Source organism: Nematostella vectensis, chromosome 8 (assembly GCF_932526225.1).
Source record: "Nematostella vectensis chromosome 8, jaNemVect1.1, whole genome shotgun sequence".
Taxonomy (NCBI): Eukaryota; Metazoa; Cnidaria; class Anthozoa; order Actiniaria; family Edwardsiidae; genus Nematostella; species Nematostella vectensis.
The window spans coordinates 2,738,409-2,989,612 of NC_064041.1; the positions used below are offsets into that span (position 1 = coordinate 2,738,409).

The 251,204-nt window shown below is 39.3% G+C and overlaps 9 protein-coding genes and 14 long non-coding RNA genes across 44 annotated transcripts; 9 read left to right on the plus strand and 14 right to left on the minus strand.

Annotated features, from left to right (window-relative positions):
* Positions 1-2,709: 2,709 nt before the first annotated feature.
* Positions 2,710-4,422, minus strand: LOC125570215 (piggyBac transposable element-derived protein 4-like). Its single transcript, XM_048731520.1, has one exon. The coding sequence runs from the start codon at positions 4,420-4,422 to the stop codon at positions 2,710-2,712; it is 1,713 nt and encodes a 570-aa protein (XP_048587477.1).
* A 3,647-nt stretch (positions 4,423-8,069) lies between these two features.
* On the minus strand, positions 8,070-34,210 carry LOC116606033. Its single transcript, XR_004291785.2, has 2 exons — positions 33,774-34,210; positions 8,070-33,671 (listed from the first exon to the last, which is right to left on the minus strand). It is a non-coding gene; the product is annotated as an uncharacterized LOC116606033 (long non-coding RNA).
* A 57-nt stretch (positions 34,211-34,267) lies between these two features.
* LOC125570245 lies at positions 34,268-34,996 on the plus strand. The gene is made up of 2 exons (XR_007312591.1): positions 34,268-34,479; positions 34,688-34,996. It is a non-coding gene; the product is annotated as an uncharacterized LOC125570245 (long non-coding RNA).
* A 2,578-nt stretch (positions 34,997-37,574) lies between these two features.
* Positions 37,575-57,967, minus strand: LOC125570248. 2 transcript variants are annotated; one of them, XR_007312594.1, is made up of 4 exons: positions 57,844-57,943; positions 41,564-57,741; positions 37,830-38,039; positions 37,575-37,711 (listed from the first exon to the last, which is right to left on the minus strand). It is a non-coding gene; the product is annotated as an uncharacterized LOC125570248 (long non-coding RNA). The 2 variants fall into 2 exon arrangements; XR_007312595.1 differs by lacking the exon at positions 41,564-57,741 and having other exon boundaries at positions 57,844-57,967.
* A 145-nt stretch (positions 57,968-58,112) lies between these two features.
* On the plus strand, positions 58,113-61,134 carry LOC116606031. The gene is made up of 2 exons (XR_007312597.1): positions 58,113-58,549; positions 58,758-61,134. It is a non-coding gene; the product is annotated as an uncharacterized LOC116606031 (long non-coding RNA).
* A 3,372-nt stretch (positions 61,135-64,506) lies between these two features.
* Positions 64,507-65,454, minus strand: LOC125570250. The gene is made up of 2 exons (XR_007312599.1): positions 65,200-65,454; positions 64,507-65,143 (listed from the first exon to the last, which is right to left on the minus strand). It is a non-coding gene; the product is annotated as an uncharacterized LOC125570250 (long non-coding RNA).
* Positions 64,601-68,609, plus strand: LOC125570251. The gene is made up of 2 exons (XR_007312600.1): positions 64,601-64,963; positions 65,450-68,609. It is a non-coding gene; the product is annotated as an uncharacterized LOC125570251 (long non-coding RNA).
* A 2,311-nt stretch (positions 68,610-70,920) lies between these two features.
* LOC125570249 lies at positions 70,921-82,362 on the plus strand. Its single transcript, XR_007312598.1, has 2 exons — positions 70,921-71,330; positions 81,995-82,362. It is a non-coding gene; the product is annotated as an uncharacterized LOC125570249 (long non-coding RNA).
* On the minus strand, positions 82,240-91,894 carry LOC116605099. Of its 3 annotated transcripts, none has more exons than XR_007312593.1 (8): positions 91,131-91,893; positions 87,223-87,576; positions 86,080-86,439; positions 85,761-85,864; positions 83,620-83,793; positions 82,976-83,272; positions 82,382-82,460; positions 82,240-82,336 (listed from the first exon to the last, which is right to left on the minus strand). XR_007312593.1 is itself a non-coding variant. In XM_048731679.1 (8 exons), the coding sequence occupies exons 1-7, from the start codon at positions 91,255-91,257 to the stop codon at positions 82,985-82,987; spliced, it is 1,371 nt and encodes a 456-aa protein (XP_048587636.1). In that variant the 5' UTR covers positions 91,258-91,894; the 3' UTR covers positions 82,240-82,460; positions 82,976-82,984. The 3 variants fall into 3 exon arrangements, 2 of the variants coding, with proteins under 2 accessions (XP_048587636.1, XP_048587635.1); XM_048731679.1 differs by having other exon boundaries at positions 82,240-82,460; positions 82,976-83,172; positions 83,209-83,272; positions 91,131-91,894; XM_048731678.1 differs by having other exon boundaries at positions 82,240-82,460.
* Positions 89,082-90,564, plus strand: LOC125570247. The gene is made up of 2 exons (XM_048731680.1): positions 89,082-89,318; positions 89,857-90,564. The coding sequence occupies exons 1-2, from the start codon at positions 89,304-89,306 to the stop codon at positions 90,439-90,441; spliced, it is 600 nt and encodes a 199-aa protein (XP_048587637.1). The 5' UTR covers positions 89,082-89,303; the 3' UTR covers positions 90,442-90,564.
* Positions 91,895-106,455: 14,561 nt separating the features above from the next.
* LOC116610316 lies at positions 106,456-141,152 on the minus strand. Of its 14 annotated transcripts, XR_007312605.1 has the most exons (5): positions 127,649-128,143; positions 124,839-125,091; positions 123,107-123,185; positions 108,087-108,423; positions 106,456-106,482 (listed from the first exon to the last, which is right to left on the minus strand). XR_007312605.1 is itself a non-coding variant. In XM_048731693.1 (4 exons), exons 3-4 carry the CDS (start codon positions 125,022-125,024, stop codon positions 107,616-107,618), a joined length of 657 nt encoding a protein of 218 aa, XP_048587650.1. In that variant the 5' UTR covers positions 125,025-125,091; positions 129,503-129,517; positions 131,610-132,173; the 3' UTR covers positions 106,898-107,615. The 14 variants fall into 14 exon arrangements, 9 of the variants coding, with proteins under 9 accessions (XP_048587650.1, XP_048587649.1, XP_048587648.1 ...); XM_048731693.1 differs by lacking the exons at positions 106,456-106,482; positions 108,087-108,423; positions 123,107-123,185; positions 127,649-128,143 and adding exons at positions 106,898-108,054; positions 129,503-129,517; positions 131,610-132,173 and having other exon boundaries at positions 124,807-125,091; XM_048731692.1 differs by lacking the exons at positions 106,456-106,482; positions 108,087-108,423; positions 123,107-123,185 and adding exons at positions 106,898-108,054; positions 127,532-127,546 and having other exon boundaries at positions 124,807-125,091.
* On the minus strand, positions 113,816-118,809 carry LOC125570253. Its single transcript, XR_007312608.1, has 2 exons — positions 117,269-118,809; positions 113,816-113,985 (listed from the first exon to the last, which is right to left on the minus strand). It is a non-coding gene; the product is annotated as an uncharacterized LOC125570253 (long non-coding RNA).
* A 72-nt stretch (positions 141,153-141,224) lies between the features above and the next one.
* LOC116610318 lies at positions 141,225-145,961 on the plus strand. Of its 2 annotated transcripts, none has more exons than XR_007312609.1 (2): positions 141,225-141,436; positions 144,103-145,961. It is a non-coding gene; the product is annotated as an uncharacterized LOC116610318 (long non-coding RNA). The 2 variants fall into 2 exon arrangements; XR_004293308.2 differs by lacking the exon at positions 144,103-145,961 and adding an exon at positions 141,645-143,414.
* Positions 145,962-147,393: 1,432 nt separating this feature from the next.
* On the minus strand, positions 147,394-148,341 carry LOC125570255. The gene is made up of 2 exons (XR_007312611.1): positions 148,087-148,341; positions 147,394-148,030 (listed from the first exon to the last, which is right to left on the minus strand). It is a non-coding gene; the product is annotated as an uncharacterized LOC125570255 (long non-coding RNA).
* Positions 147,488-151,495, plus strand: LOC125570256. The gene is made up of 2 exons (XR_007312612.1): positions 147,488-147,850; positions 148,337-151,495. It is a non-coding gene; the product is annotated as an uncharacterized LOC125570256 (long non-coding RNA).
* Positions 151,496-153,806: 2,311 nt separating this feature from the next.
* Positions 153,807-168,893, plus strand: LOC125570254. Its single transcript, XR_007312610.1, has 2 exons — positions 153,807-154,216; positions 168,525-168,893. It is a non-coding gene; the product is annotated as an uncharacterized LOC125570254 (long non-coding RNA).
* Positions 168,771-187,121, minus strand: LOC5502812. 4 transcript variants are annotated; one of them, XR_007312601.1, is made up of 15 exons: positions 187,020-187,047; positions 181,824-181,949; positions 180,967-181,006; positions 180,236-180,347; positions 179,608-179,786; positions 178,887-179,073; positions 178,552-178,748; positions 177,628-177,805; positions 173,967-174,320; positions 172,612-172,971; positions 172,289-172,392; positions 170,151-170,324; positions 169,507-169,803; positions 168,913-168,991; positions 168,771-168,867 (listed from the first exon to the last, which is right to left on the minus strand). XR_007312601.1 is itself a non-coding variant. In XM_048731685.1 (15 exons), the coding sequence occupies exons 3-14, from the start codon at positions 180,991-180,993 to the stop codon at positions 169,516-169,518; spliced, it is 2,124 nt and encodes a 707-aa protein (XP_048587642.1). In that variant the 5' UTR covers positions 180,994-181,006; positions 181,824-181,949; positions 187,020-187,047; the 3' UTR covers positions 168,771-168,991; positions 169,507-169,515. The 4 variants fall into 4 exon arrangements, 3 of the variants coding, with proteins under 3 accessions (XP_048587642.1, XP_048587640.1, XP_048587641.1); XM_048731685.1 differs by having other exon boundaries at positions 168,771-168,991; positions 169,507-169,703; positions 169,740-169,803; XM_048731683.1 differs by having other exon boundaries at positions 168,771-168,991; positions 187,020-187,121.
* A 225-nt stretch (positions 187,122-187,346) lies between these two features.
* On the plus strand, positions 187,347-189,498 carry LOC5502805 (probable palmitoyltransferase ZDHHC24). Its single transcript, XM_001623914.3, has one exon. It carries the CDS (start codon positions 187,461-187,463, stop codon positions 188,331-188,333), a length of 873 nt encoding a protein of 290 aa, XP_001623964.3. The 5' UTR covers positions 187,347-187,460; the 3' UTR covers positions 188,334-189,498.
* A 4,036-nt stretch (positions 189,499-193,534) lies between these two features.
* Positions 193,535-196,776, minus strand: LOC5497503 (CUB and peptidase domain-containing protein 2). Its single transcript, XM_048731404.1, has 5 exons — positions 196,652-196,776; positions 195,789-195,911; positions 195,477-195,693; positions 194,583-194,806; positions 193,535-193,961 (listed from the first exon to the last, which is right to left on the minus strand). The coding sequence occupies exons 1-5, from the start codon at positions 196,707-196,709 to the stop codon at positions 193,648-193,650; spliced, it is 936 nt and encodes a 311-aa protein (XP_048587361.1). The 5' UTR covers positions 196,710-196,776; the 3' UTR covers positions 193,535-193,647.
* Positions 196,777-200,063: 3,287 nt separating this feature from the next.
* On the minus strand, positions 200,064-202,515 carry LOC116610313 (lactadherin). Its single transcript, XM_048731405.1, has 2 exons — positions 201,971-202,515; positions 200,064-200,335 (listed from the first exon to the last, which is right to left on the minus strand). Exons 1-2 carry the CDS (start codon positions 202,346-202,348, stop codon positions 200,192-200,194), a joined length of 522 nt encoding a protein of 173 aa, XP_048587362.1. The 5' UTR covers positions 202,349-202,515; the 3' UTR covers positions 200,064-200,191.
* Positions 202,516-211,944: 9,429 nt separating this feature from the next.
* LOC116610315 (retinoschisin-like) lies at positions 211,945-221,751 on the minus strand. The gene is made up of 5 exons (XM_048731406.1): positions 221,053-221,751; positions 218,880-219,160; positions 218,375-218,459; positions 214,029-214,366; positions 211,945-212,141 (listed from the first exon to the last, which is right to left on the minus strand). The coding sequence occupies exons 1-5, from the start codon at positions 221,204-221,206 to the stop codon at positions 211,998-212,000; spliced, it is 1,002 nt and encodes a 333-aa protein (XP_048587363.1). The 5' UTR covers positions 221,207-221,751; the 3' UTR covers positions 211,945-211,997.
* Positions 221,752-228,395: 6,644 nt separating this feature from the next.
* On the minus strand, positions 228,396-232,048 carry LOC116610311. 2 transcript variants are annotated; one of them, XR_004293305.2, is made up of 4 exons: positions 231,856-232,048; positions 231,543-231,627; positions 231,313-231,365; positions 228,396-228,631 (listed from the first exon to the last, which is right to left on the minus strand). It is a non-coding gene; the product is annotated as an uncharacterized LOC116610311 (long non-coding RNA). The 2 variants fall into 2 exon arrangements; XR_004293304.2 differs by lacking the exon at positions 228,396-228,631 and adding an exon at positions 230,065-230,717.
* A 2,625-nt stretch (positions 232,049-234,673) lies between these two features.
* On the minus strand, positions 234,674-235,280 carry LOC116610310. The gene is made up of 3 exons (XR_004293303.2): positions 235,192-235,280; positions 234,981-235,037; positions 234,674-234,714 (listed from the first exon to the last, which is right to left on the minus strand). It is a non-coding gene; the product is annotated as an uncharacterized LOC116610310 (long non-coding RNA).
* Positions 235,281-251,204: the final 15,924 nt, after the last annotated feature.

Sequence of the window (251,204 nt, forward strand, 5' to 3'; positions counted from 1 at the left end):
ACTACCATTTTAACACACACAGACCCCTCACACTAAATTATAAGCCTTTTCTACTACACATCTCCCTCACCACCACTCTTACCTATACACCGTACCAATTTTTTCCCCACCAACACAGCCATTAGCCATCTCCATACCACACCATATTATTTTTTTTTCTTTTTCACCTACCCACCACACACTATCACAACCTATTCTATAGTCCCACTTTATCTCTTCACCACCCTCCACAACCTACTAGTCGAACCTATCCACCTTTTCACCGTAATTACACTACTACTAAGGGGGGAGTGGGTGTTATATTTGTTACATATGGCTTACTGGCAGCCCAAAGGAGAGGGCTATGCACTTATACGTTTATATAATTTTCTGGTGATCCTGGAAGGATGTGATGTACGTAGAGCATCTCACAACCAGAATATAATTTATAAACTAGTCAATATTGTTTTTTTTAGTTATTCTTTTTGCTCTGGGAAAGGGCCATATTTTTCCCTGTGGATGTCCGCGCAACAGCAAATAACGACTGGGTGCCGGTTTTTACCCACTTCAAGAAGGGCTTTACGAAGGTAATCTCTTTCTTCTGTCAACATCTCGACCGTAGACTGTAGTTTTGCGTTCTCAGCACGCAGATAATTTTGTTCTGAGTTCGCAGATAATTTAGAGTCAAGTAAGGGAGAGTCATTTTCTTGTCGGAACAATTCCTTCTTGGCAAACGGTGATGGGGCGAGTTTAGATTGCTTAAAATTTGCATAAAGAGGTTTATGATCAAACAACTCGTTACCCGCATCCACAATTTCTACATTGCTGACATCTTCAACTGGACCGCTATACATAAAATAGTCCACCATGTCATTCTCTCCTTTTTCCTTGGAGGCTGCTGCATACAGGTTGTACTCGATCTTGTTGGCTCTGTTTCTGTTTTGAACTACTCTTTTAGCTTTCTCATACGTAAGGTTGAAGTCACCTCCAACAAGAACAGGGCATCCTTCATTAGAGCTAACTCCATCTAGCAGTGTTAGTAATTTACAAAGATTATCCTCCTTTATTTCATCTTTTTTAGTATTGGGTCCGTGATAGGACGCAACCAAAAGGTCTAATGAACCGGCTTTTTTGCAGCGTCCTACGTACAACCGTCCGAGGAATGAGTTATCATCATAGTTGTTGTATTCCTTGACTTCAAGTTCATTTTTATAGAGAATGGTTGTAAATATGGACTTCTCATGGACCCCTGTCAAAATCTGATACCCTGTTGGTAGTTTTTCCTCAATGAACTTGCGAGGACTTGGAAACTCTTGCAAAAACACAAGATCGGGGTTTTCTTTATCTATCACACCTCGCACATACTCTCTTCGCTGTTTATAGCCTGGTGTAATGTTTTCTTTTTTTGGTCCAGCATTCATACTTATTACCTGGAAGATAGCCTCACCGGCTCCCGACGCACTGGCCATGTCTCCCGACGCACTGGCCATGTCTCCCGACGCACTGGCCATGTCTCCCAACGCACTGGCCATGTCTCCCGACGCACTGGCCATGTCTCCCGACGCACTGGCCATGTCTCCCGACGTACTGGTGAAAAAGCAGGGAAATCTGGTAGGATGGGGGACTTGATTCGTTATGATCTAAAAAAGATAGATAATTAGTATATAATCATACGACTACGCTATTGTAATAAAACGTTATCATTAAAAATAATAAGATGGAATTTTAACGATGAGCAAATCACGCGCGGCTGAGGATGGTGCGCAGGTATAATATTTATGCACTATATATGCATAGTATTTTAATGTGACCGGCGCTAGGCACAATGCAGGCACAAAAGGATAGCAACAGGTTGATCGGAAAAGAATTTATTGATACTGATACTTTACAGACTGTTAGAAACAGGAACGAGAAACATATCGCCTAGAAGACATAAGACTAGGAATATCTGTTAGATAGGGAAGTGCTCGGAGGGAACCTATTATTTATGGGAAATTGGGAAGTCTTTTCCCTGCTAGCAGAGGCCTCTTTTCTGTATTTCGCTGGGCTGGAGTTCGCGAGGAAAAGATACCTCTGCCATGGGTCGCAAGTTCGTTTGATCAAACCGCCGTCCACGATCGTGGACGAGATCCACAGCGCATGCTCCGTTTATTAATTACTGGCCACTATTTGAGCCCACAATGACTAGCGCATGCATAAAACGTATATCCGCTGCGGGATAATAAGCCCGCATTCGAAACGGCGTCCTCCGTAGAAATATCACGCGACGAAATGAATGAATCATAGATAAACGTGATAAAAATAACAGAATTCGTTTTCTGTATTTAACCCTTTCACTACTGAAGCCCAATGTGTGTCACATCCTGCTGTTCCTGGAGCCTAATTAGCATTCCCCACTAATTTACACACCAAAACAAAACATGCATGCTCAGTAGGTTTTGGAGGCAGATTGTAAAGAATAAAGCACAGAAACAAGTAGTGCAGATAATGAAGTTTTTAATGAACCGAAATATTGGCGTTTTTGCCACTATTGCTTAGAGCTATAATGATTTGAATTTACAATTTCATACAAAAATTCAAATTTCGCGCCATCTTCTTTACCAATGATCTCAAATTTTGCATCATTTACAAGATTATTGTTTATCTTAGACACAAAATATAAATAGAACATATAATAAAGGTAGTTGTCAGCATATAGTCATAAGAAATAGTGTAAAAATAAAGTCTGTACTATGATAGTTTAGCCGTGCCATGGTCCATTTCATGGAATGCCTGGTGGCAACCTTTACGACAGAGACCGACTTTGCAGACCGCGCACTCATAGTATGTCTCGATCTTGTAGCCTTTCGGGGTCGTTTTTCCCTTCTTGCTGCAAAGAACACATGCCCTCTTCCTTCCTTCTACACGAGTGGCGACATGAGCTGAGGCTGGGATGTTCTGGGGAGTTGGGGGAGCAGGGACTCGTGGGCGCTTTCTCGAGTTGAACTTAGCAATAAGCGATTGCGCTAGTTCTGTCTTGAAAACGATAACAGTCCTCTTCGCCTTTCCTTGTAATTGGCGCTTAAATCCTTCAAGGACGAATGCGTTTGTCACCGCCAGATTGAATAAAAACCAAAACACGTATTTATACCATTTACGCGATTGCCAGCCCGAGGAATAAAACGATCGGAGCTGGTCCGCGCGGTCAACTCCTCCCATGTGCGCCGTGTAAACATCCGTCACCTTCGGCTTTTCGATGTCTATTTCTTCGCGGCTGCGATACTTTCTTCTCACTGTGCGACCCGGCTCAAGAGGGGAAACATTTGTCGAAAGAAGACTGACATCCCTCTTGTCGTGCCATTTTGTGAAGAGGAGCTGGCCTCGCTGACGCTGAAGCATTTCACCGGGCTTCAACTTCTCTTTGGCACATGGCGGCAATTCCCTGCGATTCACGCGCACAGTCCCGCATGCATAGGTTTTTTGATCTAGCAAGTGGTCAAAAAGCCGAACAGTAGTAAAAAAGTTATCACAGAAGATGTGTCTGTAACTGTTAAGGAAAGGCTTAGCCATATCCATAACCACATCGTAGCCGAGTCCATGGACACGCTGTCTGTTTTCTTGCCCAAGGTAAACTTTGTAGTTGCACACGTAGCCGTTGTTCGCGTCGGCCGCCATCCATACTTTTATGCCGTATTTCGTCGGCTTTGCAGGCATATATTGGCGAAAACCAAGTCTTCCCTTGAAGGCAATCATTCCCTCATCGACTGATATGTCCTTTGAGGGCTCGTAAGCTTGCTGGATACTTTTTAAGACATCGCTCAGTACCGGGCGAACTTTAAAGAGACGGTCGTAATCGGCGTCCCCACGTTGTGGCTCGTTGTTCGGATCGCTGAAGTGCAGGAATTGGGCGATCTCTTCAAACCTTGTCTTGGGGATCACGTCCTGAATCCCAAGGTTTCCAAATAGGGGGTTCTGGGACCAATAAAGGGCTTGCTGTGGCAAGGAATTAATCCCCATCACGAGCGCTACCCCAAGGAACATGCGGAGTTCGTCGGGAGTGACGTCCTTCCACTTCGCCAGCCGTGCCTCTCTATCGGCCTTCTGCCCGATAATAAATCGTGCATATCGGTTAGTTTCGTCAGAAATTAAACCAATAAGTTCATCCGAAAACATCAAGCTAAAATAGTCTTCAGCTTTTGCATCTTCTGATACCGTTTTCTTTAACCGTTGTTGCCCGGTGAAGTCCTCGAGGTCGAAATGCGTGAGTTGCTCCGACCAATTTTTAACACTATCTTCATCGCTCTCGTCTTCGCTTTCTTCCTCAGAAGAACTGCTTTCTTCCTCAGAAGAAAGTTCAAAACCCTGAAACTCATTTTCAGAATTGTTAACATCATCATTCTCGTCAGGATTAACACCAAAAATCGCTCTAAATTCGCTCGCATCGATCGCTAAAGATTCCGCCATGTTTGCAGTACAGGGGTGACTGATAAGTTTTCGGTCGGCGCTCACGCACCTTATACAATGAAAAATTATGCGCAGTTGGTGGGATTTGATTGGCTAATGTCGTAAGAACAATAGTCCACGTGTTTTCCTGCAGCATGGATTCCCTAGGGAGGAGGGGGACGATTGTTTTGAGTTGTATGCAAATTGGCCGCTTTTGGCCGCTCCAGGAAAAACGTCACATTTCCGTTTGGCCGCTTTTGGCCGTTTTGATAGTGAAAGGGTTAACATAACAGAAGTCAAACTTAGCACACAAAATGACACCAGGTCTTCAGTTTTTATAGGTTTTTTCTTTTTCCTGAGAATTTCATGGGCTGACATAGTAAGAACAAATATTGCCCACATAATTATTGATCGGAATAAAGTACTGGTTTTCCAAATATTGTATTGCATCAATTTTTATAAGCCGGCAAAGACAAACTTTTTTGAATTTAGCGCAATTTAACCGCGTGCTCGTCGCTTGTTAGTTCCAGTTTATGCATGTTTTCAGATAAACTACATCAAATTAACTTCAAAGATTCAGAGTTAACTCTTTAGGAAAGCATATCCAAGTATTATACATAGCTATTTTTCAGGTTTAAGCGAGCTGGTTGTGATAGTCATGTCAGCACCGTTTCTACACAATACAGCATCAACATGGCGGCAATAAAAGCACGGCTTGCATCGTCATTTCATTTCTAAATTTTAGCGGCTTTATTTCATGGATTGAACAAAACTTAACTGTCCATTTTTGCTCATGATTGTCTAATTGATTGACAATTGGCCATAATCTGTGAATTAGGGCCTATCCGCACTTGTCGAACAAAGTTTGTCTGGCCCGAACAAAAATGATAACAAATTTTGTCTCGGCCAAAAGTTATTAGCTAAAGTACATCCGCACTTATCGGGCCAAACAAATTAATTACAAACCGCCGACGTCAATCAAAATGCATTCTCGTATTTCTGGCGCGAATTAAATTGCACGTGTGGTTTGTTTACCTTTACAATTCGCCATGCTTCCAATGAATTACATCGCTCTACTCGTGTCGTTTCTGGCAATTTATTCATATTATCGACATCAGCAACAACTTCTACTTCTTCTTTGCTATTGGCAATTTAACGTAATTCACCAGAACGTCATTTTACAACGCATAAATCGGCGAAGACAACGTTTATTTCGACCATACTGGGTTTTGCCTCGGCCATTGCAGTCATGGTTTGAAATTCATTACCGCCAAAGAATAATTCCCGAGAATTCTTTTTATCGCCAGATGAGAATGAAACGCGTATCGTTTGACTTGCTGTTGGCAACAATTACGCCATATATACGCCGGCAAAACACGAGATTCGAGAACTTCATTTGGTTGCTCTACAATTTGAGACTGCGATTGACCATAAATACCAGCAGGATCAAACACTTGTGAGCCATAATAGTTGAAATAATAGTCCCGAGGAAAGTACGCCATGTTGTGACCTCGATTCACTCTGCGAAGATGAACTTTCCCGCGCAATTCGATCACGTTGGGTTATCAAGTAGGGTGATAATTGACAAAGCTGTCATGTTCGACATGATTTTGACGTTTGGCCTAGTTTTGTAGGGCTCCAAACCTCCCCAGCGGCGTCTTTGTAGTTTGGCCTGGCCGAACAAATTTTGTCTCAGCCGAACAAACGCATCCGCACTTGTTTCTTACAGTTGATGACAGAATTTGTGTCTAAATAAACAAGTTTTGTACAAGTGCGGATGGGCCCTTAATCAAGTATAGCACAACAACACGAGGATTTGAGAACATCATCGAGCCGAACGAGTGGTGACTATTGAACAAATTCAAGGTGGTATTTTGAAGAATTTTCTGCATTGTTGTTCAGATGCGGCCAAAAATGCTTGCAAGAAAGTATTATTTGCTGCTATTGGTTTTGCAATGTCCAACTGGACGAGAAACAAGTTATTTTCACTCAAACATTTGCGAATTGTTGGCAATAGTCCGATGCCATGAGTACTTACAAAAATACCGAGATGGTGGCTGAATTTATTCACCGCTAGTTCCTGCATCGTTCGCTGTTGCTCTCAAACCACTCAGATTCTCTCTCTTCGTTTCCTTTTTGCTATTTAGAAGCGCCTCAAACAAGTTTGTTCGATTGACAAGAAATTAAATCAATTCAGAATGTTGAAAATATAAAAAAACAAAGCTCAAAGTCATTATTTGGATGATTTTTCGGTCCGATAAATGGAGTAGCTTCTTGTTCCTCAATGGCAGTACCAGTTCTGTACCAATGTTGGTCTTTGGGTCGCAAAATACCGACATTTTTCTGCTAGAAATTAGCCCACGGCCATCGTTGTTTACCGATTGTGAATCTCTCTCTCCCAGGCCGTAAAACTCTTTTAAATCGCTATCAAAATCAACCAAAATATCATGAGTCAAGTCCATGATCTAAAGGCAAGGTCCGTGGTCGTGGATGGATTTCGAACCCGCGAAAAAGTTTTAACTTTGGATAAAAATTTTATGACGAACGATTCGTTGTGCTGACTTGAGCTGTAAGAGAGAAACGTGCAGAATTTCATGCAGCAAAATACGGAAAATTCCCTATCTAGGCAGGAAAGGGTTAATAAATTCGAAATATTGTACTAAATCAATTGTTTATAACATCTCTTACTTATTTTACTCTAATAAACAATGAAGCAAAGTTTTATTTTCAAGTCTGTAGAATTTCAAGCACGATTTACCTAATACATTGCTTTCGACCATTTCCAATGATCGGTGATCGCAATGTTTCAATCAGTTTCCATCGGCTCACCTATAGATCGTTGAGACCTGAACTTGGGATTATTCTGTAGTTTAACGGTTATTATATACAAACCTAAACTATATCACTATCCATTGAATTGTATTTGGTTCTTTCTGACAACTAAACACTAAGCGCATGGAAACTGAAATTGTGACACCGCTCGACAACCAAATTCTCAACTTACCACGGCAAAAAATCCCTATTGGAGGCAAAAAATCGATGTAAACAATTCTAACAACACGATGTGAAAGCTAAATCTCAATTTACAATTGTAATCAAGAAAATGCATGTCTTTACTTACCCAATAACTAAGAGAGAACACAGCAGTGAATAGCAACACGGCAACGCCGGGAAAGGATTCGTCAGATCGACCACGCCGACTAAAAGGACGCTAAACTTCGGCTCTATTTTGTCAATCGAACACCGTTCGTAATAACCGGAAATTTCCCGAACGTGACAGTTATAATGATCGTAATAACCGGAAATGTCCCATCAAGCCCGAATCAAACCTCAAAGTGACTCCAATTTAAAAATCTCACGCATGCGCGATACCACTCTACCGCTGCTTCTCCTGACCGCGATCCAAACCCCAAAATCAAACCGCAAAAATCCTAGCCCACCTAGATTAGTGTTGCTTTCCGTTCGCTACGCTCACTCCGAGCAATAATACAAAACTACAGTTAATATGAATACAAGGTATAACAAATAGTTAGCTATCTAAACTAAGTATAGCAAGAGAATATTATTTACAAAGCAATTATAGTACAAAAACTAGGAATTTCTATGAGAAAGTTTCTACACAATACAGCATCAACATGGCGGCAATAAAAGCACGGCTTGCATCGTCATTTCATTTCTAAATTTTAGCGGCTTTATTTCATGGATTGAACAAAACTCAACTGTCCATTTTTGCTCATGACTGTCTAATTGATTGACAATTGGCCATAATCTGTGAATAAATCAAGTATAGCACAACAACACGAGGATTTGAGAACATCATCGAGCGGAACGAGTGGTGACTATTGAACAAATTCAAGATGATATTGGGAAGAATTTTCTGCATTGTTGTTCAGATGCGGCCAAAATAGGCTTGCAAGAAAGTATTATTTGCTGCTATTGGTTTTGCAATATCCAACTGGACGAGAAACAAGTCTTTTTCACTCAAATATTTGCGAATTGTTGGCAATAGTCCGATGCCATGAGTACTTACAAAAATACCGAGATGGTGGCTGAATTTATTCACCGCTAGTTTCTGCATCGTTCGCTGTTGCTCTCAAACCACTCAGAATCTTTCTCTTCGTTTTCTTTTTGCCATTTAGAAGCGCCTCAAACAAGTTTGTTCGATTGACAAGAAATTAAATCAATTCAGAATGATGAAAATATAAAAAAAAAACAAAGTTCAAAGTCATTATTTGGATGATTCTTCGGTCCGATAAATGGAGTAGCTTCTTGTTCCTCAATGGCAGTACCAGTTCTGTACCAAAGTTGGTCTTTGGGTCGCAAAATACCGACATTTTTCTGCTAGAAATTAGCCCACGGCCATCGTTGTTTACCGATTGTGAATCTCTCTCTCCCAGGCCGTAAAACTCTTTTATATCGCTATCAAAATCAACCAAAATATCATGAGTCAAGTCCATGATCTAAAGGCAAGGTCCGTGGTCGTGGATGGATTTCGAACCCGCGAAAAAGTTTTAACTTTGGATAAAAATTTTATGACGAACGATTCGTTGTGCTGACTTGAGCTGTAAGAGAGAAACGTGCAGAATTTCATGCAGCAAAATACGGAAAATTCCCTATCTAGGCAGGAAAGGGTTAATAAATTCGAAATATTGTACTAAATCAATTGTTTATAACATCTCTTACTTATTTTACTCTAATAAACAATGAAGCAAAGTTTTATTTTCAAGTCTGTAGAATTTCAAGCACGATTTACCTAATACATTGCTTTCGACCATTTCCAATGATCGGTGATCGCAATGTTTCAATCAGTTTCCACCGGCTCACCTATAGATCGTTGAGACCTGAACTTGGGATTATTCTGTAGTTTAACGGTTATTATATACAAACCTAAACTATATCACTATCCATTGAATTGTATTTGGTTCTTTCTGACAACTAAACACTAAGCGCATGGAAACTGAAATTGTGACACCGCTCGACAACCAAATTCTCAACTTACCACGGCAAAAAATCCCTATTGGAGGCAAAAAATCGATGTAAACAATTCTAACAACACGATGTGAAAGCTAAATCTCAATTTACAATTGTAATCAAGAAAATGCATGTCTTTACTTACCCAATAACTAAGAGAGAACACAGCAGTGAATAGCAACACGGCAACGCCGGGAAAGGATTCGTCAGATCGACCACGCCGACTAAAAGGACGCTAAACTTCGGCTCTATTTTGTTACTCGAACACCGTTCGTAATAACCGGAAATTTCCCGAACGTGACAGTTATAATGATCGTAATAACCGGAAATGTCCCATCAAGCCCGAATCAAACCTCAAAGTCACTCCAATATAAAAATCTCACGCATGCGCGATACCACTCTACCGCTGCTTCTCCTGACCGCGATCCAAACCCCAAAATCAAACCGCAAAAATCCTAGCCCACCTAGATTAGTGTTGCTCTCCGTTCGCTACGCTCACTCCGAGCAATAATACAAAACTACAGTTAATATGAATACAAGGTATAACAAATAGTTAGCTATCTAAACTAAGTATAGCAAGAGAATATTATTTACAAAGCAATTATAGTACAAAAACTAGGAATTTCTATGAGAAAGTTTCTACACAATACAGCATCAACATGGCGGCAATAAAAGCACGGCTTGCATCGTCATTTCATTTCTAAATTTTAGCGGCTTTATTTCATGGATTGAACAAAACTCAACTGTCCATTTTTGCTCATGACTGTCTAATTGATTGACAATTGGCCATAATCTGTGAATAAATCAAGTATAGCACAACAACACGAGGATTTGAGAACATCATCGAGCGGAACGAGTGGTGACTATTGAACAAATTCAAGATGATATTGGGAAGAATTTTCTGCATTGTTGTTCAGATGCGGCCAAAATAGGCTTGCAAGAAAGTATTATTTGCTGCTATTGGTTTTGCAATATCCAACTGGACGAGAAACAAGTCTTTTTCACTCAAATATTTGCGAATTGTTGGCAATAGTCCGATGCCATGAGTACTTACAAAAATACCGAGATGGTGGCTGAATTTATTCACCGCTAGTTCCTGCATCGTTCGCTGTTGCTCTCAAACCACTCAGAATCTTTCTCTTCGTTTTCTTTTTGCCATTTAGAAGCGCCTCAAACAAGTTTGTTCGATTGACAAGAAATTAAATCAATTCAGAATGATGAAAATATAAAAAAAACAAAGTTCAAAGTCATTATTTGGATGATTCTTCGGTCCGATAAATGGAGTAGCTTCTTGTTCCTCAATGGCAGTACCAGTTCTGTACCAAAGTTGGTCTTTGGGTCGCAAAATACCGACATTTTTCTGCTAGAAATTAGCCCACGGCCATCGTTGTTTACCGATTGTGAATCTCTCTCTCCCAGGCCGTAAAACTCTTTTAAATCGCTATCAAAATCAACCAAAATATCATGAGTCAAGTCCATGATCTAAAGGCAAGGTCCGTGGTCGTGGATGGATTTCGAACCCGCGAAAAAGTTTTAACTTTGGATAAAAATTTTATGACGAACGATTCGTTGTGCTGACTTGAGCTGTAAGAGAGAAACGTGCAGAATTTCATGCAGCAAAATACGGAAAATTCCCTATCTAGGCAGGAAAGGGTTAATAAATTCGAAATATTGTACTAAATCAATTGTTTATAACATCTCTTACTTATTTTACTCTAATAAACAATGAAGCAAAGTTTTATTTTCAAGTCTGTAGAATTTCAAGCACGATTTACCTAATACATTGCTTTCGACCATTTCCAATGATCGGTGATCGCAATGTTTCAATCAGTTTCCATCGGCTCACCTATAGATCGTTGAGACCTGAACTTGGGATTATTCTGTAGTTTAACGGTTATTATATACAAACCTAAACTATATCACTATCCATTGAATTGTATTTGGTTCTTTCTGACAACTAAACACTAAGCGCATGGAAACTGAAATTGTGACACCGCTCGACAACCAAATTCTCAACTTACCACGGCAAAAAATCCCTATTGGAGGCAAAAAATCGATGTAAACAATTCTAACAACACGATGTGAAAGCTAAATCTCAATTTACAATTGTAATCAAGAAAATGCATGTCTTTACTTACCCAATAACTAAGAGAGAACACAGCAGTGAATAGCAACACGGCAACGCCGGGAAAGGATTCGTCAGATCGACCACGCCGACTAAAAGGACGCTAAACTTCGGCTCTATTTTGTCAATCGAACACCGTTCGTAATAACCGGAAATTTCCCGAACGTGACAGTTATAATGATCGTAATAACCGGAAATGTCCCATCAAGCCCGAATCAAACCTCAAAGTGACTCCAATTTAAAAATCTCACGCATGCGCGATACCACTCTACCGCTGCTTCTCCTGACCGCGATCCAAACCCCAAAATCAAACCGCAAAAATCCTAGCCCACCTAGATTAGTGTTGCTTTCCGTTCGCTACGCTCACTCCGAGCAATAATACAAAACTACAGTTAATATGAATACAAGGTATAACAAATAGTTAGCTATCTAAACTAAGTATAGCAAGAGAATATTATTTACAAAGCAATTATAGTACAAAAACTAGGAATTTCTATGAGAAAGTTTCTACACAATACAGCATCAACATGGCGGCAATAAAAGCACGGCTTGCATCGTCATTTCATTTCTAAATTTTAGCGGCTTTATTTCATGGATTGAACAAAACTCAACTGTCCATTTTTGCTCATGACTGTCTAATTGATTGACAATTGGCCATAATCTGTGAATAAATCAAGTATAGCACAACAACACGAGGATTTGAGAACATCATCGAGCGGAACGAGTGGTGACTATTGAACAAATTCAAGATGATATTGGGAAGAATTTTCTGCATTGTTGTTCAGATGCGGCCAAAATAGGCTTGCAAGAAAGTATTATTTGCTGCTATTGGTTTTGCAATATCCAACTGGACGAGAAACAAGTCTTTTTCACTCAAATATTTGCGAATTGTTGGCAATAGTCCGATGCCATGAGTACTTACAAAAATACCGAGATGGTGGCTGAATTTATTCACCGCTAGTTTCTGCATCGTTCGCTGTTGCTCTCAAACCACTCAGAATCTTTCTCTTCGTTTTCTTTTTGCCATTTAGAAGCGCCTCAAACAAGTTTGTTCGATTGACAAGAAATTAAATCAATTCAGAATGATGAAAATATAAAAAAAAACAAAGTTCAAAGTCATTATTTGGATGATTCTTCGGTCCGATAAATGGAGTAGCTTCTTGTTCCTCAATGGCAGTACCAGTTCTGTACCAAAGTTGGTCTTTGGGTCGCAAAATACCGACATTTTTCTGCTAGAAATTAGCCCACGGCCATCGTTGTTTACCGATTGTGAATCTCTCTCTCCCAGGCCGTAAAACTCTTTTATATCGCTATCAAAATCAACCAAAATATCATGAGTCAAGTCCATGATCTAAAGGCAAGGTCCGTGGTCGTGGATGGATTTCGAACCCGCGAAAAAGTTTTAACTTTGGATAAAAATTTTATGACGAACGATTCGTTGTGCTGACTTGAGCTGTAAGAGAGAAACGTGCAGAATTTCATGCAGCAAAATACGGAAAATTCCCTATCTAGGCAGGAAAGGGTTAATAAATTCGAAATATTGTACTAAATCAATTGTTTATAACATCTCTTACTTATTTTACTCTAATAAACAATGAAGCAAAGTTTTATTTTCAAGTCTGTAGAATTTCAAGCACGATTTACCTAATACATTGCTTTCGACCATTTCCAATGATCGGTGATCGCAATGTTTCAATCAGTTTCCATCGGCTCACCTATAGATCGTTGAGACCTGAACTTGGGATTATTCTGTAGTTTAACGGTTATTATATACAAACCTAAACTATATCACTATCCATTGAATTGTATTTGGTTCTTTCTGACAACTAAACACTAAGCGCATGGAAACTGAAATTGTGACACCGCTCGACAACCAAATTCTCAACTTAAAACGGCAAAAAATCCCTATTGGAGGCAAAAAATCGATGTAAACAATTCTAACAACACGATGTGAAAGCTAAATCTCAATTTACAATTGTAATCAAGAAAATGCATGTCTTTACTTACCCAATAACTAAGAGAGAACACAGCAGTGAATAGCAACACGGCAACGCCGGGAAAGGATTCGTCAGATCGACCACGCCGACTAAAAGGACGCTAAACTTCGGCTCTATTTTGTCAATCGAACACCGTTCGTAATAACCGGAAATTTCCCGAACGTGACAGTTATAATGATCGTAATAACCGGAAATGTCCCATCAAGCCCGAATCAAACCTCAAAGTGACTCCAATTTAAAAATCTCACGCATGCGCGATACCACTCTACCGCTGCTTCTCCTGACCGCGATCCAAACCCCAAAATCAAACCGCAAAAATCCTAGCCCACCTAGATTAGTGTTGCTTTCCGTTCGCTACGCTCACTCCGAGCAATAATACAAAACTACAGTTAATATGAATACAAGGTATAACAAATAGTTAGCTATCTAAACTAAGTATAGCAAGAGAATATTATTTACAAAGCAATTATAGTACAAAAACTAGGAATTTCTATGAGAAAGTTTCTACACAATACAGCATCAACATGGCGGCAATAAAAGCACGGCTTGCATCGTCATTTCATTTCTAAATTTTAGCGGCTTTATTTCATGGATTGAACAAAACTCAACTGTCCATTTTTGCTCATGACTGTCTAATTGATTGACAATTGGCCATAATCTGTGAATAAATCAAGTATAGCACAACAACACGAGGATTTGAGAACATCATCGAGCGGAACGAGTGGTGACTATTGAACAAATTCAAGATGATATTGGGAAGAATTTTCTGCATTGTTGTTCAGATGCGGCCAAAATAGGCTTGCAAGAAAGTATTATTTGCTGCTATTGGTTTTGCAATATCCAACTGGACGAGAAACAAGTCTTTTTCACTCAAATATTTGCGAATTGTTGGCAATAGTCCGATGCCATGAGTACTTACAAAAATACCGAGATGGTGGCTGAATTTATTCACCGCTAGTTTCTGCATCGTTCGCTGTTGCTCTCAAACCACTCAGAATCTTTCTCTTCGTTTTCTTTTTGCCATTTAGAAGCGCCTCAAACAAGTTTGTTCGATTGACAAGAAATTAAATCAATTCAGAATGATGAAAATATAAAAAAAAACAAAGTTCAAAGTCATTATTTGGATGATTCTTCGGTCCGATAAATGGAGTAGCTTCTTGTTCCTCAATGGCAGTACCAGTTCTGTACCAAAGTTGGTCTTTGGGTCGCAAAATACCGACATTTTTCTGCTAGAAATTAGCCCACGGCCATCGTTGTTTACCGATTGTGAATCTCTCTCTCCCAGGCCGTAAAACTCTTTTATATCGCTATCAAAATCAACCAAAATATCATGAGTCAAGTCCATGATCTAAAGGCAAGGTCCGTGGTCGTGGATGGATTTCGAACCCGCGAAAAAGTTTTAACTTTGGATAAAAATTTTATGACGAACGATTCGTTGTGCTGACTTGAGCTGTAAGAGAGAAACGTGCAGAATTTCATGCAGCAAAATACGGAAAATTCCCTATCTAGGCAGGAAAGGGTTAATAAATTCGAAATATTGTACTAAATCAATTGTTTATAACATCTCTTACTTATTTTACTCTAATAAACAATGAAGCAAAGTTTTATTTTCAAGTCTGTAGAATTTCAAGCACGATTTACCTAATACATTGCTTTCGACCATTTCCAATGATCGGTGATCGCAATGTTTCAATCAGTTTCCATCGGCTCACCTATAGATCGTTGAGACCTGAACTTGGGATTATTCTGTAGTTTAACGGTTATTATATACAAACCTAAACTATATCACTATCCATTGAATTGTATTTGGTTCTTTCTGACAACTAAACACTAAGCGCATGGAAACTGAAATTGTGACACCGCTCGACAACCAAATTCTCAACTTACCACGGCAAAAAATCCCTATTGGAGGCAAAAAATCGATGTAAACAATTCTAACAACACGATGTGAAAGCTAAATCTCAATTTACAATTGTAATCAAGAAAATGCATGTCTTTACTTACCCAATAACTAAGAGAGAACACAGCAGTGAATAGCAACACGGCAACGCCGGGAAAGGATTCGTCAGATCGACCACGCCGACTAAAAGGACGCTAAACTTCGGCTCTATTTTGTCAATCGAACACCGTTCGTAATAACCGGAAATTTCCCGAACGTGACAGTTATAATGATCGTAATAACCGGAAATGTCCCATCAAGCCCGAATCAAACCTCAAAGTGACTCCAATTTAAAAATCTCACGCATGCGCGATACCACTCTACCGCTGCTTCTCCTGACCGCGATCCAAACCCCAAAATCAAACCGCAAAAATCCTAGCCCACCTAGATTAGTGTTGCTTTCCGTTCGCTACGCTCACTCCGAGCAATAATACAAAACTACAGTTAATATGAATACAAGGTATAACAAATAGTTAGCTATCTAAACTAAGTATAGCAAGAGAATATTATTTACAAAGCAATTATAGTACAAAAACTAGGAATTTCTATGAGAAAGTTTCTACACAATACAGCATCAACATGGCGGCAATAAAAGCACGGCTTGCATCGTCATTTCATTTCTAAATTTTAGCGGCTTTATTTCATGGATTGAACAAAACTCAACTGTCCATTTTTGCTCATGACTGTCTAATTGATTGACAATTGGCCATAATCTGTGAATAAATCAAGTATAGCACAACAACACGAGGATTTGAGAACATCATCGAGCGGAACGAGTGGTGACTATTGAACAAATTCAAGATGATATTGGGAAGAATTTTCTGCATTGTTGTTCAGATGCGGCCAAAATAGGCTTGCAAGAAAGTATTATTTGCTGCTATTGGTTTTGCAATATCCAACTGGACGAGAAACAAGTCTTTTTCACTCAAATATTTGCGAATTGTTGGCAATAGTCCGATGCCATGAGTACTTACAAAAATACCGAGATGGTGGCTGAATTTATTCACCGCTAGTTTCTGCATCGTTCGCTGTTGCTCTCAAACCACTCAGAATCTTTCTCTTCGTTTTCTTTTTGCCATTTAGAAGCGCCTCAAACAAGTTTGTTCGATTGACAAGAAATTAAATCAATTCAGAATGATGAAAATATAAAAAAAAAACAAAGTTCAAAGTCATTATTTGGATGATTCTTCGGTCCGATAAATGGAGTAGCTTCTTGTTCCTCAATGGCAGTACCAGTTCTGTACCAAAGTTGGTCTTTGGGTCGCAAAATACCGACATTTTTCTGCTAGAAATTAGCCCACGGCCATCGTTGTTTACCGATTGTGAATCTCTCTCTCCCAGGCCGTAAAACTCTTTTATATCGCTATCAAAATCAACCAAAATATCATGAGTCAAGTCCATGATCTAAAGGCAAGGTCCGTGGTCGTGGATGGATTTCGAACCCGCGAAAAAGTTTTAACTTTGGATAAAAATTTTATGACGAACGATTCGTTGTGCTGACTTGAGCTGTAAGAGAGAAACGTGCAGAATTTCATGCAGCAAAATACGGAAAATTCCCTATCTAGGCAGGAAAGGGTTAATAAATTCGAAATATTGTACTAAATCAATTGTTTATAACATCTCTTACTTATTTTACTCTAATAAACAATGAAGCAAAGTTTTATTTTCAAGTCTGTAGAATTTCAAGCACGATTTACCTAATACATTGCTTTCGACCATTTCCAATGATCGGTGATCGCAATGTTTCAATCAGTTTCCACCGGCTCACCTATAGATCGTTGAGACCTGAACTTGGGATTATTCTGTAGTTTAACGGTTATTATATACAAACCTAAACTATATCACTATCCATTGAATTGTATTTGGTTCTTTCTGACAACTAAACACTAAGCGCATGGAAACTGAAATTGTGACACCGCTCGACAACCAAATTCTCAACTTACCACGGCAAAAAATCCCTATTGGAGGCAAAAAATCGATGTAAACAATTCTAACAACACGATGTGAAAGCTAAATCTCAATTTACAATTGTAATCAAGAAAATGCATGTCTTTACTTACCCAATAACTAAGAGAGAACACAGCAGTGAATAGCAACACGGCAACGCCGGGAAAGGATTCGTCAGATCGACCACGCCGACTAAAAGGACGCTAAACTTCGGCTCTATTTTGTTACTCGAACACCGTTCGTAATAACCGGAAATTTCCCGAACGTGACAGTTATAATGATCGTAATAACCGGAAATGTCCCATCAAGCCCGAATCAAACCTCAAAGTCACTCCAATATAAAAATCTCACGCATGCGCGATACCACTCTACCGCTGCTTCTCCTGACCGCGATCCAAACCCCAAAATCAAACCGCAAAAATCCTAGCCCACCTAGATTAGTGTTGCTCTCCGTTCGCTACGCTCACTCCGAGCAATAATACAAAACTACAGTTAATATGAATACAAGGTATAACAAATAGTTAGCTATCTAAACTAAGTATAGCAAGAGAATATTATTTACAAAGCAATTATAGTACAAAAACTAGGAATTTCTATGAGAAAGTTTCTACACAATACAGCATCAACATGGCGGCAATAAAAGCACGGCTTGCATCGTCATTTCATTTCTAAATTTTAGCGGCTTTATTTCATGGATTGAACAAAACTCAACTGTCCATTTTTGCTCATGACTGTCTAATTGATTGACAATTGGCCATAATCTGTGAATAAATCAAGTATAGCACAACAACACGAGGATTTGAGAACATCATCGAGCGGAACGAGTGGTGACTATTGAACAAATTCAAGATGATATTGGGAAGAATTTTCTGCATTGTTGTTCAGATGCGGCCAAAATAGGCTTGCAAGAAAGTATTATTTGCTGCTATTGGTTTTGCAATATCCAACTGGACGAGAAACAAGTCTTTTTCACTCAAATATTTGCGAATTGTTGGCAATAGTCCGATGCCATGAGTACTTACAAAAATACCGAGATGGTGGCTGAATTTATTCACCGCTAGTTCCTGCATCGTTCGCTGTTGCTCTCAAACCACTCAGAATCTTTCTCTTCGTTTTCTTTTTGCCATTTAGAAGCGCCTCAAACAAGTTTGTTCGATTGACAAGAAATTAAATCAATTCAGAATGATGAAAATATAAAAAAAACAAAGTTCAAAGTCATTATTTGGATGATTCTTCGGTCCGATAAATGGAGTAGCTTCTTGTTCCTCAATGGCAGTACCAGTTCTGTACCAAAGTTGGTCTTTGGGTCGCAAAATACCGACATTTTTCTGCTAGAAATTAGCCCACGGCCATCGTTGTTTACCGATTGTGAATCTCTCTCTCCCAGGCCGTAAAACTCTTTTAAATCGCTATCAAAATCAACCAAAATATCATGAGTCAAGTCCATGATCTAAAGGCAAGGTCCGTGGTCGTGGATGGATTTCGAACCCGCGAAAAAGTTTTAACTTTGGATAAAAATTTTATGACGAACGATTCGTTGTGCTGACTTGAGCTGTAAGAGAGAAACGTGCAGAATTTCATGCAGCAAAATACGGAAAATTCCCTATCTAGGCAGGAAAGGGTTAATAAATTCGAAATATTGTACTAAATCAATTGTTTATAACATCTCTTACTTATTTTACTCTAATAAACAATGAAGCAAAGTTTTATTTTCAAGTCTGTAGAATTTCAAGCACGATTTACCTAATACATTGCTTTCGACCATTTCCAATGATCGGTGATCGCAATGTTTCAATCAGTTTCCATCGGCTCACCTATAGATCGTTGAGACCTGAACTTGGGATTATTCTGTAGTTTAACGGTTATTATATACAAACCTAAACTATATCACTATCCATTGAATTGTATTTGGTTCTTTCTGACAACTAAACACTAAGCGCATGGAAACTGAAATTGTGACACCGCTCGACAACCAAATTCTCAACTTACCACGGCAAAAAATCCCTATTGGAGGCAAAAAATCGATGTAAACAATTCTAACAACACGATGTGAAAGCTAAATCTCAATTTACAATTGTAATCAAGAAAATGCATGTCTTTACTTACCCAATAACTAAGAGAGAACACAGCAGTGAATAGCAACACGGCAACGCCGGGAAAGGATTCGTCAGATCGACCACGCCGACTAAAAGGACGCTAAACTTCGGCTCTATTTTGTCAATCGAACACCGTTCGTAATAACCGGAAATTTCCCGAACGTGACAGTTATAATGATCGTAATAACCGGAAATGTCCCATCAAGCCCGAATCAAACCTCAAAGTGACTCCAATTTAAAAATCTCACGCATGCGCGATACCACTCTACCGCTGCTTCTCCTGACCGCGATCCAAACCCCAAAATCAAACCGCAAAAATCCTAGCCCACCTAGATTAGTGTTGCTTTCCGTTCGCTACGCTCACTCCGAGCAATAATACAAAACTACAGTTAATATGAATACAAGGTATAACAAATAGTTAGCTATCTAAACTAAGTATAGCAAGAGAATATTATTTACAAAGCAATTATAGTACAAAAACTAGGAATTTCTATGAGAAAGTTTCTACACAATACAGCATCAACATGGCGGCAATAAAAGCACGGCTTGCATCGTCATTTCATTTCTAAATTTTAGCGGCTTTATTTCATGGATTGAACAAAACTTAACTGTCCATTTTTGCTCATGACTGTCTAATTGATTGACAATTGGCCATAATCTGTGAATAAATCAAGTATAGCACAACAACACGAGGATTTGAGAACATCATCGAGCGGAACGAGTGGTGACTATTGAACAAATTCAAGATGATATTGGGAAGAATTTTCTGCATTGTTGTTCAGATGCGGCCAAAATAGGCTTGCAAGAAAGTATTATTTGCTGCTATTGGTTTTGCAATATCCAACTGGACGAGAAACAAGTCTTTTTCACTCAAATATTTGCGAATTGTTGGCAATAGTCCGATGCCATGAGTACTTACAAAAATACCGAGATGGTGGCTGAATTTATTCACCGCTAGTTTCTGCATCGTTCGCTGTTGCTCTCAAACCACTCAGAATCTTTCTCTTCGTTTTCTTTTTGCCATTTAGAAGCGCCTCAAACAAGTTTGTTCGATTGACAAGAAATTAAATCAATTCAGAATGATGAAAATATAAAAAAAAACAAAGTTCAAAGTCATTATTTGGATGATTCTTCGGTCCGATAAATGGAGTAGCTTCTTGTTCCTCAATGGCAGTACCAGTTCTGTACCAAAGTTGGTCTTTGGGTCGCAAAATACCGACATTTTTCTGCTAGAAATTAGCCCACGGCCATCGTTGTTTACCGATTGTGAATCTCTCTCTCCCAGGCCGTAAAACTCTTTTATATCGCTATCAAAATCAACCAAAATATCATGAGTCAAGTCCATGATCTAAAGGCAAGGTCCGTGGTCGTGGATGGATTTCGAACCCGCGAAAAAGTTTTAACTTTGGATAAAAATTTTATGACGAACGATTCGTTGTGCTGACTTGAGCTGTAAGAGAGAAACGTGCAGAATTTCATGCAGCAAAATACGGAAAATTCCCTATCTAGGCAGGAAAGGGTTAATAAATTCGAAATATTGTACTAAATCAATTGTTTATAACATCTCTTACTTATTTTACTCTAATAAACAATGAAGCAAAGTTTTATTTTCAAGTCTGTAGAATTTCAAGCACGATTTACCTAATACATTGCTTTCGACCATTTCCAATGATCGGTGATCGCAATGTTTCAATCAGTTTCCATCGGCTCACCTATAGATCGTTGAGACCTGAACTTGGGATTATTCTGTAGTTTAACGGTTATTATATACAAACCTAAACTATATCACTATCCATTGAATTGTATTTGGTTCTTTCTGACAACTAAACACTAAGCGCATGGAAACTGAAATTGTGACACCGCTCGACAACCAAATTCTCAACTTACCACGGCAAAAAATCCCTATTGGAGGCAAAAAATCGATGTAAACAATTCTAACAACACGATGTGAAAGCTAAATCTCAATTTACAATTGTAATCAAGAAAATGCATGTCTTTACTTACCCAATAACTAAGAGAGAACACAGCAGTGAATAGCAACACGGCAACGCCGGGAAAGGATTCGTCAGATCGACCACGCCGACTAAAAGGACGCTAAACTTCGGCTCTATTTTGTCAATCGAACACCGTTCGTAATAACCGGAAATTTCCCGAACGTGACAGTTATAATGATCGTAATAACCGGAAATGTCCCATCAAGCCCGAATCAAACCTCAAAGTGACTCCAATTTAAAAATCTCACGCATGCGCGATACCACTCTACCGCTGCTTCTCCTGACCGCGATCCAAACCCCAAAATCAAACCGCAAAAATCCTAGCCCACCTAGATTAGTGTTGCTTTCCGTTCGCTACGCTCACTCCGAGCAATAATACAAAACTACAGTTAATATGAATACAAGGTATAACAAATAGTTAGCTATCTAAACTAAGTATAGCAAGAGAATATTATTTACAAAGCAATTATAGTACAAAAACTAGGAATTTCTATGAGAAAGTTTCTACACAATACAGCATCAACATGGCGGCAATAAAAGCACGGCTTGCATCGTCATTTCATTTCTAAATTTTAGCGGCTTTATTTCATGGATTGAACAAAACTCAACTGTCCATTTTTGCTCATGACTGTCTAATTGATTGACAATTGGCCATAATCTGTGAATAAATCAAGTATAGCACAACAACACGAGGATTTGAGAACATCATCGAGCGGAACGAGTGGTGACTATTGAACAAATTCAAGATGATATTGGGAAGAATTTTCTGCATTGTTGTTCAGATGCGGCCAAAATAGGCTTGCAAGAAAGTATTATTTGCTGCTATTGGTTTTGCAATATCCAACTGGACGAGAAACAAGTCTTTTTCACTCAAATATTTGCGAATTGTTGGCAATAGTCCGATGCCATGAGTACTTACAAAAATACCGAGATGGTGGCTGAATTTATTCACCGCTAGTTTCTGCATCGTTCGCTGTTGCTCTCAAACCACTCAGAATCTTTCTCTTCGTTTTCTTTTTGCCATTTAGAAGCGCCTCAAACAAGTTTGTTCGATTGACAAGAAATTAAATCAATTCAGAATGATGAAAATATAAAAAAAAACAAAGTTCAAAGTCATTATTTGGATGATTCTTCGGTCCGATAAATGGAGTAGCTTCTTGTTCCTCAATGGCAGTACCAGTTCTGTACCAAAGTTGGTCTTTGGGTCGCAAAATACCGACATTTTTCTGCTAGAAATTAGCCCACGGCCATCGTTGTTTACCGATTGTGAATCTCTCTCTCCCAGGCCGTAAAACTCTTTTATATCGCTATCAAAATCAACCAAAATATCATGAGTCAAGTCCATGATCTAAAGGCAAGGTCCGTGGTCGTGGATGGATTTCGAACCCGCGAAAAAGTTTTAACTTTGGATAAAAATTTTATGACGAACGATTCGTTGTGCTGACTTGAGCTGTAAGAGAGAAACGTGCAGAATTTCATGCAGCAAAATACGGAAAATTCCCTATCTAGGCAGGAAAGGGTTAATAAATTCGAAATATTGTACTAAATCAATTGTTTATAACATCTCTTACTTATTTTACTCTAATAAACAATGAAGCAAAGTTTTATTTTCAAGTCTGTAGAATTTCAAGCACGATTTACCTAATACATTGCTTTCGACCATTTCCAATGATCGGTGATCGCAATGTTTCAATCAGTTTCCATCGGCTCACCTATAGATCGTTGAGACCTGAACTTGGGATTATTCTGTAGTTTAACGGTTATTATATACAAACCTAAACTATATCACTATCCATTGAATTGTATTTGGTTCTTTCTGACAACTAAACACTAAGCGCATGGAAACTGAAATTGTGACACCGCTCGACAACCAAATTCTCAACTTACCACGGCAAAAAATCCCTATTGGAGGCAAAAAATCGATGTAAACAATTCTAACAACACGATGTGAAAGCTAAATCTCAATTTACAATTGTAATCAAGAAAATGCATGTCTTTACTTACCCAATAACTAAGAGAGAACACAGCAGTGAATAGCAACACGGCAACGCCGGGAAAGGATTCGTCAGATCGACCACGCCGACTAAAAGGACGCTAAACTTCGGCTCTATTTTGTTACTCGAACACCGTTCGTAATAACCGGAAATTTCCCGAACGTGACAGTTATAATGATCGTAATAACCGGAAATGTCCCATCAAGCCCGAATCAAACCTCAAAGTCACTCCAATATAAAAATCTCACGCATGCGCGATACCACTCTACCGCTGCTTCTCCTGACCGCGATCCAAACCCCAAAATCAAACCGCAAAAATCCTAGCCCACCTAGATTAGTGTTGCTCTCCGTTCGCTACGCTCACTCCGAGCAATAATACAAAACTACAGTTAATATGAATACAAGGTATAACAAATAGTTAGCTATCTAAACTAAGTATAGCAAGAGAATATTATTTACAAAGCAATTATAGTACAAAAACTAGGAATTTCTATGAGAAAGTTTCTACACAATACAGCATCAACATGGCGGCAATAAAAGCACGGCTTGCATCGTCATTTCATTTCTAAATTTTAGCGGCTTTATTTCATGGATTGAACAAAACTCAACTGTCCATTTTTGCTCATGACTGTCTAATTGATTGACAATTGGCCATAATCTGTGAATAAATCAAGTATAGCACAACAACACGAGGATTTGAGAACATCATCGAGCGGAACGAGTGGTGATATTGAACAAATTCAAGATGGTATTGGGAAGAATTTTCTGCATTGTTGTTCAGATGCGGCCAAAATAGGCTTGCAAGAAAGTATTATTTGCTGCTATTGGTTTTGCAATATCCAACTGGACGAGAAACAAGTCTTTTTCACTCAAATATTTGCGAATTGTTGGCAATAGTCCGATGCCATGAGTACTTACAAAAATACCGAGATGGTGCCTGAATTTATTCACCGCTAGTTCCTGCATCGTTCGCTGTTGCTCTCAAACCACTCAGAATCTTTCTCTTCGTTTTCTTTTTGCCATTTAGAAGCGCCTCAAACAAGTTTGTTCGATTGACAAGAAATTAAATCAATTCAGAATGATGAAAATATAAAAAAAACAAAGTTCAAAGTCATTATTTGGATGATTCTTCGGTCCGATAAATGGAGTAGCTTCTTGTTCCTCAATGGCAGTACCAGTTCTGTACCAAAGTTGGTCTTTGGGTCGCAAAATACCGACATTTTTCTGCTAGAAATTAGCCCACGGCCATCGTTGTTTACCGATTGTGAATCTCTCTCTCCCAGGCCGTAAAACTCTTTTAAATCGCTATCAAAATCAACCAAAATATCATGAGTCAAGTCCATGATCTAAAGGCAAGGTCCGTGGTCGTGGATGGATTTCGAACCCGCGAAAAAGTTTTAACTTTGGATAAAAATTTTATGACGAACGATTCGTTGTGCTGACTTGAGCTGTAAGAGAGAAACGTGCAGAATTTCATGCAGCAAAATACGGAAAATTCCCTATCTAGGCAGGAAAGGGTTAATAAATTCGAAATATTGTACTAAATCAATTGTTTATAACATCTCTTACTTATTTTACTCTAATAAACAATGAAGCAAAGTTTTATTTTCAAGTCTGTAGAATTTCAAGCACGATTTACCTAATACATTGCTTTCGACCATTTCCAATGATCGGTGATCGCAATGTTTCAATCAGTTTCCATCGGCTCACCTATAGATCGTTGAGACCTGAACTTGGGATTATTCTGTAGTTTAACGGTTATTATATACAAACCTAAACTATATCACTATCCATTGAATTGTATTTGGTTCTTTCTGACAACTAAACACTAAGCGCATGGAAACTGAAATTGTGACACCGCTCGACAACCAAATTCTCAACTTACCACGGCAAAAAATCCCTATTGGAGGCAAAAAATCGATGTAAACAATTCTAACAACACGATGTGAAAGCTAAATCTCAATTTACAATTGTAATCAAGAAAATGCATGTCTTTACTTACCCAATAACTAAGAGAGAACACAGCAGTGAATAGCAACACGGCAACGCCGGGAAAGGATTCGTCAGATCGACCACGCCGACTAAAAGGACGCTAAACTTCGGCTCTATTTTGTCAATCGAACACCGTTCGTAATAACCGGAAATTTCCCGAACGTGACAGTTATAATGATCGTAATAACCGGAAATGTCCCATCAAGCCCGAATCAAACCTCAAAGTGACTCCAATTTAAAAATCTCACGCATGCGCGATACCACTCTACCGCTGCTTCTCCTGACCGCGATCCAAACCCCAAAATCAAACCGCAAAAATCCTAGCCCACCTAGATTAGTGTTGCTTTCCGTTCGCTACGCTCACTCCGAGCAATAATACAAAACTACAGTTAATATGAATACAAGGTATAACAAATAGTTAGCTATCTAAACTAAGTATAGCAAGAGAATATTATTTACAAAGCAATTATAGTACAAAAACTAGGAATTTCTATGAGAAAGTGAAGTGCTGCCTGGCTTATGGGAAGTGCAACGATATTATCATCATCAAATGAAACAGTTGAATTATGTAAGAAAAAGAGTTGTTTTATTGTTCTGAGATTTATGACAGCATTGAAAGGGGGTGTAAGGAAAATTTCTAAAAAAGATTGAAATTCAACGAATAGTTTATTCAATGGCAACATTATACAAGCTTTTGACATACATAACAAGTTTTAAGCTAAACTGAGGATTAGAGATAGGCTAACTTGATTTGTTCCTTAAAGAAGATCTAGTGTCAATAAAATGTCTTTTTTGAAAAGTAGTTGGTGTTCATAAATGGTCAGAAATGGCACTGGTTAACCTGCTCAGACCACATTAAAAGGGTAAGTGAGAGAATTTGTATATCATTTTAAAGTACGGGTACCAGTGGGTAATATAAACTACAGTGCTGATGAATTTATTGTACACAACTCATTCTTGAAATGGTTAAAACTCCAGGTTCTAATAGTAAGCCACTTTCAATATCAAATTGTAAAATTTTATTTGGATATGAGGCTTATTGGAATAAATAAAAAGATACTGCATCACGTGACTGGCCTCATATCCAAGTAAGTATTTTAATGTATTGAAAGTGAAACGATGGATATAGATGTTTAACTTTGTTGCCAATCCTGGGGGAATACCATTATGGGGCAACGAATACAGAGCAGTCTCATTAATTTGAATGTCCTTATAAAGAGGATTGTGTTGCATCATTAGCCACTCTAGAGCTTTAGCTACTTTCTGCCGTCTAACATACACATCTTTAAATGTACTGTCTTTACCTTTAACTTTCGGAATTACAACAGATAATTCATTAGGGAATCTAGGCAATGTTGACGCAAGCTCTTTTACATTTTGGGGTAAATTTATACAATGCCCTGAATATCCTCTCTGCCCACCTGGTTTTATATAAACTCTCATGATTGGGAGAGCACGGGCAATAAGCATTTTTTGTATTTGAGTTAAGTCCTGTAATTCATTTGGTATTTGACTAGGAATAATAAAATTTTGTTCTGAAAACTGTTTTGGACATAGCTTATCCTTGGAGCATCGTGCACAAACATAAGGGTTACTCAACCTAGCATTAACATTCAGTGACCATGCTTCTTTGCAAATACAACAATGACATAATTTATATTGAATAGATTGGTAAAACTTGACATATTCGATTTTGCCCAATTATTTTCATGAAGAAAACCATTCTTATAAGGATCAGATTTCTTTAAATATGCTTTTTGTGCATCTGCAGTTGGGCAATTCCACATGAGAAGTGTTAAAATAAATAATTTTCACAGTGATTTAGAGTGAATTATTGCCTCTAGTGCATTATATACATATTGGAGTTTGTAAAAAAAAATTTTGCTGATGTTGAACAACGCTGTACTCAGGGGGGGGGGGGGGCACTTAAAACATGTACATAGGTGTACTTCATTCATCAAGAAAACAACTTGCCACATTGAACATTTCAAGCAATAAAATCATGCTTGAAAAATGTTTTCAGCCAAAAACAAAAACATGGCTATAAATACTTTACTTCAAACAATTTGGTATCAATTAATATTTTATCAAAATTATTCCAATAAATAAATATTGAGATTCCAATTTTTGTCATTGACGTTACATAACGTCCGTGACATTTTGTTCATATTTTTACTTTAATTGAAAAACTAATAGAAGAATAAAAAGATCCTTCCTGCTGGTAAGTTATTGGTACTAGGGATACGCAATTATGGATATAAAACATCAGTGTACAACCTTCAAAGACCACATGAAGCCAAAGTTTCAAGTCACAGACGTTACAGTTTCAACATTCTTCTTAAGTCTCAATTTTGAATAGGAAAATCATTGTTAATGTACAGGCTTGGCTAACAAAAAAAACTTGGCTGTTTTGATACATAAATGCCTATTGAACAACAAAATGTGTCAATCACCAAAAAGTCAATTTCCTATCCTGAATGGATGATATAATCGGCTAAAGAGTGTTCATAGTACAGTAGGTTGTCTGATGTCACTTGGAGACTTTCTTGAATCTACTGACAAGCTTGAAAAGTTTCTCAACATCAGAAAGTTCTGGAATGGCAAATGGTCCACTAATAAAACTAGGGACAGTCATCGGACAATAAAATATGGTTGAGACGTGAACCTTGGTCACATCTTCCCTTCTTGGCCAGTGAAAAGTGGTTGCTCCGACTTTGTACAGGAACTTGAAGTTGACATGTGTTGCAGTGGCATCCAATACTCGACCAATGTAAAAGTTCTTTACATAATCTACGGCATAGTATTCCCCTTGTTGAATGGGCAATAGTGGGATGGGTGAAAGCCTTTTTTGGTGTAGCTCTTGAACCATCAGTATGCGGTATGCAGGGATGTCTTGCTGGGTAACCATCTTTCACTTGGTTGCAAGACATCTTGCATATATACAAGTAAATACACCAAAGTCAAATGAATTCACCTGTTGGGGAATCTCATAAGGCTTATTGGTATAAAAAGACCACTGGTCTATGGTGATTGACTTGTCTACTTCTTTAAGAAAAAACATCATCTTGTCTACCTGCGTAGTTGCTGTCGGCTTGATATAATTCTGGGGCAAACTGTCAATGATAACGATGGTCTTCTCTTTTGGAAGTACTACTCCCAGGAACCAATGCTCACTGTTTACTGGATTGCAAGGAAACAACACCATATTTTACTCAAGTAGATTGCCCTTTCCCTTCAGAAGCTCTTCCAACTTCTTGTTTTCTACACCTCTCTCAAATTCCTCCCATCCAAATACCTCCACATTAGTGCTTTCACTTTTGATAGGAGTCAATCACAAAATTTGAGTGCCATTTCATCTTATCTTTAGGCAGTTTTCCCTCCACTTCCTTCAGGTCCTGCATATTGATTAATGGGTCACCCTCAAATGCAACTCCCTCACCTATTATCAGCTGTACCAGGGTACTAGTACATGGGTTACACTCAAATTCTGTACAATGTTCCTTTAGATTGTTCTTAATCTCTTTCGGCAACCCAAGCTGAATCAGGATATCACCACCGCTGCCTTGAGAAAGAGTATCATCATTGCTATGATGAGTAGAGTCACCGTCCTCATCCATTTCACATATCTCCAAGTCACTATCTATGACCCTGTCCATGTCACTCTCTGTATCACTATCCTCGCTGCTTTCATCAGTGGCCACACTTCCACCACTCTCATCAGCTGAACTCTCACCCCAAGATATATCTTGATTCCCATGCAAATGGATCACTTTATGGGCAGAACATTGACTTGATTATAGGCGACAGTGCAGACTAGGTCCCTCACTCGGCTCCAAGCAATGGATCTTTGCTATACCAGGTATAGGCTTTGCCTCTAGAAAGCAATTATCAAGCCCAAGTTTGATGCTAGCTTTGATTATATCTGCCTTGAGAAAAAGATGAGTAGAGATGGCAGTATACATTACATTAGCAACTTTGGCAAATTCCTCAGCATTCCCCACTCTTGGCACTTTCATCTGTGTCATCTAGACACTGCTGTCCACACGACCCTTTTGACAGTCCCTCCTAATCTATCGACTACCCCTTTTCCATGCGATGATGCGAAAAAATGCCAATTGATCTTGACGCTGTTTTGTTGCAGTGTTTGGTAAAAGTTTGCCATGTACCTGTTTTTAAATTGGGAGCTGGGACCATCTGAAAAGATATCAACACTTGCAACCTGTGGGAACATCTCTTTTAACAAAGTATTAATAGTATAGTCCATGAAGACTGTTATTGATTGCTTGTCATGGTTGTGATCATCGGTGACTATAACATGGGAGTTACAGGTTGTGTCAGTGTTGGCTGAATCTTTTGTCCATATGGCTACTGCGAACAATGTCACCTGTTCTTGGCATCAATGCGCTGGTTGGATTTCATCCTGGTGCTGGCATGTTTAATTTTCTGAGAAATCTAAATGTACAACTGCTTCATTTTCATTTAAGTTGGCAATACAGTCTTCAAAAAAGGCTGATTGCTTCCTCTTGATGAACACATGCTTTAAAAAGCTAGGGATTTTCTCACTCAGACAATATAGGGCCTCTTCTACAGTTCCCTCCTTGATTGTTTTCTGCATTTTTGTTACATTTTTAGGCTTGCCCTGTTTTGTGTCTATAGTGTTAGTAACCCTTTCCCATTGACTCCACTTTACAACATCATCTAAAGGGGCATCTTCTTTAATGCCATCCAGCCACTTGGGACAGTCGACACATTTCCCCAGTTAGAATTATTTCATATTCACATTTCCTAGCCCATATGAAGCCAATTTTTAAAAATCTGAACATTTCAAGAATAGACGAGATCCACTACTTGGAGACAGCTACTTTTATGTATAGGTTAACTCACGGTATATTACCAAACATTTTGGTCACTATTTTAAAAAATGAAACAGTCACATTCTTACAGTACCCGAACTTCAAATAATCTTTACATTAAATTCAAAAAAACTTCATTTGGACAGCAATCCATTTCTTATATAGGGAAAAAGCTGTGGAACAATTTGAATTCTGAAATAAAATCAAAACCAAGCATTCCATCTTTCAAAACGAGCATACGGAAACAGCTTATTGATGACCTGGGGCATGATTCATAATGTTTGATAAAATAACTGGATGATTGCTTGTGATTTATAATCAGCATAGTTATACTTGATCACCAATGACATGTAATGATTTAAAAAAGTGTACTGTGTTAATCACATCTTAAGAGCCAAATAAAAAACAACTTTGAAAACTCTGAAAACTATAAAAGGATCCTATAATTACAAGCTTTGCTTCCTTTAGAATCCTTTCCATTTGCATATAAATTCAATGTAATTACATAGAAAATGTATCAAGTGAATGGATAAATAAATGAATGGAATGGAATCATGCAATCCTCTTTGCCACTGTCACAAACAAATTGGTCGACAAATGATCCAGAATATGCTGCAAAGCTGGAAAGCTCCTTACTGAGACAATCACAAAGACACTTCACATTCTCATGGTGCATGCAAAGACAGACTTCTCTTGGCATTGAGGACTGCAGCAAAACATTAACTGGCCGCAGTGAACTAAATTTACTTAGACCTATCTTTATACTAGGATGCTCTGTCTGAAACAATCCAAATGTTTCTTTTAAAGACCATATCAAATGTCTCTTTTGAAGTTTGGATTTCTTGCCATCCTTTCTGACGATTACAAATTCACGCCATCCTGGGGCCTGACGGGAGATTGAGTCCAAAAAATAGAACTTCTATACGCTTTTAACTGTAAACTCATCGATTTTGTTGTTGCCTGAACTGCATGATTTCTGCTCTTTCAATGACACACCAGCAGATTTTGCAAGTTTTCAAACAACTGCACTTCTTTTTCTAGGGCTGTGTGGGAGATGTGGTGTCACCTTGTGAACTACTTTTCCTAATGCTTGGGGGTCTTGTAAGCAGCCTTGATGTCATTTAAATTATGCTGAACTGGAGTAGAAATTCCTTTGGCAGCTTGCTTTTTCAATAATTGATGTAACCTCACTCTTTCTCTGCCTTTGATTCTCTGCCTTCCGGCCTCCAGTGGACTCAAAGTCTTTTTTCGACTCTCGCATTTCCTTTGCCTATCTTTAGCTTTATACGCTGCAGGTTTAGCTGGATTTGCTCTAATTTTGTTCCTGTACTTTCGGTTTCTTTCTGCTCCACTTAGGGATTTTTTGAATGGATTCATTTTGAGTATTCCCCTGAGTACCATGCTCAGGTGCATGAGCAAAAGGTCAGAACTGCTGAACACAAATATGGCTGTCATTTATGATAACTAAATGCTCCAATTGTATCACATATTCTTAAGCTAAAGCAGTAAAAGTAAACAGAACGCCAAATTTTGGTTAAAAATCACATGCTGTAACGTCTGTGACATTCATTGTAACGTCTGTGACAACACTTAACAAAAGCTGCTGAATTAGTAATAAAAAAATCAAAAAAATAACTTTATAGTTAGCAAGCATGTTACCCAGGCTAGACACTTCTGCTGTGTTTTTTTTTTATGAAAAAGATTGAAAGTTCACAGGAATCGAGGTTTTATCTGAATGTAATAGAATATTGGTTGTTTTCATGTAACGTCTGTGACATTAATTGTCCTGTCTATTTTTCTGTCACCAAAAAGGAAATTTTGGGAATGTCTACTACTCATGTAATACATTAATGCTGATCCATTTATGTATTAAAGTAAAGCCAAATAAATTGTGTTAAAATACTTTTTTCATAAGGTTTAACATGGAAAATTGTGTCTGAATGTAACGTCCGTGATGGTGGAATTGCCCAGTTTTAGATTTTTCTTCTGCTTTATTTAACTTTCTAGTATGATAAAATTCTTGTCTTTTTGCAATTCTTTTTTGTGCATCTTGCTTAGATTCACATGATCTATTTATATGTTATTGCTTTCTTTGTTTATCTAATCTTCTTTCTTTACTATCACTTCCCTCACATAAACAGTTTAGCTTTCTTTTTAAGCCTCTAAGTGCATTTCTGTGTTCTGCATTTGCAATTGGTACTGCAGCTACATAATGCAAATTGTTAATATATCCCAAAAATATAGTCCTCATTCCTTGTGGTGACCCATCTGGTGTTGTAATAGTTGCTTGTGATGCATTTGGGTTAGAGTCGGTAATATGAATTATGAGATTGAAAGCATTAGCTACTGTTTGAATGATTATATTATCACACCAAGTGTGTGGTTTAGACATTTCTTGGATATAACTTTGCCAATTATTGTCAAAAATGCTTTCAACATAGAGCTCTGGGTGATCATTCAAATGTGCAATTCCTGCCAAACGAATGTCATAGTGCAAATCTGGTTTGCCAAACAATTGAAAACTAAAAGCTTGAAAGAAGCAGGCACCTGAACCACCAACATCCAATGGTTGTAGGCCAACAAGAGTCAGTTTTCTAGTTAATATTTGCCATGGAGAAGTCTTGGATTGAAGGATTGAAGGATCATCCCTCCACTCAAACTTTTATATTTCTTTGGAAGCATTTGATCAGTATTACTAAAGATACGTGTATGTCATATATTTTGCTTTTCCATTTGAAGCAGCATGCTGTTTCCTTCTAATCATTACACAAAATCTGCTAAAAAAACACTCCTTTCTGTAGATAAAATCAACAAAAAGTTGCTTGTAGTTTGTGATGAATAAGTAAATCGTAGAAGATTTCGGTATGGTTTTTCTGAGTGAGGCTTTACATTTGTGTCTCTGTCGTCTTTTGTTTAAAACGTGTATAAGTTTTTTCTTCCTATAGCGGGATGGTTCACGGTCTCTTTCGGCATTGTGTTGTTTTGACCTACAGTAGCAAGTTTTCGAACAGAACTTCTATATGATAACAAATCACAGGGATCCGTAGAAAAACTTTTATGTTCCAATTCATTATGGGTCTTAAATGTTACTATAGCTTCCAAAGTTGTGTATTCAGCACAAGTATCTAAGCTTATTTCGTTCTCGTCAACACTGTGCGAAGTACGAATTGCACGACTTTCGATTTCATGTACGCCGTCCAAACTGGGTTCATTGATCCCGCAAAGGAGATAATTTTTACCCAAACTGGGTTTATGAAAGCTCAAATAGAGATTCGAAGGTGATGAAAATGACTGCACACGTTTAGTAGCATGATGGAATGTGGTCCCGTAATTTCCTCCAATTTGACCTGTAAAAAAGCTTCCTAGAACACGAGAAAACCCTCGTGAAATTTTGCAAAGACTATGGCGATACATGCTATGGAAGCTGCGTAAGTTTTCGATACGATAGGAACGACAACACTCACCTTTCTTGATATAAATCTTGCTCTTTCTTCACCAAAAATCCTCCAACAAAAAGTTGAAATCTACGCTGACACAGCACGTTGTTGGAAAACTACTCGGACGCTATCGACAACTTGCGAAATTACTCGGGATTGCGAGGATTTCCATATATGGAATATTGACGAGTAGTAGTAGAGGTTCCATATATGGAGGACGAACATGCAATCGAGGCGAAAAACCATGGATCCAAAGATCCATCTACTAACTGGGCAGATATGACTGGGCAACGGGCAACACACAACCTGAATAGTGTTGCTGCATAACGGCAGCAATAAGTTGTCAGGAAATGTTCAACTATTCTTGTTTACATGAATGAAAGCTCAAAATAATACAGTAAAATAGCTCTCTAATGGTCTTCGTAACCAGAAAAAGTACGATGAACAATAGTTCAGCACAGAAAATATAGTATAATGAAAGAAACTCAACATATAAACAAGAAAGCCTATTTTCAACACAGGTATCCCGGAGTTGATGCAAAACCGGAAATAGTAATGCCTAATTATGCATAGAAACCGCTGAAATCTGAGCCTAAGTACACTCGCACGAGACATCGAACTCGTGAAACAATCTACGTTTAAAATATGGCTTTTATAACTGGAATACTACGGAAAAAACAAGGTTAATACTCAAAACTATCGGAACATAGGATGCCGGAAACACTGACAAAAGGTAAGGTCGGAATACTTTGCGATTAGCGCATGAAAATACGACAAAAGTATCTATGCAAAAACCTACGTGTGACCTGAGATCAATTATGCAAAATTACACAAACAATGCTCAACGATTATACGGTAAAACTCACAATGAGAACATAAAAGATTGATCCATCGGTACAATAGGAAATAACTCTAATTGAAACTTATGTCTTTAATTACAGAGCAATGGGAACAAGACGCAAAATGGAGAGTCTACCTATATACCGAGGTTGGGTTTTACAATTATGTTTTTCACATAACTGCACATGGAGAGTCTACCTATATACCGAGGTTGGGTTTTGCAATTATGTTTTTGACATAAGTGCGAAATTGAGAGTTCATCTTTTATAGTGGCGTCTGTACCATGAGGGTACAGATGTACCCTTTCTAGCCCAAACATTTATTCCATTTTAGATTGCAGAACATGTCTTAACGATTCAACTTTTTAAACTCTTTGTAAATACTCAAGTGCAGTAAACGCGCGCATATGTGAAAAACTGAAACTAAAGAAGCAGTGCACCATTCGCTACACAACCACCTCTCCACCTACTTATCTCAACCTATCACCATCTTTATCTTCTATCACCGCCTTCCTATATACTACAATACCACACTCACTCACTCTCTCATAACGATATATTATCACCCACATTTACACCATAACCTCACAAATTTGAAATCGACCTCCGCACCACTACCATTTTAACACACACAGACCCATCACGCTAAATTATAAGCCTTATCTACTCCACATCCCTCTCACCACCACTCTCACCACTAAACGCGCCCTACTACCTACACGCTCCCATACCCACCTCATACCACTAGCACACTCCTCCCCTGTACCCCACACCCCTTACCCCACCTACACACCTCAACTACACCCCAACATGCCACTACCACCACCCCTAGGCATACAGACCCCCGAACCATCCCACTCCCCTAACACCACACGCCCAAAACACACAACCACCCCACCTACAACCACCTTCCCGTCTACACATAGTACAAACACATACATACCAACATCCCTCTCACAAATTAAATCTTACTCTATCCTTACCACACAACATACCTACCCACTACTACCACCAAGCTCTATACATGTCACAACCCCCTTTCTCTCCCCCCTCATACCTAGCTAACCACCCAAGTACCCCTCTACTCACATCACCCGCACCCAACCACCCACCTACCCCACAACAAGCACCCCCTCATCCCTCACCCCACAAACAGCCCCGTACCCACTTCACCCATACCACGTTGTCATACAACCCACCACGATTATTCCAAGCCCCAACACAACACCAACACCCACCTAAGCCCCACACACCTACACTTCCTCCCCCCCCTCACACTTTCCTACACTCTCACCTAAAATATACACACCTAACACACCCTACACAAGCCAGACCCCTGCCAACACAAAAACCACACACCCCTTTCCCCCCCCCCATGGCCACAACACTACTCACCCTACAACACACCAAACCAACCACACCCTACAGCAGCCACTAGTCCTACAACCAGCGCTCCTTCCAACACCACACCCTACATACAGCCCAACCCACCTCCCACCACAAACTTATCTACCCCTCCACACATAGCCTACTACATACACACCATAGCATTCCACGACTATATCAACCAACCCACAACACACCAACAAGCCACACCCTACACCAGACACTACCCCACAACCAATTCCCTCCCCTACAAACACCTACATACAGCCCCCTCCCCCACCATACAAACATTTACCCCACAGCACAAAACCCAACTACAAATGACCACACCCTATGACCCACCCTACCAACCCACAAACCAACACCTCACGATCACTTAACATCATAACGATACATTATCACCCACATTTACACAATAACCTCACAAATTTTAAATCGACCTCTGCACCACTACCATTTTAACACACACAGACCCCTCACACTAAATTATAAGCCTTTTCTACTACACATCTCCCTCACCACCACTCTTACCTATACACCGTACCAATTTTTTCCCCACCAACACAGCCATTAGCCATCTCCATACCACACCATATTATTTTTTTTTCTTTTTCACCTACCCACCACACACTATCACAACCTATTCTATAGTCCCACTTTATCTCTTCACCACCCTCCACAACCTACTAGTCGAACCTATCCACCTTTTCACCGTAATTACACTACTACTAAGGGGGGAGTGGGTGTTATATTTGTTACATATGGCTTACTGGCAGCCCAAAGGAGAGGGCTATGCACTTATACGTTTATATAATTTTCTGGTGATCCTGGAAGGATGTGATGTACGTAGAGCATCTCACAACCAGAATATAATTTATAAACTAGTCAATATTGTTTTTTTTAGTTATTCTTTTTGCTCTGGGAAAGGGCCATATTTTTCCCTGTGGATGTCCGCGCAACAGCAAATAACGACTGGGTGCCGGTTTTTACCCACTTCAAGAAGGGCTTTACGAAGGTAATCTCTTTCTTCTGTCAACATCTCGACCGTAGACTGTAGTTTTGCGTTCTCAGCACGCAGATAATTTTGTTCTGAGTTCGCAGATAATTTAGAGTCAAGTAAGGGAGAGTCATTTTCTTGTCGGAACAATTCCTTCTTGGCAAACGGTGATGGGGCGAGTTTAGATTGCTTAAAATTTGCATAAAGAGGTTTATGATCAAACAACTCGTTACCCGCATCCACAATTTCTACATTGCTGACATCTTCAACTGGACCGCTATACATAAAATAGTCCACCATGTCATTCTCTCCTTTTTCCTTGGAGGCTGCTGCATACAGGTTGTACTCGATCTTGTTGGCTCTGTTTCTGTTTTGAACTACTCTTTTAGCTTTCTCATACGTAAGGTTGAAGTCACCTCCAACAAGAACAGGGCATCCTTCATTAGAGCTAACTCCATCTAGCAGTGTTAGTAATTTACAAAGATTATCCTCCTTTATTTCATCTTTTTTAGTATTGGGTCCGTGATAGGACGCAACCAAAAGGTCTAATGAACCGGCTTTTTTGCAGCGTCCTACGTACAACCGTCCGAGGAATGAGTTATCATCATAGTTGTTGTATTCCTTGACTTCAAGTTCATTTTTATAGAGAATGGTTGTAAATATGGACTTCTCATGGACCCCTGTCAAAATCTGATACCCTGTTGGTAGTTTTTCCTCAATGAACTTGCGAGGACTTGGAAACTCTTGCAAAAACACAAGATCGGGGTTTTCTTTATCTATCACACCTCGCACATACTCTCTTCGCTGTTTATAGCCTGGTGTAATGTTTTCTTTTTTTGGTCCAGCATTCATACTTATTACCTGGAAGATAGCCTCACCGGCTCCCGACGCACTGGCCATGTCTCCCGACGCACTGGCCATGTCTCCCGACGCACTGGCCATGTCTCCCAACGCACTGGCCATGTCTCCCGACGCACTGGCCATGTCTCCCGACGCACTGGCCATGTCTCCCGACGTACTGGTGAAAAAGCAGGGAAATCTGGTAGGATGGGGGACTTGATTCGTTATGATCTAAAAAAGATAGATAATTAGTATATAATCATACGACTACGCTATTGTAATAAAACGTTATCATTAAAAATAATAAGATGGAATTTTAACGATGAGCAAATCACGCGCGGCTGAGGATGGTGCGCAGGTATAATATTTATGCACTATATATGCATAGTATTTTAATGTGACCGGCGCTAGGCACAATGCAGGCACAAAAGGATAGCAACAGGTTGATCGGAAAAGAATTTATTGATACTGATACTTTACAGACTGTTAGAAACAGGAACGAGAAACATATCGCCTAGAAGACATAAGACTAGGAATATCTGTTAGATAGGGAAGTGCTCGGAGGGAACCTATTATTTATGGGAAATTGGGAAGTCTTTTCCCTGCTAGCAGAGGCCTCTTTTCTGTATTTCGCTGGGCTGGAGTTCGCGAGGAAAAGATACCTCTGCCATGGGTCGCAAGTTCGTTTGATCAAACCGCCGTCCACGATCGTGGACGAGATCCACAGCGCATGCTCCGTTTATTAATTACTGGCCACTATTTGAGCCCACAATGACTAGCGCATGCATAAAACGTATATCCGCTGCGGGATAATAAGCCCGCATTCGAAACGGCGTCCTCCGTAGAAATATCACGCGACGAAATGAATGAATCATAGATAAACGTGATAAAAATAACAGAATTCGTTTTCTGTATTTAACATAACAGAAGTCAAACTTAGCACACAAAATGACACCAGGTCTTCAGTTTTTATAGGTTTTTTCTTTTTCCTGAGAATTTCATGGGCTGACATAGTAAGAACAAATATTGCCCACATAATTATTGATCGGAATAAAGTACTGGTTTTCCAAATATTGTATTGCATCAATTTTTATAAGCCGGCAAAGACAAACTTTTTTGAATTTAGCGCAATTTAACCGCGTGCTCGTCGCTTGTTAGTTCCAGTTTATGCATGTTTTCAGATAAACTACATCAAATTAACTTCAAAGATTCAGAGTTAACTCTTTAGGAAAGCATATCCAAGTATTATACATAGCTATTTTTCAGGTTTAAGCGAGCTGGTTGTGATAGTCATGTCAGCACCGTTTCTACACAATACAGCATCAACATGGCGGCAATAAAAGCACGGCTTGCATCGTCATTTCATTTCTAAATTTTAGCGGCTTTATTTCATGGATTGAACAAAACTTAACTGTCCATTTTTGCTCATGATTGTCTAATTGATTGACAATTGGCCATAATCTGTGAATTAGGGCCTATCCGCACTTGTCGAACAAAGTTTGTCTGGCCCGAACAAAAATGATAACAAATTTTGTCTCGGCCAAAAGTTATTAGCTAAAGTACATCCGCACTTATCGGGCCAAACAAATTAATTACAAACCGCCGACGTCAATCAAAATGCATTCTCGTATTTCTGGCGCGAATTAAATTGCACGTGTGGTTTGTTTACCTTTACAATTCGCCATGCTTCCAATGAATTACATCGCTCTACTCGTGTCGTTTCTGGCAATTTATTCATATTATCGACATCAGCAACAACTTCTACTTCTTCTTTGCTATTGGCAATTTAACGTAATTCACCAGAACGTCATTTTACAACGCATAAATCGGCGAAGACAACGTTTATTTCGACCATACTGGGTTTTGCCTCGGCCATTGCAGTCATGGTTTGAAATTCATTACCGCCAAAGAATAATTCCCGAGAATTTTTTTTATCGCCAGATGAGAATGAAACGCGTATCGTTTGACTTGCTGTTGGCAACAATTACGCCATATATACGCCGGCAAAACACGAGATTCGAGAACTTCATTTGGTTGCTCTACAATTTGAGACTGCGATTGACCATAAATACCAGCAGGATCAAACACTTGTGAGCCATAATAGTTGAAATAATAGTCCCGAGGAAAGTACGCCATGTTGTGACCTCGATTCACTCTGCGAAGATGAACTTTCCCGCGCAATTCGATCACGTTGGGTTATCAAGTAGGGTGATAATTGACAAAGCTGTCATGTTCGACATGATTTTGACGTTTGGCCTAGTTTTGTAGGGCTCCAAACCTCCCCAGCGGCGTCTTTGTAGTTTGGCCTGGCCGAACAAATTTTGTCTCAGCCGAACAAACGCATCCGCACTTGTTTCTTACAGTTGATGACAGAATTTGTGTCTAAATAAACAAGTTTTGTACAAGTGCGGATGGGCCCTTAATCAAGTATAGCACAACAACACGAGAATTTGAGAACATCATCGAGCCGAACGAGTGGTGACTATTGAACAAATTCAAGGTGGTATTTTGAAGAATTTTCTGCATTGTTGTTCAGATGCGGCCAAAAATGCTTGCAAGAAAGTATTATTTGCTGCTATTGGTTTTGCAATGTCCAACTGGACGAGAAACAAGTTATTTTCACTCAAACATTTGCGAATTGTTGGCAATAGTCCGATGCCATGAGTACTTACAAAAATACCGAGATGGTGGCTGAATTTATTCACCGCTAGTTCCTGCATCGTTCGCTGTTGCTCTCAAACCACTCAGATTCTCTCTCTTCGTTTCCTTTTTGCTATTTAGAAGCGCCTCAAACAAGTTTGTTCGATTGACAAGAAATTAAATCAATTCAGAATGTTGAAAATATAAAAAAACAAAGCTCAAAGTCATTATTTGGATGATTTTTCGGTCCGATAAATGGAGTAGCTTCTTGTTCCTCAATGGCAGTACCAGTTCTGTACCAATGTTGGTCTTTGGGTCGCAAAATACCGACATTTTTCTGCTAGAAATTAGCCCACGGCCATCGTTGTTTACCGATTGTGAATCTCTCTCTCCCAGGCCGTAAAACTCTTTTAAATCGCTATCAAAATCAACCAAAATATCATGAGTCAAGTCCATGATCTAAAGGCAAGGTCCGTGGTCGTGGATGGATTTCGAACCCGCGAAAAAGTTTTAACTTTGGATAAAAATTTTATGACGAACGATTCGTTGTGCTGACTTGAGCTGTAAGAGAGAAACGTGCAGAATTTCATGCAGCAAAATACGGAAAATTCCCTATCTAGGCAGGAAAGGGTTAATAAATTCGAAATATTGTACTAAATCAATTGTTTATAACATCTCTTACTTATTTTACTCTAATAAACAATGAAGCAAAGTTTTATTTTCAAGTCTGTAGAATTTCAAGCACGATTTACCTAATACATTGCTTTCGACCATTTCCAATGATCGGTGATCGCAATGTTTCAATCAGTTTCTATCGGCTCACCTATAGATCGTTGAGACCTGAACTTGGGATTATTCTGTAGTTTAACGGTTATTATATACAAACCTAAACTATATCACTATCCATTGAATTGTATTTGGTTCTTTCTGACAACTAAACACTAAGCGCATGGAAACTGAAATTGTGACACCGCTCGACAACCAAATTCTCAACTTACCACGGCAAAAAATCCCTATTGGAGGCAAAAAATCGATGTAAACAATTCTAACAACACGATGTGAAAGCTAAATCTCAATTTACAATTGTAATCAAGAAAATGCATGTCTTTACTTACCCAATAACTAAGAGAGAACACAGCAGTGAATAGCAACACGGCAACGCCGGGAAAGGATTCGTCAGATCGACCACGCCGACTAAAAGGACGCTAAACTTCGGCTCTATTTTGTCAATCGAACACCGTTCGTAATAACCGGAAATTTCCCGAACGTGACAGTTATAATGATCGTAATAACCGGAAATGTCCCATCAAGCCCGAATCAAACCTCAAAGTGACTCCAATTTAAAAATCTCACGCATGCGCGATACCACTCTACCGCTGCTTCTCCTGACCGCGATCCAAACCCCAAAATCAAACCGCAAAAATCCTAGCCCACCTAGATTAGTGTTGCTTTCCGTTCGCTACGCTCACTCCGAGCAATAATACAAAACTACAGTTAATATGAATACAAGGTATAACAAATAGTTAGCTATCTAAACTAAGTATAGCAAGAGAATATTATTTACAAAGCAATTATAGTACAAAAACTAGGAATTTCTATGAGAAAGTTTCTACACAATACAGCATCAACATGGCGGCAATAAAAGCACGGCTTGCATCGTCATTTCATTTCTAAATTTTAGCGGCTTTATTTCATGGATTGAACAAAACTCAACTGTCCATTTTTGCTCATGACTGTCTAATTGATTGACAATTGGCCATAATCTGTGAATAAATCAAGTATAGCACAACAACACGAGGATTTGAGAACATCATCGAGCGGAACGAGTGGTGACTATTGAACAAATTCAAGATGATATTGGGAAGAATTTTCTGCATTGTTGTTCAGATGCGGCCAAAATAGGCTTGCAAGAAAGTATTATTTGCTGCTATTGGTTTTGCAATATCCAACTGGACGAGAAACAAGTCTTTTTCACTCAAATATTTGCGAATTGTTGGCAATAGTCCGATGCCATGAGTACTTACAAAAATACCGAGATGGTGGCTGAATTTATTCACCGCTAGTTTCTGCATCGTTCGCTGTTGCTCTCAAACCACTCAGAATCTTTCTCTTCGTTTTCTTTTTGCCATTTAGAAGCGCCTCAAACAAGTTTGTTCGATTGACAAGAAATTAAATCAATTCAGAATGATGAAAATATAAAAAAAAACAAAGTTCAAAGTCATTATTTGGATGATTCTTCGGTCCGATAAATGGAGTAGCTTCTTGTTCCTCAATGGCAGTACCAGTTCTGTACCAAAGTTGGTCTTTGGGTCGCAAAATACCGACATTTTTCTGCTAGAAATTAGCCCACGGCCATCGTTGTTTACCGATTGTGAATCTCTCTCTCCCAGGCCGTAAAACTCTTTTATATCGCTATCAAAATCAACCAAAATATCATGAGTCAAGTCCATGATCTAAAGGCAAGGTCCGTGGTCGTGGATGGATTTCGAACCCGCGAAAAAGTTTTAACTTTGGATAAAAATTTTATGACGAACGATTCGTTGTGCTGACTTGAGCTGTAAGAGAGAAACGTGCAGAATTTCATGCAGCAAAATACGGAAAATTCCCTATCTAGGCAGGAAAGGGTTAATAAATTCGAAATATTGTACTAAATCAATTGTTTATAACATCTCTTACTTATTTTACTCTAATAAACAATGAAGCAAAGTTTTATTTTCAAGTCTGTAGAATTTCAAGCACGATTTACCTAATACATTGCTTTCGACCATTTCCAATGATCGGTGATCGCAATGTTTCAATCAGTTTCCACCGGCTCACCTATAGATCGTTGAGACCTGAACTTGGGATTATTCTGTAGTTTAACGGTTATTATATACAAACCTAAACTATATCACTATCCATTGAATTGTATTTGGTTCTTTCTGACAACTAAACACTAAGCGCATGGAAACTGAAATTGTGACACCGCTCGACAACCAAATTCTCAACTTACCACGGCAAAAAATCCCTATTGGAGGCAAAAAATCGATGTAAACAATTCTAACAACACGATGTGAAAGCTAAATCTCAATTTACAATTGTAATCAAGAAAATGCATGTCTTTACTTACCCAATAACTAAGAGAGAACACAGCAGTGAATAGCAACACGGCAACGCCGGGAAAGGATTCGTCAGATCGACCACGCCGACTAAAAGGACGCTAAACTTCGGCTCTATTTTGTTACTCGAACACCGTTCGTAATAACCGGAAATTTCCCGAACGTGACAGTTATAATGATCGTAATAACCGGAAATGTCCCATCAAGCCCGAATCAAACCTCAAAGTCACTCCAATATAAAAATCTCACGCATGCGCGATACCACTCTACCGCTGCTTCTCCTGACCGCGATCCAAACCCCAAAATCAAACCGCAAAAATCCTAGCCCACCTAGATTAGTGTTGCTCTCCGTTCGCTACGCTCACTCCGAGCAATAATACAAAACTACAGTTAATATGAATACAAGGTATAACAAATAGTTAGCTATCTAAACTAAGTATAGCAAGAGAATATTATTTACAAAGCAATTATAGTACAAAAACTAGGAATTTCTATGAGAAAGTTTCTACACAATACAGCATCAACATGGCGGCAATAAAAGCACGGCTTGCATCGTCATTTCATTTCTAAATTTTAGCGGCTTTATTTCATGGATTGAACAAAACTCAACTGTCCATTTTTGCTCATGACTGTCTAATTGATTGACAATTGGCCATAATCTGTGAATAAATCAAGTATAGCACAACAACACGAGGATTTGAGAACATCATCGAGCGGAACGAGTGGTGACTATTGAACAAATTCAAGATGATATTGGGAAGAATTTTCTGCATTGTTGTTCAGATGCGGCCAAAATAGGCTTGCAAGAAAGTATTATTTGCTGCTATTGGTTTTGCAATATCCAACTGGACGAGAAACAAGTCTTTTTCACTCAAATATTTGCGAATTGTTGGCAATAGTCCGATGCCATGAGTACTTACAAAAATACCGAGATGGTGGCTGAATTTATTCACCGCTAGTTCCTGCATCGTTCGCTGTTGCTCTCAAACCACTCAGAATCTTTCTCTTCGTTTTCTTTTTGCCATTTAGAAGCGCCTCAAACAAGTTTGTTCGATTGACAAGAAATTAAATCAATTCAGAATGATGAAAATATAAAAAAAACAAAGTTCAAAGTCATTATTTGGATGATTCTTCGGTCCGATAAATGGAGTAGCTTCTTGTTCCTCAATGGCAGTACCAGTTCTGTACCAAAGTTGGTCTTTGGGTCGCAAAATACCGACATTTTTCTGCTAGAAATTAGCCCACGGCCATCGTTGTTTACCGATTGTGAATCTCTCTCTCCCAGGCCGTAAAACTCTTTTAAATCGCTATCAAAATCAACCAAAATATCATGAGTCAAGTCCATGATCTAAAGGCAAGGTCCGTGGTCGTGGATGGATTTCGAACCCGCGAAAAAGTTTTAACTTTGGATAAAAATTTTATGACGAACGATTCGTTGTGCTGACTTGAGCTGTAAGAGAGAAACGTGCAGAATTTCATGCAGCAAAATACGGAAAATTCCCTATCTAGGCAGGAAAGGGTTAATAAATTCGAAATATTGTACTAAATCAATTGTTTATAACATCTCTTACTTATTTTACTCTAATAAACAATGAAGCAAAGTTTTATTTTCAAGTCTGTAGAATTTCAAGCACGATTTACCTAATACATTGCTTTCGACCATTTCCAATGATCGGTGATCGCAATGTTTCAATCAGTTTCCATCGGCTCACCTATAGATCGTTGAGACCTGAACTTGGGATTATTCTGTAGTTTAACGGTTATTATATACAAACCTAAACTATATCACTATCCATTGAATTGTATTTGGTTCTTTCTGACAACTAAACACTAAGCGCATGGAAACTGAAATTGTGACACCGCTCGACAACCAAATTCTCAACTTACCACGGCAAAAAATCCCTATTGGAGGCAAAAAATCGATGTAAACAATTCTAACAACACGATGTGAAAGCTAAATCTCAATTTACAATTGTAATCAAGAAAATGCATGTCTTTACTTACCCAATAACTAAGAGAGAACACAGCAGTGAATAGCAACACGGCAACGCCGGGAAAGGATTCGTCAGATCGACCACGCCGACTAAAAGGACGCTAAACTTCGGCTCTATTTTGTCAATCGAACACCGTTCGTAATAACCGGAAATTTCCCGAACGTGACAGTTATAATGATCGTAATAACCGGAAATGTCCCATCAAGCCCGAATCAAACCTCAAAGTGACTCCAATTTAAAAATCTCACGCATGCGCGATACCACTCTACCGCTGCTTCTCCTGACCGCGATCCAAACCCCAAAATCAAACCGCAAAAATCCTAGCCCACCTAGATTAGTGTTGCTTTCCGTTCGCTACGCTCACTCCGAGCAATAATACAAAACTACAGTTAATATGAATACAAGGTATAACAAATAGTTAGCTATCTAAACTAAGTATAGCAAGAGAATATTATTTACAAAGCAATTATAGTACAAAAACTAGGAATTTCTATGAGAAAGTTTCTACACAATACAGCATCAACATGGCGGCAATAAAAGCACGGCTTGCATCGTCATTTCATTTCTAAATTTTAGCGGCTTTATTTCATGGATTGAACAAAACTCAACTGTCCATTTTTGCTCATGACTGTCTAATTGATTGACAATTGGCCATAATCTGTGAATAAATCAAGTATAGCACAACAACACGAGGATTTGAGAACATCATCGAGCGGAACGAGTGGTGACTATTGAACAAATTCAAGATGATATTGGGAAGAATTTTCTGCATTGTTGTTCAGATGCGGCCAAAATAGGCTTGCAAGAAAGTATTATTTGCTGCTATTGGTTTTGCAATATCCAACTGGACGAGAAACAAGTCTTTTTCACTCAAATATTTGCGAATTGTTGGCAATAGTCCGATGCCATGAGTACTTACAAAAATACCGAGATGGTGGCTGAATTTATTCACCGCTAGTTTCTGCATCGTTCGCTGTTGCTCTCAAACCACTCAGAATCTTTCTCTTCGTTTTCTTTTTGCCATTTAGAAGCGCCTCAAACAAGTTTGTTCGATTGACAAGAAATTAAATCAATTCAGAATGATGAAAATATAAAAAAAAACAAAGTTCAAAGTCATTATTTGGATGATTCTTCGGTCCGATAAATGGAGTAGCTTCTTGTTCCTCAATGGCAGTACCAGTTCTGTACCAAAGTTGGTCTTTGGGTCGCAAAATACCGACATTTTTCTGCTAGAAATTAGCCCACGGCCATCGTTGTTTACCGATTGTGAATCTCTCTCTCCCAGGCCGTAAAACTCTTTTATATCGCTATCAAAATCAACCAAAATATCATGAGTCAAGTCCATGATCTAAAGGCAAGGTCCGTGGTCGTGGATGGATTTCGAACCCGCGAAAAAGTTTTAACTTTGGATAAAAATTTTATGACGAACGATTCGTTGTGCTGACTTGAGCTGTAAGAGAGAAACGTGCAGAATTTCATGCAGCAAAATACGGAAAATTCCCTATCTAGGCAGGAAAGGGTTAATAAATTCGAAATATTGTACTAAATCAATTGTTTATAACATCTCTTACTTATTTTACTCTAATAAACAATGAAGCAAAGTTTTATTTTCAAGTCTGTAGAATTTCAAGCACGATTTACCTAATACATTGCTTTCGACCATTTCCAATGATCGGTGATCGCAATGTTTCAATCAGTTTCCATCGGCTCACCTATAGATCGTTGAGACCTGAACTTGGGATTATTCTGTAGTTTAACGGTTATTATATACAAACCTAAACTATATCACTATCCATTGAATTGTATTTGGTTCTTTCTGACAACTAAACACTAAGCGCATGGAAACTGAAATTGTGACACCGCTCGACAACCAAATTCTCAACTTACCACGGCAAAAAATCCCTATTGGAGGCAAAAAATCGATGTAAACAATTCTAACAACACGATGTGAAAGCTAAATCTCAATTTACAATTGTAATCAAGAAAATGCATGTCTTTACTTACCCAATAACTAAGAGAGAACACAGCAGTGAATAGCAACACGGCAACGCCGGGAAAGGATTCGTCAGATCGACCACGCCGACTAAAAGGACGCTAAACTTCGGCTCTATTTTGTTACTCGAACACCGTTCGTAATAACCGGAAATTTCCCGAACGTGACAGTTATAATGATCGTAATAACCGGAAATGTCCCATCAAGCCCGAATCAAACCTCAAAGTCACTCCAATATAAAAATCTCACGCATGCGCGATACCACTCTACCGCTGCTTCTCCTGACCGCGATCCAAACCCCAAAATCAAACCGCAAAAATCCTAGCCCACCTAGATTAGTGTTGCTCTCCGTTCGCTACGCTCACTCCGAGCAATAATACAAAACTACAGTTAATATGAATACAAGGTATAACAAATAGTTAGCTATCTAAACTAAGTATAGCAAGAGAATATTATTTACAAAGCAATTATAGTACAAAAACTAGGAATTTCTATGAGAAAGTTTCTACACAATACAGCATCAACATGGCGGCAATAAAAGCACGGCTTGCATCGTCATTTCATTTCTAAATTTTAGCGGCTTTATTTCATGGATTGAACAAAACTCAACTGTCCATTTTTGCTCATGACTGTCTAATTGATTGACAATTGGCCATAATCTGTGAATAAATCAAGTATAGCACAACAACACGAGGATTTGAGAACATCATCGAGCGGAACGAGTGGTGATATTGAACAAATTCAAGATGGTATTGGGAAGAATTTTCTGCATTGTTGTTCAGATGCGGCCAAAATAGGCTTGCAAGAAAGTATTATTTGCTGCTATTGGTTTTGCAATATCCAACTGGACGAGAAACAAGTCTTTTTCACTCAAATATTTGCGAATTGTTGGCAATAGTCCGATGCCATGAGTACTTACAAAAATACCGAGATGGTGCCTGAATTTATTCACCGCTAGTTCCTGCATCGTTCGCTGTTGCTCTCAAACCACTCAGAATCTTTCTCTTCGTTTTCTTTTTGCCATTTAGAAGCGCCTCAAACAAGTTTGTTCGATTGACAAGAAATTAAATCAATTCAGAATGATGAAAATATAAAAAAAACAAAGTTCAAAGTCATTATTTGGATGATTCTTCGGTCCGATAAATGGAGTAGCTTCTTGTTCCTCAATGGCAGTACCAGTTCTGTACCAAAGTTGGTCTTTGGGTCGCAAAATACCGACATTTTTCTGCTAGAAATTAGCCCACGGCCATCGTTGTTTACCGATTGTGAATCTCTCTCTCCCAGGCCGTAAAACTCTTTTAAATCGCTATCAAAATCAACCAAAATATCATGAGTCAAGTCCATGATCTAAAGGCAAGGTCCGTGGTCGTGGATGGATTTCGAACCCGCGAAAAAGTTTTAACTTTGGATAAAAATTTTATGACGAACGATTCGTTGTGCTGACTTGAGCTGTAAGAGAGAAACGTGCAGAATTTCATGCAGCAAAATACGGAAAATTCCCTATCTAGGCAGGAAAGGGTTAATAAATTCGAAATATTGTACTAAATCAATTGTTTATAACATCTCTTACTTATTTTACTCTAATAAACAATGAAGCAAAGTTTTATTTTCAAGTCTGTAGAATTTCAAGCACGATTTACCTAATACATTGCTTTCGACCATTTCCAATGATCGGTGATCGCAATGTTTCAATCAGTTTCCATCGGCTCACCTATAGATCGTTGAGACCTGAACTTGGGATTATTCTGTAGTTTAACGGTTATTATATACAAACCTAAACTATATCACTATCCATTGAATTGTATTTGGTTCTTTCTGACAACTAAACACTAAGCGCATGGAAACTGAAATTGTGACACCGCTCGACAACCAAATTCTCAACTTACCACGGCAAAAAATCCCTATTGGAGGCAAAAAATCGATGTAAACAATTCTAACAACACGATGTGAAAGCTAAATCTCAATTTACAATTGTAATCAAGAAAATGCATGTCTTTACTTACCCAATAACTAAGAGAGAACACAGCAGTGAATAGCAACACGGCAACGCCGGGAAAGGATTCGTCAGATCGACCACGCCGACTAAAAGGACGCTAAACTTCGGCTCTATTTTGTCAATCGAACACCGTTCGTAATAACCGGAAATTTCCCGAACGTGACAGTTATAATGATCGTAATAACCGGAAATGTCCCATCAAGCCCGAATCAAACCTCAAAGTGACTCCAATTTAAAAATCTCACGCATGCGCGATACCACTCTACCGCTGCTTCTCCTGACCGCGATCCAAACCCCAAAATCAAACCGCAAAAATCCTAGCCCACCTAGATTAGTGTTGCTTTCCGTTCGCTACGCTCACTCCGAGCAATAATACAAAACTACAGTTAATATGAATACAAGGTATAACAAATAGTTAGCTATCTAAACTAAGTATAGCAAGAGAATATTATTTACAAAGCAATTATAGTACAAAAACTAGGAATTTCTATGAGAAAGTGAAGTGCTGCCTGGCTTATGGGAAGTGCAACGATATTATCATCATCAAATGAAACAGTTGAATTATGTAAGAAAAAGAGTTGTTTTATTGTTCTGAGATTTATGACAGCATTGAAAGGGGGTGTAAGGAAAATTTCTAAAAAAGATTGAAATTCAACGAATAGTTTATTCAATGGCAACATTATACAAGCTTTTGACATACATAACAAGTTTTAAGCTAAACTGAGGATTAGAGATAGGCTAACTTGATTTGTTCCTTAAAGAAGATCTAGTGTCAATAAAATGTCTTTTTTGAAAAGTAGTTGGTGTTCATAAATGGTCAGAAATGGCACTGGTTAACCTGCTCAGACCACATTAAAAGGGTAAGTGAGAGAATTTGTATATCATTTTAAAGTACGGGTACCAGTGGGTAATATAAACTACAGTGCTGATGAATTTATTGTACACAACTCATTCTTGAAATGGTTAAAACTCCAGGTTCTAATAGTAAGCCACTTTCAATATCAAATTGTAAAATTTTATTTGGATATGAGGCTTATTGGAATAAATAAAAAGATACTGCATCACGTGACTGGCCTCATATCCAAGTAAGTATTTTAATGTATTGAAAGTGAAACGATGGATATAGATGTTTAACTTTGTTGCCAATCCTGGGGGAATACCATTATGGGGCAACGAATACAGAGCAGTCTCATTAATTTGAATGTCCTTATAAAGAGGATTGTGTTGCATCATTAGCCACTCTAGAGCTTTAGCTACTTTCTGCCGTCTAACATACACATCTTTAAATGTACTGTCTTTACCTTTAACTTTCGGAATTACAACAGATAATTCATTAGGGAATCTAGGCAATGTTGACGCAAGCTCTTTTACATTTTGGGGTAAATTTATACAATGCCCTGAATATCCTCTCTGCCCACCTGGTTTTATATAAACTCTCATGATTGGGAGAGCACGGGCAATAAGCATTTTTTGTATTTGAGTTAAGTCCTGTAATTCATTTGGTATTTGACTAGGAATAATAAAATTTTGTTCTGAAAACTGTTTTGGACATAGCTTATCCTTGGAGCATCGTGCACAAACATAAGGGTTACTCAACCTAGCATTAACATTCAGTGACCATGCTTCTTTGCAAATACAACAATGACATAATTTATATTGAATAGATTGGTAAAACTTGACATATTCGATTTTGCCCAATTATTTTCATGAAGAAAACCATTCTTATAAGGATCAGATTTCTTTAAATATGCTTTTTGTGCATCTGCAGTTGGGCAATTCCACATGAGAAGTGTTAAAATAAATAATTTTCACAGTGATTTAGAGTGAATTATTGCCTCTAGTGCATTATATACATATTGGAGTTTGTAAAAAAAAATTTTGCTGATGTTGAACAACGCTGTACTCAGGGGGGGGGGGGGGCACTTAAAACATGTACATAGGTGTACTTCATTCATCAAGAAAACAACTTGCCACATTGAACATTTCAAGCAATAAAATCATGCTTGAAAAATGTTTTCAGCCAAAAACAAAAACATGGCTATAAATACTTTACTTCAAACAATTTGGTATCAATTAATATTTTATCAAAATTATTCCAATAAATAAATATTGAGATTCCAATTTTTGTCATTGACGTTACATAACGTCCGTGACATTTTGTTCATATTTTTACTTTAATTGAAAAACTAATAGAAGAATAAAAAGATCCTTCCTGCTGGTAAGTTATTGGTACTAGGGATACGCAATTATGGATATAAAACATCAGTGTACAACCTTCAAAGACCACATGAAGCCAAAGTTTCAAGTCACAGACGTTACAGTTTCAACATTCTTCTTAAGTCTCAATTTTGAATAGGAAAATCATTGTTAATGTACAGGCTTGGCTAACAAAAAAAACTTGGCTGTTTTGATACATAAATGCCTATTGAACAACAAAATGTGTCAATCACCAAAAAGTCAATTTCCTATCCTGAATGGATGATATAATCGGCTAAAGAGTGTTCATAGTACAGTAGGTTGTCTGATGTCACTTGGAGACTTTCTTGAATCTACTGACAAGCTTGAAAAGTTTCTCAACATCAGAAAGTTCTGGAATGGCAAATGGTCCACTAATAAAACTAGGGACAGTCATCGGACAATAAAATATGGTTGAGACGTGAACCTTGGTCACATCTTCCCTTCTTGGCCAGTGAAAAGTGGTTGCTCCGACTTTGTACAGGAACTTGAAGTTGACATGTGTTGCAGTGGCATCCAATACTCGACCAATGTAAAAGTTCTTTACATAATCTACGGCATAGTATTCCCCTTGTTGAATGGGCAATAGTGGGATGGGTGAAAGCCTTTTTTGGTGTAGCTCTTGAACCATCAGTATGCGGTATGCAGGGATGTCTTGCTGGGTAACCATCTTTCACTTGGTTGCAAGACATCTTGCATATATACAAGTAAATACACCAAAGTCAAATGAATTCACCTGTTGGGGAATCTCATAAGGCTTATTGGTATAAAAAGACCACTGGTCTATGGTGATTGACTTGTCTACTTCTTTAAGAAAAAACATCATCTTGTCTACCTGCGTAGTTGCTGTCGGCTTGATATAATTCTGGGGCAAACTGTCAATGATAACGATGGTCTTCTCTTTTGGAAGTACTACTCCCAGGAACCAATGCTCACTGTTTACTGGATTGCAAGGAAACAACACCATATTTTACTCAAGTAGATTGCCCTTTCCCTTCAGAAGCTCTTCCAACTTCTTGTTTTCTACACCTCTCTCAAATTCCTCCCATCCAAATACCTCCACATTAGTGCTTTCACTTTTGATAGGAGTCAATCACAAAATTTGAGTGCCATTTCATCTTATCTTTAGGCAGTTTTCCCTCCACTTCCTTCAGGTCCTGCATATTGATTAATGGGTCACCCTCAAATGCAACTCCCTCACCTATTATCAGCTGTACCAGGGTACTAGTACATGGGTTACACTCAAATTCTGTACAATGTTCCTTTAGATTGTTCTTAATCTCTTTCGGCAACCCAAGCTGAATCAGGATATCACCACCGCTGCCTTGAGAAAGAGTATCATCATTGCTATGATGAGTAGAGTCACCGTCCTCATCCATTTCACATATCTCCAAGTCACTATCTATGACCCTGTCCATGTCACTCTCTGTATCACTATCCTCGCTGCTTTCATCAGTGGCCACACTTCCACCACTCTCATCAGCTGAACTCTCACCCCAAGATATATCTTGATTCCCATGCAAATGGATCACTTTATGGGCAGAACATTGACTTGATTATAGGCGACAGTGCAGACTAGGTCCCTCACTCGGCTCCAAGCAATGGATCTTTGCTATACCAGGTATAGGCTTTGCCTCTAGAAAGCAATTATCAAGCCCAAGTTTGATGCTAGCTTTGATTATATCTGCCTTGAGAAAAAGATGAGTAGAGATGGCAGTATACATTACATTAGCAACTTTGGCAAATTCCTCAGCATTCCCCACTCTTGGCACTTTCATCTGTGTCATCTAGACACTGCTGTCCACACGACCCTTTTGACAGTCCCTCCTAATCTATCGACTACCCCTTTTCCATGCGATGATGCGAAAAAATGCCAATTGATCTTGACGCTGTTTTGTTGCAGTGTTTGGTAAAAGTTTGCCATGTACCTGTTTTTAAATTGGGAGCTGGGACCATCTGAAAAGATATCAACACTTGCAACCTGTGGGAACATCTCTTTTAACAAAGTATTAATAGTATAGTCCATGAAGACTGTTATTGATTGCTTGTCATGGTTGTGATCATCGGTGACTATAACATGGGAGTTACAGGTTGTGTCAGTGTTGGCTGAATCTTTTGTCCATATGGCTACTGCGAACAATGTCACCTGTTCTTGGCATCAATGCGCTGGTTGGATTTCATCCTGGTGCTGGCATGTTTAATTTTCTGAGAAATCTAAATGTACAACTGCTTCATTTTCATTTAAGTTGGCAATACAGTCTTCAAAAAAGGCTGATTGCTTCCTCTTGATGAACACATGCTTTAAAAAGCTAGGGATTTTCTCACTCAGACAATATAGGGCCTCTTCTACAGTTCCCTCCTTGATTGTTTTCTGCATTTTTGTTACATTTTTAGGCTTGCCCTGTTTTGTGTCTATAGTGTTAGTAACCCTTTCCCATTGACTCCACTTTACAACATCATCTAAAGGGGCATCTTCTTTAATGCCATCCAGCCACTTGGGACAGTCGACACATTTCCCCAGTTAGAATTATTTCATATTCACATTTCCTAGCCCATATGAAGCCAATTTTTAAAAATCTGAACATTTCAAGAATAGACGAGATCCACTACTTGGAGACAGCTACTTTTATGTATAGGTTAACTCACGGTATATTACCAAACATTTTGGTCACTATTTTAAAAAATGAAACAGTCACATTCTTACAGTACCCGAACTTCAAATAATCTTTACATTAAATTCAAAAAAACTTCATTTGGACAGCAATCCATTTCTTATATAGGGAAAAAGCTGTGGAACAATTTGAATTCTGAAATAAAATCAAAACCAAGCATTCCATCTTTCAAAACGAGCATACGGAAACAGCTTATTGATGACCTGGGGCATGATTCATAATGTTTGATAAAATAACTGGATGATTGCTTGTGATTTATAATCAGCATAGTTATACTTGATCACCAATGACATGTAATGATTTAAAAAAGTGTACTGTGTTAATCACATCTTAAGAGCCAAATAAAAAACAACTTTGAAAACTCTGAAAACTATAAAAGGATCCTATAATTACAAGCTTTGCTTCCTTTAGAATCCTTTCCATTTGCATATAAATTCAATGTAATTACATAGAAAATGTATCAAGTGAATGGATAAATAAATGAATGGAATGGAATCATGCAATCCTCTTTGCCACTGTCACAAACAAATTGGTCGACAAATGATCCAGAATATGCTGCAAAGCTGGAAAGCTCCTTACTGAGACAATCACAAAGACACTTCACATTCTCATGGTGCATGCAAAGACAGACTTCTCTTGGCATTGAGGACTGCAGCAAAACATTAACTGGCCGCAGTGAACTAAATTTACTTAGACCTATCTTTATACTAGGATGCTCTGTCTGAAACAATCCAAATGTTTCTTTTAAAGACCATATCAAATGTCTCTTTTGAAGTTTGGATTTCTTGCCATCCTTTCTGACGATTACAAATTCACGCCATCCTGGGGCCTGACGGGAGATTGAGTCCAAAAAATAGAACTTCTATACGCTTTTAACTGTAAACTCATCGATTTTGTTGTTGCCTGAACTGCATGATTTCTGCTCTTTCAATGACACACCAGCAGATTTTGCAAGTTTTCAAACAACTGCACTTCTTTTTCTAGGGCTGTGTGGGAGATGTGGTGTCACCTTGTGAACTACTTTTCCTAATGCTTGGGGGTCTTGTAAGCAGCCTTGATGTCATTTAAATTATGCTGAACTGGAGTAGAAATTCCTTTGGCAGCTTGCTTTTTCAATAATTGATGTAACCTCACTCTTTCTCTGCCTTTGATTCTCTGCCTTCCGGCCTCCAGTGGACTCAAAGTCTTTTTTCGACTCTCGCATTTCCTTTGCCTATCTTTAGCTTTATACGCTGCAGGTTTAGCTGGATTTGCTCTAATTTTGTTCCTGTACTTTCGGTTTCTTTCTGCTCCACTTAGGGATTTTTTGAATGGATTCATTTTGAGTATTCCCCTGAGTACCATGCTCAGGTGCATGAGCAAAAGGTCAGAACTGCTGAACACAAATATGGCTGTCATTTATGATAACTAAATGCTCCAATTGTATCACATATTCTTAAGCTAAAGCAGTAAAAGTAAACAGAACGCCAAATTTTGGTTAAAAATCACATGCTGTAACGTCTGTGACATTCATTGTAACGTCTGTGACAACACTTAACAAAAGCTGCTGAATTAGTAATAAAAAAATCAAAAAAATAACTTTATAGTTAGCAAGCATGTTACCCAGGCTAGACACTTCTGCTGTGTTTTTTTTTTATGAAAAAGATTGAAAGTTCACAGGAATCGAGGTTTTATCTGAATGTAATAGAATATTGGTTGTTTTCATGTAACGTCTGTGACATTAATTGTCCTGTCTATTTTTCTGTCACCAAAAAGGAAATTTTGGGAATGTCTACTACTCATGTAATACATTAATGCTGATCCATTTATGTATTAAAGTAAAGCCAAATAAATTGTGTTAAAATACTTTTTTCATAAGGTTTAACATGGAAAATTGTGTCTGAATGTAACGTCCGTGATGGTGGAATTGCCCAGTTTTAGATTTTTCTTCTGCTTTATTTAACTTTCTAGTATGATAAAATTCTTGTCTTTTTGCAATTCTTTTTTGTGCATCTTGCTTAGATTCACATGATCTATTTATATGTTATTGCTTTCTTTGTTTATCTAATCTTCTTTCTTTACTATCACTTCCCTCACATAAACAGTTTAGCTTTCTTTTTAAGCCTCTAAGTGCATTTCTGTGTTCTGCATTTGCAATTGGTACTGCAGCTACATAATGCAAATTGTTAATATATCCCAAAAATATAGTCCTCATTCCTTGTGGTGACCCATCTGGTGTTGTAATAGTTGCTTGTGATGCATTTGGGTTAGAGTCGGTAATATGAATTATGAGATTGAAAGCATTAGCTACTGTTTGAATGATTATATTATCACACCAAGTGTGTGGTTTAGACATTTCTTGGATATAACTTTGCCAATTATTGTCAAAAATGCTTTCAACATAGAGCTCTGGGTGATCATTCAAATGTGCAATTCCTGCCAAACGAATGTCATAGTGCAAATCTGGTTTGCCAAACAATTGAAAACTAAAAGCTTGAAAGAAGCAGGCACCTGAACCACCAACATCCAATGGTTGTAGGCCAACAAGAGTCAGTTTTCTAGTTAATATTTGCCATGGAGAAGTCTTGGATTGAAGGATTGAAGGATCATCCCTCCACTCAAACTTTTATATTTCTTTGGAAGCATTTGATCAGTATTACTAAAGATACGTGTATGTCATATATTTTGCTTTTCCATTTGAAGCAGCATGCTGTTTCCTTCTAATCATTACACAAAATCTGCTAAAAAAACACTCCTTTCTGTAGATAAAATCAACAAAAAGTTGCTTGTAGTTTGTGATGAATAAGTAAATCGTAGAAGATTTCGGTATGGTTTTTCTGAGTGAGGCTTTACATTTGTGTCTCTGTCGTCTTTTGTTTAAAACGTGTATAAGTTTTTTCTTCCTATAGCGGGATGGTTCACGGTCTCTTTCGGCATTGTGTTGTTTTGACCTACAGTAGCAAGTTTTCGAACAGAACTTCTATATGATAACAAATCACAGGGATCCGTAGAAAAACTTTTATGTTCCAATTCATTATGGGTCTTAAATGTTACTATAGCTTCCAAAGTTGTGTATTCAGCACAAGTATCTAAGCTTATTTCGTTCTCGTCAACACTGTGCGAAGTACGAATTGCACGACTTTCGATTTCATGTACGCCGTCCAAACTGGGTTCATTGATCCCGCAAAGGAGATAATTTTTACCCAAACTGGGTTTATGAAAGCTCAAATAGAGATTCGAAGGTGATGAAAATGACTGCACACGTTTAGTAGCATGATGGAATGTGGTCCCGTAATTTCCTCCAATTTGACCTGTAAAAAAGCTTCCTAGAACACGAGAAAACCCTCGTGAAATTTTGCAAAGACTATGGCGATACATGCTATGGAAGCTGCGTAAGTTTTCGATACGATAGGAACGACAACACTCACCTTTCTTGATATAAATCTTGCTCTTTCTTCACCAAAAATCCTCCAACAAAAAGTTGAAATCTACGCTGACACAGCACGTTGTTGGAAAACTACTCGGACGCTATCGACAACTTGCGAAATTACTCGGGATTGCGAGGATTTCCATATATGGAATATTGACGAGTAGTAGTAGAGGTTCCATATATGGAGGACGAACATGCAATCGAGGCGAAAAACCATGGATCCAAAGATCCATCTACTAACTGGGCAGATATGACTGGGCAACGGGCAACACACAACCTGAATAGTGTTGCTGCATAACGGCAGCAATAAGTTGTCAGGAAATGTTCAACTATTCTTGTTTACATGAATGAAAGCTCAAAATAATACAGTAAAATAGCTCTCTAATGGTCTTCGTAACCAGAAAAAGTACGATGAACAATAGTTCAGCACAGAAAATATAGTATAATGAAAGAAACTCAACATATAAACAAGAAAGCCTATTTTCAACACAGGTATCCCGGAGTTGATGCAAAACCGGAAATAGTAATGCCTAATTATGCATAGAAACCGCTGAAATCTGAGCCTAAGTACACTCGCACGAGACATCGAACTCGTGAAACAATCTACGTTTAAAATATGGCTTTTATAACTGGAATACTACGGAAAAAACAAGGTTAATACTCAAAACTATCGGAACATAGGATGCCGGAAACACTGACAAAAGGTAAGGTCGGAATACTTTGCGATTAGCGCATGAAAATACGACAAAAGTATCTATGCAAAAACCTACGTGTGACCTGAGATCAATTATGCAAAATTACACAAACAATGCTCAACGATTATACGGTAAAACTCACAATGAGAACATAAAAGATTGATCCATCGGTACAATAGGAAATAACTCTAATTGAAACTTATGTCTTTAATTACAGAGCAATGGGAACAAGACGCAAAATGGAGAGTCTACCTATATACCGAGGTTGGGTTTTACAATTATGTTTTTCACATAACTGCACATGGAGAGTCTACCTATATACCGAGGTTGGGTTTTGCAATTATGTTTTTGACATAAGTGCGAAATTGAGAGTTCATCTTTTATAGTGGCGTCTGTACCATGAGGGTACAGATGTACCCTTTCTAGCCCAAACATTTATTCCATTTTAGATTGCAGAACATGTCTTAACGATTCAACTTTTTAAACTCTTTGTAAATACTCAAGTGCAGTAAACGCGCGCATATGTGAAAAACTGAAACTAAAGAAGCAGTGAAGTTTGTCCAATTTTCTCTTAGCACCTAATTATTGGACATATTTGGTTATCTTTGGACGCTACCCGTAGCTATATGCTTATTGCTTTTAAAGTCCAAGAATACAAAAAGAAAATATTAGGGTTTTTCCAAATTCTAGAATTGCAGTTGAGACCTAAAATTACAATATATTAACTCGCGAAAAAAAATTAATATATACTTCAAAGAGGCAAAGCGCATAGCCTGTGTAGAAACGATGGTGTCAAAATCAATTTGATTGGCCGAAAGAAAGCAGACCTTTATCAGTAACACACTGTTATCATTAGCACTAGGCTGTTTATCAAACAACGAAAGGGATTATTGGTGGTGGTGGGAGCCAGATTCCTGGTGGTGTCGATTGAGTTTGTGCATATTTTTTTCAAAGTGTTTTTAAAGTGTATAAAATTCTTACCAACTGCTATCCCTTAAGAGGTGTTTAAGGATTTCCCAATTCTGCTATCTTTTAGAGGAATCACGTCAAGGGTGGCCCTCTAATCTCCCAAAACGCATTTTACAGAGTCTAAACCACAAGTCAACTGATCGGTTAATACTTCCGGTTTTATTGTCCGTAACGATACAGCATCCATCAGTCAATTAAAACGGGCATTGTTCAAGCGATGCTAAATAGAAATGTCAACCAAATGGCTTGACAGTTTACAGAAGAAACCACATCTATCTGATTGTGCGCAAATTATATCCAACCTCCTTAAATCGGTAAACTCTCAACAAGTTAAGTAAAAAATATAATTGCAAAATCAAACCTTCGCATATAGGTTGAACTCTACATTTCGCACTTATGTAAAAAAACATAATTGCAAAAACCAACCTCGGTATATAGGTAAACATACCATTTTGCAATTATGTCAAAAAGATAATTGCAAAACCCAACCTCGGCATATAGGTAGACTCTCCATTTTGCAGTTATGTCAAAAACATAATTGCAAAAACCAACCTTGGTATATAGGTGAACCTTCCATTTTGCAGTTATGACACATAATTGCAAAAACCAACCTCGGTATATAGGTAAACCTTTCATTTTGCAATTATGTCAAAAACGTAATTGCAAAAAACCAACCTCGGCATAAGGGTAAACCTTCAATTTTGCAGTTATGTCAAAAACATAATTGCAAAAACCAACCTCGGTACATAGGTAAACCTTCCATTTTGCAGTTATGTCAAAAACATAATTGCAAAACCCAACCTCGGTACATAGGTAAAACTTCCATTTTGCAGTTATGTCAAAAACATAATTGCAAAAACCGCCCTCGGTATATAAGTGTTCTGTATATTTTGCAATATTTTTTTCCTGAGAAACATAATTGCAAAATGCTATGATCCTCTATAGAAGAAGTTAACTGCGAAATACAGTCATTAAAAGTAAAGAATCTCGTAAAACAATAAACTAAAGAGTCCTCATAGAAATTGTTCTCATCAAATCCCAGCCTTGCTTTTGAGATAGGAAAGGTTAGACCTAAGCAAGTAAATAGTAGGACGGACAGGCTATAAACACCGTCTGTCTGCCTGAATTTAGAATACATACGCTAACCTCAAAGCCAACCTCAATACATGCCTTTGAGCGACTTCAAACAGATGCAACCAAACTCATTTACAATCATCAAAAGCTGAAATAGTCCCTCTGCTTACTTTCAAGAAGTAGTAGTAGTTTTACAACAACAAAGAAATCTGTCTTTGAGAATGGTGATTTTGGAGAGGGGGTTGATAGCGAGTTAGGCCAAAAGGGGCCCATAGGTTCTCCCTCGGCTTTGGGGAGTGAGTTGATAGCGAGTTAGGCCAAGGGGGTCCCATAGCAAGAGTCCCCCTTTAGTATAAACAAATGGTGCTTGAATATTCTCCAAAGCATAGTTTCTAATTTCTGGTCTGGATTAGCTGTGCCTTGGCAAGAAGAGCGGAGTGATCCCATACGTGGGAGGGGATGGTAGTTGTTTCAGGGGGAGAGTCTCCTGTAAAGCATGCTGGGTCAGGGCTAGAGAAAAATATGGCGGACACTACACAGGTTTCGAAAAATACAAAGGGAGGAGCTTTCTCTTTACAGTAGTTGTTTCTTCAATTTTATTATATTCTCTTGAAACAATGTGTGTACTCCAGGACCCACGTCCTTGCACTTCGGTTGTTAGCACCGAAACAAAGGCCGCAAAACTGATAACAAGCATTAGTTTCAAGCTTCGGATAAGTAAACATTTAGTGAGACGTCAAAGTTCCCATATGCAGATAAAATTGTAGAAAACGTTTTTGGGCTTTGGATTAAAAAAATCATTAGCCTACGGCACCAAATACGGGCTTGGTGTACTTTGCACCTTCAAAACAGGAGAGAAAGTACAAATAGGATGGATACCAGAAAGTCCAGAGAACAAAAACCAAGTGAAACTGGAAAGTCTTCTCAACTTACCCAATTTTCAAGTCAGATTGGACAGGGCATCATTAAAGCAGTTGACAGAGTCATTTACTAAGGTAGCAATAGCAATTATGTGTGAGGTAATTAATTGATTTGCCAATTACTTAATTAGATACTTAATCCAACTTATAAACTTATGATATCAGTTTTTGAACAATGTGCATTAATGGTCACATGAATAGTTTTGTTCAAGTTTAGTTAAGTATGTATTTTGATCACTGAGTAACAGCACCACATTTTGCCTAAAAAGGTGCTCAACCAATTTAAACGAAAATAACAATGTCTTGTTTTCTAACAAGGTAGAATTAATTGGTTGAATAAATGCAATTGCCTAATAAATAACTGTAAATACAAAATAATTTGTGAATAATATGGCATAGGCTAGACTGTTTTATTTATACTCTCACTCACTCACTCTTTTTATTTATACACTCGCTCACAATATTGTTTTTTTCTAAAGTCGCCTTAAGTCGCCCAAAGTCAATAACTTATCTTTGCTAAAGTCACTCAAAGTCACGTCTTGTAACCTTAGGTTTTGCCTATAGTTGCTGAGAGCTGTCCAAAGAATCAGTGATTATAGGGCCCGGAGGAGGCCTAATGAATACCATCACGTAAGTCACATATGCACAAATGTAATCAAGGCTTTTTAGTGAAATATAAAGTAACTTGGCTATTCATGAAAGCTTACGCAGCAACTCGGTTTGATTAGAGAAAAAGGTTGACTTAATATGACAAAACGATGTATCTGAGCTATAAGCTGCTTGAGTAGCGTTTACTATTCAATTGTATTATAAAAACTGCGATATATTCATTTTTGCTCACTGCAAGCGGCCATTGAATGCATTTTTCTCTGTTTTTCCATGAATATTGCATAACCTTTTTATCAAGATATTTTCCGCTTTGAAATTTAACGCAACATTAATCTAAATTAAAATACCATCACGTGAGCCACATATGCACAAATGTGAACACCTTTTTAGTGAAATATAAATTAACTTGGTTATTTACGTAGTTTACTTAGCGACTTGGTTTGATTAGTGAAAGGGTTGACAAAACAATGTATCCGCGCCATAAGCCGCTTGAGTGGCATTTACCATACCTTTTTGTGTTGACTGATAGGTGTAGTTTTAGGGGGATCTAGGTGTCTTTAGAATGTTTTTTAATGATCTAAAGATATGTCAATTTTACTGCCATGTAATTAGAAATTGTTTTGGCCCCTCGAAATGGATCAAGCAAGCACTCATTCAATAATATCAAAAATGCAGTATGAGAGTTGACAAAATACCAAAACTTGGTGTGAAAAAGGCTGTCAAAGTTCAAGATGTCTTATTTAATGAGATTGCTTTTACAAAAGTCTAATGGTCAATTTTTATTTTCCTTCATATTAGTTCCGCTATGTATATTTTTTATCTAAACACCATTCTAACAAGCTTTGACTGTGAAGAATCTATCAAAGATGTAACAGCATTCGAAAGATTTAGATGGCATACTGTAGTTTTCATGTACCGCAACTGATTATTCAGAAGAATTTGTTGAAACTAAACTCCAAAAATATACCTCCTGTCATGCATTACATATTAGTGCGCCCACCCTTTGGCCTGTTGGTTTTAGAAACCCTGGATCCACCCATACTGGCTACTCAAAAATGAATGCAATGGAGGCAAATCCTAAATTATTACTTAAAAGTGCTTAATTCCAATTTCTAATTTCAAACCAAACCATGTTCATTGACCTATGTTAGGGTTAGAGATAATTAAATATAACAAAAAGTCAATGGGGAGAGGCAAAAGGGAGAAATGTATGAATGTATTTGAAAAAAAAATGTGACTCTACTTTAAAAATATATAACAATAATATGCAATAATAGCTTAAAATGAGCACTTTCCTAATATTTCCCCTTTCTCTTTACCTTAGGTTTGATATAAAACTGTTTTCTTTTCAGATGTATTATTGAAAAAGCACAAGTTTGATGTTGTTGCTTTATATAATTTAAGTACCTTGCTCTAATGAAAAACCCTTCCGTTGATAGAAGTTTCATTAATGTACACTTGTATCAAAGTTACATTTTGACAAGCTTTGCCCTTGCAAAGAAACAAATGATGGATGAAACAGCATTCCAAAGTTAGAATGATATAGCCACATACACTTCAGGTGCCATATGGAAGATTCATCTATCACTTATTACTGGTGATACTCCATTACCAAGGAAATTAAAATCCACAAATATACCTCCAGTCATGCTATACATTGGTGCACCCACCCTGTAGGATGGTGGCCTACAGTTTCTTTTATAAAAACCATGGGTCTACATATGCTAATGCTACTCCAAAATTAAATGCAATGGAAAGGATAAAAAATTGACTGAAAATGTCGCATTTCAAACATATTACCTATTTTAATTTATTAAGGGTGCAGAGAGGAAACAGCAAATAATATCAATTGCGTACAAACATAGCCAAGAGAGGGAGAGGGAGAGAAGGAGGGGGAGGGGGGGGGGGGAGAGAAGGAACAGTAATGCAACAGCTTGATTGAGCACTCTCCCGACAATCCCCTTTCCTCATTATCTTTAGGTTGATAGAAAAAATGTTTATCATTAAGAGCAAGTATGTTGCTCTAAAAAAAGCCTATCATACTTATACTGCTGTATAAAAGTAAGAAATCCCCTACTATATTATCTTTAAGACATTTGCCTATTTTCATATGCCTCCCAGCCTCCAGCATCAATCATGGCCCTCAGATAGTCCTTGTTTGGTTTTACCTTTAAAAAAGTTATATTTTTATTTTCATCATTCCATTTATAACCTTACTAACTTTCCACAACTATTTGAATGATAAATAAATAAACACAATTGATAGTATGAAAGATGCAGACAATATAAGCTTAAGGAAAAAATAAAATAAACACAATTGATAGTATGCAAGATGCAGACATTATAAGCTTTAGGAAAAAAATATAGGTAATAGGGGTTTCATTTTGGGTTTTATTTTAGATGAGAAAATTCTCTTGTAACTGCAAAGCTAATGTAGATATGATAATGTTGAAAAAGTTGCTGTATCTTGATACCATGCAAGATTTGTTGGGATTAATTGATGAACACCGGCTTTTTGGAGGCGATCTTTCACAGGGAACCCTTAACACCACAGGAAACCCGTAAGAACGTCAAGGAAGTATACTAGCTTTTGCTATCAGAAACTTGTATCAAATTCCGGATATCACTTGGAGGTATGATAATATTATTGAGGTATACAGTGAACATGAACTCTATGCAACCTAAAACAGTTTGTAATCAATTTGCCTTAATAAAATAGGCGTGTGAGTTTGCTTCTAAGTTTTTTTTTATATCACAAATAATGCTGAATGAAATCTATTAGTTTTTTTTAGAGATGCTGACGCTCCTGACAACTAGGGATGAGTAAAATCTACCTAGTTTGTCTGTAGAGGTCCTGACATCCCTGACACTTCTGACAACTAGGGATGAGTAAAATCTACCTAGTTTGTCTGTAGAGGTCCTGACATCCCTGACACTTCTGACAACTAGGGATGAGTAAAATCTACCTAGTTTGTCTGTAGAAGTCCTGACACCCCTGACACTCCTGACAACTAGGCTCAATAAAATCTACCTAGTTTGTCTGTAGAAGTCCTGACACTCCTGACAACTAGGCTCAATAAAAGCTACCTAGTTTGTCTGTAGAGGTCCTGACACCCCTGACAACTAGGCTCAATAAAATCTACCTAGTTTGTCTGTAGAGGTCCTGACACCCCTGACAACTAGGCTCAATAAAATCTACCTAGTTTGTCTGTAGAGGTCCTGACACCCCTGACAACTAGGCTCAATAAAAGCTACCTAGTTTGCCTGTAGAGGTCCTGACACCCCTGACACTCCTGACAACAGGGATAAGTAAAATCTACCTAGTTTGTCTGTAGAGGTCCTGACATCCCTGACACCATCCTGTAAAAGAATGCAATGAGGTGTTGTCAGTAGTGGCTGGTAGCGCTTGTTAACATACAAAGTTGCTAAAAAGAAGATACTTCAAGGCAACTGCCTCTTCATCAGTGTGTACTTGAAACTCATTTAGCATCGAAAATCTAGAATCATACAATGACACTCACAACTAATAAAAGTACCAAGTTATTCTCAGGAACTAGTTCGCAGAGGTCGGCATAACAATACGAGACCTCTCTACTTCGCTACAACCCCAGTGGTGTAGCCAGGATTTTCAACGGTTTGGGGCCCAAAAGGCCTTCTCAAGGCATTTTCTCCTGTATTTTAGATAATGTCTCATACATTTACTGTATTTTTGGCTGCTACAAGGGGGGATGAGCTGGCCCCCTGGGCCACCCCCTGAACCCCCTCCCTCTCCGCCATTTTGATTAATTGTTATTCAAAGGTTAAAAATTATCCGGTGAAATGTGCTTATCAAAATATATTTTGTTGTTAAAGTCCATACTAAAAGCACTCTCACCGTAAATTATGTGGGAATATGTTCACTTCCAGGCAGCATTCTCACTTCCGGTTCTCACTCTAGAGGCCTGTTTCGGTTTTTCCTTGTCATCTTTTGTTCATAAACTAGTTCAATAACCTTGACATTTGGTACAGGTATTTACTTTGACCCAGTCCTACAATTAGATGCTGCTTGTTACCAAGCTGCATCCCCAGGGGGGAGAGTAGTAACATATCGTTACACTATATAAACATGTAATAAGTATCGTTTAGCTGTTTTTCGTTTCTTTTAATGCATTACTGTTAGAGAAATCACTGTTTTTTGAAAATGACAGAATTGCCCCTCCCTCCCCCCCTGAGTCACAGATTTTTGGCACCCCCCTGAAAAAGTTACTTGACCTAAGGAACATATGTGCCAAGTTTGGTGCTTCTACTAAAATTGAACAAAACAGCCATTTTTTTAGCGCTAAGCCACCCTACTAATTATTGTGTTTGTGTGGGGGAGGGGGGGTGGAATTAGACATGCCCATAAAGGGTCAGGAGAACAGTCGATTTCAAGCCCATTTCTCAGGGGTGTAAATAATATTGTATAGGGGGTCTGGGAGCATACCCCTCTGTGAATATTTTGCCATTCTCAAATATATGAAATGCTAATTATTGTTCAAACCTTTAATAGAAAACAGCATCATAAGCTCCTTTCAAACTGAAATATTATTTAAACATCTTTTCATACCACCAATGTGAAAAGTTATCAGGGGGGACATTGACATGAATCGGCATTTGTAAATGCAGTACCATATCATCACTGCAAACCTACTATCCTAAGTTGAGTAAGTTAAGATATGAAATGAGAGATGTGACTGTTAGACAGTAAGCATGCAACTGATACCATACATAGAGTAAAGGGGGGGGGGGAATAGATTCGCGGATCGGCGGATTCGGCCCCAAAATGCTCATGGATTATGGATTTAGATGATTATTTCAGCGGATTGGCGGATTTTGGAAATACGGCGGATCACGGATCTGTTGACAATTTGGGCAAGGATTTCGGATTTTGACTTGCTTTGACAGTCGAATTTCGGATTTTTAATGAACTTCAATCAACGCTATTGTTTATCCGTCAAACCATGCGGATCTAAAAATATCTGCGGATCCACGGATTTGCCCCGAAAATGTTGCGGATCGGCGGATTTACATACCCCTATTCACCCCCCCCCCCCCCCAGTAAATGACTGCCACCAAGGAGGAGGGTGGGCGCAAAAATGAAAAACGTTCCTCAACAAGACTTCTGCCAACTGACCGAAAAGAAACTTTGAGTGCATTAAATACACCGAGAACATAGTTAAGCATCTTAAATCCCCCCATACATTCCTTAACTATTGACAGTAGCCTTGGGCTACGTGTGACAAAACGGGATTTTAATATTTACAGAGTAATTACACATTTCAGAATTACTTACAACACCAAACACGACATTGGAATGATTTTCATACCTTTCAAAAACTAATTACTGGAAACTCTTGCCATTTTCGATTCGGCTCCTTTTCATTTGGAGACGAATTTTGCAGCTTTTCACGCCGTTGTTCTGTAGTTTCTTTTGCCTTTTCGTTAAAATTTTCGCAGAACCCTGAAAAACCTTCCCTTTTTTGGATAGATTGATTTGTACACTCGAAAACAGCGCAAATATATGACATTTTAACAGGTGCACGGCACTTGAATTGCACTTGTTGTACGAAATGTAGACAACCATCTTCTTCGCGTGTCTGTTTTGACCACCACTTCAACTTTGGCATATCTAATGAGGCAGATGTGACCTCATTTGCAATCCAAGAATTGTCAGGGTGTCAGGACCTGACACACGAAGCCACGGGAATTTCGTTCCCTAAATCGTGCACCATATGGAAGAGTAAGGATAACACAGCTGTGGTCTTATCATTGTCCATCTATTTCCTATATATATTCTTTTATAAAGGGTGTAATAGTATAGTTATCTTTTTTTTTTTGTTGTTGATGATATGAATGGGAAAAAATCTCTTTTGGACCTAGTAAATGAATAAATAATTCTGTAAGATACGTATTCAGCGTAACTCGCTGAATTTGGTATGTATGGCCACAGGTAGCCCAGGCTCTGTCAATGAGTAATTTGAACCCGCCGGCTCATTGACCGTTAATAGAGAGATCATATGGAGTTGTTACTTTTTTAATAGACGGCATCAAGTACTCTATCACATTGGATTGGATTTATTACATTTTTATGGAGGAATACTACTTGCATAAAGTAACAGCTATATGTTCTCTCTATTAACGGTCAATGAGGTCGGTTCAAATTATTCATTGACAGAGCCTGGGCTAACTGTGATGTAACCACGATTTAAAACATCAGGTTTGGCAGGAAGGCTGGAGTGGAGTGGAGTGGAGTGGAGTTGGGGATCCTACTTTTTAAATGTTCTTCACTGACAGTACCCCAGGTAGCTTGTTAACATATTTTTCTGGGGGTCAGACAAGTTTATACAGAATAATTACTTTTTTCATCTTCATTGTTGTCTATTATTATAATTATTGTTGTTGTTCTTATTGTTGATGTTATTATATGTGAACAATGAATTCAAAATCTAGTGTCATTCCATAATGACAAACCCAAACCCAAAAACAACCATACACACTCTACATGTTAAAATAAATCTTAGCTTGTTAGAACCTCTCTAAAACTGGGGCATAATGTTGCATATCTAACAGAATTCCAGGGTCCAATGCCCCTGTAGAATAGGAAACCAAGCAAATAATAACAACAATTTAGTACGCATTATCACACCCCTTGCTGATATAGTGTCCATAATATAACACCCCCTTGCTGATTAAGTACGCATTATTACACCCCTTGCTGATTTAGTGTCCATAATTAAACACCCCCTTGCTGATTTAGTGTCCATAATATAACACCCAATTGCTAATTTAGTTTCCATTATATAACACCCCCTTGCTGATTTAGTGTCCATAATATAACACCCCTTGCTGATTTAGTGTTTATAATATAACACCCAATTGCTGATTTAGTGTCCATAATATAACACCCAATTGCTGATTTAGTGTCCATAATATAACACCCAATTGCTGATTTAGTGTCCATAATATAACACCCCCTTGCTGATTTAGTGTCCATAATATAACACCCCTTGCTGATTTAGTGTCCATAATATAACACCCAATTGCTGATTTAGTGTCCATAATATAACACCCCCTTACTGATATAGTGTCCATAATATAACACCCCATTACTGGTATAGTGTCCATAATATAACACCCAATTGCTGATTTAGTACGCATTATTACACCCCTTGCTGATATAGTGCCCATAATATAACACCCCCTTGCTGATTTAGTGTCCATAATATAACACCCCTTGCTGATTTAGTATGCATTATTACACCCCTTGCTGATTTAGTGTCCATAATATAACACCCCCTTGCTGATTTAGTGTCCATAATATAACACCCAATTGCTGATTTAGTGTCCATAATATAACACCCAATTGCTCATATAGTGCCCATAATATAACACCTTCTTGCTGATTTAGTGTCCATAATATAACAACACCCCCTTGTGATTTAGTGTCCATAATATAACACCCAATTGCTGATTTAGTGTCCATAATATAACACCCCCTTGCTGATATAGTGTCCATAAAATAACACCCAATTGCTGATTTAGTGTCCATAATATAACACCCAATTGCTGATTTAGTGTCCATAATATAACACCCCCTTGCTGATTTAGTGTCCATAATATAACACCCCTTGCTGATTTAGTGTCCATAATATAACACCCCTTGCTGATTTAGTGTTTATAATATAACACCCAATTGCTGATTTAGTGTCCATAATATAACACCCAATTGCTGATTTAGTGTCCATAATATAACACCCAATTGCTGATTTAGTGTCCATAATATAACACCCCTTTGCTGATTTAGTGTCCATAATATAACACCCCCTTGCTGATTTAGTGTCTATAATATAACACCCAATTGCTGATTTAGTGTCCATAATATAACACCCAATTGCTGATATAGTGTCCATAATATAACACCCCCTTGCTGATTTAGTGTCCATAATATAACACCTTGCTGATTTAGTGCCCATAATATAACACCCCCTTGCTGATTTAGTGTCCATAATATAACACCCCTTTGCTGATTTAGTGTCCATAATATAACACCCCCTTGCTGATTTAGTGTCCATAATATAGCACCCCTTTGCTGATTTAGTGTCCATAATATAACACCCCATTGCTGATTTAGTGCCCATAATATAACACCCCTTGCTGATTTAGTGTTCATAATATAACACCCAATTGCTGATTTAGTGTCCATAATATAACACCCCCTTGCTGATTAAGTACGCATTTTTACACCCCTTGCTGATTTAGTGTCCATAATTAAACACCCCCTTGCTGATTTAGTGTCCATAATATAACACCCAATTGCTGATTTAGTGTCCATAATATAACACCCCCTTGCTGATTTAGTGTCCATAATATAACACCCCTTGCTGATTTAGTGTTTATAATATAACACCCAATTGCTGATTTAGTGTCCATAATATAACACCCAATTGCTGATTTAGTGTCCATAATATAACACCCAATTGCTGATTTAGTGTCCATAATATAACACCCCCTTGCTGATTTAGTGTCCATAATATAACACCCCTTGCTGATTTAGTGTCCATAATATAACACCCAATTGCTGATTTAGTGTCCATAATATAACACCCCCTTACTGATATAGTGTCCATAATATAACACCCCATTACTGGTATAGTGTCCATAATATAACACCCAATTGCTGATTTAGTACGCATTATTACACCCCTTGCTGATATAGTGCCCATAATATAACACCCCCTTGCTGATTTAGTGTCCATAATATAACACCCCTTGCTGATTTAGTATGCATTATTACACCCCTTGCTGATTTAGTGTCCATAATATAACACCCCCTTGCTGATATAGTGTTGATAATATCCATGATCCCCACAATCGACCCCATGAACGCCACCATCATAATCATCATCATGGGCATCATACGCCCCCATCACACTGCCCGCCACCTCACTGCCTATCATCTCATTGCCCGCCACCAATGCAACACTACCCGCTCCCACATGGGGCTACCATCCCCAAGCACCCTACCCTGGACATTCACCACAATCGGGACAGCCCTACTATCCAGGCAGCCAGCCCCCTCCCCCTAGGGATGCATACCCTCCCCCTGACGGGGCATACCCACAAGCTGGGAGTGTATACCCATCCGCACCTGGTGCCTCTGGGGGATACCCTGGATATGGGGCCCAGCCACCCCCTAACAGGTAAGTGAAGTCATCTAAAACAGTTTTGTGTTAAGTTATCTTTATTATAGAACACTGTCACATACACATTTACATACAACCTTTGTACTTAAGTGTCACTATGAATATATGCATTGGGATCCTGATTTAGTGTTTATAATATTGCACCCCTTGCTGATTTAGTAGGCATTATAACACCCCTTACTGATATGGTGTCCATAATATAACACCCAATTGCTGATAGTGTCCATAATATAACACCCCCTTGCTGATAGTGTCCATAATATAACACCCCTTGCTGATTTAATGTCCATAATATAACACCCAATTGCTGATATAGTGTCTATAATATAACACCCCTTGCTGATATAGTGTCCATAATATAACACCCCTTACTGATATGGTGTCCATGATATAACACCCCTTGCTGATAGTGTCTATAATATAACACCCCTTGCTGATATAGTGTCCATAATATAACACCCCTTACTGATATAGTGTCCATAATATAACACCCCTTACTGATATGGTGTCCATGATATAACACCCCTTGCTGATTTAGTGTCCATAATATAACACCCCTTACTGATATGGTGTCCATGATATAACACCCCTTACTGATATGGTGTCCATGATATAACACCCCTTACTGATATGGTGTCCATAATATAACACCCCTTACTGATATGGTATCCATAATATAACACCCCTTACTGATATGGTATCCATAATATAACACCCCTTGCTGATATGGTATCCATAATATAACACCCCTTACTGATATGGTGTCCATGATATAACACCCCTTACTGATATGGTGTCCATGATATAACACCCCTTACTGATATGGTGTCCATAATATAACACCCCTTACTGATATAGTGTCCATAATATAACACCCCTTGCTGATTTAGTGTCCATAATATAACACCCCCTTAATGATATGGTGTCCATAATATAACACCCAATTGCTGATTTAGTGTCCATAATATAACACCCCCTTGCTGATATAGTGTTGATAATATAACACCCCCTTGCTGATTTAGTGTCCATAATATAAAACCCAATTGCTGATTTAGTGTCCATAATATAACACCCCCTTGCTGATATAGTGTCTATAATATAACACCCAATTGCTGATTTAGTGTCCATAATATAACACCCCCTTGCTGATTTAGTGTCCATAATATAAAACCCAATTGCTGATTTAGTGTCCATAATATAACACCCCCTTGCTGATTTAGTGTCTATAATATAACACCCAATTGCTGATTTAGTGTCCATAATATAACACCCAATTGTTGATTTAGTGTCCATAATATAAAACCCAATTGCTGATTTAGTACGCATTATTACACCCCTTGCTGATTTAGTGCCCAAAATATAACACCCCCTTGCTGATTTAGTGTCCATAATATAACACCCAATTGCTGATTTAGTGTCCATAATATAACACCCAATTGCTCATATAGTGCCCATAATATAACACCTTCTTGCTGATTTAGTGTCCATAATATAACAACACCCCCTTGTGATTTAGTGTCCATAATATAACACCCAATTGCTGATTTAGTGTCCATAATATAACACCCCCTTGCTGATATAGTGTCCATAATATAACACCGGGTCGCACGGACCGTTTTTCCAAATTCGTCTCAGCGCAATTTGCTGGGGATTTAATGTTATTATGAATTATGTATGGTGTAATGTATTTTGTAGTTAGCTGACCCTACCGGTAATTCAGTTGTAAAAGAACTGCAAACGGTTGAAATAAACGAGCATTATTATTATTATTATTATTACCCCCTTTCTGATTTAGTGTCCATAATATAACACCCAATTGCTGATTTAGTGTCCATAATATAACACCCCATTGCTGATATAGTGTCCATAATATAACACCCCCTTGCTGATTTAGTACCCATAATATAACACCCAATTGCTGATTTAGTGTCCATAATATAGCACCCCTTTGCTGATTTAGTGTTCATAATATAACACCCCTTTGCTGATTTAGTGTCCATAATATAACACCCAATTGCTGATTTAGTGTCCATAATATAACACCCCTTTGCTGATTTAGTGTCCATAATATAACACCCCATTGCTGATTTAGTGTCCATAATATAACACCCAATTGCTGATTTAGTGTCCATAATATAACACCCCTTTGCTGATTTAGTGTCCATAATATAACACCCAATTGCTGATATAGTGTCCATAATATAACACCCCCTTTCTGATTTAGTGTCCATAATATAACACCCAATTGCTGATTTAGTGTCCATAATATAACACCCCATTGCTGATTTAGTGTCCATAATTAAACACCCCCTTGCTGATTTAGTGTCCATAATATAACACCCCTTGCTGATTTAGTGTTTATAATATAACACCCCTTGCTGAATTAGTGTCCATAATATAACACCCAATTGCTGGTTTAGTGTCCATAATATAACACCCAATTGCTGATTTAGTGTCCATAATATAACACCCCCTTGCTGATTTGGTGTCCATAATATAACACCCCCTTACTGATATAGTGTCCATAATATAACACCCCATTACTGGTATAGTGTCCATAATATAACACCCAATTGCTGATTTAGTACGCATTATTACACCCCTTGCTGATATAGTGCCCATAATATAACACCCCCTTGCTGATAGTGTCTATAATATAACACCCCTTGCTGATATAGTATCCATAATATAACACCCCTTACTGATATGGTATCCATAATATAACACCCCTTGCTGATATGGTATCCATAATATAACACCCCTTACTGATATGGTGTCCATGATATAACACCCCTTACTGATATGGTGTCCATGATATAACACCCCTTACTGATATGGTGTCCATAATATAACACCCCTTACTGATATAGTGTCCATAATATAACACCCCTTGCTGATTTAGTGTCCATAATATAACACCCCCTTAATGATATGGTGTCCATAATATAACACCCAATTGCTGATTTAGTGTCCATAATATAACACCCCCTTGCTGATATAGTGTTGATAATATAACACCCCCTTGCTGATTTAGTGTCCATAATATAAAACCCAATTGCTGATTTAGTGTCCATAATATAACACCCCCTTGCTGATATAGTGTCTATAATATAACACCCAATTGCTGATTTAGTGTCCATAATATAACACCCCCTTGCTGATTTAGTGTCCATAATATAAAACCCAATTGCTGATTTAGTGTCCATAATATAACACCCCCTTGCTGATTTAGTGTCTATAATATAACACCCAATTGCTGATTTAGTGTCCATAATATAACACCCAATTGTTGATTTAGTGTCCATAATATAAAACCCAATTGCTGATTTAGTACGCATTATTACACCCCTTGCTGATTTAGTGCCCAAAATATAACACCCCCTTGCTGATTTAGTGTCCATAATATAACACCCAATTGCTGATTTAGTGTCCATAATATAACACCCAATTGCTCATATAGTGCCCATAATATAACACCTTCTTGCTGATTTAGTGTCCATAATATAACAACACCCCCTTGTGATTTAGTGTCCATAATATAACACCCAATTGCTGATTTAGTGTCCATAATATAACACCCCCTTGCTGATATAGTGTCCATAATATAACACCGGGTCGCACGGACCGTTTTTCCAAATTCGTCTCAGCGCAATTTGCTGGGGATTTAATGTTATTATGAATTATGTATGGTGTAATGTATTTTGTAGTTAGCTGACCCTACCGGTAATTCAGTTGTAAAAGAACTGCAAACGGTTGAAATAAACGAGCATTATTATTATTATTATTATTACCCCCTTTCTGATTTAGTGTCCATAATATAACACCCAATTGCTGATTTAGTGTCCATAATATAACACCCCATTGCTGATATAGTGTCCATAATATAACACCCCCTTGCTGATTTAGTACCCATAATATAACACCCAATTGCTGATTTAGTGTCCATAATATAGCACCCCTTTGCTGATTTAGTGTTCATAATATAACACCCCTTTGCTGATTTAGTGTCCATAATATAACACCCAATTGCTGATTTAGTGTCCATAATATAACACCCCTTTGCTGATTTAGTGTCCATAATATAACACCCCATTGCTGATTTAGTGTCCATAATATAACACCCAATTGCTGATTTAGTGTCCATAATATAACACCCCTTTGCTGATTTAGTGTCCATAATATAACACCCAATTGCTGATATAGTGTCCATAATATAACACCCCCTTTCTGATTTAGTGTCCATAATATAACACCCAATTGCTGATTTAGTGTCCATAATATAACACCCCATTGCTGATTTAGTGTCCATAATTAAACACCCCCTTGCTGATTTAGTGTCCATAATATAACACCCCTTGCTGATTTAGTGTTTATAATATAACACCCCTTGCTGAATTAGTGTCCATAATATAACACCCAATTGCTGGTTTAGTGTCCATAATATAACACCCAATTGCTGATTTAGTGTCCATAATATAACACCCCCTTGCTGATTTGGTGTCCATAATATAACACCCCCTTACTGATATAGTGTCCATAATATAACACCCCATTACTGGTATAGTGTCCATAATATAACACCCAATTGCTGATTTAGTACGCATTATTACACCCCTTGCTGATATAGTGCCCATAATATAACACCCCCTTGCTGATAGTGTCTATAATATAACACCCCTTGCTGATATAGTGTCCATAATATAACACCCCTTACTGATATGGTGTCCATAATATAACACCCCTTGCTGATATGGTATCCATAATATAACACCCCTTGCTGATATGGTGTCTATAATATAACACCCCTTGCTGATTTAGTGTCCATAATATAACACCCCTTGCTGATATAGTGTCCATAATATAACACCCCTTACTGATATGGTGTCCATAATATAACACCCCTTGCTGATATGGTATCCATAATATAACACCCCTTGCTGATATGGTGTCTATAATATAACACCCCTTGCTGATATAGTGTCCATAATATAACACCCAATTGTTGATTTAGTGTTTATAATATAAAACCCAATTGCTGATTTAGTACGCATTATTACACCCCTTGCTGATTTAGTGCCCAAAATATAACACCCCCTTGCTGATTTAGTGTCCATAATATAACACCCAATTGCTGATATAGTGCCCATAATATAACACCTTCTTGCTGATTTAGTGTCCATAATATAACAACACCCCCTTGTGATTTAGTGTCCATAATATAACACCCAATTGCTGATTTAGTGTCCATAATATAACACCCCCTTGCTGATATAGTGTCCATAATATAACACCCCCTTTCTGATTTAGTGTCCATAATATAACACCCCATTGCTGATATAGTGTCCATAATATAACACCCCCTTGCTGATATAGTGTCCATAATATAACACCCCCTTTCTGATTTAGTGTCCATAATATAACACCCAATTGCTGATTTAGTGTCCATAAGATAACACCCCATTGCTGATTTAGTGTCCATAATTAAACACCCCCTTGCTGATTTAGTGTCCATAATATAACACCCCTTGCTGATTTAGTGTTTATAATATAACACCCCTTGCTGAATTAGTGTCCATAATATAACACCCAATTGCTGATTTAGTGTCCATAATATAACACCCCCTTGCTGATTTAGTGTCCATAATATAACAACACCCCCTTGCTGATATAGTGTCCATAATATAACACCCCCTTTCTGATTTAGTGTCCATAATATAACACCCCATTGCTGATATAGTGTCCATAATATAACACCCCCTTGCTGATATAGTGTCCATAATATAACACCCAATTGCTGATTTAGTGTCCATAATATAACACCCCTTTCTGATTTAGTGTCCATAATATAACACCCAATTGCTGATTTAGTGTCCATAAGATAACACCCCATTGCTGATTTAGTGTCCATAATTAAACACCCCCTTGCTGATTTAGTGTCCATAATATAACACCCCTTGCTGATTTAGTGTTTATAATATAACACCCCTTGCTGAATTAGTGTCCATAATATAACACCCAATTGCTGGTTTAGTGTCCATAATATAACACCCAATTGCTGATTTAGTGTCCATAACATAACACCCCCTTGCTGATTTGGTGTCCATAATATAACACCCCCTTACTGATATAGTGTCCATAATATAACAACACCCAATTGCTGATTTAGTGTCCATAATATAACACCCAATTGCTGATTTAGTGTCCATAATATAACACCCCCTTGCTGATATAGTGTCCATAATATAACAACCCCCTTTCTGATTTAGTGTCCATAATATAACACCCAATTGCTGATTTAGTGTCCATAATATAACACCCCATTGCTGATATAGTGTCCATAATATAACACCCCCTTGCTGATTTAGTACCCATAATATAACACCCAATTGCTGATTTAGTGTCCATAATATAGCACCCCTTTGCTGATTTAGTGTTCATAATATAACACCCCTTTGCTGATTTAGTGTCCATAATATAACACCCAATTGCTGATTTAGTGTCCATAATATAACACCCCTTTGCTGATTTAGTGTCCATAATATAACACCCCATTGCTGATTTAGTGTCCATAATATAACACCCAATTGCTGATTTAGTGTCCATAATATAACACCCCTTTGCTGATTTAGTGTCCATAATATAACACCCAATTGCTGATATAGTGTCCATAATATAACACCCCCTTTCTGATTTAGTGTCCATAATATAACACCCAATTGCTGATTTAGTGTCCATAATATAACACCCCATTGCTGATTTAGTGTCCATAATTAAACACCCCCTTGCTGATTTAGTGTCCATAATATAACACCCCTTGCTGATTTAGTGTTTATAATATAACACCCCTTGCTGAATTAGTGTCCATAATATAACACCCAATTGCTGGTTTAGTGTCCATAATATAACACCCAATTGCTGATTTAGTGTCCATAATATAACACCCCCTTGCTGATTTGGTGTCCATAATATAACACCCCCTTACTGATATAGTGTCCATAATATAACACCCCATTACTGGTATAGTGTCCATAATATAACACCCAATTGCTGATTTAGTACGCATTATTACACCCCTTGCTGATATAGTGCCCATAATATAACACCCCCTTGCTGATAGTGTCTATAATATAACACCCCTTGCTGATATAGTGTCCATAATATAACACCCCTTACTGATATGGTGTCCATAATATAACACCCCTTGCTGATATGGTATCCATAATATAACACCCCTTGCTGATATGGTGTCTATAATATAACACCCCTTGCTGATTTAGTGTCCATAATATAACACCCCTTGCTGATATAGTGTCCATAATATAACACCCCTTACTGATATGGTGTCCATAATATAACACCCCTTGCTGATATGGTATCCATAATATAACACCCCTTGCTGATATGGTGTCTATAATATAACACCCCTTGCTGATATAGTGTCCATAATATAACACCCAATTGTTGATTTAGTGTTTATAATATAAAACCCAATTGCTGATTTAGTACGCATTATTACACCCCTTGCTGATTTAGTGCCCAAAATATAACACCCCCTTGCTGATTTAGTGTCCATAATATAACACCCAATTGCTGATTTAGTGTCCATAATATAACACCCAATTGCTCATATAGTGCCCATAATATAACACCTTCTTGCTGATTTAGTGTCCATAATATAACAACACCCCCTTGTGATTTAGTGTCCATAATATAACACCCAATTGCTGATTTAGTGTCCATAATATAACACCCCCTTGCTGATATAGTGTCCATAATATAACACCCCCTTTCTGATTTAGTGTCCATAATATAACACCCCATTGCTGATATAGTGTCCATAATATAACACCCCCTTGCTGATATAGTGTCCATAATATAACACCCCCTTTCTGATTTAGTGTCCATAATATAACACCCAATTGCTGATTTAGTGTCCATAAGATAACACCCCATTGCTGATTTAGTGTCCATAATTAAACACCCCCTTGCTGATTTAGTGTCCATAATATAACACCCCTTGCTGATTTAGTGTTTATAATATAACACCCCTTGCTGAATTAGTGTCCATAATATAACACCCAATTGCTGATTTAGTGTCCATAATATAACACCCCCTTGCTGATTTAGTGTCCATAATATAACAACACCCCCTTGCTGATATAGTGTCCATAATATAACACCCCCTTTCTGATTTAGTGTCCATAATATAACACCCCATTGCTGATATAGTGTCCATAATATAACACCCCCTTGCTGATATAGTGTCCATAATATAACACCCAATTGCTGATTTAGTGTCCATAATATAACACCCCTTTCTGATTTAGTGTCCATAATATAACACCCAATTGCTGATTTAGTGTCCATAAGATAACACCCCATTGCTGATTTAGTGTCCATAATTAAACACCCCCTTGCTGATTTAGTGTCCATAATATAACACCCCTTGCTGATTTAGTGTTTATAATATAACACCCCTTGCTGAATTAGTGTCCATAATATAACACCCAATTGCTGGTTTAGTGTCCATAATATAACACCCAATTGCTGATTTAGTGTCCATAACATAACACCCCCTTGCTGATTTGGTGTCCATAATATAACACCCCCTTACTGATATAGTGTCCATAATATAACACCCCATTACTGGTATAGTGTCCATAATATAACACCCAATTGCTGATTTAGTACGCATTATTACACCCCTTGCTGATATAGTGCCCATAATATAACACCCCCTTGCTGATTTAGTGTCCATAATATAACACCCCTTGCTGATTTAGTATGCATTATTACACCCCTTGCTGATTTAGTGCCATAATTTAACACCCCTTGCTGATTTAGTGTCCATAATATAACACCCAATTGCTGATTTAGTGTCCATAATATAACACCCCCTTGCTGATTTAGTGTTCATAATATAACACCCAATTGCTGATTTAGTGTCCATAATATAACACCCAATTGCTGATTTAGTGTCCATAATATAGCACCCCTTTGCTGATTTAGTGTCCATAATATAACACCCCTTTGCTGATTTAGTGTCCATAATATAACACCCAATTGCTGATTTAGTGTCCATAATATAACACCCCTTGCTGAATTAGTGCCCATAATATAACACCCCTTGCTGATTTAGTGTCCATAATATAACACCTTGCTGATTTAGTGTCCATAATATAACACCCCTTTGCTGATTTAGTGTCCATAATATAACACCCCCTTGCTGATTTAGTGTCTATAATATAACACCCAATTGCTGATTTAGTGTCCATAATATAACACCCAATTGCTGATATAGTGTCCATAATATAACACCCCCTTGCTGATTTAGTGTCCATAATATAACACCTTGCTGATTTAGTGCCCATAATATAACACCCCCTTGCTGATTTAGTGTCCATAATATAACACCCCTTTGCTGATTTAGTGTCCATAATATAACACCCCCTTGCTTATTTAGTGTCCATAATATAGCACCCCTTTGCTGATTTAGTGTCCATAATATAACACCCCATTGCTGATTTAGTGCCCATAATATAACACCCCTTGCTGATTTAGTGTTCATAATATAACACCCAATTGCTGATTTAGTGTCCATAATATAACACCCAATTGCTGATTTAGTGTCCATAATATAACACCCAATTGCTGATTTAGTGCCCATAGTATAACACCCCTTTTCTGATTTAGTGTCCATAATACTTAATTGCTGATTTAGTGCCCATAATATAACACCCCTTGCTGATTTAGTGTCATAATATAACACCCAATTGCTGATTTAGTGTCCATAATATAACACCCAATTGCTGATTTAGTGCCCATAAAATAGCACCCCTTGCTGATTTAGTGTCCATAATATAACACCCTGCTGATTTAGTGTCCATAATATAACACCCCTTGCTGATTTAGTGCCCATAATATAACACCCCCTTGCTGATTTAGTGTCCATAATATAACACCCCTTTGCTGATTTAGTGTCCATAATATAACACCCCCTTGCTTATTTAGTGTCCATAATATAGCACCCCTTTGCTGATTTAGTGTCCATAATATAACACCCCATTGCTGATTTAGTGCCCATAATATAACACCCCTTGCTGATTTAGTGTTCATAATATAACACCCAATTGCTGATTTAGTGTCCATAATATAACACCCCTTGCTGATTTAGTGTTTATAATATAACACCCAATTGCTGATTTAGTGTCCATAATATAACACCCAATTGCTGATTTAGTGTCCATAATATAACACCCAATTGCTGATTTAGTGCCCATAATATAACACCCCTTGCTGATTTAGTGTCATAATATAACACCCAATTGCTGATTTAGTGTCCATAATATAACACCCAATTGCTGATTTAGTGCCCATAAAATAGCACCCCTTGCTGATTTAGTGTCCATAATATAACACCCTGCTGATTTAGTGTCCATAATATAACACCCCTTGCTGATTTAGTGTCCATCATATAACACCCCCTTGCTGATTTAGTGTCCATCATATAGCACCCCATTGTTGACTTAGTGTCCATAATAACTTATAATTTTATTTAAATGTAAACAAAAGAAAGTACAAAAGAAAGATGCATGGCAGTGCTGAAGCTGTTGCAGAAGGTTCTAACGTTTAATATAACATTGGCAAAGTTTTTTTTGCAGATGAGCGAGTTAAACCTACTGACACGTTGAGTAGCAAGGGAGGGGAGGGGGCAGTACTTGGCGGTACTACAGGTGCGTAGGCCATCATAAGCAAGTAGCTCAGGTTCACAATATGAAACACCACCTCGATCATTTTACATTGTTTTAGACATCTGCCCTTCCCCCCCCCCTTCTCCCTCCTTTGCAGATCTTACTGTTATGGGTCAAGAAAGATGCTGTACAAACAACTGCTATTACAATTATTGGCATTGAAATAATTTTTATTCAATTTAATCTTTACATAAACAAACATTTTGTGATTGCATATTTTTCTCATTTATTGTCTCAATCAAATTTTACTTTTAATAAAATATATTCTAAGGTCAATCAGATTTTGAAGAGTCTTCTAGTTTCTTTGAATACTGTTTATTATTTCAATTATAGTAAATCATATCCATCTTTCCATTTTTCCTTCCTTCATTAGCATCTGTTGAGTAAAGCAAACAAATGCATATACTCACTGACAAGATTTGAATCGCTGGGATTTATTGCTCTACCTATGAATTTACAAGTTATACTTTAACAGATTTACACAATAATCACTTTTTTAAATTCTCAAGTAAAGGAAAAGTTATTGGAAAGAAGAGGCAAGTTCAGGCATTGAGGCATGTGTGAGAGAATATGAATCATTGTCTTTTCTTGGATGTTTATAACACTGCAACCAGAATGTTTGTTTTGACCATATCACCTGCAAGATTTGCAAACTAAACGTATCTCAACAATTCTCAATACATGAATTCTTGTTTGTGATTTGTCAGAAGACAATAAACATTCCACACATACTTTGAATCTAAGGTTTTATTTTATCCACAAAACAGCATTGCAAGCTTATAGTACTTAGTTATTAGTTTAAAGAAAATAAACCTATGTATTGAATGTATGGAATCACACACAAAAAATCCTACAACAATTTTTTTCTGGCCTATGTATTGTCTTTCTTACCTCACATGTCTAGTATGGTGGTGGAGCACTTCCATAGCCAGGGTAGCCCCCTGGAGGAGGGTATCCACCATGCTCTGGGGGAGGATGAATTCCAGGCTGTGGATACCCCCCTGGGGGAAATTGACCTCCTGGCTGAGGGTACCCCCCTGGGGGAAATTGACCTCCTGGCTGAGGGTACCCCCCTGGGGGAAATTGACCTCCTGGCTGAGGGTACCCGCCTGGGGGAAATTGACCTCCTGGCTGAGGGTATCCACCTTGGGAGTGGTTTGCTTTGTATGTCTGACCATAGGGGCTGAACTGTAAAAGAATCTTTATTAGTCTCCTTCGCAGCTAATCTGACCCCTGTCACACAATATGTAACGCAACTACAATCTTCAACAAAAGTAAGTGGGACACTTCCCATACGAACAACCGCCAACCCTCTCCCCCCGATTAATATTGGTTAGAGGCGATTTTTCAGCTCAAAACACAAGCAGTAGCAAGGTGATCATTTGCCCTCCAACATTGAGAAAGGGGGAGGGAAAGTGCTCATTAGTTTTGTAACAGATTGTAGGTTGCTTAACAAGGTCAAGTAATAGTAAATCACCTGAGTTATCTAAGCAATGTCGATTAATCTATGCTTGTTACACTCCAAGTCCTCTTACCAGTAGTTTGACCTCAAACATTGCAGGCTCAGTTCCTGCATACACTGACGCAGGGGGCATCACGCTTCCCTTGCTATCAACACCGACATGTTGTCCTGGCAACATACAGGGTTCCAATGACATGAATTGATTTGGAGCCTCTCGCAAGTAGAAGTGACAGTACGTATCAAACCACTAAGTAGAAAGAAGAAAAGGTTAGGGTTTCACCGATCGTCAAGGTCATCTCTCCATTATCATCCATCGCCATCATTTTCACTATTATCAATATCATCGACACGCCCAAAGAAAAGCTTACAAGAAAGCCGATGGTGATCTTAGTGTTCTTTTAAAAAGACTGAACACAGTTGCAATTACAATTCCATAACTATAATAACCATGCAGGTTTGACGGTCTTAATCGGTCAGATAAACACATTATTTTGGTGTATTCTCATAACATTAACTGGATGGGAGGGATTAAAAAAATGCACTTTCTGGATTTGGAACAGGCTGCACCGTTTATTCAAGGTCAAAATGTATTGAGTAGGCAAACTAGATTCTATTTATAAATCTATTTCATTGAAAATGAGTGGCTGTTTAGACGGGTTGAATAAAATTGGAAGGTTTGACAATAATTTGTTACACTCTTATATACTCTCATATTTCCTTTCTTGATACCAGCTTTGTCACCGAAATCCTTGTTATCATCATCATCTGTTTTTCTTCTTTAATCGTCAGCATCATTGATGTTATCACCATCATCATCACCATATCACTAATCATCGACGCCATCACTATTCTTCTGAGCATCACCATCATGATCATGGTATCACAATAATAATCATTATTCCATGTAATTGTCATCATCATTAGGGTGATTTAGATCCACGAAGCCGGCAAGAGGACGCCGCCTCGCGCACGTTCGATTGCGCGCGCACGCTAATTTTTGCCGGCGTCTTGTCCTGAAGAGGACGTGAAAAAGCATGAAATGCCGTCCCGAACAGGGGCCGGTTCCTGAAAGGCCGATTAACTTAACCCTAGATCCGCGAATAATCCCGGGTTAAAATTCGCTAATCGTGGGTTAGCTAACCTACGGATAACTCACCGTTCCCGAAAGCCGAAAGTAATCCCCCGATTTGCTAACCCTGGATTAAGCGAATGAAAAACTGGTTTGATGAGTAAAATTCACACAGGATACTCACAGTAGATCAACTCAAATATTTATCTTTGGTGATTTTATTTTCGCAGAGAAGCCCCAAAACACCTCTTCATCGCCTGTAATTACCTCCATTTCATTGCAAAAAATGTCATTTGCAGGATTCGAGTTTAGTGCGTGACACTAGCGAAACAGGTTTATTTTAATTATAAATTTCATGTAACTTTCTGTCTATCCCAGCACAATTTTCGAGCCAGCATCGCAACGAAGGTCGCATAACAAAGCGAAATGTTAGGACATTTTATCCCTACATTGTTTTTGTGTAACGTCTTATTTGTCGGCAACTACATTTTATGAAACTTTAGTTCTACTACAAAGTTTGGGAAGCCTATGTTACGCCAACTAAACCGTAGGTTAGCGAGTTAACCCACCTCGCGAGCAGGGTTAGATTTTACCTCCAGACTAACCCAGAGTTAATGCTAATGAGCCTTTCGGGGACAGAACTAATCCAGGGGTAAAAATTTAATCATGGTTAGGGCAAATTTAACCCTGGGTTAGCGATAATCGGCTTTTCAGGAACCGGCCCCAGGACGCGACGCCGGCAAGAAAAGCGTGCGCGCGCAACCGAAAGTGCGCGAGGCGGCGTCTTTTTCCGGCGTCGTGGATCTAAATCACCCTATTTACTACTACCACGACCATCATCATTATCGTCTAGACCACACCAGAAGCTTCATCTTTACCACAAAGTATTAATAATAATCATTATCATGACATCATCGTCACCTATAGCCTGTAAATTATCACAAATATCACACTTTCATTGTCACCTACATAATCATCTATCATTCATTCATGTTTTACCTTCCCGCGGAAATATCCTTCCTAGAGACCAAGGTAGAAATGATAATCATGACATCATCATCCTGGACATGATCATAACTATCACACTATCATCGTCACCTACATACATCATCGTCCCTATCACCCATCACTCATGTTTGTTTTACCTTCCCGCGGAGATAACCTCCCTCAAGGCCAAGGTAGAAATGGGGATGTGCAATACTGTTCAGTGCGACCACATCAGCTCCAATCTGGACGACCATAAACTGGGCTGTGGGGAAAGAAAAAAGTCGGAGACTTCATATCAGGCATGTAGCTTGGAGTGGGCGCACTGCGGGCAACAAAGAATATTCAGATCATGGAATTTTTGCATTTAATACAGACAGACGGGCGGACGGACCGACCGACCTTTTCACAACGTAAAGAAAGACGAAATAAAAGAATATCGTCCTGACACTTACGTTCGAAACTAACGAAATTACTCACATTCAGGGGCCGGTCCAGGGGCGGGGATAACCCTCAGTTGATTCACAGTCACCCAACTCTCGTCACCATCGTCATATTTAACATGATATTGAGGCTCATACATCTGATCTTTGTTGACGGCGTCAACCGTTCCCAGGTAGTACTTCTCTTTTCCAGGCCACGCAGCGATAACACGGGTGCCGCGGCCAACAGAGCCTGGGTTGGGGGTACTGTCGAGAATGACAGCAGCCGTGATGTCACTTGGGTCATGCGCAATACGATCTCCATCGTCGTACTTGATCTCGATCTTGTGGCCCACGCGTTCCACGGTGCCGAGGTAGAACTGGCCATTGGTCCACCGAGCGTAAACACGCGCCCCAACTGGAGAGATCCAAAACAAGAAATGTCAGATTAAGGATATTTCAGCCATTAGGGACCTGAAGCAATGACGACGTTAACATGGGATTTGATTCAGAATTTAACAGCAGCACGTGAAAATGCGTCTTGTCTCCGTACATTTCAGCCGTTTTCCCAAAAAAAAACACGACGTGAAAACTCCAGCTTTCACGGTTAATTGAGGACGCGGACGTTTGCACTGTAAACTCCTCTTACCACGTTCGCTACTGTGGAAATAATGTCCTTAGTTTATTTTTATCTGTCTCTGACTATAACGTTTTGCTTATTCTATTGCAATTAAATTGAAATTGGTCGCCAAACGCGAACGCATCTTTTTTGATCTCGTTGTCTAAGCCGTCGTCGTCGCCCTTGCTTAAGGTTCCTTTTCTCATTTATTTTATTCATAGGGAATTTAAGCAAATAGGACGGCAGGGAAAAAGAACCTTTAACCTTATATATAAAAAATCAAACAAGGATACTCTAGTTTTCAGCTCACGCATTTCAGTTCATGCTAGAACGTGTGGTCGTGGTTTGGAGGAAAACGGCTGAAATGTATCAGACAGAGTGCATTTTACGTCTGTCTGTTTGAATTTTTATTTGTTTTCCGCCGTTGTCGTTCGCGTTACCGTCATCTGGCTAAGTTCCCAAAGTGAATCACGCATACCGTCTTTCGGACGACAACGAGTGGGAACAGATAACGAGTCATGTGACATACACAGATTTTCCCTATCGGGTTGATATATGATAGTCATTGGAATATTCACCTACCTTCATCCGCACGCATGGGCAGAAGCCTCACTTTGTCGCAGTTCACCCAGCCCTTGTCCCCATCGTCATAAGTCACGTGATAACGAGGCGCATACGGATTGGTCGAATCTATCTGCGTCACACGCCCTTTATAGTAATGGCAACGCCCCTCGAATGCGGCGATCACTCGTGCACCGATTGGCACGTGCGTGGGGTTGGGTACAAGGTCCACGATCACCGCGCTTACGTCACCAAGGTCATGTGATATGTTGTCGCCATCGTCGAAGGTCACATGGATCTTGCCATCTCTCACGTCAGTTACGCGCCCGAGGAAGTAGCGCCCATCTGACCAGCGGCCCCACACCATACAACCAACTGAACAGTGAATGTACAGCGTAGGTGGTTAATTTATAATTAATAACAATGATAATAGTAGTAGCAGCGTTATTAATCACCTGATATAGCATCTTTAAAAAAATAATATCATCAAAAAACTAATCACAGAAGATTTACACAAATAAAATATAACAAAAACAGCAAAGTTTGTTTGAGGATGTCATATCAACATGTTCGTGAACCATATCATTATTGGCCATTTATTTATAGGATCTACTTATTCTCGAATATACATAATTTACATACGTATTCTTATTGTGTCCTTCATGTCTTTTTCCTGCAATCTTTCTTACCATACATATAATACTAAGCAATCAGAGCATCACTTCGAGCACAATGCATTTATTTTTTATTGCCAATTGTATAGTTTATTTATTTATAGGATCTACTTTATTCTCGAATATACAAAATTTACACACGTATTCTTATTGTGTCCTTCATGTCTTTTTCCTGCAATCTTTCTTACCATACATATAATACTAAGCAATCAGAGCATCACTTCGAGCACAATGCATTTATTTTCTATTGCCAATTGTTTTTACGAACATTATTTGTCTAGATCCAGGGGTTGATCCAGAATTTCAAAATGGGGGTTGAATAATGGCCGTATAGACGGCTTATAACTAATCCAGAGGTTCTTGGTAGGTCGCATAGATCTAACAATACACTTCATGCTGAATTCAAGGATTTGTCGCGTCAGCGAGGTTAGGCATTAATTTTCTTCAATATAATACTCAAAAAGGGGGCTGCACAATGCTAAAGTTGTGACTGAACTGACTAAAGATGGAGATGAAAAGTATGTCAAGACTGATGTCCTGAAAGCCATAGACTCTCCTGAATTTTCTCCAACAGGAACATCAACGATGGTTGATGTGCCTATTAGTATGTACTTTGGTCAACTCAACGTATCACCACTGTTAGTTAACTGTATAGTTTCATAGGAGCAACTGGTGGATCTTGTTCAGTGGACAATTTCAGCTGCATTGCTTAAAAGTTCACATCAGAATATGTTGCCAAATGGTTGTCAAAAAGCGATGAGAATTGGCCACCAGTTGACGTCCGGGAGGCAATAATTGAAAAAGGGTTTCACGTTGTATCCAAAAATGCACCAGATTTGAGAAACACATGGCGTCTATCCACGTCTACTGCAGAACAGTTATTGTTTAAAAACGCCATGACTGCGTTTCAAAAGCTTGTGTATCTGGCCTTGAAGACTGTTTTGTATTCACATCTGAAACACGGAGAGTGCCAGTTCACTAAAATCGGAGAAGAAAACCCAGAAATACTCATCACTTCCTTCATACCTAATCAAAACTGTTTTTGCGCGACAAAAGTCGCAAGGAAGCCCATTTCTGGAAGCAGGAAGATAATGGAAGGTTTTGTCACGCTTTTAAAGAGGTATTTGAGCTACTTGGCCGTAAGTTAACCTCGAAAGTGTGCGATAGTTTCTTGGTCCCCGGCATTAATGTCCTTGTGATTGTCGGGGTTATCTCAGAGGACAAATATGACACCATCAAAAGCAAAGTGCAAGAAATCGGCACAGATCCACAACTATATTTCCCGACTAATGTTAGGACGATGGAGGTACTCACTTCCAATTATGATCTGTTTATAAAGACTATTTGCAACATGGACTATCGCAGGCATAAGGTGCCATCAGCTCCGAGAGAAATAGATGCTCTCATGCTTGGTGCATAGAACCGTTCATGAAAAACATCAGGGTCGTTTGCATAAAGTGTCTTTTAAAACAAATAATAATAATAATAATAAAGTGTCTTTTAAAACAAATAATAATAATAATAAAGTGTCTTTTAAAACAGCGGTAGCGGATCAGGCGAGGGAAATGAGTAACCTCGTTTATTTTCGGGTCGCCGACATTAGATGGCTTCAACCCCCCCCCCCCTGGAAAAAATCTCGTTCTTCTTATAAATAGTATCTCCTAAAGACACGCACCAAGCAACTAACAAACTCTAGGGATTTAATTGCCATTGTTTATATCTTGGAGTCAATCTTTTCTGGGGGGATGGGAGGACTTAAAATTTGCTTGTCAGATATTTTCGTACATTTTCAGAAATTCACTTCCAATCCATTTCTCCGATTACTTCTTTTACAAGACAAAAGATAAGCTATTTTCACATAAGCCGACAACTTTTAAACCATATTCGTAATCTGTTGATGTCCGATATCCCAACTTACAAAACGTTAAAAGTTCGGCCGACAAAAAATAAAACCTCTTAACTGTTATCTCTCCTTCAAAGGCTGCAGGGCCCAATTGATGACAGTTACACTACGGAAGAGCGCTTGTTTCAACTAGGCGTCACGCAACTGTGGGAAAGAGCAAACCACTTGAAATGCCAATTTCACGAAGGAGGCAAGCGTTATTTTCAGCATGTTGAGCGCGGATTCTGTATCAAGATGTACGGACGATTGACAACTGCAGCCTGCTATGAGATACAGGACTTTGAGGAGGAAATGATATCATCACATAGGCGAGAAGTGGACGATGGAAGGAAAGCAAATCAAACATTTCACACCGAGAAAAATCCCCCATGCCAAACCCGTCATTGTCACCTGTGGCGAGGAAACGTACAAAATTCGCGACAGAAAATTTGTGAAGCTAGATCTCTATGGACGTATTCTAAAGTGCTTCAGACTCAAAATGACAATCAAGAACTGGACAAGATTTCCCAGGAGGTGATTCCGGAATGGTCCGGGCATCCTGTGATATTAAAGGAAATGTCCATGACGCAGGCGAGCAACCCTGTGAAGAATTACACACTGTGTTTACTGTCCGAGATGGCACGGATGAAGATTATAGGAAATGCTGTGGTCTCACATGTGTAATTTTATCCCATAAAGTGTACAAATTTCAGAGCATACTAAGGGAAGGAATAACACCAATGTGAATAGAAAGAGCGAAAAGGCTGAAAGAAATATATACCAAAATTATATAACATATAAAATTCCCTCAACTTGCATTTTCATGAACTAAAGAGGAATATACCATATTCTAAAAGAAAAGAAAGGGATCCCCCTACTCTTCTCTATTTGGAAACTCTGATCGCCCCCTAGAAGGCGGTGATAGAGAAGATGATGGTGGTGGCGATGGTGATAGCGGTGGGTGGGTAATGGTTATGGTTATGATGGTTATGGTGATGGAGATGGAGATGATAGTGACGACGATGATGATGGCGATACAGCAGTCAGTATAGACTGGCGGTGTTTAATCTAAGTGATAGCGACATCCATGGCAAAGATTTGCGAAATCCTACTCATTTGCAAAATACACAGTAGAATCACGTTAGCCTAGATACTCTATCCTCTTGCCAACCTGAACTCGGATATCTCTATTCCCTCACTTAACCAAACTCGGATGACTCTATTCCCTCACTAAACCAAAGTCGGATGACTCTATCCCCTCGCTAAACCAAACTAGGTTAACTCTATCCCCCAGATAAGAAACATCCATTGTTGTGGAAACCACCGTCCCCTCCCCTTCTTATGATAATCACTAAGACAAAAATACATCTCACCTTGCTCTCGTCGAAGCGGTACGCGTCGGACTTCGTCCAGATTGCACCAGATGCTAGCGCCATCGTCAAAGTTAAGCAGGAAGCGAGGGTGGGAGCTCATGACGGCAAGTGAGACACTTGCCGTCATAAGCTCTAACGTACCCCTTTACTTTAGAGAGTTGATTATTGAGTTCATATTTATTGCAATTATCCAATATTTAGAATTTTTGACATTAAAATTGATCTCCAGACTAGCTAGAGTTAGTTAGAAACTCAGTTAAAACATAATAAATTCGCCTTTGTCACCAACTTATGTTGTTGTTACTGTTAATCTAGGGGAAAAAATAGTTTGCACTAAAAGCTTACGCACTAAAACTTTCTGACCAAATTTAATTATCACGTTTTTAATTTCTTTGTGTTTGTTCGGATAAACCTTTTTTAGTTTCTTTATTTTTATTTCCTTTCTTACTCTTATTTAATTCAAGGAAAATAAAATAAAATATGCTGTACAAAATATTTTACCATTCTAGAAAAAAATATTTGAATAAATACATGAATAAAGTAATTAGAATAAAAACAGAGTTTTACAGCCGTCACTGGCGTTCTTTTCGGGTTTCCTGTGGTGTTTTGATGTGACATCACCCGAATCCCTCTTTTGCATCACAGCCAACCAAAAGAATCCCGAACAGAAAGCAGTGAACTGGGCTGATAGTTTTATATTTTGTCTTATAAGTGTGAAATATATTGTAATTATTATAATGCAGCTCTTATGCTATTGTAATTCTTTTTCTCAGGAACACCAAATTTAACTACTTAGTACTATTTAATAAATAGTGTTTCACAATTATATTGTTTGTGGTCTGATAATTATTGTGGTCTGATACTGTAATTAGATAGTACAACTCCTATGTTGAACTAGTAGAAATTAGAGTTTCTCAGCTTAAAATAGTAATCTGAGTTTTCCAAGATCGCTTAAGAATGAAACATAAAATATAGCAAAATTTGCCAAGATCGCCTAAAATTGCCCAAGACTACGGCGATCTTAAGACCCGGAGTAGGCCTATGAATATCGTGCTGTATAAAAGAATTAATACTCCAAAAACTGGAAATCGACTCTGCCAAATTTTCGTCTTTAATAAGACTTCTTCAGGGCAGACTGAAGAAGGTTAATCGTTACAAGCTTATTTACATCAGAATAGTGGCGCGAGACGCAAAAACATTACAACTGACAAAAACGCGCATTTTCTAGAATAGCGCGCGCTATGGATAAAAAGAATTTACACATCTCTACGTGGGTTCCTACTACAAAAAAAGTCATCACTATTAAGACCCCGCGGGTAGATAGACTTAAGCCGATAAGCCCACTGGGCTTCCCTTTCCCTAAGCTGAGCCTCAGAGTTACACTTATCTATAAGTTGTACCATAACATTATTAAGACCTAAATGATTGTCGCAATGAAAATGTTGATAGATAAGTTCATCCTTAACTTTCTCACTAACCGGTAAACTAGGGTGCTTATTTAACCTACTTTTATGATTATTAAAACGCTTCCTAAAACTATTGATAGTAGACCCTACGTATTGCTTGCTACACATAGAGCAAGTAATTAGATAAACAACAAAATCTGAGTTACAGTCCAAGTCAAAATTAATGACATATTTCTTATTAGTAACTGTACTGCGAAACTCCCGCCCTGTCTTAAGAAAGTTACACACCCTACACCTTTTACCGCCACACTTACCACAACCTCTAACCTGAGTACCATCCTCTTTAAGAGAGGAGTGCACCAACATATCCTTTAAACTCCTAGGTTTCCTATAAGCCACCATAGGTACCCTACCAATAGCACCCCTACATCTACTAGAAGATTCTAGAACTGGCTGTAAATTACGAAGAATACCAGGTAAATTAGGTAAAGCTGGATGAAAAGTGACTACAAAAGGTACACGATCATTCTTACCTTTACGCCTGTCTTTCAATGTGTCGTCCCTAGGAATACGTCTAACCCGGTCAACTTCCCTCCCCACAAACCTGCTGTCATAACCCCTATCAACCAAATAACCTTGTAACTCTAATACCCTCTTTTCGAAAGAAGAGTCTTCCAAACATATCCTACAAATACGTAGTGCCTGCCCAAAAGGCCGAATGCCTTTCTTACAAGCAGACGGATGACAGGACGTATGAAAAAGATATTGATGCTTATCAGTAGGCTTACTATACAGATCTGTAGATATTAACCCGTCCCTAAGAGTAAGTGAAACATCCAAAAAATTAACCTGACTAGTGGACCACTCAAACGTAAATTTTATAGTTCTATGTATCGAGTTCATGTGAGCCATAAACTCTCTCAGAGTGTCCTCACCTTCAGTCCAGATCATGAAAATGTCATCGATATACCTACGCCATAAATAAGGCTTAACTGGAGAAGAGTCTATGATATCCTTTTCAACTTTAGCCATAAAAAGATTAGCATATGATGGTGCCATTCTAGTACCTATAGCCGTACCTAATACCTGTAAATAATGCTTCTTATTAAATACTAAGTTATTATTCTCCAGGACAATGCGAGCTAAGTCCACAAGGTCCTCAGTAGGAATATAATTACCTGTTAACTTACCACGTTTGTCCAAAGCGGCTTTAAGAGCCTCCAACCCCTCATCATGGGGTATGTGGGGGTAAAGCCCAACCACATCTGCTGTGACTAAGATAGCCCCCTGAGGTAAAGTTCCCATTTCTCTCACTATATTAAGAAAATGTTTAGTATCCTTAATATGGGATGGTATAGATGGCACCAAATCCTTAATATGATAATCTACAAACTCAGATATCTTTTCAGTGCAAGTATTACACCCCGATATGACTGGCCTACCTGGGTTACCCTTCTTATGTATTTTAGGAAGGAGATAAAATCGACCTGCCCTAGGCTTACCATTGATGATAAGATAATCTAGAGTCTTATCATCTATAAATCCATCAGCAGACAACTTACGTACCCTTCTATTTACTAGCTCCGTAATATACTGCGTGAGATCCTTGGTTTCCTTATATACTTCCTTGTCACTGAGCTGTCTCAATGCCTCTTGAATATACTTATCCTTATCCATGACCACTACCCCAGACCCCTTATCCGCCTCTTTTATAACTATATCCTTAGCATACCTTAAATCCTTAAGAGCTCGGCGTTCATCCTGTGTCAAATTACTATAAATCTTACCTTGTTTGGTTGAAGATAAGATCTCTTCCTCCAAGGCTTTAGCGTACGCATCTATAGCAATTTCGCGACCTTTTTCTGGACACCAAGATGATTTTTTTCTAAAAGCTGGGGTTTCCGAAAAATCTGCATCTACGGCATCCGGATCATAAAAAAATTCCCTTAACCTTATACGCCTAACGAAATCATTAATATCCTTACGTAAAGCAAAAACATCCAACTCATTAGGAGTAGGACAAAATTTAAGACCCTTAGAAAGAAGAGCAACCTCCCCACGGCTAAGTTCCCGGCTAGATAAATTAACAACTACGTTAAGACCCATAGTAGACTCCCCCACTGTACTAGTAACCGTATTAGTATTAATAGTTTCTGGAATAGACCCAGATAATGTTCCAACAACACTGTCCACACCGCGAGCCTCGTGTTCCGCTCCTCCATCAATGAACTGATCAATGGACTGAAGGTGAGGACACTCTGAGAGAGTTTATGGCTCACATGAACTCGATACATAGAACTATAAAATTTACGTTTGAGTGGTCCACTAGTCAGGTTAATTTTTTGGATGTTTCACTTACTCTTAGGGACGGGTTAATATCTACAGATCTGTATAGTAAGCCTACTGATAAGCATCAATATCTTTTTCATACGTCCTGTCATCCGTCTGCTTGTAAGAAAGGCATTCGGCCTTTTGGGCAGGCACTACGTATTTGTAGGATATGTTTGGAAGACTCTTCTTTCGAAAAGAGGGTATTAGAGTTACAAGGTTATTTGGTTGATAGGGGTTATGACAGCAGGTTTGTGGGGAGGGAAGTTGACCGGGTTAGACGTATTCCTAGGGACGACACATTGAAAGACAGGCGTAAAGGTAAGAATGATCGTGTACCTTTTGTAGTCACTTTTCATCCAGCTTTACCTAATTTACCTGGTATTCTTCGTAATTTACAGCCAGTTCTAGAATCTTCTAGTAGATGTAGGGGTGCTATTGGTAGGGTACCTATGGTGGCTTATAGGAAACCTAGGAGTTTAAAGGATATGTTGGTGCACTCCTCTCTTAAAGAGGATGGTACTCAGGTTAGAGGTTGTGGTAAGTGTGGCGGTAAAAGGTGTAGGGTGTGTAACTTTCTTAAGACAGGGCGGGAGTTTCGCAGTACAGTTACTAATAAGAAATATGTCATTAATTTTGACTTGGACTGTAACTCAGATTTTGTTGTTTATCTAATTACTTGCTCTATGTGTAGCAAGCAATACGTAGGGTCTACTATCAATAGTTTTAGGAAGCGTTTTAATAATCATAAAAGTAGGTTAAATAAGCACCCTAGTTTACCGGTTAGTGAGAAAGTTAAGGATGAACTTATCTATCAACATTTTCATTGCGACAATCATTTAGGTCTTAATAATGTTATGGTACAACTTATAGATAAGTGTAACTCTGAGGCTCAGCTTAGGGAAAGGGAAGCCCAGTGGGCTTATCGGCTTAAGTCTATCTACCCGCGGGGTCTTAATAGTGATGACTTTTTTTGTAGTAGGAACCCACGTAGAGATGTGTAAATTCTTTTTATCCATAGCGCGCGCTATTCTAGAAAATGCGCGTTTTTGTCAGTTGTAATGTTTTTGCGTCTCGCGCCACTATTCTGATGTAAATAAGCTTGTAACGATTCACCTTCTTCAGTCTGCCCTGAAGAAGTCTTATTAAAAACGAAAATTTGGCAGAGTCGATTTCCAGTTTTTGGAGTATTAATTCATTGTTCTGGTACGAGATCGCGACAGTTTGGGCTTTTTGATTCTATTCGTGCTGTATAAAAGTATATACCACGAAAAACTATAGAAAGCTTGTTTTTTTACAACACAGACAACGAAAACAGTATTTTACAAAATCAAAACAGCAACTTGGTTGTTTACGTAGCTTACGCAGCGATTCGGTTTGATTAGAGAAAAAGGTTGATTCCATAAGACAAAACGATGTATCTGAGCTATAATCTGCTTGAGTAGCGTTTACCGACTTATAAAAACTGCAATATATTCATATTTGCTCACTGTAATTGTTTTTAATTCATGACAGGAAAAAAAGACTTCTTGTAGAAAGTAAACCTTCGCCACCTTTGGGTTGAGATAATATATTACTGGAAATGTAGGATTCTGTTTTAATGTCTTGCCATGAATAATCAGCAATGCATTCCTGAACATAAAACTATGAAAATAGCAGTTCTTTACAATACTGTATACATGAACTGTATACAGTATAACATTCAAGTGCCATTTACAATTAAAGAGACACTCCACATCCATTAAGACATTTTGTAGTACAAAACAATTAAAAGTTCCGCATTTCACTTTTGGTTGCATATTTTTTTAGCTCTCCTAACACAATTTTGTTATTTTGTTTTTTTTCCTTAAACAAATAAATATCAAGTGGAGCTAACAGTATATTACTGCGATGACAATCTGTGTTAAGATTATCTTAATACAAAAACCACACACCCCTTTCCCCCCCCCCCCCCATGGCCACAACACTACTCAACCTACAACACACCAAACCAACCACACCCTACAGCAGCCACTAGTCCTACAACCAGCGCTCCTTCCAACACCACACCCTACATACAGCCCAACCCACCTCCCACCACACACACATCTACCCCTCCAAACATAGCCTACTACATACACACCATAGCATTCCACGACTATATCAACCAACCCACAACACACCAACAAGCCACACCCTACACCAGACACTACCCCACAACCAATTCCCCCCCCCTACAAACACCTACATACAGCCCCCTCCCCCACCATACAAACATTTACCCCACAGCACAAAACCCAACTACAAATGACCACACCCTATGACCCACCCTACCTACCCACAAACCAACACCTCACGATCACTTAACATCATAACGATACATTATCACCCACATTTACACCATAACCTCACAAATTTTAAATCGACCTCCGCACCACTACCATTGTAACACACACAGACCCCTCACACTAAATTATAAGCCTTATCTACTCCACATCTCCCTCACCACCACTCTTACCTATACACCGTACCAATTTTTTCCCCACCAACACAGCCATTAGCCATCTCCATACCACACCATATTATTATTTTTTTTCTTTTTCACCTACCCACCACACACTATCACAACCTATTCTATAGTCCCACTTTATCTCTTCACCACCCTCCACCACCTACTAGTCTAACCTATCCACCTTTTCACCGTAATTACACTACTACCATCTCCACTCTACATTACCTTACTAGCCATCCTTCACCATCACCCTCCAACATCACCATACCATATGATTACACCCACCTAACCACCACACCACTTTAGGCCCCTACGTCTTGGTACGAATACCCGATCCAAACCAAAAAGAGCTCTTTGAAATGACCTACACACTTTTGTCTTATTTGTTTATTTTGTTATGTTTATTTTGCATATACATGCCGGTTGTTTTCTTTATGCCTTTGCCTTTTCCCCTTATCTCTTACCACCGATTATCGCTTCATCTGGGGTAAACTATCCTTCCTGTCATGTTAACGTTTCAGCGTCATCTCCACTCTCACCGCGCTCCCTTTGTCGCCTCCCGCGCCCCTACTTCATCTTCTTCTCGCCGTTTTACTAGCATCATTCTCCATTGTCCGCAATACTTCCTTTCACCGCTACAGTTTTTTATATTTTTTCTCGGCGTTTTCGCAACACTCATTCAATCTCTATTATTATTTAATTTCGCCTGGCAATCATACCACTTACACACTTCATTATATACATACCTCCACACATACCTCACCCTCTCCATTACCGCTCACCATTTCCTCTCTACAATCTAAACACTTTTCTTTGTCTCATCCTACATATTACTTTCCTACCCTACACACAACACACTTTCTCAAAAACACTACACAGTCTCGTCACAATACCCCTGCTCATCATTCTGTTCACACTCGCATTATCCCCCTTCATCAGATTTCACTAATGCCGCCATCACCTCTTCACATCCGCTACACAACACTCGCCACAAGTTACCGATTTTACTGTTTTAATCTCCACATAATACCACATTTACTAACTACCTTCTCCACTCAACAAAAAAAAATTCGCTACACAACCACCTCTCCACCTACTTATCTCAACCTATCACCATCTTCATCTTCTATCACCGCCTCCGTATATACTACAATACCACACTCACTCACTCTCTCATAACGATATACTATCACCGACATTTACACCATAACCTCACAAATTTTAAATCGACCTCCGCACCACTACCATTTTAACACACACAGACCCATCACGCTAAATCATAAGCCTTATCTACTCCACATCCCCCTCACCACCACTCTTACCTATACACCGTACCAATTTTTTCCCCACCAACACAGCCATTAGCCATCTCTCTACCACACCATATTATTATTATTATTATTTCTCTTTTTCACCTACCCACCACACTACCACAACCTATTCTATAGTCCCACTTTATCTTTTCACCACCCTCCACCACCTACTAGTCGAACCTATCCACCTTTTCACCGTAATTACATTACTACCATCTCCACTCTACATTACCTTATTAGCCATCCTTCACCATCACCCTCCAACATCACCACATCATACGATCACACCCACCTCACTACCACACCACTTTAGGCCCCTACGTCTTGGTACGAATACCCGATCCAAACCAAAAAGTTATGTACCATACGGGGAAAGTGCTGTATCACAATCTGTGATCCCAAGACGTACCTCCTCCCACACCTCACCTCCTTTTCACTTTTCCTCTGATAACAACATACAAACCCCTCCCTCCCACATTGCTTACACTCATCATTATAATCTCTCCACAGCCTCCACCTGCCGTCGCTATGGCACAACAGTACCTACTGTACGCCCACACGTGTTAACCACCACTGCCACAACCCAATCCACCCACACTCTACTCTAACACCTCAACACCCCTTATCATACAGACCCCTCCTACATTGAAGATGATATTTTACTCCAACATGCCTCACCCCCTCACACAACATCTCCTAACCATAATTCTCTTGACGACCTCTCCCCTACGCAACTTGATGCCCTACTATCTCCCCCCCCCCACCCAGCCCTAGCCACCAACCTCATAATACACTACAGTTCCCCCCGAGCTCCCCGATCCCCTCCACCACACCTGCCATCTACTCCCACACTTAGCCACACTAACACACCTCACTCCCCACTACCCACACCCCCACCGCACCACACCCCCTCACACTACACCTCACCGCCCAGTCCTCCTCCCCACACCCACTACTAAACGCGCCCTACTACCCACACCCTCCCATACCCACCTCATACCACTAGCACACTCCACCCCTTTACCCCACACCCCTAACCCCACCTACACACCTCAACTCCACCCCAACATGCCACTACCACCACCCCTAGGCATACAGACCCCACACCATCCCACTCCCCCAACACTACACGCCCAAAACACACACAACCACCCCACCTTCCCTCCTACACATAGTACAAACACATAAATACCCACATCCCTCTCAAATTCAATCTTACTCTATTCTTACCACACAACATACCTACCCACTACTAACACCCAGCTCTATACATGTTACAACCCCCTTTCTCTCCCCCCCTCATACCTAGCTAACCACCCAAGTACCCCCCTACTCACACCACCCGCACTCAACCACCCACAACAAGCACCCCCTCATCCCTCACCCCACAAACAGCCCCATACCCACTTTACCCAAACCACGCCATCATACAACCCACCACGATTATTCCAAGCCCCAACACAACATCAACACCCACCTAAGCCACACACACCTAAACTTCCTCCCACCCCCCCTCGCACTTTCCTACACTCTCACCTAAAACATACACACCTAACACACCCTACACAAGCCAGACCCCTGCCAACACCAAAACCACACACCCCTATCCCCCCCCCATTGCCACAACACTACCCACCCTACAACACACCAAACCAACCACACCCAACAGCAGCCACTAGTCCTACAACCAGCGCTCCCTACAACCAGCGCTCCCTCCAACACCACACCCTACATAAAGCCCAACCCCCCTCCCACCACACACACATCTACCCCTCCACACATAGCCTACTACATACACACCATAGCATTCAACGACTATATCAACCAACCCACAACACACCAACCAGCCACACCCTACACCAGACACTACCACACAACCAATTTCCCCCCTACAAACACCTACATACAGCCCCCTCCCCCACCATACAAACATTTACCCCACAGCACAAAACCCAACTACAAACGACCACACCCTATGACCCACCCTACCTACCCACAAACCAACACCTCACGATCACCTAACATCATAACGATACATTATCACCCACATTTACACCACAACCTCACAAATTTTAAATCGACCTCTGCACCACTACCATTTTAAAACACACAGACCCCTCACACTAAATTATAAGCCTTATCTACTCCACATCTCCCTCACCACCACTCTTACCTATACACCGTACCAATTTTTTCCCCACCAACACAGCCATTAGCCATCTCCATACCACACCATATTATTTTTTTTCTTTTTCACCTACCCACCACACAGTACCACAACCTATTCTATAGTCCCACTTTATCTTTTCACCACCCTCCACCACCTACTAGTCTAACCTATCCACCTTTTCACCGTAATTACATTACTACCATCTCCACTCTACATTACCTTATTAGCCATCCTTCACCATCACCCTCCAACATCACCACATCATACGATCACACCCACCTCACTACCACACCACTTTAGGCCCCTACGTCTTGGTACGAATACCCGATCCAAACCAAAAAGTTATGTACCATACGGGGAAAGTGCTGTATCACAATCTGTGATCCCAAGACGTACCTCCTCCCACACCTCACCTCCTTTCCACTTTTCCTCTGATAACAACATACAACCCCCCTCCCTCCCACATTGCTTACACTCATCATTATAATCTCTCCACAGCCTCCACCTGCCGTCGCTATGGCACAACAGTACCTACTGTACGCCCACACGTGTTAACCACCACTGCCACAACCCAATCCACCCACACTCTACTCTAACACCTCAACACCCCTTATCATACAGACCCCTCCTACATTGAAGATGATATTTTACTCCAACACCGCAATTACATTACTACCATCTCCACTCTACACTACCTTACTAGCCATCCTTCACCATCACCCTCCAACATCACCATACCATATGATCACACCCACCTCACTACCACACCACTTTAGGCCCCTAGGTCTTGGTACGAATACCCGATCCAAACCAAATATGATTATCATAAGAGCAGCGGTCTGAGTTCGTCGAGATTTCTCGGAAAAATGAAGTTTGGGTGCCCTAGCTCAAAATTAAACTGGTAATAGGTATGGGTGACCATGGTATCCTGTGAAAGTTTGAAGCAATTTGGATAAATATTTTTGGCGATAGAAGCCGAAAAGTAATTTTTCGTCTCCCGCACCCGGATTTGAGACAATTTCGTGGTTGTTAGAAAAAGACTAAAAACCGGTTCTCAACGCGTGATAAAACAACTGCAGCTTATATAAACCTAAAGAATAGATAACAAGGAACTCCCAGGCTGAAAGATAAGCTGTTCTGTCAGCACCTTATTATTTTACGCGATTTTATTTTATTTTATGTTTTTAGATGACTTTGAAAAGCCTTGAAATAATTGTGTTATATCGCCGATGAGATGTGGATTTGGCAAAAATGTTTGCATTCATCGAAAAGAGCTTCATTTCTACTTTTGATTTGTTAAATAAATTTTAGGGGCAAATAAAATCCGACTTTTTTACAAGCCGAAATATGACCCCCACTTGACCCTAATTATAAACAAATGCCGACACTCACTTTTTAATGCCTCGCTACCAAAAACTTATAAATAACAATTAAAACTCCCCCCCAAAAAAGGATGCAATATAATTCTTGAAAATACTGGTATTTAATCAAATATTCTTGTCTCTCTGATGTTTATATGCTTTTCAAGATTATATTTTCATAACATTTTAAAGTACAATCCGCATGCATGATAATTATTATCGGCACTAAAAACTTCCGGTTCTTTATTCTTCCGCTTCATGAGCATCTCCAAACTTTTTCCCACGAAAGTTATTCTTAAATCGTCCTATATTTATTTCTATCCATCCCTCGTTCTATAAGCATTATAATATTTTCTTTCGTTCCCTACTTTCGTGGACTAGAAACGCGTACCATCTACTGATGTCGTGTTGTTATGCAAATTCGAAGAGTTAATTTATTCAACAAGTGTCATACAAAGAAATCAAGAAAAAATAACAGTTGAAGCTTTTCTACTATTGTTTATGATATAACCAACCAATTTCCATCCCCCAGGTAAATTGAGTTACAAAAAGAAAGTGAGAAAAAATAACAGTTGATGCTTTTTACTATTGTTTTCAATACTACCAAAAAAATCCCATTCTTGTCAGGGAGCATATGTCCAAAAAAGCTCCCTAGGTAAATTTTGAGGTTACTTTTCTGTTTTCCTTTTTTCGCGCGTTAACTTAGGGCCTAACCGCACTAGGAGGACAAGGTTTGTCTGGCCGGGATAAACAGCCGTCCAAATTGTGTCCTGGCCAATCGATTGGCTTGTTAACCAGTAAAAAAATCGCTTTCACTATTCACTTTACCGGCATACTACAAGCAAGACAACGCAGGATTCTATCATTGCGTGTAAGGTACAGTAAACGCTTATTGCAAGCAGGTAATTACTCGCTATAAGCGCTTCTTTACTAGTCTCAGGCAGGAGATCATAGGACCAGAGGACTGAGGAGGGGGGAAGGTGTGGCTTGCTCAACCAAAGGTACCATTTGAAAAAGAATAATATTTGAAAAGCCTTCAATAAGGGGGGGGGGGGGCGTTTACCCGGTGTATTATAGCCACCATCTCGTATTTGAGCAAAAATGAAAAACGAGGGGAGTGGGAGGGGAAGAGGAGAGAGAGCCTTCAAGCCGCATCCTGACCAATCGATTTCAACGTTTCCGGGCTCGTTCAGTGACGGTGAATTCGATGACATCAAGCGTGCTGTCGAGCACAGGGCGAACGCCGCTGAGCCAGAACCCGCAGTCAGCAACGAGGAAGAGCCTACCACAAAGCTATTCAGCTGTCCAGTGCGTGAAAGGCTATACACGCTTGGCTTGGTTAGACCGGCACACACTATACGGCAAATGCGAGTTTGCCAAAGAAGGGGAATGCATACCTTTGCCCCGGGGGGGGGGGGGGGGGGGGGGGGGACTCTCTAAAAATGTAGACGGATGTAACCGTCATATCTTTTAGGGTATAAAATTTCTACCAAATGCCATCTCTTAGGGGGTGTTGGAGGATTTTTCAGATTTTGCTATCTCTTAGGGTGTCAAATTCGACCAACTGCTATTCCTAAGTGTGTGTTAAACGTTTTTTTTTTCCATTCTGTTATCTCTTAGGGTATAAAGTTCGATTAATTGCTATTCCTAAGGGGGTGTTAAACGGGTTTTTTTTCCGATTCTGATATCCCTTAGCGGCAAAAATTCCTTCGACCTCACCCAATTTTTCCATCTCTTAGAGGAAATAATTTCTGTTGATTACGCCTAAAGTGCCAACCCTAACGGGTTACAATCAATTTTGCCGACGATCACCCCCGTCTGTTATTATCGGAGTCCCCCTTCCCGGCAAGCTTGGCTACCACCAAAAAGTAGTCGGGGGGAGGAGGGGGCGTACCATTAATTGGGAATGAAGTGATAGAATCAACAAGCTGCATCTCTATACAGGGGAACGCCGAATAAATCAGCGAGTTCCTATTACCGGGCCATGTACAGGTGTATTTTTTTCCGAAAATAACACAGGATGCGGAGGCTGCAGAGGCTGCTGAGGAGGCAGCCGCCTACTTCCGTACGAGAGCTGCCATCCTAGATGAATGCAAACTAAATCACCCAATAGAAGCGAACGGCATCGACTTGTGCCACTTGTACTCCAGGTCCAGGCTCACCTTTCTTTCAGTGGCCACCCTTCCCACTATCTGCAAAGAGCTGGAGCTTCAAGTGCCCGGAGCAGCCCGACGCAAAGCTTCTTTTGTAGCCACGGGCGCTCATGGATGATATTCAAAGATGTAGTTGCGCAAAAAAAATCCACGATTTCTTGGGTCCCGATTATATTTTTTTCATGGTTACATGAAATAGATTTCTGAGTCGGTAATCCTGTGTTCTGTTGTGAAGACCAGAGTAAGTTTTTACACTTCAATACTCTCTTTAACTAAAAAGGAGAACAGCTTACGGTGAGAGGCCTCAATATCGCAAATGTCTCAGCGTTCTTGTATAATTTGTATTTTTATTTGATCAAATTTGTAGTTGAACAAAGGCTTTGAAAATAAGCGAATTTTGACAATTTGATCAACTTTTTGTTAAAACTGTACAAAATTCTGCCAGTATCGCTTGTTAATTAAATAAAAACTCTCATTTTCTTCTTTTGGACGTTTTTCTTTTTAATAAGTAATTATGAGAAAAGTCTTATTGCAGTCATGGTGAGGTATTTTATGCTTGTCGCTTTGTTTGTCACCTTTTAATTACGTATGCATGGCAGCAAACAAAATAGTATCGCGCAAGCCGAAAAATCGCAATTTAATGCAATAAATGCTATGAAATTATAACCATTAAATTTTAGTATTGCCGACAGTATATTTCTTTTGATTTGAGCGCTCTTTCTTGTTTTTTCTGGAGATTTGAAGGCGTTGTTTGAATGCGGAAAACCCGATTATAATTAGGGTCAAGTGGGGGTCATATTTCGGCTTGTAAAAAAGTCGGATTTTATTTGCCCCTAAATTTTATTTCACATATCAAAAGTAGAAATGAAGCTCTTTTCGATGAATGCAAACATTTTTGCCAAATCCACATCTCATCGGCGATATAACACAATTATTTCAAGGCTTTTCAAAGTCATCTAAAAACATAAAATAAAATAAAATCGCGTAAAATAATAAGGTGCTGACAGAACAGCTTATCTTTCAGCCTGGGAATTCCTTATTATCTATTTTTTAGGTTTTTATAAGCTGCAAATGTTTTATCACGCGTTGCGAACCGGTTTTTAGTCTTTTTCTACCAACCACGAAATTGTCTCAAATCCGGGTGCGGGAGACGAAAAATTACTTTTCGGCTTCTACCGCCAAAAATATTTATCCAAATTGCTTCAAACTTTCACAGTATACTGAGGTCACCCATACCTATTACCAGTTTAATTTTGAGCTAGGTCACCCAAACATCATTTTTCCGAGAAATCTCGACGAACTCAGACCGCTGGTCTTAATATCTGTATTTACATGATACAAATTGACACCAAACGAGGCCAGACATAGCACCTTCAAATTTTTAAATCTTAAATGTAATAAGCAAAAACTTTTCATATACTGTACTGTAATATTCGATGAGTTTTTCTCAAATGCCCCAAGGTAGGGTAATGTTCTTAAATATCACAGTGCGATCTATCTTTAGAACAGTTTTCGAAGTCACAATGAAGCATAACTCCTACATTTTCCAAATGAACTGAACTCAATCGGGACACAGCGTTATGTCAAGGGTTTCATGGAACCCAAACCTCTATCTTGTCGACAAAACTACAGATTCGCTGCAAGCGGCCATCGAATGCATTGTTCTCTCATGTTTTCCATGAATATAGCATAACCTTTTTATAAAGACATTTTCCGCTTTGAAATTTAACGCAACATTGACTCAATGAACTATGTTAACACATGAGCAGTAATCATTTCAGTAGCTATTTTCATGACCACCACTTCGACCCAACTAGCTTACTGCGTATGTACAGGCATGCAGCTCGGGGTGGGCACACGGGTTGTGCCCCTCACACTCAACCAAACATATACTTCAGGGGCTGATCTAGCTTTTCGCTAAAGGGGGGGGGGGGTTGGTTCAGTGGGTAAGGGGGGAGTGGGTGTTATATTTGTTACATATGGCTTACTGGCAGCCCAAAGGGGAGGGGGTTAACCCCACCCCCCCTAGATCCGCTACTGTACTTACTTTCCATAATATCTACGACTGCACATCCCCTCCACAGCTAATCAGATTGTCTGTTATGGTTTTCAGACTTCACATTTCCCTTTCTAGACATACAATGCCTTCAATTAAATAATGTCTTTTGTTTAAGAATAATACTACAAGCAATTTGTTTTTGTTCCTTTTCTCTTAAAAAACAGAGAAAAAAATGAAACAAGGGGTTAGTGATCAGCCAAGACAGTGGCTGCAAAGAAAAGTGGGTCTTGCATAAATCAGGCTTATGGAAAATATGCTAACTGCCCCACACAAATCTTTATGGCTTTTAAAACATACAACATACCAAATAGATCTTGAAGTGAGAGATGTTGGTTTTAATGCCCTCGGGCAATATCGTAGGATTTCCAGCCCGCTCCACAGCCAATCAGAGCGCGCGTACTATGGTAGCCATACAATAAAAAGCATAATCTTTTTCTTGGCAAAGTGCCAATTCCCCTTTTTTGTTTGTACGGCACAGATTGCTTGTTATTACAAATGTGGGTTTATTACATTTGTGGGCAACTTCTTATTACAATTGTGGGTTTCTAACATTTCTGGGTGTTTATTACATTTGTGGGCTATGCACTTATACGTTTATATAATTTTCTGGTGATCCTGGAAGGATGTGATGTACGTAGAGCATCTCACAACCAGAATATAATTTATAAACTAGTCAATACTGTTTTTTTTAGTTATTCTTTTTGCTCTGGGAAAGGGCCATATTTTTTTTTTCCTGTGGATGTCCGCGCAACAGCAAATAACGACTGGGTGCGGGTCTTTGACCACTTCAAGAAGGGCTTTACGAAGGTAATTTCTTTCTTCTGTCACTGAATCTAATTTATCGTTCAACTTCTCGACCGTAGATTGTAGTTTTGCGTTCTCAGCACGCAGATAATTTAGTTCTGAGTTCGCAGATAATTTAGAGTCAAGTAAGGGAGAGTAATTTTCTTGTCGGAACAATTCCTTCTTGGCAAACGGTGATGGGGCGAGTTTAGATTGCTTAAAATTTGCATAAAGAGGTTTATGATCAAACAACCTGTTACCCGCATCCACAATTTCTATATTGCTGACATCTTTAACTGGACCGCTATACATAAAATAGTCCACCATGTCATCCTCTTTTTTTTCCTTGGAGGCTGCTACATACAGGTTGTACTTGATCTGGTTGGTTGTGTTTCTTCTTTGAACTACTCTTTTAGCTTTCTCATACATTAAGGTTGAAGTCACCTCCAACAAGAACAGGGCATCCTTCATTAAAGCTAACTCCATCTAGCAGTGTTAATAATTTACAAAGATTCTCCTCCTTTTTATCGTTTAGTCCTTTTTCAGTATTGGCTCCGTGATAGGATGCAACCAAAAGGTCTAATGAACCGTCTTTTTTGCAGCGTCCTACGTACAACCGTCCGGCGAATGATTTATTATCATAGTTGTTGTATTCCTTGACTTCAAGTTCATTTTTATACAAAATGGTTGTATAATTGTAGTTGTTTTGGACCCCTGACAAAATCTGATACCCTGTTGGTGGTATTTCCTCCCTGAACTTGGCAGGACTTGGAAACTCTTGCAAAAACACAAGATCGGTTTTTTTTTCATCTATCACACCTCGCACATACTCTCTTCGCTGTTGAGAGCCGCCTTTTATTATTATTTTTTGTCCAGCATTCATACTCATTACCTGGAAGATAGCCTTATCGGCTCCCGACGTACTGGCCATGTCTCCCGACTTACTGGCCATGTCTCCCGACGGACTGGCCATGTCTCCCGACGGACTGGCCATGTCTCCCGACGGACTGGCCATGTCTCCCGACGGACTGGCCATGTCTCCCGACGGACTGGCCATGTCTCCCGACGGACTGGCCATGTCTCCCGACGGACTGGCCATGTCTCCCGACGGACTGGCCATGTCTCCCGACGGACTGGCCATGCCTCCCGACGTACTGGCCATGTCTCCCGACGTACTGGTGAAAAAGCAGGGAAATCTGGTAGGATGGGGTGACTTGATTCGTTATGATCTAAAAAAGATAGATAATTAGTATATAATCATACGACTACGCTATTGTAATAACACGTTATCATTAAAAATAATAAGATGGAATTTTAACGATGAGCAAATCAAGCGCGGCTGATGATGGTCCGCAGGTATAATATTTATGCACTATATATGCATAGTATTTTAATGTGACCGGCGCTAGGCACAACGCAGGCACAAAAGGATAGCAACATGTTGATCGGAAAAGAATTTATTGATACTGATACTTTACAGACTGTTAGAAACGGGAACGAGAAACATATCGCCTAGAAGACATAAGACTAGGAATATCTGTTAGATAGGGAAGTGCTCGGAGGGAACCTATTATTTATGGGAAATTGGGAAGTCTTTTCCCTGCTAGCAGAGGCCTTTTTTTCTCTGTATTTCGCTGGGCTGGAGTTCGCGAGGAAAAGATACCTCTGCCATGGGTCGCAAGTTCGTTTGATCAAACTGCCGTCCACGATCGTGGACGAGATCCAGAGCGCATGCTCCGTTCATTAATTACTGGCCACTATTTGAGCCCACAATGACTAGCGCATGCATAAAACGTATATCCGCTGCGGGATAATAAGCCCGCATTCGAAACGGCGTCCTCCGTAGAAATATCACGCGACGAAATGAATGAATTATCAATAAACGTGATAAATATAACAGAATTCGTTTTCTGTATTTAACATAACAGGAGTCAAACTTAGTTCATTTTTATTAACAGTACTTACCCTTTCTTACGAGATAAATTCCTAAAAACGCTCAAACTTGCAAAAGGCAAAAACTGACACTTAATTTCAAAGATCTGTTGAGAAAAATGAACTACCCTTAGTTAACCCTTTCACGCCCAAGTTTTTCGCACACAAAATGACACCAGGTCTTCAGGTTTTATAGGTTTTTTCTTTTTCCTTAGAATTTCATGGGCTGACATAGAAAGAACAAATATTGCCCACATAATTATTGATCGGAATAAAGTACTGGTTTTCCAAATATTGTATTGCAACAATTTTTATAAGCAGGCAAAGACAAACTTTTTTGAATTTAGCGCAATTTAGCCGCGTGCTCGTCATTTGTTAGTTCCAGTTTATGCATGTTTTCAGATAAACTACATCAAATTAACTTCAAAGATTCAGAGTTAACTCTTTAGGGAAGAATATCCAAGTATTATACATAGCTATTTTTCAGGTTTAAGCGAGCTGGTTGTGATAGTCATGTCAGCACCGTTTCTACACAATACAGCATCAACATGGCGGCAATAAAAGCACGGCTTGCATCGTCATTTCATTTCTAAATTTTAGCGGCTTTATTTCATGGATTGAACAAAACTCAACTGTCCATTTTTGCTCATGATTGTCTGATTGATTGACAATTGGCCATAATCTGTGAATAAATCAAGTATAGCACAACAACACGAGAATTTGAGAACATCATCGAGCGGAACGAGTGGTGACTATTGAACAAATTCAAGATGGTATTGGGAAGAATTTTCTGCATTGTTGTTCAGATGCGGCCAAAAAAGCTTGCAAGAAAGTATTATTTGCTGCTATTGGTTTTGCAATATCCAACTGGACGAGAAACAAGTCTTTTTCACTCAAATATTTGCGAATTGTTGGCAATAGTCCGATGCCATGAGTACTTACAAAAATACCGAGATGGTGGCTGAATTTATTCACCGCTAGTTCCTGCATCGTTTGCTGTTGCTCTCAAACCACTCAGAATCTTTCTCTTCGTTTCCTTTTTGCCATTTAGAAGCGCCTCAAACAAGTTTGTTCGATTGACAAGAAATTAAATCAATTCAGAATGATAAAAATATAAAAAAAACAAAGTTCAAAGTCATTATTTGGATGATTCTTCGGTCCGATGAATGGAGTAGCTTCTTGTTCCTCAATGGCAGTACCAGTTCTGTACCAAAGTTGGTCTTTGGGTCGCAAAATACCGACATTTTTCTGCTAGAAATTAGCCCACGGCCATCGTTGTTTACCGATTGTGAATCTCTCTCTCCCAGGCCGTAAAACTCTTTTAAATCGCTATCAAAATCACCCAAAATATCATGAGTCAAGTCCATGATCTAAAGGCAAGGTCCGTGGTCGTGGATGGATTCCGAACGCGCGAAAAAGTTTTAACTTTGGATAAAAATTTTATGACGAACGATTCGTTGTGCTGACTTGAGCTGTAAGAGAGAAACGTGCAGGATTTCATGCTCCATCGATTCCATGTGTTTAAAAGTTAAAAGTTAAAAGTTTCCATATAAGGCAGTCATTTTGTCTTTTTGTCCAATGACAAAGAGGCATACAGCAAAATACGGAAAATTCCCTATCTAGGCAGGAAAGGGTTAATAAATTCGAAATATTGTACTAAATCAATTGTTTATAACATCTCTTACTTATTTTACTCTAATAAACAATGAAGCAAAGTTTTATTTTCAAGTCTGTAGAATTTCAAGCACGATTTACCTAATACATTGCTTTCGACCATTTCCAATGATCGATGATCGCAATGTTTCAATCATTTTCCATCGGCTCACCTATAGATCATTGAGACCTGAACTTGGGATTATTCTGTAGTTTAACGGTTATTATATACAAACCTAAACAACTATATCACTATCCATTGAATTGTATTTGGTTCTTTCTAACAACTAAATACTGAGCGCATGGAAGCTGAAATTGTGACACCGCTGGCAACCAAATTCTCAACTTACCACGGCAAAAAATCCCTATTGGAAAATCGATGTAAACAATTCTAACAACACGATGTGAAAGCTAAATCTCAATTTACAATCGCAATCAAGAAAATGCATGTCTTTACTTACCCAATAACTTAGAGAGCACACAGCAGGGAACAGCAACACGGCAACGCCGGGAAAGGATTTGTCAGATCTGTACAGGACCCGAAATGATCCCCAAAAGTACCCCAACTGATCCCGGGAACCGAAACGATCCCCAAGAGTCCCCGAAATGAACCCCAAGGAATTGCAGTAATGGACAAACAAAAGTAATGTGGAAGGATTGGCTTTTAGTTTTAAAAACATATGAAACATTTTAGCGTCATTTTTGTCACTATCCAGAAATTGGAATTAACTAAAACCATAGTATTAAGATTTTTATATACGACTGCGCGGGAAATACAGCTTTCGACAGCTTGGTTGAGTCAGCAATTGGGGTCAAATAAAAATTCCCGTGATGGTAATTTGAAGAACCAGGCGTGAATAAGACAAAACGATGTATCTGAGCTATAAGCTGCTTGAGTAGCGTTTACCGACTTATAAAAACTGCAATATATTCATACTTGCTCACTGTAATTGTTTTTAATTCATGACAGGAAAAAAAGACTTCTTGTAGAAAGTAAACCTTCGCCACCTTTGGGTTGAGATAATATATTACTGGAAATGTAGGATTCTGTTTTCCTGTCTTGCTATGAATAATCAGCAATGCATTCCTGAACATAAAATTATGAAAATAGCAGTTCTTTACAATACCGTATACATGAAGTGTTACCCTGCGGAGCAAAGAACATTTAAGTGCCATTTACAATTAAAGAGACACTCCACATCCATTAAGACATTTTGTAGTACAAAACAATTAAAAGTTCCGCATTTCACTTTTGGTTGAATATTTTTTTAGCTCTCCTAACACAATTTTGTTATTTTGTTTTTTTTCCTTAAACAAATAAATATCAAGTGGAGCTAACAGTATATTACTGCGATGACAACCTGTGTTAAGATTATCTTAATACAAAAACCACACACACCTTTCCCCCCCCATGGCCACAACACTACTCACCCTACAACACACCAAACCAACCACATCCTACAGCAGCCACTAGTCCTACAACCAGCGCTCCCTCCAACACCACACCCTACATACAGCCCAACCCCCCTCCCACCACACACACATCTACCCCTCCACACATAGCCAACTACATACACACCATATAGCATCCCACGACTATATCAACCAACCCACAACACACCTAACATCATAACGATACATTATCACCCACATTTACACCATAACCTCACAAATTTTAAATCAACGTCCGCACCACTACCATTTCAACACACACATACCCATCACGCTAAATTATAAGCCTTATCTACTCCACATCTCCCTCACCACCACTCTTACCTATACACCGTACCAATTTTTCCCCACCAACACAGCCATTAGCCATCTCCATACCACACCATATTATTTTTTCTCTTTTTCACCTACCCACCACACAGTACCACAACCTATTCTATAGTCCCACTTTATCTTTTCACCACCCTCCACCACCTACTAGTCTAACCTATCCACCTTTTCACCGTAATTACATTACTACCATCTCCACTCTACATTACCTTATTAGCCATCCTTCACCATCACCCTCCAACATCACCACATCATACGATCACACCCACCTCACTACCACACCACTTTAGGCCCCTACGTCTTGGTACGAATACCCGATCCAAACAAAAAAGGAATCCTACGAGTCTCCTGTACCACACAGCATATCCACACCAATAAAAACAGTCCTTCTATAGAAGTACATTCCATCGACAACAAGCCACCATCTCCAGATATAGACATACCGGCCTCAACAATGACCGTAGGAAAACTTCCACGAGACTCCTACGTAACACACGCTACTGCCCTGAATATCCTCACCTGGCTCCTCACCAACACTCTATCCTCTCAGCGTATGCCACCCCGTCATCCTATCTAGCACAGAACACTTCAAAAATATTCTTGTACAATAATATAGCCATTCATTGTATTCATCCGCCATACTTTGCCAATTTTGTAAACCAAACCGCAACCTAGTTAATAAATACCCGGATGTACAATAACCGGAACCGGAAACAGCGATATCTATTTTCATCTAATACTCGTATAACCACGAGCGCAATCCCCTCATAACCCCTCAATTCGCTGCATACGGAATACCTCCAAGACACGCAATCTAAGCTCCGCCAATACACATCTCGGGTATGTACACCCTCCTTTCCACACATCCTATATACTACCCACCACATCACGACACCCGTATTCTCTTCCCTTCCTGCTACATGCATAAGTTCCCACACTTATTCATCATTTAGTCCACCACATACAGCCACTAGCCAGGGCCATCACATGCACCATTTTGTCCACTACACACTTCCCCCTCCTATCTTAGCCTCTATCCACTTTTTTCTCTCTACCTCATTCCCCGGCGCGCTAACTTTTACTTTTCATACCAAGCCGTGCACTCAGCCGGAGCCAGGCGCTACACAGGTTTGGCCATTGCATGCACCACGCTTCACTAGAGGCATTACTAACGAGCGTGTAGGGGCGGGTGATGAGGGCCTTATCATTCGAAACACGCTTCATATACGAATCGTCTCCCTAGTTTTTTTACCCTTTTTACTCCCACCATCATCGCCGCTTTTCCCCTAGCTTTCCCCTAAGTCTACCAGCTTTATTCTCCAGGTTCGTATATGACCAATCAATAGACCTCGCCCCCTGATGAGAAGTCTTGGTTGACGTTATATGCCTTTAGTTCTACATTTCGCAGAGCTCTTTGAAATGACCTACACACTTTTGTCTTATTGGTTTATTTTGTTATGTTTATTTTGCATATACATGCCGGTTGTTTTTTTCATGCCTTTGCCTTTTCCCCTTATCTCTTACCACCGATTATCGCTTTATCTGGGGTAAACTATCCTTCCTGTCTTGTTAACGTTTCAGCGTCATCTCCACTCTCACCGCGCTCCCTTTGTCGCCTCCCGCGCCCCTACTTCATCTTCTTCTCGCCGTTTTACTAGCATCATTTTCCATTGTCCGCAATACTCCCTTTCACCGCTACAGTATTTTATATTTTTTTCTCGGCGTTTTCGCAACACTCATTCAATCTCTATTATTATTATTATTATTTAATTCCGCCTGTCAATCATACCACTTACACACTTCATTAGATACATACGTCCACACATACCTCACCCTCTCCATTACCGCTCACAATTTCCTCTCTACAATCCAAACACTTTTCTTTCTCTTACCCTACATATTACTTTTCTACCCTACACACAACACACTTTCTCAAAAACACTACACAGTCTCGTCACAATATCCCTGCTCATCATTCTGTTCACACTCGCATTATCCCCCTTCATCAGATTTCACTAATGCCGCCATCACCTCTTCACATCCGCTACACAACACTCGCCACAAGTTACCGATTTTAACTGTTTCAATCTCCACATAATATCATATTTACTAACTACCTTCTCCACTCAACAAAAAAACTCTTTATTCATAACTCTCATGTCGTTTTATTATCAACCCCATCTCTTATAACAACCTTAACTGTCGTCTCATAATCCATAATCTTAACCACCCGAACATAACCTGATAACCCTATCACCCCTTCCCCTTCCTTCACACTGCAAATTCACAAACATAAACTAAGTTTCACCATTCGCTACACAACCACCTCTCCCCCTACTTATCTCAACCTATCACCATCTTTATCTTCTATCACCGCCTTCCTATATACTACAATACCACACTCACTCACTCTCTCATAACGATATATTATCACCCACATTTACACCATAACCTCACAAATTTGAAATCGACCTCCGCACCACTACCTTTTTAACACACACAGACCCATCACGCTAAATTATAAGCCTTATCTACTCCACATCCCCCTCACCACCACTCTCACCTATACCCCGTACCAATTTTTTCGCCACCAACACAGCCATTAACCATCTCCCTACCACACCATATTATTATTATTATTATTATTATTATTATTTTTTTTTTTCACCTTCCTACCACACTACCACAACCTATTCTAAAGTCCCACTTTATCTTTTCACCACCCTCCACCACCTACTAGTGTAACCTATCCACCTTTTCACCGCAATTACATTACTACCATCTCCACTCTACATTACCTTACTAGCCATCCTTCACCATCACCCTCCAACATGACCATACCATATGATTACACCCACCTCACTACCACACCACTTTAGGCCCCTACGTCTTGGTACGAATACCCGATCCAAACCAAAGAGTTATGTACCATACAGGGAAAGTGCTGTATCACAATCTGTGATCCCAAGACGTACCCTCTCCCACACCTCCACGCCCCGATCCACTCCACCACACCGCCACACTCCCACACTAACACACCTTACCCCCCAAACCCTCCACTACCCACACCCCCACCGCACCCCCTCCCACTACACCTCACCGCTTAGCCCTTCTCCCCACACCTACCACTAAACGCGCCCTACTACCTACACGCTCCCATACCCACCTCATACCACTAGCACACTCCTCCCCTGTACCCCACACCCCTTACCCCACCTACACACCTCAACTACACCCCAACATGCCACTACCACCACCCCTAGGCATACAGACCCCCACACCATCCCACTCCCCTAACACCACACGCCCAAAACACACAACCACCCCACCTACAACCACCTTCCCGTCTACACATAGTACAAACACATACATACCAACATCCCTCTAACAAATTAAATCTTACTCTATCCTTACCACACAACATACCTACCCACTACTACCACCAAGCTCTATACATGTCACAACCCCCTTTCTCTCCCCCCTCATACCTAGCTAGCCACCCAAGTACCCCTCTACTCACATCACCCGCACCCAACCACCCCACAACAAGCACCCCCTCATCCCTCACCCCACAAACAGCCCCGTACCCACTTCACCCATACCACGTTGTCATACAACCCACCACGATTATTCCAAGCCCCAACACAACACCAACACCCACCTAAGCCCCACACACCTACACTTCCTCCCCCCCCCCCTCTCACACTTTCCTACACTCTCACCTAAAATATACACACCTAACACACCCTACACAAGCCAGACCCCTGCCAACACAAAAACCACACACCCCTTTCCCCCCCCCCCCCATGGCCACAACACTACTCACCCTACAACACACCAAACCAACAACACCCTACAGCAGCCACTAGTCCTACAACCAGCGCTCCTTCCAACACCACACCCTACATACAGCCCAACCCACCTCCCACCACAAACTTATCTACCCCTCCACACATAGCCTACTACATACACACCATAGCATTCCACGACTATATCAACCAACCCACAACACACCAACAAGCCACACCCTACACCAGACACTACCCCACAACCAATTCCCTCCCCTACAAACACCTACATACAGCCCCCTCCCCCACCATACAAACATTTACCCCACAGCACAAAACCCAACTACAAATGACCACACCCTATGACCCACCCTACCTACCCACAAACCAACACCTCACGATCACTTAACATCATAACGATACATTATCACCCACATTTACACAATAACCTCACAAATTTTAAATCGACCTCTGCACCACTACCATTTTAACACACACAGACCCCTCACACTAAATTATAAGCCTTATCTACTCCACATCTCCCTCACCACCACTCTTACCTATACACCGTACCAATTTTTTCCCCACCAACACAGCCATTAGCCATCTCCATACCACACCATATTATTATTTTTTTTCTTTTTCACCTACCCACCACACACTATCACAACCTATTCTATAGTCCCACTTTATCTCTTCACCACCCTCCACCACCTACTAGTTTAACCTATCCACCTTTTCACCGCAATTACATTACTACCATCTCCACTCTACATTACCTTACTAGCCATCCTTCACCATCACCCTCCAACATCACCATACCATATGATCACACCCACCTCACTATCACACCACTTTAGGCCCCTACGTCTTGGTACGAATACCCGATCCAAACCAAAAAAGAGCTCTTTGAAATGACCTACACACTTTTGTCTTATTTGTTTATTTTGTTATGTTTATTTTGCATATACATGCCGGTTGTTTTCTTCATGCCTATGCCTTTTCCTCTTATCTCTTACCACCGATTATCGCTTCATTTGGGGTAAACTATCCTTCCTGTCATGTTAACGTTTCAGCGTCATCTCCACTCTCCAATAGACCTCGCCCCCTGATGAGAAGTCTTGGTTAACGTTATATGCCTTTAGTTCTACATTTCGCAGAGCTCTTTGAAATGACCTACACACTTTTGTCTTATTGGTTTATTTTGTTATGTTTATTTTGCATATACATGCCGGTTGTTTTTTTCATGCCTTTGCCTTTTCCCCTTATCTCTTACCACCGATTATCGCTTTATCTGGGGTAAACTATCCTTCCTGTCTTGTTAACGTTTCAGCGTCATCTCCACTCTCACCGCGCTCCCTTTGTCGCCTCCCGCGCCCCTACTTCATCTTCTTCTCGCCGTTTTACTAGCATCATTTTCCATTGTCCGCAATACTCCCTTTCACCGCTACAGTATTTTATATTTTTTCTCGGCGTTTTCGCAACACTCATTCAATCTCTATTATTATTATTATTTAATTCCGCCTGTCAATCATACCACTTACACACTTCATTAGTTACATACGTCCACACATACCTCACCCTCTCCATTACCGCTCACAATTTCCTCTCTACAATCCAAACACTTTTCTTTCTCTTACCCTACATATTACTTTTCTACCCTACACACAACACACTTTCTCAAAAACACTACACAGTCTCGTCACAATATCCCTGCTCATCATTCTGTTCACACTCGCATTATCCCCCTTCATCAGATTTCACTAATGCCGCCATCACCTCTTCACATCCGCTACACAACACTCGCCACAAGTTACCGATTTTAACTGTTTCAATCTCCACATAATATCATATTTACTAACTACCTTCTCCACTCAACAAAAAAACTCTTTATTCATAACTCTCATGTCGTTTTATTATCAACCCCATCTCTTATAACAACCTTAACTGTCGTCTCATAATCCATAATCTTAACCACCCGAACATAACCTGATAACCCTATCACCCCTTCCCCTTCCTTCACACTGCAAATTCACAAACATAAACTAAGTTTCACCATTCGCTACACAACCACCTCTCCACCTACTTATCTCAACCTATCACCATCTTTATCTTCTATCACCGCCTTCCTATATACTACAATACCACACTCACTCACTCTCTCATAACGATATATTATCACCCACATTTACACCATAACCTCACAAATTTGAAATCGACCTCCGCACCACTACCTTTTTAACACACACAGACCCATCACGCTAAATTATAAGCCTTATCTACTCCACATCCCCCTCACCACCACTCTCACCTATACCCCGTACCAATTTTTTCCCCACCAACACAGCCATTAGCCATCTCCCTACCACACCATATTATTATTATTATTATTATTATTTTTTTCACCTTCCCACCACACTACCACAACCTATTCTAAAGTCCCACTTTATCTTTTCACCACCCTCCACCACCTACTAGTCTAACCTATCCACCTTTTCACCGCAATTACACTACTACCATCTCCACTCTACATTACCTTACTAGCCATCCTTCACCATCACCCTCCAACATCACCATACCATATGATCACACCTACCTCACTACCACACCACTTTAGGCCCCTACGTCTTGGTACGAATACCCGATCCAAACCAAAAAAGAGCTCTTTGAAATGACCTACACACTTTTGTCTTATTTGTTTATTTTGTTATGTTTATTTTGCATATACATGCCGGTTGTTTTCTTCATGCCTTTGCCTTTTCCTCTTATCTCTTACCACCGATTATCGCTTCATTTGGGGTAAACTATCCTTCCTGTCTTGTTAACGTTTCAGCGTCATCTCCACTCTCACCGCGCTCCCTTTGTCGCCTCCCGCGCCCCTACTTCATCTTCTTCTCGCCGTTTTACTAGCATCATTCTCCATTGTCCGCAATACTTCCTTTCACCGCTACAGTTTTTTATATTTTTTCTCGGCGTTTTCGCAACACTCATTCAATCTCTATTATTATTTAATTTCGCCTGGCAATCATACCACTTACACACTTCATTATATACATACCTCCACACATACCTCACCCTCTCCATTACCGCTCACCATTTCCTCTCTACAATCTAAACACTTTTCTTTCTCTCATCCTACATATTACTTTCCTACCCTACACACAACACACTTTCTCAAAAACACTACACAGTCTCGTCACAATACCCCTGCTCATCATTCTGCTCACACTCGCATTATCCCCCTTCATCAGATTTCACTAATGCCGCCATCACCTCTTCACATCCGCTACACAACACTCGCCACAAGTTACCGATTTTACTGTTTCAATCTCCACATAATACCACATTTACTAACTACCTTCTCCACTCAACAAAAAAAAATTCGCTACACAACCACCTCTCCACCTACTTATCTCAACCTATCACCATCTTCATCTTCTATCACCGCCTCCCTATATACTACAATACCACACTCACTCACTCTCTCATAACGATATATTATCACCCACATTTACACCATAACCTCAAATTTTAAATCGACCTCCGCACCACTACCATTTTAACACACAGACCCATCACGCTAAATCATAAGCCTTATCTACTCCACATCAACCTCACCACCACTCTTACCTATACACCGTACCAATTTTTTCCCCACCAACACAGCCATCTCTCTACCACACCATATTATTATTATTTCTCTTTTTCACCTACCCACCACACTACCAAAACCTATTCTATAGTCCCACTTTATCTTTTCACAACCCTCCACCACCTACTAGTTGAACCTATCCACCTTTTCACCGTAATTACATTACTACCATCTCCACTCTACATTACCTTATTAGCCATCCTTCACCATCACCCTCCAACATCACCACACCATATGATCACACCCACCTCACTACCACCCAACTTTAGGCCCCTACGTCTTGGTACGAATACCCGATCCAAACCAAAAAGTTATGTACCACACGGGGAAAGTGCTGTATCACAATCTGTGATCCCAAGACGTACCCCCTCCCACACCTCACCTCCTTTCCACTTTTCCTCTGATAACAACATACAACCCCCCTCCCTCCCACATTGCTTACACTCATCATTATAATCTCTCCACAGCCTCCACCTGCCGTCGCTATGGCACAACAGTACCTACTGTACGCCCACACGTGTTAACCACCACTGCCACAACCCAATCCACCCACACTCTACTCTAACACCTCAACACCCCTTATCATACAGACCCCTCCTACATTGAAGATGATATTTTACTCCAACATGCCTCACCCCCTCACACAACATCTCCTAACCATAATTCTCTTGACGACCTCTCCCCTACCCAACTTGATGCCCTACTATCTATCTCCCCCCCAGCCAGCCCTAGCCACCAACCTCATAATACACTACAGTTCCCCCCGAGCTCCCCGATCCCCTCCACCAAACCACCACACTTGCCATCTACTCACACACTTAGCCACACTAACACACCTCACTCCCCCACCGCACCACACCCCCTCACACTACACCTCACCGCCCAGCCCTCCTCCCCACACCCACCACTAAACGCGCCCTACTACCCACACCCTCCCATACCCACCTCATACCACTAGCACACTCCACCCCTTTACCCTACAACCCTAACCCCACCTACACACCTCAACTCCCCCCCAACATGCCACTACCACCACCCCTAGGCATACAGACCCCACACCATCCCACTCCCCCAACACCACACGCCCAACACACACACAACCACCCCACCTTCCCTCCTACACATAGTACATACACATACATACCCACATCCCTCTCACAAATTAAATCTTACTCTATCCTTACCACACAACATACCTACCCACTACTACCACCCAGCTCTATACAGGTCACAACCCCCTTTCTCTCCCCCCCCTCATACCTAGCTAACCACCCAAGTACCCCCCTACTCACACCACCCGCACTCAACCACCCACAACAAGCACCCCCTCATCCCTCACCCCAAACAGCCCCATACCCACTTTACCCAAACCACGCCATCATACAACCCACCACGATTATTCCAAGCCCCAACACAACACCCACCTAAGCCCCACACACCTACACTTACATACACACCTAACACACCCTACACAAGCCAGACCCCTGCCAACACCAAAACCACACACCCCTATCCCCCCATTGCCACAACACTACCCACCCTACAACACACCAAACCAACCACACCCTAAAGCAGCCACTAGTCCTACAACCAGCGCTCCCTCCAACACCACACCCTACATAAAGCCCAACCCCCCTCCCACACATCTACCCCTCCACACATAGCCTACTACATACACACCATAGCATTCAACGACTATATCAACCAACCACACCCTACACTACCCCACAACCAATTTCCCCCCCTACAAACACCTATATACAGCCCCCTCCCCCACCATACAAACATTTACCCCACAGCACAAAACCCAACTACAAACGACCACACCCTATGACCCACCCTACCTAACCACAAACCAACACCTCACGATCACTTAACATCATAACGATACATTATCACCCACATTTACACCACAACCTCACAAATTTTAAATCGACCTCCGCACCACTACCATTTTAAAACACACAGACCCCTCACACTAAATTATAAGCCTTATCTACTCCACATCTCCCTCACCACCACTCTTACCTATACACCGTACCAATTTTCCCCCATTAACAATGCTATTAGCCATCTCCATACCACACCATATTTTTTTTTTCTTTTTCACCTACCCACCACACAGTACCACAACCTATTCTATAGTCCCACTTTATCTTTTCACCACCCTCCACCACCTACTAGTCTAACCTATCCACCTTTTCACCGTAATTACATTACTACCATCTCTACTCTACACTACCTTACTAGCCATCCTTCACCATCACCCTCCAACATCACCATACCATATGATCACACCCACCTCACTACCACACCACTTTAGGCCCCCTACGTCTTGGTACGAATACCCGATCCAAACCAAATAAGATTATCTTAATATCTGTATTTACATGATACAAATTGACACCAAACGAGGCCAGACATAGCACCTTCAAATTTTTAAATCTTAAATGTAATAAGCAAAAACTTTTCATATACTGTAATATTCGATGAGTTTTTCTTCAAATGCCCCAAGGTAGGGTAATGTTCTTAAATATCACAGTGCGATCTATCTTTAGAACAGTTTTCGAAGTCACAATGAAGCATAACTCCTACATTTTCTAAATGAACTGAACTCAATCGGGACACAGCGTTAGGTTAAGGGTTTCATGGGACCCTAACCTCTATCTTGTCGACAAAACTACAGAATCGCTGCAAGCGGCCATTGAATGCATTGTTCTCTCATGTTTTCCATGAATATAGCATAACCTTTTTATAAAGACATTTTCCGCCTTGAAATTTAACGCAACATTGACTCAATGAACTATGTTAACACACGAGCAGTAATCATTTCAGTAGCTATTTTCATGACCACCACTTAGACCCAACTAGCTTACTGGGTATGTACAGGCATGCAGCTCGGGGTGGGCACATGGGTTGTGCCCCTTCCACTCAACCAAACATATACTTCAGGGGCTGATCTAGCTTTTCGCTAAAGGGGGGGGGGGAGGGGTTGGTTCAGTGGGTAAGGGGGGAGTGGGTGTTATATTTGTTACATATGGCTTACTGGCAGCCCAAAGGGGAGGGGGTTAACCCCACCCCCCCTAGATCCGCTACTGTACTTACTTTCCATAATATCTACGACTGCACATCCCCTCCACAGCTAATCAGATTGTCTGTTATGGTTTCCAGACTTCACATTTCCCTTTCTAGACATACAATGCCTTCAATTAAATAATGTCTTTTGTTTAAGAATAATACTACAAGCAATTTGTTTTTGTTCCTTTTCTCTTAAAAAACAGAGAAAAAAATGAAACAAGGGGTTAGTGATCAGCCAAGACAGTGGCTGCAAAGAAAAGTGGGTCTTGCATAAATCAGGCTTATGGAAAATATGCTAACTGCCCCACACAAATCTTTATGGCTTTTAAAAATTAAAATAAGAAAAAAAAAATCAACTTTCGCTTTGGCGCAAATATCGATTAGTTTATCAATCGATTTCAAACATACAACATACCAAATAGGTCTTGAACTGAGAGATGTTGGTTTTAATGCCGTCGGGCAATATCATAGGATTTCCAGCCCGCTTCACAGCCAATCAGAGCGCGCGTACTACAGTAGCCATACAATAAAAAGCATAATCTTTTTCTTGGCAAAGTGCCAATTCCCCTTTTTTGTTTGTACGGCACCAGATTGCTTGTTATTACAAATGTGGGTTTATTACATTTGTGGGCAACTTCTTATTACAATTGTGGGTTTCTAACATTTCTGGGTGTTTAATACATTTGTGGGCTATGCACTTATACGTTTATATAATTTTCTGGTGATCCTGGAAGGATGTGATATACGTAGAGCATCTCACAACCAGAATATAATTTATAAACTAGTCAATATTGTTTTTTTTAGTTATTCTTTTTGCTCTGGGAAAGGGCCATATTTTCCCCTGTGGATGTCCGCGCAACAGCAAATAACGACTGGGTGCCGGTTTTTACCCACTTCAAGAAGGGCTTTACGAAGGTAATCTCTTTCTTCTGTCAACATCTCGACCGTAGATTGTAGTTTTGCGTTCTCAGCACGCAGATAATTTTGTTCTGAGTTCGCAGATAATTTAGAGTCAAGTAAGGGAGAGTCATTTTTTTTGTCGGAACAATTCCTTCTTGGCAAACGGTGATGGGACGAGTTTAGATTGCTTAAAATTTGCATAAAGAGGTTTATGATTAAACAACTCGTTATCCTCATCCACAATTTCTACATTGCTGACATCTTTAACTGGACCGCTATACATAAAATAGTCCACCATGTCATCCTCTTTTTTTTCCTTGGAGGCTGCTACATACAGGTTGTACTTGATCTGGTTGGTTGTGTTTCTTCTTTGAACTACTCTTTTAGCTTTCTTATACTTAAGGTTGAAGTCACCTCCAACAAGAACAGGGCATCCTTCATTAGAGCTAACTCCATCTAGCAGTGTTAGTAATTTACAAAGATTCTCCTCCTTTTTATCGTTTAGTCCTTTTTGAGTATTGGCTCCGTGATAGGACGCAACCAAAAGGTCTAATGAACCGGCTTTTTTGCAGCGTCCTACGTACAACAGTCCGAGGAATGAGTTATCATCATAGTTGTTGTATTCCTTGACTTCAAGTTCATTTTTATAGATGATGGTTGTATATATGGACTTCTTACGGACCCCTGGCAAAATCTGATACCCTGTTGGTAGTAGTTTTTCCTCAATGAACTTGTCAGGACTTGGAAACTCTTGCAAAAACACAAGATCGGGGTTTTTTTTATCTATCACACCTTGCACATACTCTCTTTGCTGTTGAAAGGGGCCTTTTATTTTTTGTCCAGCATTCATACTTATTACCTGGAAGATAGCCTCACCGGCTCCCGACGCACTGGCCATGTCTCCAGACGGACTGGCCATGTCTCCAGACGGACTGGCCATGTCTCCCGACGCACTGGCCATGTCTCCCGACGCACTGGCCATGTCTCCCGACGCACTGGCCATGTCTCCCGACGCACTGGCCATGTCTCCCGACGCACTGGCCATGTCTACCGACGTACTGGTGAAAAAGCAGGGAAATCTGGTAGGATGGGGTGACTTGATTCGTTATGATCTAAAAAAGATAGATAATTAGTATATAATCATACGACTACGCTATTGTGATAAAACGTTATCATTCAAAATAATAAGATGGAATTTTAACGATGAGCAAATCACGCGCGGCTGAGGATGGTCCGCAGGTATAATATTTATGCACTATATATAAATAGTATTTTAATGTGGCCGGCGCTAGGCACAATGCAGGCACAAAAGGATAGCAACAGGTTGATCGGAAAAGAATTTATTGATACTGATACTTTACAGACTGTTAGAAACAGGAACGAGAAACATATCGCCTAGAAGACATAAGACTAGGAATATCTGTTAGATAGGGAAGTGCTCGGAGGGAACCTATTATTTATGGGAAATTGGGAAGTCTTTTCCCTGCTAGCAGAGGCCTCTTTTCTGTATTTCGCTGGGCTGGAGTTCGCGAGGAAAAGATACCTCTGCCATGGGTCGCAAGTTCGTTTGATCAAACCGCCGTCCACGATCGTGGACGAGATCCACAGCGCATGCTCCGTTCATTAAATTACTGGCCACTGTTTGAGCCCACAATGACTAGCGCATGCATAAAACGTATATCCGCTGAGGGATAATAAGCCCGCATTCGAAACGGCGTCCTCCGTAGAAATATCACGCGACGAAATGAATGAATCATCGATAAACGTGATAAAAATAACAGAATTCGTTTTCTGTATTTAACATAACAGAAGTCAAACTTAGCACACAAAATGACACCAGGTCTTCAGTTTTTATAGGTTTTTTCTTTTTCCTGAGAATTTCATGGGCTGACATAGTAAGAACAAATATTGCCCACATAATTATTGATCGGAATAAAGTACTGGTTTTCCAAATATTGTATTGCAACAATTTTTATAAGCCGGCAAAGACAAACTTTTTTGAATTTAGCGCAATTTAACCGCGTGCCCGTCATTTGTTAGTTCCAGTTTATGCATGTTTTCAGATAAACTACATCAAATTAACTTCAAAGATTCAGAGTTAACTCTTTAGGAAAGCATATCCAAGTATTATACATAGCTATTTTTCAGGTTTAAGCGAGCTGGTTGTGATAGTCATGTCAGCACCGTTTCTACACAATACAGCATCAACATGGCGGCAATAAAAGCACGGCTTGCATCGTCATTTCATTTCTAAATTTTAGCGGCTTTATTTCATGGATTGAACAAAACTCAACTGTCCATTTTTGCTCATGATTGTCTAATTGATTGACAATTGGCCATAATCTGTGAATAAATCAAGTATAACACAACAACACGAGGATTTGAGAACATCATCGAGCGGAACGAGTGGTGACTATTGAACAAATTCAAGATGGTATTGGGAAGAATTTTCTGCATTGTTGTTCAGATGCGGCCAAAATAGGCTTGCAAGAAAGTATTATTTGCTGCTATTGGTTTTGCAATATCCAACTGGACGAGAAACAAGTCTTTTTCACTCAAATATTTGCGAATTGTTGGCAATAGTCCGATGCCATGAGTACTTACAAAAATACCGAGAAGGTGGCTGAATTTATTCACCGCTAGTTCCTGTATCGTTCGCTGTTTCTCTCAAACCACTCAAGAATCTTTCTCTTCGTTTCCTTTTTGCCATTTAGAAGCGCCTCAAACAAGTTTGTTCGGTTGACAAGAAATTAAATCAATTCAGAATGATGAAAATATAAAAAAACAAAGTTCAAAGTCATTATTTGGATGATTCTTCGGTCCGATAAATGGAGTAGCTTCTTGCTCCTCAATGGCAGTACCAGTTCTGTACCAAAGTTGGTCTTTGGGTCGCAAAATACCGACATTTTTCTGCTAGAAATTAGCCCACGGCCATCGTTGTTTACCGATTGTGAATCTCTCTCTCCCAGGCCGTAAAACTCTTTTAAATCGCTATCAAAATCAACCAAAATATCATGAGTCAAGTCCATGATCTAAAGGCAAGGTCCGTGGTCGTGGATGGATTTCGAACCCGCGGAAAAGTTTTAACTCGAACGATTCGTTGTGCTGACTTGAGCTGTAAGAGAGAAACGTGCAGAATTTCATGCAGCAAAATACGGAAAATTCCCTATCTAGGCAGGAAAGGGTAAATAAATTCGAAATATTGTACTAAATCAATTGTTTATAACATCTCTTACTTATTTTACTCTAATAAACAATGAAGCAAAGTTTTATTTTCAAGTCTGTAGAATTTCAAGCACGATTTACCTAATACATTGCTTTCGACCATTTCCAATGATCGGTGATCGCAATGTTTCAATCAGTTTCCATCGGCTCACCTATAGATCGTTGAGACCTGAACTTGGGATTATTCTGTAGTTTAACGGTTATTATATACAAACCTAAACTATATCACTATCCATTGAATTGTATTTGGTTCTTTCTAACAACTAAACACTAAGCGCATGGAAACTGAAATTGTGACACCGCTCGACAACCAAATTCTCAACTTACCACGGCAAAAAATCCCTATTGGAGGCAAAAAATCGATGTAAACAATTCTAACAACACGATGTGAAAGCTAAATCTCAATTTACAATTGTAATCAAGAAAATGCATGTCTTTACTTACCCAATAACTAAGAGAGAACACAGCAGTGAATAGCAACACGGCAACGCCGGGAAAGGATTCGTCAGATCGACCACGCCGACTAAAAGGACGCTAAACTTCGGCTCTATTTTGTCACTCGAACACCGTTCGTAATAACCGGAAATTTCCCGAACGTGACGGTTATAATGATCGTAATAACCGGAAATGTCCCATCAAGCCCGAATCAAACCTCAAAGTGACTCAATTTAAAAATCTCACGCATGCGCGATACCACTCTACCGCTGCTTCTCCTGACCGCGATCCAAACCCCAAAATCAAACCGCAAAAATCCTAGCCCACCTAGATTAGTGTTGCTTTCCGTTCGCTACGCTCACTCCGAGCAATAATACAAAACTACAGTTAATATGAATACAAGGTATAACAAATAGTTAGCTATCTAAACTAAGTATAGCAAGAGAATATTATTTACAAAGCAATTATAGTACAAAAACTAGGAATTTCTATGAGAAAGTTTCTACCAATACAGCATCAACATGGCGGCAATAAAAGCACGGCTTGCATCGTCATTTTATTTCTAAATTTTAGCGGCTTTATTTCATGGATTGAACAAAACTCAACTGTCCATTTTTGCTCATGACTGTCTAATTGATTGACAATTGGCCATAATCTGTGAATAAATCAAGTATAGCACAACAACACGAGGATTTGAGAACATCATCGAGCGGAACGAGTGGTGACTATTGAACAAATTCAAGATGGTATTGTGAAGAATTTTCTGCATTGTTGTTTAGATGCGGCCAAAATAGGCTTGCAAGAAAGTATTATTTGCTGCTTTTGGTTTTGCAATATCCAACTGGACGAGAAACAAGTCTTTTTCACTCAAATATTTGCGAATTGTTGGCAATAGTCCGATGCCATGAGTACTTACAAAAATACCGAGATGGTGGCTGAATTTATTCACCGCTAGTTCCTGCATCGTTCGCTGTTGCTCTCAAACCACTCAGAATCTTTCTCTTCGTTTCCTTTTTGCCATTTGGAAGCGCCTCAAACAAGTTTGTTCGATTGACAAGAAATTAAATCAATTCAGAATGTTGAAAATATAAAAAAACAAAGTTCAAAGTCATTATTTGGATGATTCTTCGGTCCGATAAATGGAGTAGCTTCTTGTTCCTCAATGGCAGTACCAGTTCTGTACCAAAGTTGGTCTTTGGGTCGCAAAATACCGACATTTTTCTGCTAGAAATTAGCCCACGGCCATCGTTGTTTACCGATTGTGAATCTCTCTCTCCCAGGCCGTAAAACTCTTTTAAATCGCTATCAAAATCAACCAAAATATCATGAGTCAAGTCCATGATCTAAAGGCAAGGTCCGTGGTCGTGGATGGATTTCGAACCCGCGGAAAAGTTTTAACTCGAACGATTCGTTGTGCTGACTTGAGCTGTAAGAGAGAAACGTGCAGAATTTCATGCAGCAAAATACGGAAAATTCCCTATCTAGGCAGGAAAGGGTAAATAAATTCGAAATATTGTACTAAATCAATTGTTTATAACATCTCTTACTTATTTTACTCTAATAAACAATGAAGCAAAGTTTTATTTTCAAGTCTGTAGAATTTCAAGCACGATTTACCTAATACATTGCTTTCGACCATTTCCAATGATCGGTGATCGCAATGTTTCAATCAGTTTCCATCGGCTCACCTATAGATCGTTGAGACCTGAACTTGGGATTATTCTGTAGTTTAACGGTTATTATATACAAACCTAAACTATATCACTATCCATTGAATTGTATTTGGTTCTTTCTAACAACTAAACACTAAGCGCATGGAAACTGAAATTGTGACACCGCTCGACAACCAAATTCTCAACTTACCACGGCAAAAAATCCCTATTGGAGGCAAAAAATCGATGTAAACAATTCTAACAACACGATGTGAAAGCTAAATCTCAATTTACAATTGTAATCAAGAAAATGCATGTCTTTACTTACCCAATAACTAAGAGAGAACACAGCAGTGAATAGCAACACGGCAACGCCGGGAAAGGATTCGTCAGATCGACCACGCCGACTAAAAGGACGCTAAACTTCGGCTCTATTTTGTCACTCGAACACCGTTCGTAATAACCGGAAATTTCCCGAACGTGACGGTTATAATGATCGTAATAACCGGAAATGTCCCATCAAGCCCGAATCAAACCTCAAAGTGACTCAATTTAAAAATCTCACGCATGCGCGATACCACTCTACCGCTGCTTCTCCTGACCGCGATCCAAACCCCAAAATCAAACCGCAAAAATCCTAGCCCACCTAGATTAGTGTTGCTTTCCGTTCGCTACGCTCACTCCGAGCAATAATACAAAACTACAGTTAATATGAATACAAGGTATAACAAATAGTTAGCTATCTAAACTAAGTATAGCAAGAGAATATTATTTACAAAGCAATTATAGTACAAAAACTAGGAATTTCTATGAGAAAGTTTCTACCAATACAGCATCAACATGGCGGCAATAAAAGCACGGCTTGCATCGTCATTTCATTTCTAAATTTTAGCGGCTTTATTTCATGGATTGAACAAAACTCAACTGTCCATTTTTGCTCATGACTGTCTAATTGATTGACAATTGGCCATAATCTGTGAATAAATCAAGTATAGCACAACAACACGAGGATTTGAGAACATCATCGAGCGGAACGAGTGGTGACTATTGAACAAATTCAAGATGGTATTGTGAAGAATTTTCTGCATTGTTGTTTAGATGCGGCCAAAATAGGCTTGCAAGAAAGTATTATTTGCTGCTTTTGGTTTTGCAATATCCAACTGGACGAGAAACAAGTCTTTTTCACTCAAATATTTGCGAATTGTTGGCAATAGTCCGATGCCATGAGTACTTACAAAAATACCGAGATGGTGGCTGAATTTATTCACCGCTAGTTCCTGCATCGTTCGCTGTTGCTCTCAAACCACTCAGAATCTTTCTCTTCGTTTCCTTTTTGCCATTTAGAAGCGCCTCAAACAAGTTTGTTCGATTGACAAGAAATTAAATCAATTCAGAATGTTGAAAATATAAAAAAACAAAGTTCAAAGTCATTATTTGGATGATTCTTCGGTCCGATAAATGGAGTAGCTTCTTGTTCCTCAATGGCAGTACCAGTTCTGTACCAAAGTTGGTCTTTGGGTCGCAAAATACCGACATTTTTCTGCTAGAAATTAGCCCACGGCCATCGTTGTTTACCGATTGTGAATCTCTCTCTCCCAGGCCGTAAAACTCTTTTAAATCGCTATCAAAATCAACCAAAATATCATGAGTCAAGTCCATGATCTAAAGGCAAGGTCCGTGGTCGTGGATGGATTTCGAACCCGCGGAAAAGTTTTAACTTTGGATAAAAATTTTATGACGAACGATTCGTTGTGCTGACTTGAGCTGTAAGAGAGAAACGTGCAGAATTTCATGCAGCAAAATACGGAAAATTCCCTATCTAGACAGGAAAGGGTTAATAAATTCGAAATATTGTACTAAATCAATTGTTTATAACATCTCTTACTTATTTTACTCTAATAAACAATGAAGCAAAGTTTTATTTTCAAGTCTGTAGAATTTCAAGCACGATTTACCTAATACATTGCTTTCGACCATTTCCAATGATCGGTGATCGCAATGTTTCAATCAGTTTCCATCGGCTCACCTATAGATCGTTGAGACCTGAACTTGGGATTATTCTGTAGTTTAACGGTTATTATATACAAACCTAAACTTTATCACTATCCATTGAATTGTATTTGGTTCTTTCTAACAAATAAACACTAAGCGCATGGAAGCTGAAATTGTGACACCGCTCGACAACCAAATTCTCAACTTGCCACGGCAAAAAATCCCTATTGGAGGCAAAAAATCGATGTAAACAATTCTAACAACACGATGTGAAAGCTAAATCTCAATTTACAATTGTAATCAAGAAAATGCATGTCTTTACTTACCCAATAACTAAGAGAGAACACAGCAGTGAACAGCAACACGGCAACGCCGGGAAAGGATTTGTCAGATCGACCACGCCGACTAAAAGGACGCTAAACTTCGGCTCTATTTTGTCACTCGAACACCGTTCGTAATAACCGGAAATTTCCCGAACGTGACAGTTATAATGATCGTAATAACCGGAAATGTCCCATCAAGCCCGAATCAAACCTCAAAGTGACTCCAATATAAAAATCTCACGCATGCGCGACACCACTTTACCGCTGCTTCTCCTGACCGCGATCCATACCCCAAAATCAAACCGCAAAAATCCTAGCCCACCTAGATTAGTGTTGCTCTCCGTTCGCTACGCTCACTCCGAGCAATAATACAAAACTACAGTTAATATGAATACAAGGTATAACAAATAGTTAGCTATCTAAACTAAGTATAGCAAGAGAATATTATTTACAAAGCAATTATAGTACAAAAACTAGGAATTTCTATGAGAAAGTGAAGTGCTGCCTGGCTTATGGGAAGTGCAACGATATTATCATCATCAAATGAAACAGTTGAATTATGTAAGAAAAAGAGTTGTTTTATTGTTCTGAGATTTATGACAGCATTGAAAGGGGGTGTAAGGAAAATTTCTAAAAAAAGATTGAAATTCAACGAATAGTTTATTCAATGGCAACATTATACAAGCTTTTGACATGCACAACAAGTTTTAAGCTAAACTGAGGATTAGAGATAGGCTTACTTGATTTGTTCCTTAAAGAAGATCTAGTGTCAATAAAATGTCTTTTATGAAAAGTAGTTGGTGTTCATAAATGGTCAGAAATGGCACTGGTTAACCTGCTCAGACCACATTAAAAGGGTAAGTGAGATAATTTGTATATCATTATAAAGTACGGGTACCAGTGGGTAATATAAACTACAGTGCTGATGAATTTATTGTACACAACTCATTCTTGAAATGGTTAAAACTCTAAGTTCTAATAGTAAGCCACTTTCAATATCAAATTGTAAAATTTTATTTGGATATGAGGCTTATTGGAATAAATAAAAAGATACTGCATCACGTGACTGGCCTCATATCCAAGTAAGTATTTAAATGTATTGAAAGTGAAACGATGGATATAAATGTTTAACTTTGTTGCCAATCCTGGGGGAATACCATTATGGGGCAACGAATACAGAGCAGTCTCATTAATTTGAATGTCCTTATAAAGAGGATTGTGTTGCATCATTAGCCACTCTAGAGCTTTAGCTACTTTCTGCCGTCTAACATACACATCTTTAAATGTACTGTCTTTACCTTTAACTTTCGGAATTACAACAGATAATTCATTACGGAATCTAGGCAATGTTGACGCAAGCTCTTTTACATTTTGGGGTAAATTTATACAATGCCCTGAATATCCTCTCTGCCCACCTGGTTTTATATAAACTCTCATGATTGGGAGAGCACGGGCAATAAGCATTTCTCGTATTTGAGTTAAGTCCTGTAATTCATTTGGTATTTGACTAGGAATAATAAAATTTTGTTCTGAAAACTGTTTTGGACATAGCTTATCCTTGGAGCATCGTGCACAAACATAAGGGTTACTCAACCTAGCATTAACATTCAGTGACCATGCTTCTTTGCAAATACAACAATGACATAATTTATATTGAATAGATTGGTAAAACTTTGACATATTCGATTTTGCCCAATTATTTTCATGAAGAAAACCATTCTTATAAGGATCAGATTTCTTTAAATATGCTTTTTGTGCATCTGCAGTTGGGCAATTCCACTTGAGAAGTGTTAAAACCAATGATTTTCACAGTGATTTAGAGTGAATTATTGCCTCTAGTGCATTATATACATATTGGAGTTTGTAAAAAAATTTTTTACTGATGTTGAACAACGCTGTACTCAGGGGGGGGGGGCACTTAAAACATGTACATAGGTGTACTTCATTCATCAAGAAAACAACTTGCCACATTGAACATTTCAAGCAATAAAATCATGCTTGAAAAATGTTTTCAGCCAAAAACAAAAACATGGCTATAAATACTTTACTTCAAACAATTTGGTATCAATTAATATTTTATCAAAATGATTCCAATAAATAAATATTGAGATTCCAATTTTTGTCATGAATGTTACATAACGTCAGTGACATTTTGTTCATATTTTTACTTTAATTGAAAAACTAATAGAAGAATAAAAAGATCCTTCCTGCTGGTAAGTTATTGGTACTAGGGATACACAATTATGGATATAAAACATCAGTGTACAACCTTCAAAGACCACATGAAGCCAAAGTTTCAAGTCACAGACGTTACAGTTTCAACATTCTTCTTAAGTCTCAATTTTGAATAGGAAAATCATTGTTAATGTACAGGCTTGGCTAACAAAAAAAACTTGGCTGTTTTGATACATAAATGCCTATTGAACAACAAAATGTGTCAATCACCAAAAAGTCAATTTCCTATCCTGAATGGATGATATAATCGGCTAAAGAGTGTTCAAAGTACAGTAGGTTGTCTGATGTCACTTGGAGACTTTCTTGAATCTACTGACAAGCTTGAAAAGTTTCTCAACATCAGAAAGTTCTGGAATGGCAAATGGTCCACTAATAAAACTAGGGACAGTCATCGGACAATAAAATATGGTTGAGACGTGAACCTTGGTCACATCTTCCCTTCTTGGCCAGTGAAAAGTGGTTGCTCCGACTTTGTACAGGAACTTGAAGTTGACATGTGTTGCAGTGGCATCCAATACTCGACCAATGTAAAAGTTCTTTACGTAATCTACGGCATAGTATTCCCCTTGTTGAATGGGCAATAGTGGGATGGGTGAAAGCCTTTTTTGGTGTAGCTCTTGAACCATCAGTATGCGGTATGCAGGGATGTCTTGCTGGGTAACCATCTTTCACTTGGTTGCAAGACATCTTGCATATATACAAGTAAATACACCAAAGTCAAATGAATTCACCTGTTGGGGAATCTCATAAGGCTTATTGGTATAAAAAGACCACTGGTCTATGGTGATTGACTTGTCTACTTCTTTAAGAAAAAACATCATCTTGTCTACCTGCGTAGTTGCTGTCAGCTTGATATAATTCTGGGGCAAACTGTCAATGATAACGATGGTCTTCTCTTTTGGAAGTACTACTCCCAGGAACCAATGCTCACTGTTTACTGGATTGCAAGGAAACAACACCATATTTTACTCAAGTAGATTGCCCTTTCCCTTCAGAAGCTCTTCCAACTTCTTGTTTTCTACACCTCTCTCAAATTCCTCCCATCCAAATACCTCCACATTAGTGCTTTCACTTTTGATAGGAGTGCCATTTCATCTTATCTTTAGGCAGTTTTCCCTCCACTTCCTTCAGGTCCCACATATTGATTAATGGGTCACCCTCAAATGCAACTCCCTCACATATTATCAGCTGTACCAGGGTACTAGTACATGGGTTACACTCAAATTCTGTACAATGTTCCTTTAGATTGTTCTTAATCTCTTCCGGCAACCCAAGCTGAATCAGGATATCACCACCGCTGCCTTGAGAAAGAGTATCGTCATTGCTATGATGAGTAGAGTCACCGTCCTCATCCATTTCACATATCTCCAAGTCACTATCCATGTCCCTGCCCATGTCACTCTCTGTATCACTATCCTCGCTGCTTTCATCAGTGGCCACACTTCCACCACTCTCATCAGCTGAACTCTCACCCCAAGATATCTTGATTTCCATGCAAATGGATCACTTTATGGGGAGAAGGTTGACTTGAATATAGGCGACAGTGCAGACTAGGTCCCTCACTCGGCTCCAAGCAATGGATCTTTGCTATACCAGGTATAGGCTTTGCCTCTAGAAAGCAATTATCAAGCCCAAGTTTGATGCTAGCTTTGATTATATCTGCCTTGAGAAAAAGATGAGTAGAGATGGCAGTATACATTGCATTAGCAGCTTTGGCAAATTCCTCAGCATTCCCCACTCTTGGCACTTTCATCAGTGTCATCTAGACACTGACAGCAGTGTCTAGATGACATTGCTGTCCACACGACCCTTTTGACAGTCCCTCCTAATCTATCGACTACCCCTTTTCCATGCGATGATGCGAAAAAATGCCAATTGATCTTGACGCTGTTTTGTTGCAGTGTTTGGTAAAAGTTTGCCATGTACCTGTTCTTAAATTGGGAGCTGGGACCATCTGAAAACATATCAACACTTGCAACCTGTGGGAACATCTCTTTTAACAAAGTATTAATAGTATAGTCCATGAAGACTGTTATTGATTGCTTGTCATGGTTGTGATCATCGGTGACTATAACATGGGAGTTACAGGTTGTGTCAATGTTGGCTGAATCTTTTGCCCATATGGCTACTGCGAACAATGTCACCTGTTCTTGGCATCAATGCGCTGATTGGATTTCATCCTGGTGCTGACATGTTTAATTTTCTGAGAAATCTAAATGTACAACTGCTTCATTTTCATTTAAGTTGGCAATACGGTCTTCAAAAAAGGCTGATTGCTTCCTCTTGATGAACACATGCTTTAAAAAGCTAGGGATTTTCTCACTCAGACAATATAGGGCCTCTTCTACAGTTCCCTCCTTGATTGTTTTCTGCGTTTTTGTTACATTTTTAGGCTTGCCCTGTTTTGTGTCTATAGTGTTAGTAACCCTTTCCCATTGACTCCACTTTACAACATCATCTAAAGGGGCATCTTCTTTAATGCCATCCAGCCAGTTGGGACAGTCGACACATTTCCCCAGTTAGAATTATTTCATATTCACATTTCCTAGCCCATATGAAGCCAATTTTTAAAAATCTGAACATTTCAAGAATAGACGAGATCCACTACTTGGAGACAGCTACTTTTATGTATAGGTTAACTCACGGTATATTACCAAACATTTTGGTCACTATTTTAAAAAATGAAACAGTCACATTCTTACAGTACCTGAACTTCAAATAATCTTTACATTAAATTCAAAAAAACTTCATTTGGACAGCAATCCATTTCTTATATAGGGAAAAAGCTGTGGAACAATTTGAATTCTGAAATAAAATCAAAACCAAGCATTCCATCTTTCAAAACGAGCATACGGAAACAGCTTATTGATGACCTGGGGCATGATTCATAATGTTTGATAAAATAACTAGATGATTGCTTGTGATTTATAATCAGCATAGTTATACTTGATCACCAATGACATGTAATGATTTAAAAAAGTGTACTGTGTTAATCACATCTTAAGAGCCAAATAAAAAAAAATCTTTGAAAACTCTGAAAACTATAAAAGGATCCTATAATTACAAGCTTTGCTTCCTTTAGAATCCTTTCCATTTGCATATAAATTTAATGTAATTACATAGAAAATGTTTCCCTGCTAGCAGAGGCCTCTTTTCTCTGTATTTCGCTGGGCTGGGGTTCGCGAGGAAAAGATACCTCTGCCATGGGTCGCAAGTTCGTTTGATCAAACCGCCGTCCACGATCGTGGACGAGATCCAGAGCGCATGCTCCGTTCATTAATTACTGGCCACTATTTGAGCCCACAATGAATAGCGCATGCATGAAACGTATATCCGCTGCGGGATAATAAGCCCGCATTCGAAACGGCGTCCTCCGTAGAAATATCACGCGACGAATTATAAAAGAAGCCATTCAATGCCTTATCTTCATTCAGAATTTTCTCTCTTTTGACTAGCGAGTCAATCTTCCGTTTACAGGTTTTGCATATTCTTCTGGGAATAGCTGATCTAAGTTTACCAAAAAGTTTTGTAAAATTTTCTTCGAATCCAACTGTGCGATATTTACATTGAAGAAACTCGCCTGCCCAGATGTCTTGAAATTAATCCCACAAACAAGACAAAACTCGTCTTTGCTGCGTTTGTTGTTCAATCTTTTAAGTGACGTTTTAGGTGATTGAAATTGAACAGTTGTTTTCTTTTTTCGAAGAGGAGAACTAACCGGAGTTTGATTCATGATTTTCGACTAAACCCATGCAAAGCATATTAGCATATTGGCAGCTTTCGCGCGATGGTACGGGTTTTGGCACGTCGGTCGCTTATTAACGCTCACGCATGCGCAACAGAAACAGTTTCGACCCATGGCAGAGGTATCTTTTCCTCGCGAACTCCAGCCCAGCGAAATACAGAGAAAAGAGGCCTCTGCTAGCAGGGAAAGAAAATGTATCAAGTGAATGGATAAATAAATGAATGGAATGGAATCATGCAATCCTCTTTGCCACTGTCACAAACAAATTGGTCGACAAATGATCCAGAATATGCTGCAAAGCTGGAAAGCTCCTTACTGAGACAATCACAAAGACACTTCACATTCTCATGGTGCATGCAAAGACAGACTTCTCTTGGCATTGAGGACTGCAGCAAAACATTAACTGGCCGCAGTGAACTAAATTTACTTAGACCTATCTTTATACTAGGATGCTCTGTCTGAAACAATCCAAATGTTTCTTTTAAAGACCATATCAAATGTCTCTTTTGAAGTTTGGATTTCTTGCCATCCTTTCTGACGATTACAAATTCACGCCATCCTGGGGCCTGACGGGAGATTGAGTCCAGAAAATAGAACTTCTATACGCTTTTAACTGTAAACTCATCGATTTTGTTGTTGCCTGAACTGCATGATTTCTGCTCTTTCAATGACACACCAGCAGATTTTGCAAGTTTTCAAACAACTGCACTTCTTTTTCTAGGGCTGTGTGGGAGATGTGGTGTCACCTTGTGAACTACTTTTCCTAATGCTTGGGGGTCTTGTAAGCAGCCTTGATGTCATTTAAATTATGCTGAACTGGAGTAGAAATTCCTTTGGCAGCTTGCTTTTTCAATAATTGATGTAACCTCACTCTTTCTCTGCCTTTGATTCTCTGCCTTCCGGCCTCCAGTGGACTCAAAGTCTTTTTTCGACTCTCGCATTTCCTTTGCCTATCTTTAGCTTTATACGCTGCAGGTTTAGCTGGATTTGCTCTAATTTTGTTCCTGTACTTTCGGTTTCTTTCTGCTCCACTTAGGGATTTTTTGAATGGATTCATTTTGAGTATTCCCCTGAGTACCATGCTCAGGTGCATGAGCAAAAGGTCAGAACTGCTGAACACAAATATGGCTGTCATTTATGATAACTAAATGCTCCAATTGTATCACATATTCTTAAGCTAAAGCAGTAAAAGTAAACAGAACGCCAAATTTTGGTTAAAAATCACATGCTGTAACGTCTGTGACATTCATTGTAACGTCTGTGACAACACTTAACAAAAGCTGCTGAATTAGTAATAAAAAAATCAAAAAAATAACTTTATAGTTAGCAAGCATGTTACCCAGGCTAGACACTTCTGCTGTGTTTTTTTTTTATGAAAAAGATTGAAAGTTCACAGGAATCGAGGTTTTATCTGAATGTAATAGAATATTGGTTGTTTTCATGTAACGTCTGTGACATTAATTGTCCTGTCTATTTTTCTGTCACCAAAAAGGAAATTTTGGGAATGTCTACTACTCATGTAATACATTAATGCTGATCCATTTATGTATTAAAGTAAAGCCAAATAAATTGTGTTAAAATACTTTTTTCATAAGGTTTAACATGGAAAATTGTGTCTGAATGTAACGTCCGTGATGGTGGAATTGCCCAGTTTTAGATTTTTCTTCTGCTTTATTTAACTTTCTAGTATGATAAAATTCTTGTCTTTTTGCAATTCTTTTTTGTGCATCTTGCTTAGATTCACATGATCTATTTATATGTTATTGCTTTCTTTGTTTATCTAATCTTCTTTCTTTACTATCACTTCCCTCACATAAACAGTTTAGCTTTCTTTTTAAGCCTCTAAGTGCATTTCTGTGTTCTGCATTTGCAATTGGTACTGCAGCTACATAATGCAAATTGTTAATATATCCCAAAAATATAGTCCTCATTCCTTGTGGTGACCCATCTGGTGTTGTAATAGTTGCTTGTGATGCATTTGGGTTAGAGTCGGTAATATGAATTATGAGATTGAAAGCATTAGCTACTGTTTGAATGATTATATTATCACACCAAGTGTGTGGTTTAGACATTTCTTGGATATAACTTTGCCAATTATTGTCAAAAATGCTTTCAACATAGAGCTCTGGGTGATCATTCAAATGTGCAATTCCTGCCAAACGAATGTCATAGTGCAAATCTGGTTTGCCAAACAATTGAAAACTAAAAGCTTGAAAGAAGCAGGCACCTGAACCACCAACATCCAATGGTTGTAGGCCAACAAGAGTCAGTTTTCTAGTTAATATTTGCCATGGAGAAGTCTTGGATTGAAGGATTGAAGGATCATCCCTCCACTCAAACTTTTATATTTCTTTGGAAGCATTTGATCAGTATTACTAAAGATACGTGTATGTCATATATTTTGCTTTTCCATTTGAAGCAGCATGCTGTTTCCTTCTAATCATTACACAAAATCTGCTAAAAAAACACTCCTTTCTGTAGATAAAATCAACAAAAAGTTGCTTGTAGTTTGTGATGAATAAGTAAATCGTAGAAGATTTCGGTATGGTTTTTCTGAGTGAGGCTTTACATTTGTGTCTCTGTCGTCTTTTGTTTAAAACGTGTATAAGTTTTTTCTTCCTATAGCGGGATGGTTCACGGTCTCTTTTGGCATTGTGTTGTTTTGACCTACAGTAGCAAGTTTTCGAACAGAACTTCTATATGATAACAAATCACAGGGATCCGTAGAAAAACTTTTATGTTCCAATTCATTATGGGTCTTAAATGTTACTATAGCTTCCAAAGTTGTGTATTCAGCACAAGTATCTAAGCTTATTTCGTTCTCGTCAACACTGTGCGAAGTACGAATTGCACGACTTTCGATTTCATGTACGCCGTCCAAACTGGGTTCATTGATCCCGCAAAGGAGATAATTTTTACCCAAACTGGGTTTATGAAAGCTCAAATAGAGATTCGAAGGTGATGAAAATGACTGCACACGTTTAGTAGCATGATGGAATGTGGTCCCGTAATTTCCTCCAATTTGACCTGTAAAAAAGCTTCCTAGAACACGAGAAAACCCTCGTGAAATTTTGCAAAGACTATGGCGATACATGCTATGGAAGCTGCGTAAGTTTTCGATACGATAGGAACGACAACACTCACCTTTCTTGATATAAATCTTGCTCTTTCTTCACCAAAAATCCTCCAACAAAAAGTTGAAATCTACGCTGACACAGCACGTTGTTGGAAAACTACTCGGACGCTATCGACAACTTGCGAAATTACTCGGGATTGCGAGGATTTCCATATATGGAATATTGACGAGTAGTAGTAGAGGTTCCATATATGGAGGACGAACATGCAATCGAGGCGAAAAACCATGGATCCAAAGATCCATCTACTAACTGGGCAGATATGACTGGGCAACGGGCAACACACAACCTGAATAGTGTTGCTGCATAACGGCAGCAATAAGTTGTCAGGAAATGTTCAACTATTCTTGTTTACATGAATGAAAGCTCAAAATAATACAGTAAAATAGCTCTCTAATGGTCTTCGTAACCAGAAAAAGTACGATGAACAATAGTTCAGCACAGAAAATATAGTATAATGAAAGAAACTCAACATATAAACAAGAAAGCCTATTTTCAACACAGGTATCCCGGAGTTGATGCAAAACCGGAAATAGTAATGCCTAATTATGCATAGAAACCGCTGAAATCTGAGCCTAAGTACACTCGCACGAGACATCGAACTCGTGAAACAATCTACGTTTAAAATATGGCTTTTATAACTGGAATACTACGGAAAAAACAAGGTTAATACTCAAAACTATCGGAACATAGGATGCCGGAAACACTGACAAAAGGTAAGGTCGGAATACTTTGCGATTAGCGCATGAAAATACGACAAAAGTATCTATGCAAAAACCTACGTGTGACCTGAGATCAATTATGCAAAATTACACAAACAATGCTCAACGATTATACGGTAAAACTCACAATGAGAACATAAAAGATTGATCCATCGGTACAATAGGAAATAACTCTAATTGAAACTTATGTCTTTAATTACAGAGCAATGGGAACAAGACGCAAAATGGAGAGTCTACCTATATACCGAGGTTGGGTTTTACAATTATGTTTTTCACATAACTGCACATGGAGAGTCTACCTATATACCGAGGTTGGGTTTTGCAATTATGTTTTTGACATAAGTGCGAAATTGAGAGTTCATCTTTTATAGTGGCGTCTGTACCATGAGGGTACAGATGTACCCTTTCTAGCCCAAACATTTATTCCATTTTAGATTGCAGAACATGTCTTAACGATTCAACTTTTTAAACTCTTTGTAAATACTCAAGTGCAGTAAACGCGCGCATATGTGAAAAACTGAAACTAAAGAAGCAGTGAAGTTTGTCCAATTTTCTCTTAGCACCTAATTATTGGACATATTTGGTTATCTTTGGACGCTACCCGTAGCTATATGCTTATTGCTTTTAAAGTCCAAGAATACAAAAAGAAAATATTAGGGTTTTTCCAAATTCTAGAATTGCAGTTGAGACCTAAAATTACAATATATTAACTCGCGAAAAAAAATTAATATATACTTCAAAGAGGCAAAGCGCATAGCCTGTGTAGAAACGATGGTGTCAAAATCAATTTGATTGGCCGAAAGAAAGCAGACCTTTATCAGTAACACACTGTTATCATTAGCACTAGGCTGTTTATCAAACAACGAAAGGGATTATTGGTGGTGGTGGGAGCCAGATTCCTGGTGGTGTCGATTGAGTTTGTGCATATTTTTTTCAAAGTGTTTTTAAAGTGTATAAAATTCTTACCAACTGCTATCCCTTAAGAGGTGTTTAAGGATTTCCCAATTCTGCTATCTTTTAGAGGAATCACGTCAAGGGTGGCCCTCTAATCTCCCAAAACGCATTTTACAGAGTCTAAACCACAAGTCAACTGATCGGTTAATACTTCCGGTTTTATTGTCCGTAACGATACAGCATCCATCAGTCAATTAAAACGGGCATTGTTCAAGCGATGCTAAATAGAAATGTCAACCAAATGGCTTGACAGTTTACAGAAGAAACCACATCTATCTGATTGTGCGCAAATTATATCCAACCTCCTTAAATCGGTAAACTCTCAACAAGTTAAGTAAAAAATATAATTGCAAAATCAAACCTTCGCATATAGGTTGAACTCTACATTTCGCACTTATGTAAAAAAACATAATTGCAAAAACCAACCTCGGTATATAGGTAAACATACCATTTTGCAATTATGTCAAAAAGATAATTGCAAAACCCAACCTCGGCATATAGGTAGACTCTCCATTTTGCAGTTATGTCAAAAACATAATTGCAAAAACCAACCTTGGTATATAGGTGAACCTTCCATTTTGCAGTTATGACACATAATTGCAAAAACCAACCTCGGTATATAGGTAAACCTTTCATTTTGCAATTATGTCAAAAACGTAATTGCAAAAAACCAACCTCGGCATAAGGGTAAACCTTCAATTTTGCAGTTATGTCAAAAACATAATTGCAAAAACCAACCTCGGTACATAGGTAAACCTTCCATTTTGCAGTTATGTCAAAAACATAATTGCAAAACCCAACCTCGGTACATAGGTAAAACTTCCATTTTGCAGTTATGTCAAAAACATAATTGCAAAAACCGCCCTCGGTATATAAGTGTTCTGTATATTTTGCAATATTTTTTTCCTGAGAAACATAATTGCAAAATGCTATGATCCTCTATAGAAGAAGTTAACTGCGAAATACAGTCATTAAAAGTAAAGAATCTCGTAAAACAATAAACTAAAGAGTCCTCATAGAAATTGTTCTCATCAAATCCCAGCCTTGCTTTTGAGATAGGAAAGGTTAGACCTAAGCAAGTAAATAGTAGGACAGACAGGCTATAAACACCGTCTGTCTGCCTGAATTTAGAATACATACGCTAACCTCAAAGCCAACCTCAATACATGCCTTTGAGCGACTTCAAACAGATGCAACCAAACTCATTTACAATCATCAAAAGCTGAAATAGTCCCTCTGCTTACTTTCAAGAAGTAGTAGTAGTTTTACAACAACAAAGAAATCTGTCTTTGAGAATGGTGATTTTGGAGAGGGGGTTGATAGCGAGTTAGGCCAAAAGGGGCCCATAGGTTCTCCCTCGGCTTTGGGGAGTGAGTTGATAGCGAGTTAGGCCAAGGGGGTCCCATAGCAAGAGTCCCCCTTTAGTATAAACAAATGGTGCTTGAATATTCTCCAAAGCATAGTTTCTAATTTCTGGTCTGGATTAGCTGTGCCTTGGCAAGAAGAGCGGAGTGATCCCATACGTGGGAGGGGATGGTAGTTGTTTCAGGGGGAGAGTCTCCTGTAAAGCATGCCTGGTCAGGGCTAGAGAAAAATATGGCGGACACTACACAGGTTTCGAAAAATACAAAGGGAGGAGCTTTCTCTTTACAGTAGTTGTTTCTTCGATTTTATTATATTCTCTTGAAACAATGTGTGTACTCCAGGACCCACGTCCTTGCACTTCGGTTGTTAGCACCGAAACAAAGGCCGCAAAACTGATAACAAGCATTAGTTTCAAGCTTCGGATAAGTAAACATTTAGTGAGACGTCAAAGTTCCCATGTGCAGATAAAATTGTAGAAAACGTTCTTGGGCTTTGGATTAAAAAAATCATTAGCCTACGGCACCAAATACGGGCTTGGTGTACTTTGCACCTTCAAAACCGGAGAGAAAGTACAAATAGGATGGATACCAGAAAGTCCAGAGAACAAAAACCAAGTGAAACTGGAAAGTCTTCTCAACTTACCCAATTTTCAAGTCAGATTGGACAGGGCATCATTAAAGCAGTTGACAGAGTCATTTACTAAGGTAGCAATAGCAATTATGTGTGAGGTAATTAATTGATTTGCCAATTACTTAATTAGATACTTAATCCAACTTATAAACTTATGATATCAGTTTTTGAACAATGTGCATTAATGGTCACATGAATAGTTTTGTTCAAGTTTAGTTAAGTATGTATTTTGATCACTGAGTAACAGCACCACATTTTGCCTAAAAAGGTGCTCAACCAATTTAAACGAAAATAACAATGTCTTGTTTTCTAACAAGGTAGAATTAATTGGTTGAATAAATGCAATTGCCTAATAAATAACTGTAAATACAAAATAATTTGTGAATAATATGGCATAGGCTAGACTGTTTTATTTATACTCTCACTCACTCACTCTTTTTATTTATACACTCGCTCACAATATTGTTTTTTTCTAAAGTCGCCTTAAGTCGCCCAAAGTCAATAACTTATCTTTGCTAAAGTCACTCAAAGTCACGTCTTGTAACCTTAGGTTTTGCCTATAGTTGCTGAGAGCTGTCCAAAGAATCAGTGATTATAGGGCCCGGAGGAGGCCTAATGAATACCATCACGTAAGTCACATATGCACAAATGTAATCAAGGCTTTTTAGTGAAATATAAAGTAACTTGGCTATTCATGAAAGCTTACGCAGCAACTCGGTTTGATTAGAGAAAAAGGTTGACTTAATATGACAAAACGATGTATCTGAGCTATAAGCTGCTTGAGTAGCGTTTACTATTCAATTGTATTATAAAAACTGCGATATATTCATTTTTGCTCACTGCAAGCGGCCATTGAATGCATTTTTCTCTGTTTTTCCATGAATATTGCATAACCTTTTTATCAAGATATTTTCCGCTTTGAAATTTAACGCAACATTAATCTAAATTAAAATACCATCACGTGAGCCACATATGCACAAATGTGAACACCTTTTTAGTGAAATATAAATTAACTTGGTTATTTACGTAGTTTACTTAGCGACTTGGTTTGATTAGTGAAAGGGTTGACAAAACAATGTATCCGCGCCATAAGCCGCTTGAGTGGCATTTACCATACCTTTTTGTGTTGACTGATAGGTGTAGTTTTAGGGGGATCTAGGTGTCTTTAGAATGTTTTTTAATGATCTAAAGATATGTCAATTTTACTGCCATGTAATTAGAAATTGTTTTGGCCCCTCGAAATGGATCAAGCAAGCACTCATTCAATAATATCAAAAATGCAGTATGAGAGTTGACAAAATACCAAAACTTGGTGTGAAAAAGGCTGTCAAAGTTCAAGATGTCTTATTTAATGAGATTGCTTTTACAAAAGTCTAATGGTCAATTTTTATTTTCCTTCATATTAGTTCCGCTATGTATATTTTTTATCTAAACACCATTCTAACAAGCTTTGACTGTGAAGAATCTATCAAAGATGTAACAGCATTCGAAAGATTTAGATGGCATACTGTAGTTTTCATGTACCGCAACTGATTATTCAGAAGAATTTGTTGAAACTAAACTCCAAAAATATACCTCCTGTCATGCATTACATATTAGTGCGCCCACCCTTTGGCCTGTTGGTTTTAGAAACCCTGGATCCACCCATACTGGCTACTCAAAAATGAATGCAATGGAGGCAAATCCTAAATTATTACTTAAAAGTGCTTAATTCCAATTTCTAATTTCAAACCAAACCATGTTCATTGACCTATGTTAGGGTTAGAGATAATTAAATATAACAAAAAGTCAATGGGGAGAGGCAAAAGGGAGAAATGTATGAATGTATTTGAAAAAAAAATGTGACTCTACTTTAAAAATATATAACAATAATATGCAATAATAGCTTAAAATGAGCACTTTCCTAATATTTCCCCTTTCTCTTTACCTTAGGTTTGATATAAAACTGTTTTCTTTTCAGATGTATTATTGAAAAAGCACAAGTTTGATGTTGTTGCTTTATATAATTTAAGTACCTTGCTCTAATGAAAAACCCTTCCGTTGATAGAAGTTTCATTAATGTACACTTGTATCAAAGTTACATTTTGACAAGCTTTGCCCTTGCAAAGAAACAAATGATGGATGAAACAGCATTCCAAAGTTAGAATGATATAGCCACATACACTTCAGGTGCCATATGGAAGATTCATCTATCACTTATTACTGGTGATACTCCATTACCAAGGAAATTAAAATCCACAAATATACCTCCAGTCATGCTATACATTGGTGCACCCACCCTGTAGGATGGTGGCCTACAGTTTCTTTTATAAAAACCATGGGTCTACATATGCTAATGCTACTCCAAAATTAAATGCAATGGAAAGGATAAAAAATTGACTGAAAATGTCGCATTTCAAACATATTACCTATTTTAATTTATTAAGGGTGCAGAGAGGAAACAGCAAATAATATCAATTGCGTACAAACATAGCCAAGAGAGGGAGAGGGAGAGAAGGAGGGGGAGGGGGGGGGGGGAGAGAAGGAACAGTAATGCAACAGCTTGATTGAGCACTCTCCCGACAATCCCCTTTCCTCATTATCTTTAGGTTGATAGAAAAAATGTTTATCATTAAGAGCAAGTATGTTGCTCTAAAAAAAGCCTATCATACTTATACTGCTGTATAAAAGTAAGAAATCCCCTACTATATTATCTTTAAGACATTTGCCTATTTTCATATGCCTCCCAGCCTCCAGCATCAATCATGGCCCTCAGATAGTCCTTGTTTGGTTTTACCTTTAAAAAAGTTATATTTTTATTTTCATCATTCCATTTATAACCTTACTAACTTTCCACAACTATTTGAATGATAAATAAATAAACACAATTGATAGTATGAAAGATGCAGACAATATAAGCTTAAGGAAAAAATAAAATAAACACAATTGATAGTATGCAAGATGCAGACATTATAAGCTTTAGGAAAAAAATATAGGTAATAGGGGTTTCATTTTGGGTTTTATTTTAGATGAGAAAATTCTCTTGTAACTGCAAAGCTAATGTAGATATGATAATGTTGAAAAAGTTGCTGTATCTTGATACCATGCAAGATTTGTTGGGATTAATTGATGAACACCGGCTTTTTGGAGGCGATCTTTCACAGGGAACCCTTAACACCACAGGAAACCCGTAAGAACGTCAAGGAAGTATACTAGCTTTTGCTATCAGAAACTTGTATCAAATTCCGGATATCACTTGGAGGTATGATAATATTATTGAGGTATACAGTGAACATGAACTCTATGCAACCTAAAACAGTTTGTAATCAATTTGCCTTAATAAAATAGGCGTGTGAGTTTGCTTCTAAGTTTTTTTTTATATCACAAATAATGCTGAATGAAATCTATTAGTTTTTTTTAGAGATGCTGACGCTCCTGACAACTAGGGATGAGTAAAATCTACCTAGTTTGTCTGTAGAGGTCCTGACATCCCTGACACTTCTGACAACTAGGGATGAGTAAAATCTACCTAGTTTGTCTGTAGAGGTCCTGACATCCCTGACACTTCTGACAACTAGGGATGAGTAAAATCTACCTAGTTTGTCTGTAGAAGTCCTGACACCCCTGACACTCCTGACAACTAGGCTCAATAAAATCTACCTAGTTTGTCTGTAGAAGTCCTGACACTCCTGACAACTAGGCTCAATAAAAGCTACCTAGTTTGTCTGTAGAGGTCCTGACACCCCTGACAACTAGGCTCAATAAAATCTACCTAGTTTGTCTGTAGAGGTCCTGACACCCCTGACAACTAGGCTCAATAAAATCTACCTAGTTTGTCTGTAGAGGTCCTGACACCCCTGACAACTAGGCTCAATAAAAGCTACCTAGTTTGCCTGTAGAGGTCCTGACACCCCTGACACTCCTGACAACAGGGATAAGTAAAATCTACCTAGTTTGTCTGTAGAGGTCCTGACATCCCTGACACCATCCTGTAAAAGAATGCAATGAGGTGTTGTCAGTAGTGGCTGGTAGCGCTTGTTAACATACAAAGTTGCTAAAAAGAAGATACTTCAAGGCAACTGCCTCTTCATCAGTGTGTACTTGAAACTCATTTAGCATCGAAAATCTAGAATCATACAATGACACTCACAACTAATAAAAGTACCAAGTTATTCTCAGGAACTAGTTCGCAGAGGTCGGCATAACAATACGAGACCTCTCTACTTCGCTACAACCCCAGTGGTGTAGCCAGGATTTTCAACGGTTTGGGGCCCAAAAGGCCTTCTCAAGGCATTTTCTCCTGTATTTTAGATAATGTCTCATACATTTACTGTATTTTTGGCTGCTACAAGGGGGGATGAGCTGGCCCCCTGGGCCACCCCCTGAACCCCCTCCCTCTCCGCCATTTTGATTAATTGTTATTCAAAGGTTAAAAATTATCCGGTGAAATGTGCTTATCAAAATATATTTTGTTGTTAAAGTCCATACTAAAAGCACTCTCACCGTAAATTATGTGGGAATATGTTCACTTCCAGGCAGCATTCTCACTTCCGGTTCTCACTCTAGAGGCCTGTTTCGGTTTTTCCTTGTCATCTTTTGTTCATAAACTAGTTCAATAACCTTGACATTTGGTACAGGTATTTACTTTGACCCAGTCCTACAATTAGATGCTGCTTGTTACCAAGCTGCATCCCCAGGGGGGAGAGTAGTAACATATCGTTACACTATATAAACATGTAATAAGTATCGTTTAGCTGTTTTTCGTTTCTTTTAATGCATTACTGTTAGAGAAATCACTGTTTTTTGAAAATGACAGAATTGCCCCTCCCTCCCCCCCTGAGTCACAGATTTTTGGCACCCCCCTGAAAAAGTTACTTGACCTAAGGAACATATGTGCCAAGTTTGGTGCTTCTACTAAAATTGAACAAAACAGCCATTTTTTTAGCGCTAAGCCACCCTACTAATTATTGTGTTTGTGTGGGGGAGGGGGGGTGGAATTAGACATGCCCATAAAGGGTCAGGAGAACAGTCGATTTCAAGCCCATTTCTCAGGGGTGTAAATAATATTGTATAGGGGGTCTGGGAGCATACCCCTCTGTGAATATTTTGCCATTCTCAAATATATGAAATGCTAATTATTGTTCAAACCTTTAATAGAAAACAGCATCATAAGCTCCTTTCAAACTGAAATATTATTTAAACATCTTTTCATACCACCAATGTGAAAAGTTATCAGGGGGGACATTGACATGAATCGGCATTTGTAAATGCAGTACCATATCATCACTGCAAACCTACTATCCTAAGTTGAGTAAGTTAAGATATGAAATGAGAGATGTGACTGTTAGACAGTAAGCATGCAACTGATACCATACATAGAGTAAAGGGGGGGGGGGAATAGATTCGCGGATCGGCGGATTCGGCCCCAAAATGCTCATGGATTATGGATTTAGATGATTATTTCAGCGGATTGGCGGATTTTGGAAATACGGCGGATCACGGATCTGTTGACAATTTGGGCAAGGATTTCGGATTTTGACTTGCTTTGACAGTCGAATTTCGGATTTTTAATGAACTTCAATCAACGCTATTGTTTATCCGTCAAACCATGCGGATCTAAAAATATCTGCGGATCCACGGATTTGCCCCGAAAATGTTGCGGATCGGCGGATTTACATACCCCTATTCACCCCCCCCCCCCCCCAGTAAATGACTGCCACCAAGGAGGAGGGTGGGCGCAAAAATGAAAAACGTTCCTCAACAAGACTTCTGCCAACTGACCGAAAAGAAACTTTGAGTGCATTAAATACACCGAGAACATAGTTAAGCATCTTAAATCCCCCCATACATTCCTTAACTATTGACAGTAGCCTTGGGCTACGTGTGACAAAACGGGATTTTAATATTTACAGAGTAATTACACATTTCAGAATTACTTACAACACCAAACACGACATTGGAATGATTTTCATACCTTTCAAAAACTAATTACTGGAAACTCTTGCCATTTTCGATTCGGCTCCTTTTCATTTGGAGACGAATTTTGCAGCTTTTCACGCCGTTGTTCTGTAGTTTCTTTTGCCTTTTCGTTAAAATTTTCGCAGAACCCTGAAAAACCTTCCCTTTTTTGGATAGATTGATTTGTACACTCGAAAACAGCGCAAATATATGACATTTTAACAGGTGCACGGCACTTGAATTGCACTTGTTGTACGAAATGTAGACAACCATCTTCTTCGCGTGTCTGTTTTGACCACCACTTCAACTTTGGCATATCTAATGAGGCAGATGTGACCTCATTTGCAATCCAAGAATTGTCAGGGTGTCAGGACCTGACACACGAAGCCACGGGAATTTCGTTCCCTAAATCGTGCACCATATGGAAGAGTAAGGATAACACAGCTGTGGTCTTATCATTGTCCATCTATTTCCTATATATATTCTTTTATAAAGGGTGTAATAGTATAGTTATCTTTTTTTTTTGTTGTTGATGATATGAATGGGAAAAAATCTCTTTTGGACCTAGTAAATGAATAAATAATTCTGTAAGATACGTATTCAGCGTAACTCGCTGAATTTGGTATGTATGGCCACAGGTAGCCCAGGCTCTGTCAATGAGTAATTTGAACCCGCCGGCTCATTGACCGTTAATAGAGAGATCATATGGAGTTGTTACTTTTTTAATAGACGGCATCAAGTACTCTATCACATTGGATTGGATTTATTACATTTTTATGGAGGAATACTACTTGCATAAAGTAACAGCTATATGTTCTCTCTATTAACGGTCAATGAGGTCGGTTCAAATTATTCATTGACAGAGCCTGGGCTAACTGTGATGTAACCACGATTTAAAACATCAGGTTTGGCAGGAAGGCTGGAGTGGAGTGGAGTGGAGTGGAGTTGGGGATCCTACTTTTTAAATGTTCTTCACTGACAGTACCCCAGGTAGCTTGTTAACATATTTTTCTGGGGGTCAGACAAGTTTATACGGAATAATTACTTTTTTCATCTTCATTGTTGTCTATTATTATAATTATTGTTGTTGTTCTTATTGTTGATGTTATTATATGTGAACAATGAATTCAAAATCTAGTGTCATTCCATAATGACAAACCCAAACCCAAAAACAACCATACACACTCTACATGTTAAAATAAATCTTAGCTTGTTAGAACCTCTCTAAAACTGGGGCATAATGTTGCATATCTAACAGAATTCCAGGGTCCAATGCCCCTGTAGAATAGGAAACCAAGCAAATAATAACAACAATTTAGTACGCATTATCACACCCCTTGCTGATATAGTGTCCATAATATAACACCCCCTTGCTGATTAAGTACGCATTATTACACCCCTTGCTGATTTAGTGTCCATAATTAAACACCCCCTTGCTGATTTAGTGTCCATAATATAACACCCAATTGCTAATTTAGTTTCCATTATATAACACCCCCTTGCTGATTTAGTGTCCATAATATAACACCCCTTGCTGATTTAGTGTTTATAATATAACACCCAATTGCTGATTTAGTGTCCATAATATAACACCCAATTGCTGATTTAGTGTCCATAATATAACACCCAATTGCTGATTTAGTGTCCATAATATAACACCCCCTTGCTGATTTAGTGTCCATAATATAACACCCCTTGCTGATTTAGTGTCCATAATATAACACCCAATTGCTGATTTAGTGTCCATAATATAACACCCCCTTACTGATATAGTGTCCATAATATAACACCCCATTACTGGTATAGTGTCCATAATATAACACCCAATTGCTGATTTAGTACGCATTATTACACCCCTTGCTGATATAGTGCCCATAATATAACACCCCCTTGCTGATTTAGTGTCCATAATATAACACCCCTTGCTGATTTAGTATGCATTATTACACCCCTTGCTGATTTAGTGTCCATAATATAACACCCCCTTGCTGATTTAGTGTCCATAATATAACACCCAATTGCTGATTTAGTGTCCATAATATAACACCCAATTGCTCATATAGTGCCCATAATATAACACCTTCTTGCTGATTTAGTGTCCATAATATAACAACACCCCCTTGTGATTTAGTGTCCATAATATAACACCCAATTGCTGATTTAGTGTCCATAATATAACACCCCCTTGCTGATATAGTGTCCATAAAATAACACCCAATTGCTGATTTAGTGTCCATAATATAACACCCAATTGCTGATTTAGTGTCCATAATATAACACCCCCTTGCTGATTTAGTGTCCATAATATAACACCCCTTGCTGATTTAGTGTCCATAATATAACACCCCTTGCTGATTTAGTGTTTATAATATAACACCCAATTGCTGATTTAGTGTCCATAATATAACACCCAATTGCTGATTTAGTGTCCATAATATAACACCCAATTGCTGATTTAGTGTCCATAATATAACACCCCTTTGCTGATTTAGTGTCCATAATATAACACCCCCTTGCTGATTTAGTGTCTATAATATAACACCCAATTGCTGATTTAGTGTCCATAATATAACACCCAATTGCTGATATAGTGTCCATAATATAACACCCCCTTGCTGATTTAGTGTCCATAATATAACACCTTGCTGATTTAGTGCCCATAATATAACACCCCCTTGCTGATTTAGTGTCCATAATATAACACCCCTTTGCTGATTTAGTGTCCATAATATAACACCCCCTTGCTGATTTAGTGTCCATAATATAGCACCCCTTTGCTGATTTAGTGTCCATAATATAACACCCCATTGCTGATTTAGTGCCCATAATATAACACCCCTTGCTGATTTAGTGTTCATAATATAACACCCAATTGCTGATTTAGTGTCCATAATATAACACCCCCTTGCTGATTAAGTACGCATTTTTACACCCCTTGCTGATTTAGTGTCCATAATTAAACACCCCCTTGCTGATTTAGTGTCCATAATATAACACCCAATTGCTGATTTAGTGTCCATAATATAACACCCCCTTGCTGATTTAGTGTCCATAATATAACACCCCTTGCTGATTTAGTGTTTATAATATAACACCCAATTGCTGATTTAGTGTCCATAATATAACACCCAATTGCTGATTTAGTGTCCATAATATAACACCCAATTGCTGATTTAGTGTCCATAATATAACACCCCCTTGCTGATTTAGTGTCCATAATATAACACCCCTTGCTGATTTAGTGTCCATAATATAACACCCAATTGCTGATTTAGTGTCCATAATATAACACCCCCTTACTGATATAGTGTCCATAATATAACACCCCATTACTGGTATAGTGTCCATAATATAACACCCAATTGCTGATTTAGTACGCATTATTACACCCCTTGCTGATATAGTGCCCATAATATAACACCCCCTTGCTGATTTAGTGTCCATAATATAACACCCCTTGCTGATTTAGTATGCATTATTACACCCCTTGCTGATTTAGTGTCCATAATATAACACCCCCTTGCTGATATAGTGTTGATAATATCCATGATCCCCACAATCGACCCCATGAACGCCACCATCATAATCATCATCATGGGCATCATACGCCCCCATCACACTGCCCGCCACCTCACTGCCTATCATCTCATTGCCCGCCACCAATGCAACACTACCCGCTCCCACATGGGGCTACCATCCCCAAGCACCCTACCCTGGACATTCACCACAATCGGGACAGCCCTACTATCCAGGCAGCCAGCCCCCTCCCCCTAGGGATGCATACCCTCCCCCTGACGGGGCATACCCACAAGCTGGGAGTGTATACCCATCCGCACCTGGTGCCTCTGGGGGATACCCTGGATATGGGGCCCAGCCACCCCCTAACAGGTAAGTGAAGTCATCTAAAACAGTTTTGTGTTAAGTTATCTTTATTATAGAACACTGTCACATACACATTTACATACAACCTTTGTACTTAAGTGTCACTATGAATATATGCATTGGGATCCTGATTTAGTGTTTATAATATTGCACCCCTTGCTGATTTAGTAGGCATTATAACACCCCTTACTGATATGGTGTCCATAATATAACACCCAATTGCTGATAGTGTCCATAATATAACACCCCCTTGCTGATAGTGTCCATAATATAACACCCCTTGCTGATTTAATGTCCATAATATAACACCCAATTGCTGATATAGTGTCTATAATATAACACCCCTTGCTGATATAGTGTCCATAATATAACACCCCTTACTGATATGGTGTCCATGATATAACACCCCTTGCTGATATGGTGTCCATAATATAACACCCCTTGCTGATATGGTGTCCATGATATAACACCCCCTTGCTGATAGTGTCTATAATATAACACCCCTTGCTGATATAGTGTCCATAATATAACACCCCTTACTGATATAGTGTCCATAATATAACACCCCTTACTGATATGGTGTCCATGATATAACACCCCTTGCTGATTTAGTGTCCATAATATAACACCCCTTACTGATATGGTGTCCATGATATAACACCCCTTACTGATATGGTGTCCATGATATAACACCCCTTACTGATATGGTGTCCATAATATAACACCCCTTACTGATATGGTATCCATAATATAACACCCCTTACTGATATGGTATCCATAATATAACACCCCTTGCTGATATGGTATCCATAATATAACACCCCTTACTGATATGGTGTCCATGATATAACACCCCTTACTGATATGGTGTCCATGATATAACACCCCTTACTGATATGGTGTCCATAATATAACACCCCTTACTGATATAGTGTCCATAATATAACACCCCTTGCTGATTTAGTGTCCATAATATAACACCCCCTTAATGATATGGTGTCCATAATATAACACCCAATTGCTGATTTAGTGTCCATAATATAACACCCCCTTGCTGATATAGTGTTGATAATATAACACCCCCTTGCTGATTTAGTGTCCATAATATAAAACCCAATTGCTGATTTAGTGTCCATAATATAACACCCCCTTGCTGATATAGTGTCTATAATATAACACCCAATTGCTGATTTAGTGTCCATAATATAACACCCCCTTGCTGATTTAGTGTCCATAATATAAAACCCAATTGCTGATTTAGTGTCCATAATATAACACCCCCTTGCTGATTTAGTGTCTATAATATAACACCCAATTGCTGATTTAGTGTCCATAATATAACACCCAATTGTTGATTTAGTGTCCATAATATAAAACCCAATTGCTGATTTAGTACGCATTATTACACCCCTTGCTGATTTAGTGCCCAAAATATAACACCCCCTTGCTGATTTAGTGTCCATAATATAACACCCAATTGCTGATTTAGTGTCCATAATATAACACCCAATTGCTCATATAGTGCCCATAATATAACACCTTCTTGCTGATTTAGTGTCCATAATATAACAACACCCCCTTGTGATTTAGTGTCCATAATATAACACCCAATTGCTGATTTAGTGTCCATAATATAACACCCCCTTGCTGATATAGTGTCCATAATATAACACCGGGTCGCACGGACCGTTTTTCCAAATTCGTCTCAGCGCAATTTGCTGGGGATTTAATGTTATTATGAATTATGTATGGTGTAATGTATTTTGTAGTTAGCTGACCCTACCGGTAATTCAGTTGTAAAAGAACTGCAAACGGTTGAAATAAACGAGCATTATTATTATTATTATTATTATTACCCCCTTTCTGATTTAGTGTCCATAATATAACACCCAATTGCTGATTTAGTGTCCATAATATAACACCCCATTGCTGATATAGTGTCCATAATATAACACCCCCTTGCTGATTTAGTACCCATAATATAACACCCAATTGCTGATTTAGTGTCCATAATATAGCACCCCTTTGCTGATTTAGTGTTCATAATATAACACCCCTTTGCTGATTTAGTGTCCATAATATAACACCCAATTGCTGATTTAGTGTCCATAATATAACACCCCTTTGCTGATTTAGTGTCCATAATATAACACCCCATTGCTGATTTAGTGTCCATAATATAACACCCAATTGCTGATTTAGTGTCCATAATATAACACCCCTTTGCTGATTTAGTGTCCATAATATAACACCCAATTGCTGATATAGTGTCCATAATATAACACCCCCTTTCTGATTTAGCGTCCATAATATAACACCCAATTGCTGATTTAGTGTCCATAATATAACACCCCATTGCTGATTTAGTGTCCATAATTAAACACCCCCTTGCTGATTTAGTGTCCATAATATAACACCCCTTGCTGATTTAGTGTTTATAATATAACACCCCTTGCTGAATTAGTGTCCATAATATAACACCCAATTGCTGGTTTAGTGTCCATAATATAACACCCAATTGCTGATTTAGTGTCCATAATATAACACCCCCTTGCTGATTTGGTGTCCATAATATAACACCCCCTTACTGATATAGTGTCCATAATATAACACCCCATTACTGGTATAGTGTCCATAATATAACACCCAATTGCTGATTTAGTACGCATTATTACACCCCTTGCTGATATAGTGCCCATAATATAACACCCCCTTGCTGATAGTGTCTATAATATAACACCCCTTGCTGATATAGTATCCATAATATAACACCCCTTACTGATATGGTATCCATAATATAACACCCCTTGCTGATATGGTATCCATAATATAACACCCCTTACTGATATGGTGTCCATGATATAACACCCCTTACTGATATGGTGTCCATGATATAACACCCCTTACTGATATGGTGTCCATAATATAACACCCCTTACTGATATAGTGTCCATAATATAACACCCCTTGCTGATTTAGTGTCCATAATATAACACCCCCTTAATGATATGGTGTCCATAATATAACACCCAATTGCTGATTTAGTGTCCATAATATAACACCCCCTTGCTGATATAGTGTTGATAATATAACACCCCCTTGCTGATTTAGTGTCCATAATATAAAACCCAATTGCTGATTTAGTGTCCATAATATAACACCCCCTTGCTGATATAGTGTCTATAATATAACACCCAATTGCTGATTTAGTGTCCATAATATAACACCCCCTTGCTGATTTAGTGTCCATAATATAAAACCCAATTGCTGATTTAGTGTCCATAATATAACACCCCCTTGCTGATTTAGTGTCTATAATATAACACCCAATTGCTGATTTAGTGTCCATAATATAACACCCAATTGTTGATTTAGTGTCCATAATATAAAACCCAATTGCTGATTTAGTACGCATTATTACACCCCTTGCTGATTTAGTGCCCAAAATATAACACCCCCTTGCTGATTTAGTGTCCATAATATAACACCCAATTGCTGATTTAGTGTCCATAATATAACACCCAATTGCTCATATAGTGCCCATAATATAACACCTTCTTGCTGATTTAGTGTCCATAATATAACAACACCCCCTTGTGATTTAGTGTCCATAATATAACACCCAATTGCTGATTTAGTGTCCATAATATAACACCCCCTTGCTGATATAGTGTCCATAATATAACACCGGGTCGCACGGACCGTTTTTCCAAATTCGTCTCAGCGCAATTTGCTGGGGATTTAATGTTATTATGAATTATGTATGGTGTAATGTATTTTGTAGTTAGCTGACCCTACCGGTAATTCAGTTGTAAAAGAACTGCAAACGGTTGAAATAAACGAGCATTATTATTATTATTATTATTACCCCCTTTCTGATTTAGTGTCCATAATATAACACCCAATTGCTGATTTAGTGTCCATAATATAACACCCCATTGCTGATATAGTGTCCATAATATAACACCCCCTTGCTGATTTAGTACCCATAATATAACACCCAATTGCTGATTTAGTGTCCATAATATAGCACCCCTTTGCTGATTTAGTGTTCATAATATAACACCCCTTTGCTGATTTAGTGTCCATAATATAACACCCAATTGCTGATTTAGTGTCCATAATATAACACCCCTTTGCTGATTTAGTGTCCATAATATAACACCCCATTGCTGATTTAGTGTCCATAATATAACACCCAATTGCTGATTTAGTGTCCATAATATAACACCCCTTTGCTGATTTAGTGTCCATAATATAACACCCAATTGCTGATATAGTGTCCATAATATAACACCCCCTTTCTGATTTAGTGTCCATAATATAACACCCAATTGCTGATTTAGTGTCCATAATATAACACCCCATTGCTGATTTAGTGTCCATAATTAAACACCCCCTTGCTGATTTAGTGTCCATAATATAACACCCCTTGCTGATTTAGTGTTTATAATATAACACCCCTTGCTGAATTAGTGTCCATAATATAACACCCAATTGCTGGTTTAGTGTCCATAATATAACACCCAATTGCTGATTTAGTGTCCATAATATAACACCCCCTTGCTGATTTGGTGTCCATAATATAACACCCCCTTACTGATATAGTGTCCATAATATAACACCCCATTACTGGTTTAGTGTCCATAATATAACACCCAATTGCTGATTTAGTGTCCATAACATAACACCCCCTTGCTGATTTAGTGTCCATAATATAACACCCCTTACTGATATGGTGTCCATGATATAACACCCCTTACTGATATGGTGTCCATGATATAACACCCCTTACTGATATGGTGTCCATAATATAACACCCCTTACTGATATGGTATCCATAATATAACACCCCTTACTGATATGGTATCCATAATATAACACCCCTTGCTGATATGGTATCCATAATATAACACCCCTTACTGATATGGTGTCCATGATATAACACCCCTTACTGATATGGTGTCCATGATATAACACCCCTTACTGATATGGTGTCCATAATATAACACCCCTTACTGATATAGTGTCCATAATATAACACCCCTTGCTGATTTAGTGTCCATAATATAACACCCCCTTAATGATATGGTGTCCATAATATAACACCCAATTGCTGATTTAGTGTCCATAATATAACACCCCCTTGCTGATATAGTGTTGATAATATAACACCCCCTTGCTGATTTAGTGTCCATAATATAAAACCCAATTGCTGATTTAGTGTCCATAATATAACACCCCCTTGCTGATATAGTGTCTATAATATAACACCCAATTGCTGATTTAGTGTCCATAATATAACACCCCCTTGCTGATTTAGTGTCCATAATATAAAACCCAATTGCTGATTTAGTGTCCATAATATAACACCCCCTTGCTGATTTAGTGTCTATAATATAACACCCAATTGCTGATTTAGTGTCCATAATATAACACCCAATTGTTGATTTAGTGTCCATAATATAAAACCCAATTGCTGATTTAGTACGCATTATTACACCCCTTGCTGATTTAGTGCCCAAAATATAACACCCCCTTGCTGATTTAGTGTCCATAATATAACACCCAATTGCTGATTTAGTGTCCATAATATAACACCCAATTGCTCATATAGTGCCCATAATATAACACCTTCTTGCTGATTTAGTGTCCATAATATAACAACACCCCCTTGTGATTTAGTGTCCATAATATAACACCCAATTGCTGATTTAGTGTCCATAATATAACACCCCCTTGCTGATATAGTGTCCATAATATAACACCGGGTCGCACGGACCGTTTTTCCAAATTCGTCTCAGCGCAATTTGCTGGGGATTTAATGTTATTATGAATTATGTATGGTGTAATGTATTTTGTAGTTAGCTGACCCTACCGGTAATTCAGTTGTAAAAGAACTGCAAACGGTTGAAATAAACGAGCATTATTATTATTATTATTATTATTACCCCCTTTCTGATTTAGTGTCCATAATATAACACCCAATTGCTGATTTAGTGTCCATAATATAACACCCCATTGCTGATATAGTGTCCATAATATAACACCCCCTTGCTGATTTAGTACCCATAATATAACACCCAATTGCTGATTTAGTGTCCATAATATAGCACCCCTTTGCTGATTTAGTGTTCATAATATAACACCCCTTTGCTGATTTAGTGTCCATAATATAACACCCAATTGCTGATTTAGTGTCCATAATATAACACCCCTTTGCTGATTTAGTGTCCATAATATAACACCCCATTGCTGATTTAGTGTCCATAATATAACACCCAATTGCTGATTTAGTGTCCATAATATAACACCCCTTTGCTGATTTAGTGTCCATAATATAACACCCAATTGCTGATATAGTGTCCATAATATAACACCCCCTTTCTGATTTAGTGTCCATAATATAACACCCAATTGCTGATTTAGTGTCCATAATATAACACCCCATTGCTGATTTAGTGTCCATAATTAAACACCCCCTTGCTGATTTAGTGTCCATAATATAACACCCCTTGCTGATTTAGTGTTTATAATATAACACCCCTTGCTGAATTAGTGTCCATAATATAACACCCAATTGCTGGTTTAGTGTCCATAATATAACACCCAATTGCTGATTTAGTGTCCATAATATAACACCCCCTTGCTGATTTGGTGTCCATAATATAACACCCCCTTACTGATATAGTGTCCATAATATAACACCCCATTACTGGTATAGTGTCCATAATATAACACCCAATTGCTGATTTAGTACGCATTATTACACCCCTTGCTGATATAGTGCCCATAATATAACACCCCCTTGCTGATAGTGTCTATAATATAACACCCCTTGCTGATATAGTATCCATAATATAACACCCCTTACTGATATGGTATCCATAATATAACACCCCTTGCTGATATGGTATCCATAATATAACACCCCTTACTGATATGGTGTCCATGATATAACACCCCTTACTGATATGGTGTCCATGATATAACACCCCTTACTGATATGGTGTCCATAATATAACACCCCTTACTGATATAGTGTCCATAATATAACACCCCTTGCTGATTTAGTGTCCATAATATAACACCCCCTTAATGATATGGTGTCCATAATATAACACCCAATTGCTGATTTAGTGTCCATAATATAACACCCCCTTGCTGATATAGTGTTGATAATATAACACCCCCTTGCTGATTTAGTGTCCATAATATAAAACCCAATTGCTGATTTAGTGTCCATAATATAACACCCCCTTGCTGATATAGTGTCTATAATATAACACCCAATTGCTGATTTAGTGTCCATAATATAACACCCCCTTGCTGATTTAGTGTCCATAATATAAAACCCAATTGCTGATTTAGTGTCCATAATATAACACCCCCTTGCTGATTTAGTGTCTATAATATAACACCCAATTGCTGATTTAGTGTCCATAATATAACACCCAATTGTTGATTTAGTGTCCATAATATAAAACCCAATTGCTGATTTAGTACGCATTATTACACCCCTTGCTGATTTAGTGCCCAAAATATAACACCCCCTTGCTGATTTAGTGTCCATAATATAACACCCAATTGCTGATTTAGTGTCCATAATATAACACCCAATTGCTCATATAGTGCCCATAATATAACACCTTCTTGCTGATTTAGTGTCCATAATATAACAACACCCCCTTGTGATTTAGTGTCCATAATATAACACCCAATTGCTGATTTAGTGTCCATAATATAACACCCCCTTGCTGATATAGTGTCCATAATATAACACCGGGTCGCACGGACCGTTTTTCCAAATTCGTCTCAGCGCAATTTGCTGGGGATTTAATGTTATTATGAATTATGTATGGTGTAATGTATTTTGTAGTTAGCTGACCCTACCGGTAATTCAGTTGTAAAAGAACTGCAAACGGTTGAAATAAACGAGCATTATTATTATTATTATTATTACCCCCTTTCTGATTTAGTGTCCATAATATAACACCCAATTGCTGATTTAGTGTCCATAATATAACACCCCATTGCTGATATAGTGTCCATAATATAACACCCCCTTGCTGATTTAGTACCCATAATATAACACCCAATTGCTGATTTAGTGTCCATAATATAGCACCCCTTTGCTGATTTAGTGTTCATAATATAACACCCCTTTGCTGATTTAGTGTCCATAATATAACACCCAATTGCTGATTTAGTGTCCATAATATAACACCCCTTTGCTGATTTAGTGTCCATAATATAACACCCCATTGCTGATTTAGTGTCCATAATATAACACCCAATTGCTGATTTAGTGTCCATAATATAACACCCCTTTGCTGATTTAGTGTCCATAATATAACACCCAATTGCTGATATAGTGTCCATAATATAACACCCCCTTTCTGATTTAGTGTCCATAATATAACACCCAATTGCTGATTTAGTGTCCATAATATAACACCCCATTGCTGATTTAGTGTCCATAATTAAACACCCCCTTGCTGATTTAGTGTCCATAATATAACACCCCTTGCTGATTTAGTGTTTATAATATAACACTCCTTGCTGAATTAGTGTCCATAATATAACACCCAATTGCTGGTTTAGTGTCCATAATATAACACCCAATTGCTGATTTAGTGTCCATAATATAACACCCCCTTGCTGATTTGGTGTCCATAATATAACACCCCCTTACTGATATAGTGTCCATAATATAACACCCCATTACTGGTATAGTGTCCATAATATAACACCCAATTGCTGATTTAGTACGCATTATTACACCCCTTGCTGATATAGTGCCCATAATATAACACCCCCTTGCTGATAGTGTCTATAATATAACACCCCTTGCTGATATAGTGTCCATAATATAACACCCCTTACTGATATGGTGTCCATAATATAACACCCCTTGCTGATATGGTATCCATAATATAACACCCCTTGCTGATATGGTGTCTATAATATAACACCCCTTGCTGATTTAGTGTCCATAATATAACACCCCTTGCTGATATAGTGTCCATAATATAACACCCCTTACTGATATGGTGTCCATAATATAACACCCCTTGCTGATATGGTATCCATAATATAACACCCCTTGCTGATATGGTGTCTATAATATAACACCCCTTGCTGATATAGTGTCCATAATATAACACCCAATTGTTGATTTAGTGTTTATAATATAAAACCCAATTGCTGATTTAGTACGCATTATTACACCCCTTGCTGATTTAGTGCCCAAAATATAACACCCCCTTGCTGATTTAGTGTCCATAATATAACACCCAATTGCTGATTTAGTGTCCATAATATACCACCCAATTGCTCATATAGTGCCCATAATATAACACCTTCTTGCTGATTTAGTGTCCATAATATAACAACACCCCCTTGTGATTTAGTGTCCATAATATAACACCCAATTGCTGATTTAGTGTCCATAATATAACACCCCCTTGCTGATATAGTGTCCATAATATAACACCCCCTTTCTGATTTAGTGTCCATAATATAACACCCCATTGCTGATATAGTGTCCATAATATAACACCCCCTTGCTGATATAGTGTCCATAATATAACACCCCCTTTCTGATTTAGTGTCCATAATATAACACCCAATTGCTGATTTAGTGTCCATAAGATAACACCCCATTGCTGATTTAGTGTCCATAATTAAACACCCCCTTGCTGATTTAGTGTCCATAATATAACACCCCTTGCTGATTTAGTGTTTATAATATAACACCCCTTGCTGAATTAGTGTCCATAATATAACACCCAATTGCTGATTTAGTGTCCATAATATAACACCCCCTTGCTGATTTAGTGTCCATAATATAACAACACCCCCTTGCTGATATAGTGTCCATAATATAACACCCCCTTTCTGATTTAGTGTCCATAATATAACACCCCATTGCTGATATAGTGTCCATAATATAACACCCCCTTGCTGATATAGTGTCCATAATATAACACCCAATTGCTGATTTAGTGTCCATAATATAACACCCCTTTCTGATTTAGTGTCCATAATATAACACCCAATTGCTGATTTAGTGTCCATAAGATAACACCCCATTGCTGATTTAGTGTCCATAATTAAACACCCCCTTGCTGATTTAGTGTCCATAATATAACACCCCTTGCTGATTTAGTGTTTATAATATAACACCCCTTGCTGAATTAGTGTCCATAATATAACACCCAATTGCTGGTTTAGTGTCCATAATATAACACCCAATTGCTGATTTAGTGTCCATAACATAACACCCCCTTGCTGATTTGGTGTCCATAATATAACACCCCCTTACTGATATAGTGTCCATAATATAACAACACCCAATTGCTGATTTAGTGTCCATAATATAACACCCAATTGCTGATTTAGTGTCCATAATATAACACCCCCTTGCTGATATAGTGTCCATAATATAACAACCCCCTTTCTGATTTAGTGTCCATAATATAACACCCAATTGCTGATTTAGTGTCCATAATATAACACCCCATTGCTGATATAGTGTCCATAATATAACACCCCCTTGCTGATTTAGTACCCATAATATAACACCCAATTGCTGATTTAGTGTCCATAATATAGCACCCCTTTGCTGATTTAGTGTTCATAATATAACACCCCTTTGCTGATTTAGTGTCCATAATATAACACCCAATTGCTGATTTAGTGTCCATAATATAACACCCCTTTGCTGATTTAGTGTCCATAATATAACACCCCATTGCTGATTTAGTGTCCATAATATAACACCCAATTGCTGATTTAGTGTCCATAATATAACACCCCTTTGCTGATTTAGTGTCCATAATATAACACCCAATTGCTGATATAGTGTCCATAATATAACACCCCCTTTCTGATTTAGTGTCCATAATATAACACCCAATTGCTGATTTAGTGTCCATAATATAACACCCCATTGCTGATTTAGTGTCCATAATTAAACACCCCCTTGCTGATTTAGTGTCCATAATATAACACCCCTTGCTGATTTAGTGTTTATAATATAACACCCCTTGCTGAATTAGTGTCCATAATATAACACCCAATTGCTGGTTTAGTGTCCATAATATAACACCCAATTGCTGATTTAGTGTCCATAATATAACACCCCCTTGCTGATTTGGTGTCCATAATATAACACCCCCTTACTGATATAGTGTCCATAATATAACACCCCATTACTGGTATAGTGTCCATAATATAACACCCAATTGCTGATTTAGTACGCATTATTACACCCCTTGCTGATATAGTGCCCATAATATAACACCCCCTTGCTGATAGTGTCTATAATATAACACCCCTTGCTGATATAGTGTCCATAATATAACACCCCTTACTGATATGGTGTCCATAATATAACACCCCTTGCTGATATGGTATCCATAATATAACACCCCTTGCTGATATGGTGTCTATAATATAACACCCCTTGCTGATTTAGTGTCCATAATATAACACCCCTTGCTGATATAGTGTCCATAATATAACACCCCTTACTGATATGGTGTCCATAATATAACACCCCTTGCTGATATGGTATCCATAATATAACACCCCTTGCTGATATGGTGTCTATAATATAACACCCCTTGCTGATATAGTGTCCATAATATAACACCCAATTGTTGATTTAGTGTTTATAATATAAAACCCAATTGCTGATTTAGTACGCATTATTACACCCCTTGCTGATTTAGTGCCCAAAATATAACACCCCCTTGCTGATTTAGTGTCCATAATATAACACCCAATTGCTGATTTAGTGTCCATAATATAACACCCAATTGCTCATATAGTGCCCATAATATAACACCTTCTTGCTGATTTAGTGTCCATAATATAACAACACCCCCTTGTGATTTAGTGTCCATAATATAACACCCAATTGCTGATTTAGTGTCCATAATATAACACCCCCTTGCTGATATAGTGTCCATAATATAACACCCCCTTTCTGATTTAGTGTCCATAATATAACACCCCATTGCTGATATAGTGTCCATAATATAACACCCCCTTGCTGATATAGTGTCCATAATATAACACCCCCTTTCTGATTTAGTGTCCATAATATAACACCCAATTGCTGATTTAGTGTCCATAAGATAACACCCCATTGCTGATTTAGTGTCCATAATTAAACACCCCCTTGCTGATTTAGTGTCCATAATATAACACCCCTTGCTGATTTAGTGTTTATAATATAACACCCCTTGCTGAATTAGTGTCCATAATATAACACCCAATTGCTGATTTAGTGTCCATAATATAACACCCCCTTGCTGATTTAGTGTCCATAATATAACAACACCCCCTTGCTGATATAGTGTCCATAATATAACACCCCCTTTCTGATTTAGTGTCCATAATATAACACCCCATTGCTGATATAGTGTCCATAATATAACACCCCCTTGCTGATATAGTGTCCATAATATAACACCCAATTGCTGATTTAGTGTCCATAATATAACACCCCTTTCTGATTTAGTGTCCATAATATAACACCCAATTGCTGATTTAGTGTCCATAAGATAACACCCCATTGCTGATTTAGTGTCCATAATTAAACACCCCCTTGCTGATTTAGTGTCCATAATATAACACCCCTTGCTGATTTAGTGTTTATAATATAACACCCCTTGCTGAATTAGTGTCCATAATATAACACCCAATTGCTGGTTTAGTGTCCATAATATAACACCCAATTGCTGATTTAGTGTCCATAACATAACACCCCCTTGCTGATTTGGTGTCCATAATATAACACCCCCTTACTGATATAGTGTCCATAATATAACACCCCATTACTGGTATAGTGTCCATAATATAACACCCAATTGCTGATTTAGTACGCATTATTACACCCCTTGCTGATATAGTGCCCATAATATAACACCCCCTTGCTGATTTAGTGTCCATAATATAACACCCCTTGCTGATTTAGTATGCATTATTACACCCCTTGCTGATTTAGTGCCATAATTTAACACCCCTTGCTGATTTAGTGTCCATAATATAACACCCAATTGCTGATTTAGTGTCCATAATATAACACCCCCTTGCTGATTTAGTGTTCATAATATAACACCCAATTGCTGATTTAGTGTCCATAATATAACACCCAATTGCTGATTTAGTGTCCATAATATAGCACCCCTTTGCTGATTTAGTGTCCATAATATAACACCCCTTTGCTGATTTAGTGTCCATAATATAACACCCAATTGCTGATTTAGTGTCCATAATATAACACCCCTTGCTGAATTAGTGCCCATAATATAACACCCCTTGCTGATTTAGTGTCCATAATATAACACCTTGCTGATTTAGTGTCCATAATATAACACCCCTTTGCTGATTTAGTGTCCATAATATAACACCCCCTTGCTGATTTAGTGTCTATAATATAACACCCAATTGCTGATTTAGTGTCCATAATATAACACCCAATTGCTGATATAGTGTCCATAATATAACACCCCCTTGCTGATTTAGTGTCCATAATATAACACCTTGCTGATTTAGTGCCCATAATATAACACCCCCTTGCTGATTTAGTGTCCATAATATAACACCCCTTTGCTGATTTAGTGTCCATAATATAACACCCCCTTGCTTATTTAGTGTCCATAATATAGCACCCCTTTGCTGATTTAGTGTCCATAATATAACACCCCATTGCTGATTTAGTGCCCATAATATAACACCCCTTGCTGATTTAGTGTTCATAATATAACACCCAATTGCTGATTTAGTGTCCATAATATAACACCCAATTGCTGATTTAGTGTCCATAATATAACACCCAATTGCTGATTTAGTGCCCATAGTATAACACCCCTTTTCTGATTTAGTGTCCATAATACTTAATTGCTGATTTAGTGCCCATAATATAACACCCCTTGCTGATTTAGTGTCATAATATAACACCCAATTGCTGATTTAGTGTCCATAATATAACACCCAATTGCTGATTTAGTGCCCATAAAATAGCACCCCTTGCTGATTTAGTGTCCATAATATAACACCCTGCTGATTTAGTGTCCATAATATAACACCCCTTGCTGATTTAGTGTCCATCATATAACACCCCCTTGCTGATTTAGTGTCCATCATATAGCACCCCATTGTTGACTTAGTGTCCATAATAACTTATAATTTTATTTAAATGTAAACAAAAGAAAGTACAAAAGAAAGATGCATGGCAGTGCTGAAGCTGTTGCAGAAGGTTCTAACGTTTAATATAACATTGGCAAAGTTTTTTTTGCAGATGAGCGAGTTAAACCTACTGACACGTTGAGTAGCAAGGGAGGGGAGGGGGCAGTACTTGGCGGTACTACAGGTGCGTAGGCCATCATAAGCAAGTAGCTCAGGTTCACAATATGAAACACCACCTCGATCATTTTACATTGTTTTAGACATCTGCCCTTCCCCCCCCCCCTTCTCCCTCCTTTGCAGATCTTACTGTTATGGGTCAAGAAAGATGCTGTACAAACAACTGCTATTACAATTATTGGCATTGAAATAATTTTTATTCAATTTAATCTTTACATAAACAAACATTTTGTGATTGCATATTTTTCTCATTTATTGTCTCAATCAAATTTTACTTTTAATAAAATATATTCTAAGGTCAATCAGATTTTGAAGAGTCTTCTAGTTTCTTTGAATACTGTTTATTATTTCAATTATAGTAAATCATATCCATCTTTCCATTTTTCCTTCCTTCATTAGCATCTGTTGAGTAAAGCAAACAAATGCATATACTCACTGACAAGATTTGAATCGCTGGGATTTATTGCTCTACCTATGAATTTACAAGTTATACTTTAACAGATTTACACAATAATCACTTTTTTAAATTCTCAAGTAAAGGAAAAGTTATTGGAAAGAAGAGGCAAGTTCAGGCATTGAGGCATGTGTGAGAGAATATGAATCATTGTCTTTTCTTGGATGTTTATAACACTGCAACCAGAATGTTTGTTTTGACCATATCACCTGCAAGATTTGCAAACTAAACGTATCTCAACAATTCTCAATACATGAATTCTTGTTTGTGATTTGTCAGAAGACAATAAACATTCCACACATACTTTGAATCTAAGGTTTTATTTTATCCACAAAACAGCATTGCAAGCTTATAGTACTTAGTTATTAGTTTAAAGAAAATAAACCTATGTATTGAATGTATGGAATCACACACAAAAAATCCTACAACAATTTTTTTCTGGCCTATGTATTGTCTTTCTTACCTCACATGTCTAGTATGGTGGTGGAGCACTTCCATAGCCAGGGTAGCCCCCTGGAGGAGGGTATCCACCATGCTCTGGGGGAGGATGAATTCCAGGCTGTGGATACCCCCCTGGGGGAAATTGACCTCCTGGCTGAGGGTACCCCCCTGGGGGAAATTGACCTCCTGGCTGAGGGTACCCCCCTGGGGGAAATTGACCTCCTGGCTGAGGGTACCCGCCTGGGGGAAATTGACCTCCTGGCTGAGGGTATCCACCTTGGGAGTGGTTTGCTTTGTATGTCTGACCATAGGGGCTGAACTGTAAAAGAATCTTTATTAGTCTCCTTCGCAGCTAATCTGACCCCTGTCACACAATATGTAACGCAACTACAATCTTCAACAAAAGTAAGTGGGACACTTCCCATACGAACAACCGCCAACCCTCTCCCCCCGATTAATATTGGTTAGAGGCGATTTTTCAGCTCAAAACACAAGCAGTAGCAAGGTGATCATTTGCCCTCCAACATTGAGAAAGGGGGAGGGAAAGTGCTCATTAGTTTTGTAACAGATTGTAGGTTGCTTAACAAGGTCAAGTAATAGTAAATCACCTGAGTTATCTAAGCAATGTCGATTAATCTATGCTTGTTACACTCCAAGTCCTCTTACCAGTAGTTTGACCTCAAACATTGCAGGCTCAGTTCCTGCATACACTGACGCAGGGGGCATCACGCTTCCCTTGCTATCAACACCGACATGTTGTCCTGGCAACATACAGGGTTCCAATGACATGAATTGATTTGGAGCCTCTCGCAAGTAGAAGTGACAGTACGTATCAAACCACTAAGTAGAAAGAAGAAAAGGTTAGGGTTTCACCGATCGTCAAGGTCATCTCTCCATTATCATCCATCGCCATCATTTTCACTATTATCAATATCATCGACACGCCCAAAGAAAAGCTTACAAGAAAGCCGATGGTGATCTTAGTGTTCTTTTAAAAAGACTGAACACAGTTGCAATTACAATTCCATAACTATAATAACCATGCAGGTTTGACGGTCTTAATCGGTCAGATAAACACATTATTTTGGTGTATTCTCATAACATTAACTGGATGGGAGGGATTAAAAAAATGCACTTTCTGGATTTGGAACAGGCTGCACCGTTTATTCAAGGTCAAAATGTATTGAGTAGGCAAACTAGATTCTATTTATAAATCTATTTCATTGAAAATGAGTGGCTGTTTAGACGGGCTGAATAAAATTGGAAGGTTTGACAATAATTTGTTACACTCTTATATACTCTCATATTTCCTTTCTTGATACCAGCTTTGTCACCGAAATCCTTGTTATCATCATCATCTGTTTTTCTTCTTTAATCGTCAGCATCATTGATGTTATCACCATCATCATCACCATATCACTAATCATCGACGCCATCACTATTCTTCTGAGCATCACCATCATGATCATGGTATCACAATAATAATCATTATTCCATGTAATTGTCATCATCATTAGGGTGATTTAGATCCACGAAGCCGGCAAGAGGACGCCGCCTCGCGCACGTTCGATTGCGCGCGCACGCTAATTTTTGCCGGCGTCTTGTCCTGAAGAGGACGTGAAAAAGCATGAAATGCCGTCCCGAACAGGGGCCGGTTCCTGAAAGGCCGATTAACTTAACCCTAGATCCGCGAATAATCCCGGGTTAAAATTCGCTAATCGTAGGTTAGCTAACCTACGGATAACTCACCGTTCCCGAAAGCCGAAAGTAATCCCCCGATTTACTAACCCTGGATTAAGCGAATGAAAAACTGGTTTGATGAGTAAAATTCACACAGGATACTCACAGTAGATCAACTCAAATATTTATCTTTGGTGATTTTATTTTCGCAGAGAAGCCCCAAAACACCTCTTCATCGCCTGTAATTACCTCCATTTCATTGCAAAAAATGTCATTTGCAGGATTCGAGTTTAGTGCGTGACACTAGCGAGACAGGTTTATTTTAATTATAAATTTCATGTAACTTTCTGTCTATCCCAGCACAATTTTCGAGCCAGCATCGCAACGAAGGTCGCATAACAAAGCGAAATGTTAGGACATTTTATCCCTACATTGTTTTTGTGTAACGTCTTATTTGTCGGCAACTACATTTTATGAAACTTTAGTTCTACTACAAAGTTTGGGAAGCCTATGTTACGCCAACTAAACCGTAGGTTAGCGAGTTAACCTCGCGAGCAGGGTTAGATTTTACCTCCAGACTAACCCAGAGTTAATGCTAATGAGCCTTTCGGGGACAGAACTAATCCAGGGGTAAAAATTTAATCATGGTTAGGGCAAATTTAACCCTGGGTTAGCGATAATCGGCTTTTCAGGAACCGGCCCCAGGACGCGACGCCGGCAAGAAAAGCGTGCGCGCGCAATCGAACGTGCGCGAGGCGGCGTCTTCTCGCCGGCGTCGTGGATCTAAATCACCCTATTTACTACTACCACGACCATCATCATTATCGTCTGCACCACACCAGAAGCTTCATCTTTACCACAAAGTATTAATAATAGTCATTATCATGACATCATCTTCACCTACAGCCTGTACATTATCACAAATATCACACTTTCATTGTCACCTACATAATCATCTATCATTCATTCATGTTTTACCTTCCCGCGGAAATATCCTTCCTCGAGACCAAGGTAGAAATGATAATCGTGACATCATCATCCTGGACATGATCATAACTATCACACTATCATCGTCACCTACATACACCACCGTCCCTATCACCCATCACTCATGTTTGTTTTACCTTCCCGCGGAGATAACCTCCCTCAAGGCCAAGGTAGAAATGGGGATGTGCAATACTGTTCAGTGCGACCACATCAGCTCCAATCTGGACGACCATAAACTGGGCTGTGGGGAAAGAAAAAAGTTGAAGAGTTCATATCAGGCATGTAGCTTGGAGTGGGCGCACTGCGGGCAACAAAGAATATTCAGATCATGGAATTTTTGCATTTAATACAGACAGACAGACGGGCGGACGGACCGATCGACCTTTTCACAACGTAAAGAAAGACGAAATAAAAAAATATCGTCCTGACACTTACGTACGAAACTAACGAAATTACTTACATTCAGGGGCCGGTCCAGGGGCGGGGATAACCCTCAGTTGATTCACAGTCACCCAACTCTCGTCACCATCGTCATATTTAACATGATATTGAGGCTCATACATCCGATCTTTGTTGACGGCGTCAACCGTTCCCAGGTAGTACTTCTCTTTCCCAGGCCACGCAGCGATAACACGGGTGCCTCGGCCAACAGAGCCTGGGTTGGGGGTACTGTCGAGAATGACAGCAGCCGTGATGTCACTTGGGTCATGCGCAATACGATCTCCATCGTCGTACTTGATCTCGATCTTGTGGCCCACGCGTTCCACGGTGCCGAGGTAGAACTGGCCATTGGTCCACCGAGCGTAAACACGCGCCCCAACTGGAGAGATCCAAAACAAGAAATGTCAGATTAAGGACATTTCAGCCATTAGGGACCTGAAGCAATGACGACGTTAACGTGGGATTTGATTCAGAATTTAACAGCAGCACGTGAAAATGCGTCTTGTCTCCGTACATTTCAGCCGTTTTCCCAAAAAAAAAAACACGACGTGAAAACTCCAGCTTTCACGGTTAATTGAGGACGCGGACGTTTGCACTGTAAACTCCTCTTACCATGTTCGCTACTGTGGAAATAATGTCCTTAGTTTATTTTTATCTGTCTCTGACTATAACGTTTTTCTTATTCTATTGCAATTAAATTGAAATTGGTCGCCAAACGCGAACGCATCTTTTTTGATCTCGTTGTCTAAGCCGTCGTCGTCGCCCTTGCTTAAAGTTCCTTTTCTCATTTATTTTATTCATAGGGAATTTAAGCAAATAGGACGGCAGGGAAAAAGAACCTTTAACCTTATATCTAAAAAATCAAACACTCTACTCTAGTTTTCAGCTCACGCATTTCAGTTCACGCTAGAACGTGTGGTCGTGGTTTGGAGGAAAACGGCTGAAATGTATCAGACAGAGTGCATTTCACATCTGTCTGTTTGAATTTTTATTTGTTTTCCACCGTTGTCGTTCGCGTTACCGTCATCTTGCTTTTAACTTAAAACTTAAAACTTAACTTTTAACTTTTTTAACTTTTTTTAACTTTTTTAACTTTTAACTTAAAACTTAAAAGTTCCCAACGTGAGACTTGGAGAGTAAGCGCCATGTGCATGTTTTTATAATATTAATAAATACTAACCTTACTGATAAAGTTAGTAAGGTTTATGATAAGGGTTGTGTCCGTACGATTTTAAGTCTTGTTGCATCTTCTCAGAATCACGCATACCGTCTTTCGGACGACAACGAGTGAGAACAGATAACGAGTCATGTGACATACACAGATTTTCCCTATCGGGTTGATATATGATAGTCATTATTGGAATATTCACCTACCTTCATCCGCACGCATGGGCAGAAGCCTCACTTTGTCGCAGTTCACCCAGCCCTTGTCCCCATCGTCATAAGTCACGTGATAACGTGGCGCATACGGATTGGTCGAATCTATCTGCGTCACACGCCCTTTATAGTAATGGCAACGCCCCTCGAAATCGGCGATCACTCGTGCACCGATTGGCACGTGCGTGGGGTTGGGTACAAGGTCCACGATCACCGCGCTTACGTCACCAAGGTCATGTGATATGTTGTCGCCATCGTCGAAGGTCACATGGATCTTGCCATCTCTCACGTCAGTTACGCGCCCGAGGAAGTAGCGCCCATCTGACCAGCGGCCCCACACCATACAACCAACTGAACAGTGAATGTACAGCGTAGGTGGTTAATTTATTATTAATAACAATGATAATAGTAGTAGCAGCGTTATTAATCACCTGATATAGCATCTTTAAAAAAATAATATCATCAAAAAACTAATCACAGAAGATTTACACAAATAAAATAAAACAAAAACAGCAATGTTTGTTTGAGGATGTCATATCAACATGTTCGTGAAGCATATCATTATTGGCCATTTATTTATAGGATCTACTTATTCTCAAATATACATTATTTACATACGTATTATTATTGTGTCCTTCATGTCTTTTTCCTGCATACTTTCTTACCATACATATAATACTAAGCAATCAGAGCATCACTTCGAGCACAATGCATTTATTTTCTATTGTTTTTTGGCAATTGTTTTTACGAACATTATTTGTCTAGATCCAGGGGTGGATCCAGAATTTCAAAATGGGGGTGGATAATGGCCGTATAGACGGCTTATAACTGATCCAGTGGTTCTTGGTAGGTCGCATAGATCTAACAATATACTCCATGCTGAATTCAAGGATTTGTCGCGTCAGCGAGGTTAGGCATTAATTTTCTTCAATATAATACTCAAAAAGGGGGCTGCACAATGCTAAAGTTGTGACTGAACTGACTAAAAATGGAGATGAAAAGTATGCCAAGACTGATGTCCTGAAAGCCATAGACTCTCCTGAATTTTCTCCAACAGGAACATCAACGATGGTTGATGTGCCTCTTAGTATGTACTTTGGTCAACTCAACGTATCACCACTGTTAGTTAACTGTATAGTTTCATAGGAGCAACTGGTGGATCTTGTTCAGTGGACAATTTCAGCTGCATTGCTTAAAAGTTCACACCAGAATATCTTGCCAAATGGTTGTCAAAAAGCGATGAGAATTGGCCACCAGTTGACGTCCGGGAAGCAATAATTGAAAAAGGGTTTCACGTTGTATCCAAAAATGCACCAGATTTGAGAAACACATGGCGTCTATCTACGTCTACTGCAGAACAGTTATTGTTTAAAAACGCACTGACTGCATTTCAAAAGCTTGTGTATCTGGCCTTGGAGACTGTTCACTAAAATCGGAGAAGAAAACCCAGAAATACTCATCACTTCCTTCATACCTTATCAAAACTGTTTTCTTTGAGTTTTTGCGCCACAAAAGTCGCAAGGAAGCCCATTTCTGAAAGCAGGAAGATGATGGAAGGTTTTGTCACGCTTTTAAAGAGGTATTTGAGCTACTTGGCCGTAAGTTAACCTCGAAAGTGTGAGATAGTTTCTTGGTCCCCGGCATCAATGTCCTTGAGATTGACGGGGTTATCTCAGAGGACAAATATGACACCATCAAAAGCAAAGTGCAAGAAATCGGCACAGATCCACAACTATATTTCCCGACTAATGTTAGGACGATGGAGGTACTCACTTATGATCTGTTTATAAAGACTATTTGCAACATGGACTATCGCAGGCATAAGGTGCCATCAGCTCCGAGAGAAATAGATGCTTTCATGCTTGGTGCATAGAACCGTTTATGAAAAACATCAGGTACGTTTGCATAAAGTGTCTTAACAGCGGTAGCGGATCAGGGGAGGGAAATGAGTAACCTCGTTTATTTTCGTGTCGCCGACATTAGATGGCTTCAACCCCCCCCCCCCCCTGGAAAAAATATCGTTCTTCTTATAAATAGTATCTCCTAAAGACACGCACCAAGCAACTAACAAACTCTAGAGATTTAATTGCTATTGTTTATATCTTGGAATCAATCTTTTCTGGGGGGATGGGAGGACTTAAAATTTGCTTGTCAGATATTTTCGTACATTTTCAGTAATTAACTTCCAATCCCTTTCTCCGATTACTTCTTTTACAAGACAAAAGATAAGCTATTTTCACATAAGCCGACAACTTTTAAACCATATTCGTAATCCGTTGATGTCCGATATCCCAACTTACAAAACGTTAAAAGTTCGCCCGACAAAAAATAAAACCTCTTATCTCTCCTTCAAAGGCTGCAGGGCCCAATTGATGACAGTTACACTACGGAAGAGCGCTTGTTTTAACTAGGCGTCACGCAACTGTGGGAAAGAGCAAACCACTTGAAATACCAATTTTACGAAGGAGACAAGCGTTATTTTCAGCATGTTGAGCGCGGATTCTGTATTAAGATGTACGGACGATTGACAACTGCAGCCTGCTATGAGATACAGGACTTTGAGGAGGAAATGATATCATCACATAGGCGAGAAGTGGACGATGGAAGGAAAGCAAATCAAACATTTCACACCGAGAAAAATCCCCCATGCCAAACCCGTCATTGTGACCTGTGGCGAGGAAACGTACAAAATTCGCGACAGAAAATTTGTGAAGCTAGATCTCTATGGACGTATTCTAAAGTGCTTCAGACTCAAAATGACAATCAAGAACTGGACAAGATTTCCCAGGAGGTGATTCCGGAATGGTCCGGGCATCCTGTGATATTAAAGGAAATGTCCATGACGCAGGCGAGCAACCCTGTGAAGAATTACACACTGTGTTTACTGTCCGAGATGGCACGGATGAAGATTATAGGAAATGCTGTGGTCTCACATGTGTAATTTTATCACATAAAGTGTACAAATTTCAGAGCATACTAAGGGAAGGAATAACACCAATGTGAATAGAAAGAGCGAAAAGGCTGAAAGAAATATACACCAAAATTACATATAAAATATGTACCAAAATAACATATAAAATTCCCTCAACTTGCATTTTCATGAACTAAAGAGGAATATACCATATTCTAAAAGAAAAGAAAGGGATCCCCCTACTCTTCTCTATTTGGAAACTCTGATCGCCCCCTAGAAGGCGGTGATAGAGAAGATGATGGTGGTGGCGATGGTGATAGCGGTGGGTGGGTAATGGTTATGGTTGTGGTTATGATGGTTATGGTGATGGAGATGATAGTGACGACGATGACGTTGATGATGGCGATACAGCAGTCGGTATAGACTGGCGGTGTTTAATCTAAGTGATAGCGACATCCATGGCAAAGATTTGCGAAATCCTACTCATTTGCAAAATATACAGTAGAATCACGTTAGCCTAGATACTCTATCCTCTTGCCAACCTGAACTCGGATATCTCTATTCCCTCACTTAACCAAACTCGGATGACTCTATTCCCTCACTAAACCAAAGTCGGATGACTCTATCCCCTCGCTAAACCAAACTAGGTTAACTCTATCCCCCAGATAAGAAACATCCATTGTTGTGGAAACCACCGCCCCCTCCCCTTCTCATTATGATAATCACTAAGACAAAAATACATCCCACCTTGCTCTCGTCGAAGCGGTACGCGTCGGACTTCGTCCAGATTGCACCAGATGCTATCGCCATCGTCAAAGTTAAGCAGAAAGCGAGGGTGGGAGGCGTTGTGGTAGTCTACCTGGCCAATACGGCCAAGATAAAAGTTCCCTTTGTCTGGCCAGTAACCAACTGCTCGTACTCCAACCTGCAGACAAAAGAAAGTGGCTTGGTGGTCATCGGTGGTGACTCGGAGCTCGCCGTGTCCATTCGGAAATGATTCTGTACTATTTGGAAATTCGACATGTCCATCCAGGAAAGATTCAGCACTATTCGGAAATTCGACATGTCCATTCGGAAATTATTCAGCACTATTCGGAAATTCGACATGTCCTTCGGGAATGATTCAGTGCTATTCGGAAATTCGCTGTATCCATTCGCGAATGATTCAGCGCTATTCTGGAATTCGCCGTATCTACCATTCGAGAATGTTTAGCACTATTCGGAAATTTGCCGAGTCTATAAGGGAATGGTTTTTAGTGGTTTTAGTACTTTTCTGAAATTCGCCAAGTCTGTTCGGGAATGATCGATTATTATTGTCTTGGGTCTTGTTTTCAGGCCCAGTGTTGGCTCTGACTTTTAGTCTTAAATGTTTTAGGGGTCTGTTGGTTATTACATCATCATTATTTTTGTTGACGTACAGTCAACTTGCAGCTACTCAACATAAGGTTTTCCCCTTTCTTTCCTTTTCTTAATATATAAGTACAATTAATCGCTGAATAAAATGCAACGTGGAAATTTTGGAGTAATTTTCGCGATTTTCCGCAATTTGCATTGCGTGAAAGTAAAATTTTATTTTAAAAAACCGATGCAAATATAAAAGAAATCAAGCGCGCAAAAATACATAAATACGAAAAACAGCATTTGCACTCTGGAAGTACTTATATTCCATACCTGCAAGGTACCACGGGAAGGCGTGACGTCATAGATAACTGCACTGACGTCAAGGGGGTCGTGTTGGATTTTGTCCCCGTCGTCAAACTTGATATCAATCTTCTCTCCCACATTGGTGACGGTGCCGCGGTAGTACTGGTCGTTAGTCCAGCGCGCCAGTACACGACTATTCGTTATAATGGACGGGACCCCTAGGTCTGAAAATAACGCATACAGTCGACTAAGAAATGCTGTGGCCAAACGGTAAAAGCTGGCAAAACAGCGCGTTTTATTTTTTTTGCATAGTGTCGTTTACAAATATTTTATGTGCATACCGGAAGTAAAGGAGAACTAACCTGCAGCGGCCACTTCCGGTAGCATGCGAATGAACCTCGCCTCAGCCCATTCCTTGTCTCCGTCGTCAAACTGGACGTGGCATCGAGGCTGCTGGCTATTAGAGCTGTCTACCTCGACAATACGACCGGCGTAATACTTCGTGCTCCCCCTGAATTGAGCAATAACACGGGCTCCTGGCTTCAAAACCTGTGAATTACGAACGGAAATGGTTCCCCAGTCATTTATAAGCAAGCGCAGAAACAACAATGGCGATCCTCGTCAGATACAGTCGTCTCTTTTTTAAAATATACGATACGCAACACGTGACACGCTACGCCCAAAATATGACACGTAACGCACACTTTAGGCACCCACGCAAAAAATATGTTAGGTGACACAGAATAAGGTATGAAATGAGCACAGTAAATAGACAGTTATGTTCATATTGATAATTTCGAAATGAATATGCAATAAAATTATTTATTATAATTATAGACATCAAGTAAAGTTCACGTTCGAATGCAACACGTACACGATACACCTCTTTGCGTCTCAGGAATCTATTACCTCTCGCCGTGTTCCCACGCTCCTTTCGCTGCGCGGCTTGTCATTGGTGACGTCACGTTTGATTTACCGCACTAAAAAGGTCCGCCATTTTGAAAAAAACATTCTACCGAACTCCACTATGGAGCCTGGGAAAAAGAGCTGACAAAAGGAAACGCCTGGGGACGAGGCCATTACCTCTGGGTCAGGGCCAACATCCGCCACCACGGCCGTAGGGTCATTTATAGCATGCTGCACATTGTCCCCATCGTTAAAGGTGATGTCGATTTTGGTGCCCACGTTGGTAATGGTTCCACGATGATAAGTACCATCAGTCCATCGTCCCCAGACCGGAGTCCTGGGGCCCAGGCGACCCGCTAGAGATGTAGCGAGGACCAGGTTAATAAATGACACAAGGAGAGGAAAAAGTAGTTACGGGACTGTCGTAGTTGTAGTTGTTGTTGCCGTCCGTGTTTTTGTTGTTGACGACGATCATGATGATGTTGCTGTTTGTTCATCCGTTTTTGTTCTGCTGTCGTTTTTGTCGTTGTTGGTGTTAACGTTAACAATGATACTATATGTGGTTGCTTTTGTTGACGTAGCTGTTGTCGTTGGTGTTCTTGTTGTTAACAACGATGCTATTATGTTGTTGTTGTTGTTTTTGTGAAGAGTTTTAGACAGACCTATTCCCCATCCTAAATCTCTTTCCAGAGTACGTCTTCTTTAAGTGAGAGTTGACCTATTCACCTATCCCCCCCCCCCCCCCCCCACACACACACAACTTACCCCCTCAAAGTAAGCACTTTTGGTTACCAAATCTGCTCACCGTAAAATCCCACAGGGCCATTTCCACTGACTATGCCTCCCTCCCTCATGGTGAGAGTCCCCCCTGATGACCTTGATTTGAGCTGCACGATGGAGCCATTGCGAAAACAGTCCTTGAAAATAAGATGATAGTTGGGCTTCGCTTCTGCCAGACAAGACCAGAACCGCTGAATGCGACAAAGGCTAAATAGCGAATCCCGAAAAAATGACAAACGAAGTCCGATTCCCGATAGAGATGACATACGTTTCGACTGAGTGTGGTGAGTCATCGTAGTGAGAAGACGCCGGCGAACTTTAAAGGTCGAACCTTTTTTATGTCTACGAGGCGGTTATAGGTGCACAAGTGAAGCGTATACAAGCGAATATATGAAATTTCTACGGCTGTAGAGCTCAGGATAAAAGTGATAAACACAAAAGAAAAGAAAATAGTAAATAAAAACAGCCCAAGTTTCAAATTAATCCATATGCGATTTTGTTCGAATGCGTGTATTCATGAATCTCTTTCATATGTTTTTTTTTGTTTTTGCACTGAACGTTTGGTTTGTGCACCGTGATCAGGTGACATGTTTTTTCAACATCAAAAAGTCCCTTTTCTTTGTCCTTTGAAGTTCGCCGAGTTTTCCTATCCTCTAGTATGGTTGAGTGAGTGTCACTGCAATTCTCACTAAACAAGCATCTAAGACTTGCACGCCTAGCATTTATTTTGCGCCAGCTTGTGCGTGCTAAACCTACCAATATAGGACTTCCAAGGCTTGTCATGATGGGTAATGAACTAAAAGATAAGAAAAAGAAAGCAACAAAGCTAGAAGGAAAAAGGCATGAGTCACTGTGTGTGTGGCTAGGAAGGAGGGGCACTGCCGTAATGCCCTCAGGGAGAGGGGGGTGTATTTTTTTTTCTAAAAATAATAGTTGCAGCTGGGGGGTACACCCCGGGCCGTGATACTCTCATATGATTTTTTTCTGGATAAGCTATTGTAGTCGCAGCTTTTATTGATGCTGTTTCCGTTGCGTAAACTGCAAGACACGGTATTTTCTATTATCAGAAATTCAAATAACAAACACCAGCCGACGCAGCTATCTTTAAAACGATCAGTATCAGAACCCACATCGAGTTATACTAGTTATATATTAACTATCAAAGGAAGACATAAGATAAACAAAAAGAAAATATCATTAGCCAGTGCAAAACGCATGATCTGTAGAGACAGATTCAGGATAATAAAAAAATACCAGCTATCTCGCTATATGTGAAAAAGTAAAGTTCCCGTATACTGCTTGAATTTTTTCTTTTGCTATTTTGTCAGCATGAACTTTTACCAAGTGCTGGTAGCAAAATGTCTTTCTTTGTAAACTTGTTACAGCAAAATGTTAGTGGGCATACGACAGGTATATCTAGTCAATAGAAATACATACAAACAAGGACGTGAACTAAAAATCAGACTCAAATACGGGTCAGGGCACTCGCGGAGTTCCAAATGACCGATAAAGCGCGGTTAAAATAACCAACCAGCTAAGCCAACACCGAGCTAAAGCACAAACAAGCACGGCAAAGCACGGCACCCGTTACCATGGCGTAATACTGTACTCACCAGTCGAACTTGTAGACGAATATGCTTAGATCACGACTAGAAGGACGAAAGAGAAAGAGGAACTACGGGTCGATAGGTTTAAAGTGGAGAGGTTGGTGTTTGTCGCGTGACTAGTGTGCGGGCTACCTGTGGTTCAAAGTACAACATGTCTCTTTCAGTAAATTTTTAAAATCTTCATGTTTTATTTTTTAACTTTTTGAATTTCAAAAGTATCCATCTAGTATAAATTCAGAAACCTACGTTAGCTATAATGTTATCATTTAAAATTGAAATAAGGAGTTACGACATTCCACTGTCATATACGAAACATCGAGTAACTCAGAAATTTTAGTCCACAGTTTTGTTAGCTCCAAGTTAGACTTTTGTCTTTTTTTTGGCGCACAAAAACGGGACATAGATAAGCTGCAGTCGGTTTAAAATGCTCCAGCTCGAATTATAGCGTGCCTAAAGAAACACGACCATATCACCGAAACTCTTAATTAAATATCTTCATTGGCTTCCCGTTGAAGAGAGAATTATTTTCAAAATCAAGCTAATGACTTACAAAACATTAAATAGTTCTGGTCCTTCATATCTTCAAGACATCGTAAAATTCTATCGTCAAGAAAGCACATTACGGTAATCAAAGGACCATTTACGGCTTGTAGAGCCTTCATACCTCCAAAAAATCCTATGGCCAACGTGCGTTCTCTGTGGCCGCCCCCCCATCCCCCACCCCCGACTGTAGAACAAGCTGCCCTTTAAAATTCGTTCTTCTTCAAATGTCGGTTGTTTTAAAACAGGCGCTTACACAAGGGGGTGTGCAGGGTGCGCGCACACCCCCCCCCCTCTTGGCGGCCAAAAAGTGGGTCATTTCTTATTATATTGTAACAACGAGAGTAGACTGTAGTTGGGGGCGGTACAGCGGGCTTTACTTCGCTGTTACCTACTGGAGTTTTACAAGATCTGACTGCGGCTTCTACCACCGCACCCCTTTTTATACGGTCCTACCACGGCGTCCCTTAGGTAATCCGACACTGACAGCCATGGAAAGCTTTAAGCTCTGTTTAGACAAGGTTTCAGCCAATGGGCGTCCGAGGAACGAACTACCCCCCATGGGTGTGTCGGTTTGTTACCCTTGGGCTACCGTGACTTACGTAATGTTTACATGTTGCTACTGACTACGGTTGTCACACACTAACTTGTCACATTGCTAGTGTGCATGGCAAGATACACACATGAATATAATGATTGACAAGATTCCAATCATTTTTGCACTCAAAATCTTAAACCGTTCTAAATCCTAATTTCGTCGACGGCCAGGTCTGAATCCTGCACAGGGGAAACCCTGTGTGAACTCAGACCTAACTTTTCTTTCTTCGTTAAGAAGCGCGAACCGAGAATTGGTGGCCAAATTCCGATTGTCAAGTACCCATGGAAAAGGGACGCGCCACTCCTACTTTTCCACTGGGTCAAGGGTCAACTTTTTACTTTTTGCTATCCTATTTCATAGGAACGGCTAAAGTTACTTTGTCGATATAACTTGCTTAAACAAACAGACGCCTTTTAGTTGAATAAACAAAACGTACTTATAACGGTTCTTAACTTCAGGAAGGTCGGTGTTTAATTAATGTAAGATATTTAGTTGTCAAAGATGACGTTAATTTATATTTCGTTATTTTCCTCCGTGACAATATGATCTCAGCTGGTACACATCTTTTTTAAATGGTATGAAAAGCCACATCGAGTTATACTAGTTATATATTAACTATCGAAGGAAGACATAAGATAAACAAACTACCGCAAATTGGATTTGGATTTGGAAGAGGAATTGCATGCAGTGTGTATGTGGGCTTCGATGGAATGTAATACGCTTGTACTCACTGGAGACCTGAATCTTGATAGATTAAGACCAGAACGTAGAGAAGGGCAAATACTGATCAATCTAGAGGAAGTATTTGGTTTAGAGTGCCTAATTAAGGATCCAACCAGAGTTACACCAACATCTGAAACTCTATTGGATGTGATCCTTACAAACAAGCCAGAGTTATTCAGAGCCAGTGGAGTACTAAATCCAGAAATGAGTGATCATCACTTAGTGTATGGGATTATGAAAGAAAGGGTATCTCAGCACGAACGGAAAGTAGTCACATTTAGAAGTACAAAATCACTGGATGTTGAAAAATTTAATGAAGATCTATCCTCTGCTCCCTGGCATGTCATGGAGACCTTTGACACTATGGATGATAAGTACCATTACTGGGAGACACTTTTCAGCACAATAGTAGAAAAACACATGCCTACCAAGAAAATGAGATTTCGAAAAGCTGATGTACCCTATATGACACCAGAATGGAAACAAGCAATCAAAATGAAAAGGAAATTTGCTAAGCAGTATGCTCACAGCAAAACTGAGGAAAATTGGGAACTGAAGAGAAAATGGAGAAATAAAGCTACCAATTGTAGAAGGAAAGCCATTAAAGAATATTGGCAACAAAAGGCAGATGATCTTAAAGCTAAGCCAAGTGAGTTCTATAAAACATTTAGACCTTTTCTTAGTGATAAGAAACAGCTGGTATGTGAGATCAACATCAGAACAGATGGAAAAATTGAGAAAGACCAGGAAAAGGTAGCAAACGTTCTGGTAGACTACTTTTCCACCATGGCTAATGAGATTGGTGGAGCAAATGTCAACAGTCTGACGGAAGAGGATTTGTCCAGTCATCCAAGTCTTAAGAATATCTATGATGCAAATAAGAGCAACAACTCAAATTTCTGTTTTCAACAGCTCAGCACAAATTCAGTTCAGTCATTTCTCGAGAAGCTAAATGTCAGAAAGGCCTCTGGCTATGACTCCATTACTCCCAGATTGTTAAAACTAGCATCAAGAGGTATAGCAGACTCCCTAACGGGTCTCTATAATGAGTGTATCAGGAAAGGAGAATGGCCAGAAGCATGGAAGAAAGGGGAATGGAACCCTGTTTACAAAAAGGATGACCGTCTTGAGAGAAAAAACTACCGTCCAATAACATTACTATGCATAGTAGATAAGGTATATGAGTCAATGATGAGTACACAAGTAAATAATCATTTTGATCCCAAGCTTGATCCTTGCTTGTCGGCATATAGGAAGAAGCATAGCTGTGAAACCACTCTGCTTAAACTCACAGAAGACTGGAAGCTAGCTGTAGATTCCAAACAGTTTATTGGAATACTCTCAACAGATGTGAGTAAAGCATTTGACTCCTTACACCCAGCACTCATGGTAAATAAGCTCAAGGCATATGGCTTTTCTGAGCAGTCATTACACTTGATGAGATCATACTTCACCAACCGTCAAAACAGGGTCAAACTTAATGGAGTCACCGGTGTCTGGAAGGATGCAGTAAGGGGATGTCCTCAAGGGTCGTCATTTGGACCATTATTATGGAATATCTTCCAAAATGACATGACATTTGAAGTTAAAACAGCTAGCTTGTCAATGTATGCTGATGACCATCAGCTCTATGTAAAAGGGGGAACAGCTGAGTGCGTGGAACAAATTTTGAACGAAGAAGGACATAAGATATCACAATGGTATAAAGATAATTTCCTCAAAGGGAACTATGATAAATATAGCTTGATGTTGCTAGGCAGAAAAAATAGAAATAAAGACAACCTATCTATACAGGTTAAGATTGATGAAGAAATAATTAAATCGTCTACTGAAATGAAACTGCTAGGAGTGACTCTTGACGATAAGCTGAACTTTAGTCTTCATATCAGTGAAATATGTAAGAAAGCAAGCCAAAAAGTTGGTGTGTTGGTAAGGCTTAGAAATCTAATCCCAGTAGACGCCAAATTACAACTTTATAAATCAGCAATTTTACCCAATCTCACATATTGTCACACGGTATGGCACTTTTGTAAAGCCGCTGATGCTAGAAAGTTAGAGAGAGTCCAAGAGAGGGCTCTACGCACAATATTTAATAACAGAACTGACACTTATGCTGAACTTTTAAGGAGAGGGCGATTGTCAAGCTTAGAGAATAGAAGATTACAAGACATTCTTATATTAATGTACAAAGTTAGAAATTCCCTAGCTCCTGAGCATATTCAAAGTATATTTTTTCAGCAAGACAGGAGTTACAACTTGAGGAGCGATTTTCCTGTTCCAAGATTTAATACAATCACATATGGTAGACACAGCATAAGGTTTCTAGGCCCCTATATTTGGGGTAAAATAAGTCAGGAACTTCGTAATAAGACCAGCCTACAGGCTTTTAGGACGGGAGTGCGCACTCTTGATGTGCTTGGCCTGCTGGATGGCGCATGTGACTGCATCGCATGCTCATCCTAGTGGGGTGGGCACGTGGGGTGGTCCCGTGTGCTGTCTGGCGGTCGGGCACATGAGGAGTATGCACTACCCTTGTATCATATTTTTATATTAATTTGTTTTGTTATTTATTTATATGTTGCTTGTTTGTTTGTTTGTTTGTTCTTGTGTCTATTTGTATACACATGTCTGTTTACTTGTATCTACGCCTGTGATAGTTCGTCTATATAGTGTTTGTGTATATAATATATTATATTAATATGTATAATACGTATAGTTTTCTATAATATTTTTAATATTTTAAATATAGCTAGATTAGATTCTAAATCATATTATTTATTAATTATCTGACTATTTATTTTTTATAGTGTCCACAATTAGCTTTTTTTAGCTAAACACTTTTGACACTTAAATAAAGTTTATGTATGTATGTATGTATGTATGTATGTATGTAAACAAAAATCTCTACGCAATAGCAAAGAAAATATCATTAGCCAGTGCAAAACGCATGATTTGTAGAGACAGATTCAGGATGGTAAAAAAATACCAGCTCTCTCGCTATATGTGAAAAAGTAAAGTTTGCGTATTCTGCTTGAATTTTTATCTTTTCTTTTGCTATTTTGTCAGCATTAGTGCTGATAGCAAAAGGTCTTCCTTTGTAAACTTGATACAGCAAAATGTTAGTGGGCATGCGACAGGTATATCTAGACGATAGAAATACATACAAACAAGGACGTGAACTAAAAATCAGACTTAAATCAAGTCATGGTACTCGCGGAGTTCCAAATGACCGATAAAGCGCGGTTAAAATAACCAACCAGCTAAGCAAACACCGAGCCAAAGCACAAACAGGCGGCTGGCAAAGAACGGCACCCGTTACCGAGGAGTAATACTGTACTCACCAGTCGAACTTGTAGACGAATATGCTTAGACCAAGACCAGAAGGACGAAAGAGAAAGAGGAACTACGGATCGATAAGTTTAAAGTGGGGAGGTTGGTGTCTGGCACGTAACTAGTGTGCGGTCTACCTGTGGTTCAAAGTACAACAGCTCTTTCAGTAAAATTTTAAAATTTTCGTGTTTTATTTTTGAACTTTTTAAATTTAATAGGTATCCAGCTAGTATAAATTCAGAAACCCACGTTAGCTCTACTGTTACCAATTTAAACTTGTATCAATGCCACAGGGACCCCAACAAGGACTCCATATTTATTTATGCAGTACCAGTCTCTCTCGCTGTTTTGCACATGTTATCAATTGAGGCGTGTTGTTTTGCGATTTGGAGTCGCTTTTGGTGAATTTCTTCGCAACTTTTTGCAAGATCTACTTGCACAGACCTACAGCTATGTTTTCACAAGACCCACAATACGAAAAGCTGTCTCTGGCAAAGCGAGTTATCCCGAAGAAAGGATCCGATGCGGCAGCTTTCGTCTTCATGTTTGTTATGTTGTGGGTGATATCACTGTTCGAGTTGCTCGTCGTTTTGCCCATCTATCACGAGTTCCTCTCAACCTGGTACCTTATTCATGTATTCTGCGGTCTCTTCATGTTCCTCAACGTATTTGCAAACCTCTACAAAGTCATCACTACCGATACAACCGGCGCTAAACTCGGCATGCCTTCAGTATTGAAACCAGGGTGGGCATACTGTCCCTTCTGTCAACTAAATTCCCCGCCTAGAGCTTATCACTGTCACGTCTGCGACATATGCGTGTTGAGACGCGACCACCACTGTATATTCGCTGGGAAATGTGTTGGACATTCGAATTACCGATATTATCTTTTCCTAGCATTCTATCTGTGGCTTGGTGCTTTGTATGCTAATCTGTTTCACTGGGAATATGTAACCTCTGTAATGGATAACTTCACTCTATGGACAATGTTTACAATGTTCATGCCGATGCTTTCCTGGATGCTTGGTTACACGACCATCTACCAGACCTTCGTCACTTTCATAACCGCCATCTCCCTTTTCGCTTTTGTTATGTTTTCTGGTTTATTATTTTTCCAGTTTAACATAATCGCTCGTGGACAGACATCCTATGAGCGTAAGAGGAAAAGGAGGAATTACGACAAGGGGTGGTTAAGAAACTTTATTGAAGTTCTCGGTGAAAACTGGTTTCTGTCTTGGATTTGGCCTAAGATTACATCCCCACTTCCTCATAACGGTACAGACTACACACAGGCATGTAATGAGGAACTCCCAAAAGATATGTGATAAGTTGGGCTGGAACTAAAACATGAAATCTCAACTACTAAATGAGAATATGCAATATAAGGGACGCTTAAAACACTTGTAATAGTTTGGATTTGGAGCTTATGGATAAGATTAAATTCAAGGATGGATCCAGGATTTCAAAATGGGTGTGGATAATTGCCGGATAGACAGCTAAAAACTGATCCAGTGGTTCTTGGTAGGTTACATATGTAGATCTAACAATGCTTCATGCTGAATTGAATTTGTCATGTCAGCAAAGTCGAGAGCAACTTTTCAAAAAAAATTCCCAAAAAGGGGGTGGATATCCACCCCCTTGTATGCCCCTGAAATTCTCATTTCTGAATACTTACTCACTTTGGTTAGAAAGGAGCAATACCTAGCACTTTGTATAGGTTTTTTTTACTTTAAAACAAATAACATTCACCGCTTATTGGAAATATACTACCTATACGCAATGAGGAAGCCTTGGTGTTATGACTTTGTTGAAATGCTGTACCCAATACGTCAAGAAAAAGAAACTTAAAAGATGTGATAGCTTTGGATTGGCTACAGGCCTATGACCACCTAGTGTGAATACAGTGTTTCCATTAGCTAGCTGGTAAAACCCTGCTAATCCAAACTTTGAAGGGAGACTAAAAGCAGGCCAGACCCATGGTTAACTCTGGGTGTTTCTTAGCTGTTTTTTAACATAATTTGTCAAACTTAGTTTCTGGCTTCCTTCAGGCTTCCTGAAGTTGATCTTTCACTTTCACATCATCAACCACAGGGAAACCAAAATCACAGGATACCCAAATAAAATGCCTTTGACTGGAGTAGTAATGGACTGACTTTATTTGCGATGCAATTTACTGTAGACCTTTAGCTTCTACAAACTTTTTAACTTTTTCCAGGCAAAATAATGTCTGATAATGCACATGTACATGATTCCATCACTAGGAGTGTACATGATCCCATCACAAGGAGTGTACACTGTATCCTTGGTGTGAGTAACCCTTTTACAAAGTTTGACTATTTTTAGATTTGAGACTGGTATCCCATGTCCATGGCAAGTGTATAAATCATCTCTGTGTAGAATAACAAAGTTTGTATGAGAGAACGTGAGTTTGTAGATCTGACTAAAACCAGAATAAAACAGTTTTGCACATGTACTAAATCACTTACAAAACTATGCTGCATCTAGATGATGATGATGATGATGATGATGATGATGATGATGATGATGATGATGATGATGATGATGATGATGATAATGATGATGATATTTATTGGTACCATATAACTTTACATAACGTTACATAGGTTGTTTCAACCAATAAATTTCTATACTTCCTTTCCTTATAATATTTCCTTTTTTCCTTTTCTTATACACATACACAGAAAAATGTGCTTCGCAACAGCCTTTTGCACCTTTTTTGGCGGGTTTAAGAGTAGATAAAAAGCTGTTCCTTGTTGTGGAATCTAATTTTGTCTTTTTCCAGAACATCAAGCATTTATTTTTTAAGGTTATCATAGATGGGACACCTCAGTATGAAGTGCCACTCATCTTCTGTTTCGTTGAGGTCGCATTGCCGGCAGAGTCTTTCCTCCGGGCTGCGGTATGGTCTGGAGTACCGTCCAGCCTCTATTTCTAACTTATGACAACTTATTCTTAGGCGTGTCAACCCTTCTGTATGTTTGATGTTTTGAACATCAACTAGGTAAGTTTCCTCGTCATATTTTGTCTTAAACTTACGGTAAGTTTTAAGTTTGTTCTTTTGTCCGGGCTTTTTTGAATAATTAAAAATGTACCGTAAGCTTCAAAATTTTGGGGTTCAATGACTTGGAGCCTTTGCTTAAACAAATATTGCTGCGCTTTTTTCTCAATTACTTGAAAGTTTCCCCAGAGAAAACCCAGTCCCACCGAAGACACCATGGCTTTGCCTTTAACATACCAGTTGAAAGTGTAGTTTCCGGGGGTGCAGTCCAAATATGCATCATGTGATAAGAAATTCCTGTGGGCTTCGGATCGTTTGTTATGAAAACTCAATACCCTTAATTTCGCGTCTATGGACAGGATATCTTCCTAGTTCTGCCCGACAGGCTATATTTGGAGCATACTTGCCGACAGCGAGGATAAACTTACAAAAATTGGCGTGCACCAGCTCTATTGGGTCACGTTCGTTTTTTATTTCATCGACGCCCCAGATTTCGCTGCCATATAGAAGGATTGGCTTAATGAGGCAGTCAAAAAGGCGGTTGGTCAGCTGGACATTTGTTCTGAAGTTGTTGCCCATTTCTCTTTTGAGTTTAAAAAGTGCTTTAAGAGCTACTTTTTTTAAATCGCTTTTGGCGGCATTAAAGTTTCCGATGGAACTGAATGTCAGACCTAAGTATTTGTATGTGGTTACGTTTTCTAAATTCTGGCCTAGGTATTTAGTGCAATAGTTATTCAAGGACCTCCCACTATTATTGAATATTACTACCTTCGTTTTGTCTAAATTGAGTTTCATACCGTTGGCTTGAACAAAATCCTCCATACAATTCAGGTAGGTATGCAAGCGGCTTTCGTCCTTCGCTAAAAGAACAAGGTCATCTGCCTATAGAAGGTGGGTAACCGGAATACTGTTGATAACTAAACCTTCGCGCTGCGGCTGTAGTTCTCTTAAACTGTCCGATAGGTCGTGAAGATACAAATTAAAGAGTGTGGTTGACAGAACACATCCCTGTTTTACCCCTTTGCAGCAAGGAAACGCCTCCGAAACTTGACCATTTACCTTGACCGCTGCATTATCGCTATCGTACATAGTTTTGAAAAGTTATAAAAACTTTCCGGTAACTCCTGATTTTTGCACCTTTTCAAACAATCTCTCACGAGGGATTGTATCAAAGACTTTCGAGAAGTCTATAAAACAGCTTATTAAGAGATTTTTCCTTTTTTTAGGCTTGCTTTTTACATATTTATCTATCAGTGTTTTCAGGACAAAAATATTATCGGTGGTACCATTCTTTTTTCGAAAACCACCTTGTTCTTTTGGCATTACATTGTTCACCTCAAGATAAAAGATATACCCTTTCGTTTAAGATAGAAGCAAAAATTGTGCTTGAGCTTGGAAGTAGAGTTATACCTCGTTAATTATTTACCTCATCGGAGCTCCCCTTCTTGTGAAGGGGTATAATAAGTCCCAGGCCCCAGGCGTTTGGCCAATATCCTCCCTTGAGGATTTCATTGAAGATTTTTGTGAGGGAGGGCTATTAAATTATTTTTGGCTATAATAATAATCTCATTTAATTTGTTGAAGCACCCTGGAGCTTTACCGTTTTTCAGTTTGTCAATAGCGCAGATTTCACCTCAAGAGTCTCAACCCAGCCTGTTGTTGTATGTGGCTTAGGGCAATGTCTTGTATGATTGAGGCATGCTGGATACAGCGCTGGGCTTTAAAGAATCTATAAAATGCATCTAAGGATGGTTGGTTGGTTATTTTATGTGGAGTGCGGTTAAAGGTGTGTTTGATTGTCCGCCGCATGTTGCCTTTGGATTAGCGAAATCCAAATTATCTATTATGTTCGCTCTATGTTCATATTTCTTTTTTCTACATAAGAATTTGAATTTGTTTATTCGGCTATGAATCGTATTTCTCAGATCAGAGTTTTCGAGGTCAAGCCGAAGTCTTTTAGCAAAGGAATTCAAAAGATTTTTCTGTTGCTTGCATTCGTTATCAAACCACTCTTGATTAGTTTCTATAGACTCTTTTGGGGGTTTTCCGTCTTTAAGACCAGATTCCACACTCAGCTCTAGTAATAAATTGGTAACATCGTTGATCATGTTATCCACATCGTTATATTCTTAACTGCTATTAATGCCACTGAATCTTTTTCTTTATCTATCTGTCTCCAAAAGTGAATTAGCTTTCTCCCTAGCAGCTTCCTTCCATGTGAGCCGTCTAAACGGTTGTTTCGAGCATGCGGCGGGCTGCGTCCTATCAGAACGTATTAGTTTCGTTTTTATACGGATAATATATGATATAGAGCAGTGGTCAGATAGATATCGTATTAGGTCATTCACTTTGCAGTGACGTAAGCTCGTTAATAAGGACTCGTCGCTTATGACGTAATCTACCGTGCTACTGCCATTGTATTTGTGACACGTTTTCTGTCCAGGGCAATCCCCGATAATTCTACCATTGTTAATCCTAAACCTTAGCGAACTACACATATCGATCAATGCTTTGCCTCGACTATCAGATTTGTTGTCGAACGAAAAGCTAGAATTTTGGACGTAGGATAAATAATCTTCGGGTAGATCTAGAAACTGATCGTTGTCATCCGCAACGAAGTCCTGCAATCCACCCGTTCTCGCGTTTAGATCACCTTGTAGGATGATTTTCCCTGTATCTGAAAAATCGAGTACTTCTCGCTCTAAATCGTCTAGTATTTCTTGTTCGTTGCCTTTGTTATTTTGGGGGCTCAGGTATGCCGTTCCTAGAAAGATATCCTCGTCGAGGGAAAAATATTCCTTAACAATTTTCAACCAAATTATGTTGTTATTTTTGGATGGTATGTATGTAACGCCGTCTGCAATTGCTTTACTGATGTAAATTGAAATGCCCCCCGCATATCTACATCCCGTTTTTTCCCTGTGTTTAGAAAAGACTCTAAACCCCTCGACTTTAAGTCAGGGGTATCAGGGCCATAGAGGGGGGGGTGGGGCACTGGGGGCATGTCCCCCCCCAATATTTAACCAAAAAAATATAAGGAAATAACCAGTAGCTGTGTGCTGTGCCCCCACCCCCAAATATTTTCTTAATTTTCCTGTATTGTGCAACCCTATTTCGTATCTACCCAACTAGCTTGGTAATAGTATTTCCCCTATTTATTGTTTTCGTAATATTCTGCATGGAGTAAAAATACAGGCAAAAATGTACGAAACTACTGAATGTCCCAACAAATCCCATTATCCTGACAATTTTTTCCCGTTACAAAGTAACGCTAACCCACCCCGTGCGGCATCTTTTTCCCGAATCCTGCTTGTGTTTCCCAGAGTTTCCCGTATCCCGATCGCTAACCTGCTAAATCCCGCATCCCGAAAAACCTGTGGACTCTCTTTTTTTATTTCTATATTCTTTAAATCAAAATTCATATCACTGTTGTTGCTTGTTGCAAAATTATCATAGAGCATAACTGACATATTTAGTATTTAAATAGGCTAAGCAATTCAGCACAAATCAATGCATTAACTTTATTTTCTCATTACAACATACTTTTGAATTAGACAGAATAAACTTTATACTTTTTCAAGTTGTTGTTGACATGGGTGTGTCCTTCCCCCATTCCTCATTTAACGGATGTGCCCGTCAAGCCACGCCCTCAAGTGACGCACCTTGGCGTAGACGCCGTATTTGCCAGGACGGGCGCACCCTATCCCCCATGAAACCACGCCCTCCAGGTTGAACTTGCCGTTGTACTCACAGACCATGGGACCCCCTGAGTCACCCTGGCAAGAGTCGATACCGCCTGAAGCGCGTCCCGCACATACCATGGATTCATGAAGGCGGCCATAAGCTCGGCTGCAGGTGGAGGCGGAGACGATTGGGACTTCAACTTGCATTAGGACTGTTGGGGAGGATCCGCCCTCTGAAGTGCGGCCCCACCCTGCGAAGAGATGATTATAACATTTCGATAAGAGGTAGGTATGTATAAAAAGGAAATGCATTACAGCCACGCTCATCTGCAAGTTGCATCGCCATCCTAACCCTCCCTAATGGATTATTAGTCATCTAACTATAACCCTTCCTAATGGTTCCTCAACCACATCACACCACTCTGCCCAGAACTTCATCCCGACACCCCAGACTTTTCCGGATAGAGCAACAATCTCTCCCCTACCAAATGCATCGTCAGTCTGTTCTTTTGGAGAAGAGTTTTATGCGAATCCAGATACATACCCCACCCATTTTTTCCATTTTTTTTTCTATTTCCCACCCTGTCATTTTTAAAAAACTGAAGTATCCATTCGTCCCCTCTCATCGCTAACAAACCGCCAACTGCAAGCCATTCAATGACATACCCATCATGATCACAGTATCCCGGTTAAGGTGAGGTCCCTAAAAAGCTTCTCTTCCAAACAATTATGATTTTGTGGTGTTTTGTATTTACTCCCCAGGATGCCCCTCCACTCCTCTTCCAGGGGATCATTTAATAGAGAGCCTGGGAGAGCACCTGGCATTGCTGTGTTGCAGTTTGCTTGTCCATTGGACACATTTCATTACGTACCTGTAACCCAGCATCTCTTTCCCTCTTGAATTTCATTAGACTGGGTTGGAAGACACGCCAGATTGACCGCCTTGTTGAGTCGTGCAGGCTCTTCTAGCTCTATAACTGCGATGTCGTTAGCGAGGTTCACGGGGTTGCTATATCTCTCATGTTTAATGATGCGCTTGACGAGGAAGTTCTGGACTGTGGACTCACTGGAGTTAAGCAGGCGGTGAGCACCAAGTCTGTTGAATGAAGAAGCATGCCGTGAAAAAAAGCCTGCAAGAAAGCTTTCCAATAGACGACTTAGAAATGATGTGACTTTCTGGGGGGCAAACTCGAGCGCGCCTCGGCATTAGACGCCAAAATAACAAGAGTTAAAAAAGCGCTAAAATCGTCGTCTTCTGGTGGCGCGACGGCAGCAGCCATCCCAAAAGTCACGTGATTTCGTGGTGTAAATCACCTATTACGCATATCAAGTCCTTCAAAAGTAAATAAGTCACTTGGGAATGTCCTCCATGTCGTACAGGAGACACTTTTCAGTTTTTTTTCTGTATTATAGTTTTGCCGGGGATTGTTTGTAATTACGGGGTGTCCTTACGGTGAGAGTATAGGCGACTTGCACTAGGAAGTCACGTGCACTAGGAAGTCACGCGTATTTTTTTATAGTACGGACAGAAAGAGATCCCGACGAAACAGAGCTACATTACAACAATGATTGAAAAGCATCTTTTGTTGAGGATGTTCACTTGCTATTATTTTTGTTTGAAAAGAAAATGAAGAAAAAGAAGGAAAAAAAGAAAGAAAGAAAGAAAGAATCAAAATAAAAGACAGAAAAAAGAAAGAGGTAAAGAATGAGTCAATTACGCGAGAGTCTGAACACGTGATCTCAACACTGAAAAAAAGGGCACAAACCTGATTCGAAGGCTGCTGGGGGTCTCTTTGTCGATGCAATGCGAAGCAGTGACGACAAACCGAGGATGAACTAACGTGCCTCCACAGAATGGGAACCTTGACGCGCTTCGCCTGAGCTGAGCCTGCCATGGCCAGGCATTCTTAGGGGCAGCGGTCCCTCCAACGATACGAGTGGATGGCTTCATTCCACAGCTCCCCTGGCTACCTCCACCGCCACCTCCTCCTCCACCGCCTCCTGAAAAAATGACAATTAGTGACCGATGATAAACGGCCTTATACCTTCATTCTACAGAGTATAACAATATGAATTACCTCCTCCGCCTCCGCATAGACCACAGCTCTTCTGACAGTACTGCTCCATGTATTTTTTATACAATCCCGTACAGTAGCCCCTTCTTTCCCAACGGCCGCAGTTCGGATTCTTATCTAAACATCCTGTCAAAAGAATAAATATAGATATAAGCAAGGGGGCGGGTGGGGTTGTAGTTTGAAGAGGCTAGTGCTGGTATATATATCATATGTGTAAGTCTTTTCAAAGGAGTATTGCTTCAAAGGTTACATGCATCCATGAAAAAGTCAAACGATTGGAGTTTTGTGCGAGGGGGGGAGGAGGGAGGTTGAAGAGGCTGGCGCTGGCACTATAAGGTGAAAGGCAGACACGACCGCCCAAGTTTGCTCATAAAGTAGTTAATACGGGTGGAACGTTTTAGGAGTGTAGTTTGTGCGATGAAGGCATTTAAAAATAAATGATAGGAACATCAACGATATTTCATCAGCGCGTGAAGATGCGTGAAGATGACATGCACTTTACCAGTTCACATGCGACTGACTGAGCGTTTGTAGATACTGACTTTTCAAGGCGATCTATTTCTATACCGCAGCATTTATATTACGCCCCCTGTTACTTAAGAAGGTGTGAAGAGACAATAAAAGAGGAGTTTATTTGAAAATATCAAGTTCACCTGACTCGAGTTCTTGGACATGGGACTCGGTAGGCGGGTTTTTCAGTCAGGTCAGGCGTATGCTCTAAGTTAAACCCCGAGTTTCCGTTATTATCCCACCGCCCAAAAGCGCAGCGAATCTATGCCGACGGGAGGGCGACCTCAGCCATCATTTGAAGCCTGGTCCAGACAAGCTTTAAGGGTACAAGATAAAGATCAAGAAATTCACGTTACCTTGTGCGAAAGCCACCAGGCAGCAAAGTGCCGCAAACACGACTACTAGAGTTCTCATGATAGATCTCTTCGATGTGGGATAGACCTGCTGTTTCTCAGCATAAGTACCTAACGATGTATACTCAGGAAAACACTGTATAAATCAAGGTGAATCGATTGCTTTTGGATTCTTAAGTTCTTTTGTTGAACTATGTCAACACCTTTGGCGGGCGTATGTCTTTCTTTTCGTTTATCTGTATTTAGCTTTAAGAATAAATCAATCAGAATATCCAAATAGTCGTGTTTGTTAACCAGAGTATACATATTGCTCACCAAAAACTAGTAGTCGAACTCTGCAAAATTTTCGTCTTTCAATAGGACCTTTTCAGGGCAGACTGAATTTGGTAAATCGTTACAAGCTGAGAAGTTTAACTAACAGATAACATTTGGCGACTACCAGTTATTAGTGATCTAGCTTTAAGAATGAATATTTAATTATACCTTTTTAATCAGGTGCAGTGGGCATTTTCTTAAGTTTTGGCTGAAGAGGTGCCGAAGACAAAGGGATCAATACGGTTAAAGGACCGTTTTGTAGTAGAGGACTCTTGACCGGCTGCCTGGACGAGATTTATTTATACATCTACAAATTCACAATTTGGTAAAGCTGGGATGGAAAGGGCTAGTGGACGCTCTGTTCAATTTGTTTTTAACATCAAACACGTATTATTAAACAAGCAATCTGAACTCTGACGTCCCCCCTGCCCTATGTGACCATCAGTACCCAAGTCTAATGAATCAAAAAGTGACGGTAGCTGCTACTAAAAGTAGTCATACTTTGTTTTATTGAGTAAAAGGAGCGGCTGCTCCATAGAAGAGGTGGATACAACCTAGAGATTAGGTATTCCTATTAAAATAGGAAAACAGCTCAAGTACCCAAAATGACATTGTTCTTGATTTATATATAATGTTTAGGTCACACCTGAAAGCTTAAAATAATATTGAGCCTCGTATGACTTGAGTGTTGTTGAACCAGTTTGGATTCTTGTTGAACCAGTTTGGATTGTTGTTGGCACAGCTAGGAGCGTAGGCTGGGTTCGAGTGACAATTCAAAGCGAGGCATTTATCTTCGATACAATGGCTGCCAATCTTTTATGAAATGCATATGAAGTTTATAGACATAACTTTGCGTATTTTAATGCATTCATTTTAATCCTCCCTCGCAGCCGTCCTGGACTTGTCTTGCCGGACAGTGTTTCAACCTCAAATGCGCCGTGAACGAAGAGTTCAGGCTGCGAAGGGATGGGTAAAGCCAAGGCCAAGCTAGCAATTATGTTGAATTTACTACTTGGGTGAACAAATCACTTCTTCATCCAGAACATTATATATGAAGAAAGAAAACGCTGGAATTTGTTGATACCCAGCTATAGCTAACATCAATCTTTTTAAACAATGAAATATATTTAACTAAAAAAAGGAGTATAAAAAGACCCCTTTACAGTAAAATATACCGAGTAATTGTACATCATTAGCTTACTACGCGGGATTTTAAGGACTTATCTGTCTCCCACTCCTATATCCTACCCCTCCCCCCTCCGTATAGCTATTCACGTCCCTTCCATTGTTCACGTCCTTCTCGAAATTTCTGTTGTCCTTCTATGGTATAGAAGGACAACAGAAAAGCTGTAGAAAAAAAAAAAAAAAGGTCTGCGTAGGCGTGGTGTAGAGAAGCTATAAATCAACACAAGGTTAAAAAGATATGTTGTACACAAAGTAGTTGCGCAGACTTTTTATGCCTCGAAGCAACCGAAGGGATTCAAACGGCAAAAATCTTTGAAAGGTACGGCTTGACGCCATTTTAATAGCGGCAAAGCAGCAGACCCGCCTGCGAAATGACATCGTTATAAATATATCAAAAAGTACACGGATTCAAACAAATCCGTCTTAGTGTGGGTGGCCCCTAATGGACACTCGAGAGAATAAATATAAAAAAATTAAAATATACAGAAAAATGTACAAAATTGTCTTAACAAAGAATTCAAAGGATTAATAAAATGTTTCAGTCAACTTTGACTTTTTTCGGATTTTCATTTGAAAAAATAGCTCCTTACTTGGATTCATACATTCCAAAATTTTTACCACTGCTTCATACATTCCAAAATTATTTACCACTGCTTCCTCAAATGGCTCCAAGTCCTAAATCAATATAGCTGTCCTTTTATGTACCCGATAGACAAGCTTATGAATTCGTGCAAGAGAAAATGATGTACTCAACCTTGATTCGCGATAAAAGGAAGACTTTATAACCCTGAGCTATAAAGGCTTTTTTCATACATGGAGAAGAAAAAAAAGCTCTTCTCTTATGTATCATGTTTTGTGTTTCTTTCTTCGACTTAACCGGAAAGCAATGCAATACAATACAAATATTTTATTAATCGAAGTGATAATTTTATAAACGAGATACTATATACATGCAATTTCTCGCTTCGCCCTCTTTTTGAAAATTGTGTCCCAGAATGGTTTGAGAGAGCGAAGAGAGAGCGAATTTCAAGCCAGAACTGCTCTATAGAAAAGAAATGCGCTGCAGTGCAGTGATGAGACAAATAGGGAGGCCTATATCTCCTCTTTGTCTAGATCATGGCTATGACTAGTAGAGCGGACTATTATATATGAACTTGAAAATTGACGTAGACATGCTTTATCTTAGCTCCTTAAATAGGTCTATTTTGCCATAAATTAAAAAAAAAACTAGAAAAAAAGGAAAAGGAAGTTATGTACAAACAAGTGAATGAAATTAACAATCGAAACGTGCGAGGTAATTCATATATTTGCAAATCGAAGACAGAGCCGGGTAGGTCATTTTTATCGCTGACTCTAATACAATATCGGTTGTTTCGCGACCTCGGCGAATCCAGAATCCTTGTCTCGTATGGGAATAGCGCGTAGTCAATCAACTGTCTAAACCAATCGATGAATTTATGTTATCTCTGTAGCGTCATAAACCATTTTACTGCACACAGAAGGGAAACTGATTGGTCACGGTGGTATGATTGACAACGTGCTTCTCCAAGACGAGAAATGGATGTGATTTCTTGGCGGTCGAGCAACAACGAATTCTACAATAAAGATCACAAGTGACGGGGGCAATCACATCTAATATCCGCTCATATCAGCAATTTAAAGGGAAAACCATCTAGACCTGTGGATCATCGGAGTTTCTCGTGTAGCAATCAGGCCCGTACCCAGGAGGGTAAACACACACACTTACAAGGCCGAAAGTCCACTTTCTCAATAGACGTGATATTTTTAGACAAAACTATAAAGCATAAGCTAGATCACTCTGGTATGTCATCAATCTATAAGTCAGACCTTTTATAGCCAAATCCGACAATAAACGTCCTGTGGAGATACTGCAAAGACATAAAAAAAACCTTTTTGTTCTTTCTCACTCCCCACCCCCCTTCCTCCAAGAAAAATTAGGTCCACTTTCTCGGATTTCGCACCCCTACCCCACCTCCCAAATAAAATCCTGGGTACGGGCCTGGTATGGTTCCAGTTTTTAAGTCATGCTTCACACCCGTAAAACTCCGCTCTCATAGTGATATGTCCATGCCAAGCCCGTACTACAATCCTGACGAAACGCGCTTTGATGACAGGGAAGAACTCGTGCTTCACCACAGTGGTCTTATCGGAGTTGCCAGGGAACACCTGAAAATAAAAAGCTTAATTTGTAAAAGCAACACAACAAACTAAAACCCACAATTTCCGGCTCTTAACTATATAGGATTGGAAGATTGCAAATTTACAAAAAGTTGACATATTCTCTCAGACTGTATTCCACAAATCACGCCATTCCCATCTTGGTAACTCTACCATTGAACTCCCCCAGACTATACTTCACACTGTTCACGTGTTCTTACCTTAAACCATTCGCGTCTTGAAAACTCTGTAGCGCCCGCAAATGTAATAATTACCCGCAAAGGTTATGAATGAAATAAAAAGTTATTTTTATCCAGGCAGCGTTAGTTATGGAAAATGATTGATAAATCCAGCATCGTCAATTCTTATATCGTATAATTTCTGTATCTGCCATAATTTACAACAGATTCAAGGGGTTTGACTTAACTATTTTCTACAATTTTTATAAAAAGCTCACGAGAAAAAAAAAGAAATCTCTAAGGTCTTCTGCAACCACAGTAATTAGGAATAAGATAGCATATTACAAATGTGGTGAAATATGTGGTGTGATATACTTTTAAAAATATATATACTATCCGAAAACTTTTTTTGTGTGCTTTATTTGTATTTGTTATAATTACAATGCAGAGTTAAAGAAGCAAGCGGTCTTGGCGATTAAAAAAGAAAAACAAAACGAGACAGCTAAGGACTTATTCTCCGCATCTGCTTTTAAAAAAACAAAAACAAAATAAAATATACTTTAGATCACAATGTTTTCAGTTATATGACTTTTGATCATTGATAGTCAACGACCGCTTGTTTCTTTTCTCTGCAATTGTGATTAAAGCAATGACCAATGGAGCACAAAATAAAAAAAATAAAATAACGAGTTCGGGGATAGTATATATTATTAGTATGTTATATTATATAGTATATATCGCAAATTTCACCACATTTGCAATATGCTATCTTATTCCTAATTGCGGTAGTTGACCTTAGAGCTATCTTTTTTTTCGTGAACTTTTTAAAATATTTAAGAATTAAGTTTCTAATTATTTTAGAAAAATAGTTGCGTTCTTTTACCCCTCGAATCTGTTATAAATTATGACACGATAGAAAAACAATACGATATAAAAATTGACCGCTTTCACATCCTCGATTTATCAATTATTGTCCATAAAAGCCTTAAACTAACGGCGCCTGACTGAAAATAACTTTTCAAGACCTTATTACGTTTGCTGCTAAAACCTAATTACATTTGCAGGTTTATTACAATTGCGAGTAAAACCTAATTACATTTGCAGGTTTATTACAATTGCGGGTAAAACCTAATTACATTTGCTGGTTTATTACAATTGCGGGTAAAACCTAATTACATTTGCAGGTTTATTACAATTGCGGCTAAAAACTTATTACACTTGCAGGTTTATTACAATTGCGGGTAAAACCTTATTACATTTGCGGCTAAAAACTAATTACATTTGCGGGTAAATTACAATTGCGGCTAAAACCTAATTACATTTGCAGGTTTATTACAATTGCAGGTAAAACCTTATTACATTTGCAGGTTTATTACAATTGCGGGTAATTATAACATTTACGGGCGCTACAACTTTACCATTGAACTCCACCCTGGCTGTACTCCACACTGTACATGTGTCTTACCTTAATCACGCCATTCTCGTCTTGGAAACTCTGCCACTGATCTCCCGTCAGACTGTATTCCACACTGTACTCGGTCACCCATTGGCTACTTCCCTGTGGGCGCCCCTGCGTTGCTACATGGGTAACCCGCATAACTCGGCCCAGGTCCACCTGTAGGTACTCGCCTGTTTGTTCATTCAAGGCTGCCCATGCGCCGTTGTGTTGACCACTCACTGGTTGGTTGTTAAGGCGTCCGTAATAAGGGGACATGTGAGAATCGTGAAACGACGAAGCCGTAATGCTTGAGTCTGGAATTCTGCCATCTTCCATCCCCAGGGGGTATTGGTTGAAAACACATCCTATGCATTTTAAGATTGAAGGAGTAAGAGTTTTTTTCATTAAAAAACCTGAGAGGTGGGGTGGGAGGTATTAACAGGCAGAATTTTTAACCTCTCGAACAAGTGACCTCAATTTCTTTGTTTTAATGTTTTCTTTCAATGATATGACTCAATTTATAACACTTATACAAATTATATGTTTAGCCGTGATATCAATATATTTAGTATTGACACGTTTATGAAGCATAAATTACTTCAAGCTTTTAAGAATGTTTTAATGTTTTCTTTCAATGATATGACTCAATTTATAACACTTATACAAATTATATGTTTAGCCGTGATATCAATATATTTAGTATTGACACGTTTATGAAGCATAAATTACTTCAAGCTTTTAAGAATGTGAGGCCTCGTGTCCTTTCCCGCCTGTTTCCCCTTAGCTTCCATCAGCATTTTGCTCAGGATATTTTTGAACAACATACGAAGTATTCGGGAAATAAACTTATCTATGTTCCGGTTTACTTACCTTTACTATCTCTTATATCCGCGTAAACAGAATTTTTCATTTTCACGAGCTCGCGAGGCAGGTTTGCGTGTGTAACCTTCATGCGTTTGCATCTCCCTTTTTTCATGTCGTAGTTGATGCTGGCGCAGTTTTCTTTGTCGTCATAGCAGAGTTTGTAGCATTCCCAAAGTTCCCCAACTTCTGTCTCGTCGTAGGGAAATGCAAGGAGTGAATGGCCAAACATAGAGTTCCTTGTTTTCTGAATGGCCGATGTGAGAGGGAATACGAAGAAGCAAAGGAAGAGAAGCATTCTTTTTAGTAGCTCTTTGTCTTTGTATGCTTAGAATCGATGTGAATATGTGACAAACACGAAGGTATCATGCTAAGCGATGGACTCAGTTATTCTTTCATAAGAATTTTATTAAAATTCAATCAAAGATAAAGCAAGAGCATGGGAATAATGCAGTTTGTGTTAACTGTGTTAACAGCATTTAAATATCAATCGTAAATCGCAACAGGACAGCTTTTTTAATTAACATTATACTCGACCCTGCTGTGTAGGAACTGTGCCATCTGGACATTGCACAAATTTCTCATTCCCCACAAAAAAATCGGAGCATTCTTTGACCAAAAATCTATCTAATAGCGAAATCGCGAATAAATCTTTCGTACTCATTTAATGAATTTGAACCCGACGAGAGTTTCGGAAAATCAACATATCCACAACCGTAAATCGTATTTTTACTATCCACGATTCAATTCAAAAGACAGGGCCGAAGCAGGGGGTGGGTGACATGGAGGACGTGGCCTGCTACGGCTCTGAAAGAAGCTTATCGTTTTCTCCTCTTCCATTTCCCTCCTTTATAAATGTTCTATCATCGCCAACCTTATTCTGGAGGCATATAGCTGTTTTTCTTATTGTTATTACTAACCTTTTCAACAGATAATGGATATTTTTAACCGATTGACTCCTGGCTATTTTTGAGCTGAATTTACAAAAAACAGACTGAAAACAGATACCTCCCCCCTATTCGGAGTTTTATAAAGCCTGTCAAAGTCAAACACAGCTGCACCTAGTCAGCGGTATCCAAGCTTTCCAACAGTGCTTTGCGGTCCCCACTTTTAATCCCTCGTCGTTGTGCTGAAGCCAGCACAAGTTGATGGTTGCTTGTATTTTTCATAAAAAATACAGATATGAGCATATTAGGAGAGTGTCTCAGGACATCATGAAGTCTTTTGGGGCATAATTGAGTGCTTTGCTTATGGATATTTGCAAGCAAAGGTGGATTCATGTAATTTTTTCTTGTTTGGCTTTGCCTGGATGAGAAAATAATTTTCTAATGAATCACCACAGCTCTTCTAAATGCTGTCTTTTCTGAAACCAAATTATTCCAAAATTGTTTACACTGCTATTCTGGGTCTGTATGACCTGGAATTGATTTGTTTGGCTTCGGGGTGAAAAGACTTATAAAAAACCATCTGACTTTGGGGAGAGGAGTGTTGACTGGTCCTCCCCTCGTGAATTTTTCCCTGGGTCTCCCAGAATGCTTTTCAATCTGTAAAGGCATCTTCGTGGTTTTACAAGCCTTCAAGGAGTGGACATTGTGTTTTGAGGCCATGGAAATGAACCTGGAGGATCAGAATAAAGGTATCTATTTGTGTCTTGAGCTGTGTTTGCTGATCACTCTCCCTTGTGTTGTACTTTGAGCGTTTTATTGAGAGGGGTGATTCTGCTTTTCTTTCCTTGTTCGATTTGAAATTTGTCAAAGAACCTGTGCTATTATTTGGCTTAAGGGTAGTTGCCAACACCTTGGTTGGATGCATATCTTCAAGACCATTTATCCCTTAGACTGATGCCTGAGTATCTTCATCTTGTTGTGTTTAGTTTGCATTTATGATTTGTTTGGGTTGTGGGTACTTCGCAAAGCCGGTACAGGCAGGTTGAGGGGTCAATGTGTTAATATCCGAAAACAAGGTCCCCCGAATGGGCTCTTGAAAGCTTGCGAGCACCCCGTTTTTTATGCGAGCATTTTTAGTTGTTGAATAAATCACATCGAAAAATACATTGCAAGCACGGCGGAAAAAATGCGCGAGCATTAGCCGAAAACTGCGAGCACATCGAAATTTTGGGAGACCATTCGGGGGCCCTCAGAGTTGCACCCCGTGATTAAGGGGGGGGGGTGTGTGAAGGAGGTGCACCCGGTGATCTAGGGGGGAGTGTGGAGGCCCTCCACACCCTACCTTGATCACGGGGTGCACCCTCTCCACACCCCACCTTGATCACGGGGTGCACCCTATCCACAGCACACCTTGATCACGGGTGCACCCTCTCCGCACCCCACCTTGATCACGGGATGCACCCCCTCCACACCCCACCTTGATCACGGGGTGCATCCTCTCCGCACCCCACCTTGATCACGGGGTGCATCCTCTCCGCACCCCACCTTGATCGCGGGGTGCATCCTCTCCGCACCCCACCTTGATCACGGGGTGCACCCTCTCCGCACCCCACCTTGATCACGGGGTGCACCCTCAACGCACCCCACCTTGATCACGGGGTGCACCCTCTCCACAGCACCCCACCTTGATAGCGGGGTGCACCCCCTCCGCACCCCACCTTGATCACGGGGTGCACCCCCTCCGCACCCCACCTTGATCACGGGGTGCACCCTCTCCGCACCCCACCTTGATCACGGGGTGCACCCCCTCCGCATCCCACCTTGATCACGGGGTGCACCCTATCCACAGCACACCTTGATCACGGGTGCACCCTCTTCGCACCCCACCTTGATCACGGGATGCACCCCCTCCACACCCCACCTTGATCACGGGGTGCATCCTCTCCGCACCCCACCTTGATCACGGGGTGCATCCTCTCCGCACCCCACCTTGATCGCGGGGTGCATCCTCTCCGCACCCCACCTTGATCACGGGGTGCACCCTCTCCGCACCCCACCTTGATCACGGGTGCACCCTCTCCGCACCCCACCTTGATCACGGGATGCACCCTCTCCGCACCCCACCTTGATCACGGGGTGCACCCTCTCCGCACCGCACCTTGATCACGGGGTGCACCCCCTCCACACCCCACCTTGATCACGGGGTGCACCCCCTCCACACCCCACCTTGATCACGGGGTGCACCCTCTCCACAGCACACCTTGATCACGGGGTGCACCCTCTCCGCACCCCACCTTGATCACGGGGTGCACACTCTCCGCACCGCACCTTGATCACGGGGTGCACCCTCTCCGCACCCCACCTTGATCACGGGGTGCACCCTCTCCGCACCCCACCTTGATCACGGGGTGCACCCCCTCCACACCCCACCTTGATCACGGGGTGCACCCTCTCCACACCCCACCTTGATCACGGGGTGCACCCTCTCCACACCCCACCTTGATCACGGGGTGCACCCTCTCCGCACCCCACCTTGATCACGGGATGCACCCTCTCCGCACCCCACCTTGATCACGGGGTGCACCCTCAACGCACCCCACCTTGATCACGGGGTGCACCCTCTCCGCACCCCACCTTGATCACGGGATGCACCCTCTCCGCACCCCACCTTGATCACGGGGTGCACCCTCAACGCACCCCACCTTGATCACGGGGTGCACCCTCTCCACAGCACCCCACCTTGATAGCGGGGTGCACCCTCTTCGCACCCCACCTTGATCACGGGGTGCACCCTCTCCGCACCCCACCTTGATCACGGGGTGCACCCCCTCCGCACCCCACCTTGATCACGGGGTGCACCCTATCCACAGCACACCTTTATCACGGGTGCACCCTCTTCGCACCCCACCTTGATCACGGGATGCACCCCCTCCACACCCCACCTTGATCACGGGGTGCATCCTCTCCGCACCCCACCTTGATCACGGGGTGCATCCTCTCCGCACCCCACCTTGATCGCGGGGTGCATCCTCTCCGCACCCCACCTTGATCACGGGGTGCACCCTCTCCGCACCCCACCTTGATCACGGGGTGCACCCTCTCCGCACCGCACCTTGATCACGGGGTGCACCCTCTCCGCACCCCACCTTGATCACGGGGTGCACCCTCTCCGCACCCCACCTTGATCACGGGGTGCACCCTCTCCACAGCACACCTTGATCACGGGGTGCACCCTCTCCGCACCCCACCTTGATCACAGGGTGCACCCTCTCCGCACCCCACCTTGATCACGGGGTGCACCCTCTCCGCACCCCACCTTGATCACGGGGTGCACCCCCTCCACACCCCACCTTGATCACGGGGTGCACCCTCTCCACACCCCACCTTGATCACGGGGTGCACCCTCTCCACACCCCACCTTGATCACGGGGTGCACCCTCTCCGCACCCCACCTTGATCACGGGATGCACCCTCTCCGCACCCCACCTTGATCACGGGGTGCACCCTCAACGCACCCCACCTTGATCACGGGGTGCACCCTCTCCACAGCACCCCACCTTGATAGCGGGGTGCACCCCCTCCGCACCCCACCTTGATCACGGGGTGCACCCCCTCCGCACCCCACCTTGATCACGGGGTGCACCCTCTCCGCACCCCACCTTGATCACGGGGTGCACCCCCTCCGCACCCCACCTTGATCACGGGGTGCACCCCCTCCGCACCCCACCTTGATCACGGGGTGCACCCTCTCCACACCCCACCTTGATCACGGGGTGCACCCCCTCCGCACCCCACCTTGATCACGGGGTGCACCCCCTCCGCACCCCACCTTGATCACGGGGTGCACCCCCTCCGCACCCCACCTTGATCACGGGGTGCACCCCCTCCGCACCCCACCTTGATCACGGGGTGCACCCTCTCCTCACCCCACCTTGATCACGGGGTGCACCCCCTCCGCACCCCACCTTGATCACGGGGCGCACCCCTCCGCACCCCACCTTGATCACGGGGTGCACCCCCTCCGCACCCCACCTTGATCACCGGGTGCACCCCCTCCGGAGGAGCCCTTTAGTCTTTTTTGCATTTATTTTCTGGAGACTTCCTGGACCCGAACTGAATACATTCTTCACCATTTGTGCAACCGCTACCGACATCGCACTATAAAAGCAATCGCCTGACGTTATAGGAGGTAGAACCGGAAAAAAATCATGTCGTAGCACATCTCCTACACATTTGGTTAAGGTGCATAGAATGAAAGAACAATGTCTTGGGATGATTTTTGGACCTGTTGTCGCAAGGTACTGTTGGGCCATCGTGACGTAATGGACCATTTTTGGTACCATGCCTAGGACCCCCAAAATAAAGGGCCACAATAAGAGAATCACCGAAACTCGTTATTTCTCTCTGGAAAATGATGATATACTTTGTAAACATACAGATTTAGTTATTTTCATGTTATCAAAACGTTAAACATTACTTTCCTGTTGCCATGGCAACGGCTGTCATGCAAATCTGTCCTTTATAGCTAAAAACTGAAATAATATTTCATGACTGATGGCTCATGGGAGATTCAAAGAAGTTATTATTTAAATAAATTAACTTAAAAAACTAACGTGAAATAACATGTTTTGAAGAATAGTTGCAAATGGACTGGTGACGTCACGCACACACTTATTATGAGCGATTTTATGATCATTGTACAGCACTTGCGGGCATACAAGCGCCCTGGTGACGTCACACACACGCCATTATCAGGGCTATGGTCCTTGGCAAGCATGCGAGCTTACGAAAACGAGCAAACAAGCGTTGCCCTATTCTATTGGCAACATTCGAGTACATTTGAAAAAAGCAATGCGTAAAATTAGACATGTTTAAAGTTTATTATCGATACGGAGAAACTAAAAGATTACTTGGATAAAATGAGCCGTGGAATAAGTTGCTCATCAACTAACTATGGTGACGTGCAATTTCTGTTATAATGAGGAAATGATGATAATGCTATTTCCAGGCGCGTTCCCAGAATTGGCCGAGGATGGGGGGGGGGGGGGGGGTAATTCTTTATGCTTTATCCATATAGGTATCATATGGATAAAGCATTGTATATAAAGATACCTTAATAAAAAAGAATCCCATTTTTTGGCCGCAAACGGGGGGAGGGGGTGGTGCGCGAGCACCGGAATGAAAAGAAATAGTTCGATCAACGTGGTGACTGATCTCGCCATGATCTCGCTCAATGTTCTCAATGTTCGCTCAAGTAAAATATTGGCTTAATATCATTACCTACTACTCATGGTACGAAGCCGGTTTATGGAAAAAAGCTTTTTGGTATCTGTGGTTGCGCGGGCAGCTGATGAGCTGATAACGTCCATCGAAATGTGGCCTTCGAAAACCCGAAGGCGCGACGAACAACAAAATTGAAAAAAATGTCCAGAACAGGAATTTAGAAAAAAAAATAAACATAACTATCTTTTCAATAACATGATATTTGTTTAGAAATAGTTGGAATACAGCATTTTAAAGGGAACTTCTTCTAAATGTTTTTCTATGTATGTTTTAGTCTTTCAAAAACATAAAAGTGCATGGCATGTGCAGCTGTATCTACCCGCCAAGTAAGATCAAATTCATCAATATCAATATCTCTTTTGTTCCTAACCTCGGCGTATTCTGTCACCCTTTCAATTCTAGACACCTAGCTATAAATTTAGACAAAATATGGAGTCCTATCCAATGGATTTTCATGCTATTCAAGTGCCATTTGAAGGCCTTTATTTTATAGCCAGTCGGTCCGATTCGCGTGACGCGTGGTTTGGTAGGCTATGAAAACCCCATGCATGTGAATTAAATCCGTTTGCATCATGCTGAAATTTTATCCATCCTACAATGAAATCGACTCGATTTTATTTCTACGATATCAAACAATACTGGGTAACATTATATACGGAGAAAGAAAACGTGTGGATGGCCCCTAATGGACACTCGAGAGAATACCAAAATTTTAAGATATAAAGAAAAATGTACAAAATTGTCTTAATAAAGAATTCAAAGGCTCAATAAAATGTTTCAGTCAACTTTGACTTTTTTGGATTCATACATTCCTTTCTTGGATTCATAGATTCCAAAATTTTTGACCACTGCTTCATACATTCCAACATTTTTGACCACTGCTTCCTCAAATGGCTCCAAGTCCTAAATCAATAAAGCTGTTCTTTTGTGTCCCCGATAGACAAGCTTATGGATCCATGCAAGAGAAAATGATGTAATTGTAACAATGACAGTAGACTGTAGTTGGGGCGGTACAGGTACCGGGTTTTACTTCGCTGTTACAGACTGAAGGTTTACAAGATTTAACTGCGGCTTCTACCGCACCAATTTTTATATGGTCCTTAGGTAATGCGACGCTGACAACCATGGAAAGCTTTTATCTCTGTTTATAAAGGCCTCAGCCAATGAGTGTCCGAGGAACGAACTACCCCCCCCCCCCCCCCCCACGGGCGTGTCGGTTTGTTACCCTTGGGCTACCGTGACTTACGTAATGTTTACATGTTGCTACTAACTACGGTTGTCACACACTAACTGCTAGCTGTGCTAGTGCGCATGGCAAGATACACACATGAATATAACTATTGACAAGATTCCAATCATTTTTCAACTCAAAATCTTAAACCGTACTAAATCCTAATTTCGTCGACGGCCAGGTCTGAATCCTACACAGGGCAAACCCTGTGTGAACTCAGACCTAACTTTTCTTCCTTCGTTAAGAAGCGCGAACCGAGAATTGGTGGCCAAATTCCGTTTGTCTAATACCCCTGGAAAAGGGACGCGCCACTCCTACTTTTCCACTGGGTCAAGGGTCAACATTATATTTTTCGCTATCCTATTTCATAGGATCTGCCAAAGTTGCTTTGTTGATATAACTTGCTTAACAAACAGAACGCCTTTTAGTTGAATAAACAAAACATACTTATAACGGTCCTTAACTTCAGGAAGGTCGGTGTTTAATTAAAGTAAGATATTTAGTTGTCAAAGATGACGTTAATCTATATTTCGTTATTTTCCTCCTTGATTTGCGATAAAAGGAAGACTTTATAACCCTGAGCTATAAAGACTTTTTTTTCATACATGGAGAAGAAGAAAAAGCTCTTCTCTTATGTATCATGTTTTATGTTACTTTCTTCGACTTAAACGGAAAGCAATGCAATACAATACAAATACTTTATTAATCGAAATTATTATTATATAAATGAGATACTATATACCTTTAATTTCTCGCTTCGCCTTTTTTTTTTAAATTGAGCGAAGAGAGAGCGAATTTCAAGCCAGAACTGCTCTATAGAAAAAATGCGCTGCAGTGCAGTGATGAGACAAATAGGGAGGCCTATATCTTCTCTTTGTCTAGATCATGACTATGACTAGTAGAGCGACCTATTATATATAAACTTGAAAATTGACGTAAACATGCTTTATCTTAGCTCCTTAAATAAGGCGATTCTGCCATAAGTTTAAACAAACTAGAAAAAAAGGGAAAGGAAGTTATGTACAAATAAGTGAATAAAATCGAAGACGGAGCCGGGTAAGGTCATTTTTATCGCTGACTCTAATACAATATCGGTTAAATTTTATAGCCAAATTCGTTGTTGCGCGACCTCGGCGAATCCATAATCCTTGTCTCGTATGGGAATAGCGCGTAGTCAGTCAACCGTCTAAAACAATCGATGAATTTATGTTATCGCTGTAGCGTCATAAACCATTTTACTGCACACAGAAAGGAAACTGATTGGTCACGGTGGTATGATTGACAATGCGCTTCTCCAAGACGAGAAATGGATGTGATTTCTTGGCGGTCGAGCAACAACGAATTCTACAATAAAGATCACAAGTGACCAGGGCAATCACATCTGCCGCTCATATCAGCAATTTAAAGGGAAAACCATCTAGACCTGTGGATCATCGGAGTTTCTCGTGTAGCAATCAGGCCCGTACCCAGGAGGGTAAACACACACACTTACAAGGCCGAAAGTCCACTTTCTCAATAGACATGATATTTTTAGACAAAACTATAAAGCATAAGCTAGATCACTCTGGTATGTCATCAATCTATAAGTCAGACTTTTTATAGCCAAATCCGACAATAAACGTCCTAGATACTGCAAAGACATAAAAAATCTCTTTTTGTTCCTTCTCACTCCCCACCCCCCTTCCTCCAAGAAAAATTAGGTCCACTTTCTCGGATTTCGAATCCCCACCCCCCCCCCCCCCCCCCCAAATAAAATCCTGGGTACGGGCCTGGTATGGTTCCAGTTTTTAAGTCATGCTTCACACCCGTAAAACTCCGCTCTCATAGTGATATGTTCCTGCCAAGCCCGTACTACAATCCTGACGAAACGCGCTTTGATGACAGGGAAGAACTCGTGCTTCACCACAGTGGTCTTATCGGAGTTGCCAGGGAACACCTGAAAATAAAAAGCATAATTTGTAAAAGCAACACAACAAAGTAAAACCCACAATTTCCGGCTCTTAACTATATATGATTGGAAGATTGCAAATTTACAAAAAGTTGACATATTCTCTCAGACTGTATTCCACAAATCACGCCATTCCCATCTTGGTAACTCTACCATTGAACTCCCCCAGACTATACTTCACACTGTTCACGTGTTCTCACCTTAAACCATTCGCGTCTTGAAAACTCTGTAGCGCCCGCAAATGTAATAATTACCCGCAAAGGTTATGAATGAAATAAAAAGTTATTTTTATCCAGGCAGCGTTAGTTATGGAAAATGATTGATAAATCCAGCATCGTCAATTCTTATATCGTATGATTTCTGTATCTGCCATAATTTACAACAGATTCAAGGGGTTTGACTTAACTATTTTCTACAATTTTTATAAAAAGCTCACGAGAAAGAAAAAGAAATCTCTAAGGTCTTCTGCAACCACAGTAATTAGGAATAAGATAGCATATTACAAATGTGGTGAAATATGTGGTGTGATATACTTTTAAAAATATATATACTATCCGAAAACTTTTTTTGTGTGCTTTATTTGTATTTGTTATAATTACAATGCAGAGTTAAAGAAGCAAGCGGTCTTGGCGATTAAAAAAGAAAAACAAAACGAGACAGCTAAGGACTTATTCTCCGCATCTGCTTTTAAAAAAACAAAAACAAAATAAAATATACTTTAGATCACAATGTTTTCAGTTATATGACTTTTGATCATTGATAGTCAACGACCGCTTGTTTCTTTTCTCTGCAATTGTGATTAAAGCAATGACCAATGGAGCACAAAATAAAAAAAATAAAATAACGAGTTCGGGGATAGTATATATTATTAGTATATTATATTATATAGTATATATCGCAAATTTCACCACATTTGCAATATGCTATCTTATTCCTAATTGCGGTAGTTGACCTTAGAGCTATCTTTTTTTTCGTGAACTTTTTAAAATATTTAAGAATTAAGTTTCTAATTATTTTAGAAAAATAGTTGCGTTCTTTTACCCCTCGAATCTGTTATAAATTATGACACGATAGAAAAACAATACGATATAAAAATTGACCGCTTTCACATCCTCGATTTATCAATTATTGTCCATAAAAGCCTTAAACTAACGGCGCCTGACTGAAAATAACTTTTCAAGACCTTATTACGTTTGCGGCTAAAACCTAATTACATTTGCAGGTTTATTACAATTGCGAGTAAAACCTAATTACATTTGCAGGTTTATTACAATTGCGGGTAAAACCTAATTACATTTGCAGGTTTATTACAATTGCGGCTAAAAACTTATTACACTTGCAGGTTTATTACAATTGCGGGTAAAACCTTATTACATTTGCGGGTAAAACCTAATTACATTTGCAGGTTTATAACAATTGCAGGTAAAACCTTATTACATTTGCGGGTAAAACCTAATTACATTTGCAGGTTTATTACAATTGAGGGTAAAACCTTATTACATTTGCGGCTAAAAACTAATTACATTTCCGGGTAAATTACAATTGCGGCTAAAACCTAATTACATTTGCAGGTTTATTACAATTGCAGGTAAAACCTTATTACATTTGCGGGTAAAACCTAATTACATTTGCAGATTTATTACAATTGCGGGTAAAACCTTATTACATTTGCGGCTAAAAACTAATTACATTTGCGGGTAAATTACAATTGCGGCTAAAACCTAATTACATTTGCAGGTTTATTACAATTGCAGGTAAAACCTTATTACATTTGCAGGTTTATTACAATTGCGGGTAATTATAACATTTACGGGCGCTACAACTTTACCATTGAACTCCACCCTGGCTGTACTCCACACTGTACATGTGTCTTACCTTAATCACGCCATTCTCGTCTTGGTAACTCTGCCACTGATCTCCCGTCAGACTGTATTCCACACTGTACTCGGTCACCCATTGGCTACTTCCTTGTGGGCGCCCCTGCGTTGCTACATGGGTAACCCACATGACTCGACCCAGGTCCACCTGTAGGTACTCGCCTGTTCGTAGATTCCTGGCTGCCCATGCGCCGCTGTGTTGACCCCTCACCAGTTGGTTGTTAAGGCGTCCGTAATGAGGGGAGAGGCCAGAATTCCAAGACGACGAAGCCGTAATGCTTGAGTCTGGAATTCTGCCATCTTCCATCCCCAGGGGGTATTGGTTGAAAACACATCCTATGCATTTTAAGATTGAAGGAGTAAGAGTTTTTTTCATTAAAAAAAAACTGAGAGGGGGGGTGGGAGGTATTAACAGGCAGAATTTTTAACCTCTCGAACAAGTGACCTCAATTTCTTTGTTTTAATTTTTTTTCTTTCAATGATATGACTCAATTTGTAACACATATACAAATTACATGTATAGCCGTGATATGAATATATTTAGTATTGACACGTTTATATGAAGCATAAATTACTAAAAAGTGAGAGGCCTCTTGTCCCTTCCCGTCTGTTTCCCCTTAGGTTCTATCAACATTTTGCTCAGGATATTTTTTAACAACATACGAAGTATTCGGGAATTCAACTTATCTATGTTTCGGTTTACTTTCATTTACCATCTCTTATATCCGCGTAAACAGAGTTGAAACGATGTGAATATGTGACAAACACGAAGGTATTATGCTAAGAGATGGACTTTCATAAGAAGTTTATTAAAATTCAATCGAAGATAAAGCATGGGAATAATGCAGTTTGTGTTAACAGTGTTAACAGCATTTAAATATCAATCGTAAATCGCAACAGGACAGCTTTTTTAATTAAAATTATACTTGACCCTGCTGTGTAGGAGCTGTGCCATCTGGGCATTGCACAAATTTCTCATTCCCCACAAAAATCGGAGCATTCTTCGAACAAAAGTCTATCTAATCTATTATTCACTTTCATTTTGAAGTGCAAATTAATACTTTTAAGTTTTTAACACTCTAAATAGCGAAATCGCGAATAAATCTTTCGTACTCATTTAATAAATTTAAACCCGACGAGAGTTCCGGAAAACCATCATATCCACAACCGTAAATCGTATTTTTACTATCCACGATTCACTTCAAAAGACAGGGGCCACCTTGATCACGGTGTGTACCCACTCCGCACCCCACCTTGATCACGGGGTGCAACCCCACCGCACCCCACCTTGATCACGGGGTGCACCCTCTCCACACCCCACCTTGATCACGGGGTGCAACCCCACCGCACCCCACCTTGATCACGGGGTGCAACCCCACCGCACCCCACCTTGATCACGGGGTGCACCCTCTCCGCACCCCACCTTGATCACGGGGTGCACCCCCTCCACAGCACCCCTTCATCACGGGGTGCACCCTCTCCACACCCCACCTTGATCACGGGGTGCAACCCCACCGCACCCCACCTTGATCACGGGGTGCACCCTCTCCGCACCCCACCTTGATCACGGGGTGCACCCCCTTTACAGCACCCCTTGATCACGGGGTGCACCCTCTCCACAGCACCCCTTGATCACGGGGTGCACCCCCTCCGCACCCCACCTTGATCACGGGGTGCACCCCCTCCACAGCACCCCTTGATCACGGGGTGCACCCTCCCCACAGCACCCCACCTTGATCACGGGGTGCACCCCCTCCACACCCCACCTTGATCACGGGGTGCACCCCCTCCACACCCCACCTTGATCACGGGGTGCACCCCCTCCACACCCCACCTTGATCACGGAATGCACCCCCTCCACACCCCACCTTGATCACGGTGTGCACCCCCTCCACACCCCACCTTGATCACGGGGTGCACCCTCTCCACAGCACCCCACCTTGATCACGGGGTGCACCCTCTCCACAGCACCCCTTGATCACGGGGTGCACCCCCTCCACACCCCACCTTGATCACGGGGTGCACCCTCTCCACAGCACCCCACCTTGATCACGGGGTGCACCCCCTCCACACCCCACCTTGATCACGGGGTGCACCCTCTCCACAGCACCCCTTGATCACGGGGTGCACCCCCTCCACACCCCACCTTGATCACGGGGTGCACCCTCTCCACAGCACCCCACCTTGATCACGGGGTGCACCCCCTCCACAGCACCCCACCTTGATCACGGGGTGCACCCCCTCCACACCCCACCTTGATCACGAGGTGCACCCCCTCCACACCCCACCTTGATCACGGGGTGCACCCCCTCCACACCCCACCTTGATCACGGGGTGCAACCCCACCGCACCCCACCTTGATCACGGGGTGCACCCTCTCCGCACCCCACCTTGATCACGGGGTGCACCCTCTCCACAGCACCCCACCTTGATCACGGGGTGCACCCCCTCCACAGCACCCCACCTTGATCACGGGGTGCACCCCCTCCACACCCCACCTTGATCACGGGGTGCACCCTCTCCGCACCCACCTTGATCACGCACCCACCTTGATCACTTAATAACATTTTACATGAATGCCAGTCATGCTTTCGGTCACAACATTCAACTCTGAACTCTTTGATCGAAGCTACCAATGAATGGTTTCTTAATATAGACCAACGACCTTATAAATGCTGTTGTTTTTGTAGATCTGGCTAAGGCATTCGATACAGTAAATCACGACATTCTTATTCATAAACTTGCAAAGTATGGCCTACGCGAATCAAGTCTAATTTGGATTAGATCATACCTTACTGGGCGTAGCCAAAAATGCGTTGTCAATGGTGACCTATCATCACCTAGGCCAATTTCATGCGGGGTCCCGCAAGGGAGCATTTTAGGTCCCCTACTGTTTCTCGTATATGTGAATGATTTGCCTAATTGTCTAACATTCTCAAAGGCTAGAATGTATGCTGATAATACCAACCTTACTATATGTTCTGCTGATGCTACACTAGTTAAAACAAGATTAAATACAGATCTAAACAGCATAAGTCTCTGGTTAATAGCCAATAAATTGAGCCTTAACGTTACAAAGACTGAATATATGATATTATGCTCGGCACAAAGCTCAGCAACCTCGAGCACCTCATAAATATCAAAATTAACGAGAAGGTACTAAAAAGGGTCAATAACACTAAAGTACTTGGAGTTACTATTGATAAAAAGCTTTCTTGGGAAGCACATTTCAATAGTATATCCAAGAAAATTTCATCTGGTATTAGTGCTTTAAAGAGAATAAGACCTTACGTATCTACCAATACTCTTGAAACCATTTATTCATCAAATATCCAACCACACTTTGACTACTGTTCTCCCGTTTGGGACAATTGCAGCAAAGGTTTGTTGGAAAAATTACAAAAATTACAAAACAGGGCAGCACGTATTCTAACTTATTCTCCCTATGACACTTCTAGTACTGAGGTGCTAGGGAAACTGGGTTGGAGGACAGTTGCTGATAAACTGAGAGAAGCGAGGTGCACATTAATGTATAAGATTTTGAATGGTTTACAGCCTGAGTATCTAAGGAAGCTGTTTGTTCAACGGTCAGATACGACTGATGTCACTTTGAGAAATACTAGTAACAAAGGGGCCAAACAATGGAACAGTCTTGATCCTAAATTAAGGCAGGCAAATTCTCTGGCCTCATTCAAATCTTTACTTCAAAGAAATGTCTCGAGCCACGCTTAACATCTATCAATTGTTTTTATTTATTGAATTGTACATTTATTGTGACACGGTTTACTTGGAAACCAGTTGTAATTCTTATAGATTTTACATAACTGATGTAAAACCGTGCTTAAATAAATTTATATGTATGTATATGTATGTATGTATCTTGGGGGGGGGGGGTGTGGAGGGGGTGCACCACGTGATCTAGGGAGTGTGGAGGGGGTGCACCCCGTGATCAAGGGGGGTGTGTTAAGGGGGTGCACCCCGTGATCTAGGGGGTGTGTGAAGGGGTGCACCCCGTAATCTAGGGGGGTGTGAAGGGGGTGCACCTCCTTATCAAGGGAGTGTGTGGAGGAGTTGCAGCCCGTGATCAAGGGGGGGAATGTGGAGGGGGTGCACCCCGTGATCAAGGGGGGGGGAATGTGCAGAGGGTGCAGCCCGTGATCAAGGGGGGGAATGTGGAGGAGGTGCACCCCGTGATCAAAAGCTTGCTTATTATTTCGTAGTGCCCGCAAATACCCTTGGGTCGGTGAGTATGGGTAAGCTTGTAGACCAGCAGCTCCTTACTTTAAGAACCTAGACTAATGCTTTGGTGAAGTTCTGTAGCTTAGAAACGGCAATTGTTATTACCTGGGATGCATTTATTTTCTGGAGACTTCCTGGACCCGAACTGAATGCATTCTTCACCATTTGTGCAACCGCTACCGACATCGCACTATAAAAGCAATCGCCTGACGTTATCAGTAAAATTTTCAGCCTACAAGGCATGAAATTTTACCCTTGAAGAGGTGCGAACGTGGGATCATAGTTATTAAAAAGTAATAACAACAGCCAAACAAACAAAGAGGCAGAGAAATAGAATAAGATAAAACATTTAAGATTACAAATCATAGCATAATGGTAAATGCTGGGTTATGATTTCTATAGAGGAATACGAGGGAAATTTTGAATATAGTGTTCTATATAGCACGGGTTCGTTCTTGCACCAACTCCATCAACCCCCACAAAGTTTTTTGGAAAGGATCTCCATTTTTTTAATCTTTTTGATGAGTGAGTTGTTTTTTTAAGACTGCAATAGGGGAAAGGAACCGAAAACCTGGTAAAAAGACACCATACCAACAACATACAATATTACCTGGCGTCCCCCAAGGTACCAGTCTGGGTTATTAGTGGTCTGGTCCTCCTTTACCAGCACAGGCCCGTCATACAACTCACACGGCCGCACCAGCCCAGTCGTGTCCAATGGCCCAACATTGTACACGGTGCACGACCTTCTTTTCTTGCACAGCTCGGCGCAGTGTAAGAGGTCTTGGACGAGTACAGTTCGCCAGGGCGCCATGCCACTCAGTTTGATGCCTTTCATTGGTTCACGGGTGTCGAACGGTAGCTCTGGATCTCCTGCGTCACATTGCTGCCCTGGTGACGTCACGCACACACTTATTATGAGCGATCTTATGATCATTGTACAGCATATGCGGGCATACAAGCGCCCTGGTGACGTCACGCACACGCCATTATCAGAGCTTTGGTCCTTGGCAAGCATGCGAGCTTACGAAAACGAGCAAACAAGCATTGCCCTATTCTATTTGCAACATTCGAGTACAATGAAATAAAGCAATGCGTAAAATTAGACATGTTTAAAGTTTATTATCGATACGGAGAAACTAAAAGATTACTTGGATAAAATGAGCCGTGGAATAAATTGCTCATCAACTAACTATGGTGACGTGCAATTTCTGTTATAAAGAGGAAATGATGATAATGCTATTTCCAGACGCGTTCCCAGAATTGGCCGAGGAGGGCCCCCCCCCCTCCCTCCCTCTCTCCCTCCCGGAAAAATTAGGTCCACTTTCTCGGATTTCGCACCCCCCCCCCCCCCCAATAAAAATCCTGGGTACGGGCCTGTATAGGTATCATATGGATAAGCATGGTATTTGAAGATTCCTTATTAAGAAATGACCCATTTTTGGCCACAAGGGGGTGGTGGCACCGGAATGAAAAGAAATAGTTCGATCAACGTGGTGACTGATTTTGCTATGATCTCGCTCAATGTTCAAAGTAAAATATTGGCTTAATATCATAACCTACAAAGGGAAGTCACTACTCATGGTACGAAGCCGATTTATGGGAAAAGCTTTTTGGTATCTGTGGTTGCGCGGGCAGCTGATGAGCTGATAACGTCAATCGAAATGTGGCCTTCGAAAACCCGAAGGCGCGACGAACAACAAAATTGAAAAAATGTCCAGAACAGGAATTTAGTGAAGAAAATATATATAAATATCTTTTCAATAACATGATATTTGGTTAGAAATAGTTGGAATACAGCTAATTTGAAGGGGACTTCTTCTAAATGTTTTTCTATGTATGTTTTAGTCTTTCAAAAACATAAAAGTGCATGGCATGTGCAGCTGTATCTACCCGCCAAGTAAGATCAAATTCATCAATATCAATATCTCTTTTGTTCCTAACCTCGGCGTATTCTGTCACCCTTTCAATTCTAGACACTTAGCTATAAATTTAGACAAAATATGGAGTCCTATCCAATGGATTTTCATGCTATTCAAGTGCCATTTGAAGGCCTTTATTTTATAGCCAGTCGATCCGATTCGCGTAACGCGTGGTTTGGTAGGCTATGAAAACCCCATGCATGTGAATTAAATCCGTTTGCATCATGCTGAAATTTTATCCATCCAACAATGAAATCGACTCGATTATATTTCTACGATAACAAACAATGCTGGGTAAGTTATATTTTTCGAAATGATGGGAGTTTTAAACATTCAAAACAAAAACAAAACAACAGTGTCACGCAATTCGGATTCACGGACTTTAAGGTTAGGCGAACGTTGATTAAGAGAACTAAAATTTTTAGGTCTTTTGTGAACGTTTTCCTTAGATATTAAAGCTGACAAATCTTTTTTGCAAGCTTGTTCCATCTACCCCTGATATCGCACCCCTATCAATGCCAACAAGTGCTGTTTTTAGTGGCTGCTCAATGAAAAGTAGTTTTATAGGAAGAAAGGGGTGCTACAAAACTAGTTATATGTAAAGGCTTAGTGCTAACGGTTACAAGGTGAACTCAACCCTTTTGAAATAACAGCATGTCAGGAGAAAATGCCGTTTGCTGTTTTTAAAGAAGAATAGATATCGAAATATTCAATGGTTTTCAGTTTATAGAAAAATTTTATAATTAGAACTCTTTTCTTTTTAAAGCATATTCGGAACGTTAAAAAAGGTGAGGTCTCCACAAGTGAATTCTAATGCAAAATATAAAAAACAAGCGCAAGAAAGCGAGAAATCATCCTTACCGGAGATCAAATTGTTACCAACCAAGATTACTAACAGCACAGCCAGTAATGCACACAGAGTTTCAAAAGAGAAGATTCTTTTGGAGAAGAAGTTCATTGCAGTGTCAACATCGACAGCGAAGGGCAAAATATCCGAGAAATTATTCATTATCATCAAACCCCATTAAATATTCATGTGGACATCTGCGTGCTTAAGTTATTCAAAGAATAACTCAAAAATAATATTTTCTCATCATTATGGGAAATTCAACAGTGCTGCTAAGTAAAGGCCAAAACCTGTTTTTTAAAAGATACCTCACCAAAATAAGGTTTATTTCTTGTAAATCCCAATACGAAAAAATTGTTCATCACTTTTCTATTTTCGCTTTCCAATATATAGTATTTAGTTGAAAAATGGACTTGAGAGGAACAAAATATTACCAGAACTATTTCAAGAAATTATTATTAGTGAATCTTTATTGAGGATTAAATGCTGCTTGCATGTCCGTTAAATAATGAAGAAGACAAAAGAGACGGCTTTTTCGCATGATCCTTTGTCTAACATGCTGAAAACACTCCTTTATTATTTATTCCATTATATAAGCCCGCCGATTTGTCCCCTATAAAATGAAGCGCGTGTCGCGCAAAGGATTGTGGAGAGCTCTCAAAAGGCACTATTTAATTTTCGCGTCACTTTAATTTCGCAAATTTAAAAGATTCACGAAAATAAAGTGACGCGAAAATAGTGTCGCGAAAATTAGGATGCGCGAAAATTAAGTGAGTACACAGGAAGCCGTAAGCTTTATGGAAATACCTTGTCTATTTAGTCAACTAATAGGGCCACGGAATGGTCTTTGGCGAGCACTTGAGAGCTTGCGAGCACCCCGTTTTTTATGCGAGACCGAGCATTTTTAGTTGTTTAATAAATCGAGCAGCGAGCTTATCGAAAAATACAATGCGAGCACGGCAGAAAATTTGCGCGAGCATGCGAGCATTAGCCGAATACTGCGAGCACATCGAAATTTCGGGGGACTATTTGGGGGCCCTACAGTAGATGCCGTACTGTATAAATTAATGGAAAAGAATTTTTTGCCTTTTTAGTAAATTTGCTGAGTCAGTAAGCCCAAAACAATGTATGTTAGAGGAGCACGAAAAAATTGTTTTCAAATTCTGTGGGTATACCCTTCTCTGTGCTTCATCTGTTCATGCAGGGGCGATAAGAGAGAGGGTACCTGCACGTTTCACGAGTTTAAAAAATCGGAAATCACGTTTCACGAGTTTAAAAAATCGGAAATCACGTTTCACGATAAGCTGAAGACAACGATAAATCTTTATTAGGAAAACACGATTCACGATTTTTAAAAGTATAGATCACGCTGGTCAAATTTCGCCATTCACGAATCACGGCGAAGGCAGCAACCACGGATCACGGTTTACAATATGTCCTTTCCACGATTCACGATAAACAAAAAAGGCCGTTCACGGATCGCGAAAATAACCCATGTTTATGGGGAAAACCATATATCGCCAATATTAAAACTTTAGAACACGCAAACATCGGCAAAATTCCTAATATAAAGATTTAGGCACTGCCTAAAAGCGGTGCTGACTGATCAAAGGTATTATTGGGGGATATAGGATCCTGCTCTCTACTGAGATTTATTTATTGTACCAACCAAATGGATCCAGGCCTTATTCTATAATTTAAATTATGCAGTACATCAAAGTTAACAAACACAATTCCTGATGTGGATATGGCAGTCAAAAAGGCGTTTTAACTTTAAAAAGTACTAAATGAAAATTTCTAATTTTAAAAATCAAATCTGTTCATTAATTTATTTTTGGTGTAGAGGGGAAATAGCAAAGAGCATCAATCGCATAAAAATAGTCAACATGGAGAAGGAAAAGAAAGAAATATGACTCTTCTTTGAATGTTTGATAAAAAAATATTATATTAGTACTTTTCTAAAATATACCCTTTCCCATTATCTTTAGGTTGATAGAAAACTATTTTCTTTACAGATTTATAATTTTAAAAGCAAAAGTTTGTTTTTAGTTTTATATAATATAAGTATCTTGTTCAAAAATAACCTATTGAGTGTAAACTGCTGAACCACATAGTAATGCCCTAGTCATTTGAGCCCCCTCCCTTATGGTCCAGGGGAAGTCAGGGGTTAATGTGTGGTTTAAGACCATTTTTTAACCAGAATATGTGAAGAGGGGTAGTGGTATTGACTGTTTTTGACTCTTAACTTAGAAAAATGCTTTTATTAAAGTCTAATCCCCCACCCTTTCCTAGGACCATGTGTGTGGGGCTATCAAATGACTACTGAATAAGAACTCCCTACTGTTATCTTCAAGACATGGTTTTCAATTCTCATTTCTTCCAGTCTTTGGCATTTATCTTGGCCCTTAGGTAGTCCCTTTTTAATAAAAGAGTGGAAACAATTATTTAGTATTTCTTTCAAAACAATCTTTTCATCGAGCCATTAATAATCTAACTAATTTTCCACAACTAAAAAAATAATAAACACATGAGATGCAAGATGCAGACAATAGCAACAATACATATTGACAATAGGGGTTTAATTTTTTTTTGATCCTCGGTAAGGAAAATCTCTCTTGTATGTTGAAAAAGTTGCTGTATCTTCTAAGGATATGTATCCTCGTAGGACTACGAGCACAGGAAATAAAGACAAGAACGGTCTTCTTTAGCAGTATATGACAAGTGCAACACGATATTGGTTAGCCTTGATGAAATATATCAACATAATCAAAAATACAGATAGAACGAAAAACAGAAGGAGGTGTTATGCTCAAATAATTTGATTACTGAGTTAGGTACTCGCATTCTCAAAGCAAACAAAAAGGACAACAAAAAGCCCAATAACTGTCATATCCTCAATAGAAAATACAAATCGTCGTCCGAAACTCACCTTGCATTTTTTTTGTCGCGTTCTTGTAGTTGTGTTCGCTTTTTAATGTGAACTGTTACTTACTTAATTTACTAGCTAAAACCAGACATATCTTCACATAAATCTTGGCGTGAATGAATGTTAGTTGACTTTATCCTAAGTCACAAAATTTGAGGCAAAAGGCATGTTAATACTGCAAAGGTATGTCAGATTTTTATCAGAGAACTCCCTCCCCCCACCCTCACCCCACCCCAAAAAAATTAGGCCTACTTTTTCGGATTTCGCACCCTCCCCCCAAGAAAAATCCTGGGTGCGGGCCTGAGCAAATACCACTATTTCTATCGATCGATAGGGCAGCTAGACGCGGTTTGAGTTAAACGTCCCCCAAAGCTTTCCAAAGTTAAATCTAAATGAGTTAATCACATAAACGCTTCGTTTTCGTCAAATCAGGTATGTTTGTTCTTTTTGTTCCCTGGCTTTGACTCGAGGCTTCACTTGTGTTTGCAGCGGTGCCTTCGAGACCCGCTTCTTGCTCCAAAACTAGCAAATTTTTTATTTCCAACCTTGGACTCCGAGAGGACAAGTAAATTATTGGATTGAGAGAGCTATTAGAAAACAGGTTACACTTTAGTTGGAGCCGTGCTCGGTTGTGTCAACCTTACCGCTATTTTAAATCACGTTTTTTTCTCATTGTTGTTGTTGTAGAAATTAAATTCCAAGCAATTGTGGAACATGGCTACAACCTAAGATCAGGTGCAAGAAGAGTGGTGAAACCGATTTATAATACTAAACGCTTTGGCAACTTCGTTACTGCGAAGTACGCATAGACCCCTGACTAAATTACCATATTATTGTTATCTGTTTTCATATGTGTAAATTGTTTTTTAAGTGTTCTGACCCTCGCTGTAATCTAGTTTACTTATGTTAACTACAATGGCGATGAATAAACTCTATTATTATTATAAAATTCTTCATCATTCCCTTGTCTGTTTAAAACATTTTTAACTTAGAAATGATCGAAGTCGATCCTCAGTTTTGCCTTTTCGAAATTAACGGAGCTCTGCACTTGACGTGGCCTAGAGAAAATGACTACTTGTCCTTTTTTACCGCAGGTAGCCTCCATTTTGTCATTCTAACAACGAACCAAGCATCAATTCCCTTCGGTTGATTTGGGAGAGTCAATGCAATATTTTCTATTGAATTTCGTGAATAGTAATATCAAAGTATCAAAAATTCGAGCTTTTAGCACATTACCCATGCGAAATAGACTTGGGAGTATCCAGGATATTCCTAGGAACCCTTAGGAGATCCGGTCAGGAGCTCCCAGATTCTCCTAGGAACTCCTACGAGAATCTGCGAAGTATTTTTTGAACGGTTCCTAGTAATTCCTAGGAACTCCCAGATTTGGAGTATCCAGGATCCTAGGAAACCCTGGGATCCCTAGATTCTCCTCTAAATTCCTCCCAGATTCTTCAATTTCCTCCCAAAGTGTTTCCCAGATTCTCCAAATTCCCCCCAAAGTGTTTCCCAGATTCTCCAAATTACTCCCAAAGTGTTTCCCAGATTCTCCAAATTCCTCCCAAAGTCCTCCCAGATTCTCCAAATTCCTCCAAAAGCTCTCACAGATTCTTCTAATTCCTCCAAGATTCTCCCAGTGTTCTACCAGATTCTCCTAATTCCTCCCAGATTCTCCCAAAGTTTTCCAAGATTCTCCCAAGTATCTCCCTGTTCCTCCTAAAACTCAAGAAAATCTTCATACCAAAATGAATAATATCCACGATCCAAGCAGCGATCACAACCTTATTTTGCAAAGGCGCGCCCATAAGCGAACACAAAAGATCCGTAAGCGCCAAGCTCTTCAATAAGTACAGAGTAACCGATCTCTCGAAGGCCCTTCGCTTTGAAGCTTTGCGTTTTTTCCTCTCGAAAACTAACAATAACATATTGCCTATAAATCCTATTGCTCCACAGAGAAAGAAGACAGCCGCGAATGTAGCTTTTGTAGGGACTGGCAATGGGCTGTGCTTGTAGATGCGGGAGTGATTCGTGTTTGATGCGTTGGCCATCACTTTTATTTTGGTATCTCTGCCGAGGGAAATAGAAGCTGTCAAGCACCGCTAATCTCCACATCAACATGTTACATGTTAAGATATTTTATCACAGATGTAATTTTGCACAACCTTGTTGGTTCTGAGAAGTCGGGCAACAACACTTTCGGTTGTAACATAGGCAGAAATCTACAGACTGCCCTGAAGAAGTCTTATTAAAGACGAAAATTTGGCAGAGTGGAATTCCAGTTTTTGGTGTATTGAATTCCTTCTTCTGGTTCACGAACACCACTATTTGGGCTTTTTGTATTTATAGCGGAGCCCCATACCTAAGAAAAAGTAAAACAAATATGGTAGCAAATACAGGGCTTCTGGAATTACGCAAAAAAAACCCTAAAAATTACGCGGGATTCTTTGCTAAATTACGCGAAAATTTATCATTAAGCGCTAAATTACGCGGAATATCAACTGTCACCCCCAAACTACATTTTGTACCGAAGAAAAGCACGAAATAACTTCAAAAATGTTTATTTTTTGCGCTAAAATATCTTAGGCGAGTTTTCATTGGCTCCTAGCCACCAGCCAATTAGAAAAGGTATTTTATTAGTAGCAAAGAACGCTTTGTCATTTTATTTGTTTTCGATATTTAGTTCGAAATATCGCACTTTTACAAAGAATATCTGTCTTTTTTTACGAGAAATAGAGGTAAGAACCCTAAAAGAACACATCAGCTGTGCACTTAAATGTTTTGTCTTTCAAAATTTAGCTAAATTACGCGGGATTACGCGAAAATTTGTGGATTACGCGGAGAAAGCCAAATTACGCGCTTCCGCACAGAAGCCCTGCAAATACTGGTAACCCATCGAGTTTTCGTGACGCGATGTCCGTCCGTCCCTAACCAAACTTGGCAGGTGTCATGTATGTGTCAAGGGAAGTGCAAAACTGTGGTCACGTGATTAGTAGCAAAAAATATGCTGACATAATCAATAAAAAAATATTTCACGAAGGAAACATCACATGGCAACCAAACTCGGTAGTTTTCATGTAAGTGCCAAGGGGGGTGCAACAATATGGTCACGTGTTATGTGACGCCATCGATGACGTCACTAGAAGCAAAATATGCTGACGTCATGAAAATAAAAAAACATTCATATCTCTTGAAAGAAACATTGGTAACAACCAAACTTGGTAGCTGTCATGTATGTGTTAAGGGCGGTGCACTAATATAGTCTTGTGATTGTGACGTCATTGTAACGTCACTAGAAGCAAAAATATGCTGACGTCATCAAAATAAAAAAGATTTATATTTCACAAAGGAAACATCGTATGGCGACCAAACTCGGTAGGTGTCATGAAGGTGTCATGGGGGGATGCAACAATATGGTCACGTGTTGTGTGACATCATCGATGACCTCACTTAAAGCAAAAAACGTGATTAAAAGCAAAAACATACATATCTCTTGAAAGAGAGTTGTTTCACAACCAAACTTGGCAGGTGTCATGTTTGTGACAAGGGAATGCAAAAATATGGTCACGTGATTTTTGACGTCATCGATGGCGTCACTAAAAGCTAAACTAGACTGAACGTCCGATTCCATTAAGAACAAAAATATCCATATCTCTTGAACGAAACATATAACAACAAACCTTGGTATGTGTCATGAAGGTGTCAAGGGGGTGCACCGATACGTCATCAATGACGTCACTAGAAGCAAAAATATGCTGAAGTTATCAAAATAAATAAATATTTATATTTTATTAAAGAAACATCGTGTGACAACAAAACTCGGTAGGTGTAATGTATGTTTCAGTTGGGTGCAATGAGATGGTCACGTGACGTCATCGATGACTTCAATAAATTAAAAATTACCTGACCCCGAAACAGCGTATGACAGCTATACTTGTTATGTTTCATGTAAATGTGAGGGAAGAGGTAAAACAAGTTGGTCACGTGATCTGTGAAATAGTTGACGTCGATCCCAGCACTAGTCGCATGCCCGGGCTTGTGTAGGCGGCGAGATAAGTTCAAAGAGAAATTGAGCTGTCAATCAATCAATCAATCAGATGTTGGTCTCATACCAACATCACAACATTGGTGGTAACTAGGCAGGTTTTCGAACATTGGAATCGAGCGTTGTTTCACTCCCTTCTTATTTTATATAGAACCTAAATACGAAGTTAGGTTCGGAGAGGGCTCGGGCTAGTCACGAACACTCAAGAGGCTATGGTTACGCAGTACCGTTCAAATGTTTCGAGAGTTGAAAATAACGATCGCTAGGGTTTTTAGACAATAGAAATATGACAAGAGGCAACCAAAAAGGATTTCGCTAACTCAGAGCACAGGAGACATTTCGGATTGAGGTAAGAAATATTTTATCGCTTTGTTAAACATTCAACACAAATTGGGGACTGTTTATTTTTGTTTTTTATAAAGAAATCGCTTACAAAGTACCCTAATTCCCGTGGCTGTATATTAAAATATACAAAAGAAAACTGGCATATAAAGAATAAGTAAATGGCAAGTGTGAAATGGTAATGAAGATTTGCTAAAAAGAACGATATCTATTCGGTACATACCTTCGTCAAGCCAACACAAGTTCTTCCCCTGTGTATAGTGCAGAAGTGAGACAGGTCGTGCTATGGACAACAAACGAAAAAACTACTTTCATTGACCCTAGCACAACACTTTAATATAATTACTATTCTAACGATAGCAAACGCCTGCATTTCTGAGGAGAATAAACTGAATAAAGGGCAACGCAGACAGGGTGTGTGACTGTGTGGCGTTACTTTTTTAAAATAAGCCGAAGTGTATTGACGAACCGAACCCGAAGATCGGGAATGACGTCACGTCATTTGGAATATGGAGATGAGTGCTGACCGTTCGACGAATGAAGGAAATTAAAAAAATATTTTTTTCTGTACGCGCGCGTTCTTACTTTGGCGCCATTCAATTTTCGATCAATCAGAAAGCGAGGCACCGACACGGAAAAAATCCACAGGAATCCCATCGTGACCACGGGAAATTTGTCGTATAGCTATACCCATTTCCTATGACTATAGGGCTCCGCAGGGGCTCCGCTATGATGCTAATGATGGTTATAACGATTATGGTGGTATGCTTGAATGTCCTATCTTGAATGACTTATAGCCGAGTGCTTTGAACAATTCATTAGGTACTAGCTGTCAATTTTTTTTTCTTTAAAGAATCGCACAAGATCACACACAAACAAGTGAAGCGACGTATTTTTATTTATGAGAATAACATTATACATAATAAGGTTGTATCTACCCTATTGTGTTTCTGGAAAACTTAAGCCCCATGCATGCTCAGGGCCTTGTCTCAATAGTGTTACTCTCTTGTTCGGGTATATTTGGCAAATTCGGACCGGCTCTTTTGCGCCCTTCTGATCTGCCCGCCATGTATAGGTCTTGCCTTTGTCTACTTACATCATTCACGACCTGCCGAGGGCATATTATATTCCTAAGCTCTCTTCTGAAATCTTTATAAGAAAAGAGGTAAATCATTGGATTAATAGAACTATTGAATGTCGCTAGTACACCACCTGACATCCTTATCGTAAAATCGAGCTCATAACTTAATTCTAAACCGGCAAAGCGTTTTACCAAGTTATAGACGAAATAAGTTGAGTATGGTATACAAATTGCAAAAAAGGCATTAATGAACATTTTGGTATCCTTAAAACGCCGGCCCTGAGAATTATTGGAATGGATATTTGCGGAGGCTTGAATCTCACGGCTTCTCTTGCGTAGAAACCTAGAAGGACAGATATAAGCTATAGACAGTTGCAAGCAAACGTAAATGCGTTTGGCATGTCCTTCATACCAAGAACAATAAGAACTTGGAACTTGGTATCTGGCGACATTGCGGCCCTGCCATCCTTACAGCTCTTTCAGGCCGCCGCCTTGCCTGCGTTAAGATCCAAGCAGGCCCCTGGCTATATGCGCCGCCTCTAGCCAGGGTACACCATCCCCCCTTTGCGTTAGCGAAAGCTATAAAAGGTTATAAACTTTAAGACTTTAAGATACGGTCACAGCCGTGTAAAACATAATGGCGTTTGGCACCAAGTAAACTAGTAAGGTAATGACACCAAAAACTACTTTTTCCCACACTTCCTTGCTGCTCCCTATACATGAGAACGTATACACATTGTCGTCTAGCTCTATGGACATGTTTTTAGTCTGAAGGGTTAGGACGACCGCTAGAATTGCACCCACGATCCACGCAGCGATCACAAGCTTTTTTGCAAAGGCGCGAGTGAATGTTCGAAACGGGTGGAAAACCGCCATATAGCGATCTAAACTTATGACAACAAGATTCAAAACGGTTATGATAGGAAAACAAAACAAAGTAATGTTATTTACAACACAGTGCCAATTTGCTGTGTGCTTTTCGTCCATCAAATTCAAAAGAAGAGGAGGGTTTATTACCGAACACAAAAGATCCGTAAGCGCCAAGCTCTTCAATAGGTACAGCGTAAGCGATCGCTCGAAGGCCCTTCGCTTTGAAGGTGTGTCTGCAGCTTTGCGTTTTTTTCTCTCGAAAACTAACACTAACGTATTGCCTATAAATCCTATCGCTCCACAGAGTGACAAGACAGCCGCGAATGTAGCTTTTGTAGGGACTGACAATGGGTTGTGTTTGTAGATGCGGGAGAGATTCGTGTTTCATGCGTTGGCCATCACTTTTGTTTTGGTATCTCTGTCAAAGTAAGTAAAACTGTCAAGCACCGCAGAATTTCACATCTGCACGTTACATTTTAAAATATTTTATTATAGCTAAAATCGCTGTTGTGCAGCCTCTTGGGTTCTAGGAAGTCAGGCAACAACGCTTTCGGCTGTAAAATAGGCAGAAAGGAAAATACATCTAAAATGTTCCCCGAGGGTACTGTCAGGATTTTTGTACGAGAGGTGCGTCATTTTGGCAAAAAAGCAACAACAAAATGTATAATATATAATTAGCAAGCGTTATCGGAAACACCGTATTTTTAGCTTACCTGAGACTGAAATTGTGACGCTATTTTTGTTTTTGTGTAGTAAAATTTTGTTCCCTTACAAACAAGGGGGTTTTGTAAAAGACTTGTTGGAAATGTTTTTAACGCGTTTCCAGATCTGGATATATAGAATACATATACATACATATTACATACATTATATTAAAATACACAATAGAAAACTGTTACCGACATATTAAGAATAGGTGTTCTATTAGATGGCAAATGTGACCTTGAAATTGCTAAAAAGATAGACAACTTTTCGCTACATACCGTGCACGCCTACATCTATTCGCTACATACCGTGCACGCCAAGTTCGTCTCCGCTGTTTAATGCTGAAGTAAGACGGGTCGTGCTATGAACCACAAACGAAAAAAAAATACTTTTAGTGACCCTAGCACATACTCTTTCTCAAAAAGCCACCGAGAATGGACCAGTACACGATTACTATTTTCTCAAAAATCAAGAAGCATCTGAAATTATGCAAATCGTGTCTTGGAAATGAAGGCCCATCCCATTATCTAGTTTTTACCTTTTTTAGATACGAGATGCGGAGTTCTTTTCTTAGCTTTTGCTGTGATGTCGCGATTGTAGTTGTTCACACTCACATAAAAGCGCTGAAAGAAAGGTTTTCGAATCAAATCACTCCATTTCCCAATATCGTACGACACGAGGGTTTTAAGTCGATTTTAAGTAGTACTATTGTCGTCCACTTACTGAAAAAACATATCTATGTTCCTTTGGAATTCGAGTAGCATGGATGTGAAATCATTTGGAATCAGAAGAATAAACATTGGCTTCGAATCGTGTTTTGGAAAGGCCCATCCCATCGTTTGGGGTTTTACCTTTTTTAGATACGAGATGCGGAGTTCTTTTCGTAGCTTTTGCTTCGATGTCGCGATTCGCGATTGTATTTGCTCTCTCGCAAAGAATAGCGGCTGAAAAATAATAATAGCTTTCTGAATTAAATTTTTGTTATTTTATCCCCTTCAATCAGAAATATCAATATGACACACATTGATCACAAATCTATCAGTTCGTCCCAAGGACTGCATGAAGGTCTGCTGGTCATTTTACGTTAAAATTCCCAATTTTCTTCCTTGTCTAACGTAAAGCGGCACCAACCTGAACTGGTCCGACGTAAGGAATTCGCCTCGAGTTCTAGGATTGCTATTTTTTTTTTTTTCCCTTTCTTGTTAAACTATTTAAGGCGTTCGAAACACATTTGTTCTAATACAACACGCCTATTCCCAGGTGGTATAACTAGAAAGATTACATGCAAGTTGTAGGAAAACTAGATTGTCTGCATAGGCGGTGTAGACAAGGTATACTCATTTTTCTTTTGTTCCGACGAAGGGATAAAGCTCGAAACGTCAGCGTAACTACTCTGTTTCACAGAGGCGTTTAACATACCTTTTCAACCTTGTGTTGATTTATACCCTATTTTAGCTGGCGCGCAATTAAAGTATTTTTTTCTCGCAAGCTTGAAAATATACCGAAGAAGTGAACTCTGTCCAAAACTGAACTAAAAAAAATCTATCTATCTATAAAAGTCAACTTTAAATTTAACTTCTCTGTAAAGTAACTATACGAATGTTTCTGACTTTTGTCACCCAAATTATAAATAAGAGAAATTACAGTATAGGCACTTTTTATGTCTCGGCAAATTTTTATTTTCTAATTTCCCCTTTTCCCAGTGCAATCAAGATAATGTATAGAATGGATTTATAAGATAGACAGAATTATCTCGGTAAAGTATAAAACAGTTTTAGGGTTCCTTTCAGAGTAAACGATTGTTTGGTCACAGCCAGGTTTCTTCCAAGCTTAAATGATAGTACTTTCGGGTAAAAGCTCGCACTTCAAGTACTGATTTTCCATTTTCCAGAACGGCCCGCACTATTACAAAGCTCTTATTATACCATACCAACCAAAAAGCGCTTATCTTCAGATAATGGCATGTAGAAGTTCCCAACAGTCCGTCGCAAAGACGTTTGTTAGAATATGTTTGATAAAAAATATTTGTTCTAAAAGAAAAAGAAACATTTTTATAATTGCGAGACAACGAACGAATGGTCGAAAATTCAAAATATGATAGCTATTCGTGATAAATATATATCTAAAAAAATAACAAGATCTTGGTGCAAAACACGGAGAAACCTACATCGAGGCGCCTAGAAGCCCTACTCCACAAAGATGCCGTAAATAGTGTCTCCTTTTCAGGAGAAAAGTTTTTTTTGCAAAACGGAGTCAAACGTGATTTTAAACATTCTCAGTTGATGTATCTTTTACTAATTTTGGGAACCGGCAGTCTCTTTTCCATTACCGTTTGCACTTGAAGTTTGTACAAAAAAAATTACCTAATGCCCATGTGATATAATTTTCTTAGTGACAATTTCAGTTTCGGCCCCCTTTTCATGAAGCTAAAAATAGTCATCGTTGGAAAAACCTTCCCCCTCTAATGACGTTTTGAGGAGATTTTTTCAGTACAATTTACTGATGCGCTTACGAGAACCGTCCATCAAGCACAAACTTTCAAATAAACACTTGTCCTAAAAGAGCTAACCACTTAATAAATAATTGGTCAGGAAACGGCAAATGCATGGGAAATTTTGTATTATCATGCAAAATGAGCTATAAAAATTCCTTATTTCTATATTTTGGGTTTAAGTTGAGATCATGTTTCTAACATAATACATTAAATCGCCGAAACACCCATGTGCGATTACACCTATAATTCCCGAAAGAAAGATGCAAAATCGTCATTGGAAAATAGGACGATACAATCTGGACCCAAATTGGATAAACAATCTCCAAATTACGTGTTTTATTAAAGCACCTGTTTACAAACAAAACAATGATATAGAAGTAAGAAATGCAAAATTTCAAAGAAAGCCGAAAAGAGACGTATTGCCAGCCAAGGCGTAGCCATGCTCTGGCCGATACAAGTTATAGCACACTCGAAAAGAAATGTGTTAAAATTATTATAAAAAAATATCAAGGCATAAAATCAAGTATAATTTTACCTCTCTTTGCCTGCAATCCAACGTTTCTTATAGAATGGGACTTTTAAGTAGGCGAAAAATCAAAAATTACATTAGGGAGTTTCTTCAAAGGCATAATGGTTTATCCAACTTTGCCGAAAACAGTTGTCATTCTGATTGAACTATAATTCAACCCAGCTTATCAGCGGCAACGGCATTGGGGACTAAATCAAACGCATTAATGAACGAGTCTTTATCAGACCAACAGGTGCAGAGTGAATCCCACTTAATCAATCAACCAATCAAATCGATAATCGTTTAAAGAAACCAATTGTAGCAAAGGCTGAACTTTGAGCCAGCTAGCGACATACATACAACAAGAATATAAATAAAATTAATGTTATTGGCATTTCATTGGTATGATAAAGTCACAAATCTTGTCTCAAGGACTGCATGAAGGTCTGCTGGTCATCCTACTTAGATGTTATGCTAGAAATTACCAATTGGTAATCTTTACATTATTTGTGGGAAAAAATATATTCTATAGACTTTTGGCGCGTAATGCAAGTAATGCAAATGTGAAAAATTTTGTAGTGCGATTTGTTTAATTTTTTTAAAGAGGAGGAAGTGGGAATAAACCCGTGCAAACGATTCATCGTTTAAAAAAAAGCTTATATACCTTCTCAACGCGTTTTTGAATTCTTGGCGATTTAGTGAAGAACACTATAAAAGAAAAGAGGAAATCGTGAGTTTCTTTTATAAATATTCTTTTAGAATCAACCAGTCAGAGATTTGCATCGAGTACAGTAGAATAGACACTTGTTCTAAAACTCTTTATATTCCCCATCCCCCACAAAAAAGCATTTTATAACACTTTATATCTATTATTAGACATTTTCTGTTAAGCGGGGTGACCGTGAGATCTCTAAAAAAATTTTTCACCTTTAGTGTAATGTTTAGATCAAACAAATCCTAGCCCCAACACACACCTTGTGCTTTTCAGAAATGGCCATTCACTGGACCAGGTGCTTGCGCCAGCATTCTGTCTAATGATTGGTTAAAAAAGCAAATGTACCTTAGGCTAGAACAGTAAACATACTGAGCGATGTTCATGAACCATTATGACATAAAAAAAACGGACGAGATAAATCAATAATATCCTATATGTATATTGTTTAAAAATATATTTTGTGTTCTTACCTTTATCGTTTGGTGAGCTGTTTTCATCTGTGAGGCCTGAAGGAATAGAGAGACGTCTTTCGGTGCAGCGATTCTTAAGCCGAATGAATGCGACATAAGCAAAGGTGCATCGCAGAGGGTAACGGGGACACGAACGCGCACTATATAAGGATCTAGCCTCAGGCAAGCTGTCATTTGTCATTTGACTTCAATAAGTGCAGAGCTCCCTAGAGAGAGGCCAGAAAGCTATAATGAAGCTCAAGATTGGTCGAAAACACATAATTGGAGTAAACCCAGTCTATTTATTAGCCTTTTGTCGTAAGAAAACGAAAAACAAGGGAGGATTAGATTAGGTCTTGAAGTGATGAATTTTGAAAATTTGTTGTTTGTTCGCGCGCGCACCTGAATGACGCCATTTAAAATGAGCGCGCGCTGTGTTTGATTTCTCAATGACAATTTCTTTTTTGGTAGACAATTGACCTCAAACACTTTCCCGAATATGATTCTTTAACAATCTCTTGTACTTTACAGTTCGTGCGTTCTTTACAGTTCGCGCGTTCGTGTTTGAAAGTGGAGGGACCCTGAAACAAACCAAGCCAAACTTTCATACCAACAAAGATATACTCTTTACCACCATCCCTTCCTTCGTGCTGCGAGTCGATTGTACTATACTGCACCCCTCCCCCTTTTCCACAAGGTCCCACCTCCATCGCATATGCTGTTGGTTAAAAGCTGGTATTCGTACCATGGCACCTGGGATGGATAGAGGGATACAGGGGGGGTTAGTAGGGAGAATGTGTATAGGGGGAAAAGGGGGGTCATTAAGGTAAAGTATGGATAATGGTACCAAATGACACAAAAATGAATGACAAATGAAGGGGTATGGGATATTAAATAATTTTACCAATTGCGTTCAAAGGAGCTTCTCCATGTCTATAACTAACTAAAAGCTTTCTTCGGTAACATTTTACTTAAGTATCTTGTAAACAATGATACAATAGACACTTTGCTCAAACTCTCCGTTTAAGTATTTAGTGTTTGTTCTCATAGTTGCTCAATACAGAAACGGGTGTTATCAGCTGTCAATGACACCATCCTAATTATTTGACCCGTGCTCATCCTGAGGATTTTCTGTGAAGCTCTTCAAGTTCGCGGAGACTTTAAGTTTACTCAGTATTTTTTTTTGTATCTTTACATTTGCTTTTCAAACCAATTTTCAAAATAATTTTTTGCGCAAGCACCTTGTCCAGTCATTTCTGAAAAACGGAACGTGTATATTGGGGCTAGGATTTCTAAATAGAAATTGCGCTAAAGTAGTCATAAAATGATATAAGATTCAAAAGCGCGTTGAAAAGGTATAAGCTTTACCCCTTTTTTTCTAATCAATGAATTGTTTGTACGGTTTTATTCCCACATTTTGCTTGATACAATGGTTAACCTTTAGAATTTTGTTCTTGAGCGGCTCGCAGAAATCTCTTCTTCTTCTTTTTTTGACTACTATTTTTAATTCCGTATTGGAACTTTTCAATAAAGTTATACGAATAACAAAAATTTGGTTCAGAAAAGATTTTATGTTCAGCCGCTATTTAAAGGGAGAGTGCAATTGCAATCCAATCGGGGGGCGGAAAAGCTCTCTGATAAAAATCTGAGCACCTCCGAAAGAACAAAAAGGGATTTTTCTACGCCTTTGCGGCATCTCCACGGGACGTTTATTGTCGGATTTGGCTTGATACCAGAGTGATCTAGCTTAGGCTTTATATTGTTGTCTACAAAATAGCACGTCTATTGAAAACCGAAAGTGGGGGGTGCGTTCGCACCCCCTGCACCCCCTAAGTACGGGCCTGAACAAATCTTTTGCAAAACGCCTTTGTTTGCCAGGCAATAATTATACTTAACCAAAAATAATAGGCAACTGGGTTAACAAGCATAATCTAAACTATAAATACGTTGTCTCTGGTCATGTTTGCTAGTCAATGCTAGTTAAATTAGAAAGAAAACGAGTTAGAAAACTAGTTGCTGCCTTACTTGCTATTTGCTAATAATTATTTTTTTGGCAGCCAGCCCTAAATCCCCGATGCACGTTGCTAGGGATAATTCGAAACAATTCAAAGCAATGAAATCTGATAAATGCAGAACGTCATCATTTATGATATCTATATTTCAGCTGTTGAAAATATTTGAATATAATCCCATTGAAAGTGAATGAAGTGAATTTATTTATTGCGCGACTACAATACTTTTCGTATGCTTTTTTTCGTGTAAAATGCTATATTTAAGCTTGTAGTCACTTTTGCTGACGACATATTGCGGTTGTAAGGGTAAGGAATAGTTTTTCAGGCTGTTTTTAATGCTAGACAAATTCATGGCCTTTCTGGCTTAAAGGTAAATCCTGATAAAAAAGAAGTCCTTTGTTTAGGCAGAGCGAATTTTACTGAAGAAGAGTTGAACGTAAAATAAATAAAGCAGTCTGTCAAAATATTGGGAGTTTCCTTCACCCTTAATCCCCGCCTCTCCAGGGCACTTACCTATGAGATTCTTTTAGATTTCATTGAAAATAAGTTAAATGGATGGAAATGGAGGGGCTTAACATTTCGGGAAAATTCAAATTATTAAATCTTTTATCGTTCCAAAAATAATTTTTATTTCATCAATTATAAGTTTTGATAGAAGATCTCTTAAACAAAATAAATAAGTTGTTGTATAATTTTATATGGAATGGTAAAGATAAAATAAGCCCTAAACGACTATGAAGATGGAGGACTCAAAATGCCAGACATCGTCTCCATGATCAAAACTCAAAGAATAATGTGTACTAAAAAAAAATTAGGAGAGGAGCAGTCGTTTTTGAAAATTATGTTTAAACACTATATCAAAGGTTATGGAGGGCCTTTATTATTCTCTTGCGCATATGCTATTCCAAAACTTGAAGCTAACAATTCTTTACCTAGGCTAGGTTCTATCGAGAATGTTTTTTATCGAGGTTGGTCACAGATTAATCCGGTCTCTCTAGATACGACAGTTGATATAGCCAACCAAATAAATTGGAATAATGAATTTTTTTGAATTGATAAATATTCTGTTTTTAACAGAAAGCTTTTTAAAGCTTAAAAGTACAAGGCTTAAAAGTACAAGGCTTCAATAAAATTGGATACTTTTTTTATGAGAGCGGGCAGTGTATTTTGAATGATATCGATAGACCTGCCCTAACCATGCTTGACTGGCTATTGTTAAAAGGCATCTATGATGCAATCCATAGACATTGGAAAACTAGACTCAAGAACGCTAGTCAAAATGATACAAACCCTCTAGTTGTTGATAATATTTTTATCTTACTAAAGGAGATTGTCGCATTGAGTAAAGTAAAGCATCTTCTCGCGTTGTATACAAACTGTTTCTAAGCGATATTGCTACAGTGACCCAAACAGCAAGAGAGCATTATGACAGATATTTCTCTCCTTTTAAAATAAAATGGAAAAAGTTGTACCCTATTCCATTTCATTGCTCTATTGAAACTAAATTACGAGTACTTCAGTACAAGATCCTCCACCGCATCATTTTTACTAATAATATGCTTCATAAGTTCAAAATAGTGCAATAGCCTCTCTGCTCCTTCTGTAATGGCGAAGAGGAGACAACCACTCATCTGTTTTTCACCTGCCCCTTTGTCGAATCATTATGGGCCGATATACAACATTTCTTGAGGGGGGAGATATTCTAGACAAAAATTTGAATGGGATGTATGTTATCCTGGGAGTTTTCAAATCAAGCAACAAACAGACCTTGCTGAATCATATTATCTTGGCGGCAAAACATTCATCTGTTCGTGTAAGCTCGAGTCGCAAATTCCTAATTTCTCTAATTTTAAGGGGAAATTGATCCAAACAGATAAAATTGAATATATTATTACAAGAGATAAGAATTCCACATTAGTTAATTTAAACAAATGGAAAAAGCTTATTCCGTTATTAACATAATACTTTAACAACGCATCATTCAGATATATTCCTCAAGATAAGCAGATACATAGACATATACAGTATTACATTTTCCATGTGATTTTTAATCATAAACATTCCTTTATAAAGGAAACATGTTTTGTTGCTATCAAATTTATTTATGTGTTAGTGAAGTGTATAAAGCAACCAGTCATATTTTTTAAACTGCATTATAGATTATACTTTTGTTGAATAAACCAAAATGCTTTCTCTTTTATCCATTCAGTTCAAGACTTCTCATTCTCATTCTCACAGTAAAAGCAAGTGTAGCTACAGGGGGGATATCCATTGAATCAAAACAGTAAAAGCCATGTCTCTATTTTGTATAATTAACTTATAAAGTATAAAACATATGTTTGGGTAAACCCTTTATAAAAATAAAGGATCCAGACCGTTTTTGGACAAATAGAAACAAAAGCGAATTCAATTGTTATTATTTCTACATTATTTGTAGTTATCATAGATTGCAAGATAAAAACAAAATACTATACAGGTGCATTCTGATCCAAAAAGTAGAAAGATAGACTCAATTATGGCTCCAACTCACTTAGATGGATATCAGGCATAAAGATAGACTCAATTATGGCTCCAACTCACTTAGATGGATATGAGGCATAAAGATAGACTCAATTATGGCTCCAACTCACTTAGATGGATATCAGGCATTTCTTTAGTAGCCCTTCAGTAGTTTGGTGTACATATATGTGTAAGTGTACAAGCTGAGACATTGTACAAACAGTTTTCTGCTGTTCCCGTGAGCCAGTTATGCACTATAAAAACAAATATTGAAACAAATGTTTTCTTTTATTGTATACCACTCCCTTGTTTTGTACAGGCAAATAGTAATTGTTGTATTGGGATGGTACTAAGCCCTACTATTAACCCTGCATCTGATAAATTAGCACGAGGGCACAATGGTCTAATGACCAAGTGTTCTCCTAGAAATCAAATTGCGCTATACTCCCTATTCAAACAGGTTTACCTAGTACTCTGTTTTGTATACTTATAAATGACAGACAGGGTGAGGGAAAGTTGACAAATTCCCTTAGCCTTTCTTTATGTTCTGGATCATGAAGTCTGGTACTTACTAACAGCAGGATGGCACCAGAGAAAGGACCCAAGGTAATGACCACCCTAGATAATGTAATATCAGAGTTTCACTTGCACACTCCCTGGGTACCGCTGAAATATCTTTTGAAACTGGGGTCATTTGCCGAAGCCTGATTATGGTAAACATGTATTGATCAACTATTAAATTTGGTAAAAAGATAATAAAGACAAATTGACTTGATTTGATCCCATCCATGCATCTATTTTCAAAGCATGTAAAACTACCTTATTGCCAGTCATAACCATCATAACAAACATGTCACTGCAGTTAGGTCCAATGCCTACCAAGCTGAAGGAGGCGCTTATTAAACCTAACTTTAAAAAACATTCTTTTGACACTGAAAAATATCAGAGTTTCCGGCCCATCTCTAATCTGAGGGTTGTATCTAAGGTTCTGGAGAAGGTAGTCGCCTGCCAATTGAAAGACCATATCTGTGATAACAACCTTAAAGAAGCTCTCCAGTCTGCCTATAAACGGTTCCATAGCACTGAGACGGCCCTTTTAAAAGTGCAAAACGATATTCTCCATGATATTGATAATCAAAAATGTGTTATTCTTTTACTACTAGATATGTCAGCTGCTTTTGATACGGTGGACCATGAAATATTGCTTGAAAGAATGAGTAAACGTTTTGGAATCAAGGGTAGCGTACTAAATTGGTTTCGCTCTTATCTGAAGGATAGAACACAGTTTGTCGTGATTAATGGTGTCAGGTCAATGTCCAAAGAACTTCGCTATGGTGTTCCACAGCGATCTGTACTGGGTCCAATGCTTTATCTTAATTACACCTCGCCTATAGGTGGCATTATTAGAGGCTATATACTTAACTTCCATCTTTACGCTGATGATACTCAGCTATATCGTGCTTTCAAGCAAACGCCTATTGATCAATCTGCCTCCATCGCAAAAGTTGAAGCGTGTGTTCGTGACACTGACAACTGGATGACTAATAATAAGCTCAAATTGAACAAAGAAAAGACTGAGCTACTTATTATTAGTGCCAGACATCGTCCGCCCCCGACAATAGAACTTGTCAATGTTTCTGGTGAAATAATTCTTCCAACACCATCTGCAAGGAACATCGGGGTTATTTTTGACAAAGGCATGTCCCTTGAAAAGCAAGTGACTAACATCTGCAAAACATCGTTTTTTCATCTAAAAAATATAGGCAAAATTCGTGACTGTCTATCCGTGTCGGATACAGAATCTTTAATACATGCTTTTGTAACATCTAAGTTAGATAACTGTAACTCATTGCTATTTGGACTACCGGACTGTTTAATTTATCGCCTTCAAACTGTCCAAAATGCCGCAGCACGTCTTATCACCCGTACAATAAAAAATACGATCACATCACACCTGTGTTGAGACAGCTCCACTGGCTTCCCATGACCCAACGCATTAATTTTAAAATGTTACTTCTTACCTACAAAGCGCTGAATGGTCTCGCACCAAACTATATTGCAGATATGTTGGAGCCATATAAACCCACAAGAAGCCTAAGGTCTGCCTCAAAAAATATATTAAAACAGCCTTCAGCTAAACTAATCACATATGGACATATATCTTTTTCGTATGCTGCACCCAAACTCTGGAATGCTTTGGATCCAGGCCTTATTCAATAATTTAAATGCAGTACATCAAAGTAAACAAACACAATTCCAGGTGTGAATATGGCTGTCAAAGTTGTCAAGAGTCTAATGGTAAATTCTTATGTCCTATCATAGAAGTTCCATTATAAATATTTTTTTAAATCAAAACAATACTCGACAAGCTTTGCCCTTGTGCAGAATAGGTCATGGATGTAACAGCATTCCAAAGATTTGAAATAATATATTTAGACTGTTTAGATGCCATACTGTAATTTTTATGTATTGATTTAGTGGCGATTCTCTCCTTCATTGGACTGAATATTCAGAAAAATATATGGAAATTAAAATCAAAAAATATATCTCCTTTCATGCATTACATATTGGTGCACCAACTCTTTACCATATAGTGGCCTTGTTGTTGGTGGCCTACTCCAAAATGAATGCAATGAAGAAAAAACAGATTGACTTTGGAAGCAAATCCTAAAAACCATCTAAGGCATCACTGACAGTGCTAAAATGCTAACTTCTAATTTCAAACCAAACCCTTTCATTGGTCTATGTTTGGGGTAGAGATGAAGCAAAGAATATCAATTGACTAAAAAATAGTCGACGGGGGAGGAGATATAAAGGGAATTGACTCAACTTGAAAGGTTTGTTGAAAAAAATATAACAGTTATGAAAATAATTTGATTGAGCATTTCTTGACATTTCCCCTTTCCCATTATCTTAACCCTTTCACCACCACAGGGCTCTAAAGAGGCCATGTCTATGCTATCCAAGCTATGTGAACAGAATTCTATTATTGAAAAAGAACAAGGTTTTTGCTAGTGTTATAAAGTTTAAGTATCTTGCCCTAAAAAACCCTTCCCCTTAATAAAAGTTCCATTAATGTACATTTTGTAAAGCTACATTCTGACAAGCTTTGTCCTTGCGAAGAACAAGTAATGGATGAAACAGGATTTCAAAGATAGAATATAGTGTCAGACACAATTTTAGATAAGATGCAATACTGAAGTTTTAATGTACCATTTTAAGTGGTGATTTTCCATCCCCATGGGAATTAATATCTACAAATATACATCCAGTAATGCATTATATTTTGGTGTTTTTAGAAACCCTGGATCCAACCATTCCAATGAAATAAATCTAAACCTTCAAAATAAATGTAATGGAAAAGAGACTTGGAAAGGAAATCCTAAAAAGAAGATATAAGTGAAAGTACTAAATGAAAATTTCTAATTTAAAAATCAAATCTGTTCATTAATTTATTTTTGGTGTAGAGGGGAAATAGCAAGGAGCATCAATTGCATAAAAATAGTCAACAAGGAAAAGGAAGAAATATGACTCTTCTTTAAATGTTTAAAAAGAAAATATAATAACAATAATGTGATAATTATATTCTGTACTTTCCTAAAATATCCCCTTTCCCATTATCTTTAGGTTAATAGAAAACTGTTTTCGTTACAGATTTATTATTTAAAAAGCAAAATTATGCTTTTAATTTTATATAACATAAGTATCTTGTTCTAAAAAAACCTATGAGTGTGTACTGCTGAATCACATAGTAATGCCCTAGTCATTTAAACCACCTCCCTTATGGTCCTGGGGAAGTCAGGGGTTATGTGGGGTTTTAGATTACTTTTTAACCAGAATACATCAAGAGGGGTGGTGGTATTGACTGTTTTTGACTCTTAACTTGGAAACAGGCTTTTTTCAAAGTCTAATCCCCCACCCTTTCCTGGGACCATGTGTGTGGGGGTATCAAATGACTAGTTAAAAAGAACTCCCTACTGTCTTTCAGACATGTTTTTCAACACATGGTTTTCAATTCTCATGTCTTCCAGTCTTTAGCATTCATCTTGGCCCTCAGTAGTCCCTGGTTCATAAAAGAGTAACATTTCTTTCAAAACAATCTTTTCATCAAACATTTATAATCTGACTAATTTCCACAAATATTTGAAAAAATAATAATAAACACAAGAGATGTAAGATGCAGACAATAACAATACATATTGGCAACAGGGGTTGAATTTTGTTTTGTTTTTATCCTCGGTAACAAAAATTTCTCTTGTAAGTTGAAAAAGTTGCTGTGTCTTCTAAGGATATGTATCTTCTTAGGACTAAGAGCACAGGATATAAAGACAAGAACGGTCTTCTTTACCAGTATATGACAAATGCAACACGATATTGGTTAAGCCTTTATGAAATATTTCAACAGAACCAAGAATAAAGATAGAACAAAGAATGTCAAAACAAAAGGTGTTATGCTCATTCTCAAAGCAAACAAAAAGGACAAAAAAAGCCCAATAACTGTCATATCCTCGATAGACAAAAGAAATCGTCGTCTGAAACTCACCTTGCATTTTGTCGCTTTCTTGTGGTTTTGTTCGCTTTTTAATGTGAACTATTACTTACTTAAATTTACTAGCAAAACCCAGACATATCCTTACATAAATCTTGGCGTGAGTGAATGTTAGTAGATCTCCTCTAGTTGACTTTATCCTTAAGTCACAAAATTTGAGGCAAAAATAAATAATCAACGCATGACAAGAACTTTTCCCTTGCTCTGTGCTTGTATTTAGCCGCCATTACGGGGCCGAGTGAGGCCTGGGAGTTGCGCGGCTGACGGACTGGCTGGCTGGCTGGCTGGCTGGCTGGCTGGCTGGCGAGTGACACTACAGGGTACCCGCGCAATGACCACAAAACCAAGTCGCATAGTTATACCATATTTCTATACCTATGGAGCTCCGCGCGCCGCGCTGGCTCCGCTATTATTATTATTATTATTATTATTATTATTATTATTATTATTATTATTATTATTATTATTATTATTATTATTATTATTATTATTATTATTATTATTATTATTATTATTATTATTATTATTATTATTATTATTATTATTATTATTATTGACTTTCTGTCAAAGTAGAAGTCAACTGGGGGTTCAACATCCCCTGACCTGCCCACCACACAAATTTTCTTCCTGCTCAGGTAAATGTCAAAACACTTTATGGATTTTTTATTAATTCTTTAACAGATGTACAACAGCAGATAGGCACACTTTGCATTTTTGTTTTACACCTGTTGCAGCAACAAGAAAGAAGAAATAATGGTTTCACTAGAATAAGTTTTACTGAAGTGTCCTCTTACACTACAGCTGTAAAGTGACCTATGAATAATAAAATATGTATATGATGTATCTTGACTTTATACCTGATGTTTGCTGCTTATGTTTAGTTCTAATGTCCTGCTTTGTTGTGTGCTATTTTTCAGTACAGAACTTACAAAAACACATATTATTTTCTTCCTGGCTTTATTTCCTCTTCTCCCAATTTTAGGTGCTTCTTTCCTGAGTACAATGCTCTTCATATTTCCTCGAATGTCTGATTGAAATACGAATCATGCTACCGGCCAAGAAAAGTGCGAAGAAACTAGACAAAATCGCTCCACGAAACATGTTTTCTAAACACACTAAGAATGGCAAAATTTAGCTCTGTTTGTACACCATTGCACGCATAATCCCTTAGGATAGACTGCTAAGCAATAACAGTGGTCATTGCGGGCCCAAGCTCACCAAATCCTTCCCTAGGAGAGTCGGGAAGGTATACATACCAAAAATGGCGTCGAAGGGAAGGCGGGAGATTTGAAATCGCGCCGTAAAAGTACGAATTCTAAGACAAATATGCATTCCTCGCTGCCGAGAATGGCTTGAAGTACAAATCAAACATATCTTTTCTTTCAGTTGGGAAATTATTTATTCGTTCGATATCAAATCATTAGATTTGGGGGCATTCTTTATTGACTGGTCTCGTAACGGTAATGGCCGCCATATTGGAATTTCTCTCCATTTGGAAAATGGGGGCGGGGCTTAGGCCCTTTTATACCGCGCCTTCGTGTTTAAATAAAAATTACCCCTACCTCCCCACCCTAAGTCTGAGATTTTTGGCACCCCTTGAATAAGTTATTTACTTGACCCAAGAAACATATGCGCCAAGTTAGCGCCAAAGCTAGCGCCAGCATCCTGTCTAATGATTGGTTAAAAAAGCAAATATACCTTAGGCTAGAACAGTAAACATACTGAGTAAACTTATGACAAATCAAAGGCTATGTGAACGAACTCGTGAATGCAAATTTATTTTTCTAGTTAATACTGAACAAAGCATGAACACATCCAAGATGCTGAGAGTACAAAAAAATGTCCTTTTATCTTTTTCCTATCCGATGTCATGACAGTATAATTAATTATTATTATTATTATTATAAAAAAAAAATAAGAATAAGAAAAAATAGCTCTATCAGTGGGAATCGAACCCGGGACGTTGCTTTCGGAGTCAAGTGTTCGAACCGCTAGACCAACGTGGCATTGCCGAATGAACATGTAACTAAAATTAGTTTTAATACTATAGGGTATAGAACCGTTCGAAAAGTTTTTGCTAGCATGCAAACTTTCAGCATATTCTTTCCGGAAACAAAACAAAATACCCGAAATAATTGATCACGCTACTGTCATACGATGTGTTTTATGCGTGTTAACATTCTAGAAAGGCGCAAAATCTTTATTCGATGGATAAGCGAGGGCCATGTGCTTGTACGAGTTTTGTTTGATATTTAGTAAAAGTATACTTTTACATGGATATTTCTTACAATTTCTTACCAGATCAGGACATTCAGTCCAGGACAGGTCATGGGTGTTGATAAACACAAGCCCAGCGTTGAAAAGCTCGTTTAATAAAAATATTTTACAAAAACAAGACAAACTTTCGTAAAAATAGCCTGATCCTAGGAAACGCCGTGACACCTATATAGTACCAGAATATGGGGAAGTTGAAAAAAAAAACCCGCGCTTTTTGCGAGAGTAGGGTCTAAAACGTCTTGGACCAAATGAACGTACCAAATTGTGAACCAGTACCAAACTGTGATCCAAGTACAAAATTGTGAACCTAGTACCAAATTGTGAACCGAGTACCAAACTGTGTGTCGCTACTCCACAAGTCACGGCCGACTTGCGAGCATGTTGAGGGTAAACAACAGTTCCAGGCGTAGGGATTCGTGTTCATTTCAGCTTTCAACTCACTTGACAGCGGTTTCCTAAGGCATTAACATAACAATAAGACTAAACAATATTTAACAATAATCAACAAGACTAAAAAATGGGCTCTTACAATAATATGAAGGAAAACAATAAACCCTTACCGAGCTGTTGAACTCCAAAACTCTTCGCCACCATCTTGCTTCGCCCCTAGCGTGCGCGCAGCGCAACGCGTATAATCACGTGACATACTACCTAGTACCAAACTGTTAACCAAGGACCAAATTTTGAACCTATTTGGTTCTCAGGTTCACAATTTAGTACTAGGTTCACAGTTTGGTTCTCAGATTCTCAATTTGGTACTCAGGTTCACAATTTAGTACTAGGTTCACAGTTTGGTTCTCAGGTTCACAGTTTGGTTTTCAGGTTCACAATTTGGTACTAGGTTCACAGTTTGGTACTAGGTTCACAATTTCTTACTAGGTTCACAATTTGGTACTAAGGTTCACAGTTTGGTTCTCAGGTTCACAATTTGGTACTAGGTACACAATTTAGTACTCAGGTTCACAATTTGTTACTAAGTTCACAATTTGCTACTAAGGTTCACAGTTTGGTTCTCAGGTTTGTAACACAACCAGTGACTGACATGTATTGCGTGACTTTCGCGCCATAGTTATTCATTATGTTAATTTATGCATGTAGCTATATACTTGTGTGCAACTTGTACGACTCGCAAGAGTATCATAATAAACCCTCCAGTTCACGAAACACGACAAGGTTCACAATTTGGTACTTAGGTTCACAATTTGATACTCAGGTTCACAATTTGGTACTAAGGTTCACACTTTGGTACTTGGCTAAAAGTTTGGTACTAGGTTCACAGTTTGGTACTCAGGTTCACAGTTTGTTACTAGGTTCACAGCTTGGTACTAGGTTCATAATTTGATACTAGATTCAAAATTTGGTACTCAGGTTCACAATTTGGTATTCAGGTTCACAATTTGGTACTAAGGTTCACAGTTTGGTTCTCAGGTTCACAATTTGGTACTAGGCTCACAGTTTGGTTCTCAGGTTCACAATTTGGTACTAGGTTCACAATTTGGTACTCAGGTGCACAGTTTGGTTCTCAGGTTCACAATTTGGTACTAGGCTCACAGTTTGGTTCTTAGGTTCACAATTTGGTACTAGATTCACAGTTTGGTTCTCATGTTCACAGTTTGGTACTAGGCTCACAGTTTGGTTCTCACGTTCACAGTTTGGTTTTCAAGTTCACAATTTGGTACTAGGTTCACAGTTTGGTTCTCAGGTTCACAATTTGGTACTAGATTCACAATTTGGTACTCAGATTTACAATTTCTTACTAGGTTCACAATTTGGTACTATCTATTTGAGCCCTATATAGGTTCTGGCGTTATGTTTTCAAACGTTGTAAATCCATTGTAATGGCAGCACAGTTAGTTTTTTGTTCACAAAAGTTCGCACAAAGCTAGTAAAAAAATGTTTTACATTAATACGCATGCGTGCATTTTAAACAATCGTGACGTAAGGAGCTTTATTTATATTATAATAAAGCAAGATTAAATCGCTCATATTTTGTCCAAGCCTTGGTGTTCAAGTGGTAAGTGCCACAGACTTTGAAGCGGAGGGTTGAGGGTTCAAGTCACGGTAAGGTAAGAAAAATAAAGTTAATTTAACACAGGTAACCTACTCAGTAGTGTAATGATTAAAAAGATAACTAAGAGTGTAAAAAGTAGAGTGGAGGGAGAGGAGAGCAGGTGTAGAGGAGGGGTCTTTTTTTGTTCTTTTTTTAATACCCCCCCCCCTAAAATTCCAATATGGGATTTGCATAAAATCTACGACTCTCATAATGTATTTGGGATAAAATCCATTGTTATTAAAATGGATTTCCGATTGTATATATGCTGTATAATGTTGTTTAACCATATTTTATTCGACTCGGTTTGCAAGCAACAGCCATTGCCGTATTCAATATGGGATTTGCATTAAAACTACAAACTCTCTTAATGTATTTTGAATAAAATTTGTTATTAAAATGGTTTTCCAATTGTAAACACGCTGTATTACGTCGTTAAACCATATTGTATGCGACTTCATTGTATGCGACTTCATATGCGGATTTCAAGCAATATCCATTGCCATATTCAATACGTTTTTTTTTTCAGAAAAACCCAAATGTAATATTGTATTTTTTAATAAAACCCATTGTTATCACAATGGTTTTCTACTTGTAGCATCCGTATAATATTGTATTTTGCGTAAAACCCAAAAAGTTGTTAGCGTTTTTATTATGTGTTTTAATCAATTACCAAAGTGATTACCGATTGGTTTTCCAGCAAAAACACCTTTGGATATTGAATATACAAACATGGGTTTTCAGTTAAACCCTTATACAGACCCAGAATGTTTTTTGCTTTAAACCAAATATTGGGAAGCGTTCTAATTTTTTTTTGATTTTTATTGGGTTTTACAAACCCATCTCAAAACCAAAATGACTTTTAGGGCATTTTTTCCTGTATCTTTTGTTTGTGAACAGGTTCCTTAATAAATACTAGAAGAAATTGATTATAACCTCCCATTTTCCAATAAAAATTTATCTTTCTTACGGGAATAATAAGTCATCGCATATGGGTTTTTCGGCGTCCAAAAATATGATGCCAGAATAATGCTTTCAACTTCAACTCAAAATAAAGAAATAAAGAAGCGTATAAGCTAGTTTTGTATGATAACCCAATATTTTCCATGCAGTTGTTCTTTTCTGACCTTCTCTTAACTGGCTAGCTCTTTAAGGAAAAGTGATTGAAAATTTGTGCTTGATGGTCGGTTCTTGGTTCTTCTTGGGGTATCTATAGTAAAAAAATTACGAAAAAGTGGGATTCAGTCTGCAGCTTGTGGTTAAAACAAGACTCGTTGATTGATGTGTTGGATTGAGTCCTCAATGCTGTTGCCGCTGATGGGTAGGGTTGCTTTAAAGTTCAATCAGATTAAACTTGATTTTCTACCTTGATATTTTTTTTCAGAAACTAATGATAGAAATTTAACCTCTATAACTTATGTGCTTTTACTTATATCGGCTAAAACATGTATACACCTTCGCTGGTAATACGTCGTTTCTCTTTTTGGCTTTCTTTGGAATTTTACACTCTCTACAAGCACTTGACGCCAGTTTAAACGTCTTTTTAAGCTGCTATATTTTGTAAATATATATTTTGTATGTTTTTTTGTGAAACTTTATTTTGAGTCTTTCCCTTTAGCCAAAGTCGCATTATTTTTAAGCATATTTGATTTTTATATCATTGTTTTGTTGTGAATAGGTACTTTAATAAAAACTAAAAGGAATTGAGAGATCATCCAATTTGAGTCTAGATTGTATCGTCCCATTCTCCAATGTCGACTATACATCTTTCTTGCTGGAATTCTAGGTCATCGCATATGGGTTTTTCGACAAATTAAAATATGATGTTAGAATAATGTTTTTAACTTAAACCCAAAATAAAGAAATAAAGAATCGTTTTAGCCCATTTTGCATGATAATACAATATTTTCCATGCATTTGCCGTTTCCTGACCAGTGGCTAGCTATTTTAGGACAAGTGCTTATTTGAATGTTTGCTATCGATGGTCGGTCCTCAAAAAACGCAACAACAAATTGCGTTGGAGGAATCTCCTCAGAAACGTCATTAGAGGGGAAAAATGTTAAACGGATCACATTTTCGTGCCGTTTTCTTTTTTTGGTTATATAGGTGTTTCTATGTTGTTAATTTTTCTTCCTTTTGAAAATGTGTCCTGGATTTCAACATTTAAACATTTCTCTATTAACAATGTTTTAATGATTGCATAAACTTTTCTACTCTTCTAGCTTTTTTATTTATTTGCCTTTATATATGAGTAGTTTTAAAAGTCCACGGAAAAAGAGGGCACAACGCGTTGCATTTTGGGTTATTCAACCACCGAACGACGACTTGAGTTTGCAAGTCCAGTTTTGAATTCAGTTTCGAATTCTACTGTGCACGCTGGTCATATGCACTAAGGACGAATACGTAAAGCGTGAGCCTATCATCTGCGTTCTTGCTTTTTTGCAAGTGGAAAGGATTGTGTAAGAATTGATGGTCGGTTACCAAACTCATTTTTGGCTGCTAGAAGGGGGCGTGCCCCCTTGGCCACTCGCTGGCTACGCCCCTGAAGCACCTTCGCAATTTTGTAAACAAGTTTGTTTGCTCTTCAGTGATGGTCAGTTGATTTTCACTTACGAATCTAGATTCATTTGCAATGAGTAAAAGAACA

What these genes read in the sequence shown, in the direction of transcription:
- LOC5502805 (XM_001623914.3), top strand. Translation starts at nt 187,461, where the DNA reads ATGTTTTCACAAGACCCACAATACGAAAAGCTGTCTCTGGCAAAGCGA.
- LOC116605099 (XM_048731678.1), bottom strand. Translation starts at nt 91,257, where the DNA reads ATGACGGCAAGTGTCTCACTTGCCGTCATGAGCTCCCACCCTCGCTTC. An exon ending in CCCTGGACCGGCCCCTGAAT is followed by an intron (nt 85,865 to 86,079) that starts GTGAGTAATTTC and finishes CTTTCCCCACAG; the next exon opens with CCCAGTTTATGGTCGTCCAG. An exon ending in GAGGTTATCTCCGCGGGAAG is followed by an intron (nt 83,794 to 85,760) that starts GTAAAACAAACA and finishes CTTTCTACTTAG; the next exon opens with TGGTTTGATACGTACTGTCA.
- LOC5497503 (XM_048731404.1), bottom strand. Translation starts at nt 196,709, where the DNA reads ATGAGAACTCTAGTAGTCGTGTTTGCGGCACTTTGCTGCCTGGTGGCT. An exon ending in CCTGGTGGCTTTCGCACAAG is followed by an intron (nt 195,912 to 196,651) that starts GTAACGTGAATT and finishes TTCTTTTGACAG; the next exon opens with GATGTTTAGATAAGAATCCG. An exon ending in AAAGAGATGCTGGGTTACAG is followed by an intron (nt 193,962 to 194,582) that starts GTACGTAATGAA and finishes ATCTCTTCGCAG; the next exon opens with GGTGGGGCCGCACTTCAGAG.
- LOC116610316 (XM_048731686.1), bottom strand. Translation starts at nt 108,356, where the DNA reads ATGGCCAGTACGTCGGGAGGCATGGCCAGTCCGTCGGGAGACATGGCC.
- LOC5502812 (XM_048731683.1), bottom strand. Translation starts at nt 180,993, where the DNA reads ATGACAAGCCTTGGAAGTCCTATATTG. An exon ending in GCCCATGCGTGCGGATGAAG is followed by an intron (nt 172,972 to 173,966) that starts GTAGGTGAATAT and finishes GGATCTCTCCAG; the next exon opens with TTGGGGCGCGTGTTTACGCT. An exon ending in CCCTGGACCGGCCCCTGAAT is followed by an intron (nt 172,393 to 172,611) that starts GTAAGTAATTTC and finishes CTTTCCCCACAG; the next exon opens with CCCAGTTTATGGTCGTCCAG.
- LOC125570215 (XM_048731520.1), bottom strand. Translation starts at nt 4,422, where the DNA reads ATGGCGGAATCTTTAGCGATCGATGCGAGCGAATTTAGAGCGATTTTT.
- LOC116610313 (XM_048731405.1), bottom strand. Translation starts at nt 202,348, where the DNA reads ATGAAAAAAACTCTTACTCCTTCAATCTTAAAATGCATAGGATGTGTT. An exon ending in ACGAGAATGGCGTGATTAAG is followed by an intron (nt 200,336 to 201,970) that starts GTAAGACACATG and finishes TTTTATTTTCAG; the next exon opens with GTGTTCCCTGGCAACTCCGA.
- LOC116610315 (XM_048731406.1), bottom strand. Translation starts at nt 221,206, where the DNA reads ATGATAATGAATAATTTCTCGGATATTTTGCCCTTCGCTGTCGATGTT. An exon ending in AGAAAATAAATGCATCCCAG is followed by an intron (nt 214,367 to 218,374) that starts GTAATAACAATT and finishes TAAAATGCATAG; the next exon opens with GATGTGTTTTCAACCAATAC. An exon ending in ACGAGAATGGCGTGATTAAG is followed by an intron (nt 212,142 to 214,028) that starts GTAAGACACATG and finishes TTTTATTTTCAG; the next exon opens with GTGTTCCCTGGCAACTCCGA.